Consider the following 288,358-nt stretch of genomic DNA (forward strand, 5'->3'; position numbering starts at 1 on the left):
AGTTGGTGTCCACCACCGGATCTCATGGCAGCAAATTTCACAATCTGATTACACACAGCATGTAGGACTACTTCCTCTTTGTCAGTCCCGGATGAACCCAATCACCAGATGAACCCAAGTTCTAGTATTCTGAGAAAAGAGTGATACAGGCTGCTTTGCAAAGAAGGAAGGTGTGGGTTCGAGAGTTTATGGCCCTTCCGATGTTGTTGGGCTGCAACTTTCATCCAACCAGCATGACCAGTGGTCAAGGATGATGAGGAGGTGTTGTTCAACAACATCTGGAGGGTCACAAGTTCCTCATACCTGAGATAAGGGATACTGAATCTGGGATGGGGGCTTACCAGGGCTTAGCATCAGAACTTTCTGTTTCATGGCTCAGGGGAGTGCCTCTGAGCATGTGTAGAATGTATTTCCTTTTCAGCAGCAGTGAGGGATTTGTGGCCTTCCAGATACTGCTGGTTTCCCCAGTTGTGATGTATGGAAGTGAGAGCTGGACCATAAAGAAGGCTGATCACCAAAGAATTGATGCTTTTGAATTATGGTGCAGGAGGAAGCTCTTGAGAGTCCCATGGACTGCAAGAAGATCAAACCTCTCCATTCTGAAGGAAATCAGCCCTGAGTGCTCACTGGAAGGACAGATCGTGAAGCTGAGGCTCCAATACTTTGGCCACCTCATGAGAAGAGAAGTCTCCCTGGAAAAGACCCTGTTGGGAGAGATGGAGGGCACAAGGAGAAGGGGACGACAGAGGACAAGATGGTTGGACAGTGTTCTCGAAGCTACCAGCATGAGTTTGACCAAACTGCGGGAGGCAGTGGAAGACAGGAGGGCCTGGTGTGCTCTGGTCCATGGGGTCATGAAGAGTCGGACATGACTAAACGACTAAACGACAACAAGATACTGCTGGAGTTCAACTCCCTAATCCTCAATCATTGGCTATGTTGGCTGGGATTGATGGGAACTGGAGTCCAGCAGCACCCAAAGGGTTGCAGATCCCCCATATGCCTACATATATTTCTAGTGTTGGGGGCAGAGCAAGAGTTTCTTGTTTAGCCCTGGCTCAGCTCTGGAGGACATCAGCCTATAACCTATTGTTTTGGCTGCTTTGTTAGGAAGATTACTGGATAATAGCCCAGAAAAGCTGATTAATGTTGCATCATTGAGCATAAATTGGTTAGGCAATTGTGTCCTGATAGCTGGTAATCTCTGTGTTTTTGAATGAGACACCCATCAAGAGTTTGTAGGAGGCAACATCCCTCCAGCTGAGGAGGGGGTCCAGAGACAAGGTGTGAAAAAGGTGTTTGCAGTTTGGAAGAGAGAGTTAGACACAATGAAAGAAAGAGAGGGAAAAACCCAAGTTTCCAACTGCAGGTATTGGAGTTAGCCAGAAGTGAGGGTGCAGTCTTGGAGAGCTGCCCAGGTTCCTCTCTGGGGGATCTCCTGCCTCAAAGGAGTGCCAGTTGCCTCCACTTGTGTTGTACTTGTAGATTAGTTAATAAGACACCATGAGTCTACAGTGCTCTCTCATCCAAAGAAAACTAAGCCTGGTCCGGCCCACTGGTCAGAGAAGTGGGGAACATGTAACACTTATAGTAACAGTAGTAGTAGTAATAGTAATGAGACAATTGATGCTTTTGAATTATGGTGCTGGAGGAGACTCTTGAGAGTCCCATGGACTGCAAGAAGATCAAACCTATCCATTCTTAAGGAAATCAGCCCTGAGTGCTCACTGGAAGGACAGATCCTGAAGCTGAGGCTCCAATACTTTGGCCACCTCATGAGAAGAGAAGACTCCCTGGAAAAGACCCTGATGTTGGGAAAGATGGAGGGCACAAGGAGAAGGGGACAACAGAGGACGAGATGGTTGGACAGTGTTCTCGAGGCTACCAGCATGGGTTTGACCACAAGCTGCAGGAGGCGGTGGAGGACAGGAGTGCCTGGCATGCTCTGATCCATGGGGTCATGAAGAGTCGGACGTGACTAAACGACTAAACAGCAACAACAACCACTCTTGAGACAGTTGAAACCTCTACATACATGAGCTATGATGGCACTATTTTGAGGGGTTTTGACTTAATCAGGTGTAGGGAGAAATGCCAACAGGGTGGTTCTGATTACTTCTTCCCTCCCTCAAAGAACCAAAGTAAGAATGGACATTTCTGCAATTTCCAGTGCACAGAACCTAGTAAGAATCAAATCCTATTACACAATCTGTATCCGTGGCTGAATTCTGATGCTATTTTATTTTGTTTTGATTAATTGATACACTGTACTTTTATTATATATTTCATTTGTATTAATGTATATTGTTGTTCACTGCTTTGGGAACCTTGAATTAAAAAGCAGTATACATATAAATAAACCACACCATAATGATGATACACAACATTTGCATGGCACTTTTAAGTATTCAAAGTGTTTTTACATGAATAATAATCCTCAAAACAAGTAAATGTACACAAAGAGGAATTAGAAATGTGTTAGAAATTGCATGCAATTTAAATGCAAATTTTCCACCTTTAAAAATCCACAAAAACCAGGACCGAATGAACCAATGACTGAGCACATGACAGGCACGGAACAGAAGCAAGCTGAAAAAGCAGCCTTGTAAGGCAGGGATGGGAAAGGCACAGTTGGTGTCAGATCTTTTATCTCTCCCCCCTCCCCCTTGCCAATGATCCCATGGGACAACTTTGACAGGTGGGTGGTGCCAACTTGAATAAACTATTGGGAGGGCCCAGGTAAGCCCCTCCCTCATAATCAATCACAAGACCTGTCATGCACCCACCATTTGTTTTGTTTTTTTTATAAATATTTTATTAGATTTTCAACCATAAAATAGAAATCACATAACAAATACACAAAATCCCTTCACCAAAGAAATAACAAACAAAAAACACAAATACAAATACACCAACAAACAATAAAAAGAAGAAAAAAGAAAAACACAACTGTTCATAACATTTTTTATATGACTAACTGGGCTTCCTCACATCTCCCTTACCCTGCGTTCTCTGTAATAAAAATACCAGCAAATTGTTACCTTTTTTCAATTCCTTATTTAGCACTTCTCGAGTGTTATATTTCTAAACTTAAAGTGGTTTTGTCAGTTAATTGTAACTTAGATTAAACATAATATTTCTTTAAGTTTCGAACTTTTCTTTCATATCACTTAATTTTCTATATCTCATAGTCAAATTACTGGAACCATATTTTTCTAAATCGTGCAATCTTTAACATTCATACAGCTTGTACTGTTTTTGTAAATAATCTTTAAACTTTTTCCAATCCTCTTCCATTGTTTCTTCTCCCAAATCTCGGATTCTGCTAGTCATTTCGGCCAGTTCCATATAGTCCATCAATTGCGTCTGCCACTCTTCCAGTGTGGGCAAATCTTGTGTCTTCCAATGCTTTGCAATAAGTATTCTTGCTGCTGTAGTTGCATACATAAAAAAAGTTCTGTCCTTCTTTAACACTTTCTGGCCGACAATGCTAAGAGGAAGGCTTCTGGTTTCTTAGTAAAGGTATATTTAAATACCTTTTTTAATTCATTATAAATCATTTCCCAAAAGGCCTTCACTCTTGGACAAGTCCACCAGAGGTGGAAGAATGTCCCTTCAGCCTCCTTACATTTCCAACATTTATTATCAGACAGGTGATATATTTTTGCAAGCTTGACTGGGGTCATGTACCACCTATATATCATTTTCATAATATTTTCCTTCAAGGCATTACATGCCGTGAATTTCATTCCGGTGGTCCATAACCTTTCCCAGTCCTCAAACATGATGTTGTACCCAATGTCCTGAGCCCATTTTATCATGGCTGATTTAACTGTCTCATCCTGAGTATTCCATTTAAGCAGCAGGTTATACATTCTTGAAAGTACCTTAGTCTTTGGTTCTAACAATTCTGTCTCTAATTTCGATTTTTCCACCTGGAATCCTGTCTTTTTGTCCAAATTAAAAACCTCTTTAATCTGAGCGTCATGCACCCACCATTTGAATGACAATGTCCATTAACTTTGTAGAGGGCCTGGTCCCCTCAAATGTTTTATGGGGAGCGAAGGGACCTTGGCCCCTAGGAGTTGGCTCCTAGCCATCACTTGCACACACACACACAAACCAAATATCCCAAACTACGAATGACTTCAACATTATGACCACAATCTTCAACCCTTTTAGACTACAATCCTACACTCACCTATCTGGGAGCAAGCATCACTGAACTGCTTTGAGAAGCCATTAATAGGATTGAGCTGTTACTCATCTACAGGCCCTTTTAAATCCCATTGAATTTGATGGAATACAATGAAGGATGCAGGGACACAGGTGGCACTGTGGGTTAAACCACAGAGCCTAGGACTTGCCGATCAGAAGGTCAGTGGTTTGAATCCCCACGACGGGGTGAGCTCCCGTTGCTCGGTCCCTGCTCCTGCCAACCTAGCAGTTCGAAAGCATATCAAAGTGCAAGTAGACAAATAAGTACCGCTCCGGCAGGAAGGTAAACAGCATTTCCATGTGCTGCTCTGGTTCGCCAGAAGTGGCTTAGTCATGCTGGCCACATGACCCGGAAGCTGTATGCTGGCTCCCTCGGCCAATAGAGCGAGATGAGTGCTGCAACCCCAGAGTCGGTCAAGACTGGACCTAATGGTCAGGGGTCCCTTTACCTTTACCTTTAATGAAGGATGCTAGGTTGAAGAGTGCAAAGGAAAGAAAGCAAAGTGATTGGGGCCCTGATCCTGAACAGAGCATCTCACAGAGCCAGGTTTTTTTGAAACCATTGAGGCTCCCAGCCTGTGTGTGTGTGTGTGTGTGAGAGAGAGAGAGAGAGAGAGAGAGCGCGCAAATGCATGTGGGGAGGGTGCCAAACTGGGTCTTTGACCCAGGTGAAATAAAGTCTAGTTCTGCCTCTGCATAATCTTCTCAAATACCCCCCCCCCCGCCCTATAGATTTCAAGGAAATGGCAGAAAGCCCACCATATGAGGGAAGATCCATAGCTCAGTGATGGAGCACTTGCTTTGCATGTCAAATGTCCCAGGTTTGATCCCTAGCGCCTCTGGGTAGGCCTGCCCTCTGCCCAAAACCCTGGAGAGCCACTGCCAGTCAGTGCAAATGATATGGAGCCAGATGGGCAATACTTAGAATCATAGAAATGTAGAGTTGAAGGGACCACGAGGGGTCATCTAGTCCAGCCCTGTGCAATGCAAGACTCTCAACCCACGCCCCACCCATCCAATCTGAAACCAGACTGGATGGACCCTGTTTAGTTTTTGCAAACCTGCTGGCAGTTTTATTGCTGTGCCATTGGGGACTCGGTTTGGGCAGCTCCCTGGGCTCCTATGATTTTGTCCCATTCATAACATCCAGATCCTAAACTCTGCCAAACTCTTCCCTCCCCCAAGCCCCAGCTCCCCCTCCCTGCTTGCTCTAACCACTGATCCCTCCAGCCAGGGCTGGATTTAGGTTTGATGAGGCCCTAAGCTACTGGAGGTAATGGGGGTCCTTTATATGCCCAGCTGTCCTTTGTCAACAACAAATTGTTGCTGGTTTTTTGTGTTGAATATATGCTATATGGTAATTTATGGACCTAATAGGTATCTAAAGCTATTTGCACATGTTGCCATGCAACCAGTCCATGCAGAATGTAGGCACCTTATATATAGAAATGAGCAAACCAGAGATATTTTAGGGAGCAGGCTAGCAGGCGGGGCCCATTACTGACATCATAGGAGCCTACACAACACAAAACACTGTTGTTGTATGTAGCTTTTATTTTATTTGTGGTTTCTTTCATCGTATATGTTGGAAATGTACATCCAGGGTTTTTTTTCCTTTTGGGGGGGCAAGAGTGTGGGGCCTTAAGCTATAGCTTGTTTAGCTTATACGCAAATCCGGCACTGCCTCTAACCACTGACCCCTCCGGCGTGCGGGGCGCTGGACTGTCCCCCCCCCCATCTCTTGCCTCTCCGGGACGGAAGGAGTTAAGTTTGGGAGCGCAAGACACGTTGAGGGGGAGTCGCCCGAGCCGAGGCAGCAAAAACATCGGCGCGCATTCCTGGGCAGTGCTCAGCTGCCAGCAGCTGATTAAAACCATCTCTCTCGCTGTGAGTGGCTCAGGCCGCCGAAGGCTCGCGCGGGGCTCAATATTTAAGCGGAGCCGCCGCTGCGTCAGGGCGCTTGCCGGCTTCCCGTGGCGGGATCATGTGGGGAGAGGCGCGGCGCTGAGGCTGGTAAGGAACGCGCTTTCGGCAGGGGAGTCAGGCAGGCAGGCAGGCAGGGAGGGAGGCTCCGGTTTGCAGCGTCTGTTTGCAGCCACGACAGCGGCTTCTCGGAGGCGTCCGAGTGACATGTCCGCGTTTTGCCTTCCCCACCTCCCAGGGAGGCACGACGAGACCGGCAGAGCTCCGGGATCGACCGGACGAGCTGCCTCACCGCCAGGCAGCCGGGGAGCCTCCGAGGGGTGGCTGCTGTCGGCTCGAGGGGGCCTGTTCTGAGCAGGGTTCACACGCACACGCAAGCGTACACGCGCAAAAAAAAAAAAAATACCCTACACACACGCTGGGTCTCGGTCGGTCCCCAAGGCAGCTGCGCCTCCGAAGGTCTCCAGGTGGCCTTGCCAGACTTGGGAGGCAGGAAACAATGGCTATATTTTGGCCTCTTGAATAGGGAATTTGCTTTCCACTCTCTAATGCTGGGTTGCTTTCTGTAAAATAACTACAGTGTTTCCTTAGCTTGCCTTTTCTAAAAAAAATCACCTTGCAGCCAAGAGTGCTGGGAGCTGCTATTATTATTATTATTATTATTATTATTTATTATTATTAGAGTTTAATCTTGCCGCAATTGTATGGTGGAGTAATGGAATGAGTGGGGAAGGCGACAAAGTAGCCAGCTATAAATGTGGTATTTTGCCTGTAGTGTAAATGTAGCAATCCTGCTTGAGGATAATGTCCCTGCCTCAGCTACCCCTTTAAGAGACCAGGACTCCCGGCATTTCTTAGGAAGGGGTGCGGGGAGAGCGGAATCCTAGGAAAATAAACAAGCATTGGAAGGGGGCTAGGTCAAGGCAGGCAAATGTATACAAAACAATAAATCTTGCCATTGAAATGGTCGTGCTGGAGAGCTTGGTTTGAGCAAGCTGAATAAAATAAGGGAGCAGTTAAGCCGCGGAAAGTCGGAGGAAGCATCCCTTGAGACATTGCTATTCAGTTGGCACAGGGGTATCCTCCAGTCTGCACAGCACTATTCAGGGATGAGTGGAGCTAGAGTGCATCTGTTGTCCCATGCTGGCTATCTCTTGTTTGCATCTGCAGTGCTTCACTGATTGGTTAGGCTTGAACTGGGCCCTGGAAAATGTCATGGGTAATGGTTTTTGTGATCCCTGGCTTGTGTCCTAAACGTGGCAGCTTTCCCTTGAGTAGGGCACCTTCCCAGGTGTCAAATGCTCCTGTAACTTCTTCCTTGCCCAGGTGGAAACAGTGGTCCATTTAAAAGCATGTGGGGAAACTATAGAAAGTAATAAGTCCCCAAACCCTGGCTGAATGAGTGGTTTAGTGTGTGACTTAACAGCTCGCCCAAGGGCTTATCCCAGGAGTTTGTTGGTATAGGGTGGTTTGGAAAGGCAAGTTAACATTTTTAAAACCTCTGGAGTTCTGGGATTGTGTTGCCTTTCTTCTCTCCCTCTCCCAGAGGTACGAGGAAAAATAATTTCCTAGAGGAATAAAATATTAGATTTAATACACATGCATCTGGAAGAGAATTTGTAGGGTAAGAAAATATGTACAGCAAAAAAACCAAAAACATTTACAGCACTCTGGAAAGCTGAATGAAATACTTGAAGCCATTGTGGTTTCAGGGGAAAGCGGTTGATTCTTGTCAACTATGGTTGGGGGGGGGGGAGAGATATTGAAAAGTATCTGAAGAACGTAGGATTAATGTGGCCAACAGGTTCATGTCTTGTGTATGAAGAAAGGCTTGCCACTTTCTTGGCCTCCAGGATCAGCAGAGCATATACAAGCCAGGAAACCTCACCTTTCATGTCCAAAGCCTTGCCTGACTTGAGGCACAAGACCAGTAAAACATGGCAACTCTAGAAGCATGCAGTCTCAAAACCCTTATTTATATCAGTTTGCTTCACTGAGTTCCTTCAACTTGATCAGCAGTCATTCAGTCAGGCTATAGAAGGTGGATCTGCCAGACTTCCCCATCTGCTTTGCTGATAGACTAGTGACTTTTGGCAGTTTTTCCTTGAAATCTTTCTAGTGCCAGAGTTGGTTTCCTTCCTCCCAATCCCTTTTCCTTTTGTAAGCAGGGAGAGGGAGTGTCATATGCTTGACCTTTGACTAAAGAGCAGGATCAATGTGCTTTAAAGAAATAAAATTGTTGGCCCCAGAAAGTCCTTGATGGAATGCCCTCAGTATCGGCATGTAGACATCTTTCCAGCACTTTGAAGCAGGGTGGTGGTGCCGCCAAACAATTATTACCCTAAAATAGAAATGCATGTTTCTGCAGAAAAGGAACTAATGGAAGATGAGGAGCAGGTGAGTTGTATTCACAGGTGTAAGGAGGAGAGGTGTGGTAGGCTAATCACCAAATAGCCAAAAGCCATGGCTTCTGTTAATGGGATCAAGTGTAGATGGGCTAAAAGGAGGGTTTCATGTTCTACTTCTAGTGTAACTAATTGGCTGAACTGCCTTTTTTTTTTGCTATACACCTGCTTGTTTGAATGAAAGTAAAGTTTGCAGATGCAGAGGTAGCAGCATTTCAGGCAAAGCTACTGTGACTTGCTTTTTTCCTCCTCCCTCCCAATCCCTGTTCCTTTTCTGCTGCATCATCCTTAGATAGCAAACAGGTCAAACTCTTATCATGGAGGCTTTTTAAATAAATTTTTAAAAACCTGCCTTGCAAGCAGAAAAAGTGAGAATGCCTAAACCTTTCTCTCTGCAGGTGTAATGCTTAACTGTGGTTAATAAACATAATGTCTTAACAGGACTGTAGAACTTGCAAGCAAGCCTCTGATCTAGGAGTCCAACTTGACTGAAATCCAGAATTTTTATTACCCCTTTAAGCTTAGGGGTGGGCTTAAAATTTCTGTGGCAGATAAGGCAAAGCCATTTTATTAATCAGCTGCCCCTTTCGAGGAGCCATATGAGATCTTGTGGAGTCACAGCATTCTTTAAGGCGGGGAAATGCCTAGTCATTCCTTCGGCCACAGCAAGGAGATGAAATGTCAAATGGGAATGCTTAACCTAATGAGTTATCTTATCACACTCTGTGCATCTGGGATAAGCAGAGTTCATCACCAGGCCAATATCTGCTTGGAAATAAACACCCCAGCTCTTATTCAATGTATGTGTGGATGTTGGAAGCATATGCATTAATCAACAGACACCTTCCGAAAGCATGAGGTTTTTAACCTGGTAGTATGCATGTTCATTACCCTAGCCACTGGGGGTGGTGGTGTAGAATTCGCTGACTGGTTGGCTAGATTGGTGCTCCCTGAGTAGGAAAAGAGCCCCTAATTAAATGTTCTCGAATAATCCTTGCTTGAGGTTGTTTGTTCCAAGTGGGGCATGTCACTCAGCAGTGTTCTAATGGAATTATTTCAGATGGCTGAGGCAGAAGTTGCCTTTGGCAGAAATCTCGTTTTATGGAAGTAAGGGGACCTCTGTAACGTGGCATGATGCCCCTAATCCTTCTGAGAAGTTGCCTTAACTGGAAATGAGGGTTTTGATGGGATGGCAGCTTGGATTAAGGGTGGGGAGGAGGAACAGAAACTTGCGCTGGGCTGAGAAGACTTCCCGGAAAGTATTGAACTGCCCCATATTAATGCAAACTTGACAAGAAGCTCTGCAGAAATAGTGTTACTTGATGGGAGAAGGTAGCAGATTGTGTGCTGTGTAGGCCTTGTGCTGCTCCTCTTTAAATATTTCAGAAAACTTGAACTTCAGAACTTTACTACTAACCATGTAACAGGGCCAGCTAAGGACAAAACATTGGCAGTCAACTATCCATCACTGCTCACTCAGCAGTTCAGAATGCAACTGAGTAATAAAATGGGGGGAGCTATTGAAGCATAGGTCTCAACCAAAGGATGGTGCTGCTTACCCTGAGTTGGAAGGAAACGCATGTATGTTTTGCTGTATGCTCCAGGATGCACCAGCTGATAACCTCAGATGTTCTGTAAAGCTGTCTGGTGGACACAGAAGTGGTCTTTGCAAGGAACTGTGTGCGAGAGAATGCACCAATTAGATCTGTTATGTTGAAGCTGGCTACTAAATCCCGCCAGTTCCTCTTGCTTGGCAGGATAATCGTTGAAATAAAAGCTAACCGCAGTACCTACAAATTCCACTTGCAGTTGCAGAGCAGTTAACTTACAGGGGTGTTAATACACTGTTGCTTGGCTGCTGCTAATACTGTATACTCTTGATTGGCTACTGCCACAATCATCCTGAGATTGCAAATTCTGTAATGCATTTGGTTCACACAACAATGTTATAATTCTGGGGCCCACATGCCAGCAATGAATAGACCTTGCATTATTTGATTCAAGGCCAAAAGCAAGAACTTTCTGGCGCTGACATAGCAGGCCATGTGACAAAGGCATAGCAGAATTCCAGTGATGCATTCCTTCTGGATTAATACAGGCAAATCCTGCAATTTGGTCAAACTTTGTTATGGCGTTCTAAACATAGCTGCTCACTCCAATCTGGAAACCACCCAGGGTATATTCCCTGGCTCTTGCTGCATAATCCTTATGTTTTTTCCCCATTAACTTGCCATAGCTGGGCTTGCAGCTATTGAGGGCTGGGGAGAATAGTCCCAGTTAGGGTAGGCATAGGTCCTCCTTTTGAGACAGTCCTCTGTTTGCAGGGTTGTGGTCTAAAAGATGAAGAGCCATTGGAAGAGATAGCAACAAACTTGGAAGTTTAGCAGCAATTAGTACCTGGACAGCAGACTGAACATTGGTTAACCCCCTGGTCTCTTTCCTACTGCTGTAAATATATATTGTAGTTCTAAGCTCATGTGTTATAAACAGACTTTACTACTACCATTTAACCCTAAACATTTTTTTCCGGGGGACCATTTTATTAAGGGAAATACATGGCTATATACTGTTGAACTCCTTGATTGCTGAGCTTTCTCCATATATAACCTAGAAGGTTTGTGTTACTCTGTCACTGATGTTGTTGGATATGACAGCTAAAAATGTGGAACACTTGATAGGAAGCGCTGGCCGCATAATCACCCCATGGAAGTGAAAGCAGGACGTGGGAGGTGACCCAAATGGGATTCATCTAAGTGGTTGGCTAGTTCTTAGTGTTCTTACAACAGAGGAAAGATCTCTTGGTGTCAGGGTGGTTTTTGCAGCCAACGCTGTCACAACTGTTTAGCCCTTTTTAATGAAATGACTTGACTCTCTTCCACTGGAGTTTACTTGCTAAAAGACTCTCTAGGCAGCTGTACTTCCAAGAATGTCTGTCCCATGATTTTGACTGGGATGCTTGACTTAAGCTGCGCACACAGCATACACTTAAAGAACATGACTTCTCCAAAGAAATCTGGGAAGTGTAGTTTAAGGGTGCTGGGAATTGTAGTGCTGTGAGAGGTAAACTTCCCAGGATTCTTGGGGGGGGGGACGCCATGTGCTTTAAATGTGTGGGTGCTTAAGCCGCCTTAGTGTCTAGCGACCTGGGAACCAGTTCACAGAAGTGCCTTAAAACTGTTAGAAACCACTGGCATCTTTCAATGAGAGATGACTCCCAGTCACCCAAGTAATTCTCATGGTAGTGTGATCGGAATTCCTCTGGGTTTGGTGGGATTCTAGGCCTCAAGTTAAAAACCTTTTTTACAGGCAGCTGCAACTGAGTGCAAAATCCAGAGCTGTGCCAGTTGCAACAGACCTTGCCAAGTGTAGTTTTGTGAAACTGCTATGGGATGACTAAACAGTGTGATAAGTGTGAAGCAACCTAGAACAGCAGCATCTGGGTTTAGTTGTACAGGTCTGCATGTAATATATAGCCGGGTGTTAACTCAGCCTCTTCTAGCGCACAAAAGGAAGATAATGGCCCACCTGTAGCATTGTTGAGCATGTACATCATCCATGTTTCCCTGCCAATATTTCAGATCAAATATAGGCAAGTACCCATGACCGGGGCCCCTCCCACAATGAGCAGGAGGACCACAAAATGGGCATCAGTTTCAGGGCTGACTTCTAATTATATTGTGATGTAGCTTGCAATGTCCTCTACAGAGAGGTCCCCCAGGAAGACCATTCCAATCCAGAGTCTGAAATTGTCCAGCTGAGGCCCCATTTACAGTGCAGTGCTGAAAGCTGCCCTTTGCACCCTCTGTTCTTTATCCCTGTACTGTGCCCTAGATCATCCTGCCCTGGTTCCTGAAGCAAGGAGTGTTGCGAAATATACCCATAAACCTAACTTCAGTGGATCTGGTTGTCTTCAACAGAGAAGCTGCACCATGTTGTTGGATTTAAATAGGCTGTTGAAGTGAGTGGCTGGGAAGCACCTAACCCATGTAATGGGGCCTTCTTGGTGGTGGCACCCACCCTGTGGAACGGCCTCCCACCAGATGTCAAGGAAATAAATAACTAGAGTGGTACCTCGGGTTACATACGCTTCAGGTTACAGACTCCGCTAACCCAGAAATATTACCTCAGGTTAAGAACTTTGCTTCAGGATGAGAACAGAAATCGTGCTCCGGCGGTGCGGTGACAGCAAGAGGCCCCATTAGCTAAAGTGGTACCTCAGGTTAAGAACGGACCTCCGGAACGATTTAAGTACTTAACCTGAGGTACCACTGTATTTGACTTTTAGGAGACATCTGAAGGCAGTCCTGTTCAGGGGTGTAGGAGGGGGGGTGCAGGGTGTGTGTGGCCCACCCCGGGTGTCATCCTTGAGGGGGGTGACAAAATGATACACTGAGGGGGGCAGCACTTACCGCGGGGCCGGGCCTGTAGCACACCTGAGCCACACGTCTCTCCTGGGAGTCATGCAGTGGCTCGGGACCCCCGCTGCCCGAAACAGCAGTGTGGGGCTTGTGTCTGCCAGGCGGACTCCGTGGGTGCCTCGCCGTGGTGCCCCCATGCGCGGATCACCACAGTGCCCCCGTGTGGCGCCCCATGTGCAGATTGCCATGGCACCCTCATGTGGTGCCCCCATGCATGGATCGCTGCGGTACCCTGCCCCCACCGCTCTGGGTGTCAGAGCAGCTAGCTATGCCCCTGGACCTGTTTAGGGAAGTTTTTAATGTTTGATGTTTTATTGTTTTTAATATTCTGCTGGAAGCCGCCCAGAGTGGCTGGGGAGGCCCAGCCAGATGGGCGGGGTATAACAGTGGCGTAGCGTGGGGGGTGCAGGGGGGCCAGCCACACCGGGCGCAACATCTGGGGGTTAGGGTTTGGGGGCGCAAATCCACGGGTTAGGGGGTGCAAATTACTTGCCTTGCCCCGGGTGCTGACAACCCACGCTACGCCACTGGGGTATAAGTTGTTGTTATTGTTGTTATTATTATTATTATTATTATTATTATTATTATTACATACATACATAAATACATACAGGCATGCACCGCAAGATGGCATTCCTGGTGTGTGTGTGTGTGTGTGTTTTGTTGTTGTTGTTGTTGTTGTTGTGTAGAACATTAATAGTCAAGGAACCCTTAACATCTTGCAAAATAGGAACAGCTACCAGAAAATAAGCATTTGGAACATATGGTATCTGTGCACTACAGACCTAAAATAATTTCCTCTGCCCAGGGGATTCCCATTAGCTGTAGTCTCATGGCTTCTAGAGAATCACTTGCATTAACTTTAGTTATGGGATGAGGAAGTTTGTGGCAGTCAAAATGGTATAAAATCTATGTGCTGCAAGGAGGTTGCCTTTGGTAATGATAAACTTGACATAATTTGGTAGGTGCCTTCGAAACCTTTTTTAGATCAGTCTTGGCTTTTAACTTCTAGAAGGAACAAAGATGGGAGCAGAAGTTGCCTGAGTAATCCTGGTTTTATGTGGACACCGTGTAATCGCCGTACCACAGATGTTGACAGCATGGGGTGCTCTCAACATAAGAAGCTGCCCTTGCACAGAATCAAACCATTGTTTCATTTAGCCCATTCTTGTCTATATTGACTTGCAATGGCTCTTCAGGATTTCATAGTGTTTTCCTTCCCAGCCCTGTTTGGAGATGTCAGGGGTTGAATTTGGGAGCTACATGCAAAGCAGATGCTCTTGTCACTGAGCTCTTGCCCAGGCACAGGTTTATCACCTCATCTGCTGCATGAGGAAACGGTGTAATTCAGTTATATAGTGCTTTTTAAGAATACATGTATTCTAACGCGCCTTACAAAAATCAACATGCAGTAAACAGCACTTAAAAGTAAAGCTAAGCTGGTATAACAGCCTTTCTCAGCCTTGGGTCCTCAGATGTCATTGGACTACAACTCACACCATCCCTAGCTAGCAGGACCAGTGGTCAGGGATGATGGGAGTTGTAGTCCAACAACATCTGGGGACCCACGGTTGAGAGAGGCTCTGGTATAGAGCACTGCCTTCAGTGATATCTTAAGTCATACTTGGAGTAGACCTATTGAAATAAATGAACTTAAGTTATCCATGAGTGAATGTTTAAGTCCATTGATGTAATGGGTCTACTGATATTACTTGATTGGATACCATCCTGAGCTATGGATCAAGAATAATGTGGCTGATATCTTGCCTCTTCTGGGAACTTGCTAGGTAGACTTAGGAAAGCTGTTCTCTTTTGGCCTAAGTCTCCCCCACCTGCAATTTAGGGGATAATAAGGTAGGCGTGCCCAACCTGGTGCCTCCAACTCATAGGATTCCTAAACAGTTTGTGGAGAGCAGCAGGTTAGTCAAGGCTGCCTTACAGGATGGCTGTAACTAGATTATGAAGTGTTTCTAAACACTTGAAAGCACTCATAGAATCATAGAGTTGGAAGAGACCACAAGGGCCATCGAGTCCAACCCCCTGCCAAGCAGGAAACACCATCAGAGCACTCCTGACATATGGTTGTCAAGCCTCTGCTTAAAGACCTCCAAAGAAGGAGACTCCACCACACTCCTTGGCAGCAAATTCCACTGTCGAACAGCTCTTACTGTCAGAACAAATGTTTTTCAGTATTAAATATTGGAAATACTAACTAAAAATTAAATCAATTTTTGGATAGGAATTTGGAGGAAGGTTTCATTTAAGCTCCCCATTTAAGCAAATTCCACTGTCGAACAGCTCTTACTGTCAGAACAAATGTTTTTCAGTATTAAATATTGGAAATACTAACTAAAAATTAAATCAATTTTTGGATAGGAATTTGGAGGAAGGTTTCATTTAAGCTCCCCATCCCCTCCCAAAAAAGTAAGAAGCTGCTTGTATATTAAACTTACTCTATGTACCAATAATGGGAATCCTTTGACCCTACTCTTTCAGAGGATGTATGTTAATCGGCATTCAGGAATAGTGTACAAAAATGCCTTCTGTCTTCAGCATCAGCTTTGCAACTTGCCTCCCCCTCCTCCTTGAGATAGGTAGATTCAGGAATGACTGTCCACCCCCTTTGTGTTGCCTGGACCTATGCATACCATGACACTTGGTAGAATAGTCACAATAGATAATGCTGTCTTTGCAAATACTTGACATAATTGCTAGTGCTATATTCTACTCAAGTGGAATGCAACCAAGTAATACTGAATTCATGCACATGGCTGAGCAAAGGATAAAACTGTCAGTGTTATCTCTAGTGGGAGGTGCAGTTATTCCTTTCTATTCTGGATCATACTCCTTAGTTGCTGTTTCCAGGACATTGCAGGCCAGTTGAAAAAAATGCTCCTTTGTAAAGTACAATGAATCTATCTTAATACTGAAAGCCCAGACCAGTGGCGTAGCGTGGGTTGTCAGCACCCGGGGCAAGGCAAGTAATTTGCGCCCCCTAACCCGTGGATTTGCACCCCCTAACCCTACCCCCCAGATGTTGTGCCCGGTGCGGCCGGCCCCCCCTGCACCCCCCACACTACGCCACTGGCCCAGACCCTATGTGGGGATGGGTAAAGGAGAAATGTAGTTTCCCCTTGCTTGTTGGCAAATATTAACCTATTTTCTAATAGGTAGTAAAGTGCAGGTCTCTCCTTGCTGCTTGATGAAGAGAAAGTCTAACTAGCTTCAGAAAGTAGGGGTAGAGCAGATCCAGAAAATACTCGTTTTTAGAGGTCTTTCCTGTAGTACAGTCGTACCTCAGGTTAAGTACTTAATTCATTCCGGAGGTCCGTACTTAACCTGAAACTGTTCTTAACCTGAAGCACCACTTTAGCTAATGGGGCCTCCTGCTGCCACCGTGCCGCCGGAGCACGATTTGTGTTCTCATCCTGAAGCAAAGTTCTTAACCTGAAGCACTATTTCTGGGTTAGAGGAGTCTGTAACCTGAAGCGTATGTAACCTGAGGTACCACTGTACACATGAAAAGGATCTAGGGGTCTTAGTGGAGTGCAAGCTTAACATGAGTCAACAGCTGCAAAAAAAATGCTAATAGTCCCACGCTATTCTGCCTAGTCAGACCATGCCTGTGTCCAGTTCTGGGCACCACAATTTAAGAAGGATATTGACAAGTTGGAACATGTGCACCGGAGGGTCTGGAAACCAAGCCTCCTGAGGAACTGTTAAGAGAATTGAGAATGTTTTGCTTGGAAAAGAGGAGACTGAGAGGAGATGTGATAGCCATCTTCAAATATCTCAAGGGCTATCACATGGCAGGTGGAGCATGCTTGTTTTCTCCTGCTCTGAAAGGTAAGACCCAAACCAATGGCTTCCAGTTGCAAGAAGGAGATTCTGACTAAACACCAGGAAGAACGTTCTGACAGTAAGAGCAGTTTGACAGTGGAATGAATTCCCTCCGAAGTTGGCGGACTCTCCTTGGAGGTTTTTAAGCAAAGGTTGGATGGCCATCCGTCAACTATGCATTTCAAGTCAGATGACCCTCACACTACAATTCTATGATTCTATGAAATTGTGTACCGTAGAAGTCAACTTTGGAAGTCCCAAGTAAAAGCCAGCTGAATAGCATGGGTTATTTAAAAGGTGATAGCATACTTCTTAGATCAGCCTTTCTCAACCTGTGAGTCCCCAGATGATGCTGAACTACAACTCCCATCACCCCTAGCTAGCAAGGCCAGAGCTCAGGGATGATGGGAGTTGTAGTCCAACAACATCTGGGGACCCACAGGTTGAGAGCCGCTGCCTTAGATTGTGGCTTACTGCCCTCCTGCTTGTGGCTGCTTTGCCATCTTTTAGTAATATGTAGTTACTTAAAAACCCAGCTTGTGTATCTCAGATACATTTCTTGCATGTAGGAAGGAATTGCCATCCACGAGTATCCAAAATAGCAACACTTAATCTCTTACCTTTTTAAAAGTCTCTAATGCTTTAAATGTAGTAATACAAAGATTTTTAAGATCCTGTTCTGGATAAATGTATGGAAAGCAGATGTGTCTCTGAAAGTGCTTTTGGTTCTTGGAACTTAAAACCTCCTACCCTGTAGTACTTCATGAATTACAAGTGAGGCCTAGGAGAAGGGCAACTCCACTGGGGCCCTTACAATTTTCTGCAAGTATGGTGAAGGCTGTAAGCCTGGATTTGGGGGCTGGCACAGTCATTGGGCACAGTGAGGCAGTGTCCTTGGGTAGAAGATGGCTGGGATGCTGTGGCAAGGTTTGGGGGGAGAATTGTGTGGCATATGGCCTACCTTGCACTGGTGGAGGATGCTGTTCCTTGCTATCGCTGAGGGTAAGGTAAGGACTGCCAGTCTATCCATAGAATGAGGAAGGGCATCTTGTCCTTCACCAGTGGTGGCTGGCATCCATTGATCAGAAGACAAAGGAGCCCAACAGTAAGCCGAGCCAGAATCAATGTCAGGCGGACACAACGATTCTAGTTTTCTCCCATTCTCCTCAACAGAGTTCTACAAGGGCAACATTGAGGCTTGGGAGGAGGAAGTCAAGGCCAGCTCCTGGACTGGTTGTGGTAGGAAAGAAGGCAGGTGGGGGCTGGCTGAGGTTGGTGGGCAGTGCCCCATTTGCCCAAATGGACAACCCATCACTGTCCTTCACATTTAGCAGTGAAACGCCTTGGGTTTGATCACCTGTGGTGGGGAAAACCAATGATGGTAACTTGCATAAGACATTTTCCCATCTGTCTAACATAACTTGTGATGGTAAACAACAAGTACTGATATGAAGGCAGTGGGCAGATGGTTCATAGGGCTGTTGCTTGGTTAAAGGACACTTAATCGGCTGGCATGTTATTGACACAGTACATCTAAAAAGAAGGCTGCTCTTCAAGAAGCTGTGTGTGTATGATGGGCCGATGCCAGGGGTTAGCATTGTTGGGCACTTGCAGCCAGAGCAGCATAGCCCTGCTGCAGTCTCTTGGCAGTTTCTGCCCACTGTTCGTGTCTTCTCTCATTATACACTGGCTTTGCTTAGTCAATTCTTACCAGGATTTATTTTCTATCTGGAAGAAGAGTTTGGATTTGATATCCTGCTTTAGCACTACCCGAAGGAGTCTCAAAGCGGCCAACATTCTCCTTTCCCTTCCTCCCCCACAACAAACACTCTGAGGTAAGTGAGGCTGAGAGACTTCAGAGAAGTGTGACTAGCCCAAGGTCACCCAGCAGCTGCATATGGAGGAGCGGAGACGCGAACCTGGTTCACCAGATTACGAGACTACTGCTCTTAACCACTACACCACACCGGCTCCCAGGACACCACCTGCATTATTTAAGTGGCTTTGCTAACAGTAGCAAGGTTAATACAGCCTAGTTATGTGGAGCCTCTGGCCCAGGAATAGCAAACATGGCATCCTTCAGAAGTCTACAACTTCCATTGACCCCTGCCAATTTGGCCAATGCTCAGAGTCGTAGTCCACAGCATCTGGAGGGCATCACATCAGCTACTCCCAGCTCCAGCCTAAAGCCAAATACAGGCCTCAGTCTAATCCCTGGCATTCACTACAGACCCACACCAAGCTTCCTTTCTCCAACTCACTGTTCTTGTTCCATTCCTTCCATGTTTGTACTGGCATCTGTGGCCACTTGTGCAGCATTGGTGAGAGGCAAAGGGGACTGCAGAGGAATGGGGCTGAGCTGGCAATGGAAGATACCGCTCTTCCTCTGCCACTGGCAGCTTGCTGTATTTTCCTGCTGCGCACTGTGAAGGGGGTTTGCCCAACTCAAGGCTGAGTTTTCAGCAGAATTTGTATTTGTAAGTGTCCTAGCAGGTCAAGGCTCTGATACACATGAATGTGCTATTGTGCTGCAGATCCAACTCGGCTAGGCTTCATACAAAAACACAGCTCTTTGGGCATGGTTTTGCAACGTGGTGCTTCAGCCCTACTCCAAACACAATAAAAATATATATGTAGCTGGGATTAGGAATAGTGTAAATAACATTCCTTGCTGTGTGTGTTGAGACTCCTCCGAGCAGTTTTAAGGGCTGACTGTTGGGTAGGGTGAGCTAGTAGCTTCTACGTCCCCCAAGCAACTTTCTCTTAAGAAGCTGCTATGGGCAATATTGGGCTGCTCTCCTTCCTCTTCCAAAGAAAAGAGGGATTTGGTGGTAGCTTCTACCTTCAAAAGCTACAGTGCTTTTTGTTGAGCCCCAGGCTGTGGGTAAAGTCAGTGTTTCATGGTAGCATCCCTATGGGAAACTAAGCTTTGTGCAGACTTTAAAGGGGCAAACAAGCCCCTGCAGTTACAGCTTCCTCAAAGTGGCATAGAATGGAGGTGAGGTGAGGCATCTTCATCCTGTAAGGTTCAGTTGCTCATTCTTCAGTGAAGGATCTCTTGGCAGAGCACATGATTTCCATATGTGAAAAGGCCACTATTTCAACCTCTGGTATCTCAGGATACTACAGTCCATGGCTTGACTTTGTATTTGGCAAGATCCTCTGTGTGCTTGTGTATTAAGCTTCTTTGAGTGTTTGAATTATGGGGTATGCATCTAAAATGAATAAATAACACTTTCAGGAATGCCACCTTCTGGATCCAGTTTTTTTCCAGACATTGGAGCGCTTATACTGTACATACGTGTCTGTTCCCTTTAGAGGACTGGAGTAGTTGCAATGAAAAATTCAGAAGTGCAAATTTTGCAGGACAGCTGTGTGTCTTTTTTGCATATTGCTTCGCTTCGGGAAGTGTCAGTTGGGAAAGTCCACCTTTCCAAATGCAGACTGAAATACAAACGGAATCGGATTTCTCCCCCTCTCTAGGAAGAACATTAGGGTTGTCTCTTTTCTCCAAAAGGGTTTTGAGAAATGTGGGGTTGGTATATAACTGCATCTCTATATCCCAATGTATTGAAACCTATCTATCATCTGTCTCAGGCAAAAGAGGCTCCTTAGGACATAGAAACCTACTTGTCCTAGACTTAGATAGCTTTGCATCTGGAAACTGGCAAGAAACTACCTGAAAGCTGTTGACTGACCTGCCCAGATGAAACTGGAAAAACATACTTTGGCACTCAGCTATTGGTTGGCGCTGGTGTATTTTCTTGAGCTGCTCACCAAAGGAAGTGCCAAGGCAAATGTTGCATGGCTTTATTTTCCAACGCTGGTGCAGCCCAAAAGCAATTTGTGCTTGGGATTTATTGGGGGATTCCCGAAAAGTCTTGTGCCTCTTCAAAAAGTGCGACAGGCTTGCAGTGTGCTGGGTGAGCTGCGAGCATGCAGGCTGCGAACATGAGCAGGCCTGCAGGTTGTAATTGTACCAAGAAAGGGGAAGGGAAACATACAGACCTAGCAATCATGGCTTTAAGACTACCTTTGGAGTCTGAATCTACAAAATGTTGTCCTGGAAGATCAGTCTTGCTTATATTCAGCTTCTCCAGTCATAGGAGCATTTACTCAAATGCCAGTGGGCATGCCTTCAAAAAAGGAGATCCTTCAGGACCTTGAGGGAGATGTTGGGTAGAACTAGACAAAACACTGACTTTGGTTACTTTATCACCTAGGCATCTATAGTCGTTTAAAACTGCTAAACAGATGGCAATGTTTTAAATGAGCACGCTTAACATAGCTGCATCTGTTTTGAGAAGAAAACAGTCACAAGACACTGATCTAGAACATGTTACGGTTCTAGGCCATGGACCCATGTGATGCCCCCCTGCAACCTACTGAAAGTAGCTGGCAGCCTTCTGCTTCTCCCAGTAGTGTTTACTACAACCAGTAGCTGAAGAAGCACTTGCGGGGGAGGAAGAAAGTTGTGGGGCCCTTCCCCTGCTATTCCTCCAAATGTAGAAGCAACCAGTTGAATAACATCTATGTTCTTTCCTTGACTCATACAACTGTTGGCATGCATGTGGTCATGAGACAACAGATCAGAATTTGTGCTTAATAGAAGAATGGAGAGTAACAGGATTGAGAACTTGCTCAGGTACAGCTACATTCTAAGGAGTGGTCACATGATGTCAAATCACCTTTTGAACCTCTGCCTTGTGCCCTGTTAACACAGGGCACAAAGTAGAACTGCTTATTAATTTTTTAAAAAAAACACTGTTAAGGTACATCCCAAGTGGATTTAAGCCCATTTTGTTAACTCCATACCGCCACACCTTAAAAAACAACAGGCTCTCTCACCTTGGCAATTGTAGTAATTACAAAGGTGTTAAGACAGGTAGTAGTTTTACATCCCTGCAACATTTAAGTTGCAAAGATGATGAGGGACTTGGGTGCCATGGCCAAGCAAAAGGGTGCAAAGGTGTGGACCTTATTTGTGCCACCTCAGCACAGATCTTCAGGCTGCCTGGCCTCTGACCATTCCCCCCTAATCTCATGGTGCCTGCTGGTGCAATGAGTTCCTTCAACTGAAATTAAAGGATCCTGAGAGCTCTATCTAGGAGGGAAAATGTGTTTCCTGGCCTCTATCTGCTTGGCTGAAGAGTATCAAAGGAATCTCAATCACTAAAATATTAACTTTGCGAAACGGCAACCTTTGTACCCCTAAACAACCTGGTCAGCATTCCGCTTGCTTCAGTTGAGTGATAACGAACAGCAAGCAAGAAGTAAGCATTCCATCTTGAAGAGAAAAGTGGTTTCTAGGAAAATAAACGAAGCTGTTCATTTAATTGTATTTGTTTCTACAAATATTTATAGGCGGCTCCCTGATATAAAATATCCATGTGGCATACAACAAAAATTGCACACAGAATAAAATGCCGTAACATACCTAATTATAAAACTGGCGGTGCGTCTTGAAGATTTAAAACAAATTGAATAAGCCTGTTTTTCTAGATTAAAACGGGGGCTGTGGGAAGTAGACTATGGGACAGATGGAAGTGTAGCCTTTGTGGTATTCTGGAGCAAGGAGGGGCTTGTACAGATACTGACAAGTCCAGAATCCCTTCCAAACCCCACACTTAGGCTTGGAATTGGTCCACCTCTGTGCAAAAGCATGTGGATGGCACTGCTGCCGCCATTGCTTGTCCTAACCTGAGCATGCAGCTGTCTGGTGCTTAAAACAACTGTGTCCCTTACTCAGTATAGCTATGTTGATTGGGTACTTGCCTTGCATCAGATTCCCAGCACTGTGCAGTAAGAATAGACTGCATAGAAAAACACAATGATATTCTCCGTAACGCTTGAATCTTAAGGTGCAGGGCTTGAAGTGTCTTGTGAAAGCTTTGGATTGTTTGAGGCTGTATGTTATCTGTTGAAACATCTTCCACAAATGGCTGAACAAGTGACTCACTGGTCCACTGAGGCAGTGCTGTATTGCAGTTATGCTGTATTGCAACTTCAAGTCTACGGAGCGGGGCTACTCAAAAATACCCCCCCCCCAAGACAACAGGCATATGATGCCAGCATCCCATGTCCTAAATACTTTGAAATACAGCCTCAGCTAGAATGTCTAGGAGGTCAAGCTCAGCAAAAGCAACTGTGCCAACATCAGCCGGCATTTCAAAGCTGAACCAAATACCTGCAACAGGAATGAAGGCCAGGTCTCGTGCATATGGACATTGCATAGCTAGTAGTGACCTTTCTGGCCTGAAAACTGTAGATGTCCAAAGGCTTGCAGCTGATCGATGCATGTAGAACTAGTCATATGGTGGCGCCTTTCTGGTGCTGTGCCACTGAAAGCCCAACCCACCGACCACATTCAAACAACACTCCCATAGTGTAAAAACCAGTGCGGGTGGTAGCTAGGGGATAAGAGTTTTCAAGGAGTGTGCCGATGACCATTCCATGTTTTAAAGTGGTGCAGCTCTCCCAGGACTGCATAATATTATTCCCCGTCCATGACTTCTAAGGAATTGGGATCAGCTGTATTTGTGTACCATAACTTACAAAGTTTCCCTAAACTAAAGGCTAAAGGTAGCATTCTGACGAGCCCTAGAGAAGCTTAATAAACTCCCTTGCACAAACCAGAATGAGGTCCCTATGTGCAGGAATGTGCAACCTCAGTAGCTACTTGAAGCATGCGTCTTGGTGACTGGTTTACTGCTGTTTGATCTCTCCTCTGCAACAGACCCCTGTCATCAATTCACTTGGAGCACCCCGCCCCCTCAAAACCAACGGAGTCTCAAAAGTGAATGAAAGACAGGATTATAGCTTGCAATGTTTGTGCCTTGGGTAGGTTAGTTGCTTGCTAGCAAATCTGTTAGCATGGTGTTATTCTGCTAACAGATGGCAACGAACAGGAGATGGAAGGGCCAGCATCATTGATTCCACCCACGTTCATTCCTATGCAAGCTAATACTAGGCAAAGGCACGAGCTTCATTTGTGCAGCAGAATGTCTGGAGTATCCCCCTTCAGCATATCGGCTGCAGACTGTGATCCACAGTCAAATGAAGTGATTGGCAGATGTGTCTCATAAGAAATACCTTTGAGAACCTCTATTTACCCAGCGGCAGGATGGCGGGGAGTGTGCAAGAGTCCTTGGTCTGTGTGTGATGGTCTTAAAGTGCCTTGTCCTTTAGTATTGGTGGGGCTAGATTGTACACACATTCCCAGCTTCAACAGGTGTCCCCACTTAATCTAAATTCTAGCACTACTGTAAATTCTGAATGGGGCCTGATATGGGTTTGTACCCATATCGTGGATGCAACCATCATTCTGTAAAATGAAGGCGTTTGTTATATGGCATGCCAGGATCTTTGTAACTGAATCACATCAAGTCTTCATGAGTAATTCTTCACTGCATCCTAAACTTATTGTTGAAGGAACATAAGCTCAGTAGCAGAGAACAGAATAATAAAAAAAAATATACGTTGCCCTTCTGACTGGGTGGCTTCCAGAAAAAATACATAAAAGCAAAAAAAAAATAATAATTAATGTATATGTGTTGCATATATATATATGTTTTGCGTATAATAGGTCCAGTTTCAGTCACTGTGCAACTCCAGTTCAAAAAGCTCAAGTAACAGATAAGGACCACCTTCTGTAGTGCTGTGCTGAATGAACAAATAGTCCTGATATAAAGTATCATTTTATATTCCTGTTTCTTGAAAATTATGCTTTGTAACTCTTCAATGCAACACAGTGGCAACACTGAATTGAATCCCAATTTTTGTCTCCTGAAGGTCAGAGTAGTATGCCTGTCCGCTGCTAGCTGGATTTCAGTCACGTTACCAAGTGCCGCATTTGCTCCTGGAGTTGAGACTGGCCTCTCTCACCATGTCGAATGAAGTGGAAGCAACTAGTGGAAACAGTCCGCCTGCCCAGCAACAGGCACCACCGAAAACACAGCCTTTCAAAAAGGAGAAGAAGAAAGGTAAGGCAGGAGTGGCACCAGGAGGCAGGACAGCTCTCCAGCTCCTAAGGCAGAGGTTGGCAAACTAAGGCCCGTGGGCTGGATACGGCCCACCGGGCTTGCTAATCCAGTCCGCGAACCTTGCGGTCAGTCCCAGTGCTAAACAGGCACGGTGCAGAGGCCTCGCCGCGCGGGGACTGACTTCCGTGACGCGGGCCGGGTTCTGATTGGCTGCAGGAAGCTCCTGCAGCCAATCAAAAGCTGCGAGGCCTCTGGGTGGGCAGCGACACTGGCACGGTTTCTGATTCAGAAGCCACAGACGCCTCTGGGTGCCGCCCCTTCCTTCCTGCTGAGGTGGCCGAGCAGGAGGAAGCAGCTGAGCGGGAAGAAAGTGGCAGCAACGTGGAGGCTGCCTCTGCCACCCAGGCCAGCAGCATGGGCTCTGTGCCCCGCTGAGACAGAGGATGCCAACACCGCCGAAGACTAGGCAGTGTCGGCGGCTGCGGTGTGAGTGACATAGGTGGGCGGGCCTTTCGGAAGGGGTTGCTTTCAGGAGGTGGTGGGCCCAGCCCCCCACAAGGTCTGATGGACAGTGGCCCCTCCCCCTCCTGGAAAAGTTTGCTGACCCCTGTCCTAAGGAGTTGCCAATAATTAAGAGTTGCTGAAAACAAGCAGCAGTTGCTGTGGTAAATACTTGATGACAGGCAATTTAGTCAATTAGTTCTCAACTTTGCAACCTTACGGTCACAAAGCCTGTCCATCATTAGTCCTTTTGATGGGTGGTTAGTAATAAAATCGTGGAGACTCCCACCTGCCCAACTGGTTTTTGGTTTAAAAGGAGTCATAAACCAGAGCGTTGAAATAAGCAGACAAGCAGGAGTTTGGCAGAAGGCTGCCACCTAGGGGCTTTGCCTTGGACTGCACAGTCACAGATGGATCCGTGAGTAAGCAGACAGTGGGCAAGGAATCTGCCGCAAACTCTGGCTCTTTATACCGAAAATGTTTGTGAGTGGGTTGACCCTACTCTTACCCAAGAGCATTCCACTGCCAGTGTGGAGATGAAACGGTGGTTACACACTGAATGTTGGTATAGCTGATGGTGAAACATACCACTATATTAAATTGCATTGTTAGGAATGAACACAGGTGCAGGTTCTGATTTTTTAATAGCCTGTGCAGGTCAAACAAAAGCACATGACCATAAAACTGGTTTTTCAGGACCGGAAAAGACAGAAGAATTTCTCTTGGCCAGATTTCAAGGTGATGGTGTAAGATACAAGGCCAAACTGATTGGTATTGATGATGTCCCAGAAGCAAGGGGAGACAAGATGAGTCAGGATTCAATGATGAAGCTGAAGGTGAGTCTCTCGTATTTCCTGCCTCTTTGTTTTTTTAAGGTGCTAGATGATGATTGTAGTTTCATGGGGGCTAGGGATTACTAATGGCATCCTTGCAAAACTGCAGTTCCTAGAAGCTATTTTAGCAACGACAATTATAGGACCTTTCCTCAAGTATCTTAAACTAGTGGAGAATGGGTCCTAGCACATACTGCAGGTTGCTTATAGTGCTGATTCAGATAACAATATATAGTGGCAAAGTCGAAAATTTCAGGTTAAGTGGAAACATTGCTAGAACATTATGCTGTAGATAGAACTTGCATCCTGTTTTGGGGCTCAGGTTTGTTCCATTTAGCTTCTTAGGTGGAATGTCACCACCTCATGTCAGAATTTTGTTTATTTCCTCCTGCAAAACAACTTCATTAAGACAAATGAGTTCTTGCTTCTGTATTGAAACAGTGCTGGTAAATTCCTCTGAGACATGACTGTTCATAACACTGTCCTCCCACAGTGTTGTCTGAAGGCCACACATGATGCCTTCATGTACTGAATGACCCTCTCAATAGCCTCTAGGTGTGGTGGTAATGCCTGGGGGCTCCTTGTCAACAAACACTTTTGAGTTTCTAAGTTTTACTTAGACCTGGAACGCAAGACAAAGGTTGCAAGACAATCCCCCACCCACCCAAACATGCAATAAATCCGAAAATGTGAGGGAACTGGGGAGCAGTATATAGCTGGTATTCGACTTGGCATTTTCATAACTCAGATATAGGGAAATTCAGATATGCTGAAATGAAGATTGTGTTATCCACTGGTCAGTGGCCATGTTGACTAATGGAGAGTTGGAGTCCAACATCTGGGAGGGAAATGGATTCTCCATCCCTTACCCTAAGTGATAGCCGTCAGCTGCAATAAGTTTATATCTTGAATACCGAAATGTCTTTGCTGTTCCATTTGTAGGGAATGGCGGTAGCAGCCCGTTCTCAAGGACAGCACAAACAGAAAGTATGGGTGAACATCTCTCTTGCTGGGATCAAAGTCATAGATGAGAAGACAGGGGTAAGTTCTGAGGAGGCCAAGCTGAACCCATTAGGAGAAACTGTCCATTCTCTTAATAAAAAAAAGAGCGCCAGTCCAACCTAAAACTTGTTGGAGTGAAGAAACTTCTAAAAATGTGCTGAACTTAAAACAGCAGCTTTCCCATTAGAGACATTTCAAAGAAATGCAGAAACTGGCCCAGGCCAGTTAAGTTATCCATCTAGTTAATTACCCATCCAGGTGAGGTATTTCATAATGGACCAAACTCTAGTGCCAAACCTCTAACGTGGGGACTGCTGTAGCTTTTCTAGCAAACTTTGACTCATCTCACAGGTCACTTCAGCCCTATCTAGGAAATTCTGGCTGATGAACACCAAGTGAAAATTTTAATCGGGGCATTCTATTTTTCTTGGGCTAAAGGCTATGTAAGAAACAGGCAGCTTCCAGTCCCTACTGGAGTGTGTGTGTCAATGACTTAGTGTTTACTTCTAAGCCGAAGATTAAAACTTTACCATAAAGCACAAACTACTCCTAACAAAATAAAAAAAATTCCTTCCAGTAACACCTTTGTTTCAGCACTCCCCATTCAACAAAGTAGTCAGCATCAACAGAGCTCAAATATTTTAGGCTCTCTGTATGAGGCGTGCACTGCATGTGCACGTGCTATGACCAGAAGCAACTCTGGACCATATCTCAGCACTGGGAAGATTATAGCAATAGCACAGAGATTGTTAGGAGTAGTTACAGGTAGGTAGCAATGTTGGTCTGCCATAGTTGAAACAAAATTAAAAAATTCCTTCCAGTAGCACCTTAGAGACCAACTAAGTTAGTTATTGGTATGAGCTTTCATGTGCATGCACACTTCTTCAGATAGAAAGCTCATACCAATAAATAACATAGTTGGTCTCTAAGGTGCTGCTGGAAGGATTTTTTTTATTTTGTTTCAACTATGGCAGACCAACATAGCTACCTACCTGTAACTACTCCTAACAATCTCTGTGCTATTGCTATAATCTTCCCAGTGCTGAGATACGGTCCAGAGTTGCTTCTGGTCATAGCACATGCACATGCAGTGCACGCCTCATACAGAGAGCCTAAAATATTTGAGCTCTATTGATGCTGACTACTTTGTTGAATGGGGAGTGCTGAAACAAAAGTGAGCTGGACTGGCAGCAGTCTTTATGGGGAAGTCAAATTTCCAGGGCACACTTAAGACAATAAAACATGAACAAGTCGTTCTCATATCAGTGCTCCCATAGAACAGGAGTAGAATCATGGGCTTGGAAGATGGTTGACTTTGGACTTGGGGTGGAGGATTCTTGACTTGTGTAAGAGCAGTTCAGTTGGACCAATTACATAAAAGGGTAGTGAACTCTACTGTAGATCTTCAAACAGAAGAATAGGCACCTGCCAGGGGATGCTCTGCAAAGGGTGGCCTACAAGACCACCAGTGCAAGGTTTACACATTTTCAAGAGTTAAAGTCTGGCACCATGTCATCCACTTTGATTCCAGGTTATTGAGCATGAGCATCCAGTCAACAAAATATCCTTTATAGCCCGGGATGTGACTGACAACCGTGCCTTTGGCTACGTTTGTGGAGGAGAAGGGCAGCACCAGTTCTTCGCCATCAAAACAGCACAGCAGGTAAAACTTTACATCGTGGGACCAGTGGTGCTGATGTGCTGCTCTTCTAAGTAGCATTCTGGGTGCATGTTCAATGCTGCACAGTACAAAATTGCAAATGGAAGCTGTCGCTCTCTACTTAAATTGCAGGATTGACAAAATTTTCACACCGAGTATGGTTAAAACTGGGGTATTGGTTGCCACAAGTGTTTTGGCCACCAACTTGGAAGCTTAGACGTACTGTTAAATTGCTTATCTCTGAGGCCTGGCATTTGCTACATATTTAATAGGTTGCAGGGGTTGGAGAAATGTTGAGCAAGACCAGTGTGCTGTAGTGGTTAGAGACTAAGACCTGGTAGACCAGGGTTTAAATCCCCACTCGGTCATGAAGCTCATTGGGTAGCCATGGGCCAATCACCAACTCTCAGCCTGTTTGGGCATTTGTTGTTGTTGTTTAGTCGTGGCCGACTCTTCGTGACCCCATGGACCAGAGCACGCCAGGCACTCCTGTCTTCCACTGCCTCCCGCAGTTTGGTCAAACACATGCTGGTAGCCTCGAGAACACTATCCAACCATCTCATCCTCTATCGTCCCCTTTTCCTTGTGCTCTCCATCTTTCCCAACATCAGGGTCTTTTCCAGGGAGTCTTCTCATGAGGTGGCCAAAGTATTGGAGCCTCAGCTTCAGGATCTGTCCTTCCAGTGAGCACTCAGGGCTGATTTCTTCAGAATGGAGAAGTTTGATCTTCCTGCAGTCCATGGGACTCTCAAGAGTCTCCTCCAGCACCATAATTCAAAAGCATCAATTCTTTGGTGATCAGCCTTTTTTATGGTCCAGCTCTCACTGCCATACATCACTACAGGGAAAAAACCATAGCTTTAACTATATGGATCTTTGTCGGCAAGGTGATGTCTCTGCTTTTTAAGGTGTGCTGTCTAGGTTTGTCATTGCTTTTCTCCCAAGAAGCAGGCATCTTTTAATTTCGTGACTGCTGTCACCATCTGCAGTGATCATGGAACCCAAGAAAGTAAAATCTAGGGCACTCTAAACACAGCAGGAAATTGGAACACTGGGAGAAAATGCCACTAGTATAGGCCTTTAATTCTGTTCCTTGAATTCTATTCCACTCCATTTGGAAATGAGCTAAACTGTGAATTCTGCCACAAAGTGGAAATCTAAGTCCTGTCCATTCACTCACTCACTCACTCACTCACTCACTGCCTGTTATTCTCTTCTAGGCTGAACCTCTAGTAGTAGATCTGAAGGATCTATTCCAAGTAATCTATAACATGAAGAAAAAAGAAGAGGGTGACAAGCGAAAGGTAATGCTGCCTGTTTTTAAGTTTTCCAGATTTTTAGGCTGCTCAGTAGCCATACCTAAGATAAATGAAACCTGCTATTGATCTAAAGTGGCAGTGACTGAACCCTGAACTTGGTTGATCTAAGATAAATCCTACACAGCTGGAAGGAGCCTGTCTAAACTTGGCAATACCACTTACTCCCAGATAAGTCCACTCTTCAAGTACAGAAGATCAGTCAACAAGGTAATGGGGTAAAAAGGAAAATGAATTCATCTATTTGGGTTGGAAGATCTGTTCCAGGGTGAGGGTGTAAAAAAGTAAGTAGGAAACAAGGTCAGCAACCCTAAAAGTATCAGTCTAGCCTGAAGGAAATTGAGCACAGGTTAAAGGACAGACTAGGAAGCTTGGAGGTTCCTCAGTCTGCTCCTTCCCATGCAGACAGAGTTGCCTGCAGTGCAATCTGAGTTGCATCTCAGCAGTTCCAACATGTAATATGGTGACTGGGAGCGGCCGCTGAGACCATATAACACCGGTCTTGAAAGACCTACATTGGCTCCCAGTACGTTTCCGAGCACAATTCAAAGTGTTGGTGTTGACCTTTAAAGCCCTAAACGGCCTCGGCCCAGTATACCTGAAGGAGCGTCTCCACCCCCATCATTCTGCCCGGACGCTGAGGTCCAGCGCCGAGGGCCTTCTAGCGGTTCCCTCATTGTGAGAAGCAAAGCTACAGGGAACCAGGCAGAGGGCCTTCTCGGTAGTGGCGCCCGCCCTGTGGAACGCCCTCCCATCAGATGTCAAAGCGATAAACAACTACCTGACATTCAGAAGACATTCAGGGAAGTTTTTAATATGTGACATTTTAGTGTATTTTTCATCTTTGTTGGAAGCCGCCCAGAGTGGCTGGGGAAACCCAGCCAGATGGGCGGGGTACAAATAATAAATTATTATTATTATTATTATTATTATTATTATTATTATTATTATTATTTATTATATCCCTTCCCTTAAGGGAAGGGACCATAGCTTGATAGTGAAGAACATACCTTGCACCAAGCAGATCCCATCTATGAGTTGTGCATGCTCTAGTTCAGGTAGCAGGTGATGGGGCAGACATTGGCCTTGGACAACTGCTGCCCATCGGTGTAGACATGGACAAATATATAAAGCTTTTCTATAAATGTTGATGGCATGATGTCTTTTTTCTTTTTTTTCAGAACGAAGCTTTTCTATAAATGTTGATGGCATGATGTCTTTTTTCTTTTTTTTCAGAACGAAGAGGCCAATAAACCTGTTGAGGTAAGAAACAAATTGATCTTTAGGCCTGAAAAACCAAATGCAATTGCCTGTTAGACTTTTAAGTACATTTGCTTCTTACAAACAATGTGAAATTGGGGGAAAGCTTATTCTTATTGAGTATCTGTGTAGCAGAGACCAAAAAAACCACATTCTCTCTCCTTTGTTCCAGAATGGCAGTGATGAAACAGCTACTGAACGAGCCGACAAAATAAAGCTGGTATGTGATTTCTTTTTTCTTCTGTATCATGCCTCCCCCTCCCCCCGTCATGGGACCAGTGAGGAATCCATGTGGTTTCCAGATAGTCACCCACCCAGGCACTGACCAGCCCTGGTTGACTTCAACAAAATAGTGGCCTCTTCTGCTTTGAGACCACACCTAAGGTCCCTAGAGAGGTTTCACATATGAGCAGCCAGTTGATTGACTGAACAAACTGAACTACTACAGAGAAGTAGACCACAGAGACTTGGGCTTCCAAGCACGCTCTTGGTTAGACTCGAATGACCTTGCAGGCTGAGGTGTATGATAGATTTTAATTTTCTGTCCATTTTGTTCTTAAAGGGTGTGGAGCAGATGGATCTGTTTGGAGACATGTCTACTCCTCCTGACCTGAACAGCCCCTCAGTGAGTAGTAAAGACTTGGATTTGTACTGTTGATAGCTTTTTAAATGACTTAATGGTAGGAGAAATCTTCTAAGGACTGGCCTGTCTTGGATGCTTAGGGGTGGTTTCAGATGAGCAGTTGACTACCTATCCATATGATTGAACTTTTCTGTATATAAATGTGAACACAGTCCCACCCCCCAGAGTAAGATGCATGAAATTGGGCCCATTGCCCATTTGTACCTATCAGGAATTGCCATGTTGGCAGGATGGCATTGACTTAATAGAGGGGTAGCTAAAATGGTGCCCTTCAACTCCCATCATCCCTGACTATTGGCCATGCTCACTGCAACTGGTGGGGAGTATCTGGAGGGCACCATACATGTTACCGTAGTTTAGTGGAAGAGAATATGCTTTAGAGATTGGCTCAGCCATACTAAATACACTATACAGGGATTCGAACACTGCCACCAGAATCAAAGCTGTGAACCAGTATTTTAAAATCCCTACATACATGTAGCTGGATGCATTGGGACAGGGAATATATGCAAAAGTACAATGTGCTTCTCTAAGATATTCCGAGCAAGGGTTGAGAAGGAAACTAGGAGAAGTACCAAGCACTGAGAATCCTGGTTGGATTTATGTGACCACAATTGCCGCCATGTTCAGGCTTCCTAGTCAGATGCCTTTGGGAAGATTGCAACTCTTGGGCGCAAGTACTTGTGGTTTTTCCAGACAGGCCACCATGGCATTAGGGGTCCTATCCACGAGGAGGAGAAAGTTGATATCTGGGGCTACCCCCTGGGCTGAACCTAAATACAAAGTTAGGCCCATGGGAGTTGGCCAAGAGCAGACTGAGGTTAGTGGTTTCCATTTTCCCTAATGGACCAGACTCCACTCAGCATTGTGTAAACATTCTCTCTTTACCACAACTTCAGAACTGATGCTCCTGATCTTCAAATCTCCTGGTTGATTGTCCAATAAGTGCACAAAATTCACTACAGGGTTACCTATCAAATGTGAGGGCATGGGAGTGTGTAGTTCACATGTTTCTTATTTTAAGAATTGCTGGAGTCCATTGCCATTCTGCTTGCTCTGTGATTTTTAATAAGCACATGAGACTCTCTTGCACATTGTCTACAGTGTCTCTTCTGCTAATCAGTCTTCTCTCTCAAACCTAATAGGAGGAGGATAAAGAGATCCTGTTAGTGGATTTAAATTCTGAAATTGAGGCCCCTCCGACTTCTCTCAAAGAGGAGGATATTTTCTTGAATGACATCGCGCCTCCCCTACCACTGTCCAAGCTGCAGCCACCTTTCTTGCCTGACAATGCTTTCTCTGCAAATCTCAGCTTCTTCCCCGCCCCAAATCCTGACCCTTTCAGGGATGACCCTTTCACGCAACCTGACCGATTGTCGCAGCCCCCAATTGATTCTTCTCTGAAGCCTCCCAGCCAGAAGATGGGAAGTGTTGTGACTAGCCCCATGGGGAGCGGTGGTATGAATGGGGATGTAGACTACTTTGGGCAAGAGTTTGACCAGATCTCCAACCGAACTGGCAAGCAGGAAATGCCAGCCAGCCAGTGGCTGCTTGAGAGTAAGCCTGCCCAACTAGCCGCGAGGACTCCAAATGGGGTGCCGGAGAGAGAACAGAACGGCTTCCCTGCCACGTCCCCAGTAAATGTCTTTCTGGAGAGCTCTTCCAAAGGATTACCAGTGCAAAATGGATTACGGCTAGACTCCGATAGCAACGGCCAATTGATGTCGCATGACTCTATCACGATTAGCCCACCTCCCCAAAGCACCAAGCCAGGAAGAGGAAGGAGGACTGTTAAGGTGAACAATGGTGCATGCACAGAGTGGTGACATGCATGTTTTCCTACTTGGACTAGGTGAAGGGATTTCCCTCCCCCTTCCTCAACAAAACCTCTGCTGGCAGAGAACTAGCTTGCCTTCGGTCCTCTTATAAGCTGTCGGTCATAGCCATAGCAAACCTTAAACTCTGTGGCTTGGCTTTCTGTGTACATCAATCATTCTTTCTAATCCTAACTTTCCTCTCTCCTCCTAATGCTGCCATGTCTCTGTAGCTCTGGTAAGTAAGACGCTTAAACTCCTAATGCATGTGTTGAATGTAGTTTTGGGGAGATCATTGGTGTAGTTCAGTAACAAGGTGTTGAGGTGTTGCATCGGCCTTGCAATATAAAATATCTCTATTTGGCTGCAGTCCTTCTCGGTTGCTACCGTACAGAACTGACAGAGAATATTGTCGACCAAAGGTGGGTAACTTGTTGCCCTCCAGAAGTCGCTGGACTACAAAACCCATTGTCCCTGACCGTTGACTATGCTGGCTGGGCCTGATGGGTACTGCAGTCTAAAACGTCCTACAGGTTCTCCATCTCTGCTGTAGATGGGAGCCCACACTCATCTTTAATAAGAATCGATTTAACTTAGATGCACACTATAGGACTCTTCAGCCATTCAGCCTATAGGACAGTTTGGGGGGGGGTTGTAGTGCTTGTAATAGTAATCTGGGCAATGTTTAACTTCCTGTACATATATAACCATTATGCCTGGTGTGTCTTCCCCACCAACACATTTCCAGGGTTCAGCCAGTAGTGACCTGTTTGGCTCAGGCATCTTTGCTCCTGCAACAAGCACTCTGACAACTGCCGCGCCGCCTCCACCTGCACAGACCAATCCTCTAGACCTCTTCAACACTAGTGCTCCTGTAGCAGCACCCATGCCTGTACTAGGTTAGTAAAGTCTGTTCTTTCCTTGAGGCAGGGATGGGGAATCCTGTTCTCGGGCTACAAGTCCCATGAGCACCAGTCAGTGTGGCCAATGGCTTGTGGGGTTGCAGTCCCAACATCTGGAAAGCCATGTTGATGGATCTGTGTGTACCTTCGTTGCAAAGCAATTTAATGTCTGTATCTTGTCTTATGCAGTCTGGTTTTTTGTGTTCAGTTCAAAGGCACATATTGTGAGATCCAGAAAGACGGTAAGACATTGGGAAGGGCTTTACTCAACAGACCATAGGTTTCCCCACCCATGGTTTAAGCTTCTTAGGTGATCCGCTTTATAAGCTGAGTTGTAGAATTTCTGAAGGTTAAAAAACAAAAAAACTATCATAATTCTAGGGCATGATTTAAGTCCTGTAGAGACACTTGGGGGCAGAAGTACCAGTAAGCTCACTATATTTTATGGAAAGATTTCTAGCCTGCCTTTTCAGGACATAACAGCCTCCACAAAGTGGTATATAATTAAGGCTGCCATACGTCCAGATTTTCCCAGACATTACCGGGATTTCAAAGGCAGAATTGACATCTGGGGGAATTACCGAAATTTACCTTAAAAAAACCTGCAAAGATTGCTCCGAAGTAACCGCTAGGCTAAGCTGGCTCGTTTTTGCCAACAATAGAAGAATGGCAAGTAAAACTTATAGGCTATGCAGAAATGGCAAAACTGACAGCAAAACTCAGAGACTCTGACAATGAGAAGCTTAAAAAAGAGTGGGAAAATTTATTGTGTATGTGCAGAAATACTGTAAACAAGTTAATACGTTGGCAGGTTTATATTAAGCACTTGTAAGTAGTAAGGAATTAGAGAATGCAAAGGTGTAACAACTGGATAAAAATGATAACAAAATGCAGAGAATGATGTAAGATGTAAAGAACCAGTAGAAGGGGGTGGAAAGAAGTATTGAGGTTTAAAGAACCTGAAAAGGTTTGTAAAATAGTAGGATTTTTTAATTAGAAGTATAAATGTTAGATGGTGGTTTGATTTTTGTATCCTTATTTTATTATTATTTTTGAAAAATTAATAAAAATGGTGGGTTTTTTCATGTAAATACAATTTTGGGGGTGTTCTGGTTTTTACTTTTTGAAATATAGCAACCCTATATATAATTCCAGAATAAAACTTCATAATTAGGATCCTCAAGTAAACACATTACACCTCCCCACACACACACACAAATGAACAGCACAGATCAATCTAGGCACAGAAGTTTAAATTAAATGGAGATTTGAAACTGTTAGCCTTGCACTGCTAATATGAGGAGGGGGTGGGCAGCCTCCGCACCTCCCTGTACGTGTATCCCAGGCAGGTGTGTTCCTCCATCAGGTGCTTGTTTTTAGTAGTGGAGCTGGCACTAGTCTTTAAGGTAAGCCAGGATTAACTGAGCAAAGGAACTTGTTTGGGGGCAGGAATAAACTGTTTAGGAACCATGTTGCCATGGTAAGGTGGCTCCTCTGAATGACCTGTTGGTTGAGCATTCGTTCTGATTTGCATGCACAAAGTTTATGCAGAGGTTAGATTAGATCTGTTTTTTGTTGTTGTTGAGCATTCATCATCTTAATTTGCTTCTGGGGTGTTCAAACGTCTTCCTGGGAAGGCTAAGTTTCCAGGCATCTAGTTGAATTCCTCCTGCCAAATGGTGATAATCAAGAGGCGTTAGTCTTTTTATTAGGATGGAGAAATAATGAAGCTGAGGGACTGTGTTCCTTGCAGGAAAAACGACTTTGATCCTCCACTACTTACCTTGGCAAGGCTTGTGACAAAAAAAGTTGTGGCAAACCCAATATTACCAGGGGGAGGGTTTTGCCATTATACCTTTTTGAATACAGTTTTCTGGGAATTTCAAGTGGGGAGAACACTGTAGCTGCTCAGGCGCTGCTCCCAGGTTTCCCATGGGCATCTGATTCGCCACTGTGAGAAGTATGCTGGCCTAGATGCCCTGATCTCTAGTGGGGCTCTTGAGTCTTCAATACAGATTGATTTAAACCTTGTGCTGGTATGTGCAATAATAATAATAATTAATTACTTATACCCTGCCCATCTGGCCGGGTCTCCCAGACACTCTGGGTGGCTCCCAACAGAATATTAAAAACACAATAAAACATCAAACATTTTTAACTTCCCTAAGCTTCAGATCCTGAAGCTGAGGCTCCAATACTTTGGCCACCTCTTGAGAAGAGAAGACTCCCTGGAAAAGACCCTGATGTTGGGAAAGATGGAGGGCACAAGGAGAAGGGGACGACAGAGGATGAGATGGTTGGACAGTGTTCTCAAAGCTACGAACATGAGTTTGACCAAACTGTGGGAGGCAGTGGAAGATAGGAGTGCCTGGCGTTCTCTGGTCCATGGGGTCACAAAGAGTCAGACACAACTAAACAACAAAGCAGGGATGCCTTCAGATGTCTTATAAAAGTCATGTAGTTGTTTATTTCCTTGACATCTGATGGGAGGGCCTTCCACAGGTTAGGCACCACCACTGAGAATGCCCTCTGCCTGGTTCCCTGTAACCTCACTTCTCTCAGGTAGAGAACCAACAGAAGGCCCTCAGAGCTGGACCTCAGTGTCTGGGCTGAACGATGGGGATGGAGATGCTCCTTCAGGTATACTGGGCCGAGGCTGTTTAGGGCTTTAAAGGTCAGCACCAACACTTTGAATTGTGCTTGGAAACATACTCCCCCCCCCCCCAAACTCAGGTGTTTGTGGAGTTGCCTGATGAGAGAGCAGCATAACTTAATCGAAGTGTGGGCTTTTTCTCCCCAGGTGGCCTGCCCTCAACTGCTTCTCCTACACCAGCCTGGGGTCCCCAACCTGCAATCTTCAGCCAGCCTTCTTCAGCCTTTCCTGGATCTGTTCTGGGTGTTCAGTCAGCAAGCTTCTCTCAGCCTCTTGGCTTTGATGCTGCTCCACAAGCTCCCAGCTGGAGTCAGCCACCATTGTCCTTGGGAGCCCCGATCCAGGCTCCAGCTCCCGACCTCTGGGGTCAGCCTGTACGGGTTCCTCCTCCTAATGCGTGGGTCCAGCCCTCCAGCACTGGGAACCCTTTCCAGCCCTCCATATTCCCACCTCCGCTCGCAGCCCAGGGCCCCTCTCTGTTGCCTGCTAGAAGCCCTCCTCAGTTGCCTCCCAGAACTGCACCTCAGAAGGAGTTGCCCAAGAAGGAAAGCGACGCCTTCACTGCTTTGGATCCGCTTGGTGATAAGGAAATAAAGGATGTAAAAGCCATGTTCAAAGACTTCCAGCTGGCGAAACTGCCCGCCGTGCCTGCGAGGAGGGCAGAGCAGCAGCAACAACAAGGTCTGTCGGAAGCTTCTGGAGCCTTTGCCAGTTATTTCAGTAACAAAGTGGGGGTTCCTCAAGAGTTGGCTGACCACGATGACTTTGAAGCTAGCTGGCTGGCTACAAAAACTGGTGGTAAATCTGCTATATTCCTTGAGGGAACCTTAAAGTTCTGACCTTTCACCTCCCCCTCACAGAAGACGCATACAGTGGAACCTCGGTTGTCGAACGTAATCAATTCCGGAAGAGCGTTATACTTCTGAAACATCTGACAACCGAGGCGCAAAGGGCTGTCAGCAATTTCCACTGAGAAAATTGAAAAACTTGCAGCGGAAGCCGTTTGGCTTCTGAGGGGCCTTCAAAAACAGAAGCACTTACTTCCGGGTTTTCGGCATTTGGCTTCCAAAACATTCGGCTTCCGAGGTGCTCAAAAACCAAGGTTCCACTGAATTTTAGTGGACATGCTGCATATTTTTAAGTAGTCTCTGGGGCAGGTGGATGTGTGCTTTAACCTGGGATGGGCAGATGGTTAGCATCTTCTTTTGGGGCCCGTGGGCACATTTGAAAACTGGAGGAACAATTGTGGGTGCCATGCTACACCACAACTGAAGTAGAATGCTTGCTTCAGTGACTAATTTCAGGGTGATGATGGGCCCCAGAGAAGGCCTCTGTGGGCACAGTCCATCCCCCCCAGGTGCCATATTGGCTGTGTAAACTAAATGGTGATGTCCACTGATCCACCTGCAATGTGTGCCCTCAGCAGAAAAACACAGCACTTGGTGCCAAGTGTGGCTGTGTTTGCTGTGTTATGTGAAATGGGTGGCTTACAGTGTCTGGTGGTTTAAAAATAAGTCTGTTCTGCATTGCAGTGCCACCAAATCCTGTTCTCAGGCCAAACACTGTGCCAACTGCCAAGCCTGCTGAAGACCTATTTGAAAACCCTTTCAAGACAGACCCTTTCGCTGTTCCATCGCTAAACTCGGTAAGTGGCAGAGCAAACTCCACTTCTATGTATCCATGGCTGTACTTCTGTTGGCTGTAAATTATGGACCACTTCTTTCTCCAGAGTTGAAGCACCCCTGGGGTCCTATTGCCTTCTAACAAAAGCTGGCACTGTCCCCAGTTAACCCAAGTGCAGGTGGCAGGATAACTGTAAAATTATCTGTCTTGGCTCTTGCTATTCGAACATGACAGCATGATCAAAAGTGTTTATAGTGTAGCTTAAAGCTGGCAATCTGTAAAGATAAGAGTGTGTTAACACCAACCGCTATGGCTTATTCATTGAAGGCTCCATGCATATATATATATATATATTAAAAAAGAGAGGATAGATGTAAGAATAATCAAGCACCCTTCGACCCGTGGTTAGAATGGAAGGCACACTCAAGCAACATGCTTGTTAGCTAATCAGCCTGCAGACTGCACTGATCCTTGACCAAAATAATTGGCAGGGGTTGTATGTTTGCATAATTCAGTGGCATGAGCAACACTTTGCTGTAAGACCAAACCACCATAGTATATGGTGCCATATTGGAAGCGCTGTGCATTTTTTCCTCCACCACCTCCTCTCTCTCTCTCTCTCTCTCTCTCTCTCTCTCTCTCTCTCTCCACACACACACAATAACACAATACCCAACACCCAGTTTCTGAAGGTGCCTTGAACGGAACTGTTGCTTGCATCACCTGTCACCTGCAAGAGATCTGTACTCTAGATATTGCAGCTGGTGATGGGGGTTGATGTCAACCACAACTCTCACTTAAGAAGCATGAACTGCCTCTGAACAAGCTGCTGCAACCTTACTGGATGTGAGAAGCTTAGATCAAATAAGATATTTGCCAACTCGACACAGCTGGCAAGCATAGGGTATTCAAGTATTTGCAACTTGCCTGCAAAAAGACTTCCAAATTGTGCATAAATAAAGCAGCCTCCTTCTTTCTAGACTGCCGTGCCGCACCAGCTGGCTTCTGCTCCATTTGGTGATCCTTTTGGAAACCCATTTGCGTAAGCTTGATAGGTAAGTGTCTCTTAGAGGGGTGGCTGTTGATCCTGAACCTGACACGATCTAAAAAAGGCAAAACTGGGGTCATGCTAGGAGGTAAAAGAGGCAACTGTGTGGAGAGTCAATGTGGGTTAGCAGTTCGAGTTTTGAGCTGGGATCTGGGAGACCAGGATTCAAACCACCACAATTGATGTTGTGTCATTTAAGGCTTTATAAATGTTGGGACTGTGAGCTCCTTACATTGCACACAGATGTGAACAGGCTACCAAAGTCACAACTCTGGCTGTACCAATGGACATTCTAGTGGTTGAGTCCTGCACCTAAGGAGCAGTCCCAGAGCATTGTAGAAAACCAGCTGTGAGGTCATCTGAGCATGGAGCTATGGTTTGGTTACGCCATCCACAAATGGTGGTAGCAGGCAAGCCAGGTCAGCTGGTGAAGGATCAAGAAGCACCCAGAACAAAATATGTATACTGCTTCGGTGGGGAGTAAGCCTTGCCCAGAGCAGGATGGACACCAGTTTTGGTCCTTAATGTTGCTCAGTAGGGATATGGTGCTAAGTAAGGAGATGGCTATTAGCTCAGAAGATCTGGTTCGCATGTGAATGGTCTTTGGTTCAGTCCCCAGCATCTTTAGGTAGGCCTGGAAAAGATTCCTTCCTGGAAACCTAGAGGGCAGCTGCCAGACTATGTAGAATATACTGCAGTTTCTGGACCAATGGTTGTTTTTTAAAAATTATTATTATTATTATTATTATTATTATTATTATTATTATATAATTTATTTATTTATACCCTGCCCATCTGGCTGGGTTTCCCCAGCCAATCTGGGTGGCTCCCAACATGATAAAACATGATAAAACATCAAACATCAAAAAACCTCCCTAAACAGGGCTGCCTTCAGATGTCTTCTAAAAGTCAGATAGTTGTTTATTTCCTTGACATCTGGTGGGAGGGCGTTCCGCAGAGCAGGCGCCACTACTGAGAAAGCCCTCTGCCTGTTTCCTTGTAACCTCACTTCTCGCAGTGAGGGAACTGCCAGAAGGCCCTCGGCGCTGGACCTCAGTGTCCGGGCAGAACGATGGGGGTGGAGACGCTCCTTCAGATATACTGGGCCGAGGCCGTTTAGGGCTTTAAAGGTTAGCAACAGCACTTTGAATTGTGCTTGGAAACGTACTGGGAGCCAAAGTAGGTCTTTCAGGACCAGTGTTATATGGTCTCAACAACCACTCCCAGTCACCAGTCCAGCTGCTTAAGTAGTTTCCTACATACTACGGTTATAACAACATTCAGTGCTATCTTCATACCAGCCATTTACAGGACTACTATATTCCGAACCACATAGTCCAAAAGCACCCCAGCAAAAAAAAAGTGATGGTAAAGATTGACTTTTTGCATGCTGCTGCTGCTGTATCTACTCTCCCATTTGCACATCCCATTCTTGCCCATTACTTTTCAGTAGTTCCACATAGCAAACCCCAAGAGAGCAAGTTTCATGTGACTCAGCCCAGTGGTGCTAACCATCTCCCTCTCGTTCTCTTGACTCAGGAATGAGTGCAAACCAGCAGAGGAATAACTGGACTGGCCATGGTGCAAGGATGTGATGAATAACTGGATACCTTCCCCTGTTACTGTCTTCACTCTGCATGCATTATCTGCCTCATTCTTCGCCATCCACTTTTGGATTGCAGTACGGTGCAATGAGTCCTTGGATTGTAGCCATCGGAAGCCGAGGAAGGAATCTGCTAGAGACCAAACTGGAATTGGGTGGCGAACTTCAGCCCAAGTGGATTTAACTAACTGAACACTGTGGTGTCTCCTAGGCCTTCAGCCAACTTCACATTTTGTCAAGGCTTGGATGAACCTTGGCTGTAAATGGGGCTTTTACTGAACTTCCTTCTAGGATGAGAAACTGCACAGACTAGTATTCACCTCCACACAAGGGGAAAGAACCGGGATATGAATTCGCAGCACTGAGTCACCTAGAACATAAAATGGTCTCTTGTACGTCTCCCAGCCTTAACTGCAAGCTTTAAAAACCGGACAGAACTCAATTTCACACCCTCTCTGCCTCCAGCAATGTCAAAGTGAAAGCATGTTTGAATTGTTATGAAGATCATTCAAAACCATATTTGACTTGTAATGGGGAGGTTCCAAAAGTGTAATGACTGACTCTTAATGTCCATGCAGGCTGGCTGTGGTCATAGTCGAGAGATACACCTTGGAAGTGATTTTTTTTTTTAATGCATCTAGTGTGTTGACTATTAGCCCTCTAGCAAGATTCTTCAAACCAGGGTTGAAAAAGGATGGATGCAGAAATAGATGGGTGCCCTTTAAAGAAGGGGGTGGGTCCTGTGAATGTACTATCACTTGTAAAAATTGAAAAGCAACTGTACTTGGAGCAAGCAAAAATTGCAATCGTGGCAATCAAGGTTTAGTATAGCTAGAACTCTATGCAGAGTGACAATGCATTAAAACAAGGGGCTTAATAACAAACTGAGCAGAACTGATGCAAGAGCATTGTGTGTGTCTCCTTTACAGCGTTTATCAGCGCAAACTTGAAAATGGTATCCATGTTTAAATGGCCAGATAAATGCATAATGGGAGATCTGCTTTCTAGTAAACACTTTGTCTGTAGTGACCTGTTCTGCCGGTGAATTATGCAATCTGCTCTGTACATATTCTACTGCACTTTTCCTGTAATGCAAAACAAAGCTATCAATTTATATGTATTTGTCTCTGACTGGAAATGTAGGAATTTTTGGATTGTGTTACATTGTAAAAAGTAGTCAAATACTCTGACAATTAAATGTAACTTCATTTCAAAAGCGGCCTCTGCCTCTACGGAGTTCGGTGAAAACTTTTAATGTGGTTTTCCAGAAGCAGGACTCTTTGTTTTCATATGATAGTAGTTTTACTTGGGTAGCCTGAGTCTAAGTCATTGAACAGGTGTGTAAAAGCATTTGTAGCTAGAAGCTTATAAAAGCCTGGGGTCCTTGAATCACCTAGAATGCAGACCCACATTGATAGAGTACTGCTTCCTTCAGTGCGCCAGTATGCAATTTAGGCGGGGGCAGCGTGTCAAATCATAAGCCAACTTTTTGGGACCAGGGCACATTTGGAACTCTGAAAAATTGTGGGTGTCAGTCATAAAATGGCTGCCATAGTGAAATGCCACAACACAAAATGGCCGCCCCACTTCACCGTGTCAAAAATTGGGACATGCGTCTTCTGGGATGCGCTCCCGGGTGAGTCACGTGACCTGCGCCGCGATCTCACCCCCCCAAAAAAAACACTTTTTCAGGGCAAGAGTGTGGCACCAAAAATGGGCTTTGTGATCTTGTGAGAAAAAGGGGGTGTCCTTTTTTCCCCAGGACATTTGGCGGGTATGTGCTCCCCACTAGCCACCTCCCCAGTTGGGGTGGGAGTGCACCTACATCAGCCACTGCCGTTCATGGGGGAAGCTCATTGCATCTCTCTGTTGCTAAAGAATGGATGGGACAGTTTGCTAAGCCTCCTAGAGCAAAATATACATCAGGAGGCTTAGTTTGGTCATAATTAAATATACACTTCCAGAGTTAACACTAAATAAACTACTTCTGGTAAATGAGTCACCATAGCTGCTAGAGGGCCATGAAAATTTGTGTCCCAGGCTTTTTAGATTTGTCTCCCCATGTACTATCTGAAACCAAAGGAGCGCATTAGTTGCCAGATGTGAAATATATTGGCATTATTTTTAGCTCTCCTACCCCACTATTGGGGTCCAAAGAACATTGGATGCAGTCCACAGGATGCGGGCTTAACTGATAACAGCAGTATGCTGCTATTGAAAATATGGCTCTCAGCTAGGTTCTCGCTGCTGCCTCAAACTTGGGGTAAAGGCTTGCAACATAGCTGGTGGTACAACAGTTAATACTTGGCTTTGACATCCTTGTCAAAGTGTTGGTGCTGACCTTTAAAGCCCTAAATGGCCTCAGTCCTATATACCTGAAGGAGCATCTCCACCCCCATCGTTTAGCCCGGATACTGAGATCCAGCGCCGAGGGCCTTCTGGCAGTTCCCTCATTGCAAGAAGTGAGGTTACAGGGAACCAGACGGAGGGCCTTCTCGGTAGTCGCGCTCGCCCTGTGGAACGGCTGCCCATCAGATGTCAAGGAAATAAGCAACTATCCTATTTTTAAAAGACATCTGCAGGCAGCCCTGTTTAGGGAAGTTTTTAATATTGAATGCTGTATTGTTAATAACACTCGATTGGGAGACACCCAGAGTGGCTGGGGAAACTCAGCCAGATGGGTGGGGTATAAATAATATATTATTGTGTGATGTGCACCAAGATTGTATTCTTATCTCACTATACATGACTAAACCATTTCTCACCTTCTCACCCCTTGCCTTTTCCTGTAAGACCTATTGCAGTCGTTAAGAGTCGTCAACAGGCTCATCTCAGCCATCTGCCAATCTCCCATTCCCACCACCCTTCTGAGTAACACCCCTCCCCACCTTCTCACTATATAGAAGGATCTGGCAACTTCTGTTTCAGTGTATCTGAAGAAGTGTGCATGCACACGAAAGCTCATACCAAGAACTAACTTAGTTGGTCTTTAAGGTGCTACTGGAAGGAATTTTTTTTATTTTGACTATGGCAGACCAACACGGCTACCTATCTACAACTGGAACCAAGATTGTAGTCCAGCAACAACTGGAGGGCACCAGGTTGGCAAAGGTCGGTTTACACAAAGGGCAGCTTGGTGGTAGCACACAAGCTTTGCATACAAAGATCCCTGGCATCTCCCTGGGGGAAAGGGCTGCCCTCTGAAAACATGGACAGCTACCACCAGTCAATGGAGATAATATAATGTTGGATAGATTTAATAGTCTAGCCGGGTAGAAAATGGCTTCCTATGTGCTGTCAGACTGGTAGTAATTCACTGGGCTCTCCTGATCCTTTCAACTGGAGACATTGGCAATGGCATTTTGATTTTTTGTGTGTGTGTAAATCAGATTTAACCCACGACTGTGCCAAAGTTCTTTCCCACTATGGCTGTGGGAATCACAAGGTTCTCTCTTTCGAGCATGTTTCCTGAGTACCCTGCACTGTTGGAGATTCCCTCCTCACCTGCCCTTTTTGCCTCAAAAGCTTTGTTCTAAGCTACAAAAAAAAAAATTGTTCGAAGTTGCTTCCCCAGCTACCGAGTTCAGGATGAAGTAAGTGACACAAACAACCAGCTAGTAAATGTTTAATTTTTCTTTTGATTGGACGTGATTGCTAAAGAATCGGATGTCCCTCTGTATCTCTGAAAAGTAAACAATCTTACTCCAAACAAGGACATATTTAAAAGGGACTTTGTCAAACCTTCTGTACAGCCAAATTAAGTTTAAGATTACTGCATAACTATTCCTGTAGAAGTATGCAGGTATGGCACAGTGGCTCAGAAGGGAAGCCAGATCTTGCAGTGCCTTGAACTAACACTAATCTTCTGCCTGATACTCTGTGGTGGATTTATGACTGGCTTCCTCAGACTTGGCCCTCCAGATGCTTTTGGCCTACAACTCCCATAATCCCTAGCTAGCCGGACCAGTGATCAGGGATGATGGGAATTGTAGTCTCAAAACATCTGGAGGGCTGAGTTTGAGGAAGCGTGATTTATAACATCTCAAATGTGTTTTCATTGGCCTCTGTGCCACGTACAACTCCCTCTTGAATCAAGCAACTGCATGGATCCTGCTCAGCGATGCTACAAGCCCCACCAATCTAACCGGCCCACCCTCTTTGGGGGGGGGTGAATATTCCACTAACCGTGTCACGTTCTGATGTCTGGTTTCAGTATTTGTGTAACTCTGGAAGTGTATACAGTCGGGTTAAGTACTTAATTTGTTCCAGAGGTCCGTTCTTAACCTGAAACTGTTCTTAACCTGAAGCACCACTTTGGCTAATGGGGCCTCCTGCTGCTGTCACGCCGCCAGAGCACGATTTCTGTTCTCATCCTGAAGCAAAGTTCTTAACCTGAGGTAATATTTCTGGGTTAGCAGAGTTTGTAACCTGAAGCGTATGTAACCCGAGGTACCACTGTACTCAATTCTGACCAAACTAAGCCTCCTGATATGTATTTTGCTCTAGGAGACTGACTTTGGTCAGAATCAAGCATACGCTTCCAGAGTTAAATACATTACTTTTGATAAGTGGGCCTCCATGGTAGCTAGAGGGCTGTGAAAATTTGCATCCCAGGCTTTTTAGACTCTTCTCCCCATGTATTAAAGGTAAAGGACCCCTGGATGGTTAAGTCCAGTCAAAGGCGACTATGGGGAGCCAGCATTTGTCCACAGACAGCTTTCTGGGTCATGTGGCCAGTATGACTAAACTGCTTCTGGTGCAACGGAACACAGTGATGGAAACCAGAGCACATGGAAATGGCTTTTACCTTCCCGCCGCAGCGGTACCTACTTGCACTGGCGTGCTTTCAAACTGCTAGGTTGGCGAGAGCTGGGACAGAGCAATGGGAGTTCACTCCGTTGCGGGGATTTGAACTGCTGAACTTCTGATTGGCAAGTCCAAGAGGCTCAGTGGTTTAGACCACAGCTCCACCACTTCCCAGGCTCTTCTCCCCATGGACTGTCTGAACCCAAAGGGGTGCATCAATTGCCAGGTGTGATTCCCACCCCCAGCTTTCTTACCCCACTATAACTAGCAAAAGGTTTTGGGCTGACTCATAGAAGACCCTCTCCTTGTTTTGTCTTGGGTGCCCAGGGTGGTCAGCACTTAACGGTAACTGATAATCCTGGTACCACACTAGGGACTTGTGAAATTCTCCAGTTAAGTGGTCTAACTTGTTTTTGGCTGTGCCTACTGCGTTCTTTTTTTCCGCATTCTTGCAAAGTTTCCTGATGTGCTTTGCTTTTACAATAAAACAGTGCTGCTTTGTTCTCCCCCCCCCACTTTGTGCATAAGAACGTAGGGGGCTGCCTTACATCAAGGCAAACCATTAGTGCCCCCCCCCCCAGATCCAAATTGTCCAGGCTGACTTACAGGCAGTGGGTCTGCAGGTTTTCAGATGCAGGGAATTCCCAGCCCTACCTAGAGATGCCAGGAACTGAACCCAGGACCCTCTGTATGCAAAGCACACACTCTGACCCTGAGCTACCGCCCTATTGTGTAATGCCTGGAATTGGAGAGAGGAAGGACAGGTGCCTGGGCTTTCTCTTCTACCCTTCTCTCTGCCTGGGGAATGCCCAGGCCAGCTGATTTTCCAAATTCTTCACTGTCAACAAACTCCAGGCTGCTTCCCGAAAGTCAGCAGCAGGCTCTGCCTCCTTTTGGCAGGGGTTTTTGTTTGTTTTTTGGCTAATCAATAACAAAAAGGAAAGGACAAAAAGCTTCCCATTTGGGTGCTACGGTTTTGGTGTCGCAGTCGACAGCAGCACCATGAAAACCTTACTGCCTCTTATAGCGGCACTGTGCATCTTAGGAGCAAACAGTTTTGTCTCACCAGGGAGGAAAAGGTAAGTGGACGTTAAAATGAATACATAAATAAAATAAGCCTGTGTCGCATTTCCCGCAGCAAATGTAGAATTTGCTCTGATTTCTCTTTGGAGCCTGAGGATAGCGAATCTGAATGGTTTCCAATTTCAGCATCAAGGTAGTATATGAGACCGCAGTTCTACGTATGCTTGGATTGTAATCAGCATCAGTGAATTCAGTGGGAGTGGCTTCCAGTTCAAACATGAAAGGAAGATCCACTGTAACGTTTCCCAGGAAGGAACAGGGCTCTTGGGATGGAAAAAATGAGATTTTGGGCTGCCCAGTCTAGTTTTGAAGATAGAAGCATCATAAGAAAGGAGAGCAAGGACCTTCAAGTTCTCCATCAGCGGTGAGTGCGTGGAGAGCAGACTGAGAAGGCACCAAGTCAAGTCACCTCATTGTCGCAGGCTTTCCCACTATAGCAAGATAGGCTGTAAATTTTTCTGCCTTTGCCTCTGTGTCCATAAAAATCAGCATATGCAAATATATGTCCCTTTTATCTTCTCGTTTGGTGATGTCTTTTCCCAGTATGGGGCCTATTTCCCCCCCCCCTTCCCCAATAACATTGCTTCTGATTTTTAGTTTACTGCATAGTACTGCATAAAAGCATCTTGTTGTTCTATACTAAGAGAGCGAAGAGAAGTGGACATCAGGCCCATCGATTGCTTGCTGAGCCGCTGGAGTGAATGGGGACCATGCAATGCATGTTCAAAGGAAAGAGTAAGTCATGGGTTTGTGACTGATAGTTAGCTCAGCAGGCTTTTGTTTGAAACAACAACAATGTGTTTTAAGGATAATAATGTAAGATTAGCCTGAGGATCAGGGGCCCGTCCAGTCCGGCCTCCTATTCTCACAGTGGCCACTCAGATGCCTGCAGGAAACCCTCAAGCAGCACCCCAGCACAAAAGCACTTCCCCCGCCTGCAATCCCCAGCCCCTGGGATTCAGTAGCAATGGCAACTAGTTCTTGCCATTGATAGCTTTATCCTCCATGAATCTGAATTTGTCTGGACCTCTGGCAATGGCACACCTTATGGAGCTCCAGTTTATATTGTGGTCTATCATAATTGGTGATGGCTCTGCTTAATTCAACCCAGAAGTGACTCAGTAACTCCAAACTCCTGACAGTAAAGTAAATGGTCATGACTTTTGGGGGGGGCAGGAGGTAGCTTGTTTTGTTTTCTGACTTTGTAGAGCCACTGGATAATAATGAGCTTAGTGGCGCCATCCATAATCTGAATTGGAACAACAGTAAGGTACAAATTATTAGGGCTGTTGATACCGTATTTTTCACTCTATAAGACACACCCAACCATAAGACACACATAGTTTTATAGGAGGAGAACAAGGAAAAAAAAATATTCTCTCCCTCTCTGCGCAGTGCCTCTCCAGCGAAGTGAAGTCCGAACATCAAGAGGGATCGTTGTGCAGTGAAAGCAGCAATCCCTCTTGCTCTTCTGGCTTCTGGGATAGCTGCACAGCCTGCATTCACCCCATAAGAGGCACACACATTTCCCCTTACTTTTTAGGAGGGAAAAAGTGTGTCTTATAGAGCAAAAAATATGGTATTTATACCTCAGCGCAGGGCATCGGTGATGCATGTGCCTTTTCCAAACCTGATGTTCCAATCCTATCCTCAAATTATCTGGCAATGTAGTCAGCGTATATTTGGTGAATTGTAGCACAAAGAGCGCCACCTACTGGTGCACTGCACTATACTTTTAGGCATCTGTGTACAACAGTCTGCATACTGGATGTTCCTACAGCCCTACCGTTAGGCGAGGTGAGGCAGCCACTTCAGGCAGCAAATACTGGGTGACAGGTAGTGGTAGTTTGCCTTGTGCTCCTTGAGCTGGTCTGCTGCCTTCAAGTATGCCAAGTATGCCAAAGGACACTGTCCCTTTGTCACTGTTGAAGTAAAATTCAACTGCTACGTCTAATAATAATAATAATATTGTTATTGTTATTACCCCACCCATCTGGCTGGGTTTCCCCAGCCACTCCGGGCAGCTCCCAACAGAATATTAAAAACACAATAAAACATCAAACATTAAAAACTTCCCTAAACAGGGCTGCCTTCAGATGTCTTATAAAAGTCAGGTAGTTGTTTATTTCTTTGACATCTGATGGGTGGGTGTTCCACAGGACAGGCGCCACTACCGAGAAGGCCCTCTGCCTGGTTCCCTGTAACCTCACTTCTCTCAGGGAGGGAACCACCAGAAGGCCCTCGGAGCTGGACCTCAGTGCCTGGGCTGAACAATGGGGGGGTGGAGACGCTCCTTCAGGTATACTGGGCCGCGGCCGTTTAGGGCTGTAAAGATCAGCACCAACACTTTGGATTGTGCTCGGAAATGTAGTGGCCTTCTGAATGTGGAATATGAGGGCAGGGTTCCATCTTGTCCTTTGCTTTAAGCAGCAAAATGTCTTCAGGCATTAGCATTGTAGAAAAAGTAGTCATTGGTATTTTCTAACCAGGCATGCCTTTTGATCAAAGCACCAAAGAATGGAGACTCCATTGTGGAGGTGCGATGAGTAGGCCTCCCTTTAATTTTGTGCATAATCCGCCCCCCAACCTCCCGCTTAGTTTCCGTCAAAGTTATTTGGCGTGTGCAAAGAATGTACTGGTACATCATTTCATGGCTGCTCAGCCACACCAGTCCTTTTGAGCACCTGTAATTCTTCTTCCTTTCTTTTCTAAAGTATCGCTCGAGGAGTGTTGTGAGATTTGGACAATATGGAGGAAAGCCATGTATTGAAGCTCTGGGAGACAGACAGTTCTGCCAGCCAGACACCCCCTGCCCTGAAGAGCTACCAGATTGTGGCAATGACTTCATGTGTGAAAATGGTATGCAGTTCTTTTGCATTATTCTTTGAAACTGAATCCCACGGTGGATTATACTGGAGGTCGTTAGTTGCCCATCACAAGGCACCATCTTGTCATGATTTAGCAGCTCTCTGAAATACTCTTACGGAAGTCCCTTCTCATACGCATTCACCTGGTGCGTATTTCACCTGGAAATGTTGAGCTCGTTTTCCTGATTGTAATGCCAGCGCTTCTGTTCTGTTTTCTAACATTCCTCTCACCCCTAGTGTGTTGGATAATTGTGGCTTTTTGGCCAACGTTGCCCTAATTTTCATTCGCACCAGAGGACATGGTGCCACACAACAGTCAATGTTTTTATTGATTTTCCAAATTTTAGCAAATCCATCCCAAATGATCCCCACCCCCATGCAAACAGCAGGAAAGAATTGTATGTTGGTATACCACCCCATATGTTGTCACTTCACTCCCAGAAACAGGTTGGTTTTTTTCCTGGAATCAAGTAACATGAAAATTAGCTCATAGTTCTCTGAATTGGTATTGTACATTTTTGCTGCTTTGGTTGTCACTCCTAATCAAGATATTGTCTTCTATCATCATCATCATCACCACATATACCACCCTTCATCCTCAAAGGACAATTATACATGTGTGTGTGTGGTTGTATTTGTTTAATGTCTACATTTTCACAGTGACAATTTTTCAAACGTCGAAAGGGTAAAGCAGGTTTTCATTTCCTTTATGGTCAAAAAATCCACCAATGGCACTGAGGGGAAACCCAACTAGGTTTGGTTCAAGCCAAAAGACTGAGAGGAATAAGAACTGTTTAACAGCTAGAGATACAGTTCCTCTTTCTACACTTAGGACACTGTATAAAGAAAAGGTTGGTGTGTAATACGGAAGATGATTGTGGAGACTTTTCCGACGAAGACAATTGTGAAGGTGATCCTCGTGCACCCTGTCGTGACCGTATAATGGATGTATCAGAGATTGGAAGAACAGCTGGCCGTGGGTAAGTTCTGGGAAGTTCTTGGGAGAATGATGGGAGATGTAGCAAATCTACTGGCAGGGCCGACCCTACCGTTAGGCAATTTGAGATGCCTACCTCTGGTGGCGGACACTGTTATCTTATGAGGAGCAGTGGCAGCAGGTTCCTTGCCTGTTCCTCATGAGTACCATGGCCATTCTGCTCTGTTAGAGGGCAGGTCTCTGTGTGCCATGTGACGTGCCCAGCACTCCCTATGATAGCTAGCTTGCCCTCCATTGTAGTAAGCATGAATTACAGCTGTACCTCAGAAGTTGAACGGAATCCACTCCAGAAGTCCGTTCGACTTCCAAAATGTTCGGAAACCAAGGCACGGCTTCCGATTGGCTGCAGGAAGCTCCTGAAGCCAACTGGAAGCCACGTCGGGCATTTGGGTTCCAAAGAACGGTCGCAAACTGGAACAGTCACTTCTGGGCTTGCGGCGTTTGGGAGTCAAAACGTTCAAGTCGCAAGGCATTTGTCAACCAAGGTGCAATTGTATATTTGAATGGTATAGCAGGTTTTAAGTGACCAAGACCCTGGAAGACCCTAGTTTGTTGTGTGATTTTGTTGCAGTGTCAACATTCTGGGCATGGATCCGAAGGAAAGCCCGTTTTACAATGAGTTTTACAATGGCGTCTGTGACAGAGTCCGCGATGGGAATACTGGAATATACTATCGCAAGCCATGGAACGTTGCTGTGCTCAATTATGACGTAAGCCCCTTTCTGCAAAGTGTAGAGTGTGCATTTGACTCCACTGGAGTCCTGAAGCCATTGCTAATTTGTCTCCAGCCAAGGTTTTTATTTTAAAAAAATGTTGTTGTTTACCAATAATATTGTTGCTTTATTGTTTTGGTAAACCGCTTTAAGGCTTTCCACAATCAAGCGGTAAACGTACATTTTATGAAATTAAATTTAAACAAAGGGGTGAGCACCTTTGCCTAAGGTAAAGACATCCCTGCCCTGTCAGCCACCCTCCTGGTGCATACACAAACAGAAATGAATCTGACATTAATGAAGCTGTGCTGATGTGAACAGCTGGGGGAAAGAGCTGTGCAACACATCCAGGGGGCGGGAGCAAATTTGCCGAGCTCTAAGGCTGTGATAACCACACTCTTTCATACACAACTCTGCAATGGTATCAAAACTCCGAGGGGTCACTTTCGCATGAAATGAGACCTCTGAAACATCATTAATTCTTTTGTGTTTTGAGCTGATACCCTAATCGCCAATCACTGCCACACTAAAGCTCTGGATAGGTGTATTGTTTTCTGTGAGGCTTCTCCAGCACAGAAAAGCAGCATAAAAGGCTTAAAAACGAATCAAGAAGTTGTAGACAATGGGTGTTTCGCTCTTGTCTTCTTTTGGTCCAATGAGCTAGACGTCAGTCATTGCTATGGCTAAAAGGTAAAGCACTGAAGGAGGCTAGTTTCTCACAAAACAATTGAGAATAGCAGCTGCACATTTTGTATTATGTCTCAGGTATTACAGATGCTGGAATCTAGGGGGTTATGGCTGATCTGAGGGCAACCAACCTATTTTTTCCACCAGTGGGGGGATGCCCACGATTCTACAGATATATTTTAGTTTTAAATGTTTTGTTAAAACTCATACAGACTGAAAACTCTTGTTTTTAACTTGCCAGTGGCAGGAATTGATTGTTTGTTTATTTATCATTTCTCTCCCATTCTGCCCCATCTTTTCCCCCTGTTTTGTTTTGGATCTTCTATGTTTTTGTTTTTACTTTGGGAATGCGCTGGCCTTTGCTTATATTTGCTTTTGCAGCCGGATAAATGGGTCATTACAACAAGTGTCCAATTGTTAGGGTTTAAGCCTCATTTTAAATGTATTTGGCTTTTCAGTGTGTTTTTCACTGTTTTTAACTATTCTATGTGCAAACTGCCTTGAGACAGTGGTTTAGAAAGCTATTAATAAATTAATAATAATAACAAATAAGCAATAAAGTTGGTGTGAAATAATAGATAGATAGATAGATAGATAGATGAGAGAGAGAGAGAGAGAGAGAGAGAGAGAGAGAGAGAGAGAGAGATGATAGATAGATAGATAGATGATAGATAGATAGATGATAGATGATAGATAGATAGATAGATAGATAGATAGATAGATAGATAGATGATAGATGATAGATGATAGATGATAGATAGATAGATGATAGATAGATAGATAGATAGATAGATAGATAGATAGATAGATAGATAGATAATAGATAGATAGAATGAACTTTCAGAGAAAATGTGGGGACAAAATGAATGAATGAATGAATGAATGAATGCACTTTATTTTAATTAATACGCTTTTCTCTCTGTCCTGAATCTGCTGCCGTACATTTTCAATTATTGGCTCTAAGTTTCTAATGTTAGCGAGTGAAAACCATTCCTTCCATTGGGCTGCATATATTCCAGGCAGATTGCCTACTAAATTGCCTGCTATATATTTTTTTTCTCTTTCTAAGACAAAAGGAGACAAAAGATTTAGAAATGAAGTCTACGAGGACCAGGTGTCGGCAGTAAAGGAAATGTTCAGCGAAAGGCATAATTCTGCTCAAGCTAGCTTTTCTCTCAAATTGACGCCTACAGAGGTAGGAAATGGCACATCCCCCAGCTTCAGTTTGAGCGCGAGCATAGATGCATCCTCCAATGAAACTCTACATAAATTCTTAAAGGATTCTAAAGGAAAGGTAAGCTATCCTAAACAAACAAATAAATAAACAAACAAACCCAAAATGGAGAGCCCTTCTGTGTTATTTGGGGGACTTGATATTAGCACGCTGTTAGGAGTGTTTTATTTATTTATTTAGCAAAACTTGTACAGTGGTACCTCAGTTTTTGAATGTAATCCATTCCGGAAGACCGTTCGAGTTCTGAAATGTTTGTAAACCGAAAACTCAATAACCGACAGCTAGGCCTCAGGATTTTTCAGTCAGCAGAAGCTGTATGGCATGTTCAACTTCCGAGGCGTGTTCGGAAACTGAAGCATTTACTTCCGGGTTTATGACGTTTGAAAACCGAAATGTTCGTCAACTGAGACTTTCGAAAACTGAGGTACCACTGTATACGGCTTAAGATACGTTTGTGTGTGTTTTCCTTAACAGTATAAAATATTTATTTAAAAAGCAATAAAAACAGACTTTCTTTAAAAAGGAGACACAATGAAACAATCAAAATATAGATGACATCAACAGGTTTTTTGAAGGGATACATGTGAAACTGAACAACCTCAGCAAAATTGTCTAATGAAAACAAATTCCCTGCCACTTTGGGCCTTTGATAACTGTAGAGTAGGCGGGAATTCACTAGTGAAGCTTCACCAGGCGATATTCAATTTCTATACAACCCTTCATCCAAAGATCACAGGGTGATTTACAATATAAAAATACAAACCATAATAAGAAATGAAAACAATAACCCATACCAGGGGTCAATTTTTTTCAGCAGGGGTCCGGTCAACTGTCCCTCAGACCTTGTGGGGGGCCGGACTATATTTTGAAGGAAAAAAATGAACGAATTCCTATGCCCCAGAGAATTACCCTGAGATGCATTTTGAATAAAAGGACACATTCTACTCATGTAAAAACACAGTGATACCTGGACTGTCCGTGGGCCAGATTGAGAAGGCGATTGGGCTGGATCTGTTCCCCAGACCTTAGTTTGCCTACCCATGCCATACACACACAGTTTAAAGGACCATAGTTTCTTTAATTGGCCAAAGGCCTGGGGGAAGAGGAACGTTTTCACTTGGCACCCACAGATATGTAAGGAAGGCACCAGGTGGGCCTCCCTGGGGAGAACATTCCACAAGTGGGGAGCCACCACAGAAAAGGCCTGCTCTTGTGTTGCTGTGCTCTGGACCTCTCACAGAGGAGGCACATGTAGAAGGGCCTCAGATGGCGATTGCAGGGTCCAGGTCAGTTTATATGGGGAGGCAGTAGAAGCTTCAACTGTTCTGTTTTAAAGAGGAAAGTCGAATAGGGATGGTAGGTAGGTGTGACTTCTGGGGCAGCATTCTAACATGCTACCCTTATTGAGCACTGCATGTTTTAATTTAGAGAAGGAATCAAGCCCCCGACAAGTTAACCCACTTGCGGAACAATAGTGCTTGAGATCCTTTCCAAAGGGAGGATGCCATCAAACGGAAGACTTCCCTCCATAATGTTGGACACATTGTCACCCTAGAGATGGGAGAACATCTGGTCCTCTCGTTTTCCCACTGGCAGAAGGTTAACCCCGTCGTTCTGCATTACAGCATCAAACATTTTTTCACGTGAAAGGAAACATCGAACTGGGAACCTTTCAAATGCGAAGGCGTGATGTCCGCCTGACCGACACATTCCTTGAAGATGTAAAATATCTGCCCAGTGCGTACGACAAGGGAGAATATTTTAAATTTTTGGAAATGCACGGAACTCATTTTGCACAGAAGGGAACGGTTGGTGGGAAATATGAACTACTGTATGTACTGGACAACCAAACAATGAGAAGTGAAGGTAGGAACTGTTTCATTAATTTCAGAGGCTATACTCCAATCCAATTCAGGCTGGGTGCTACCCTATCTGATAATAATACTGAACTATGGACAAAAAAAAACCAAACTAGCAAACATACTTTTACATAACCAATATCTATGGCAATAAACTATCACAAAAGGAACAATCCAAAACCAATAAGTGATTATTTGGTCTGTTTGTGCAGCCTAAAGCAAAGTCACTGCTTGTAGAGAAACTAGCAAACCAATCAGCTGGTGTTGCCTTTGATGTATTAGCACAGCTGGAATTCCCATCACAAGAGCTGTGATGCGTACTCTTATATTAGACTAGTCCTCAATTGCAAAATTGTGACTAATGTAATATAAAGACGGGAGGCAAGAAAAGCATAAAAAATGTGGCATTAGTCATTATGACAGGGACGCGGGTGGCACTGTGGGTTAAACCACAGAGCCTAGGACTTGCCAATCAGAAGGCTGGTGGTTCGAATCCCTGTGATGGGGTGAGCTCCCATTGCTCTGCCCCAGCTCCTGCCAACCTAGCAGTTCGAAACCACGTCAAAGTGCAAGTAGATAAATAGGTACTGCTCCGGCGGGAAGGTAAACGGCGTTTCCGTGTGCTGCTCTGGTTCGCCAGAAGCGGCTTAGTCATGCTGGCCCCATGACCTGGAAGCTGTACGCCGGCTCCCTCGGCCAATAAAGCGAGATGAGCACCGCAATCCCAGAGTCGGCCATGACTGGACCTAATGGTCAGGAGTCCCTTTACCTTTACCTTTAGTCATTATGCCATGACTGGATATCACCCTTAAATGAAAACTAAAAAGTCTTTGCTGCTTTTTCTTATGGGTACAACTTGATTGCCTTTCCGAATATAATTTCATGGTTCAGGAAATTTGTTAATGAGCCTTTCCCACCTTCCATCTTTTATTGAATGTCTGTTTTTAACTCTGTTTGCAGGAGTCACCGTCGAAGATGTTAAAGCTTGCCTGGGTTACAATATAGATCTTGGTTTAACAGCCGGCACATTTGAAGTCAAGAATACCAACAAAGGGAAGGACTGCAAAAGTAGCAAGATTAGAAATGGTAAATATATCTATATATTTAAAGATTTATGTTCAAAATACACAAAAAGGGGACTATATATTTGGGCACACCCACTTCTGAAAATTTCATGTCCAAGCTGGCATTGGCGATGGCAAATGTGCCCCTGTTGCAAAGGTGGCCCTGTGGCAAGGAGGTGCACTTTCAGAACTCATTTATCTTTACATCATCCATTCCAAAAGAAATTTAAAAGATGAGTAAGTAAAGTGATGGACTATGCTGAATCAGCAAATTTAACAGCTAAAATAAGAGAACTTAGCAATGACTGTTTTATGGAACAATGGAAGCCTTTTTTGGATTATTAAAGAAATATTATAATATGATGAATTCACGAGCAGGATTTGAACTATTTATTGCATTATGGTTATGATATAAAAGAGGGGAGAAAGGGCGCAGCAAAGGGGTGGAATAAAAACAATAACACCATGGAAAATGGGATGGGAAGTCAATAAAACCAAATAAAAATTTATAATGTAGTGAAACAATGTGAAATTTGTGGAAATTTAATCAAATACTTTTTTTATAAAAAAAAGATATTTTAAAAAGGAGATTGCACAGTAGCACAGATCTGAGTGTCCCACAGCACATATGTTGTCATGAATTTGGCAAAAAGGGGGGGGGGATTTGTTTGTTGCTCTGGGCCCTTCCAGGTGTTTGTCTGCATAAGAAAGTCAGAATGATGGTGAGACAACATCCCAAGGGACCTTGGTCCACCCTTGTCCTGCTTCTTTCCTCTGCAGAGGACAACCCCAGTAGCAGCGGAATTATCCACAATGTGATATCTCTCATTTATGGAGGGAAGACTGATGTTCTGGTTAGGCTGAAGGAAAAGCTGTCGCGAGGTCACAGCATCGTTGATGTGGAAGACTACGTCCAGTGGGCAGCGACGCTCCCTGATGCTCCCACAGTGATACAATACGAAGTAAGAGGGTTTTCTTCCTAAACTGATGCGCATATTGGTATGTGGGAGAGCAGACATGGCTCATCCCTGGTGAGGATGCACATTGCCCTTCCCTTCTCCTCAGATCTATTATTTTATGAGCAGGGAGGGGTAATAAATGCCATTCCTCCTCAGCTTGGATCTGCTGCAGTTGGTGACCAAGTGCCTTGATTTGTGTGCAATGTGCTGGGTGCACATGTAAGAGTGTGTGTGTGGCAACATCTGCTTTCGACCACAAGCACCACTGGCACGCGCATCTTCAGACGGTTGGCCGAGAGCGACTAAGGTCCTTAGGCCAAAATATCAGTCACCCCCGCTGTAAATGCTGCCCCCTTGAAATGATAATGATAATGATAATGATAATGATGATAATGATGATAATGATAATGATAATGATAATGATAATGATAATGATAATGATAATGATAATGATAATGATAATGATAATGATAATGATAATGATAATGATAATGATAATAAATTTTGTTTGTATCCTGCTCTCCCCAGTCAAAGCCAGGCTCAGAGCAGCTAACATCATATAAATAAGACAATATGCATAATACAATATGCAAATAAAATAACATTCAGCATTCATTAAAACAATATAGAATAATATTAAATATCAGCATTTCAAAATTAAACAGAAATCCACTCAACAGTTACAATAAGTAATTTCAAAACTCCAATCAATAAAGCAACAGCAAACCACAGTGCACAACATAATACAATACAAAACGAGAAGCAGAGACTGGAGGGTGGAGCAAGGCAGGTGGAAGGAGGCCTTGCCTGATGGAGTCTCTCCCCTCACAGTTCTTCCTCCAGGCACAGCTTCCTTATGCGGAGACCCAGGGCCAGAGGGTGGGGCAAGGCAGGTAGAAGGTGGAAATAATAATAATAATAATAATAATAATAATAATAATAATTTATTATTTGTACCCCACCCATCTGGCTGGGTTTCCCCAGCCACTCTGGGCGGCTTCCAACAAAGATTAAAAATACATTAAAATGTATGACCTTTATTTATTGCTGAACCATGGCAAGTGAATAGGCACGTGTTATGTTTCCAAGGTAAGCACAATTTTTACCTGCAAATAAGAGCTGAGGAATTTTAGGTGCTTTCCGTGCTAGGATATTGTGAAGGAATTGGACTTTTTCTGTCCAAGACTCTGTTTTACCTGAGAACACCCTTTCCTCACATGGTAGAGAACTCAGAGTAGTTAAGAGGAGGCTATCACAAATGTCAGGGAAGCTTTGATCATGCTTGCCCAAAGAATACCGCTGCTGTAACAAGTTGGATTAAGGTATTTGCATTTCTTTGCAGCCGTACCCAATTTCTACTCTCATACCGGTGACGATACCCAACTCCACCGTAAAGAGGCAGAATCTCGACCAAGCTGTGGAGGACTACCTTGCTGAATATAGTGTTTGCAAATGCCAGCCATGTCAAAATGGTGGCACTGTCATGCTGTTGAACGGAAGGTGTGAATGCGGATGCACCCCTTACTTCAAGGGAGAAGCCTGTCAGATACCCTCAGCGTTTTTTTCACCAGGTCAGCAATAGATCAAGAATTGAGGGTTCATTTCCATATTCTATTCAGGACAAGTGAGCTGCGAAGATAAAGCCATTATCCCACCTAACCTAACCCTGCACTAGGGCTCTGCTCATACAAACAGTGATGGAATTGTTCCTGGACGATGCCACTGAAGATGCGGGGTAGTGGAATTGCATAGTTTACTACACCTGCAAAAAAAACCTTTGCATAGAAAAGCAGGTGTTATGAAGAATATAGTTTTCACCAAGATATTCTCTGGGCCTTCACATCTCTAAACCTGGAACCAAGAAACTCTACCAAACTGGTGGAAAGCAGCAGGGTTAGGACACAAGGCTTAGGGCCCTCGTATTTACGGGACCACCTCTCCTGGTATGCCCCACAAAGGACCTTAAGGTCCATGAATAACCATAGTTTAGAGGTCCCGGGCCCTAAGGAAGTCAGACTATCCTCCGACCTGTCCCATCCTCTGTCCCATGAGACTAGGGCCCTTCAGGATTTAACCTTCTTCCATCGGGCCTGATCTTTTATTTCCTTCTCTTCCCTCCCCCTCCGCTTTTATGAAGATTAGCCGCTCTGAGACCCCACAGCTAATTCTCCCCTGGCCTCCTCGCTGGCCCAAGTAGGACCAATTCAGCCAGCTAGCCCTGGGGATTATCTAATGCGTATTTATTTATTTATTTCCCCTAAATTGATTTTTGAATTTTATTGTTATTCATGGTTTTAAACTGTATTTTATTCTGCTTTTACAATTAAGTGTTTTAAATTTGTTGTTAGCTGCCCTGAGCCCGGTTTTTGAACCGGGAAGGGCAGGGTATGAATAAAATATTATTATTATTATAGCAGAGAAGTTGGGGTTCCAGAGGCATTGGCTATTGTGTCAGGTAGAAAAGCACCCTGGGGGAGGAGTTGTGAGGGAAAGGAACAAGTGGTGGGAAGGGTTAAGCATTCCTCTCCTGCTCAGATCTTCACTTAAAATGACAACCTTTGCAGCTGTTCTGTGGAAGCAGAGATCCCTTAGCCACCTAAGAAACACCCCTATCCCAAATTGCACTCTGGATAACCATTTGGGCTTACAGACACGAAGGCAGTTACTTCAATATCGAAGTAACTGCAGTGTATATTTGTTTTGATGTTAAGACTCAAAATATTTTCCACTCCAATCTTTAATTCAGTCGCAACTAGCACCGATGGCGCCTGGAGCTGCTGGTCTACCTGGTCGGCTTGTGTGCAAGGAGAACGCATTCGGAGAAGGCAGTGTAATAATCCTGAGGCTCATGGGGGCAAGGACTGCGCAGGAGCTGACTCAGAACCGGGCTACTGTGCTTCTACTGGTGTAGAAGACGCAAAGCAGGTTTGTAGTTTACTCAGTGGGTGTAATAAATAGAAGTCCAACTTGGGTGGGGCAGGAAAATCCCCCAGATCAGTACGCAAGAGGAGAGGTAAGACTGTTCCACTGGACAAGCAGAAATGCTTGTGTTGACAGAACATCTGTGTTAGCACAATGTTGACTTTTTATTGTGGTTATTACAGGGCAACCACAAATTACATTCTAGGTCATGAGTGGGGTACCTTGAGCCCATAGGCCTCCCTCATGAAGCCAGGGGCAGACTTGGGTCTTTCACATTTCAGCAGAGTTCCATGCAAGGCCAAGCTCTGCGCCCAGTGTGGAGAAACTGGTAAAAGGTAAAGGGACCCCAACCATTAGGTCCAGTCATGACCGACTCTGGGGTTGTAGCGCTCATCTCACTTTACTGGCCGAGGGAGACAGCGTACAGCTTCCAGGTCATGTGGCCAGCATGACAAAGCCGCTTCTGGTGAACCAGAGCAGCGCACGGAAACACTGTTTACCTTCCCGCCAGAGCGGTACTTATTTATCTACTTGCACTTTGACATGCTTTCGAACTGCTAGGTTGGCAGGAGCAGGGACCGAGCAACGGGAGCTCACCCTGTCGCAGGGATTCGAACCACCAACCTTCTGATTGGCAAGTCTTAGGCTCTTTGGTTTAACCCACAGCGCCACCCACGGCCCTGCGGAGAAACTGATAGAACTGCCCTAAACCTGCCTCTAGCGAAACCTCCCAGGCCTTCCCATTTGGCTCTCAAAGCCATTTCAGCCAAGCCACTTGCCCCTTACCTGATATCATACAATGTAGGCTTTTAAAAATAAAATACCATGTGCAGGAGGGAGGGATGACAGCCAGCAGCATCCCCTGGTGGAGCCATCCACTCTGCACATGAAGAGCCCTTACAAGTTTTGCCCACTGACTACATAGGTTGCATCGAAACCATACATTTAAAGCACATTCAACACACATGGTTTCCCCAAAATTCTGGAAACTATAGATTTCCCTTTGTGGAGCCGTAATTCCCAGCACCCGTACCAAGCTACAGTTCCCAGGGTTCTTTGGGGGAAGCCATGTGTTTTAAACATGCATTTAATGTGTTTTGAATGTGTGGAGTGGATGTGACCTTTGCAGCAACTTACACGTGCAGAATTTTGACTATGGTGTCAATCTCAAGTTATCTGGAAGCCGCCACCCTGCTTCGGCATTGCAAACGTAGGGGATCTCTGCGCATTATATTGGCCGCTCCTGCACTGAAGATTCTCCGGTTAGTTGATCTAACTGACTGTGTGTCTTTTCACAGGTGTTTGATAGGAACACGACACAACTAGAATGACCCTTGGATCTCCACAGCAAAGTTCAAGCTGCCAAAGAGATTTGAAAGATAAGCCAGGAAATCTTGGAACCTGGTGTTAATTTGTTTTCCTTTCCTTCCTTTCTTTTTTTTTAAAGAGTTGAAAATAAATTTCAGCTGATGACTGGCTCAGAACAATACATTTGTATTAATTATTGCTGACACTTTTGTATTAAATTTATGTGCCACCCTTTCTCCAAGTTGCTCAGTGCAGGCACATTTACAAAATGATTTGTAAAATCATTTATATTCTGCTTTTTGGGCCCCAAAGGACCCCTCAAACAGCTCACATCCAAGCACAAAAGTAATGCAACAGAAACCAATGAAAATACCATAAAACTGAGAACAGAATAAAACAGCGAAGCATAATCACCAAGGAGAGACAATGGATTTAATTGTTATTATTATTCTTTTTTGCTGACTAAGTACTAGGTGGAAGTCTGAACAGCTCGTTTAAAAGGAAGGAAGCCTGACAAATCTCTTTAGTAGGGGGAGGGAAGCTTTTCCAGATTGAGAGCCACATTCCTTTCCTGGACACCTTTTGAGGGCCACATAGGTGAGGTGAGAGTGGTCAGAAGCAAAAACGAGTGCAGCAATAAATGCCAGTTTTACCTTTTTAGTGCTCTCTCACGCACCCCTTTCTATCATCCATCAGCCCAAACAAGAGACATTACCAGAGTGCAAGGATACATTCCAGCAAGGCAAAAACGTTGGGGTACAAAGCAGGAGTGTTCCATGGGCCAGACTGAGTGTTCTGGGGGGGCTACATTGCTTTCCCGGTCCTGTTCCCCACTCCTGCTCTTTAGAGAAGAAGTCCTATAACCTGAGTGCTGCAGTAGAGAAGTCCTACCTCATGTCCTAACCAAGTGTCCCTGCAAGAGAAGTGTTTTCTTCCTCAAACTTCTGCAAACTTTGGGGTTCTTTCAACCCTCCTGTTGCCTCCCTCTCTTGTGAGCAGTGCCTTTTTTGCCATATAAGGACAGGCACTCAAAGAACAAATTTGCTATTGGTATATAAGATGCTATCTAGTTGGGCCTTTGAAATAGTTCGTTATTGGGAGGAAGAGGAAATAAGAATACGAACAGGGAAAGAACCTCTCAGCCTGCATGAGAAATTGCAATGGAGGATGTTTGGGAGAGAAGTTTTAGGTCAGGAAGGAATGGAGAACCTATGGCTCTTCCGATGTTGACGGACTACAACTCCCATCACCCTTGACCATTGGCCATGGTGACTGCAGGTGATGGGAGTTGGAGTCCAGCAACCTCTTGAAGGGCAACAGCTTAACTATCCCTGTTTTAACATAGCAAAAGCCAACTTTCAATTGCTTCGTTTTTATCCAACTTCTGTGCTTTTTCCCATCACTAAGTTTAGGCAGGCATTTTGCCAGCATGGAAGATGTTTTCTGCCCACTTCCTGGTGCCATACGGATGGCAGCTCATTAAAACACCATTCCCACCAATGAAGTCCCTGAAAAATCCCACTGAAATTTGCAAAGTTATTTAACAGTAATGGGTTTGTGGATTGTTCAGCTGAGCTGAATAATGCTGACATTGGGCAAACTGGGGAGGGGGGAGTAGGGTGGGGAAGCAACCCATTCTGTAAGAAAACTGTAACATCATCTACATCAAACGTTGGACATGAGTCACACTCACTGACATGCTTGTTGAATGTCTTTCTTATTTTATTTGGCTTTTGTTTCCTTAAAAAAGCCTCAGTGACCAGAATTACTGTCCAGCTGGGATTAAAAATCTGGCATCTTCTTTCTCTTAACAAAGTAGCACTTTGTTTTTCAAATACACTTGTGGTGGGGTGGGTCTCTTAGGACGAGTCAGTGTGTTGAATGACTTAGAATTTAAATTAAAAGTTGGCTGCCTATAAGAAAAACACAACATTGACAGGGTTTTGTTTGTTTTGTTGCCGGCTTCCAACTCTCCAGAGTTCCAGAGGTGGTGCTAGGCAAATATGGCTTCCATTGGAAAAGAGAACACTACAGAAGACTTAAGGATTTTTTAAAAATCTGCTTGATTTGCAAATTTTTACAGATGGTGCACAAATGCAAACATAGGCAGCTGCCTTATAGTGAGAAGGGATGTAAGATGGCAGTGATTTTCATTGTGATATGTATTCATCACAATGAGTGCTGCTTCCTTTCTGCTGCAGTTCGGTTTCCGCCAAATACGACGTTTTCTACAACTTTAGCTTAAGGTACGTATTCAGGAGCAGGTTTTGGACATCAAACTGGATATCAGAGATTTTATTATCCTCCCGTGTTTAGCTGTTTGTTCTTTGTAATATTTATTTGAAGAATTCAGAAATAACACTTGTTTGCATGTATACTTTCTTAAGAACTGTTAACAAACATTAATGGGGTTTATCGGAAGTAATCTATTACTGGTTTTTAAAAACATCTTTTCCATTTGCAACACGAGCCACCAGATACAATCAAAATTGCTTCAAAATCGCATTCATGTCCAAATGCCAGGAAAAATGAAAATGTATTTGCTTGGCAAAGAATTTTGCCATTCTGTGGGAACAGTGCTCCAAAAACAGGGGGCTGGCACTAAAAAAATTAACTCTATTTATTTAATTTAATTTGATTCGATTACAGGTAACTAGTAACACATTTAACTTCTGCACATTCAGATTTACACACTTGGCCAAAAAAAAAAAGAGTGTGGAAAGGGGGGGAACATGCACCCAGAAAAAAAGACTTTGGCAATCCCACTTGCCCTTGAAAAATGTGTTATCTGCAAAGCTGTGTTAATTATATATATGTTGCAGATCTTTTCCTGCCCTAGGACTAGCAATTGCTTAAGGAACATAGACCCTGTCCATAAGATAAGCTTTTCCCAGCTTTCAGAGTCACCACACATTCCTCAGTTGAAAGATGCTACCCCAGCTATTCCCCCATAGAACCTTCAGACAATAAATAAATACATCACAGCAATGTGCATAGTGTTAAACTTTGTGCAATGCATTGTGAGATTTTTGCTCCATAGTGCACTCACGGCAGGTGTCAAAGAGAGAGGGGAACACTTGAGGAATGTGATCTTGTGAATTCTGTTAAGAAATGATCTGATCCAAACCTCCCAGACTAACATGTGCGTCTGGACTTAAGCTGTCACACTTTCTGAATGTTTTGACACCAGTCTTCGGCTCAAAAGAAACACCAGAATACATTTAAAGTCTGTGTGCATCTAGAAATGCATCTAAGAACTGCATATTTTTGAGAGCAAAGATTTGTGCACATTTTTTAAAGTGTAGATTAATGAATAAATGGGACTTATGAAAGTGTGTCAAGCCCTGGAAATAAAACTGATTTGGATCCCCTCTTCCTAGATCTTCTAACCCATAGCTTAGTAAGAACCCACTGGAAAAATGGGGCTGGGGAGATGTTAGAACAGCTAAATTGGGAAAGCAGAAGCTCGTAGAAAGAACAACACATGCCAGGGAAGGTATCTGAGATGCATTTGTGGTCTGGGGAGGAAGAGGGAGGAGAAAGGGGAGCTGCCTTCAACAAGAAGCTCTGGTTCAGCAAAATGCTTATAAACTTTCATGATCCCTTAAAACACACACACACACAGAGAGAGAGAGAGAGAGAGAGAGAGAGAGAGAGAGAGAGAGAGAGAGAGAACTAACTTAAGGTTAGGGTGGGAAGCTGGGAGAAACCAAAATTAACAGATCCACCCATTCCTCCATCAGGATACTATGGACTAATTGGATACTATGGACTAAAGACTTTATTTATATCTTAATGCAACCTCTTGTTTCTTTTACTTCCTCTGTCTTGAATCCCTCCAACAGAAGTCTTGAAGTAGAAACTCTGAAGGTGGCTCTGTATTTTGCTAAGGAAGGATAACCACTTCTGCATGCCCCAAGCTTAAAGGGGAAGTAAGCGGGAAATTCAGATTTTGGTCCCTTTGCCAGCAAGACCAGAGGGCTTGGTAATAGTACGCCCCGACCCTCAGTTTAATGTCTGAAGCTCTTAGCCAAGGGTCAACAAACTTTTTCAGCAGGGGGCCGGTCCCTTGTCCCTCAAACCTTGTGGGGGGCCGGACTATATTTTTTTTGGGGGGGGGGAATATGAACCAATTCCTATGCCCCACAAATAACCCAGAGGTGCATTTTAAATAAAAGCACACATTCTACTCATGTAAAAACATGGTCTGGATTTAGAAGGCAATTGGGCTAGATCCGGCCCCCAGACCTTAGTTTGCCTACCCATGCTCTTAGCCATCTAGCAGCTGGGGAGCAAGGGAATTAAATGGGAGGTGGTGGAAGTCTGTTAATGAAGTCTGTTAATTGAGGAAGTGTGGGGCTCCCAGCCTCTTTACCTTGCAGGGAAGAGATGGGAGTGAAAGCCCCTTTTGTTACAAGGTGTGTGTCAAACAGTTGGAGAAAGCACCTGCTCCCAAGATTACCTTTGCAGGAGCTCCGGGGGGTGTTCAGTTCACAGCAAGTGTGTTCCTCCCTGCTTTGTCAGTTATCCATCTTCCTGACCAAAATGGAAGATTCAGACAGGACAGCAGCACAGCTGTCAAGCATCCCTTATTTGGCGGGACAGTCCCTTATCCCAGGGCCAGTATTTATTAAGTTTAGAAGGGGGAAGGGCCAAGAACATAATCAAAGAAAGACTCAGGGACATTGAAACCAAAAATGACTTTAACCAACTTCCGATAACTTATAAACTTCTATACAATTCCCAAAGGCCCCATCTAGCAAACTACCTCAAAGTTCTAGACAACGCTAAACACCGATGGGCATTTTCCAGGGCCCGCTTTAACGCTCTCCCTTCAGCTCTTCTAGAGGGAAGATACAATCCCAGGGCCATGTCCCGCTGCTGTCCCTTATTGATGATGTCCCTTAAATAAGCTACAGAAGGTAATGTGGCTCTTTATATGTCCAGCTGTCCTTTGTCAACAACAAATTGTTGCTTTTTTGTGTTGGATATATGCTATATGGTAATTTATAGGACCTAATAGGTATCTAAAGCCATTTGCACGCAACAAAATATGTATTTTATCAAAGTAATTGTTGATCCCTTATTTTGGCTGCTGATCCCTAATTTTCGAGGCTGCTGGTCCCTTATTTTCAAATCTGTAAGTTGACAGCTATGGACAGCAGGCAGATATGACCTTCCTTTTGCATGGGACTGGCTGAGTTACAATCCTCTTTCCATTTTGCCTTAACCTCATCTGCGGCCAGTCCCAGAAAGGGGACAGACTGTTCAGCAAAACAAACAAACAAAACCCCTGGCCCTCCAGATGTTGCTGGACTACAACTCCCATCATCCCTGGCAATCAGGCAGACTTGCCAGGGCTGATGTGGGTTGTAGTTCAGCAACAACGGAAGGGCCCAAAGTTCCCCACTCCCACAACAGAAGACGCCTCAAATAGATGATCTTTGAGAATCTAGGGCATTATTATTTTTTTACCTTTATCTGTTCATCTTAAAACGAACCAGCATACCAAAAACTTCTCAGTCACTCAGCAACCAGTTCTTCCTGGAATTGCTTGCAAACTCAGGTGGTTATGTTTCTTTCTAAAACTTTTCCCTTTGATATTAAACTAAAATAGCAGCTGCTGCTTTCCTCTCAGAATTCAGACTCTGGCTCACTACATAGACCCGTTTCTGTAGCTGTCTGATAAATCTGCAGTATTTACCCGCACGCATACAAATCAAGCTGTTAGGCCGTGATTTACCTCACTTAGAAGTCCCCGAAATGAATGCAAAATATGATGCATTTCCACTTTGAAGTCCAGAGATCTTGACTAAATATGAAGTGAAATCCAAATCACGGTAAGCTTTGCACGGAGAGGGGATGTTGGTTGGATGTGTGTTTTTCAAACAATACCTGCCCCTTCCTTCAGTGCCACACAGCAAAATGCTACTGAAGCTGGAAACAACTTTGCGGGGGAAAAGCATTTTAGGACTGCTTTTCCAGCAAAGAAAAACCTTCAAAAGAAATATCACTATCTTGCGATATCTGGCCTAAAGGGAGTTCTCTTGCTCCTTTTTTATTCCAGTGGGCTCTTGCAGAGAAACGTCTTTGGGATCCTCCAAAGGTGTTGAAAATGTGTTTTTGTGTGTGTGGATGTTCTCTGTAGCATGTCTCAACAAATAATCATACCCTAATTAAACTGATAAGAACAGATACTACACTTGATCTTAGCCAAAAGGCCAAGAAGCGATAACTTGCTTCTTGCGATCAATGTTTTTATTTGTACATTGGGGTACTTTTATAGCTTTGTTTAGAGTACGTAATGTTTTAATAATATAAATGTTTTAAGTCTTATTTTATCAATTCAGTATATTTTCTTTTAATTGTCAAATAATTCTGTGTACATTGAGGCAGCCTTTGGCTATGTGCAATAAAACTGACTGAGACATACCTTAATTGTAAATTTATACTGGACCATATACAAGGGATGGGGAGTGGGGGTGGGGAATGAGTCAGTTCACATTTAAGTGCAAACCAACCTGATTCCCACTTTTCAAAACAATATGCGAAATTTTCACTTCTTCAAATTTTGCAGTGCAAATAATGTGTACAAAAATGTATATACTGGTGTGCATAGATTAGTGAAAATAACATAAAAGGTGCATTGTGTTATAGGAAATTGCTTTGCAGAAAAGTATATACAGTGGTACCTCGTGTTATGTACTTAATCCGTTCTGGAGGTCCGTTCGTAACTGGAAACCACTCGTAACATGAGGCGCGCTTTCACTAATGGCGCCTCCTGCTGCTGCCAGAGCACGACTTCCGCTCGCATCCCGGGGCAAAGTTCGCAACAAGGGGCATCTACTTCTGGGGTAGTAACCTGAATCATTTGTAAAGGGGGTGGTACGTAACACGAGGTACCACTGTATTAGGCAAAGACAAATGTGTATATTAGGAGAAATGTACATTAAAATGTGAATGAATTTTCATAAGATTTTTATTTATTTAAAAAAAATGCAAATTGATGTGAAAATGTGGAGAACCAAGCTTACAGTAAGCCTGGGAAAATGAGAAACTGAGAGCAATCACAAATGCCAGACTGTCCACACATCATTCTGCCTCATTAGTTGCTCTGTTCGGCTGTTGATTGACAGCTGCTGGTGGCGAGCGGGCAGATGATTTTCAGTAATCCCCCCCAAAAAAGCTCAAGAACTCTGGCCCCCCTACCCCCCGTTTTCTAAATTTAGAGTCCCCCAAAATAGGGGTCGTCTTATACACAGGGGTGTGTTATACACGGAAAAATATGGTATGGTAAATCAACTATCCTGTTGCAGCTCCTAGAAAAGCAAGACAAAAAACCAAAAAAAAGGGAAATGTGTGCATTAATATAGTGCTGGAGATTTTCTAGTTATTCGTGTATTCTCCTGCCCATCGTGGCTGGGGCAACCCAGTCAGATGGACAGGGTACAAATAAAATAGCTAGTGGAATGGGCCTTGCAAGGGATGGTTGCCACTCTGCACATGCCCAGAAGCAGCTTGTGCCACAGCAGGAGTTAAGCCCACATCAAGTCTGAGCAGCCACTGAGGGTTTGATTTCAGTAATTACTATTACAGTGGTACCTCAGGTTAAGAACTTAATTCGTTCTGGAGGTCTGTTCTTAACCTGAAACTGCTCTTAACCTGAAGCACCACTTTAGCTAATGGAGCCTCCAGCTGCCGCTGCACCGCTGGAGCACGATTTCTGTTCTCATCTTGAAGCAAAGTTCTTAACCCAAGGTAATATTTCTGGATTAGTGGAGTCTGTAACCTGAAGCGTATGTAACCTGAAGCATATGTAACCCAAGGTACCACTGTATTTGTTTGTTTATTTATTTCCCAGTTCCTTTGCGCCTCCAGCACTACAGGGCATTTTCAGGTTACTGCTACAAGCCGTGCTAGTTGCTGGATCAAAATATGCAAACTAAGGATTGCACTTGTTTGGTTTTTCCTACGAAGGCTGGATTAGAAAAGAAAAAAAAAAAGCCCACTTCCTATTTTCAAAGTGTTAACCGTTCCAGGCAAAAGGACAAAGAAAAATTTCCTCTTCTAACACTACGTTTTTCAGCAGGCTTGTGATCCCACAAAGAACTTTGTAGTCATGGTAAGTGCAGACTTTTCTAATTTTCATCGGTTTCACTGAAATAGTTATTAAAAACTAAAGTGATAAGACAGCTTTAAGACTGTTTTGCAGCAGCGGTCATGAGTGGCTGATGCATGCGTTTTCGTTTCATATCTTTGAAAGGAGAGCTGTGTAGCGTTCTAAGAAACTCTTTCAGCAAGACCAGCCGATCAGGCTACATGCAGCTTGTGATCTACTGAGCCAAATGCTGTCCATCAGCCACACCCTGGTGCCTCACCTGCAGAAGGTCCATGGCCCAGTGGCAGAATGCATGTTTTTCATTCAAAAGGTTCCAGGTACAGTGTCCAGCATCTATAGGCATGGAGGGCAGAGACTGCTGTCTGAAACCCTGGAGAGCTGCGGCCGTTCAGGGTAGAAAATACTGACCTAGGTGGACCAATGGTCAGAGTTGCTGCATGGCAGTTTCCTATGTTCCTATGACAATGTCTTTCCTTTTCTTTCTGCAGTTTGAGACAGGCTGAACAAATGCATTTCTCAAGAGCTTGGTGGTCCACCATGCATACATAGCTGGTGGGCTGCACTCGTCTCCATAGATCACAAGTTATAGATAAAACTGAGTTGTGTTGTGGTTGGAGGAGGGGCGGTAAATGTGCCCCGCAAATGTCCTGGACTGGAACTCCCATCAGCCCCAGTCAGGATGGCCAATGGTCAGGGACGATGGGAGATAAAGTCTACAACATCTGCAAGACGTAGGCTACCCATGGGTTAGTGTTGGGCTAAGAGTATGGAGTTCCAGCTTCAAATTCCTACCTAACCATGAAGCTCATGGGGCAATCCATACCCTCCAAGTGTCCCTATTTTCCAGGACCAGTCTCGGAATTACAAGAGCCTTCCCAGCTTCTGATTTGATCCTGGAATGTCCCTATTTCCTCCACCAGTGCTGCCGCTGCTGAGCTCAGGGCGGAAGATGTCCTGAGCAGTGGCACCCTGTTGCCTCTCCTTGGCCTCCCCATGGCTGCCGCTATCAGCCTCCTCCCTTGGGCATCTCGTAGCAGCTGCTGGAGAGCAGGCAAGGAGGAGAAGTGGCTATGGTTGCCGAGGCCTCATATGATGCACTGGCCCCGAGGTGCAGGGAGAGGACAGGGTCTGGGTGGGAAGAAAGAGGGAGCAGAGCAAAGTACAAGGAGTCTAGATTTTTTTTAAAAAAATAAATGCTTTGTGCATCTGCATCTAATCTTGCCCCTTTCTAAAATGAACTTACAGTGGTACCTCAGGTTAAGTACTTAATTCATTCCGGAGGTCCGTACTTAACCTGAAACTGTTCTTAACCTGAAGCACCACTTTAGCTAATGGGGCCTCCTGCTGCTGCCGCCGGAGCATGATTTCTGTTCTCATCCTGAAGCAAAGTTCTTAACCCGAGGTAAAATTTCTGGGTTAGCGGAGTCTGTAACCTGAAGCATATATAACCTGAAGCGTATGTAACCCGAGGTACCACTGTATTAGTGTGCTTTTTTTTTCTTTATGTAAATCTACCAAATAATAAAATAAAATAAAATTGGGATTAAGAGATTTTCTCAGGCTGGTGGAAGGTGTGTGTGCTGGTGTAGTGGTGAAGGAAACTCTCGGCAGGGGTTGGGATGACAAAACTGGGAGGTCGAGGAGGGTCAGTTGCGGGGGAGTGAGAAATGTCCCTATTTCCCCCTGAGGAATGTTGGAGGGTATGGGTAATTGTGGACTAGGAACTCTCTTCCAGCCTAACCCACCTCCCAGGGTTGGTGCTGAGGTAAATGATCTAGAGAAGGGATGTCCAAAGTCTGGTTCCGCCTGCCCCCCATTGATTTAATCCGCCCCCCGTTGCAGTATATGCCCTAGGGTAAAATCACAACAACTTTGGTCAGCCCTCACACATGTTCACTTCATCAAATCTTGCCCTCTTTGGAAAAAGTTTGGGCACCCCTGAATTCTAGGGGGTGGAGGAGAAACAACTTACAGTGGTACCTCAGGTTAAGAACTTAATTTGTTTCGGAGGTCCGTTCTTAACCTGAGGTACCACTTTAGCTAATGGGGCTTCCTGCTGCTGCCGCGCCGCTGCCAAGCAATTTCTGTTCTCATCCTGAAGCAAAGTTCTTAACCGAGGTACTATTTCTGGGTTAGCGGAGTCTGTAGCCTGAAGTGTCTATAAGCTGAAGCGTCTGTAACCCCAGGTACCACTTTACAACCCTTTGATATCCATGGAGGAAAGATGGGATCTAAGTATAATTCTTAGAAACGTGATATGTTACTGAAGAATATCAATTAAAATTGGTGGCAAAGTGGCGTGACTAACATTTGCATTACTTCTCTGTATAGTTTTTATGTGATTTCCCTTGACAGAGCAGACGTAAGGGGTTTGCAGATAAAATGATTAATCAGCCCGTCTTTTTGTACAATGAGACCAAATGTAAATATAAGATAAAAGCCGTCTCCAGTACGGTACTGTTTTATGTACGCATTGCTCTTTTCTGGGGCTGAGGCTTTGACTGGATCGAGAAATTGTCTGTGGACCTGCGGTCTTCAGACCTTCCCCTGAAGATCCGAATCAGCTCTGTACCTCTTCCACCTAACTCTGGGAGTTGAGAAAGAGTAATGTAACTTCATTCAGTGACTTCATGCAGTGATTCCCTCTGTTTTTGTGTGTGTGTGTGTGTGTGTGTGTGTGTGTGTGTGTGTCCTTGAGTCTGTGAGAGAGACTCTTATCAGTGTCCACCATAGTCTGTGCTTAAAGGTCAAGGTAAATGGAACCCTGACCATTAGGTCCAGTCGTGACCGACTCTGGGGTTGCAGCGTTCATCTCGCTTTATTGGCCAAGGGAGCCGGTGTACAGCTTCCAGGTCATGTGGCCAGCATGACTAAGTTGCTTCTGGCGAACCAGAGCAGTGCACGGAAACGCCGTTTACCTTCCCGCTGGAGTGGTACCTATTTATCTACTTGCACTTGACGTGCTTTCGAACTGCTAGTTTGGCAAGGAGCTGGGACCGAACAACAGGATCTCACCCCGTCACGGAGATTCGAACCGCCGACCTTCTGATCGGCAAGTCCTAGGCTCTGTGGTTTAACCCACAGCGCCACCCACATTCCTCTAAGTCTGTGCTTAGCAGAGCGTTATAGAGAACCACCAACGGCCAACCACTGAACCAGCATATTGTAGGAAGGATTGCAACATGGGCAGCCATGTTGCTCATGCCCAAAGTGGCCTGCTTACGCACCATACATTCAAAGCACATTCCCAACCCCTTCCTCCAAACCCTGGGCACTGTAAAGGATGCTGAGAATTATAGTTCTGCTAGTGGTGAACTACAGTTCCCATGTTTCTTCCCAGTGTGCTAGAAATGTGCTTTAAACTTATGGTGTGTGTACACCTGTGGACATTAGGTAGGAGATGCATGAACATCTCTTTTATGGAATCAAACTGCAATTTATGTTCTTCACCCATCCACAAGAATAGCCAGCTTTGGGAAATACTTTTTAAAAAATTTATTGATAAGGACTTTCTTGCCAAAATTCTTGTATTTGACCTCTACTGGCCCTTGAACTTCAGCAGCAATCCTGCTTTTACAGTGAAATAGCATCAGATAAGAACAGCCAGGGCGATCTCAGGTGTGGTGAAGCCCTTGCTTCCAGGTTGGATGCAGCCTGCAGTTGAGTTTCATCAGGTTCTCAGAGCCCCCCTCCTGCCTATCATCTGCACACCAGGGAGCAATTAAGAGGTCAAGGGGGCTTGGATATTCTGCAGCGTGTGCAGTTTAGACATCTTCCTCTGCAAGTTTTTAAGCCTTGCTTCACAAGAAGATCAAAGCAGGAGGGAAAGCGTTTCAGCAGAGAGGTAGTCTTGGGTTCCTGACAAATATGCAAAAAGTGCTCGTGCATTTTGCAATCGTATGCATGCAATTTTCAGGATGAAATTCCACTTTGAAACGTGAGGCTTTCTATAGGTGAAAGGAGAGTGTGCGCTGATGTCTTTTGCACTCTGCTGATGGGATCTCCGAGCTCTTTTTGCATTTATTTATTTATTTCAGTCAGGGCAGGGAAAGAGTATTGGAAAACATTTTTTGACAAACTTTGCTTTAAAAGAAAAATTACTTTCACATTTTTTAAAACTCCATTAATTCAATTCCGATCCCTTTCCTCATTAATCTATGACATTTAAAGCAAGTCTCGTCTAAAGATATACATTTAAATATCTATTTAAATACATATATTTAAATACATATTTAAATGAATATTTTCTCTAAAATACTATTTAAATGCTTGCGGTACTTTAGAAGGCATATTTAAATATGTGTTCAAATATGTACTTGCTCTAAAAATAAAATAAAAAAATATATTGTTTTTGTAAACCACGTAAAGTTTTTCTTACAATCAATGGGCACATACATTTTGTTAAATAAATTAATACATTAGTATTTTCACTCAAAATACACATGCATAGTTTGGGATATTTAAACTGCCAAGGATTCTTGACCATATGCAGATTCGTCCCTTAACCTGAAAGGTAAACGTGAGGTCATATCGCAGAGGAAATCACAGAGACAAAATTACCCATGTATCCCTGTGAGTCACCACATTTGAAAAGATGCCTTTTTAATGGGAAGGGGCATTTTTTTGTTTATATTTACTTTAAAGTTTAAAGTTGAAAGATAACAAACCAATAGGAAGATCAAGCAGGTAGCACTACAATAGCATCATCGGGTAGAATAGACTCCTAAAACATTCAGCTCAATAGGTTGTATCCAACTCAATTATACTCAGAGCAGACCTGTTGAAACTAATGGCAGTGGCGTAGCGTGGGTTGTCAGCACCCGGGGCAAGGCAAGTAATTTGTGCCCCCTAACCTGTGGATTTGCGCCCCTAACCCGTGGATTTGCGCCCCCTAACCCTAACCCCCAGATGTTGTGCCCGGTGCGGCCGGCCCCCCCTGCACCCCCCATGCTACGCCACTGACTAATGGACCTAATTTCCGTCCTGTCCATTCATTTCAATGGGTACTCTTGAGTAGGACTAACATTGCACACAACCTTCTGCATTGTAAACCGGTATGGCATAGTGGTTAAGAGTGCCAGACTAGGATTTGTGAAACCAGGGTTCAAATTCCCACTCAGCCACGATGCTTATGTGATATAGAAGTGCCCCATTGGAGGTTTACGTGATACTTCAGGCAGTTTGTTTAAATCTACTTTGCATTTGCTCAGAGCAGGAAGCGGATTAGCTGTGTGAATTCATGGCCATGGGCAAATGTGTTGCACAAATAACTGCACCGATGTTTTACATGTGCAAATTTAAGATGGAATAGAAGGGTACAGCCTTGTTCTGGAATGAATGGGCTTCTTAACAACATGTCAGGCAGAGGACTCTGAAGGTAATAATATCTGTGTAGCACTTTTTTCCTTGAGTGATCAAAATAATGCACATGCACATAATCTCAGGAATCATTACAACCGTTCAGCAATGCAGGCCAGCTCTGTTACCTCTGGAGATTACAGATGGGGAACTGAGGTGAAGGCCATCATCGCTTACCTAAGGCCACCTGGTTAATTCATGACTGAGGGGAGTTCATGTACACTGGATAATCCTACATAAGTTTCCCTGTGTATTATTCTCCTCAATTACTTTTACATCTTGATATCCAGCTAAATTAAAGGTGATAAAGAAGAGTGTGATCATATCACATTAGTACCTGCTATCCAGCTATCCCTATCCTGTAGCAACAAGTCCTATTTTCTGGAAGCTCCTTCAGACAAATCATGGTTCTGGGTTTTACCTTGGTGGGGCAGGGAGTGCCTTGTTAAAAAAAATGTTAGCATGTTAGAGAAAAGGTGGGATGTATATAAGGTAAAGGGACCCCTGACCATTAGGTCCAGTCGTGGCCAACTCTGGGGTTGCAGCGCTCATCTCGCTTTATTGGCCGAGGGAGCCAGTGTACAGCTTCCGGGTCATGTGGCCAGCATGACTAAGTCGCTTCTGGCAAACCAGAGCAGCACACGGAAACGCTGTTTACCTTCCCGCTGGAGCAGTACCTATTTATCTACTTGCCCTGGTGTGCTTTTGAACTGCTAGGTTGGCAGGAGCAGGGACCGAACAACGGGAGCTCACCCCGTCACATGGATTCGAACCACCAACCTTCTGACTGGCAAGTCCTAGGCTCTGTGGTTTAACCCACAGTGCCACCCGCGTCCCTTGGGATGTATATAAACCACCTTTATATATGGACAGTAACTAAAGATTCTGCCGTTTTTCACTCCTTGGGATGGGTGCCCCTTGGATTCCGCTGCCTGAGGTAGCTGCTTCCGTTTGCCTCATGGACAAGGCCACATCACTCGCCAGCCCTGCTTCACACCCTCCTTGAACTCTGATTTACATTTGTTGCTCCCCTCACTTTGGTCTCTGACCCCACCCACCACTAGCATGTGGCCCTTGGAAGGTTGCCAGGAAAGAATGTGGCCCTTGAGCCAAAATAGATTCCCCACCCCTTCCTAACATTAGGCTTAGCCCTGGTTGCAGCACATAATAGGGAGGGGTGCTTGAGACTGGAAGTGGGTAGGGGGAAGCCAGTCCCTACGTATGCAGACTTTTGAAAGTTTAGCCAATGAATGCTAATAAAAATTTAACTTCTTCTGTATCTCCTAGGGTCAAGCTATACCACACTCCTAATCTAGATTTAGGCCCTTTAGTTACTCCTCAGCAAATAAAAAATACAGAGCTGTAGAAACATATCACATTTAATTTGACCCCTATTATGTGGGAGAAAATGGCAACTATCATTTGCCAAGCTCTTTTCCATTCATACAGTTTGTTGTAGTCAGTAACAGAAACATCTCAAGAAGTTCAAGGCAAGGTGAGGAGAAGGTTGTCCCAACAGTTCTCTCCTGCCACCTCCAGGAGCTGATGGTTACTGTGCTCTTTGGTCTGGGACTCCTTGCCTCTTCCTTCTCTCAAGGTGCCCCAAGAATTGTCTCGTGAGTAGACCTGGTGGCAAAAGTAGACGTGCTTCAGCCAAGCTTCATCCAATTGTCCCTGAAAGCTACAAGGAAGTATAGCCTTAGGACATCCCAGTTTGAAGGATGGAGGCCCAAATCACACACTTGTAGAGAGTCCTTTACAAGTGTTAGCTCCAGAACTTTAGCTGGTTTGTAAATAAATGTACGCCTAGCCCTCCTGGCAAGGAAACCACAAGGCTTGCTCAACTGTTAGCACACACTGAATATTTTTGTACGTTCTCCTTCTGTGACAGTAAAACAGAGGTTGAGAAAAGAGAGAGAAGTTCAGCAGTGTTGGCTAATGTTTCATCTTCCTCTTTCCTTGCCCTTTCTTCTCTCTCTCTTTCATGTCAACTGATGTAGGGCTTGAAGGGGAAATAACAGTGTGTGAAAAGCCTTAATTTGACTAGTAAAGGACAAAGAGAATGATTCAGGGTGGCAGAAAGTATTGCAACAGCTTCGCATTCTTTGGAGAATGGAGTGGTCTAGGGTAGCTTTTGCCAAGCGGGTGCCCTTCTGTATCATCTTGTCCCTAGATTATTTTACAAAGAAATGGCTTATTTGGAAACTGAACGTGGGAACTCCTCTCCAACTGTCTTGTGTTTGGTCTGTAGCTTTTTAGTAATCTGTTGATTCTATTTGTCTGAATCATACACACAGATAGAAAAGGACCTTAGTTTTATCCAAGGGCAAACAGCTCTTATTTCTCTTTTCAGGCCATCATAGCCAAATAATGAAACCATATGCAAAACCCAGCACTGAAGTTTATCAGTAGCAAGACAATGGTGTGTTGTCTTAGCTGTAAAGCAAGTCAAGGCATGCAAAGTATAGCAGGAAGAAAACATCTAAGAAGATATCTGTACATAGTGGTAGAAGTGACAAAATTTCTCATAACTGGAAAAAGAATGAAGAGCATGCAGATTTATTATTATTATTATTATTATTATTATTATTATTATTATTATTATTGAGCCCCATCTGGAAGCAATTAAGCTAATATCTGGCAGTTGTACTGGGGAACTATATAGGTTCTTCCATTCAAAGGGCAGACAGTTAATCAACCCAGCTATTAAGATATTTGCTTCTAAAAACATCACCCAAATGCTCTATGGGGCTGAGATATGGGGAATTGGCTTCAAATCTGAACTAGAGGTTCTACAAAATAATTTTTTGAGGCAAATTTTGGGGCTTTCCTTGTGGGACACCAGCTGCCCACCTCAAAGCTGAGTTGGGCCTTGCGTTGCTAGCAGCCAGAATTGATTTAGCCCATCTGAGATAGGGGCACAAGCTAAATGCCTTCGAGGATCATACTGTCAGGGGTTCAGGAGCAGAGGCGAGGGCAAGGGAGGAAACAGAGAGCGAGGGGGAGGAGTCCGAAGAAAAGATGAGTGATGACGACGACCCGAGATCTCCGAGTCTTTCCAGTGAATCAGAAGATTCACAGAAAGGAGCGCCAGTGGCCAGAGCAAGGGGGGAGCCTAGGGGAACACCCCAGGAAGAAGGGTCCAGAGGGGGTTCAGAGGGCAGCAGTTGGAAATCGGGGCCAGCATCCCCAACAGAGCGCAGTGGAGAGGAAGGGCGCCAGGTATCGAGCTCCGGCAGCTCGCCGCAGGGGGGAGGGCATGAGTCAGGAGTGGCCACACCTCCATCGGGGAGCGAAGAAACGGTCAAGCGGAAAGTGGAAGGTTGGGGGCGCGCGCCAAGTTCAAATGCACAGGAAGGCGGCGCAGTAAGCAGCCCGGAAAGGGAGCCAGGTCCTAAAGCCCGACGCAAGGAGACAGAAGGGTCCGGGGGGTCAGCGTCAGAAGAGTCCAGGAAGGAAGAGACCACGGGGGCAGAGGGACCCAGAGAAGAACGGTCAGGCGGAAAAGGTGGAGTAAGGCTAGGGTATTAAGTTGGTGTACAGGGGGCGGGGACTCAGACGGAGCTTCGCCGGTCTAGCTTATAAGACGTAGAGCTGCACGCGGCAGCTTGGAAATGGAAACTGTAACTCAATAAAGACTTTTATAAAGTGAACGCTGGCTAGCGTGATCCTCTGGGAGCTAGGATCTGGGAGCAGCTCTGACACATACTTTTACTAAGCTCTGCTTCCAAGGAACCCTGAACAGAAGTATTCCATGCTGCAACATTTTGTTGCAGGCCTCCCTTGGTTGTCCCTACTGCAGGAACAGTGTGTGTGCTAAACAGGAACAGTGTGTGTGTGCTAAGCAGTCCTGCGGGGACATATCTCTTCCACCCTGAAATGCTCAAAATTAACTCGTGGCTCTAAAAATACCAACACATTATGAAATAAATAAATAATCCTAGGATCTAGCCCTAAATGAAGCCCTAAATACTGTAAATGAAGAACTGCAGCCTTTTCTTGTTCCAGAAATCACATGGACTTCGCCTTTCTTTCTGAAGGCACATGAATTCACATGCCAGTTCCTTCTTCTGTTCCCACTTAAATATCATGCTCAGCACTCTGCCTCAGTTCGGAGACATTTTTTAAAGCTTTTTTCATGAAAACTCACCAGTATTTAAGTATGCATTTCTTTTAATATATACATATGGGTATGCAGTTTTGCATAATAGAATGCATTTGGTGTTATTTTCACTAAGACATGCATTTGTATGTGTATTTCCCCCCAAATATATGCATTTTTGCATGCATTTTGATTGGTTGGAGAACTGCATCGCAAAATTCGGAGAACTGCAAATGTTGAAGATGGCTGTGTTTCAGTTCATGCACTGCTTCGGGAAGTGCGAATTAAGTAAAACCGAACCGAATTCTCCCCCAGTACAGTGGTACCTCGGGTTACATACGCTTCAGGTTACAGACTCTGCTAACCGAGAAATAGTGCTTCAGGTTAAGAACTTTGCTTCAGGATGAGAACAGAAATCGTGCTCCGGTGGCGCGGCAGCAGCGGGAGGCCCCATTAGCTAAAGTGGTGCTTCAGGTTAAGAACAGTTTCAGGTTAAGAACGGACCTCCGGAATGAATTAAGTATGTAACCAGAGGTACCACTGTACTAGCTGCTGCTACTTTTACTACAAACGAGAGCCAGTGTGGTGCAGTGCTTAGAGTATCGGATTATGACCTCACTCAACCATGAAGCTCACTGCCAGTCCCTGCCTCTCAGCCTAACCCTGTGAGGATAAAATAGGGAGGAGGATAAATATGTATGCCACCTTGAGTCCTTGGACTAAAGATAGGATTAAAATGGAATTTTAAAAAATTATAATCAGAATAATAATCTAGCAAACAAAGCTATAGCTATACTTACCTGGCAAGGGAGATAATCACGAAGGTTGGTTTTCCCAAGGTGACGCTCACTCAGTGCAATCCAGGTGTGCTCACCTCTCCAGTGCAGGAAACCTGATGGCATAATCTGCAAATAAAAACCGAAAGTAATGTAAAATCCTAAAGTAGGAAAGGCATTGAGTCAGAAAGTGCCAGTAAAAGTGTTGCAGGGCAGAGCTGGCTATGGTGGTGATGACAATGGTGATGGGTGGAGGGATGCCAGCAGTTTCCAAGGTGAGAAATGAAAATGCAACAAGAATGCCCCTTAACACCATAGCTATAGATTGTTGCATGCTCCCCACTTCCCCTAGTGTTGAGGAGGTCCAATTGCAGCACTGCTGAGTTCAGTGTTCCTCCCTTCAGATGAGGGAGTCCTTGAGGTTAACAGCGTGTTTGTAATGTAGGCTTTTTTCGCTCACAGATATACAGGTAGAACAGGTTGGGTCTGCTACTCAGTTCCTCTGCTCTGCCATACTGTACTTTGCTGCTGCTTACAGACAGACATCCATCTGCCCACCACCTGGTAACTCCTCTTCTTGTCACTTTAAAATTTGCTATAAATCTAGTACCATTTCCTCAGTCTGTCTGAAATTTCAGAGGTCTGATACCTTTGAGGAATAGGAGACTGTTCAGATAGAAAACACTAATGTTACAAGCAGCAGAAGCCTACCTGGGTCACCCATCAGTAGCATGGGATTTATGGAAATAAATGAACTAGCGCCAAAACAATAATAAAATGAGCGCAATTGTGATAAAGAAGGACAGCATTCAGCTAGGTTTCAGAGTCGACCTGTTGAGATTAATGGACCTAAGCTAAGCATGTTCATTAATTTCAATGGGTGTGCTCTGAGTAAAAATTTTAATGATTTAATTAAATGATTTAAGCTGAATAAATTAAATGATTTAAATTTTTAATAGTGGAATTGAAAGGAGTAGTGAAATGATTTCTTCCCCTCTCGCAAACTCCTGTTTACTTTCTCATAAATAAGTGAATGGTTGTGGCAAAAGTAAATCGCCCATGATTCATTGTCACGTTCCAACATTTACATGATTTCTAGACTGGTATAAATAGAAACCTCCCAGGTCTTAATGTCTCATCCTTATGAGGTCAGCCTGATTTGATAACTCTTCAGTTGGCACATTCTCTAGTCCTTCATGGACCACTCTGTCCTGAAAATCGACAGGTTCGTGTTTCAAAATGGGATGAGTGTGTGGCACATGCTGACCTGCACATTCATTGCCCCACAGGGCTTTTATGTCAAGTTTTCAAGTTTCTGACTTCATGCTTCTTAGACTGGTTCATGCTTCAGTCTACAGTGCCAGTTTACAGCTTGTGACAACCTGCAAGCATAAGAAAGTCAAAACCGGTCTGCTGCAATCAGCATGTGTGCAGGGTTCATGTTAGTGGGTAGCATGAAATGTGAGGTAAGGAAGGCTTGAACTCACCTCACAAGGCTGTAAGGACGCCAACAACACATGCACTATGAGAGGACAGAACTGCTGGGTTTAGCAGTATCACTTGCTACATACATTTTAGGTCATAATATCACTTCTTTGTTCCGCAAATACGTTGGGAAGGGGGAAATTTCAGCAGACATAGCAAGGCCAGATCCAGTCAGCAAAACTGCTCGTCTGCAGCAAACGCCTTGAAATAATACTTTAACCACAACGAGTATGTAGCAAAATGTTGAACATCTTTAGCCATACAGGAAGTTGAATGCTGAGATATCTCTAACCAATCAGGAGCCTCACAAGCCTCAGACCAGGAAACCCATTCCAAGTACAGTATATGCGAACGTTGCTGCAAAGAACTTCTCACTCGGCTTCTTCATCTTTATTTTTTTTTTTATCTTCTTTGTGCATTTGTAGGATGGCAAGACGAATGTGAAGTCCATCATGGCAAAGTTTAGCAACAACCCAGCCGGGGAGGTTGACAGCCGACAAGGCAGAGCAGCAGGACAGCCGCCGTCGGTGGCGAGGACTGCATTTGAGAAATTTAACCACCTGGAAAATGCCGCTGCACCTCCCAGACCCAGCAACATCCACAAATCTCCATCTTTTAAACCACCTTTGGGCACCAAACCTTCTGTTCCTGACACATCAGACAAGGACCCAAAGCCACCCCATTTGAAGAGCAATGCAGTGGCTAGCAAGGTTGCAGCTTTGGCGCAGGCAGCTAACAGGGAAACGAATGAAAAACCTGGATTTCCTAGGCCTTTGGGTCCCAAACCTACTGACGGACTAAAAGCTGAATCCAAGCCATTGTTCCCAAAGCCTCCTGACAACAGATTGCCTGGTTCCACAGCACCAAAAAATGAACTCAGGCCACCGGGGCTACCAAGGTCGAATTTTAAACCTGAACCTCAAGGAAACGAGACAAAGCCTGTCTCTCAAGTGGCGGCTGGATTTAAAGAAAAAATAATCGCGGCTTCGCAGGAGAATGACCCCAAACCTCCTTTTCTGAAGCCAGCCCTTGGGAAGAAACCAGGTCTACATCCTGTCCCCAATGAAGAGGTTCCCAAGAAATACCCTTCCTTGAATCCGACTTCTCCAAGCCCACTAGGCCTCAAACCCAAACCCAACTCATTTCTAATGGCCAAGGATGTCGAAGGAAAGAGAGACAATGGGGTGGATTCCACAGCCAGCCCTTTCCCTGGTGTAGCCTTGAGACATGTCTCTGACAAGAGCAACCTGTCTCCGGCCCTCCCAAAATCTTACGGCCAGCCGAGCAATGAAGAAGCAAGGTCAAGTGTGGCCAAGAATATTTTCAAAGTCTCTCAAGAGGATTCTGGGTCAACTTCTGGAGCACCTAAGTTCACTGGTCTGCCCAGGGCGACCACGACAGGACCTTGGGATAATAACTCTGAAAAAGAAGAGAAGGACAAGAATTTGCCGAGACGGAAGGCAATCCCTCCACTAGTCAAATTAGGTCTGGCCCCGCAGAAACCCAGCAGACCTCCAACAGTGAACCTTGAAAAATTCAGGAAATACACCGAAGAAAGTGAGTTATTCATCCCCTATTTGCTGTTGGTTTTATGCAAGGTGGGAAAAAAGCTCCTCTGTGCTGGCGGGGGGGGGACATAATAATAATAATAATAATAATAATAATAATAATAATAATAATAATAATAATAATAATGTGCCATGTAAAAATATTTCCCCAATACATCTTGTACTGAATTGTGTTTTATTGCATAGTAGGGAATGTTCCATTGTCACTGATTCTCTCACTCTGTTGATTACCTAGAGCTTTTGACTGGGCCACGCTAGATATTTATTTCATTTGTTTACCAAAATGCATATACTGCATGAATTGTAGTAAAAGAGATGGGTGCAGTTTTACCCTGATTGCACTTTTTAAACAGGGGAAACAGCATCCACAGAGCTGATCGGGAGAGGAATGTGTTATCCTTTCCCCATTTGCCCTTTCCCACTCCAAGCTGCCCCTAAGGACTCTCCCACCTTGTGAAATTCCCTTCTTAATGTGTGTTCGCCTGCACTGGGAACTTCGTGAGGGAGGAGACCCTGCTAGACATGGCTATTTGGAAGGATGGAACAGTAACAAGAGAAAATGGTTAAGCACCTGCTCACTCTATGCCGACACCCCCTTTGACTTTCTGGTGCCAAATCATCACTCTGGATATTGCTTTTCCTGATTAGAAAGCGGTCTTGAGGAAAAGTTATATACATTCAATTATATATATTTTTTCCAGGCGGAGAGAGGCTAAGTAGAACAGTGAAAGGTGGGGGACACTGCCTAGTTTCTCACCAAAAAATGGAGAAGAATAGTGTGCATACATTTTGTCTCATATCTCAGGTTCTACGAACGCAAAAAACTCTGAAAAATGGGGCTTCTGGTCCATGTGGGGGTGGAGGGTGCAACTGTCCCTCTCCCACTCTTGTGGTTGCCCATGTATGCCTCTGCGTGTAATATGTAGCCTAGACCACCAGCAGGAAGGCTAGAAGTATATATGGGGATGAAAAGTCCAGTTATGTTCATTCATCCTAAGGGGCAGCAGGGTGGGGGCAGAGGGGAAATCAGTATACAGTGGTACCTCTGGTTATGTATTTAATTCCTTCTGGAGGTCCGTACTTAACCTGAAACTGTTCTTAACCTGAAGCACCACTTTAGCTAATGGGGCCTCCCGCTGCTGCCACGCTGCCACCGTGCGACTTCTGTTCTCATCCTGAGGTAAAGTTCTTAACCCGAGATACTATTTCTGGGTTAGCGGAGTCCGTAACCTGAAGCGTATGTAACCTGAAGCGTATGTAACCCGAGGTACCACTGTACAGCCTCTCTGAACCTGTCCCTGTTTGGAATTAAAACAGGAAAGTCTCAAAGCTTTCTCATGTAGAAAGCTTCCTTCATGTTGAAAACAAAAGTAAACTAGCACATCAGATAGAATTTTAGGGAAGGTTGCCACAGGGGATTTTGGATCATAGAATCATAGAATCATAGAGTTAGAAGAGACCACAAGGGCCATCGATGTGTGGAAACATTTAAATAATGCCATCCCCCATCTATGTTCTGAACTGGTGAAGTTCCAGAAGGATCAACCATCTGCCTTTTCCAAATTTGTGAACCCCCATTTTACTGCTTCGGACTTACAGCAGTCTAGGTGACCACAATGTTAGAACTGAGACCAGGACAGAGCTCCTGTGCCTGCGATAGCTGAATGGCAAGTAGAAAGCTGGCCAGTTTAACATTCCCCCATTGTTGCACCTCCATAATCAGGAGCACCTGTTGAATGATGTATAAATGCGAGCTACTCCTTGTGCTAACTATCACTTTAAGCTTCCTATTATTTTATGCTGCATCATTATCTCAAATTAAATGCACGGAACTTGTTGTGTTCCTCCCTAAACTTTCACTTTCGACTTGTTATTAGTTTTATTTTATTTTTACTTTTTTCGGACACTTATTACATAACTCGCTAGGCTTGCTGTTGAATCGCTTTCTATAATATTTCTAAAAGTTTGTTCTTTTTGTCTATTGAGGAGAAACATACACTTTACCAAAAAGTGCGTTCCTGGATGCTATTCACCCCAGGAAGGGGGGGAAATGGGCACTATTATTATTTTTAAACATCCATCACCATGAAAGATGCATAGCCATACTTTTGTTTTCACCATTATAACAGTTTTGTGATGCTTTTAATGCATGTGCTGTATAAGTCACTTTTGAGTTAAGGAAAAAAAAAGCAACTTATACATGCAATTATGAATAATTTAAATATCTATTTATAAGTGTATTTCTACATGTGTAGCATATATATATTGCTGGGTTGCTATTCTTCTTTTTTTTAAAAAAAATATTGCTAGAACTAAGTCTTCCTGCATTTAAATAATTTCCATTAACTATTTGTAAGAATTAGTTTTTAAAAACATGTTTATAGTTATTAATTGATTGGAGTTAACTTTGTATGCACATTAATTTTGCAAGTAAATATATTTAAATAAAAGATGGGGAAAGTGGGTGGATTTTGTGTTTTAACTGTGTGAGACGACTGCTCTTCACTTGCTTCTTCTGTTGTCATGTATTAAGTTTGAACTTGTTTTAACTTCACTGTTTGTCTTGCCCCTGTCTCTTATTTATCTCTATTGCTTTCTCTCAACTCTCCACCTTAGTCTTACCACACTCTAAATACTAATCTCACTTACTAAACCCCTTATGTATGGATCTTTGGCACTTTAAATACTCAGCTGTCTCCTTTTCGTCCTGTTTTAAGGAAAGCTTATCTCTGTCCCTTGGCATTTCCTCCTTGATGTACGATTTGATTGCTTTTCGTTTTACATTGATATTGTATATAGTCTTTGCTGTGCTCCATCCCAAACAGATGTTGTCCATCTGACAACAGCTTATGGGAAGCAAGCTGAAAAAGAACAGGGAAGGGTTGAACGTCATTGCGCATTGAGGTCCCCAAGACACCCCAAATAAGAACACAATGACACTTGATTTCTGTTTAAGGTTTTTGGCATAATTTTGGCCACAACTTTATAAAAATACAGCAATGTGAGTGGTTGCTTAGGCATTGGTAGCGACTAACTGACCCCGCACAGGGACAGCTCTGACATTCGCACCCCCTGCAAAGTCAGAAAGGGTAAGTCACCTGGGGAGAGAGACGGGACTGGGAACCATGCCTCACCTCTCCCCAGAATGCTCCCAGGGGCCCTTGCGTGGCCCTGGCCCCTTGCCAGGGGGTTTGGACAAAAGCATGGCGAGCCCCTGGGTTCCTTTAATGGAAAAACCTTGCAGCAGCAGCATTTTGGAGGGGCAGGCACAGCCAAATCCATACCCCTCCACCAACCAATTCCCAAACCAATGCCTAACTGCAACCTTACGAGTTGTGACGATTTGCTACGCAGTAGGCAAAAACCAAATGGCACCAGCCAATCAGCCAAATGGACAAAATTCCTACCAGGCCCCTGCCCCAAAGCAGACGACCCCATGACAGGCATAGCAAGGTCAAGCAAACAGCCTAACATTAGGGAGGGAGGGCGGGTGATCCGAAGCACGCAGCGAAAGAGGAAGCTCACCACTGCGTGCAGTGTATTTAACAAACACGGCTGTCAATCAATAAATAGCTCCATATAAATCTCTCCAGTAACAGCCCGCCCATGCTTAAAGATGGCCAAATTCTTTTGCCCAGCAACAGTGAGGTGTCTTGTCAGCCCCCACCGCAACACGTGATCTCCATGAGGGAGAACACGCTTTGCTCTATTCAACGTCCCCTACAACTGCATTAAAGTAAAAAATAAAAATGCAGGGAGATCCAAATCATTGCTCTTTCTATGGCACACACTCACACTTATATATAAGAGGCGCAACAGATGCCAGTTACCAGCACTGAAAGACCTACATCTAGCAAGATGGCAACAAAATACAAGCGTCTGTGTTTTAAGTAGCATGCAAGAAAAAGGAAACTTCTGCAGATGCAGTAGGAAGTGGATGTTGTTACAATTAAGCAATTTCATAGAATCATAGAATCATAGAGTTGGAAGAGACCACAAGGGCCATCGAGTCCAACCCCCTGCCAAGCAGGAAACACCATTTGGGAACTTTTTTATTTTTTAAGAAACACCGACGTGCAAACATGTGCCTACTAAAGTTCCCATGGTAAGCTGCTGTTGTTTTAAAATCAAACTGCAAATTGCTGTGGGAATGAGAAGACGACTGGAAGAAAAAGAGAAAGCGAGAGAAACTGAAATGGATAGATTCAACCTTCCCTATCTATCCTTCATGCAAATTGCAATGCTAGGTTCCTCCTGTGTATAAAAATGGAGCTCACTGTGATTTCCCCCTTAAATATTACAGTGGTACCTCGGGTTAAGAACTTAATTCATTCTGGAGGTCCGTTCTTAACCTGAAACTGTTCTTAACCTGAGGTACCACTTTAGCTAATGGGGCCTCCCGCTGCCGCCGCACGATTTCTGTTCTCATCCTGAAGCAAAGTTCTTAACCCGAGGCACTATTTCTTGGTTAGTGGAGTCTGTAACCTGAAGTGTCTGTAACCTGAAGTGTCTGTAACCCGAGGTACCACTGTATAACTTTTTCTTCCCTTGCAGGCTCCAGCAAACCCCATGCGGCAGGTTTACCCCCTGTACTTCCACTGCCTGTTTCGACCCTGCATACCAGCACCCAGCTGCCTCCACCACCTCCTCCGTCAGCTTCCCATCCATCAGCACAAGCTCCGGTACTTCCCCCAAGAAACATCAAGCCCAGGTATGTCTCTGTGTAAATGAAAGTGAAATCTGCGTGGGGGGGGGAGGTTACATTCTGCTCTCATTTCACAGGGAATGAGGGAGCTTCTGATCTCACATCTATCGAAGTGTCTTCCCGGTACAGTCATCCTGAAGTACCTTGTCTTTGGCACTCATCATGCCCCTTGTTTTCTTTCGCTGCTTTGTGATGAGGATGCTATCCTTGACACGGTCAAGGGACACGGGTGGCGCTCTTGGGCTTGCCGATCGGAAGGTCGGCAGTTCGAATCCCCGCGACGGGGTGAGCTCCCATTGCTCTGTCCCAGCTCCTGCCAACCTAGCAGTTCGAAAGCACACCAGTGCAAGTAGATAAATAGGTACCGCTGCGGCGGGAAGGTAAACGGCATATCCTTGAACCCTAGAGGCCATGCAAAAGCCAAACTAGACATAATGCACCAGTAGCCGCCACATTTCTTTAATCATCCACCTCTGGACCCCAGATGTTCTTGGACTACAACTCCCATCATCCTCAGCCAGCTAATGTATTTGTGACTATATTTAATAAAATGGGCATAAGTGATTTTTATGCAAATGATCACCCTCTTTCCCTCTTCTATAGTGATGCTTAAGCAGCCCCCCTATTCATGCGAAAGATGGGTGTGTGTGTCTCCCCCCCCCCCCACATGTTTGTCACCTGAACTTACTGGCAGTGAGCAAGGCCAGGAGAAAAATAAATTCACTGGGCAAGTGAGGACAGTGCACAGAGGAAGGAGAAAGTGTTCTGCCCTCTCATTCACATCACTTTTCATGTTAATATGCTAACAATGGAGTCAGGTGCAGAGTAATGATGGCTTTGTAGCCAAAACATGGCTACTGGAAAACAAAAGGGAAAGATGAGCATGAGCAGCATAATGCCAAGGTTTGCAGAAGGGAAAGGGGTTAGGGAGGGGGAACACTAGGAGGCAAAAACCTTTAAAGAACAGCCCAGAGCACTTCACACTGCAACATTTTATTGCAGGTCTCCCTTGGGTTAAAATAAGAACCACAACCACCTCTCCTTTATATGTGAATATGTGATTCTAGAAGAAACACATGATCAAATAAAAGTGGCACCATTTTTGTCTAGTTTGGCCCTATGGTGAGATGTTTTCAGTCAGTATTCTAAGTACAGTGGTACCTCGGGTTAAGTACTTAATTCGTTCCAGAGGTCCATACTTAACCTGAAACTGTTCTTAACCTGAAGCACCACTTTAGCTGCCGCGCCGCTGGAGCCCGATTTCTGTTCTCATCCTGAAGCAAAGTTCTTAACCTGAAGCACTATTTCTGGGTTAGCGGAGTCTGTAACCTGAAGCGTATGTAACCTGAAGCGTATGTAACCCGAGGTACCACTGTAAGGGTCAAAGATAAGTCTATGAGGCCAAAGTTTTCTCCAGTCGCAGCAGAACATCCGGCCAGGAAATATGAGTTTTGAGAAGGCATTTGAAGGGAGAGAGAGAGACTGAGAGAGAGACAATCTAGTGCCTGGCTTTCTATTGATAATCCTCAGGCCTGCTGCACGCATGGAAGATCTGAAATGGTAGTTACTTGAGAATGCAGATATGCATACTTTGTGGCAAGCAAGTCCTGTGATATATAGCTGCTGATCAGGTGATTTTTCCTTTGCAATAGCAAATTAGAAAAAGGAAGGGCTGTGATGACATTGCAGAACATTTCTGAAAACGCACGAAAAGCTGCACATACATACATCATTTTATTTGCATGCTGTCTTTCCACAGTTCAAACCATGCTCAAGGCGACTTACAACATGGAAAAATACATAATTGCAAACATCTTTTGTTATGCGAACATAACAAAAGTAGTCATAAACCATAAATAAAACATTAAGAAATACACAACAATTTCTGCATAAACTATGATAAGATCTTAAATAAAGATACAAAAAATAAAATAAATAACAGCAACAACCCCCTCCCCCCCAAAAAAAACCTCTATAAATGGTAACGCAGCCCACGAATCTTTTCAGCGATTTCAGCTTTTGTAGCTGGAGTCAGTCCGGGCCACGCCATCCCATGCCAGGTCTGCAAGGCAGGGAGCAAATCTTCCTGGACTCACAGCCAAGGACTCTCACGCATTTTGACACTGAATACTAATTGCTGGGGAGCACAACTGGAGAGAATGCTATTGCACTTGCAGGCTTCCCACTGACATCTGTTTGGCCACTGTGGAACAAGATGCTGGACCTTTGGCTTGATCCACCAAGCTCTTATTATGTGCTTACACACATGCACTCACTCACTTATGCCTTGCTATATGATGCTATCTGAATGTATGGAGGAGCAGGATTGCATGTTGCTGAATGGCCTCAATGGATTCAGTGTATGCGGCCCAGTGCCAAGGGTCTTCTGGCAGTTCCCTCACTGCGAGAAGTGAGGTTACAGGGAACCAGGCAGAGGGCCTTCTCGGTAGTGGTGCCCGCTCTGTGGAATGCCCTCCCATCAGATGTCAAGGAAATAAACAACTACAGTGGTACCTCAGTCTAAGAACAGTCCTGTTAACGAAAGATTCGGGCAACGCACTCTGCAAAACCGGAAGTAGGTGTTCTGGATAGCGAACTTTGCCCCAGAAGAGGAATGAAAGCCGACTGGTGGAAGGGCACCGGTGGCGGGAAGACTCAATGGGGAAAGCGCACCTCGGTTTAAGAACGCTTTCGGTGTAAGAACGGACTTCCGGAACGAATTAAGTTCGTCAGTGGAGGTACCACTGTATCTAACTTTTAGAAAACATCTGTAGGGAGCCCTGTTTAGGGAAGTTTTTAATGTTTAAAGTTTTATTCTGTTTTTAATGTTCTGTTGAAAGCCACCCAGAGTGGCTGGGGAAACCCAGCCAGATGGGCGGGGTAGAAATAATAAATTATATTATATATTATATATTACATGGTACATGTCTGAAAGAGACCGTTGTCTTTGGTGCATCCAGCTGTAGGTGTGGCAATCCTTCCCAATCTCTGCTATCATCTCCAGATTTCTTGCCGTCGCTACACCCGTTAGAAAAAAAAGAAAATAAAACCTGCCAGGGAAAGGTGTCAGATTCAAACTTAATAAGACTACAGGCCTGTATTCCTTTACTTAGGACTCCTTGGGATCAGTGGGGGCTACATCTGTGGGGATGTCAGGTTTGCATTTTTGGGTATAGAAAGTATTGGTTTAAAGTGCAGAGATCTTTCCTATTCTAATCAATTCAAGCAGGTTCTGGAAGCTTCTCTATGTGATACAAGCTGGTACAAGCTAGAAGTTTCTAGCTAACAAGCAAGCTTCTATTTTGCCTAGAAACAAGCAGAGAAACTGAATAGCTGGTTCAAACTGGTTCTATTATCTCTTTCACTCAAGGTCATGCTGACTATAATAGGCCAGAAGAAGCCTGGGTTTCACTTTCTGTTTCTCCTGCTGGTGTGCTGGTCAGTACAGTGGCATCTTAATCTGTTCCGGGAGCTGGTTCAACTCCTGAAACTGTTTGAAAACCAAGGTGTGGCTTCCGATTGGGTGCAGGAGCTTCCGCATTGGATATTTGGCTTTTGAAAAATGTTTGCAAACCGGAACACTTACTTCTGGGTTTGTGACGTTCAGGAGCCAATTTGTTTGGGAGCCAAGCTGTTCGAGTACCAAGATACCACTGTACATAGTATGCTTAAGTGCTAAGGTTTTAGTCTTATTGTAAATTTAAGTCTGCTGCAGCTGGATTTCTTGTGGACTGTACCAATCCTGAAGATGTTGGATTGTGACTGTAAGGCTCATTTGCCTTCAGTAGTAAAACAAAAAAAAAACAATCTGCTGAATGAAGTTAACTACCTCTGAGTTGTTATTATTTGGAATCCTGCATCGTGTTTTATGTTTTTACTCTGCTAACTATACGTTGGGGTCTGCTCTGGATCAATATGGAGCAGAATTCATTGCATGGAGGAATGGGAAAACCTAATTTCATTAGAGGGTGTTTTTGTCCCAGCTTCTGTCAACTGAACCAGCTGAATCCAGCCCATAGGCTTCATAAACCTTCTCTGATGGCTTGGCTTTCAGTCAAAAGAGTGTTACGGGAATTGCAGTTGCATCTTTTTTCTCTTTGAACCTGTTCACCTTTTTCTTTTCATAGGGACAATGAAGAAAGCTATGATGATGTTGAGTTTGGAGGTAAGGCTAATCCATTTTTGTTAAGACGGGCATTAGAAAAATTGTAAGTAGGAACTGTGAGAAAGCCACCCCCATTTCCACTTATACTCCACTCCCCTTCCACTGTTTTCCATTACCGCCTCTCCCTTACAGGCAGCCCATTCTGTATTTCATGCCCTCCATCACTGCTCAGTCCTTATCAGACTGGTTTTTGGGAGAGGCTTTTTCCCTAGTACTTCTGAGAACCTAGGGGTTCTTGGCCAATACCTCCTGTTTGTGCGTGGGTGGTGCCATTTTGGCTATGTAAGGATAACTTATCTCCCCCACCAACCTGTCAATCCCCTGGTGATGTAAGGTGACCCAATTTTGCCTGCATGTCATGAAATTAAACCATGTGAAGAAAGCCACAGCCCACAAAGGGCCAATAAACAGCTGGTTGTTGGCGCTGGCAAACTCCAGTACACAGACATTGGCACAGGGCTTTGCTGGCACCACTGATTGGCAGCCATGTGTGACATGAAGTGCAGTGAAGGTGGGCGTAACTGGCCTGAACGACCTTGTGGCCCAAAGGCCACAATGTGGGCCTGATTTTCCCACTGCTGCTATATAGGATGCTGGTGGTGGCTGCTGCAATACAGCCTTCTGAATCTGAATGTCCTATAAACCTAGATCATTACTCCCTCCTCCCAGGTAACCCTAATAACACTGTATTTCTGTGAGGAAGAGCTGGGGATCTCCCAACAGAAAATCCTGAATATTCATACACCTTGCCCAACTACAGTACCTAGAATTCCTTGCAAGAAGCCATAGCTGCCAAAGTCTAATAATAATAATAATAATAATAATAATAATAATAATAATAATAATTAATAGCAGTCAAAGTGATATAAATGTATTGATAAAATACAGATAATGAGAAAGTTAAACAAATAGCATTTATACAGAGTATAATTTATAATGATATAGCATGTATATTTAAACCTTATGCCATGTATTTATAGCATGTAGTACATAACATAATATATAGTTGGTTTTCAGCATGTAGTCAGAGGGGGGGGAATTAAAATCAAGTTGTGGTGCTTGAGGTGCATACTATAGCACAGGCTTCCTCAACCTCAGCCCTCCAGATGTTTTTGGCCTACAACTCCCATGATCCCTAGCTAGCAGGACCAGTGATCAGGAATGATGAGAATTGTAGTCTCAAAACATCTGGAGGGCCGAGGTTGAGGAAGCCTGTTGTAGCTGATAAGCAGCTGGCATGAAGTATATTCATCTGCTACAATTTCATTTCAGTTTTGATCAAATATAGATTATGCCATATATTTAGTTTTATGTGGAAAGATACTGAGGACTATAAATATATGGCATAATCTGTATTTGAGTTAGACAAAAATTTTCGCAAGTCAAAATACCCAACTTTGTCCTAGGCAACGCCGTCCTTTGGCCAACACTTTTTGTTTAGAGGGCAATCCATAGACTTTCTACCCTCTTATTATATACGGATATGATTGTATTATATACAAAATCTTCCCTGCAACAGAAAATTAACAATCAATGTTTGCCTTTTGATTCTTCAGGAAATGGGGATGCAGATGAGGTCAGTATCACCATTCACAACATAGATAAATGCATCACAACTATCTTTCATTAACACCCGCTTTCATGAATGCATAGGGGTGCCGTGGGAGGTTCTGTTACCAGTGTGTCTGTGGAAAGAGGGGAAAGGGAGAGAGATTGTTTCATTTGGATATCTGCATTGGGTTTTAATATTTTAATGTTTCGCATTATTTAATTATTATTTTGATATGGATGTTTCACACCCTGGGACCTTAAGGTCGAAGGTGGGTGTGGCGATCACACAGGGTCGCTGGACGTTTGACGGTCTAGTGATCCCTGTGCCACCACTGTGATTGCTTTCTTCGCTGCCCCCAACCCGTTTCTCTCGTTTACACATGGAGTCCCGACAGTTGTTAACATAAAATCAAATAAGCAAGTTTATTTTATAAGCATTAACAAGGTTATGGTTTCAGATAACTTTTCTTGTCAGTTTCTTAATCTTAGTTTCTTTACTGACCTATACCTTCCTAATAACTTCTAATTGATTATCCCATCCCATCTGTCTATCTGACTCCTCCTAACAGTTTCACTCACTCTCACATCAAAACTAGACCAACCCACAGACTTATCCTCCCTCTTCCTTCTCCAACTCCCAACTAACTTCCAAATAACACCAACTCTGACTCTAACTCCTCCCCTTGGGTTCCCACTGGCCAATCACTTCACACTCATTTAACCCTTTCCTTATGACCCACCTAGGAGGGCAAACGCCACAGTGGGTTATAAATCAAAGAAGTGATCATTAATAGTAATAAGCTGTGGGAACATTCATTTGTCACTGGATCAACACATCTTAATTTGGGTACACAACTTGTGACTCATAAGCCAAGCAAGGGCCGCAGAACATGTGTTGTGGCCTTCCACAGGGTTGAGGAACATGTAGTTCTTCAGATGTTACTGGACAGCAACTCCCATCAGCCACAGCCAGCATTGCCCATGGCCGGAGATGATGGGACTTGTAGTCCAGCAACATTTGGAGGGCCACAGGTTCCCCCTACCCCAGTCTACAAAGTGCTTGACGGCCTTGCTCTGTATGTAATCTCTGGAAGGGCTTAGCTGAAAGGAGAGTGTAAAGGACTGCAATAATGGCTCAGGGCGAGTGAGAAGTTGTTGTGGCAGTAGATGCAACTCAGTGACATTCATGTGTTCATTATACCCAGAATGAACACCTGGAAATGGCTAGTCTGGGCAATATTTGATATTCTTAAATAGCTGAATGGTCAAGGTCTAAAGAAGACCTTATTTCATACAACAAATTGGGTTTGAAATAATGAAATGCCACATACAATTGGCTGTCCTAGTACTAGTCTTAAAAAGAAATTGTTGCACTTGAACTACGTTATAATTTCCCCTTTCTAATTCATTTCTTGTCACTTTTTTCTTTATAGAGTCTCAACAGTGAAGGGGAGACATATGAAGATATAAACGAAATGAGGTAAGAAATATGCAGCTCTGCAGATATGGCGGTTCTCTGGTTCTTGGGATCCCACAACTGAAGTGACAGAGAGACAAAACATAAACAGAGTAAGAGGACCTGAGAGTAAATGGCAGACACCATTGCAAAACCGTGGACAAAAGATCCAAAACCTGAATTTGCAACTTTATCATCTTCTAGGCCAGGGCAGGGCTAGCCAACATGTTGTCCATCAGATGTTTTGACCACAGTTCCCATCAGCCAATATCATCAATCAGGGGTGATGGAAGCGTCTGTCCTGCAACATCTGGGCTAGGTTGAGAAGGTATTGGCTTGGATCCAGACTTTGCTTGCAGCAGCAGAAGAGGGAAGAGGAAAAGTGGCTTTGGCTTTATCTCCCTTGTAGCTTCTAAAACTCTTCTCCTAAGGGTTTGTGGGCACTCTGGAACAGTGAAGGAGGGCACCAGAAAAAATTGATCTTCCTATGTTGAGCAAAAGATTCCTGCATTTCAGAGGGGCTGGTGGACTAGGTGACCCTCATGGTCCCTTCCAACTCTACCATTCTATGATTCCAGCAGGCTCTAAAGGTTGGGTCAAAGGCCTTCTGCACATGGAAGGAGCTCTTCCATTTGTGGACAGCGATCAGAAGGTCAGCGGTTCGAATCCCCGCAATGGGGTGAGCTCCCGTTGCTCGGTCTGTGCTCCTGCCAACCTAGCAGTTCGGAAGCACATCAAAGTGCAAGTAGATAAATAGGGAAGGTAAACAGCGTTTCTGTGCGCTGCTCTGGTTTCCCAGAAGCGGCTTAGTCACGCTGGCCACATGACCCAGAAGCTGTACACTGGCTCCCTTGGCTAATAAAGCGAGATGAGTCCCGCAACCCCAGAGTCGGTCACGACCGGACCTAATGGTCAGGGGTCCCTTTACCTTTTACCTTTAAGCTTAGATCCAACCCAACAGCAACCATTGAGCACATGGCTCCTGATATGGTCATCTTTCAAGAGAAGTGAAAGAGACCCAGATGTTTGTCCCCTGCTGTTTCTTGAGTTAAGTATCAATCACTTTTTATTTCGCAGACCTACATCTAGAGATGATGAAAGGAAAAAGGAGAAGGAAGAACGGAAGAAATCAGAGAAAGAACAAAAGGAGAAAGAGAAAAAAGAGCAGGACATCAGGAAGAAGTTCAAAGTAAGGCTTAAACTAGCAATTATTTTTTTTAAAAAAACTTTAATGAAAACAAATACATTATCCTTTAGCATTGTTAAAGTTATTCTGTTTGAAGAGATGGGGGATAAATTCAGTTCAGTTCACATTAACAGGTGAACCTATTTAATTCGCACTTCCTGAAACAGCAAGCAAACAGACAGCCTCCCTTCAAAATTTGCACTTCTCTAAATCTTGCAGTGTAATTCTCCAGGAGACTAATGTGTGAAAAAAATCTATATACTACAGTAAAGAGTGCATATAAATGCATGCACTAGTGAAATTAACATTAAAAAATGCATTCTATTAGGGAAAATTGCTTTGCAAAAATGCGTAAAGGTAAAGGGACCCCTGACCATTAGGTCCAGTCGTGGCTGACTCTGGGGTTGCGGCACTCATCTTGCTTTATAGGCCAAGGGAGCTTCCGGGTCATGTGGCCAGCATGACTAAGACGCTTCTGGTGAACCAGAGCAGCGCACGGAAACGCCGTTTACCTTCCCGCCAGAGTGGTACCTATTTATCTACTTGCACTTTGATGTGCTTTCGAACTGCTAGGTTGGCAGGAGCAGGGACCGAGAAACAGGAGCTCACCCCATCGCGGGGATTCGAACCACTGACCTTCTGATCGGCAAGTCCTAGGCTCTATGGTTTAGACCACAGTGTCTTTATAATTCCATTGCAAAAATGTCTGAAACAGTGATGGGGAATAGCAGGTCCAGGGGTTGAATGTGGGTCTCCAGTCCTCTCTACTTAGCATCAAGACTCAGTTCTCCTTAGGATACATCTTTTTTCCCTGATTGACACTTCTTTGTGCCCTCAAGTAGACGCGATTGCGATAATGTCTCTTGCTTGCCTGTAACACCTCTGACTTCTGTGCATCTGGAATCAAATCTGGAATTGTGTGTAAGAATCACATTGTGCCTCTGGCCATACCCACTATTTGATTCTGGTCCTGCCCACCACAGACACATGGGAACCAGAATGTTGGCAGTGAGAGAATGCAACCCTCAGGCTGAAAAACGTTCCTCACCCGAGGTCCCGACTCCAATTTGTCAGTTGTTGTGGTTTGTCCATGCCTGTTTCCCTCTCTCTCTCTCTCCCTTCTCTTGTACAGTATTAATCCTGACCATATGTGCAATGCTGATTTACACCCATTTCTTATCCTACTTCTGTGTAGCTCGTGGGCCCCATTGAAGTCATTCACCAGGCCCGAGCTTGCACAGACTTCAAAGGAGGGAAGAACGATCTGACGTTCAAGCAAGGAGATAAAATCGAAATCATCCGCATCACTGACAATCCAGAGGGGAAGTGGCTGGGAAGGACAAGAGGCTCCTGTAGGTATAAATTATGCAAATTTAAGAGAACTTATTTTAATATGTTTAATCAGAGTAATTTATTCTGATCAGAAAATTTGGGTTCACTCACCATTTGGAGTATTTGAAATGTCGCTAGTCCACAATTCTTGGCCCTTGAAGATGTATTAGTATATTCGTTAAAATACTTGAAACCTGCACAACAAAGAAACGTACAGCAATTTGATTTAAAAAAATTGCACACCATGCAATGAATACCATTCTATATTGCACAGTGGTTTTTAAAGGGTGTGTGTGTGTGTATGTGTGTGTGTGTGTGTGTGTGTGTGTGTGTGTGTGTGTGTGTGTTTAATGCAGCCCTTATGATGTCTTGTTATAAAGTTTAAAAGAAAACAGCTGCATCTTAGTCATGAAATGTGTTGGGCTTTTGCTTTCTAGATGGCTACATTAAAACAACCATGGTGGAAATTGACTATGATTCGTTAAAGCGAAAGCCGCGGCCTTCTGTCAACATTCAACTGAGGCAACCAGACAGTGACCAGGAAGTGTATGATGATGTCGGGGAACAGGATAGCGTCAGCAGGTATGTCAAAAGGGATGGCCACACCTGTGTCCAGTTCTAGTGTGGCTTGCAGTGCAATCTAGCCCACCTTTCATCAGAACAGGAAGTGATAAGGAAATGGTTGTTTAACATTAGTAAGGTGAACATTTATTGTAATTTCTTAAAATGAAGTTATTGTTACATTATTTTTAGATTAGTAGTGGTCTGTAGGGCAAGGTGCTACAGGGAAAGGACCCCTGTACAGTTAAGTTCAGTCCTCGATATATTTCTGGACTACAACTCCAATCAGCCCCAGTCCACATAGCTAACTGGAAAGGATTGTGTGAGTCCCAGCAAGAGCTGGAGGACACCATATTGGCAACCCCTGACAACAGGCCTGGTCCAGCAAAGCAATTGTTACCTTATTTATTTATTTATTCATAGATTACCAGTTTGAATCACATTTGCCATTTTCTAGGCAATTACCTGGCTTTATGTGGGTTATAGAATATTGCAGACATTTGGGTGTGGGGGAAAAACATGGACTTTTCAGTGCATTCCTATATGTGTGTGTCTTCTTTGGATTTAAGTCCCACCATGTTCAATGGGGCTTACTCCCAAGCAAGTATGTTAAGAACTGCATTATTTATTGCACTGTCTTCTCCTTTAACTTCAACCATTTCCCCTCCTCCTTTTGTTTTCTCATGGCCAAAGTGGAAGTCAAAGTACTGCAGGAGGTAAGTTCTGCTGTTCCTATCTATCCAAATTTTGAGGTTTGTGGGTCATGGGGCCCATCTTTTAGCTACTTCTCAAGGTATCAGTTGGGGTATGACCAGGGTTTGTGATATCTACCAGCAATCATCAGACAAGCCATATATAGTCAAAGAAAAATAACAGTCCCCAAGCTTTCATACTTCCTCCTTTAATATTCATTTCTAAACTAATCCTGTAAGCACCAAGGTCAATGCCACTTTCAAGATTAGCAAATCAAAGCTACAACTTTCTGAGACTCTTCCCCTCCATCCCCGCTCCCCCATCAGCACCAAGATGACCCAGAAAGGCTTGTCCTCCTGCTAAAGCAAGCATGGAAAAGCCAAGCTCTCCAGAGGTCGTTGGACTCCAAATCCCATCAGCACCAGCCAGCATGGTCAATTCTCAGGGATGAAGGAAGCTGTAATTGAAATAGTGCAAACAATATCTCCTGGTTTTTTTCAGTAGAAGCAGTACATACGGTTGAGGATTGTTGTTGTTCTTATTATTGACATAGCTGTCAACGTTTTCCCTTTTTTAAGGGAAATTCCCTTATTCCGAATAGGATTCCTCGCAAGAAAAGGGAAAAGTTGACAGCTATGATTATTGATAATTTCAGTATTAATGTTTTATTTTACTTTATGTGCATTTTGGATGTAAGTAGCCCAGAGACAGTTTGCATTAGGCGACATAAACTGAAACAATAATAATCGAAGTAGTAGTGATAATAATACTACTCTGCTTTTGCCTTTTTAAAAATTTCAAACAGGATTCCCTCCTCCTCCTCCTCCCTCTGATGACATTTATGATGGGATCGAGGGCGATGATGCTGCACAAACAAGGTAAGCATTAATAGCCAACAAAATAATGAAAAGCAGATGGAGAATTCTTGTTTAGTTCTTGTTTAAAAGATTATCTCATGATAAAAATATTAGCCCTCGATTAATGCATGATAAAATGGTATCAGCTGGGTAGGGAGTGTGTCTTAGAAGGGTGTGGAGATAATGTTTTTACCATGGAATTAATTGCTTTGGGTGTTGTTTTAATGAGTCTTTACTGTTTTCATCTCCTTCACATGGATTGTATTAAGGCATAGCCTTTTTCAACTTCTTTAATTCTCAAGCAGGAGCCAGTAAGCCAGAATCTGAAGCGTGGACAGATGTTTGTGTGGCATCCAAACAATGGCACATCTGACTCTTTAGACCCTAGTTATCCATTCATTATATATTCGCCCTTTGTAGAAATCCACACTGATGCTGGTGAATTGCTCTGATCCTGGGATCACAGATTAGAGTCGCAGGGCGGATCAGGAGGTCCATGTACTAAGAACTTGGTCCAGCTGTGTTTGTATGAGGCTCACACTTCATGCTGTTGCAAAAGTCATGTGCCTCCCCCTCTCTCTGCTGAGTGGTGGCAAAGAGCCCATGGGGTTCCATGCACTCACCTAGGGTCTGGAGAACTGAGACGCAGTGGAGACAGTCGTAGCTTTAATAAACATTATTTATTCGCCTATTTACACCTTCGAAAGGGGAAGGGTGGCGCTGTGGGTTAAACCACAGAACCTAGGATTTGCCGATCAGAAGGTCGGCGGTTCGAATCCCCGCGACGGAGTGAGCTCCCGTTGCTCGGTCCCAGCTCCTGCCAATCTAGCAGTTCGAAAGCACATCAAAGTGCAAGTAGATAAATAGGTACCACTCCGGCAGGAAGGTAAACAGTGTTTCCATGCGCTGCTCTGGTTCGCCAGAAGCGGCTTAGTCCTGCTGGCCACATGACCCAGAAGCTGTACGCCGGCTCCCTCGGCCAATAAAGCGAGATAAGCGCTGCAACCCCAGAGTCGGCCACAACTGGACCTAATGGTCAGGGGTCCCTTTACCTTACCTTTATTTACACCTGTCTGCAATGAAGAATTCCAGATCTTACAGCATGTTCCTTTCAAGAGGGGCTTGTACCCCACAGCAGTGCTTGTACCCCACAGCCAACCACCCTCCTTCCTCCTCCTTCCTCCCATCAGCCCTTGCTCCCAGACTCCCTTTTCACCTCAAGCATACAGTTTCCTGGCAACCCCTGTATCCTTCACACCTCAAGGTGAGGGGAAGGAGTTCTCCTGTATTGCAAATGGACCTCTATTGTTCTTTGATGGCCCTAGCTCAGTCGGGTTGTTCTGTATAAGCTAGCTCAGGAATTCCTCTGCAGCTTGTATTCTCCCTCCATATCCCAAACAATCAAAAATCCTAGCCTTTATCAATTTCTAGGATTTAGGGGGTTTAGGATTTAAATTTATAACAATACATTTGTCGCAGGAAATACTGGTGTGGTTGTATGTGCTGTGTAAATGGTGGTGGTGCCCTGAGATGTTCTCCTAAAGCAACCTTTGCCAACCTGGTGGTTTCTGGACATTGGGGACTACACTCCCCATCAGTCCCAGCCAGCACTGGCATACTGGCTGGGACTGATGGGATTTGTAGTCCAAACCAGTCAGAGGGCACCCGATTGGCAAAGGCTGTCCTAAAGAATGCAAGTATGAATGGACTTGAAGGTCCTTTTTATTTTGGGGGGCTGTTGTTGTTGCTGCTGATGTGAATCCAATGCTCCAGCCCAAAGTCATTTCAAATACCTTGTGTTTCATTCTGCAATGTGATAATTGCGTGCATACCCCAAAGGTCTGTGCCACATGGTGAAGATAAGAGTGACTCCTGGCCCCGTGGGCTTTTGAAGAATCTGTTGAAGGGAAAAGATTTCCCCAAGAGAAGTATACGAGAGGCAGCAACTAAAATCAATGTGACAGAAGATAATGGAGGTTCCTCGTAAGAGACTGCTGTGAAAGAAAGAAAAATAACCGGCTCACTAAAACTAATAGCTAATATACGTGTTGATCATGCGCTACTAACAGCTTCTCACAGCAGCCTAACCAGCCACATAATCGTACCACACGGCAGATAACCAAAGCTATGAAACTACCACATCCCTTTTCAAAGTTGGGCCATGCTCTGTCCTTGAATACCTCTTAGCTTAAGTCATAGGTACCTGTTTGCAGAAACAGCTTCACCATGAGGCGAGGTAAGATGGCCAACTCCGGTGGCATTACGGGTGGCAGAGTTGGAAGTAGGCAGATCTGGCCCATGGAACAAAATCTGTTGGCTATGTGTGTCTCCTATTTATTCCAGTGGGATCTGCAGAGAGAAACTTCCTAGTAGAGCATGATGCATGATCATCAATGGAAAGTGGGGATTTCTCTGGATTCTGCCTCAGGGACCTACCGTAAATGTCTTCGACTGAAGCTATGTCTGAAAAGCTAGGTCATGGCCCAACTTTTGTTCCATTGCCAGCAATTTTGTTGATGTGATCTAGTCTTACCCATGACAAACAGTTTGTAATTTCACATATTTAAGGGACAACAAATTAGTTGCAGTTGCATATGTGAAGGAAAGCACACCCACACGCCCTTTGTTTTTGTTATCCAAGATAAAGTGGCTTCAACAATTCTTCCTTTTGTTGTGATGTACACAGCCATATCCCATAATCATTTATATCCTGGGATAGGAACTGATCATCTGATTGCAGTGCTTAATGAAAGTTATTATTTGTTTGTTTCTAGCAGGACTTCTTCAGCAAAGCAAATAGGAAAGGGTAAGTAATAAGATCAAAAATATGAAGCAATTATTAAGGTGTGGTTGAGTTCCTATAATCCTCAAACAGAAGCTTTCTTCTACACAAAGGCCAGTTTCACACACGTTGTGGTATAGGACAAACTTGCAGGTTATGATTAGGATCATTAACCATGATCCTATGTTTGGATGACAAAACAAGTCAAACCTTGGCTTAGCTGCTAAGGAAGCAGGAAACATTTGAATCAGTTTGAAGACAAACCTACCCAAAGCGTACTTTCCGAAATGATATGTAAACTGAACTACGGCCATCCTTTGAAATTTGCATTCTCCTGAGCTTTGCAATGCAGTTCTGCACCCAAGCAATTCCGAAGTATGAATTAAAAATGCATATATTGAGGGAGATAACATACACAAATGCATTATATTAGGCAACATTATTATTAATCAGTGTTGTTGTTGTTAATGTTAATGCCCTTCCTCCTAAAGTCCTAGGGCTGATTACAACAATTTAAAACACTGCTTGAAAGAGTTTAAAAACTTAGAATAAGAAATACATTCACAAAAATAGGGTGGCCTTAAACATATTCATCACAGGTATCAAAGGACAGGGTAAAGAGGTGAGTCTTTAACATTCACCAAAAACTGTATACAGTGGTACCTCGGGTTAAGTACTTAATTCGTTCTTAACCTGAAATTGTTCTTAACGCGAAGGGCCACTTAATGGGGCCTCCTGCTGCTGCCGCGCCACCGGAGCATGATTTCTGTTCTCATCCTGAAGAAAAGTTCTTAACCTGAGGTACTATTTCTGGGTTAGTGGAGTCTGTAACCTGAAGCGTATGTAACCCGAGCTACAACTCTAATGAAGTTGGCCAGATGCACCTCTGTGATGAATAGGAGTTCCACAACTTAGGGGCTGCTGTAAAAATGCTTTGGGAGCCATTCCAAAGTTTGACCAAGCTGCAGGAGGCAGTGGAAGACAGGAGGGCCTGGCGTGCTCTAGTCCATGGGGTCACAAAGAGTCATAGAATCATAGAGTTGGAATAGACCACAAGGGCCATCGAGTCCAACCCCCTGCCAAGCAGGAAACACCATCAGAGCACTCCTGACATATGGTTGTCAAGCCTCTGCTTAAAGACCTCCAAAGAAGGAGACTCCACCACACTCCTTGGCAGCAAATTCCACTGTCGAACAGCTCTTACTGTCAGGAAGTTCTTCCTAAGGTTTAGGTGGAATCTTCTTTCTTGTAGTTTGGATCCATTGCTCCATGTCCGCTTCTCTGGAGCAGCAGAAAACAACCTTTCTCCCTCCTCTATGTGACATCCTTTTATATATTTGAACATGGCTATCATATCACCCCTTAACCTCCTCTTCTCCAGGCTAAACATGCCCAGCTCCCTTAGCTGTTCCTCATAAGGCATTGTTTCCAGGCCACTGACCATTTTGGTTGCCCTCCTCTGGACACGTTCCAGTTTGTCAGTGTCCTTCTTGAACTGTGGTGCCCAGAAATGGACACAGTATTCCAGGTGAGGTATGACCAGAGCAGAATACAGTGGCACTTTTACTTCCCTTGATCTAGATGCTATACTCCTATTGATGCAGCCCAGAATTGCATTGGCTTTTTTAGCTACCGCGTCACACGACTAAACGACTAAACAACAACAACAATATTTGGGGCCTGAGTTGTAATGATTATATATTATTTTTCATTTTTAAAAAATCAAACAAACAAACAACCCACCGCTTTCTGATTTCAGATTCTGGAGACAGTGATGTCTATGATGATGTAGAGCCAACTGATTTCCCTCCTCCGCCAAAAGAACTTAGGTGAGTGAACATATAAAACAAGGATGTGTGTAATGGCTACTGAGGGATGCTGATCTGTTTGCTGTTACTCAAGGGCTTCATGACACGTGTTATAAGTGGCAGGATTCACAGCTATGGTGCGGGTTTCTAATATGGGTCAGCAAAGTTTTTCAACAGGGGACTGGTCTACTGTCCCTCAGACCGTGTGGGGGAAGAAGAAGAAGAAGAAGAGTTTGGATTTGATATCCCGCCTTTCACTCCCCTTCAGGAGTCTCAAAGCGGCTAACATTCTCCTTTCCCTTCCCTCCCCACAACAAACACTCTGTGAGGTGAGTGGGGCTGAGAGACTTCACAGAAGTGTGACTGGCCCAAGGTCACCCAGCAGCTGCATGTGGAGGAGCGGAGACGCGAACCCGGTTTCCCAGATTACGTGACTACCGCTCTTAACCACTACACCACACTGGGGACCGCACTATACAGTGGTGCCTCGCAAGACGAAAAGAATCCGTTCTGTGATTCTCTTCATCTAGCGGTTTTTTCGTTTTGCGAAGCAAGCCCATTGACGGATTAGCGGATTAGCGCTATTAGCGGCTTTTAGCGGCTAAAAACCCCGCAGGAACTCGCAAGACATTTTCGTCTTGCGAAGCAAGCCCATAGGAGATTCGTTTTGCGAAGCACCTCCAAAACGGAAAACTCTTTCGTCTAGCGAGTTTTCCATCTTGCGAGGCATTCGTCTTGCGGGTCACCACTGTATTTCGAAAAGAAAAGAAATGAACAAATTCCTGTGCCCCACAAATAACCCAGAGATGCATTTTAAATAAAAGCACACATTCTACTCATGTAAAAACAGGCTGATTCCTGGTCTGTCGGCGGGCCAGATTTAGAAGGCAATTGGGCTGGATCCGGGCCCCGGGCCTTAGTTTGCCTACCCATGTTCTAGAACTTTAAATACCAGACACAGCTTAGGGTGAAGGGGAGAGATTGAAACTTCTCTTTGCAGCTCTGCAAACCCAGACGCTTAGAAAGTTTGTATGAGTTTTAATTTGCTTTAGCTTATTCTATCGTGGTTTTACCCTTTTCTGTATGCTTTAAATTGTGGTTGCGGATTTTTAGTGATGATTTTATTGTCTTGTGGTTTTTTGGAAAGCACTTTGAGGGTGTCCCCCCCCTTACAAGCAAGCAGTATGTAAATTTTATGAAATAAACAAACAAACTGGGAAGTATTAACTGCTCTCAATCTTAACCTGATAACTGCCATTTGTCCAGATTTTAATTTGTCTGAATTAATTTTAAGATGTATTTTAATTAATTGATGCCTGTTTTTATGTATACTGTGTTATTTATATTATCTTAGCTGCACTGAGCCTGGCTCCGGTTGGGGAAAAAATAAAATTTATTATTATTAAACTGTGATCTTGGTAAAACATGCCCTCTGCCACTTCGCTGTGATTTATCATTAGAAAATCGCCTTCTGTTGGGTCAGTGAAATACTAATTGCCTTGAAGGGGAGGGAAAATTTAAATATTTGTTCCATGCATACTGCATTCTTGATTAAATCCTCCGCCACATTTGGTGTTTATTTTTTTTTAAAAAAACCTAACGATGTCATTAACAAAAGGTTAATTAATTGTTTAATTAATTAGCTTGTCCTTTAGCTAGGCTTTAATTGACAACCAATAAAATGAAAACAAACCTAATCTTTACATTGGCGATCTTGATTTTTCTTCCTCTTCTTCTCCTTCTGTTTTGCAACCTGACACTTTAGCATAGCAAAGGCCCTGAGCATAGCGAGAGCCAAATCAGATGACCGTGATTCGCAGAAACTCAAGAAGATGGAGAAAGAAGAGAAAGAGTTCCGAAAGAAGTTTAAAGTAAGACCTTGTTTTCTTAAAATTGTTTCTTAAGGCTGCGGAGCTAATGGCATAAACCGGAGCAATAAAACTATGCAAAACACTAAAACAGCATAAAACACCAATCAAAATGAGAAACATGTCCAACTTTGTGAAATTGCCACAGCCACAAATCACAGGCCCTAATGAGGTTTACCAAATAAAAAAAATAGTTAAAAATTCCAGGTTTTAGCTCACCTGCCTAAAATTAATTTGGCAGCTGCCTGTCTTGATAGACAAGGGAATTGCGCCTCTGGGGGTGAAGTCAAAGTGCACCAAAGTGACCCCCCCAGGGCGCAAGCCTGGGCGGTGCATACAGAGGTGTATGTAAACAACAAAAAGTAAACAACAACAAAACCAAGGCCTCATTCCGGATGACCTGTTTATATAGCATTTATCCTGACTTTAAATTCTGGATTTTTAACTCTTTTAAATTCTGGATTTTAAACTGCTGTAACCCACTTTGTGACCTAGGGATAGTATAATAAATCCAACGAAAACAAAAACAACGCCAAAAGAGGAGGCTTTCTGAATTTAAAAAGGTTGAGCTTCTGCCATCAGGTTATGGCCATAAATATTCAGTGTGCACCCCGTCAAACTCAGTGTGTTTTACTTCCTTGTGGACTAGATTTTTAATTCAAAATGTTACACAATGACAAGAAAGCTTTTATGAAAATCTGTTTGGGAGAATGAGCATTTATCTTCACTTCCCCTGGGGGGAAATGTGTGAAAGTGGTGCACTTCCCCATTCTAAATACTATCAATGAAGCTCATTATGACTACGAGGGGAAGTTATTGGTTGTCTCAGGAGAGCATTTGAGGGCTGGATCCAGAGGAAGTGCAAACTGTATTGTTTAGATGGTTGCATGCCATTCACGTAGCACCTTCCTGTGAACAAAACCAGGTACGGTATCCGTAACTGTAGGCCTTGCATTCCTGTAGGCCATACCTTTTCACTGGGTGACCACTTGTGGACCTAAAATGGGCATACCTGTGTAAAATCCAATGCATGTGGGACTGTATTGTGTGGTCAATGGAAGACCCTCACTGGATTTAGCCTCCTCTTTCCACAGTAGCCAACTAGGGGATTCCACAAGCTGGGTGAGTGGGCAATAACCCTCTCCCAGGAACTGATATCCCAGAGACAAAACACCTCTGGCATACCCTCCAACATTTCTCTGATGAAAATAGGGACGTCCCATCCACAATGATAATGTTAATATTTATACGCCACACATCTTACTGGGTTTCCCCAGTGTGGCGATCACACAGGGTCCCCGGACGTTTGACTGTCTATTGATCCCTGTGCCACCACTGTGATTGCTTCCTCGCTGCCACCAACCCATTTCTCTCAGGTACACACGGAGTCCAGACAGTTGTTAACATTAAACCAAATAAACAAGTTTATTTTAGAACCATTAACAAGTTTATGGTTTCCAATAATTTTTCTTAGTTTCCTTACCAGCCTATACCTTCCTAATAACTTCTAACTGATTATCCCAACTGTCTATCTGACTCCTCTTAACAGATTCTCTCACATCAAACTATCCCAACCCACAGACTTATCCTCCCTCTCTCTCCTCTAACACCCGACTGACTCCTTAACAACACTAACTCTAACTCTAACTCCTCCCCTTGGGTTCCCACTTGCCAATCACTTCACACTCATTTAACCCTTTCCTTATGACCCAGCATGATGTCACCTAGGAGGGCAAACGCCACACCCAGCCACTCTGGGCAGCTCCCAACAGAAGATTAAAGCTTCAAACATTAAAAAAACCTCCCTAAACAGGGCTGCCTTCAGATGTCTTCTAAAAGTCAGCTTCCAACATATATAAAAGCACAATAAAGCATTAAACGTTAAAGAAAACTTCCCTACACAGGATTTCCTTCAGACGGCTCGGGGGGTTAGATAACTCCATACCCTCCAACATTTCTCCAGTGAAAATAGAAACATCCTAAGGAAAAGTGGGACATTCCAGTGTCAAATCAGAAACTGGGACAGTTTCTCTAAATCAGGGACGTCCCTGGAAAATGGGGACACGGTGTGTCTGCTCTGGTCCTGGAGGCAGTACATAACCATCATGATTCATGGATGTTGCTAGCCTTATCTACCATAAATTTGTCTAATACCTTCTAAAACCAGCTAAGTTGGTGGTCATCCTTACCTGTTTTGGCAGTGAGTTTCCATAGCTTAACTATTCACTGTGTGAAGAAGTATATCCTTTTGCCTGTCCTGAATCTCTTCACCATTCAGCTTTGTTGGATGGCCCTGAGTTCTTTTACGATGAGACAAAAGGGGGAAACTTATCTCCATCCACTTTCTTCTTCTTTTTTTAAACTTCATTCCAAAACCGAAAAAGAATTACAAACATCAAATTCAAAATCCATATTCGTTTTGTAACATAAGTCTATTACATAGTTGACTAAATTAAAATATACTTACCGTATTTTTCACTCTATAAGACGCACCAGACCACAAGACGCGCCTAGTTTTTGGAGGAGGAAAACAAGGGAAAAAAATATTCTGAATCTCAGAAGCCAGAACAGCAAGAGGGATCGCTGCACAGTGAAAGCAGCAATCCCTCTTGCTGTTCTGGCTTCTGTGATAGCTGCACAGCCTGCATTCGCTCCATAAGATGCACACACATTTCCCCTTACTTTTTAGGAGGGAAAAAGTGAGTCTTATAGAGCAAAAAATACGGTAATTGCTATAGGCTTCCCTGTGCTGTATATAAATGCAAAGCAATTAGAAATATTATATTAGAAATTTTTATAAATCCCCTTATACACCCACTCCCCTTCACCCATGTGTGATCTCAATTTTTTTCTTTTTTTACTTCTTCCATCTTGTTGTATTGTTGTAATTTAATAATTATTCATTTGATTCTTTTATTATTTCCTTGCTTACCCCCTGCACGTTTTACACATTATCTATTAATATTCCAGTTCTGGAACCATAAAAAAGGGGGGGAGGAAAAAAATTATCTCCATCTACTTTCTTGGCACCATACATACTTTCCACCCTTTTGCCATATCTCTAAGCTAAAAAGTTCTAAACCTTGAGGTGTTGCTCCATCTCCATTTTCATTTCGGTTGCCCTTTTCTGTACCCCCCCCACAGCTGTTCCACATGCTATTTAATATGTGGCAAACCCCTTGTTATTTTGTGACTGTTAAATACTTGCACTTTTAAGAGCATTATGACCCAAAGATGGGACAGGCCTGCTGTGTGAATGAGGATGGAAGTCATATTCTTTCCCTTCCTACCAGACATAAGGGCATTAACAACCATGGATTTGTGTAATCCTCTCTTAAAGCCATCCAGGTTGTATACATCTTGTCTTCTTTCCCAGTTCTGTCCTTTGAGCATCAGATTTCTATAGACTCCATGCCAGCCCACCAGGTTTTGTTCTGGCTCACCTACACCAACAATGCCAATGAGCCCAGTATCCTTGAGATTTAAAACATAATTTGAACGTGTCCTGTGGGAGCCAGTGTGGTGTAGTGGTTAAGAGCAATGGACTCGTAATCTGGTGAACTGGGTTCGATTCCCTGCTCCTCCACATGCAGCTGCTGGGTGACCTTGGGCTAGTCACACTTCTCTGAAGTCTCTTGGCCCCACTCACCTCACAGAGTGTTTGTTGTGGGGTAGGAAGGGAAAGGAGAATGTTAGCCGCTTTGAGACTCCTTCGGGTAGTGATAAAGCAGGATATCAAATCCAAACTCTTCTTGTTTGTAAGAAGAAAGTGTGGTTTTAACTTTGTGCATAATGCTTTCTTTGTGTGCAATCAACCTTTATTTTGATTTTCACAGTATGAAGGTGATATCCGAGTTCTGTATACTACAACCATATCCCGAGCACCATCTGCTAAGAAGAGAGGCTCAAAAGACTTACAAGTGAAGCCAGGAGATTCGGTTGAGGTTATAAAGAATGTGGATGATACTAAAGTCCTGTGCAGGAATGAAGAAGGGAAATGTAAGTACCAAAACATAAGGACAACCTGCTTTGTGGTCCACAGATAGCAAAAGGTGCAGAGGCTCTTTATGTGTCCCAGAACACTGGGATCTAGATAAACATTACAAGCGATTGCCCCAAATCTTGTTCAGATTAGTCATAGAACTTACTCTGAGCAACTGCTAACAGAACTCTAATTTCCCCTGTTATTTTTTAATATATCCTTGCAAAAATCCTGCATATTTTCTTCTATCCAGGGCATGTCTTTGAAAGCAGGTTCAAGTAATTCACTGTAGAATTAAATAACACACTAGCTTCTGAAATTAAACCAACAAAATACTGTTCAATGCACTTTAGTGCTGTTGATTTTACTCAGTCCACCTTGAGTGAAACCATGTTGCCTAAGTGACCTGCTAATAGTTTCAGTGGGTGCATAAATAACTGCACAATTAATATGTCATGCATGTGCATTATAGTTGAGGGAGCAAGCAAGAAGAGACAAATATAAGCTTTCTCAAATGAGAGATTATTTCTGGGCTGCAAGGCTGCAAAACCATTGGATTCTAGAGGGCTGCAACCAGCCTTAATATAGCTCTGATCTGATCATTGTGTTAGCAATAGTAGTTGAGTTGCTGGCTAGATCACATCCAGAACTAAACTTTCAATAAAGACAGTTTGCCAGCATCTTTGTACATAGAAAAGCCAGGTTCCAACATTTTGTCAGGTTTCAGTGTCTCTAAGAAATGACCGTATGAGCGATGCTGTGTGCAGGTGAGAAGGAGCAGGACTACAGATAAAGGCTTATGCTTAATTCTCAGTGGATGGGGTCACCAAGCGCAGAGAATAGGCTTGGTCTCCAGTGTCAATGTCCAATGTAGGGATGCGGGTGGCGCTGTGGATTAAACCACAGAGCCTACGACTTGCCGATCAGAAGGTCGGCGGTTTGAATCCCCGTGACGGGGTGAGCTCCCGTTGCTCAGTCCCAGCTTCTGCCAACCTAGCAATTCAAAAGCATGTCAAAGTACAAGTAGATAAATAGGTACCACTCCGGCAGGAAGGTAAATGGCGTTTCTGTGCGCTGCTCTCGTTTGCCAGAAGCGGCTTAGTCATGCTGGCCACATGACCCGGAAGCTGTACGCCGGCTCCCTCAGCCAATAAAGCGAGTTGAGCGCCGCAACCCCAGAGTCGGTCACGACTGGACCTAATGGTCAGAGGTCCCTTTATTTTTTTAACTATCATGCCCCCCTCCAAAAAATCCTGAGAACTACAGTTTACCACTCACACTCCTACAGCTCTCAGCTGCCTTAAACCATGGTTCCCAGGATCCTTTGAGGGAAGCCACAACTGTTGGAAGTGGTATAAGGGTACATAAATAAGAATGTGTTATCAATAAATACTTAACGTTTTCTAACTTTCCAGCAAACCCTGTGCAAACATATCTGAATGAGTGATCAATAAACAGCCCACAAGACCTCTTCTTCTCTCTCCCCCTCTCCTCAGTGAGAGTCTGGGTTGTGGAATGACAGGAATGTGGAATGGGGCTTGTGACCTTTCACTTTATCTGCCTACAAATGTCTTAGAAAGGGGGAAGAGGTAGCATTCCCCTGAGGACTCACAAAGGATGTCCGGTCGCTTCTGCCAACAACATGATATTTTGTGAAGAAGGATAAGGAGATCCTCCCAGTGTCTTCCTGGGCAAAGATTCCTCTAATGCAGATTATAAAATAAAGGCATATTTCCTTTATTTTTCTATATATCCAAGAAGAAACATTCAGGCACGTTCAATTTCCATGCAAATTATTGAGACTCTCTTCCTGCAAGGCACAAACCCCACATTTATGTCCAAATGTGTATAATCAAACTGTGGCAATTCTCATAATTGCTGTAACCTAGATTTTTAAGAATTTATATATATTTAAAATATTAGGTGCTGCTATTGGATTTTGCCCTTCTTTTCATTCCCCTCAAAGCAGATCAGCCATATGAGAGCAGAAAACTATTTAAACCCCCCCCCCCCCGCACAACCAGACATTCTTCGCATTTTTTTTTGATAGTGAAACTAATGACAGATGATGTGGCATGGCTATCTGCAGAACAACTGAGCAAACTCCACCCTCTCTCACAAGGCCTGAACATCTGCCTTGTCAGCTTCCACATAAATTGTCGGCAGCTGAGGGGGTTCGTTATTATTTCTGGTTTCGTATCCCACCCTTTCCCAGGGGCTCAGGGTAAAATGCAGCATTTGAAATCTTTAAATAATAATAATAATAACCATAACCAATCCCTGAGCCATCGCTCAGCCAGTAAAATAGCTAGGAAATAAGGTTGCCATTTCCAGCTTTTTTGCCCGGCCCTATTGTTAGGCAGTGTGAAGTGCCTGCCTCAGGCCACAGATACCGGGAGATGGGGATGTGATGAAGGGCAGAGCTGGGTGTGCAACCAAATGTAACCAAGGATGTTCTCCTGTTACCCGTGTGTTGAAGTAAGACCCATCTTCTGTCTATGAAATTCTGAGGGAGGGGCCATTTTTTCCTTCCTCTTGGGTAACAAAATGCCTTGGAGGCAGCTGTGCTTTGCTTGGGCCACACTAAGTAAAGGTAAAGGGACCCCTGACCATTAGGTCCAGTCGTGACCGACTCTGGGGTTGCGGCGCTCATCTCACTTTATTGGCCGAGGGAGCCGGCGTACAGCTTCCGGGTCACGTGGCCAGCATGACTAAGCCGCTTCTGGCAAGCAGAGCAGCACACGGAAACGCCATTTACCTTCCCACCGGAGCGGCACCTATTTATCTACTTGCACTTTGACGTGCTTTGAACTGCTAGGTTGGCAGGAGCAGGGACCGAGCAACGGGAGCCCCGCAAAGCCTCCTGAGCGAAGATGGAGGAGCGCTCCCTCTTAGCTCAGGATGCTTTGCATTGCTTTCTTATTTCTTGTTTTCCTCCCCTAAAAACTAGGTGCGTCTTATGGTCCGGTGCATCTAATAGAGTGAAAAATACGGTAGTTCCACTGGGGCACATTTGACTGCACATCCCTCTCTTCTCCCCATGCATGCCCCTTGTTCTGTGGGCTGCCTGTCCCCTTTGGAATAGATGGAGGGGGGCATAGGGAGAGGAGAGGACCGGGAAGTCCTGTTGCACAAGCGGAAAATCCTCATGCTAGTGGAACTACTCTTTTGGATGACAATCCAGTTTATAACCCCCTGGAAAGAAACTTGCACCATACTTGGTACTCTGTTGCATTGTAAAGACCCATATGTAGAGTTCTGGATTTCAGAGTTTGCTAATGTGGGTGGGAAGCAGGCATTACTCATGCAAACCTCAAACAACTCAAACATCCCAGTGGCTTTTGCTTCTTTGGGTAGTGACAATATTGCAATAACCACTTCACACACGAAAACAAACTAACATGGGTTGTCTTTAAGGGACTTGCCAGCTCACACTCAAGAAAGACATCCTCTCTAAACAACACAATGTGATTTATATATTTTGACACTAAAAATCGATGATTTGCTCTGAAAGGCTTGCTAATGGCAGAGATTATCTTAATGCGAGACCGGAAAGGGGAATAGAATACATTCGTTATGAGCTCATTTCCCCAAGGGAGTTGTCCTGAAGTTGTGGTATTGTCCCTCCTTTAAGGGGAAGTCTTCCTGTCTTGAAATGAATGACAGGAACTCGGGTTTCAAAGGCCACCGAGGGAGTTCCATTATCAGGTTCAGAATGTTTGCCTTGCTGTTTTCAACTGCTGCTGTGGAAGAAAGAAAGTACAGTATCATTCATTCTTCCCATTTTTCCAGATGGGAAACTGAGTCACAAAGGCTGCAATGCGCAAGTCAAGCATAGTCCTTTGAAAAGTCACTCTGAAGGAAGTTCTGAAGGAAGCGGGCCGTGGAATTCTGCCAAGGCCCTTAGCACAGCAGGAACATGACAGACAGATTTTATTTTTGTACTACAGCAGTGACAGCGGTGCAATTGCTGATTCTCACTTCCATGCAGGAGAAAGCAGCCTTGCTGCAGGGCACAGAATCCTGTCCCCTGTTTTTAAAAATCATTCTAGTGCTGTGGATGACAAGAACGCAGCCTGCAGAGCAACAAAAGACTGGGGAGGAGAAGAGGTTTTTTAAAAAAATTACTCAGTGTTTATTAAGGTTTATGATAGCAAGTTAAAATATTTCCAAGCTCAATAGGTGATGGTATAGAATACTCTTGATGTACATTTCTGAAAATGTCTGTCGCATCCATTCAAACTTATCCTGCTCTAGACAGTTTTTGCTCTGGCAGACAGAGGCATGAGTCTTCAGTACACTGATCAGCACTGAGTATGCATTTTCCTTTCCAAGTTTGCAAAACCATCAAAAGAAAGAGGTCAAAGAAAGTGCAATGCATTGCTGTGGGGACGGAGGAGCATCTTCTGTCCCTTTTTGCAATGAGAATCATTGCGCAGCATCACTTTTTCACTTTGAAGGGCTGTATCCGGGGCTTTAGGCTGCTAGCATGTAGAATTGTGAGTCACTGACTGGTAAGTTGTCGGTTACGAAATGCAGCGGAGGCTAGTCCATCAGGTTGCTGCCCCACCAGCCTTGGTCTGCTTGCCTCTTGCCAGGGGGTGGCTGTGCCTGTCATTAGCGCCACCTACTGTTGGCCTCCCTGCCTTCCATCCTATCAGTCCCAATGGCAGCAACCATCACTGAGAACAGCCTTCTGCGTGATCTCTGGACAACGATGGTAAAATACAGAAACAAGCTTCTGAATGGGTGGTGGTGAGGTATTTGCTGATTTTTATTTCACAAACCAGTGCTTTATACCTCCTATAATACGTACCTACCATCTTCCTTTCAGATAGCAGGGCGTCGGTTCCAGCTAAATGTCAACACATTTCACAGGCTAGGGGTAGAATCCCTAGAAAGCACGTGTCCTTTCTGCATTATTGTTTTCACCTTCCTGCCTCGTGGTTTTCTTTCAGCTCAGAAGAGTAATATCAGCTTCAGCTGATGATAACTATGTACCTATAATTTGATTTTACAGATGGTTATGTCCGGAGAAGCTGCATAGTGGATGAGTAAGTGCAATGTTTTCATTTTGAAACTTTTTATAATACAGTATGGTCAAAGCTAGTGAAACGGTTTTGCTTCCCAAACAAGGAACCCCACTCCACTACCACCCCGGCAATGCTATGTAAATGAAGACTTTCCCATAGAATATTGCTAAGTTGTTTTCCTTTGGAAAATTTCACAGAAACAAAAGAAATTCTCAGAATTTAAAGCCAGGTGTTTTTCCTGTTGGTTTTTTTATATATAAGGATAGTGTTAATCATCACGTTCATTGTTTATTGGCAATAATATATTGAGTAAAATCCACTCAGAATTTATCCTGTATTGAAATGAACAGCATATGCAATGCAATAGCTCAGTTGGTAGAGCATGAGGCTCTTAATCTCAAGGTTGTGGGTTTCAGCCCCATGTTGGGCAAAAGATTCCTGCATTGCGGAAGCTTGGACTAGGTGACCCTCGTGGTCCCTTCCAATTCTACATTTCCATATTCAGTATGCCTTGCCCTGCACCTGTTGACCTGTTGCCCAATTTCTTCTTCTTCTTCTTCTTCTTCTTCTTCTTCTTCTTCTTCTTCTTCTTCTTCTTTATATTAAAAACATTTAAATGGTTTCTAAAACAATTTAATACCTTTTAAATATATACTGTACTTTTCCGTGCATAAGACTAGATTTTATACTCTAAAATAATGTTTAAAAATGGGGGTCGTCTTATACACGGGGGTTATCTTCCCCCACTTTCATAAATTTGAGTCCCCATAAATAGTTGTCATGTTATACACAGGGGAGTGTTATACACGGAAAAATATGGTAAGTGGGATCTGATTCTAAGAGTTCATCCTTTTTAAGGTTTAATGTTTTACTATGTTTTTATACATGCTGTAAGCTGCCCAGAGTGGCTAGGGCAACCCAGTCAGATGGGCAGCGTACAAATTATTGTTATTGTTGTTGTTGTTGTTATTATTATTATTATTATCCACACTTCCACTTGACCTGCATTTTGATTCTTTTGCATACCAATTAATTCCCCCCGGGTCTGAGAGCTTTCCTCATTTTTCCATGGCTGTGCCTTGTGAAAATATGATCTTACCCACTGCATAGGATCTTATCAGATGCACAGAAAAGCCAGAAAAGAGAGGCTTTGCTTACCTGAGCTTCAATTCAAGTAAGCTCAGGTTTTCTCAAGGCTCAGCCGCGGAACAACGAGAGAATGGACCGTGGTCAAGTGGTCCATTCTCCATGGAATATGGTCAAATGGGCCATGCTTTTCTATAAGGCAGCTTCCTCTGTTCCTGTGAAAGTAACTAAACCAATTGATTTTCTTTCTTCTTTCTAAACTTACAGTGATGAAGAAATATATGATGATATCGCTGATGAGGGTACGTTACACATGTCCAGCAGAATTGTAGTGATTTGGGATTGAGTAAACAGAAGTATTTTATTTTGGTTGTGTTCTTTTTATAACAAGGGTAGGCCTTTTTCATACTGTATTTACGTTTACATTTCTTCCCCTTCCCCCTAGGCTGCATATATGACAACGATTAGCTGTGGATTTCCCTTCAGCCTGAGCTTCACCTGCTCTGAATCACCAAGTGGTTGATGCAAGAGTGAAATGTATTCCTCACATTGGTTGTTGTCTGCATAGGTACAACGATTTGGTTAAGCTATCTCGCCAGCTTCTGAACTGTAAAGCAGGTCTCACAATGAAGGCATTGCAATGTTGATGGGACATGTCACTATTTTCCTCGATCAGGTTGAGGAAGCAAATCTCCAAACCACTTCCCTCTTCCACCAGTATGGTGAATATTAAATTATTCAGGCAGCCACCCAGTTCTCATTTTGCAAACTTATTTTGTTTGTTTCCTCAAAGCATACACTTCTAAAATATTTCACAGATGAAATTAGTCACACTTATGTGTACTTGCTATACCCTGTTCTCACACCTGAAGCATCCTGGGCCTATTACAGCACTTCTCTATCAGTTATACATTGTGTTCATTTGCTCACCAGTACCGTACTTTTCCGTGTATAAGACAAGGATTTTTTTACTTGAAAGTAATGTCCCGGCAGATGATGACAGCGGTCACAAAATTAAAAGACGCCTGTTTCTTAAGAGAAAAGTGATGGAAAACCTAGACAGCATCTTAAAAAGCAGAGACATTACCTTGCCGACAAAAGTCCGTATAGTTAAAGCTATGGTTTTCCCAGTAGGGATGTATGGAAGTGAGTGCTGGACCATAAAAAAGGCTGATCGCCGAAGAATTGATGCTTTTGAATTATGGTGCTGGAGGAGACTCTTGAGAGTCCCATGGACTGCAAGAAGATCAAACCTATCCATTCTTAAGGAAATCAGCCCTGAGTGCTCACAGGAAGGACAGATCCTGAAGCTGAGGCTCCAATACTTTGGCCACCTCATGAGAAGAGAAGACTCCCTGGAAAAGACCCTGATGTTGGGAAAGATGGAGGGCACAAGGTGAAGGGGACAACAGAGGACGAGATGGTTGGACAGTGATCTCGAAGCTACTAACATGAGTTTGACCAAACTGCGGGAGGCAGTGGAAGACAGGAGCGCCTGGCGTGCTCTGGTCCATGGGATCACGAAGAGTCAGACAAGACTAAACAACAACAATGTTTAAAAATTGGGCTTGTCTTATACACGGGTAGTGCTGAGGGGGGACGAGTGATTGGTTGGTGCCGCAAGCCAGAGATTGTCAACGGTGGTAGTGCGAGTGATTGGTGGCTGTGGAAATGGCTTTTTTTGATTTGCTGCTGCAGCGGCAATTGGGCAGGCGATAGGCGGCTGCCGCCGGCGAGCAGTCAGACATTTGCTGACTTTTGCGTTGCATGTGATAGGAAGCCTTGTTCAGGCAGGTGATTCTCAGCAATCCCCCCAAAAAAGAAGCTCAACAGCTCTGGACAATCTTCCCCCATTTTCTTCATTTTGAGTCCCCCAAAATAGTCTTTTTGAGTCTTATACACAAGGCGCGTTATACATGGAAAAATACAGTAGGTTCTGGCTTTAGAAGCAGGCTGCATTAGCAAACTGTCCATAGAATCATAGACTTGTAGAGTTGGAAGGGACCACGAGTGCCATCTAGTCCAACCCCTTGCAATCCAGGAACCTATCGCCCAACATGGGGCTTGAACCCACAATCCTGAGATTAAGAGTCTCACGCTGTACCAGCTAAGTTGTCCTGACCATGATAGTTTTGTTTGTAACAAGTACTGAACAATCTTGCAATAAGTTCTCTTCGAGTGCATTTAACCCCCACCCACTCTTGCTTTGCTAGCTGTCTTGTCGCATGAAACGAAGCAGCGTGATGGCTTTTTGCATGCATGCATATTAATTTGCATCACACACATAAAATGCTCCGACGTTCTAGGCTCTGGAGATAGGGACTAAAGCCTGAAGAATTTTAATGCAGTTCAAACTGATACAAATCTTAAAACACATCCCCAATATCTCTCCAAAAGGCAAAATAAGGACAAAATAGAGGCAGTTTTTTCACCTCCTCCCACAAGAACAGACAGGTAGTGGAGAAGTAGGGGCTGTTCTGTTAAATATTATTGGAGAATATGCAAATATTCCTCTATGAAGTTCTGCATGGCCTCACGTCCTCTGACTTGCTTTGATCTACCTCTCCCTCCCCAATTAATGAACACTTTGAGATGGACCATTGGCTTTTTCAACTTCTAATGCACTTTGCGGGGTGGGTGGGATGGAGGAAGGACCTGGCCACTGTATTGTTTGTTTGAACTGTTTATATCAGTTGTGCTGCTGAATATGTGAGAAAACACTTCATACACAGTTCAGTCTCCATCATAAGAGATTAGTCTCATATCAAAAGATGCCTGTGGCTTTGCTAGTTGACAGAAAAGACTGGGCGCAAATGGTTCCTCATGCAGCAATACTTGTTCAGCAGACAAAGACCACACTACTTTGAGTGACAATGAACGTCAAAGTCTGCACAACGGAAATTACAGGTTTTTAGTAGTAAAGGTTGCAAGATGATAGGGATGCGTTTGCATCCATATGCATAAGTGGGTGCCATAATTAGCACTAATGCTGATCAGGAGAGAAGGGAACAGGGAGTAGGTATCATACATTTAGCCCACAGCTTCCCTACCGACAGCCGATAAACTGTTTTGCCTTTCATGGGACTGGGAATACCTGTTCAGAACTGGCATCTGGGTCAGATGAGAAACCACACAACACGCAAACGCACACAGAACACAACTGCATGCACAGTTTCTCAGTGTAGAGATACATGCGCTGAAGCTCCTTGCTGACTCAGAGTGACAGAGGAAATGTGCCGCCCTCACAGATAACCAAGGAATATGTTTTCTAAAATTAACTTATTGTGCTTGACACAAAACAAAACTTCTGTGGAGTGTTTTCATTGAACATTCATGAATGTAATTTATGTCGTTGTCAATCCTTTATTTTATGCTGCGTTCTGAGATTCCAGCCTTGGCACCCATCACTTAATTATAGTAGCATCTTGTTATGCTAATATATATTAATCTTGTGTTTTTAGTCTCTATAGATTTTGTTTTACATTTTCTCATGCTTTGGGAAACATTAAAGATTTTATGCATTTTCTAAACGGCAGCATTCTCCTTGTTCATTTCTTCACTCCGAGCTCACCCATAGTTAAGGCATCTTATTCGTTTGTTTTGATTATGAAACATATTTCTAACCTGTCCTCCTTCTGCACAGATGCTAGGGTGCGGCACAACACATAATATCAACAAGCTGCACAATTAAAATTATGACACAGAAATGAAAAACCCCACATCGCGATAAACAGAGATAGCTAAAAACAAAACTGCCGCAGAGTGGGTCAAACAGTAAAAACTTTCCAATAGTTTAGCCATATTTGTCAATTGCTGCTTCTGGGATACAGTGGTACCTCAGGTTACATACGCTTCAGGTTACAGACTTTGCTAACCCAGAAATAGTATCTCGGGTTAAGAACTTTGCTGCCGGATGAGAACAGAAATCGTGCTCCAGCGGCGCAGCAGCAGCGGGAGGCCCCATTAGCTAAAGTGGTGCTTCAGGTTAAGAACAGTTTCAGGTTAAGAACTGACCTCCAGGACGAATTAAGTACTTAACCCGAGGTACCACTGTATCTGGCAAAGCCATCCTGAAGAAGAAAAAGTAGAAGACAGATGTTCAATAAGTATGGCTGGCTTGCCCGCTAAAGGAAAGCACTATTTGGAATGGAAACATGGCCGGGAATGTGGAGTGATATTGCTGTTTTGTTCCATCGCAGCTTGAGGCTCACAAGGGGAAGGTGACAGCAGCAGAGCCACGCTTGGTCCAGGCATAGCCTGTCAGAACCCTGGACAGAGCACAGTTGAAGGTGGTGCCTGGAGCATCTGCACCCACACAAGGGAGAGCTATGCCCTTAGCACAGGGGAGGGGAACCTCGGACCCCGAGGGACAAATGCAGCCTACCTCTGCACACCACTCACGTTCCTCCCCAAGTCACCTCCACCCTCTCCCCGGGCTGCATCCCTCAATGGCCCAGTTTCATTGGGCCCAGTCCTGTTGCATTAGCTATCGACGTTTTTAATACTCATCCGACTGCAAGTGCACCAGGATGCAGGGACCACGCTAAGTCATATCTCCTTCGATTTGGAATGGGGTTTGGTTTAACTCTGTGGGTTTTTCCAAACAGTTGAAAAAGAGCAGAGTTATTTCCGAGCCCAATTGTAAGCTCGTAATGATGAAGGTCCCATTGCATTTTCAGCAACCACACTGGGAATGCAATAGGGTCCCACCCTCTGTGAAACCAGCTAATGTCACTGAGCTTTCTGGCGCCTGCAATTTCCAGGCCAACATATTTCCATACGTTGCAAGGTTGAAAAGGGTTTCAAATGAAAGCCAGTCAACAAGCAGCCTAATGACACTTTAATAGATTAATAAGAACATGAGAATAGTCCTCCTGAATTGGGCCAAAGTGCATCTAGTCCGGCAGGATTGAGATTTTGAGATATGCTTCAAGGTCCAGACTATGGGAAGTCCCAAAAAATTAATGTTTATAATTTGGATGATAATTTGGTCTTTTTATTTTAGTTTTTTATTTTAATTGGATTATTATTTGATATGTTAATTGGATGTTTATTTATTGGAACATTAATAAAAGTGATTTAACAAAAAAGGCGCATCTAGTCCAAAATAATAATAATAATAATAATAATAATAATAATAATAATAATAATAATAAATTTATTTATACCCCGCCCATCTGGCTGGGCTTCCCCAGCCACTCTTAAGCCACGGCTTCAAATACTGTAATACATCAAACATTAAAAGCTTCCCTAAACAGGGCTGCCTTCAGATGTCTTCTTAAAGGATGGTAGTTGTTGTTCTCTTTGACATCTGATGGGAGGGTGTTCCACAGGGAGGGCACCACTACCGAGAAGGCCCTCTGCCTGGTTCCCTGTAACTTGGCTTCTCGCAGTGAGGAAACCGCTAGAAGGCCCTCGGCGCTGGACCTCAGTGTCCGGGCAGAACGATGGGGGTGGAGACGGTCCTTCAGTACTGGACCAAGGCCATTTAGGGCTTTAAAGGTCAGCACCAACACTTTGAATTGTGCTCGGAAACATCCTGTAGCCATTCAGATGCTTATAGGAAGCCGCAAAGCAGGACCCTCAAAAGCATTCTCTCCACTTGCGGTACCCAGCAATTGGCATTCAGAAGCTATGGCAGTAGAAATTATCTATTATGGCTAGTAGCCACTGATATACTTATCCTCCATGAACTGTTGCAATCTTTTTGTCAAGCCATCCAAGAGAATGGTCATCTAGCAGAAGCAAACTGCATGGTTTAACTATGCTCTGTGTGAATGAATTCTTTCCATCTTTTCTTCAAAGTGGAAGATACAAGGCAGATCTCCATGTCTGAACTAACTTCCGTGGGAAGCGAGTCTGAGAAGCAGGCAAATAGTGGTGGGAAGAGGCAAAGTTCTAGGACTAGGTCTTGTTGATAAAATAAAAATGGACAACTCAACAGGTCTAGATGGCATCCAGCAGAGAGTTTTTAACCCAATTTTTTTTTGCTGATCTAATAGAAAACATGTATGGTTTTTTTCTTAAGATCAGTCTCCCTACTTGAGACCTGGAAAGTGTAACAACAATTTTTTAAAAAGAAATCCAGAGGATATCTGGGAAATTACAGATCAGTTATCTTAACATTGCTCCAGGAAACCCAGTGGGATGCATCATTAAAGATAGGATGTAGACGAACAAGTCTTGCTGAAACAAAATCATTTGTAAGAACTCAATCATTTAGGGTGGCACCACCTGAATTTTTGAACTCCCTGCCTATTGAGATCAAGCAGTCACCTTCACTGTACACTTTTTGGGATCTGCTAAAAACATTTTTGTTTAGGCAAGCCTACCCAGATGCTTATAAAGCTGAGGTAATTTTAATGTTTAAGTATTTTAACTTCTGTATGTTTTAAAGTATGCCTATGATTTTTTTCCTTGATTTTCTTGTTGCTTTCCTTGCCTTTTTGCAAACTACTTTGAGGTTTCTTACAATCAAGCAGGGTATAAATGTTATGAAACAAACAGGCAAACAAATGTGTTTACACAAACTGCACCAGTGGCATCAAATGGGTCAGGTATGTTTCAGTCAATAATGTTTGGTGATGTTGAGAAGTCCAGATGGATTTTGCGAAAGCTTGAAAATTAGACCTGTTACCTGATTGGGGATTAAAGAAATGTTAGTGGATTATTTGTACAAGCTGTATATTAATATTCAGTTAAATTCGCATAGGCATAAAACCAATATTTCTGAAATGAGAAAGGTACAAGCAAGTTAAGACTAAACCAATGATCTTAAACTAAACTTTTCCATTATTTTGTAGTGGCTCCTTCTTGTGTGGGGTTGGAGAAAGGCTTTACTTTCCATGAGGGATCCACTCAGTGCTTTTTTTCTGGGGGGGGGGGACGCATACCCTTAAACATTTTGTGAATCCTTGTACTTTTGTCCATTTACTGTATTTATTTTTCCTGATTTGAACTATAAAATTGGGATTTTCTTCAGTACCCCTAAACATTTTAAGTAATGTTTAAGAAATCTTTAATCCCTAATCAGGTAACAGGTCTAATTTTAAGAAAAAAATTGCTGGATCCACTTATTTCCTTTGTCCAACTTTGTACACCATGTCTAAACATGCGGACACTTAGCAAAGCTGCTGTGGAAGTGCATTCACTGCATTTCTCCCCAGAGTCCAATTTGCAGACAAGTGTCATGTGAGTTTGGGGCAGAAGCTGGCTATGGATTGCACTGCTTGGTTTGTGACATCGCAAGCCCACAGTGGTAAGTCTCCTCCCCACCCCCTGTTGAGTTTTGCAAATGCAACAAACAAATGTTGAATTGGCTAAGCTTGCATGTGGTTTAAAGAAAACACATCTGACCTATGGGACAGATATGAGTTTTCATTCAGTGTTCAATTCATTGACAGATACAGCTATCAAAACAATGGTAAAGCACAACTAGGCATTAGGCTTTCTCCATGGGAGGTGGGACAGCGGTGGGGAATTCCCCCTTTTAAGTAACATCAGTATGGACCTGTGTCACTCTGGCCAAACAGATTTTTGCAAGTTTCTGAAACACTATTAAAGCCCTTGGAACCATTTTACTAGAGGCAAAAGTGGAATAAGCAGAGATATATTTTTCCAACAACTTCCAGCTCTTGGGGTGAGAAAAAAGCATTTTAGCTGCCTTAAATCTCTGTGTTGGAAAGTAGAAAAACAGTTTCAATACTGTAGTCAGGCACAATTATTCTGAGTGTCAACAGGAAGCAGATAGTCATTTTTTCAAAGAAAAACCAGTGACTTTTCAGAGTAAAACCACACACCCCATAAAGTGTGAAACTGCACACACTATTTGTTAAAAGTTGTGAATTGAATTTAGTGCCTTTCATCTGGGGTTTTTAAAATGCTATTTGCACAGCACATAGGGCACATTACACGTCACACAGCCTTTAAAATGTAAATTAAAAATGCTTTTAAAAGCAGACTAATCATTTGTCATGTATGATAATGACTTAAGATGCAGTGCTGTACGCAGGTTGTTACTTGCACTCCTAGTCATGGGTCCCCTGCAGATGGCATGGATCCAGTATTTAATCCATATTTTATGAATGTCCCCTTAGACTGTGGTGCCTTGAGAACATGTTCAAAGAAGCCAGAGACTACCAGTGTGGATACTCCCGCAGGGGGATTTAAAAAAAAACTCTACTCACTTCAGGGGCATAGGAAAGGGGAGGCGGGGGGACCCAGGTGCCATCATGGAGGGGGGTGACAAATTATCAAGGAACAATTACTGCCCTACTAGGGCAGTTCATAGGGATGTGGGTGGCACTGTGGTCTAAACCACAGAGCCTAGGGCTTGCCGATCAGGTTGGTGGTTCGAATCTCCGTGATGGGGTGAGCTCCTGTTGTTCGGTCCCAGCTCCTGCCAACCTAGCAGTTTGAAGGCACGTCAAAGTGCAAGTAGATAAATAGCTACTGCTCCGGCGGGAAGGTAAACGGCATTTCCGTGCGCTGTTCTGGTTATGCTGGCCACATGACCCAGAAGCTGTCTGTGGACAAACGCCGGCTCTCTCAGCCGGTAAAGCGAGATGAGCGCCGCAACCCCGGAGTCATCCGTGACTGGACTTAATGGTCAGGGCTCCCTTTACCTTTACCGCGGTTCATAAAAAACTTTTTTAAAAAAATGCCTGCTCCAAAGGTCATATCTCACTGCACTAGGGATTATATAGCTACATATGAAATTTCATGCATATCAGTTAATATCTTGACCCTCCACAAAAATAGCTGTTTACTTGGCCGTTTTCCTATGTTGTGAAGGCTGAAATGTCAACAAAGCATGTGCCTTTGCTAGACTCTTTTCAGGCACCTGCTAAAAGCATTCTTCTTTATGCAAGCATATCTAGATGCTGAAGTAATTTTAATCTTAATATTTTAGCTTTTGTATGTTTTAAAGTAGGATTGTTAATTTTTCTTGATTTTTACTGCTGTGGTGTTTTTTTGCTTTGGTAAACCACTCGGCAGGCTTTTAAAATAAATTTTTGTAAATAAATAAGCAATAAATATAAATAAAATAACACAAGCCACCCTGTAGATTTAAGTATCTGTCCATAGTCGCCTACTTGTTATCAGAGGATGAGAATCCACATTCCTTTATAAGAAAATATGAAATAACGTAAAACCATTTTTGCAGGCAAAGAAAATGAAAAAAAATGTGGGGGGGGGTGACAAGAAATTTTCTGCACTGGGTACCACCTGACCTTCCTACGCCTCTGACTCACTTATCCTTTGGCTGAGAGAGGGTCATATGCATATCATTCCTGCATATATGTTGGGCAGTGGCCATTTAGATCTTCAAGCCTGTTGTAGGAATCATCTCTTCGAATAAATAGCAGAAAATACAGAGATGCAGCGGACTGTTACCGTATTTTTTGCACCATAACACTCACTTTTTTCCTCCTAAAAAGTAAGGGGAAATGTCTGTGCGTGTTATGGAGGGAATGCCTACGGGTGGCATGCCTACAGATTTTCCTCCTCTAAAAACTACGTGCGTGTTATGGTCGGGTGCGTGCTATAGAGCGAAAAATACGGTATTTCCTCACCATGAAGTCACTGTCTGCAGCCAAACACCAACGTCTGTTTACAGCAGGGATGTGGAATCCAGGGGCTAAATGTGGCCCTTGACGTTCTCTTTCTGGCCCTCAGAACTTTCCCCAGGCCATACCCCACACTGCCCTAAAGCCACTGGGAAACCGACACAGGGAAGGAATTAGAGGCACCACACCCACTTGAATATTTTTTGTAAAGGCCTTTCACAGCAAAGAGCTGTTGTTTTCCTTTTATCATTTCTGCCATGGTGAAATTTATTTGCGTCATTCCTTAATTTGATATAGCTGCCCAGAAATATTCCCTGGGTGGCTTAGCAGAAGCAAAACAATGTTTAACAGAAGTATAGTATTAAATCCAACATTTTTGTTCCTGGATAAAAATGCGTGGCTCTGCCTGTTTTTTGATGCCAAGTGTACAGTGGGACCGTGGAAGAGCATTCTTTGTAGGGGGATATGACATGCCCACAACCTGTACTTTCCTGAAACAACTGAAAGGCATTCTTCCTCCCTTTTGTCTTGATGAGCTTATTCAAGTGGGTTTTAGGTGTTCATTTTTGTACCAAACAGCTCTGCCCTAGGGGTTCATTGTGTATCGCTTTTAAACCATTTTCCAGCACCGTTTATAAAGCTGATTTTAACGTGCAGCGGTAAATAGCCTCAAGAAATTATAATTAATTTATTTATACCCCACCCTTTCCCCTGACAGGGACTCAAGGTGGCTTACAGTTAAAAACATAAAGTGCTGTTTAGACATGTTTAGAGGGCAGTTCATAAACAACTAACAAGAGCAGACATTTAATATGAGTTTTGTTGGGGGAGGTAGGCTGTAAGGGAGAACCTTCTGACCCTTGGAACTAGCGAGTGCTAAAATAGAAACCAGGCAAGCTTCCCATGTCAGGGTGATTGCCTGGGTCATTAAGCAAAAATAAATAAATACATATAAGGGGTTAGTAGTTAGAAGGGTAAGGTCATACCCAACATTTCTGAGATGAAAATAGGGACATCCTACCATACCCTCCAATATTTATCTGGTGAAAATAGGGGCATCCTAAGGAAAAGTGGGATATTCCAGGATCAAATCAGAAACCAGGACAGCTTCTGTAAATGCAGGACTGTCCCTGGAAAATAGGGGCACCTGGAGGGCCTGCAAAGCCAGAGTTCAAGGTTATGTTACAGTGATGTGACCTAGAAGGAAAGAAGCAAACTGTAGGAAAAGTCAGACCAACAGTTTAGGAGCAATGTTTGATTTCTGTTTGAATCCAAGACTGCAGCTATTGGGGGCAAAAAAACCACTTTTGGAAGGCATTGATGCTGTGAACCCCTCCATCACAACCTCGGGTTTCCCAAAGCTGGGTCTCCAGCTGTTTCTGGGTTTCCCAAAGCTGGGTCTCCAGCTGTTTTTCGACTACAACTCCCATCACCCCTCCATCGCAGTCTCAGGTTGTGTAAATCAAGGTTTCCCAAAGCTGGGTCTCCAGCTGTTTTCGAGACTACAATTCCCATCAACCCTAGCCGGCAGAACCAGTCGCCAGGAATGATGGGAACTGTAGTCCCCCCCCAAAAAAGCAGGGGCCCCAACTTTGGGAAACCTTGGTGTAAATAAACCAGGCATCCAAAAGACACCACAGTCTCCGCTGCGCCTCATTCCCAAAAGGAAACGGGAATCTCTGGTGGGGAAGCGCCAGGATCAGCTGGAATCTCGCAGCAAATAGGTTTCCACAAGGAGCAAGCCGAGGGGGGCACAGCTGCCTGCCCCGAGGAAAATACAAAGGCGGCGGCGGCGGCCCACCCCCGGCTCAACAACGGCCTCACGGGCTGCCTGGCACCGGGAGTGTGGCGCCCGCCCTACCCTTCCCACGGCGCCCGCTCCTGAGCGAGAGCGCGCGGGCTCGGCCTCCCGCGCGCGGGCAGTAACTAGGCAAGCCGAACGAGGCGGCTTCCTCCGCTCTCTCGCGAGATCGGGCGAGGTTTCCGGTGTTGTGACTGCGGGGCCGTAAACATGGCGGTGAGTCTCCGCGCCCGCTCGCTGAGGCACCTCCGCATTCGAGGTGAGGAGGAACCCCCGGAGGGGTGGGGGGCTCGGCCTGTGCTTCGGGGGCGACGGCGGGGCGGGTGGGTCGGTGCCCGGCTCCTGTCTCCCCCTCCCCGGTCTCAGCATCCCGCTCCCTCCGGCCGCCGGGCTCAGCCTCTTCTCTCCTCCTCCCATCAATGACCGAATCTCGTTTTCTTTTCTTCCCCTCTTCCCCACCGCCCAGGCCGGAACGACAGCGGCGAGGAAAACGTCCCCCTCGATCTCAGCCGAGGTAATGGAGCGGGAGGTGGGGGGAAAGCAGGGTGGGCACCCTGGTGGCGAGCACCTCCCTCCATCCCGCCCCACACAAACTCCACATTCTGGGGGGTGTTTTCAGAATGGGAGTGAATGGAGGCTGGGGCTCAGGGGGGAGAGGGGAGCCCTTTCCTGACATCAGGGTGGGGCCCCCCCTGAGATAAGGGGGGGTATGTCTTCCTCCCAGCAGCCGGTCCCCAGCAGGAGGGAGCCGGGAGAATACTTGCTCCAGGATGCGAACATTCCTCCCGTGCCCAAGGCAATGCACATTTATTTAGGGGATTAAGCCCCATGGAGCTCAGGTGGGGATGTTAGATTGGGAATGAAACCCCTTTGTGTTCTGTGGGTCTTCCTGGCAAGCATGGGCTGCGAGGGCTACATTATTAGATCTTGTTTTCATTTAAGATAATAGTAATTAACAGGATGATAGGCTGCTAGCTGAAGCACGGTTGTGGAGCATCATATGCAAGGTTGGACTTGAAGGCTGTCAGGGTCCCTTCCATGATTCTCTGATTCTTCCTCCTTGCAATGGGACTTTCCTCTTTTTAAAAAATGTATATTGCAGGCTTAAGTGCTGCAGTTCTCTTTCTAACTAGAGAGGCTGAGAGTGACTGTGAGAAAGCAGCTCCCGTTGTGTCCCTGTGTTTCTCACTTTCACCCTCGTTTTTTATCACTTTGGCCAGGAGGAGGAGGAGAGGTGTTCTGTTTCTGTTAGCAGAAATAATTTGACTTTGTGTTCAAATCGTGAGAGTGGAAATGAGAATTTGAGGAAATAGTGAAAAGCAAGTAGTCGGCTTCGGAAAACCACAGGGCCCACCGGGCAAGCACTGGAATCCTGCCCTTAATGTGTTATGGGAAGAAGAGAAATCTTAAGTCACAAGGGGTGATGGCGAAGTCTCACTCTGTTTCCTGACACATGGGGGAAGGGGAGAGGGGGAGCAGGAAAACAACAAGCAGCTGATGGATTATTGGCAGGTATGTTGCTCTCTCCACCCCCTAGACTTGTTTTGTACAGCTTGCTGTGCTGCAGGTTCATTATTTCCCGTCTGCTGGCTGCAGATGGGGCTGTTAGCAGCGTTTGAGCTTTTCAGAGCTTGGGCATTGATGTAGCCAGCAGTATGTAAATTCCAGTGGTCTTTCCAAATCCGGTTCTCTCCTATACTCTGCTTGCAAATTGATTCTGTGTTGTCAGTGATCTGCTTGGAAATAGTCCATCACTAGCCAGGGTTTGTAGATACTTAGGGCTGAACTCATGACTGCTTGTCCCTATAGGCAAGCTGACTTCTATTATACTTGAATATAGCTCTTAAGACAAGGTGGCAGCTAGAATTCTTATCACAGTGAAATTTTTGAAAAACAATTTGGATGCTTTGCATATTTCCCATAGGTTGTTTTTTTTTACTTCAATTACGTGCATATACAGAATAAAACTGTACAGAGGTGTAGCATAATATGCTGTGTATATTAACTGTTAGTGCACTGTGAAAAGAGAAAACAATTACCAACAAACTTTTCGTTGCTGCATTTTAAGAAAAATCTGTTAAAATATTAAGTTTATGTTTTTGATGAAACAGTGAGTAGATATATTTGAAAGGATTAAGAGTGCTGCATGTTATGGATTCCAGATAATTTGTACTGCAAAATAGAAACTTTGTAGTAATGACACCATATATAAGTAGACTGAGTATGGTACTTATAGAAGTATGTAATTGGTGCTTTTTCACATGAAAATAAGGTAGCATTGAAATAACTGACAAAATAGTGTGTGGTAAACATCAGGATGAAAGCACATTTTGAAATCTATAATGTTTCAGTTTCATATTCAAGGCCCACTGGAGCCCAGAAGTCCCCCAGTAGGAAGATACCACACTATTCATTTGATTCATGTGTTTTCTCTATCTGAACGTAACTAGAGTGATGTGAGACTGGAGTACAGTACTGCTGTGGTAATATCTGAATTAGCGCTACAGTGAATTGGAAAATAGGTGTTGAAGAATTGTAAGAGTTAAAATTCAGTGTTGAAATTCAAAAGAAGATTGTTTTTAAAAAGCTTGTTCTTACATTGCAGTTGGTGTTTGCCCAATAAGCTTATTTTTAAAAAAACAACACTGTTTTGTGCTATGCTGGTTACTATGTGCTCATTTTCTACATTACTGGGAAAATGCATATTTACATATTTATTTATGAAGGTCCTAAGATGCAAGTAGCATCTGAGGCAGTCTTTGAGCTTTCACTTCAATATTGTTTTTGTGTTATTTTGGTTTGTTGCATTAGGAAATTCAGCCCATGGCATTGGCATGTTGTAGTTGCCAGTTCCGGGGACACTAAGAATTCCTTTTTTATCAATGGCTTTTTGTTTTGCTTATGCCCATGCAGGCCTGCTTGCTCCCATATTATGTTAGATCTCCTCTTGCCACAAACAGATAGGTACATCAGTTTAACTATATGTGATAGAGAATTGTAGAAATTCACAAATTTCTATTATCTTGTCTATTTCTTCAAACTCATTTGAGAAGATTAGCCTGAATATGCATCCCCTGGGAAATAGATGAATTTATTAAGGATCCTGTGATGCCATACCATTTCTAAAGCCAACCTATGGCTAGTTAGCATTAATGTTGTCCCTTGATATTTGAAAGTGAACTCTGCTACTACCTGTGTTTATACAGTCAGCTCAGTGATCCTTGGATAACAGCCCCTAAACTCATTCCCAACCTCTGATCTGTTTTTACTTTCAAGAGGTGAATGAGAGGTTGAAGTAAGCTAAAAATGATTCAGTGGCACGTGGCAGGATGAAAAGCTTTCGGCTTGTCTCTTCTCCTTAATCTCTAGATAAGTAATCCATGTAAACAATAGCCGACTTGTAGCTCTTGTAGATGGATAGAACTGAGTTACGACACTCACGTTGTGGAAATGGTGGTAGCGCACCCGCAAGTGACTTGTGCGTTTTGCTATGCTTCGATGGTTTTGTTGCTCAAAAGGAGAATAAACATCTTTATTCTGGAGTCATGGATGGGCTCCCCTTTCAGTAACTTCTTTAGATGAGACTCCCAAAACAGGAAAGAGGATGCGAGTTACTTGCACATTTTCTTTCTACTATTGTATGCCATGTGAAAAGTCATCTCCAATTTCCTGCATAACTTTGACGCACATAGCTGAATGCAAGTCATGACCAATGCAGTGTGGTCTCCCAAGTCCCCAAGCAATCAGTGTTTATTGAGCCCCTGGTCAGCTGACATGCCTGACTGGTGGGCTACAATTGTCTTGGTGGATCAAACGTTTTCCAGCCCTGCTTGAAAGAAACACAATAACTTTTGAATGACTGAGAAATAGTCAAGGGCAGGCATAGGCAAACTCGGCCCTCCAACAGTTTTGGGACTGCATCTCCCATCATCTCTAGCTTACAGGACCAGGGATGATGGGAATTGTAGTCCCAAAACAACTGGAGGGCCGAGTTTGCCTATGCCTGGTCAAGGGGAAAGGAGCTGAAAGTGACAAGAGTGAAAGTTTGGGATAACCACGTCTGAATACTGAATGTGTAAGCAAGCTCCAAACTGCCCATTTTTATTCAACATCCCAAAAGCTTAAACAGTTTTTAGAAGAATTGAGGATCCCTGCTCTTAAGCGCAAAACATCACAGTATAAATGGATAATTGTATCAATGCTGAAATAACATGTTGTTTTTTAATTAGACAAACATACTGAACCAAAATACCTATTTGTATACAACAGATGATAAATAACATAGATGAACCTGGTAATAAAGAGATACCAAAGGTTTCAACACATTTCAACCTCAAAATGTTATTAGTGGAAATTGTACAATTTAAAAATAAATCTCTATATGCAGGATATTATAGAACCCAAACATTTTGATTAGGTATGGATACTTCTGAAATAAGTTTCAGAAGTAGGAAATCTGTGGCCCTTGAGATGTTGTTGGACTCCAACTCTCATCAGCTCCAGCCCGCATGGCCAGCTGTTAAGGATGGTTACAGATATGGAGTGCTTCAGGTCCCCCACCATTAATTTAATTTATTAAATCACATGTTATTGTATACTTTTTAATTTAACGTCTTGGATTGGTTTAGTTTGGTTTATGGTTAACACTAGATCATATTTTTGTTTTGTTGAATTTATCAAGCAACATCCTTGATGTGAACATGGATGATTGATACTGAAATATGTAGGATTTCACAATTTGTGTATATAAAGTTGATCACTAGGATATCTGTCACATCAGAACATTAGAAGGTACCTTCTCCAAATATAATCATGAATATATACAGTCTGGCATCATAGGTTAAAATCCTGTTAGTTGCAGTGTGTGTTGAATGCCTCTTAAGCCTCTCAAAGTTCAGAACTTTCATGATGGATTACATTAAGAGTATGCTATGTTGCAAATGAACTATTGTTTTATGTTGTGAAATATCCTGTTAGAAACAAAAATCCAAAGGAACTGTGGGAAAGATTCTACAAATGTGGTTGCCTTCAGAGTCCTGGAATCTCTTTCTGACAACAGACTGAAATATCTCTCTTCCTTCCAGTTCTTTGTGCCTCACAGAAAACTGGGGTGTATAGGGATGTGTATCTTACTTTACGTGGTCTGCTACCGTCTGGAATCCTGTGTGCATGTTGGGAAACCTGGAGAATGTTCTCAGCAAGCCAGAATATGTGAACTGATGACTATAGTGATATAATTTTGAATATCTGAGACTATTTCAAGTGTTATTGATCTCAGTTTCATATTTAGTAGCATTGGTTCTCAAATTCTTTATTAGAGAAGACATATTTTCTCCTTCCACCTGAAGCAAACAACATGTCAGCTTTGCTGGGTCTTTGGCCAGCATTTGAAAATAAGTGTTTTCCATTATACAGTTCACATTTTTTAACACTGATATGAAGATTATTCGTGTTGAGGGCAGAGAATTTAAATGCTACCAAAGAAAATAATCTTCTTATTTGTAGACAGTCCTTCCTACAAAAAGCTCATGGGGTAGTCTAATTTCATCTGCACAACAGTCCTCTGAGGTAAGCTAGGTGGGTAAAAGGTAATATTATGTCTGATTTGGTATTTGAACCAAAGTTCTATTCCAAGTTGACTACTCTGCTCAAAGAGTAATCTTTGAATATAATGTGTTACAATGGAATACATGCACACACACGAGTTGGATGTGCACTAGTAAATTGAAGCTGAATCCTGAGATGTGTTCTGAGTTATTGAGTCTTGGAAGCGGGAAGACTTCATGTGTTTGCACTGGGAGGAAGGAGCAGGTCTGTAGTTTTAGGGTTTTCTTGAATCCAAAGCTATCACTAGAGGCTCAAGGAGGCTTGGTAGCTAGCAGTGTTTATTTCCAGCTTTGGCTGGTTCGCCAGCTGTGGCTTATTTTGGAGAGAGATGCCTTGGCCATTGTATTCCACATTCTGGTAACTTCCAGACTGGTCTGTTGCCATCTGATCTACATGGGACTACCCTTGAGGACTATTGGGAAACTTCAACTGGTCCAAATTTCAGCAGCCAGATTACTGGCCAGGGTTCTATTTTGAATTCATATAACCTCCGTTTTAAAATACCTGCACTGGTTGCCAGCTTGTTTCTGGGCCCAATTCATGATGCTCACATTAGTGTTTAAAGACCTAAGCTATTTAGACTCAAGTATCTGAAAGACTGCCCAGAAGAGCCGAAAATGGTTCTCCATGTCTGGCTTAGAACTTTTGGCTCCATTGCATGCCATAAATATCTACGCCATTGGGTTACAACACTTAATAGCTAAGCTGGTAAGTGTGCAATTGCCTATTTTGTGAGGGAGTTGTCTGTTGGAAGAGGCAACACCAATTCTCTTCACGTGCCCTCAGTATACACACCAGAGTAGTTTGAGAAGTTTGAAAGGAGTCTACACCCCCCCCTAACAATTGGTCTGCTCTTTCTCTTAGATGTTAGAAGCTTGAATTCCATACTTAACCGAATTAATGATGTAAAATAATAAATGGAATATAGACTTATTATTTATCAGTATCCATTGTTAATTACTAGATACGTGCTACTTATATGAAAATAAAACTGCATTCTTTTTTGTGTAACTTTTGAAATACAAGCAGTGCGTGTTTCAGGATTCTTTGCAATCTGAAATAGATTATATATTTTAAAAAGCAGGATGTGAATTACAAGGAAGAGTGAATAGCAGTTTACAGCTGGAGACCATGATTAATCACAGGAGTATGCTCACATAAGTGTGTTGAAGTGGCCAGTCCTGGCTCAGCACAAACTGAAACCAGGAATCCAGGTCCATTTCATAACAGGCTTTAAAAATAAAATATACGCATTCTTTCTCTTCTATATACAGTGGTGCCTCGCAAGACGAAATTAATTCGTTCCGCAAGTCTCTTCGTCTTGCGGTTTTTTCGTCTTGCACGGTTTCCCATAGGAATGCATTGAAAATCAATTAATGCGTTCCTAGGGAAACCGCCTTCAGACCAGGTCCGGGGACGAAGCTTGCCCCGGGGACAGCGGGCCTTCTCTTTTGAAGCAAGGGGCGGCGGGGAGAAGCGATCTTCTCCCCGCAGCCCCAGGTCCGGGGACAGCGGGAAGCTCTTCTGAAGGCTGGGGGGGGGGGACAAGGGCTTTTCTTCCCACCCCCAGCATTTTAAAAAACCCCGGGACAGCGGAGGACTTCTCCGCTGTCCGGGCGATCTTAAAATGCTGGCGGGCGGCATTTTAAAATCGCCCCGGGACAGCGGAGGACTTCTCCGCTGTCCGGGGCGATTTAAAAGCCCCTGGGAAGGCAGGCAGGGGGGACAAAGACTTTCGCCCCCCGCCCGCCTTCAGAAGAGGTCCTGGACCTCTTCTGAAGGCGGGCGGGGGCGAAAGTCTTTGCTCCCCCCGCCTGCCTTCAAAAGCCCTCCGGGACAGGCAGGCAGGGGGGAGCAAAGACTTTCGCCCCCCGCCTGCCTTCAGAAGGTGTTCCCTCCCCCCCGCCCGGCTTCGGAGCACCGGGAGAAGCGATCTCCCCACCGCCCCTTGCTTCAAAAGAGGTCCGGGGGCAGCGGGAAGCGCTTCGCGCTGCCCCCGGACCTCTTTTGAAGCAAGGGGCTGCGGGGAGATCGCTTCTCCCCGCAAACCCTTGCTTCAAAAGAGGTCCGGGGGCAGTGCGAAGCGCTTCCCGCTGCCCCCGGACCTCTTTTGAAGCAAGGGGCTGCGGGGAGATCGCTTCTCCCCGCAAACCCTTGCTTCAAAAGAGGTCCGGGGGCAGCGGGAAGCGCTTCCCGCTGTCCCCGGACCTGGGGCTGCGGGGAGAAGATCGCTTCTCCCCGCCGCCCCTTGCTTCAAAAGAGAAGGCCCGCTGTCCCCGGGGCAAGCTTCGTTTTGCGAAGCAAGCCCATAGGGAAATTCGTCTTGCGAGGCAACTCGAAAACGAAAAAACCTTTCGTTTTGCGAGTTTTTCGTCTCGCGAGGCGTTCGTCTTGCAGGGTACCACTGTACATCCTCATATACATATTGATACATGTTACACACATGCACTGTACCACTGTCTGGAAGATATTGGAATACAAGAAAGTAGCAACCTATAATTGGAATTAAGAGCTCCACTCTCCATCCTGCTGCAGTCATGAGGTGGAGATTAGTAGTTTTCACTTCCTTTTTCAACTAACTGCTGTTTAGGACATAAAACTGTGGTTAGTCTACTCTTCACTGTGGTTTAGGGCAGTGGTAGGGAACCTTCTGAGTTTTTTGGACTCTAAGTCCCATCAGCTAATGATTATCACTAAAGAAGTGATAAATAGCCATATTACCTGTCTATCAGCTCTCAGATGCCACAACAGTTCTCATTGACAAGTGGTTCTCCAGGGTCTTCGGATAAAGTCTTTCCTTTTGCTTGACCCTTTTGACTGGAAATAACAGTCTTGGGGCCTTCTGTGTGGAAAGTATGTGCTCTGCCCTTTCTAGTTATGAGTCTTTGATAATGAAAGGGAGCAACGTACAAGCATTAACATTCTTGTATGAATTTGATTTGCCCCCTCTCTTCAGGTTAGAATCGGAAAATAACGCTTTGCTTTTACATGCAAGCTGAAATTTGTTTTTCTCCAGGATGTGCTCCTGGTGGGATATGAATTTGCTGTGATTGGTTTTTCTTTTTTTTTTCTTTTTCTGCAAAAGCTGTGGGGGCAGACTTCATTACTGAGGTATGCCAGACCTCGCCATAACATGCCACATACACTTTGAAAGGTTTTTCCCCAATGATTTTTGTGTCAAGAGTGTTTATTACTTACCCAGAGAAGGAGAACATCCTTAGTTTTTGCTTGACATTCTCAATTGACCAAGTTAGAATGTTTTTTCTTTTCTTTTCAGGAGCCTTATTGAGGAAGTATCTTGTTTTTTTAATTCATAAAATCAAACATTCTAGAGAAATCTTTGAGACACTATGATTCGGTACTGGAGATGCAATACGAAATCACTTGTACAGCTCAAAGCTTTGAAAGCTAGGGTCACTGTCACCAATATTATGCTGAAAGCGCAAAACAAAGGAATAGGAATCAGTCAAATTACATTTTCAGCGATGCTAAATTATAGGGAAGCATTTTGTTCCCATCTATTATATACCCCTGAAATTAAAGGTTATAACAAACTGTTAGTGGTACTTATATGCCAACACTATTCTCTTTAATCTTGTGCTTGTGGTTTGTACTACTTGATCTTGAAACTGGATGAAATGTTCTCTAGAATGGTCCCCCCTGGTAATCCTGAGCTTCTCAAATGGGAAATGTGACAATCTATTCCTTCTCCACAGTATGATTTCCTCCACCACCGTATTCTGGTATGCTGTTGAAGAAATTTCAACTACAGTAGTGGCATTTGATGGCTTTTGCTACATCACTTCCTGAAGGTGATATCCAACTTTAGGCATATTCATAGTAGAACTACTAAAACCAGTTGACACAAGACCGTTGATTTTAATGAGTCTGATCTGAGTATGACAAATGTTGGATATCACCCTGAATACTTCCACTAAAATACGTGCTGCTTCATAGTAATTGATTCCAGGGGTAGTTGAAAAGAAAAGAAAAGTACCGTATTTTTCGCCCTATAAGACACACTTTTTCCCCTCCAAAAATGAAGGGGAAATCTGGGTGCGTCCTATGGGGCGAATGCAGGCTTTCGCTGAAGCCTGGAGAGCGAGAGGGGTCCGTGCGCACCGACCCCTCTCGCTCTCCAGGCTTCAGGAAGCTATCCCAAGTCTTGCAAGCCCGGCGGGATGTCCCGCGGGCTCGCAAGGCTTGCGGGCAGCAGCCTGCACCCAAAAGCTGGGGACAGCGGGGAGGCGCAGCGCCGCCACCCCGCTATTCCCCGACCTGAACTGGAGGCTGGCGGGGGGAGAAGCAAGCCTGCTTCTCCCCCCTGCCAGCCCCACAAGCTCACGGGATAGGGGGATGGCGGAGCGCCGCCATCCCGCTATTCCCCGACCTGAACTGGAGGCTGGGGGTGGGAGAAGCAAGCCTGCTTCTCCCCCCGCCAGCCCCACAACCTCCAGATCAGGTCGGGGAATAGGGGGATGGCGGCGCTCCGCCATCCCGCTATTCCCTGACCTGATCTGGAGGCTGGCGGGGGGAGAAGCAAGCCTGCTTCTCCCCCCCCCCCGCCAGCCCCACAAGCTCCAGATCAGGTCGGGGAATAGCGGGATGGCGGCGCTCCGCCATCCCCCTATTCCCTGACCTGATCTGGAGGCTGGCGGGGAGAGAAGCAAGCCTGCTTCTCCCCCCGCCAGCCCCACAAGCTCGCGGGATAGTGGCCAAGCTGTCCCTGAAGGCAGAAGAGGGAGACGGAGCACTCCATCTCCCTCTTCTAGCTTGGGATGGTTGCGCAAAGCCTCTGCGGAGGCTTGGGAGGCTGTCCCTGAAGGCAGAAGAGGGAGACGAAGTGCTCCGTCTCCTCTTCTAGCTTGGGGATGGCTGCGCAAACCTGGGGGGAAATCAAATTTTTTCCTTTGATTCCCCCCCCCCCAAAAAAATAGGTGCGTCCTATGGGCCGGTGCGTCCAATAGGGCGAAAAATACGGTAGCTAGTTATTTAGTTTTTAAGTTTGTTTAGAATTTTAATTTGACCCCTTTCAAGCAAAAAACACTGTGTAAACTCATAAAACAAAGAATAACTCCCCTAAAGTTGGATAAACTCCCTAATCCAAAACTGGCGCCAAACATTCACAAAGGTGCATGTTGAGATATGTTAGAAAATAGACCCCAGCATTCTTCACTAAGTAGGTATAATCTTCAGCAGAACCTTAGTTAGGCTGCTACATGAAATTTTCAACCAAATTGAAAAAAGCTTCATTTGACACTTTCAATAGTGAAGCCTGTTTAACATATTGGGTAGTGCATGTTTGTTACTTACAATTACATTGCTAGTAAATGCCCAGCTTTGGAGAGCTCTAGCTGGAATTCACCCTTTGGGTATGATCCAGACACTTTCCTGCAAATTAGGTTTGGGTACGTCCTCATTTGGGCCAGGAAACAGAGACCTGTATTTTTTGAGAGAGAAATCTCAATCAGCCTTCGCTTCCCTCCTGGTCTTTAAACTATTAGCCTGCTGCTATCAAAATGTTTACAACTTCCTTAGAAGCAGAAATTGATTAAAGAAAGACAGGATAGGTAGTATAGTTGTTGCTTCTCTAATCTGTGCCTACCGATACTCTTTTTTCTCTTGTAGACCCTTCTGATAACCTGAGAGAGATTCTCCAAAATGTGGCCAAATTGCAAGGGGTTTCAAATATGAGAAAGCTAGGCCACTTGAATAACTTTACTAAGGTAAGAATTTTTATAATAGTTAAAGCATTTATGGTTTGTTTGTTTTTTGTTTTTTTTGCATCATGCCAAATCAATTGATTCAGTTGGCAAATAAAAAATAATCATGGTATGGAAAACTTGTGAGTGAATGATGTAGTGATGGGATGATAAAAGTGATGAAGGGAAAGTGATTAAAAATCACTGTATCCGTTCATTAATGTTTTGCTGAATATTACTTACTTGGTCATCAGAAGCTTTGTGCTATAGGAACTTGAGCCAGAACTTTAATGCAGTGGGTGGTATTCAGCTACATTTTACTCTGACAAGGTCCATTGAAAGTCATGGAACTATCTTTTTAAATTTCAGTAGGTCTGCTCTGATTATAATTTAGTTGAGTAGAATTCTATGCCGTGAAAGAAATGGTTGAAGTATCTTTGACAGAAAAAATATTCGTCATTTTGGATATAGATGGAAATAGGGATATGTAAGATGTGTAACAAAAGAACCAAAAGAAAAGTGTATTGAAAGATATGTACAGTACATCAGAAGTACATGATCTTAGGAATACTATTTTAGATAGAGAGATTGTATAAATGAACTGCCATTGAGATCTATTTATTTTATTTCATTGGTTGTAAACTGCTTTGAGGTTTGTTTTGTTTTTTTACAAAGAGAATAAAACAATAAAAGTAGCAGTAAAAACAATTATTTAAAACATTCAGAAAATAAAATCAGCAATAAGCTAAAAAAAAGATTAAAACATACATAAACATTCTTCTACATGTCTGGGTAGGTTTGCCTAAGCAAAAATGTTTTTAGCAGGCACTGAAAACTGTACAGTGAAGGTACTTGCCTGATGTCCGTAGCCAGGGCGTTTCAGAGTGTAAGTGCTGCCACACTGAAAGATCAATTTCTTAATGAGTATTATGTGGCACATGTAACAGTGGCAGAATGGGGCCTTTAGCATGGTGGCATCTACCCTTTGGAACTCCCTCCCATTACATATCAAATGAGTACAGTCTCTATTGCCTTTCTGATACCTGTCAAAGTCCTTTCTTTTCCATCAAACCTTTTAAGTGGACATTTTAATTCTAGTCTGTACCTGCACTGAATCTGAGTTGCACATATATATATATAGTCGGGACGCGGGTGGCGCTGTGGGTTAAACCACAGAGCCTAGGACTTGCTGATCAGAAGGTCGGCGGTTCGAATCCCCATGACGGGGTGAGCTCCCGTTGCCTGGTCCCTGCTCCTGCCAACCTAGCAGTTTGAAAGCACGTTTGAAAGCACTTGAAAGCAAGTGCAAGTAGATAAATAGGTACCACTCTAGCGGGAAGGTAAACAGTGTTTCCGTGCGCTGCTTCCTGCAGCCAATCAGAAGCCATGGTTTGGTTTCTGAACGTTTTGGAAGTCAAATGGACTTCCAGAATGGATTCCATTCGACTTCCAAGGTACGACTGTATTGTATATGCCTTGTTTTGAGATGTTTCATGGGAAGAGATTCATAAATGGAATTAAATAAAGAATGTGCACCACATTAAGACCAGAAATATTGAAGTTTGGCACTCAAGTGTAATTGTGCTAGCTGCATTTTTGGAAATTACATTTAAATAGTGGAAAGGGAAAAGTTTGAAGTTTTATCCTTTTAAACAGTAATCTCCTCAGACACTTTCACTGAATGCAGGCCACTAGCTTTTTAGAGTTTCTGCGTGATGCAGTGGTTTGACATATATCCCAATAACTAAATCTTCTATTTAGGGGAAAGACAGAGGGAACTAGTGATATGATCGCTAAACCATGTGAGTGTCACACACTTGTGTTTCTCACTTGTCATGATTTCACTGGATCAAGTAACAGGCATAGCTGACTGCTGACCAACAGAACTTAAATAATATTTGTAGAATTGCTTTAGCTCATTTTGACAACATACCTAGCAAGCAGTTGAGTTCTTGAAAAAAAAAGTGTTTGAGGGGGGAAATGGATGTAATAGCAGAAAGTTGGAGGTCATTTCCATGCTGTGAAGTATCATGAGGAGATGGGGAGCTTCCCTAATTCCTCATGCAGTTTGGGGGAGTCATTTCGTGTACTTTTGTGCTGGTGGTGATACATTAATTCCTTAGTCTTTATTGTATTCTATTTATGGATGGCCAGGCAATTTACATTAAAAGCAGAGGGTTTCCCCCCCAAAAAATGCCTGTTGTCAGAAAAAGGAAACCACAACAAACCACCTTCATCAGGAAGGTTTTTTCAGTTTCTTTGTGGCTGTGTTTTAGTTTTTTATTTGCAAAAAATTATAATAATCTGTGCACATGCTGAGTCCTTTAAGAAACCTGTTACCTTGTCTGTGGGTGGCCCTGTTTTGCTATTCTGCTGTTTGGCAGGGGATCAGGAACTGTGCAGTTGGAAGGAATGATAACTTTTCTCCTTTTTCTTTTCACTGTGGCAGCAGCAGTAACGCCTGAGAGTTCTAACTGTAAGCCACTGTTTATGCGATGACTCAGCCCTGTAGCTTGAACCATGGCTAGGTGCTATCCTGGAAGTTTTCACACATAAAATGTGTAGCTTCAATATTAGCATGGCGACATGGTAGAGTGTTGGACTAGCACTTGGGAGAGCAGGGTTCGAATCCCTACTCAGCCCTGAAGCTCACTAGGTGACCTTGGGCCAGTCACCATCTCTTAGCCTCATCTACCTCCTAGGGTTGTTGTGAGAATGAAATGGGGAGAGGGAAAACCATATGCACTACCTTGAGCTCACTGGAATATAAAGGTGGTATATAAATGTAAGAAAATAGAAAAGAAAAAAATATCTCTACACTAAAAGTAATATTTTTGGTATTTCCAACAACTACTCAGAATGTGTTGTACATGCTAAGCATTGTCAATAAGTAACAGTGAGTTCACCATATAGGTTTTTAAGATACTGTACTGCCTTTTTGGTTATTTACTGGTTGTAAACTATAGAGATGGGTAACTTTGTGCCTGGGGGTGGAAGATGGCATTCCTGGCCTCTGTTTAACCCATGGGATTCTCCTCTGTCTTATGCCCCCATCCCCTTGCCAGATGCCTCACCTTCAATGAATGCATTTCCCTGGCAGGAATGTGTCATTGAACTGTGATAATGCCTCTGGCTTGCCTTGATGGAGGGGGTGTCTGTAGAAACCTCTGACTTTTATATGGCAGGAATGTAGATTACCATAGAAAGGTAAGACTTAACATCTGTTATTCTGCCCACCATTGGCACTATAGAATTCAACCCTCAGGCTGAAGATGCGCCCCACCCCCGCTGCCACCCACTGTTGTTAAACCAACATCCCATTTCTCCTTTTCCAAGTGTTTATAGTAGGATGACACATTCAGGCCCCCCATGAAAAAATGTTTTCTTAAAGAGTACTTGCAAGTTAAAGTTTGTTTAGTGGTGTATAACCCAACCCGTTTTTTTGCAGAGCTGAAAAAAATGCTTTTCTCTTGAATTTCACTTTTCTAGTTTCTATCCCTTTAAGATATTCTGCCACATACCTGGAAGCCTTTCTGTTAGAAGGTGACCTGCTTATCTGTGTTTTTAACAGCTGAATCATATAAAGCAATCTTTATCCTCTTGGCAGCCTGTATTTATAGATGTATAAACTAACGCGGCAGCAGTGAATTTGCACTTTTGCAAATGTCGAGAGTGGCAGAGGTTGGCTCCATGCACTTCAAAATGAATAGTGCCGCAGAAATAGATTGGACAAAGATGTGAAACTATTGTCATGAAACTAATTCCAGTCATTTGAATTATCAGCATATTTTATTTAAAGTACTTATTTTTTAAAAAAATAAAGGTTTGCTAAAATGCAATAAGATCTTAACACATCTTTCTCTTTCAGCAATACCTTGAAAATAATTGCTTAGTTTGGTTATAAGATCCGGAAAGCCAGGGAGAGTTTTGAGTAGCTGTGGAGAAAAGTGTGTTTGACTTGTTACAAAACTCCTTACCCGGCCAGTTGACATACACATTTTTTACTTGCAGCTTCTTTGTAATGCTGGTCATACTGAAGAAAAGCTAGGTTTTACTTATGAAAACATCATCATATGGTAAGTCTCTCTCTTTTTATATTGGAGCATTATTTGGACCATTGATGAATGATTAGCGAGTGTTTCTGTGACTGTTGTTTCAGTTGTAAGTTAAACAGCATTTTGGATGCCAATGTGTTGAGGTCATGATACAGATTGTTTTGAGTATGTGGCAGGTGCTCTATCCATTGCAGAGTTCTTGATTCTGATAATGCATTAGAAGCTGAAGACCAGAAACATCTCAGCCATGAGCAGTTCTTGTGTTGGAGGAAGGAGGTACTAGTCTAGGCTCTGGGCCCCTTTTGTCATTTTTTGTTCCTTAACTTCTACCCAGTAACATTTTTTCTACCCCGTCTTTGTTCATAGGGATGACCTGTAGAAATGCTTAGTGTGAGCCTGGTAGCTTGTCTCAGATGGCACAGACAGGCTGCTTTTTTTCCAGGTTTTCTACTCAGTCCATCGTGTAGAAAATCTGTGAACAATTTATCAACTGAAAAGTCTGATTTTACAAAGTAAGCTAAAGACCTAGTTTTAAGATTTCTTAAAACTATTGCATGTGAAATTGTGTTAGAGTAATATAATAAGCACAAATATGAAAGGTGTTTTTTTTGTGGTGGTAGGGGAAAATGTCTGTAAAAATCTCTTATCCAGTGAAGAATCTTGATATTCACAATACTATGTTGTTCTCTGCTAAGTTTGTGTATCAGAAAATATTATTTACTTTACCATTAGCATGGGCAGCAGTCCACATCTCATTTACTGCTAAATTCAGCAGAACTTGTACAGAATAAGTCTATAACCCTGCTCCATTAAAATCAGTGAGAATTTAGCACTTGTTGTCTATAGCAGTTAAGCACTTGTTGTCTGTACAGTTGCACCTTGGTTCTTGAACGCCTTGTGACTCAAATGTTTTGGCTCCCAAACACCGCAAACCCGGAAGTAAGTGTTCTAGTTTGCGAACTTTTTTGGGAAGCCAAACATCCGACGCAGCTTCCGATTGAGTGCAGGAAGCTCCTGCACTCAATTGGAAGCTGCACCTTGGTTTTTGAACGTTTTTGGAAGTCAAATGGACTTCCGGAATGGATGCCATTCAAGAACCAAGGTATGACTGTATTGTAAACAAATATAGTGATATATTACTTTCATGGGCAATGAAACCACCCAAAAGGTTATGGATCACTTCTGTGTGATCAGCTTCCTGTTACCAATCACTACTTCAAATCTGAGTGCAGATTTTATTTTAATTTTATTTTTTGGGTTGTAGACATTCACTTGAAGTCTAATCTGATATTTAAAACAAGATGTGACATTGCAGCAGCTTGTGATAATTCTTGCGATAATTCCTAATATTTTAGCAATTCTTTAATTTCTACTTTAGGTAGGGAAGTGGCTAGTGGACTGGATCTAGTTCCTACCCTACCATTAATTATAATTTTTAAAAAGTGCAAATGAATCCAGACAAGAGAAACTAGCACCTCCTAATTATTGGTATTAAAGAATCATTACATTAACAGATTGCTAGAGCAATTATCTGTCTTTGAACTTCTCAACTAAAAATCCAGTTAATGTGTGCCAGCCGTAGAAAGAATGGATTCCACAGTCAAAGGGCCTAAGGCAGATAATTCCCTGAAATAGCTACAGAGGTAAGCAAAAAACAGTCTGTCACTAAGCAGTGTGATCAGAATAGCTTCCCTAACCCTGAAAGTGGTGAACAATTGGCCTCTGTTTGTGCAAGCGGGACCATCCAGCTGAGCTTTTGAGACGCATAAGCTCTTTAGCACTGATTTTTTTTTTAACCAAAGAAGCTTCAGAACAGGAAGTATTGGGCCACACACATTCCACACACCCTAGCCTAAATAATGACATCACAGGCCGAGATGGTAAGTATTGTTTAATATTCTCTGCACTGTTGGTTGGATTTTACAAATTGGCATTGGTGGGAGCATCCGACCAGCTTTGAAGTGGAAACCAAATTACTTATTACTAAGCTGCTGAAAACCAGGTGTTCACAATTGTGTAACTATTTAAAATGAGGACATGCTCTTCATGGAAACAGGCAGTCTTAACTTACTTTCATTATTAATATTGTTTTCAGCAAGGAGAAGAAAATGCGAAGCAGTGGAGAGTTTTGCTTACATCTTGGGTGTTAAAATGTCTAACATGAATAGCTGTGTACTTAAGCATGGATCTGTTCCTGTCTCGCAGAAAGGAAGAGCGAGTCTGTTTTTAGCAAAAGGGACACACTTAATTATTTAAAGCCTGAGTGATTTTCTTATCATTTGTATCATAGTTTGCGATTAGCTTTACTGAATGAAGCAAAAGAGGTGCGAGCGGCAGGGCTGCGAGCCCTTCGATACCTTATCCGAGACTCCAGTATTCTGCAGAAGGTGTTAAAATTAAAAGTGGATTACTTGATAGCCAGGTAATAATAAATTGATACTGTATTTGAAATCTTTTTCCTGATTTGGATAATGAATCACTGTTTATATGACTCTTTGAACCTTTTCGTTTGAGCAAATCGCAACTTGTTACTTTTAATAGATGCCTGCTTTGAGTGACGTGAAACAATCAGGGTTGTATGCAGCAGCGTCACTCAGCTGATGGTCAGGCTTTCTTTGATGGAATGAGGAGAGAAGAAATATTTAGCAGTTCCCCGCCCACCCTGCAGCCTCCTGTGTCTCTCTGCATTGCTCTGGAAGGGCTCCCCAACTCTCTGGAACAGTTTTAGGAGAGGCAAGGGGCTTTAAGGTGAAGTCGGAACCACTGAAAATTATTTTACTCCCTGTTCATTGATAGAAGCCTCACCACTAGCTGAGTGACACTGCTGGCTACAATCCCAAATGCACAACTTTTCAAAATAAACTTATTTTGAAATTGGAAATGGGAGAAACACGACTAATCTCTAAATATTGATTGCATAGCCTGGCTTTATTTAAAGATTGCCTCAAATATATTGTTACATTGGGTTTATCTGGTTGCACAGAATTGTAAATTGAGGGCCTTTGATGCAAGTGGCTGTCTGGACTGTTTTGCACCAGTCATCTCAATAACTTGAACCTTGCCACTATACGTTCAAAAGTAAAAAAAGGAATATATCTGGGAAATTCACGGCTGTTTTAAAATGCGCTACATTCTGCCACCTTGAACCCTAATTAAAGTATTTCCTCCTCATTTTTATGCTTTTAGGTGCATTGACATACAGCAGAGTAATGAAGTAGAAAGGACACAAGCACTTCGTTTAGTCAGGAAGGTATGTTCGGAAACAATAGCATAGTGCAATTTTCTGCTGAATAACCCAAAACCAAATTCTGTATGACTGGAAGAAGCCGTGTTGGAAACACCGTGTTGCTATAATGTGTGAAATGGCTGGAGTATTGCAACTGTGTTGAAAATAGAGTTGTAAAAATAGAAACAGAGTGTACAAATGCAACAGCTAGTTAGTATCCATAAGTTCCATGAAAACTGCCTGTGAGTAGGGCAGTTTACTGTCTCTTCTTCCCACTGTTGTATAGCCCTGTATGCTCTCCCACACAGGTAAGGAGATCAGGAGCCCTCAGACCAAGGACAAAATAATGACATTCAAAACTACCTCTGTCAGTTCGATTTCCTTTTCACCCTCAATCACTGCAGTTATGTATAGAGCTACTAACAGGTATTTTATCAGTAGGTATTAAGTTGTAAATTTGAAGCAATAAGCCAAATCACTTAAAAGTATTTCATAAGATGGGATTTTATTTCTGCTATAGTTTTAGCATGCCAAATGATAAACAAACTACAGTGGTACCTCGGGTTACATACGCTTCAGGTTACATATGCTTCAGGTTACAGACTCCGCTAACCCAGAAATAGTACCTCGGGTTAAGAACTTTGCTTCAGGATGAGGACAGAAATTGTGCTCTGGCAGCGAGGCGGCAGTGGGAGGCCCCATTAGCTAAAGTTGTGCTTCAGGTTAAGTACAGTTTCAGGTTAAGAACGGACCTCTGGAACGAATTAAGTACTTAACCCGAGGTACCACTGTAATAAGCAATCTTCCTTTTTCAGTTGTGTAATACAGACAAAATTTGTTAGTAAAAGAATCCAAGCCACAATAAGTGGTCACTTGTTTGTACTTTCCTGCCACCCATGATGAGCTTAAGTTTGTTCATGCCTTCAGTGCAAGAACATAAGTTCTTGTATTTGTGAAAGAGATTGCTACTCTGTTTCTAGTGTAATGGTACAAAATACAAATTAATTAAATGAAAATTTATCTTGTTGGTGGGAGAAGGGTGTAGCTTTTCCTTTGAAGTCTAGTCTGAAGGAGCTTCCTGTTACATGGTATCAGATGATGATTTACAAAGCAAGAGTTTCTCAGAAATATTGTAAATCTTTCATTGTTGAAAGACAACTTGCAAATAAAGCAGATTCCCCCCTCCCATCCTGTCTTAAGTAGGAAAGGAAGAAATTTGATGAGTTCCTATAACTAGACTATATAAAGGGCCACATAGTCCATTTCATCATAGTATCTGTTCCAACATTTTCCATAGTGACTGGAAATTTCTTTGCTAGAGCAAAGCCAATATACAGTGGTACCTCGGGTTACATACGCTTGAGGTTACAGACTCCGCTAACCCAGAAATATTACCTCGGGTTAAGAACTTTGCTTCAGGATGAGAACAGAAATCGTGCAGCGGCGTGGCAACAGCAGCAGGAGGTCCCATTAGCTAAAGTGGTGCTTCAGGTTAAGAACAGACCTCCAGAACGAATTAAGTTCTTAATCCGAGGTACCACCGTACATGTCTTACACCAGACATAGACAAACTCAGCCCTCCAGGTGTTTTGAGACTACAATTCCCATCATCCCTGACCACTGGTCCTATTACCTAGGGATGATGGGAGTTGTAGTCCCAAAACATCTGGGGAGTGGAGTTTGCCTATGCCTGTCTTACACTAACCTTTCCCTAATTTAGAAGGGTGGGAAAACAGTGATTGGAGTATACAGTGCTCAGCCTCTTCCTCTTTTTGGACAGTTGTTTTTATGATGTATATTTTACTCCACTTTCCTCCGAAAGGTTCTTGTTTTCCTTTGGGGGACTTCCCACATTACTTTTGAAAAGTATTGGACGTCCCTGAGACCTAAGCTGATGTTGTATTTGAGGGGGAGAAACACTGTGGTGATGAATCATGCCTGCCTTGACTTGCTTCTGGTATGCTTGCTGATGCCTGACATTCATGCACTTGAATGGGGTTGCATAGGAGGCCACACATGTAGGTCTAATGGGTGCAATCTTGATATTCTGTTTTCGTAGTGTATAAATTACATGGATTAGGCTTTTGCACATTGTGCTGTATGTGTGGAGGCCCTGATGCAAACATGACATCCATTGTGCAGATGTCATGCGGAGGCAGTATGGATCTGCATGATCCTTCTCAAATACAATGGCTGCATAGAGGTATGGAGACCCTGGGATTATTTGCTTTTCTAAGAAAATGCATGAGACCTGTGCTGCTGTTTCGTTTCCAGCTTTGCCCCACAATTTATCTGCTGTGAACACTTCAGGACAGAAGGGGCCATTCTTGGTGAACACCATTTAGCCTTGCATTAGAAACAGCTTCTTGAGTGCATATCTGCTGCTCCCTAGTTAAATTGAACCAGAAGGCCCTGATGAGAACTCTGCATGGTCGTGCAGTAGAATATTTATCTTAGTATGGCTTCTAACCTTTTACAGTACATAGCCATCTTTATGTATTTGTCGAAGAAACTGTTAAAAAAGAATGTGGAAGCAAAAGAGCAGAATACTGAGCCCAAACGTGCAGGTGGGAGAAAGAGTTTGATACAAACACATAGAAGAACCATTAGTGTATTTCTGTAATCCTACTGTAATGTTGCCGTGACAAACCCATCTCTCCATTTCTTTTTGCATTTCTTTGCAGATGATCACTGTGAATGCTTCATTATTTCCTAGTTCGGTTACCAATTCCTTGATAGCTGTTGGAAACGACGGCCTTCAGGAGAGGGACAGGATGGTTCGAGCATGCATTGCAATTATCTGTGAACTAGGTAAGAAAGTTGAAAAGTATTATAGTTTTGTTGCATATTTTAATTATGGACATTTATATGTCAGTGTTTTAATGGGTTTGTTTTATTGTGTGCTTTAAGTATGGTGTATTTTTAATTATTTTGAATTTTAACAATGTACAATTGGTTTCTGTCTTTTATAAATGGATTAGAAGCCTATTTTGGCATTAATTGGTAAATAAGTAAATAATGAATTTTTTTCCTGAGCATCCAAGAAAAGGAATTTACAATATATTTTGACTTTAAACAAAAAAGGTTTTAAGCTGAAATCTGAACATTTTCTTGGTATGAAGCTGAACATAAACATAGAAATAAGATTAGATGAGAAATATGGTTAATTGGTTCAGTTAATATCATTCTCTTCTTTCAGCAATTCAGAATCCAGAAGTAGTTGCACTTCGAGGTGGTCTAAGTACCATTTTGAAAAATGTGATTGACTGCCAGTTAAGCCGTATAAATGAAGCTCTTATAACGACCGTCTTGCATCTTCTCAATCATCCAAAGACTCGACAGTATGTGCGTGCAGATGTCGAATTAGAGGTAGGAACTTTCTTTTTCTTATACAGTCTTAGTGTATCAACACTTAGGTTGCATTCCAAACCCCACTTAACTAGGATTAAGCCCCACTGAATTCAGTAGGACTTACTGAACAGACATGCTTTGGGTTGTTGCCTCAATCCGGTGATCTGTATTATCCATATTTTCTTTTTAAACACACCCTTAAAAATAAGCCCTCGATTGGCAGTACTTTCTGCCAGGTCTGTCAACAGGTAAAAGTTGCAAACATGCAAAAAGATGCTGCATATATTCTATTTCAAAAGGTAAGGAATAATAGGTCATTCTAATTGGATGTCTTCACTTTACTCTGCTTCATAGATAATTTTGCAGATGTATCTTTGTTAAGGTCAGAAGCAAATTCTATTTTCTATATCACTTAAGAAAGAACTACTTACGTTGGAATAGATAGTATTTTTTCAACATTTAAACGGTGGATAATAATAAAGATTGTATGGTGATAATGGGAATGACTCCAAACTTTTGTTTCCTTACTGCAGCGGATATTAGCGCCCTACACAGACTTTCACTACAGGCACAATCCAGATACTGCAGAAGGACAGCAGAAGTAAGTACAGACTCCATTAGCTGCTACTTGCTAACCCTGATATTTAAGTAGTTGAACTTTCTATCCTGGACGAGGGCTTTTGCAAGCCATTCTCTGACTTTTGAGGGCACACTTTCATGAGTGATACTATTCCCTGCCCCTCCAATATTGAGCACTCCATGTACCATTAAGCCATCTGTCCCATGCATGGCAATTTTCATTTTGACAATCCTCAGTAGAAAAAAAGGGGGCGGGGAAGAAACCCATAATTTTCATATTGTATTTTTACCATACCATACCATATTGTATTCTTAACATTTAACAATTTAAAATTTAAAAATTGTCACAAATCAGAGATACCAATTTGAGTGTTTAATAAACACGACTCAGTTTAACATGGATATTTATTCTCAATATTGTTTTTTATGGCAGGGAGGACCGAGAAGCACGGCTGTCTGCTAGTAAAATGGGAATTGTCGCAGCATTTCGATCGTGGGCAGGTAAGAACTTGGTTTAACCTTTAGAATGATGGCATACTTGGAGTGTAGAAAAAAGGTATATGTTATTGGAGGTGTGTGTGTGTGTGTGTATGTATATGCGTGTGTGTGTGCGCGCGCACACACACTCTTGTGCGCCTCGCGTGAAAATGGGTGGTTTACAATATTGGGAGATCTGCTTTTCGTGGACCACATTTGTGGAGGGTGGCTGTAATTGTTCTGAACAACCATTTCAAATAGATGCACCAAGAGGTGAAGTTTGAGAACTGATTGACAAATTAAAAATAAATGAATTACCTGGTCAGAACACACATACCCAAGATTTCTTTTTAAAAATCAAATGTGGTAATTGGAGCTCTTATAACTGTTAATGCTTTAAAAATGTGCATCCTGCCTGAGCTCAATTAAGTTATCAGGGCAGCTTGCAGTGAAATAAACATATTTACGTCAATTTTAAAATAAAACCACTTCAACTGCAAAGATGAATCAACCAATACTGAATTGGGAGAAAAAGTAACAAACACAGCCGATACAATAAAACCACTTCAGCTAACATTTAAAAGGCCTATGAAAATAGATATCCCGGGCGGGGGGGGGGGGATTGAAAAGGCCATTTAGACACTAGACAAGCCTCCCCAAAGAGAACATTTCATAGATAGGGCACCACGATGGAAAAGTCACCTGCATTGGTAAGCACATGCCTAATCCCAGAAGGCTGTGGAGTTTGGATGAGCCAGTATTTGGGGAAGCAGACAGTATATGCAACTTGCTGCTGAAATTGGCCTTCTTATCACTGGATTGAAAGGCAGTGTATTGCGACTTTTAAAAAAGATTCAGGAGGAGCTAGAATTACTAAACATACGGAAGAAAAAATACTGCTGAGGAAGAACAAGTATCAGAATCAGTTCTGTCTTGTCAATCTTTTAGAACTAAAACATGACTAAGTAGCTGATAAAATAAGAACAAAATAAATTGTTGCAAGAGCATTAACAGGAAGGTTTTTGCAGCAACACAAAGCCATCAGGGAGGGGGTGAGATGAATTCTAGGGAGAGAATTCCACAACCCAGAGGTGGCCTTAAAAAAGCCTTTCGTTCCTGACAAACACAACTCTGAAATTGTCTGGACACAAAAGATAACTTCTTTAGAAGTTCTGATGGGAGGCTAAAGCTTTGTCGTTGGCAAAAAGACAAAAACAAAGGGAGATGTGGTGGAGGTTTATAAAGTACTTCACCTCACGGCTGTGCAGTTCATTGCCATAAGATGTGGTTGTGACCATTATCTTAGGTGGTTTTGGAAAAGGGTTAGGTGCATTCCTGGAAGTTCTAGGTCTATCAACAACTATTAGCCATGATATCCAAATGTTGTTTCCGTGTTCAGAGGCAGTGAACCTCTGAATACCAGGGGCTATCATCTGGCTGCACTCTTGAGAACCGGGTGTTTGAGTAGAGAAGCTCCTTATCTGAAGCTGCAGGATTCGTAAGTTTCAATAATTATCTAGTATGATTCCCATTTTTCGGTAGCATCACTATGGGCAAGATTATTATTTTATTTTATTTCGTTGCTTCCTGGCAAAGCAAATCTGTTGCTCTCTTTGAGCTATATTATGATGATGATGATTCCATGATAAAAGAAACACAATTTGTTCATGGTCCTAGAAATCCTGTGAAGTTTATGCTGTGTTATTTTTAGACCAACTGTCTGTTGTTCAGCCTGTGGCAGAGGTTTCCCACTGGGTGTTTGCACATGAGTTTGCCGTCATGCAATTATGCATTTTATTTTGTTTTTAGGCATTATTAGTTTATGCAAGCCTGGAAATTCCGGGATCCAATCTCTCATTGGAGTGCTGTGTATACCTAATATGGAAATAAGGGTATGTGTTTGACTTCTACAAGATGGATTCCGAGGGCTTGTATGCTTGCTCTTTTCGTGTAGACAGATGTACAAATTCTGTTTTCTAAGAAATCACTCTGTGTGTATATATCTGTATTATTGGAGGTTGTGCACACATTGGCCCTCTGACTCCATGGCATAACTGACAGCTGGAAGTAACTGTGGCTGAAAGTGCCACAAAGCTACTAATGTTCCGGTGCAGTCCTCAGAGGCTACAGAGCCTCTCTCAAGAATGAACAGAGTTGGGGAGCTGTAAGTTGAGGAAGACAGTCACTTGGAAATAAGGGCAGGAGAGTCGGGATTAATCCTTCTTGGCTGCCTGAAGCTACAGTGTAGAGAGGGTAGGGTCTCTGACAGAAGGAGAGTGACAGCTGACTATGGGTCAGATCTCTCTGTAGTGGCATCATCTGACCCAAATAATCATGAAATGAGAGCACGAGATAGGTTCTAGAGCAAGAGAGTTAACAAACAAAACATGTTGAGGGTTTTTTATACTGTTGGGATAACAGCTGGAAGAGTAAAGAGTGAATCTATATATACCCCTTAGCCATCTCATATTAGTTGTAATGTGTTCACTAGGCATCTGTGACTTGCAACAAGCCTTACTGCTCACTACAAGATATTAAATGCTAAAACTGTATGAATGAGCAATGTTATTTTATTATGGTCATTCTTCCAAAAGGCAGAAGCTTAGGATGTGTCTGTAATGTTAAATTATTTGTGACAAACTGTAGAATGCAACTCATGCTATGGAAGACTATTTTGCTTATTCCTTCTGTGCCCTCTGCGCCACTATGGGAAGAGGAGTAGACAGCTGTAGGGGAAAATGGTATCAGCAAAGGTCACCCCTCACACCACAGTGCAAATTCATTAAATTTCTACTGGTTTTAAAAATTCTGTTCCTTTTTATGTTTATAGCGAGGACTGCTTGAAGTTCTTTATGATATATTTCGCCTTCCTCTTCCTATCGTGACAGAAGAATTTATAGAAGCACTTCTCAGTGTAGGTTAGTATTGAACTTGCATGTTACTCTTCATTCATTGGGAAAGCTTATCAAGTCCATTCCTGTAATGGCTTCTGCATACTTGAGTCCTGCAGTTCATTGCTGGACTTAGTCATGAGTACCTTACTTTAGAATTGTAGTAACCAGAAGCTTCTTCTCTGTGTAAACAGCAGAAATATGTCTGCCACTTAGCAACAAGGATTTTTTGTCAAATCTCTGATGGAATACTCTTTCTCAGCACGGGTCTGGCAACACTAAATGCTTAACTTATAGTTGAAGCCTGAGTGGCTTCTGAAACACCCCCATTCTCTTCCAGATAAAAGGCAGTGCTAATCCAGATGATCTCAGTGCTGGGACTGGGTTATATGTACTTAGGTAGTCCTTCAAAGTATCTGGGATCCAGGTTGTTCACTCAACACAACCTTAAACAGTTGCACAGGCTGCCATATGCTACAAGTTTTAGCAGAGGTGCTGCATGCTGTCAGAGAGCTGCCCCCACCAACAGTCTAGCTGCTGCTTTCCTCACTTTCTGGTGCTTCTGGACCAGACCCACGAGCAGCCCCACATAGAGCACATTGCAGTAATCCAGCTTCAAGTTTGCCACTGCATTGGCCAGGCTATCCCAATCCATATACAGTTGTAGCTGGCATGCCAGATGCTTATAAAAGACACTCCTAAACACAGATATCACTTGGATGTCTAATGATAAAGATGTATCCAGGGGTACCCCCAGGCTGGGTACCTGCTCCTTCAGAGGGAGTACACCTCCATTCAGAACAGGCAGTTGACCTATCTTACGGAGCAGTCCTACTCACTGAGTCTCCATCTATCTTCCCATCTCTCCCACCCAGTTTATTGTTCCTCAGCCAGTCCACAGTTGCATTCAGACACTGGTTCTGGGCTTAAACAACTACTGCTGATGCAGGTGTTGTGGAGAAATAGAGCTGTGTGTCATCAGCATATTGATGACCCTGTGCTCCAGATCTTCTACTGACAGATTCATATAGATGTCATTCATAGCATATTGTGGACTCCCTCTATCGATGAAGATTCCACTTCCAGGTTTAGTTATCAGAAAATTTAAAGTTAAAGAGGGTTTAACTTCCTTGCAAGGTTCCTCATGATTTCTCCCTGCAAGTATGCTTTATCAGCCTGGCTATCTCCTCGACACCAACAGGCTTCTCTTACATTGTGACTGTTATGTTGTTGCTTTTTGTGCATCTGCAGGTCATGTGTACACATGAACAATTCAGTGGTAGCTGGCAAACAAGGGGGAAAGGGATGCCATAAAGCCAAGCAGCAGCTTGAAGTGCTTACTGATTAATTCATCTGCTGCTTGGCCTTCATGGCATCCCTTTCCCCCCTCTCCATTAATGATTCCTGCAGTGTTCACTTGCACATATGAACTGCAGGTGGTGCAAACAGCAGAGAAAAATAAGAGCATAAACAAAAGTATAACAAAGTTAAATAAGAGGTGGCAAAGGGCAGTGGTGCAGACAAATGCTAAGATTTTGTTTTGCAACAAGGCTGAATGTGTCATGCCTCTGTCCCCACTTTTGCTCTGATATGCTCAGGCAGTCCCTACACTTCCCTGTACCACCTTTCCACTCTTATGAGGATGTACTGCTAAGAGCTGGGCTTTTTCTGGGTATTTCACTAAACCCCCTTTATTCCTGCCGCCACCACAGATTCTATTTATCTGAATACTTACCCCTAATGTAGCCAAGAATGAGGCATGTGGTGTAATGAAACTAATTTGTTAAACATAAATAAAAAGGTTTCAACATGACTTGCGTACATAAACATACGGCTTCAGTTTTCTTGCATTCACAAGAATGGCTGTTATAAGGTGGTTCCTATGCAGTAAGCCTGCAACTTGTGCGCATTCAGCTTTTTACGTGTGGTAACATTAAAGGGGGGGAATGGAAAGGGGGCGGGGCTAGAAGGGATGTAAGAAATCCACATCATCCCTTATATACATGGTCTCTCATCAGGGATGTTGCATTAACAGAATCTTTGAGGTTCCTTCCAACTCTCTGGTTCTGAAACCTGAAACCTGTAAAGTTTTATTAAAGTGTGGAAAAAGTACATTTTACTTGCCTTTAGAATAGGTCCACCTTGTGTACTTTCATATGTCACTGACTTGTATGTCTTTCTGAGATAAATGTGAGACTATTAGTGCCTACTGTAATTTAAACCTGATACCATTTATTATGAGATTAACTAAATGGTAGCTTATGTGTATTTATGTAGCTATAAAGCACACACGAGAGCATAGAAATCAAGAGGAACAAGCAGGAGACAAGGAGAGTGAAATAATAATACCAAATCAAAATGAAAGGTGACTAGGAATTATGGTACTGACATACTCCATTGCTCTTGTTAATTAAACTCGATGGCTTTCTTGTAGATCCAAGCAGGTTTCAAGATAGTTGGAGACTTTCTGATGGTTTTGTAGCTGCAGAAGCTAAAGTTATATTACCTCACCGAGCCAGATCAAGGTATTGTGTTATCAAAATCATTAACGTTATTTCTGCCTGCTTCACTTAGATAATATGAAAGAGAACATGAAGTTGATCTCAATTTTCTTTTGCACATTTATCTAGGCCTGACCTCATGGACAACTACTTGGCGCTGGTTCTCTCTGCTTTCATTAGAAATGGACTCTTAGAAGTACGTTCAGACTTTCATTTAAATGACAATTAGTTAACTCTATTGTAGTAGGTTCTGGGCAAAGCAGAACAGTGATATAGTTACAATAGAGTTTCACTTCTTACTTACTCCAGGGTCTAGTTGAAGTAATCACAAGCAGCGATGACCATGTATCCGTCAGAGCAACAATCTTACTTGGGGAACTTTTGCATATGGTAAGGAAGACTTTGTTTCATGTACTGATGGTTAAATTCTTTACTTTGGGAATCTTCCAAGGATGGAAGAAAACAAAATAATTTTAAAAGGAATATTTTACTTAAGGAAGAAGGTATAGTTACCCAATACAAAGAATTCTCTGGTTCCCTGAAAGCGTGTCCTTGCCCCAGTAAAAGATGCAGTAGGTTATAAAAAGGTCATAGGATCATAGAATTGTTGAGTTGGAAGGTACCCCAAGGGTCATCTAGTCGAACCCCCTTAAATGCAGGAATATCAACTAGATCATACATGACAGATGGCCATCCTTTGCTTAAAAACCTCCAATTAAAGAGTCCACCGCTTACCATGGGAGTCTGTTCCACTGTCAACAAGTTCTTACTGTGAGAAAATTATTTAATCTCCTTTCTTTTAACTTGAATCCATTGGTTTGGGTCCTATCCACCAGAGCAGGAGAAAACAAGCTTGCTCCATCTTCCATGTGACAGCCCTTTAGATATTTGAAGATGGCTATCATATCTCCTCTGAGTCTCCTCTTTAACAGGCAAAACATACCCAACTCCCTCCACTGTTCCTCATAAGGCTTGGTTTTCAGACCCTTGATCATATTGGTTGCCCTCCTCTGCACACGTTTCAGCTTGTCAATATCCTCCTTAAATTGTGTTGCTTAGAACTGGACACAGAACTCCAGCTGTGATCTGACCAAGGCAGGATAGAGTGGTTCTGTGACTTTTCTTGATTGCAACACTATACTTCTGTTGTTGCAGCCTAGAATAACATTAGCTTCTTTGGCTGCTGCATCACACCATTGACCCGTGTGAAGCTTGTAGTCTACTAAAACCCCTAGATCCGTTTCACATCTACTACTGGCAATCCAGGTGTTCCCCATCTTAAATTTGTGCAGCTGGATCTTTCACTTCCTTCCTGCTCCTATGATTCAAAACCCTGCTGCCTTGCTGAGAACTACCAGAAGGACTAGGGACTGTGTAAGCATGGCTCCTGCCCCGTCAAGTTTCCTGTAGACTTGTCGCAGCTATGGAAACTCGGCTAGTTCACTGATGGATCCTCGCTTTCTTCAGTGCATTACCGGCCATCCCTGGATGGCTATTTAATGCTGGCTCAAGAGAGCACAGTCAGCTCTCATATTGGTTTACAAGCTCCATGTTCATCATTCATTATTTTTGCAGGTTGTTAATTTTGTACTTTTAGAATTAAGAGCCCCAGCTATAAAAGTCATTCTCCAGAGAAGCAGCTGAATTAGTCTTTTGCGGCAAAAGCAAGACTCTAAAGATTAATATTTTTATAGTATAAGCTGTATTAAATAGGTTACATTCAGCTTCATTAGATGCATGAATCCACTGCTTGTTGGCTCCTTTAATGTGGTTTGCTAACTGATAATATCTCAAGGAAGTGGGTTTTCCAAGAGAATTGTTAGAAATCTTGTCTAAGCCTGCAACATATACAAGCAGTTAGCGAACGCTTTTTCTACATTTGTCAAATTCAGTTGTTTGGAACAAACTTAGTTGGTCTCTAAGGGGATACTGGACAATTTTTTAAGTTTTTAAATTTATGTCAAATTCAGTATTTACTTTTAAAAAATTTATATTAGCTTAATTTTATCTGAAGTGGAAAGAGAAAGGAAAAGCGATTTCCTTTTGGCAGAGTTCTGCTTGTATACCATTCAAGTTAAATAGGTTTTCATTGGGTGGGACCTGGGCTGTAACTGAAAATGAAAATCTATGATTTTTCTTCTCTTTTTCAGGCAAACACCATTCTTCCTCATTGTCATAGCCATCACTTACACTGCTTACCAACTTTAATGAACATGGCAGCTTCTTTTGACATCGCAAAGGAGAAGAGACAGTAAGCATACATTTTAGTAACCTGCTGAAGTTACCCTAAATTGGCATATCCAATTCAGTATAGCTGCACTTCTTCTTACGACTTATCTAAATGGATGGCTTTAGTGATTTTATATATTTGAAATTAGAAGCCATATTATCCAAAGAATACAGAGCAGTGGGCATGATAGTAAAAACATTTATTAATGGGTACCATGTCTGAAAGGCTTTCAAGATAAAAAAACCCAGCAGAAACAGGACAAAGATCAGGAAGAAACAAAAGCCATGAAAACAAGGACACAAGTTTCTCTTCTTCTTTTGGCTAATAAACTAAGCTATCTAATATGTACATCGTATGTACACAAAGTCCACCTTCTATACAGTGGGGAAATTAAGAATTTCTCTTCACCCTGTATTACAGATAATTAATTTCATTGACCTAGTTTACATGTAATGCAAAGCCAAGCAATTTAGGTTCCTGGAGTGAAGATTGCAGCCAATTACCTCCTCCCCCAGTTTGCTGCTGCTGTGCTACCCAGGGCTAAGCCATGGGTTAAGCAATGGTTTGGTGCTCCTAATGAACCACAAGCTATAATCAGGGGTAGTATTAAATTAATTCAGAGTAGGTGCATTGAAAGTAATGGCATGGTCAGTTTAGGTCCATTCATTTCAGTGGGTCTAAGTAAAAGTTTGTTGAATACAACCCCAGGGTTCGTCCATGGTTTACTGCTTGTGGTACAGGGGAGACAGTCCACAAGCCCACGTTTGGATGTAATGCTTAGGTTGAGAGGAGCACTGCAGCCATAATCTACACTTTGGGATCATGCACATTTGTTCATTTGCACTAAGCCATGGTTTAGCTTTGCATGAGGTGCTCTCTGGCCCAGTGCTTGGTGCCCAGTGTTACATGCACAGACTTCTGTTAAGGAACAGATTTGAGGGGACATATAGGTTGCTGAAAAGGAGAGGAAGGGAAAGTTTTGTTGCACAAGAGAAAGTCCATTCCTTGTGTATGGGCAGTTTTGGATTCGGCCCATGGTCTTCCTTACCAAGTATGTTGACCTAGGCTTGGAAATAAACAAGCAAACTTGACGTTTGTCAGGTTTCCCAGAAAAATCAACATTTAGCAGATATCTGAAGAATTCAGGAATTCAGGTTGCAATGCCTGTATCACTAGAGGAGCTCTACCGTTGATTTCTAAATTAGGATTGTACCCAAAATTTCTAGCTGACGAATTTACTCAGGGATTTTGCTTCCTGTAAAACCTGAATATTTGTCTTGCCAAAACAGCTCTTGATTAAGACAGATTGTGCTTGTTTAAAATGAAAACAATAAGCACGACTTTCTAGTTTTCTTGTTCTGAAGTTTTCATTTGTTTTCAAGTGTGTTAATATTTCTATTTGGACTTTATGTGCAAGTCCTCAGAAACGCAGTACAGTTTATAATATGTCCTGTACCCGCCAAAATTACAAGCCATTTACAAATTTTATTGGACACCCTACACAAAAACCATTCATGCAATGAGTGATTATGCCAGCAGCACTGGTTCAGTAAATTCGTAAGCCCTTTGGTATCTTTATTTCCTTTTAAATATATATATAGAGAGAGAGAGAGAGGAAGAATTGTGATTCATAGTGTAAGGGAGGTTTTGATATATTCAAGACTATTTAATCTGGTGTTTTTTATCATCTTTACCACTCATTTACATCTTCATAAGTTTTTCCCATTTAAATATACGTACTGAGAAAATATCTATTAGGAATCTATTGCAGTGTTCATGTAATTGATTTAAATGTTTCCCCAGTTGACCCCATTTTTAAAAAAAAACCTTTTCTCCATCAATACAAAAAAGAACTACTGCCATCTGACATGGTTACATAAAATCACTTTAAACCGTGGCCTAATCAATCTGTACCAAAATATAACTGATTTGGAACAATTGTATAAAGAACAATTGAATGAATAGTTATTCTGACAAGTATCAGGTAACGTCTTGTAAAATACAAATTGCATGAGAAAGCTCATTTTATCATATACCTTGGGGTGTGGGGAATCCCTAATCTGTTTGTAACAGAATGTTCAGAGTGTAATCACTATTTAATCCAGTTAATAATCTGATTTCACCTGTTTTCCCCCGTTGAAATAAAGTTTGCATCTTGCTCAGATCAGTAGCAAACCTCTCAGTGGTTTTCATGGTTCTAAGTTATCTCTAGTCAGGTTCAAATTCTAAATTTTCCCTCTTTTTAAAGCCTGTGATCATGAACCCAGAAATGGAGTCATTATGCTTTAATGAATGAGTTGTGGTTTGCTCCAGAATGCCTGTGATAAACTTTTACAGTAGCCGTTTAAGTAGTCAAGTGGAATGTTTCCTGTCCTAATTTAAAATTGGGAGTGCTCCTAAAAGGAACAAATTTAGGCTCAGTTTATATCTGCCTCAGATTAGTTTCTGTAGAAGGTCATCCTTCCATGTTTGAGGCTTGGTCACGCAACCAGGAGCATACTGGCTCCTGGATGCCTCTCCACCATTCTTCCTGGAGCTGTGACAGGCAGGTACAAAGCTGGTCAGGGCTGTGTTGTTCAGGCCATTGTTAGACTTTGAAGCCATCTTCTAGTGCAAAGATCCCTGGGAAATGCAGTTTGACTATATTTCACATCCTTTCAGATCCTTACTAAAGGCAGTAATCTTATTGAAAAATTTGACTGTCAACTTTCCCCCTTGGTAGACGGGCCAGCGCTGCACTAAATTGTCTAAAACGCTTTCATGAAATGAAGAAACGAGGACCGAAACCTTATAGCCTTCATCTAGATCACATTGTTCAGAAAGCCATGTCAACACATCAGCGAAGGGATCAGTATCGTGTGCAGAAAGACATCTTTATTCTAAAGGTAGCTATTTTACTTCAATGTCTGTGATTTTCCTTATTATTTTTGTAAACAGCAAATAATCTTCATTGATTTAAGCTGAATTTCCAAAATAAGAGTTGCTAGGAATTACGAGTTTAAATGAAAACCTTTCATGGGGAGATAGGGTGGGGAAACTGTTGCACTAGAAATCTGACATGGCTTCTGAGTGCAGAGAGAGAAAAAATGTGGGCATACATTTTGGTGGTGGTCTGTCTACAGTTCAATATATTTTAATAATCTGCAAACTTGTATATTACTTTCTAATGCTGATGCAAGTGTTGCAGCAGTTTGAACTTTGATTTCTCTTCTTCCTTCTGCTATTCAAGGATACTGATGAAGCACTGTTAATTAATCTGAGAGACAGCCAAGTTCTTCATCACAAAGAGAATCTTGAGTGGAATTGGAATCTGATAGGGACCATACTAAAGGTAAGCCGTTAAATGGCTCCCTAATTAATGTCTGAGGTTTAAATTGAAATGAAAGGAAGTGGCATACAAGTCTTACAAAACTCTCTTATCTATTTTGCAGTGGCCAAATATCAGCGTAAAGTTCAACAAAGATGAACAGTGGAACAGGTATTCATATTTACTAATGGAGGGCAGTTCCGTTCTGCCTTGGCAGCTTGCGTTTCCTCTTACAACTGCTTCTAGGGGTTCCTGACACTTGTAAATTGTGGGGTACATTGGCTGTACAGTTGTACCTTGGAAGTCGAACAGAATCTGTTCCGGAAGTCCGTTCAACTTCTAAAATGTTTGGAAACCAAAGCGTGGCTTCTCATTGGCTGCAGGAAGCTCCTACAGCCAATTGGAAGCCGCAGAACCTGCGTCGGATGTTCGGGTTCCAAAAGAAAGTTTGAAAACCGGAACACTCACTTCCGGGTTTCGATTGTTCGGGAGCCAATTTGTTCTGGAGCCAAGGCGTTTGAGATCCAAGGTATGACTGTTCTTGAAGACTAGGACCCTCAGTTTCCTAGGTCTTAGTCCGACACTAACCAGTACATCACACTGGCTTCTATTTGCTGTGTGTGCTTTTTCAAAGGTGAAATCTTTCATTATTTGCTTTATGTTTTTTACCATCACTTGCTAAGAAATGTGACACATTTCCTGAAAGGGTGCTTGCATTTCTGCCTTTTCCCCAGTTACAGTTTTGAATAACCTGGCCTTTGTGTGTTATGAATTAGAAAAGGAAATTCACTGAATTGAATTAACTCTTGGGGGAAAAGGACAGGGATGCTGATCTCGAGTTTCCCCTGCCTAATTGAGTAAGATGGATGGTTACAAGGAATATGACCTTTCTCCTGATGGCACCCTATTTATTGACTGCCACAGCAAGAGTTGCTTCCCTGACACCAGTGTTTTTCTTTTAAGCACCAGGTCAAGACCCTTCTTGTTTTCATAGGTTTTAAAAAATTGTACTGAGTACATCTCTCTGGTGCATTACATCTTTGGACCAAGTTTCCCAGTTACTGGTTTTATGTTGGTTTTAGCTTCTGTGCATGAGCTGATTTTAGATTTGGCTACTGGAATTTTTATAATTGCTTTTAAAGTTTTATTGTGTAAAGTTTTGAATTGTAGCTATATATTTTTAATGTTTCCATATATTGCACATAGAACTTAGTTAAATGGTAGCGTGCAAATAGAATGAATGAGCAAATAAATTAATAAATGCATATTGCTTGGGTTTTTTTGTATTAGGAAACTAATCTGCTCTTCCATCAGTAATCCAGTACAATCACAAGCAATACATAAGCGAGCAGCAGGGAGCAGGCAGGCTAGTATGGGAAGAGAATGTATTGACTTCACTATGACCCTATAATAGCATTTGCATTTAAGTACAGGTGCTAACATTTGAAAACATAAAGCCTCTTCGCCATCTCGTAGATAAAACAGTGTGGTATACACATTTGCCTGAAGCTTGCAACAAACTTTTCAGCACCTCATATGTCTGTTTAATGTTAGATTTATACGGCGACTGATGTATTTTTACAAGCCTAGCAGCAAATTGTATGCCAACCTGGATCTGGATTACGCAAAGGCCAAACAGCTCACAGTTGTAGGTTGCCAGTTAACTGAGTATCTCCTTGAATCCGAAGAGGTAAGATTCATTTTGTTTAGCTCTAAGTAACAACTAGCAGCTTCTTGTATTATTGGCATTACCTTTTGGCGAGTTATTACCTTTATTGCATATTCTAAAAAATATTAGAAGATTCATTAGACCAGGTTTGCCAGGTCTAAAGGAAGTGCAATTGGAACATTTAATTCAGGCTGGGAAATATGAGTATTTGCTGGTCAAAATCTTTGAAGAAGAATGGAGTTTATAAAAATGTATGGCTTATCCCACTGATATATAAAGTTGCGGGGGTGGGAATGTAGCACATTAGTAAGAGCCCTAAACTGTAGCAATTCATTAATAAGATAAAAATGGCTTGATATCCCTGGAGTTCTTCATAATCTTTACCCTGCTCCTTAACCTTGCACCGCAGGACATCACTAGGTAAGCCGTATTTAATGGGTGTCTAGTTACCCTCATCCTGATTGGCCAGTGAATCGCTAATTTTAAGCAACTCAGTTAACAAAGCAGTAGATCTCTCAGTTTTATGGGAGGAGAGATCTAGCTGGTTACCAAGTCACTTCTCAGCCAGCTCCCAAGCTCTGCCTATCCTAGCTGCCTAAACTCTAGAGCAGGTATGTCGAACCGTTTGATCGCCGGTTCCCCCCCAAAACCTCAACAACTTTGATCAACCCAATGGTAGATCACTGCCAGTTTTTTAAAGTGGGAGTAGATCACAGTCTCTTGGGTGTTGGACATGCCTGCTCTAGAGGATGAACAGATGCCTTTGGTTCAGAACACACCAGATAATTAAGTTTATTATTCAGAACACACAAGTGTATCCAACAGTGTCGTTCAGCTGATTGTCAAGCTTAACATTAGCAGAGTAGCAGGGGAAGCAATTTCCAACAATTCCTTTCCACCTGCAGATCCCTGTGCCCCCTAAATCTGCTCTGAAGGGTCTCCCAGTTCCCTGGAGCAGATTTATGAGTGGTGCAAGTGTCTACAGGTTGGAGAGGTAATTGCCAAAAATTGCATCCCTCTTCATTTCACTGAAGGAAGCCTTATCAGCTGAACAACACCTCTGGAAACAAAGCACAGAGGATAAAATTGCAGCCCATTACAAAGAAAAATGCTGGTTATAGATCCTGAGACTTGCCCTAGCTGGAATATTAAGACACCTGATTCATCCCTTATGCACTGTAGGAGATCTATTATAAGAGGCAGTAGTGGATTCAGGAATCAAAGTCTCCTCTACATTCCTTTGTCTACAAACCAAAGCAGCATGGACTCTAGGAAGCATAATTAGTTAATTGTAGATAAAGACCACTTAATGAAGAAATCTAGCTTTCATATTTGTAGAGTTTTGCCTATGAAATTTACACGCTGGCCTGATAGGCTTCAGGATACTGGGAGGGGATGATGCAGAGGTCAAATCAACATGCCCTTTTGCCCCTCAGGAAGGAAGACAGGAAGGAAAGAAGGAAGGAAGGCAGGTGCAACAAAAGGTAGATACAGACTTCAAATTATCTCAACTTTCTGTAGCCTAATGCCTTGCATTCCTAATTCTCTGTGACACATAAGGGGTAACAATTTAAAGGTGTTCGTCCTAGTCTATTTTCTTCTTTTGTTTTTGTTTGACAAAATTCAGAAGCTGGTGGAAGAGGGAAAGGACCAGAAGGTGTTATGTTCACTTTTGTAAAAACCCGTTCTTGAGCTGCTTCACCTGCCACTGTTAAGCTCTCACAAAACCTGGGACTGCCTGAGGCTTATTTACTCTTGTGACAGCCATAATCCCCACAGGAATTGACTTTTCAGCTTGTGACAAGATCATCTGAGGGCAGTATCACAGCAGATTCTCCCCACATTTCAAAGTTTACACATGCTGCAGCATTTTCACAATGAAGGGTTTTCTTCTGGTTTTAATTTATCGGGTGCTTTTCGGTTTGATGGTTGCTTTCTTTCTCTTGTGCCCAAAGAAATGTAAATGGGTGTTTTTTTTTCAATGAGGCAGGGAAATGCTGCCAAAGGAACTGAAGTTTTTGTCCTTTCTCTTTGAAGCAGGATGGACATGGTTACCTCGAAGAGTTAGTGAAAGATATTGTACACTGGCTCAATTCTTCTTCTGGACTGAAACCAGAACGCAGCCTCCAGAACAATGGGTTACTTAACACTCTTAGTCAGCACTACTTCTTGTTTTTTGGTACGCTCTCCTGTCAACCCCACGGAGTGAAAATGCTTGAAAAGTGTAATGTGTTTCAGTGGTAAGCATTATCTTCAGAATCTTTTGAACTACTCAGATCCTAGAAGTTTTAAAATGAATTCTCTCATTGTTCTTTAAATTTCTGTATAACTAGATGTGGTTAGTTGACCCTAATTTTTACATTTTTTGTAAAAAGAAAAAGGTAGATTCCTAAAGGAACTAAGTTGCATACACTGTTAAAAGTTGAATGAGCTCATCCAAAACATCTATATTTCATCTACATGATTAAGAATAGTACTAGATTCAAAAGTGTGCAGTTAGATTTTATGAAAGTGACAGTACATTTTTAAAAGATAATATGCAAAACATTTCCCCAAGTCTGTATTTGTTTATAGTTTTTAACTAATCTATAGACCAAGCATGCTATCATTTTTCGGGAAAAGAAAGCTTTCTATGCTGAAAGCTGGAGAAAACTCTCCAGCATCCTTTCAATGGAAATAATTTATATCCTATTGGACTACATGGGATTTTAGGGTAACTTAGCAGGGGGACGCGGGTGGTGCTGTGGTCTAAACCACTGAGCCTCTTGGGCTTGCCTATCAGAAGGTCAGCGGTTCGAATCCCCGCTACGGGGTGAGCTCCCATTCCTCAGTCCCAGCTCCTGTCAACCTAGCAGTTCGAAAGCACGACCAAAAAGTGCAAGTAGATAAATAGGTACCCCTCCAGCGGGAAGGTAAATGGCATTCCCATGCACTCCTCTGGTTTTGTTGCTCTGTTGTGCCAGAAGCGGCTTAGTCATGCTGGCCACATGACCCGGAAAAACTGTCTGCAGACAAACGCCAGCTCCCTTGGCCTGTAAAGCGAGATGAACGCCACAACACCATAGTCATCTGCGACTGGACTTAACTGTCAGGGGTCCTTTACATTTACCTTTTTTAGCAGGGGGAAGAAATATTCCTGGCCTGAAGAACTTAGTTTAAAATTTGATAGTGGAGAAAGGCAACCAAAGAAGGAAAAATGGAGGGACTTTTAAAGTTAGTCCAATTCTCATACAGATTTACAATTAAATGTTTCCATCTTTTTCCAGTCTTCTTAATCTTTGCTCCTTGAAGAACCAGGATCACTTACTCAAACTGACTGTTTCTAGTTTGGACTACAGCAGAGATGGATTAGCAAGAGTCATTCTTTCCAAAATCCTAACGGCATCTACAGATGTAAGTGACAACTCCTCTAAATGCCTACATTCTGAAGATTATATTTAAATGGTTGTTTTCACAGGGTGGTGTTACAGATAGAACGTTGGCCTAGGGAGACCTAGGTGTAAATACGTTTCTGATCTCAGCCCTGAGCTTGTGACTTTGGATCAGTCGCTTTCTCTCAGCCTCAGTATAATCTCAAGGTAGTATATCATTTGCATTTAATTTTAATGGCTTATTAAATGAATAGCTCTAGGTGTTTTGCATCAATACGTGTGAGCTAAAAGTAGAGAGAGGTATAGGTGCAGCCACACCACCTTGACCTTCTTGTGTTAAGTGGTAGGGTCTGAACATGCTTAAAAGCCTCCTTCAGACTTTTCCGCTATGAGAAAATTTTAAGTGGAACCTGCACTCTCATTGATGTTGGTGTGCTTGTGTGTATACCCCTGACCACTTCCCACATTGTGTATGTTCAAGCTGAGTGCTTGGAGAGAGCATGGATCTGGCTTTCTGTGTGCAAAATCTACTTTTCTCTACTGTGTTTCCCTTGCCGTTGATTTGCTTGTTTACTTGCTTCGTAGAGCTGTAGGCTATATGCCACAAAACACTTACGAGTACTGCTGAGAGCCAACGTAGAGTTCTTCAGCAACTGGGGAATCGAGTTACTGGTCACCCAGCTCCATGACAAGAATAAAGCCATTTCTTCTGAAGCACTTGATATCCTCGATGAGGCATGCGAAGACAAGGTGAGAATCCTGCCGTCCATTCTTAAGGTTACCGTGAGTGAATACTGTTGTGTATCAGTTTATTGAGAAGCATGTCATACTTCTCATGCAATGGTCTTAGGCCTGGGCGATATATCACCCAGGACTGGTCCGTGATGTCGGCTTCACTCAGCAGTATATCACTGGTGAAACCACCACTGCTCCTGAGTCCCTCTGCTAGCGACTTCCTCCTGTGAGTATTGCTTGTTCCTCCCTCTGCATCTTTTAACTGCTCAGCTGAGGAGTGTGCAGTTGCTGCTCCCCTCCCAGCAGTTAAAGGATCCCCCAGCCCAGCACTGGCTCCCACCAAAGCAGGGGAAGCACCAGGGATTGGAAGGCCTCCCCATTACTGTATATATTGAAATTTCTTGCTAATTCCTTATTGCCCTCCCTCTCCCTGGCTCTCTCTTTTAGGCAAATCTTCATGCTCTTATTCAGATGAAACCAGCATTGTCTCATCTTGGAGACAAGGGCTTGCTTCTGCTCTTAAGGTAAACACTAAATATGTTACTTCATATGAGAACAAACCAAATTAACTTGCATTTTCATAATCGGTGGACATGTTTATAAACGGTATATGATGATACTTTTTCAGGTTCCTGTCAATCCCCAAAGGGTTTTCCTATCTAAACGAACGAGGCTATGTGACAAAACAAATGGAGAAATGGCAGAAGGTACTTTTAAACAAATCCAAATCTCTCTGTGAAATTCATAACTTGAAATACATCCCTCCTTGTTATGCTGAGATTTTGCTTGGCTAAAGCCAGCCCTTTAGACTTCCCTAGAATGAATGTGCTAGCCCCATCCAATCATGGTCCAGTTGTGTTTCTTCATTCAGAAGGTGAGATAGAGCCGCTTGCATTGCTCTCAGGTCTGTGGACCTGATGGGTTTTTAAGGGTTCCTGAATTTAGGCATAGTGCTCAGCTTCATTGCATCTGACAGTCCTGCTTTTGTTGGGCCCATTATGTATGAGCTACTGGCATATGAGAACTGAAAAGTTAGGCTTACAGGCCTGATCCAGAACCGATTTTCCCACTGGAATTAGATTCTCTTTGGATAACTTTTGTTTCAAACTGTACTTTATACAGCTCTGTATCTAGGAGGAAACAGCTCCCAGGGAGTTTAAGTTAAGAAGTTGCAGGAAGGAGGATTCCAGGTGTATATTTGAAGATAAGCACTCGGGATGCTTTAGAGGAAAAGGACACGGGGCAGATTTACAGAGAAAAAGCAGCAAGGAGCAAAGGCTAATCTTTGCCCAGAAGTGAAATGTCCACACCAGTTTGCTCTCACCCAGAGCTGCCTTTGGTTAGAAAATGTGGCTGCTGGAAATGATTCAACATAACATGTAGTTTCACCTTTTTTGAAAAAGGCTTTCTGGGCCAAAATTTGAAGAGGTGAATAAATCCTTTGGCAACATATGAAATGATACTTGAATGGTATTCACTTACTAAATGGGGTAGAGATCTGCTCCCTCATGGAAGAGAACTGTACAGAAGTGCTATGGAGAGGAAATTCACAAGTTAGAAATGATTTCCCCATTTATATCAGACAGGTTACTCTGTAAAAATGAGAGGCAGAGAATGTTATAGGGATAATAGGGTTTCAGCCATTTCCCAGCATTGCCAACCGTTATTCTAGAACAAAAGGCTCTGCATCGTGAATTAATTTCTTGCAAAGTGTTTAGCTAAACATCAGAATATCCAAGATCATGAAACAACAAAACATATAAAAGCATAGTAAAACTCCAAACATATTCAAAATTCTGTTAATGGACAAATTAACAATAATACAAAACTAGTAAAGATCAGGTGAAGAAAGATGGTTTTTTGTATATACCAAAAGCCCACAGTTGTAGGAGGAAGGGAATTCCAGAGAACTGGTGCCACAACACTAAAGGCCCTGTTCTATGTAGCCGATCCACTGGGCATGTAAATAAATATCTTCATTCCAAAATAGCTTTTGCCTTTTTAATCAAACGTTTGACTTCAAAAACCTGCAGTGGTTCCCTTGGAATTATGAAAATAAGGAGGTTTTTCTCATTTGGATCACAATGTTGCATAGTACAGTATTATGAATACAAAAATCTGCTGGAGATTTCTCGCTCTCTCATGAGCTCTGTATCCCTTCATCTTAGGAGTACAACTTAAAGTATGTCGATTTGATAGAAGAGCAACTCAATGAAGCACTTACCACATACCGCAAACCTGTTGATGGCGATAACTATGTTCGCCGGAGCAACCAAAGGTAAGCTAAGTTGCAGATGATCTTGATTGGTTTGCTAAAGCAATTGCTACATATATGAGATGACTGTGTGACTGGTTTTTGAAATAGCCATAAGGAATAAAAATTGAAATACTTTATTGTCACTTGTACAACTTGTATACAGTGAGATTACACGAGCACCCCACACTCAGCTCTCTTAGTCTTAATTCCCCTTGTTTACTGACACACACCCACCAAACCCGAAAGTCAGTTGCCCTGTTGTTATCTTTTCATTCAGCAGCCTAACAGTCCACGGATAGAAGCTGTTCTTTACCCTGTTGGTGCGACTAATCATGCTTCTATATCTTCTGCCCGAGGGCAGGAGATCAAGAAAGTGCCGGCCAGGGTGTGAATCATCCCTGAGAATTTTCCTCACTCTCCTGAGGCAACGTTCTTCCACTATTTCATCCAGCGGATTCATGGGACAGCCCATAATATCTTGTGCTGTATTCACCACCCTCTGTAGGCACTTCCTATCGGTTGATGTCAAACCAGCATACCACAAAATGGTACAGTATGAAAGGACACTTTCTATTGTTTACTATGCAAACAGACCATTTTTCTTTCTGGCAGATTACAGCGGCCACATGTCTATCTGCCGGTTCACCTCTATGGACAACTGGTACACCACAAAACAGGCTGCCATTTGTTGGAAGCTCAGGTGAGGAAATTTAATATACCTGATTCAAAATCAAGGTAACATTAAATACATTGCAGCCTTCTTGGAATTGCGCCCCCCCCCCCAATATGTGTGGTTGTTACTGGTTCAGGGTTGTGTGGCATATACGACCTCATTGTGAAATTTGGCTTGGTTTTTTTCTATTTAGACTACAGAAGAGGAATTCCCAGGTCATGCATGCATCTATGTTCTATAAAATAAGCTTGCTTTGGCCAGGGATTAAATTTTCTCACTTAGCTGGAGCACATAGAAGACTCTTTTTCATGGATTGAAATAGTGAGTGAGATGTGTAGACTTTGCTTGCAGAACAGAAAGCAAGAGTTGTAGCCAAGGTAGCACTGAGTAAAATGTCCTGCTAGCACAAGGATTTTCACTTGTGCCGCAGGAGTCCCCCTCCCTGCATACCCCCAAAATTTATGCTAGGGGTTCCCCCAAGGTCATGGCTTCAAGTCCTACATTGGGCAAAAGATTCCTGCATTGTAGGCGGTTGGACTAGATGAACCTCATGGTCCCTTTCAACTCTACAATTCTGTGATCTATGAACCTTCTAAAGCAGATTGGTGGAGGGCAAGGGGGGGAGGTTTGCTGGGCAAGTGGTTGCTGCCCCAAGTACTTTTGTGGTAATCCCACAGGAATTGACCCAAAGAATCATGAAAGGGGCCCTTCTTCAGTGGAACTGCTTTGGTCTGCCTGAGGATCCTATTGCCTTTTAGTCTTTCTTTCTGCATTTTTAGGCTATGAATATTGACTTCTGGGGTAGGGTGCCAAACACTGGTAGGTGGTGGTATCTTCCTCTACCAGCTGTCGCCTAGCTGCAGCCATTCCATAAGGCTGCAGCAGAGAGAGAGAGAGAGAGAGAGAGAGAAGGGAGGCAGGGCCACAATATCAGCTGTGCTGAGAGGTCAGAAACTTTTGGCATCTGCTTTCCTTGAACTGTTTTCAGCTGGAAGGGAATGCACTTTACAGAACACAACTTGTGCATGGATTTGCTTTTTTTCTTCCTTTCTTCATTCTGAGATGCTTTAGCTAAGGACTAGCTGATTGGTTCTGAAATGTGCAAGATACTGCTGTTCTTAGCTTATGTGATCCAATTCTGAGCTGTGTTTTCTCAATTTTGAATTGAAAGAAGAAAAGTATACTGGCTTATTTTTATAGAAATTGAATTACATGTTTGTGTTTTTAAATATTTCTTCTTGAAATGAAAAAAAAGCGCCTTATTTAATGACCAGAGCTGTTATCGTTGTTCTGTATATCTGCCTTTAGTTTTACCATTGGTGCTCTTGTTTAAATGGTTGGTGGTTTTTGAAACATTAGTTTTCAAATTTTTTTATATTAAAAAAACACTAAACCTATTTGTATTTTGCTCTTAGCATTTATGTAAGTTTGAAAAGCAATTCAGCAGATTTGAAGAATGTTAAGCTTCACATTGAAGCTACTTTGTGATTGATCTTTTTATTCTTTAGAGTATTGTTCCTGACCTGAGTTACACTGTTCGTTCCCCCATGCTGGATAAATGGGAAGGGATTAAGCAGCTGAAGGCAGCTCTCTGGGCTCTGGTTAGTAAAAAAATAAAAATAAAAATCCACCATGGTGTTTTCTGCATTTCTGCAACCAAAATAACAATAATGGTTCCCCCAAAGATGTGTTTTTGATTTTTTGATGTTGCAAATTACAGTGGTACCTCAGGTTACAGACACTTCAGGTTACAGACTCCGCTAAACCAGAAATAGTACCTCGGGTTAAGAACTTTGCTTCAGGATGAGAACAGAAATCGTGCGGCGGCAGAGGGAGGCCCCATTAGCTAAAGTAGCACCTCAGGTTAAGAACAGTTTCAGGTTAAGAACGGGTCTCAAGAACGAATTACTGTATTTTCTGGTGTATAAGACTACTTTTTAACCCAGGAAAATCTTCTCAAAAGTTGGGGGTCATCTTATACGCTGGCTACAGCAGCAGCTCATGCAGCAACTCCCCACCAAAGGACAAAACAAAAGCAGATTAAATCAGAGGACACCAAGCTCTCTAGATGAAGCAGAAATACGCTTGAAAATTGGCCCCCCTTTTAATCCAAAAGAGTTCTCAAATTGTAGAAGGTGAGGTACATGAGGGCATTGCATCTAAAGACAAAAGACTCTGCAATGTGGAAGGGAGCATATCAACTCAACCCTATATTTCTAGTCAAATTAACAATCATATTTGTGTGTGTGTGTGTGAGAGAGAGGGGGGGGGATATAAAAGATTTAAAGTCATTTCTGTGAAGTTGGGAAAGTAGGTAGACTGTAACAAGGTGCTATTAAATATTTTTAAAGAAAAGGCTTGAATTGGGTGAAAGAGACTCGGCTGTAGGTATAAAGAAATTTATAGCTTATACTGTATACAAAATATCTTAAGTTTGTTCATCAAGTTCTAATCAATACTCCTTTGTTATATGACATAGTATCAGCAGTATCAGCCAATAGCAAATTTGATCACAAATTATTTACATTACAGGGTAATATTGGATCTTCAAACTGGGGTCTGAATTTGCTTCAAGAAGAAAATGTCATCCCTGATATATTGGCACTTGCCCAGCATTGTGAAGTCCTATCTATTAGAGGGTAGGTATAACATGGTTTGAAATTGACTTTTAAAGGGTTTATAGGATTTTTATTTTGCCCTGGAGTCTTTAAAATGATTCTATGCCACCTGCTGCTTCATTCTTTAGAAACGGTATATAATTTTAAAATGAAGAAAGGCACAACACCCTTTTTATTTTTTAAAAAATCAGGTGACTTACTATTAAAATAGCAAGTTGCTACTTACTATTATGTTAATAGATTTTCTGTGTGACATTAGTTTTGCAGCCTTATTTATGGGTGTGGGTGTTTTGCAGTCATGATTTGTGGAGCATACACAGAAGATGGGGACAAACTGGATGTCTCCTACTGCATTGAATGATAATAATTTTAAGTAATACAGGCATGTAGTGAATGAAATAACACTCATATCTGTTACATGCCTAGTTCTACTCTGCATCCCCTTAGAGAATAAGGCTGCAACCTTATCTAGGAATAAACCTCCTTGAACTAAGTGAGACTTATTTCTGAGTAGACATGTACAAGATTGCACCTCAGAGTTGCAGGCCAGCTTACACAAAGGATTTGTATTTTTCATTTCACATATTTCTAAGGCAGCACAAGTAACATTTCCTGAGGGGAGGGAAAAGAAGCTGGAGAATTGTTTTGGTGGCCTGAATGTGAAATACATATTTGTTTGAACTGGATTTCTGTTTTATAAACATAGGACGTGTGTCTATGTGCTTGGCCTGATCGCCAAAACAAAACAAGGTTGTGACATTCTCAAGCATCACAACTGGGATGCAGTGAGACACAGTCGTAGGCAGCCTTGGCCAGTCGTCCCCGATGACATGGAGCAACTCTGCAACGAACTCTCCTCTATTCCCAGCACGCTCAGTTTGAACTCTGAATCTACCAGTTCAAGGCACAACAGTGAAAGTGAATCTGCGCCGTCAAGTAAGTATGCATAGCAGTGCCAGCACAGCTAGTGAATTCCCTTTGGGGAAAAAGCAGATCATGGGTCTGGCCAGTGAAATCAATAGAATTGTAGAGCTGGGAGGCACCTCAGGGGTCATCCAGTCCAACCATTTGCAATGCAGGAATCTCAACTCAAGCATCCATGATAGATGGCCATCCAACCTCTGCTTTAAAAAGCTCCAAGGAAGGAGAGTCCACAACCTTATGAGAGTGTCTGTTCCACTGTTGAATAGCTCTTGCTGTTAGAAAGTCCTTCCTGATGTTCAGCTGGAATCTCCTTTTGCCTATCCATTTTGAGAAGGCATTAACTTTCTAATCTGAAGGTATTCTGTATTCCTACATGAGCATGATGTACAGCCATACCTCGGGCTACAGCCGCTTCAGGTTGCATTTTTTCGGGTTGCAGACTGCTGAAACCCAGAAGTACCAGAACGGGTTACTTCCGGGTTTTGGTGGTCGCACATGCGCAGAAGCGCTAAATCGCACTTTGCGCATGTGCAGAAGCACCGAATCCCAACCCACGCGTGTCCAGACGCGGGTTGCGAACGTGCATCCCACACGGATCACGTTCGCAACCCGCGTTTGCACTGTGTGCTTAATGGATAAAGACGAGGTTTATAGAACGTGGCTGGGTATCCTTTGATAAATTCAGAAATGGTTGGGCTATAGGGTGTCCAGAATGTCACTTTGCTGATCAGAGGCACTTGGTTTCAGCTGAAAGCTTTCATCAGTGAAAGGAGGGAATTTCCACTTACTCCCCTCCCTACTATACTGTACAGTACCCCAACCCTTTGGGGCAGATTGCAGCTGCTGGGGGAAGGAGAATTGGCAAAAACCTCACCCTCTATATCCTGCTGGTGGAAGCCTCTGCTGGGTCCAAGCGCCTTCCGTCAACAGAGAGACACCACTGGGTAAATCCTCCTTGGAGATTCTATAAAATCTTTTTTAGTTTCAGCTTCAAATGCTGTAGAAAATACTATAAATGTAATCATTTTAGATCTTGCTTTTATCTGGTGTAAATGAAAAATTAAAACACTGATTTCCTTTGCATAGAATTAGATCCATTTCTTCTCCAGGATGATAGTATAAAAGTGAAGATAAAGACTGGACATGAGAAAATTCTTCCTTGAAAGTTAGAAACTCTGATTTAAGATGGAAAACGGGAAACATCAAAATATCTATTAGGATGGTTTGAGTATCACATTATATTTAAAGAGCAGGCTCAGGATACGTTGGAGCTAATCAGAAAAGTCAGGTGTGGAGAGTAAATACTATCACCAACTAGATAATGCGAAGTAATGTCTTGATATAAGAGAGGCACATCCATTTTAGAATTGATTTTAGCCTGCGGCTGTTGCTGGTCTACAACTCCAATCATCGTTGCCGATGTTGACTAGGACAGATGGGAGTTGACGTGAACAAACACTGACTCCTCAACTACGGTATGAAATTACATTTCCAAAAGCACAGTTTGGCTCCTGAAGACCCCTGAATTCATGTTAAAAGGAGAAACTAAGAGCACTAACATGAAAATTTTGATTGCTCAAGAAGTGATTAAGTGTTCAGTACCATTGTTTTATTTATTTCTTTTTTTAAAAAGGCCAGGTTCTGTTGATCTTACATATAACGTTTAGTGGCACATAAAAGGATACTAAGCACACACACCCTACCTAAAATAGCCTTCAGCCATTACAGTTCAGAAATGTACATGCAGTTGGCTTTCATAGGCTTTTCAGAGCTAGTTTTAGTTATCAAATATTTATAGACCAATAATATTTTAACAATGCAAGCTTTTATCTAAATTTCAGGTATGTTTATTTTGGAAGATGACAGGGTTGGCAGCACCTCCACCAGCACGTTTTTCCTAGATATATCTGAAGATGCAGAACAGAATTTCTACGACCGATCTGGACCCTTGAAAGATAAGGATCGCAATCCCTTCCCCTTCTTCACTTCAAGCAGGCTTGTGAAGAACCGCATTTTAAATTCTCTAACCTTACCTAATAAAAAACATAGGAGTAGCAGCGATCCTAAAGGTGGCAAACTATCTTCTTCAGAGAGTAAGATGGGTTTGAGGCGAAATCGTACAGTAACTGAGCCTTCCAGCAGCATGGATTTTGCACGAGGCGAGGACTTCACCCCTATGTTCCGGGTGCCTAAAATCCACACTCTGAAACTAGAGACGTCGTTTGTCGGGAGCAGACACAGCGAAGATGCAGATAGCACTCCAAGTATAGGCGAAAATGACCTCAAGCTTCCCAAAAGCCTCGGCCACGAAAACCACCGGGAAAATGCCAGCCGGGAAAGACTGATAGGAGAGGTTTCTACGCAGACTCACTTCAAAAGCCGCAGCTTGAGTTTCAATACGGATACCACCACGAGTGGCATAAGTTCAATGAGTTCGAGCCCTTCGCGGGAGACTGTGGGAGTGGACACTACAAACGTAGACACGGACAGTGGGAGTTTAAGTACTGTGGTGAGTACCAAGACAGTTAAAACAATCCAGTGCTCAACCCCACAGCCTAACCACCTCCCCCTCTCAAAATCAAATTCTGTCTCCCTGGTACCGCCAGGGTCCTCGCACACCCTTCCTCGGAGAGCACAGTCACTTAAAGCTCCTTCGCTCGCCACAATAAAAAGCCTGGCTGACTATAACTTCAGCTACACCAGTTCGCGAGATGCCTTTGGGTATGCAACACTCAAACGCTTGCAGCAGCAAAGGATGCACCCCTCTTTGTCCCATTCGGAAGCCCTGGCATCTCCAGCAAAGGATGTGCTCTTCACAGACACAATTACTATGAAGTCTGGTAGTCTAGACTCTCGACTGACACCAAACAGGTAAGCACTTCTTCCTCAAGTTTTCTTCATGGCATAGCTAAGTAATGTTCTCACAATTCCAGCTGTTCAACAAGAGAAGAATTACCGTATTTTTTGCTCCATAAGGCGCACCGGACCATAAGGTGCACCTAGTTTTTAGAGGGGGAAATCAAGAAGAAAAAAATCCGCTTCTCCCAGAGCTTTTCGGGGCTGCTGGGGGAAGCCCGGGTCCCTCCCAGCCCCAAAGAGCAAAGAAGTCAAGACAGTGAGTGGGATGGATCCGGCCAGGAGAGGCTACGCGCTGCTATGGCAATTCCCCCACCTCCCGCAAAAGCCCACAGGAGCTGCGCACCCTTTAAGGAGCGTGCGGCTCCTGTGGGCTTTTCTACGAGGAGGGAGAAGGGACTGACTGGCCACGTCAGTCCCTTCTCCCTCCTGGGGAAAAGCCTGCAAGAGCCGCACGGAGCTTGTGTGCGGCTCTTGAGGGCTTTTCCTGCCTGCCCCCCCCCCCCCGGCATTCGCTCCATAAGATGCACACACATTTCCCCTTACTTTTTAGGAGGGAAAAAGTGCGTCTTATGGAGCGAAAAATACGGTAGCCAGGAATTTTGGGTGTGACCCAGAGGAGAGCTGCATTCACAGCCGATGTTTCCTTTGATATGTTTTCCATAGCTTCCACCACCTAAGAGGCAAACAGCCATTCAGTTTCAACTTCAGAGAAAGCTCCAGCAGCATGAGAATTCCAGTTTTCAATCAGTCATGGCCTTCCACATCAGGCAAGGGCTTATACCAGTGAATTTCTAGGGCATTCCTAGCACTCTGATCAACTAGGCTTTAGGGAAAATAGCAAACTCAGGGCTGTTGGATCCTATCGTAAAAACTCCCAGTGCAGGGCTCAAACCCACAACCCTAACATTAAGAGTCTCATGCTCTACCAACTGATTCACAGTCTCAATTCAGGAAGGGCTGCTGAATCCTATCATACAATCTCAGTTGCATTGAAAAACCAACCCTCCTGCTCAAAGCAGTTCACTCTAAAATAATAATTTTAATAATCAGGTGGGGGGTTTTTTGGTTCAGAGTAATGGAAAGATTATCTGAACTATTTTCAAAGTTAGTTTCTGAATGAGAATGGAATACGAGTGTAGAAAATACAGATGATACCAGTCTGGAACTGAACACAAATTTACCTCTTAGAAATACTTTCTGCTGGGAAAGCCATTCATAACAGTATATGTGTTGCTCTCACAGTATGTCTTTAAATTATTAATAAACAGATAATATATAAGAAGGCAAACTGTATACTCACCCAAACTAGCCGTACTTTAAAAATGCTGTCTGTGTTATTACAGAGCAGAGTTGTGATTTTCAGGTTATACTGACTTTGGTTCCCTTGATGCTGTTACAGGTTCATGAGAGCTTTAAGTTATGCATCATCTTTAGATAAAGAGGATTTATTAAGCCCTATTAACCAAAACACACTGCAGCGTTCTTCTTCTGTTCGTTCCATGGTGTCTAATGCTACTTACGGAAGTTCAGATGATTACATTGGGCTTGCTCTCCCAGTTGATATCAATGAAATATTTCAGGTATGTACAATGTATGTAAAATTCAGGTCTAAATTTTCATGCAGAACAACATCAGAATAATGAATCTGAGATGGCATATTCCCTCATGTGAAATCACTTCATGTGAGAGAATTTGGCATCTTAGATTCATTGTTCTAATGCAGGCATGTCCAACAGGTAGATCGCGAACTACCAGTAGATCACTGGACATCTGTGGTAGATCACTGGCTCCCCCCAAAGAAGCTCAACAACTTTGGCTCCCCTAAAGAAAGCTGAACAACAGTGCCCTGCACCCCTAAAATGGGGCTTTTCTTTGACCTGAACTCCCCAAAAAGGGGGTAGATCACTGCCAGTTTGTAACTCTGTGAGTAGATCGCAGTCTCTTGTGAGTTGGCCACCCCTGTTCTAATGAATATATCCTCTGGAAGCTACACTTAGAGAAGGGATTAGCATGGAGTAATTTGCTTAACTTACTTGATCAACTCTAGCACTATTTTTTAAAACCCTTATTTGAAGCCTAAATCCACATATTTACTGGTTATCCATTTATTTCCAAATCAAAACATTAGTCATCATCCTTTTAAGCCCTATAAATGACTTAGGTCCAGGTAATTTTGGGACTGTTCTCTCCCAGATCACCAGATCAGCCTGCCCACTTAATAAGGAGACCTCCCTTTGTGAGGCAGATAATGTGTTTATGACTGGGTTTTACACGTTTCTATGTTTTATGAAAATGGGGTGTTTTTTTTTAATGTAGGCTGCTCTGAGTAGTGAATTTGCACTCAAATTAAATGCTTGAATGAATGGCTATTTACCAAAAATAGAGGGCTTGTTCGCTTTTCTAAAAACTCACCCGTATAATTTTTCACTTCAAATATTTCAGGTAAAGGAAACTCCTTATTTCCAGAAGAAGACCATGCCTTCACTTGACGAACGAGGCGCTAAAGTCTTTCCCCAAGATGCTGGAGGTACCTTTTCCTTTCCACTCTCTTTTGTTCTACAGTGGGGTCTTCACATTTTTTTGAGCCTGTGGGGTACCTTTTGGAATTTTGCCAGTGCCAATTTATTTTTTTGCAGCGCTGACTAATTCTATAGAACGAAATAATTCCCAAAAAGTCAGACGCAGGGTTGAATGGCAAAAGCTGGTCTTCTGCCACACTTATCATTTATATTTCTTTTTCTGTCATTTAATTGGAAGCCTCTCCAGGTGTGCCGAGTGGTTCTTCTGAGATGGTGAAGAGTCCCTTCCAGATGCTTCGCCAGCAAATCAGTCTTACAGAGATAATGAACACTAGCCGCTCGGATGCTTCTCAGTTCCTTGAAAGCATGGAAGACACGGGGCTCCAAGAGCACACGGAAGAGAATTGCCTTTATTGTGTCTGCACGCACATTTTGGGCTACCAGCAAAACAAAGTGAATCCTTCCTATAGTCACACTGGTTAGTACAGCTGGGCCTCTTTCAGTCAGAAGTCTAGCCATTGTTCCTATTCACATACAAGGATATGGAGGCTTGGAGACCTGTTTTGGGCTTTTTATACATCATGGAATAACTTTCCGGAATGTTTCATAGTCCTGAGACCCAGAAACCTACACTGAAATTTAATGTAGGGTGTCATATTCTGCGGGAGTTAACATGGCTATGGTTCACAATTATAATTTATGTTACATTAAATTATCTCAGCTGAAATGAAGCTATGTATTTTTCTTCTTTGTATGTATTCTTTCTTCTTCTTTGTAAACCACTCCATATGTTTTTTTCAGAATTTTCAGACATTCCTTATTCTGACTGGTGTGGAAAGCCCATGCACAATCACTTGGATGTGGTCCCCCATTCCTCAAAGTTTTCTGGGATTTCGGGATGCAGCGATGCTGTATCTCATGGCTCAACCAGCAGCACCAAGAGTACGGATATTGTGATAGGTAAGTGGTTTTGTCATAAGCATAGCAACATGTGACTGTTTTCCTACCTCTGGTAAGAAGTCAAATATTTTCTTTAAGGCACTTGCAGCCTGATTCTGAACATTTTGCATGTGGGTACAGTGGTGCCTCGCAAGACGAAAAGAATCCGTTCTGTGATTCTCTTCGTCTAGCGGTTTTTTCGTCTTGCGAAGCAAGCCCATTGAAGGATTAGCGGATTAGCGCTATTAGCGGTTTTTAGCGGCTTATCTGCTGATCGGATCAGCTGATAAGCGGATTAGCGGCTTAGAAAAAGGGGGGGGGAGGAAAACAACAACCAGGAACTCGCAAGACATTGTCCCATAGGAAATTCGTTTTGCGAAGCACCTCCAAAACGGAAAACTCTTTCGTCTAGCGAGTTTTCCGTCTTGCGAGGCATTCATCTTGCGGGGCACCACTGTATTGCATGAACATGCTCTTCCTCTAACTCAACTTAGGACTGCAACCTTTATTAGGTTTTTCCTAACATTACAACTGCCAAGTAGTTGAAGGTGATGCGTGTTCTCTTAAGGGCCATTCAGCCAGCATTTTTCCACCTTCCCCAACATGTGCTCACACCCTACACCTCTGTGCATGGTGTTTTGGGCTGACACAATTCCTTCATGTTGTCCTCTGTTTTCCCCTATATCTCCTTTATTGCATGTAGAAAGGAAGGTCCAGACCAGGAGAATCCGTCTTTGTTTCTTCTTGCCCCTAGACGTTGACTCCATATGTAGTCTTGAGGAGAAGAAATAACATCTGAGCGAGTCCTTGGCCTAATGGCAGGCATTGTGATGCATGTGTGGCACTTCTCAGTGAATACGCATGCAACTGCCTGTGATTTTGATTCTGAAAAATGTCCTTCCCCCTCAAGGTGTAAAGTCAATCCCAGATGATACCCCTGTATGCCGCATACTACTGAGAAAGGAAGTCTTGCGATTAGTGATCAACTTGAGCAGTTCAGTAGGAACTAAAGGACATGAAACAGGTCTCTTGACGTAAGTAGCACTCTCTTCTCGCTACAATTGTAGCTTTCTGCAAATAGTCTGTCAGCTGTGGATGAGGGAGGCAGAGGAAAGGGGGATAGATGTTGTCATGGAATTCTACTCAGTATTGATCCAGAGACGATTCCAACAGCCTTTACCAAAGGTGTCATGGGCTTTGAAGACACTCGAACTCAGGACGCAAGGGAGAAACATGCTAAGAGGAAGGCACGCTTGGCAAATCCACACCATGATCAACTCCTGCCCGGAAACCAATGTCCCCACTGTGGAAGGACATGTGGATCCAGAATTGGCCTCCACAGTCACTTACGGATTCATTGTTAAAAGCGTGTTTATGGAAGACAATCTTACTCCACTAGGAGGGATCGCCAAAGAAGAAGAAGATAGTTAGCAGAGTAAAAACTTAAACACGTTGCAGGATTCCCAAAAAATAGACCAGAGGCAATTGTAGCTTTACTGCTACTGAAGGCAAATGAGCATAAATGGTCACAAATCCAATACCTTCAGGATTGGCACTATCCATAAGAAATCCAGTTCCAGCAGACTTAACTTAAACTTACAGTAACTTATAATAAGTCTAAACCTTAACACTAAGCATACTATGTACAGAACACCACACCAGAAGGAAGAGAGAGAGAGAGAGAGAGAAGGTGAAACCCAGGCTCCTTCTGGCCTTACTATTATAGTCATCATGACCTTGACTGAAAGAGATAACAGGACCAGTTTAAGCCAGCTGTACTCAGCCTCTCTGAAGGAATAACCCAAACATCAGGAACCTTCTGCTTGTTTCTTTCACACAGAGAAGCTTCCAGAACCATCTTGAATTAATTAGAACAGGAAAGATCTCTACACATCAGATCAATACTTTCTGCACTAAGAAATGCAAACTGACAGATGTAGCCCCCTCAGGCTCCTCACTAATCCTTTGGAGTTGGGAAGAGTGGGGAGGAAGGATGTGGGTGAGCTTCTGGCATCATCAGCTCTTACCAAAGAGGACACAATGAGAATATGTTAGAAATCATTCATGCTGATTGGGGTGGAGGGAGTGGAGACTACCCCATTTGCCAGCCTAGAATCGTAGATGGGTTTGTAGGCCTTGACAATTGTGGCAAAGCCTTCCTTTGAGAGATGGCATTGAAACCGTGACCCATCAGCCAATCTCTTAGCAAAGGTGGTTGCTGAACTTGGTTGTAGAGTTAATAAAATTACTTACCCCTCATGCCTTCAGTAGCTGTATAACCACCCAAGTGTGAGATGTCAGGTTCATGCATTGTCTGTGGTAAGATTGTTGTGGGCGTGTTCGGTTCATATCAGATCTGCTTTTGACACAACAATGTCAGTGTAGCATCTGCAGCAGTTGAATCCAACATCTGGTAATGGGGATATGACCATCTTGGCAAAACTATTTTCCTGCGTCTATCACATGCTTCAGTAATTGTGAGCATATGCCCTTTGAGGTTCGGATTAGACTCGTTTAAGCCTTTTCAGTTCCATATTTGCCTTTTCAGTCTGTATTTTTGTTCCTCTTTCACTTGAATTCAGATTGTTATGTCCTGAGATTTGTCTTCATCAATTTGCATGGAATATCAGATAGCTGCCTCAGCTTCCTTCCCTAAAGGTATTAGGTTTTGATGGAACAGTTAAATCATGGTGCATGAATTGGTTTCTTTTTCTTTCTGATTAGAATTAAAGAGAAGTTTCCCCAAGCATTTGATGACATATGCCTTTACTCTGAAGTGTCCTACTTGCTAGCGCACTGTACATTTCGATTACCATCCCGAAGGTTCATACAAGAGCTCTTTCAAGATGTCCAGTTTTTACAAGTGAGTCAAAGTGAAATCTAGCTAATTCTTGATAGGCTTCTAATACAACTTTTGTCTTTTATGCTAATTTACTAACATTCTATCTCTTTACTTCCAGATGCACGAAGAAGCAGAAGCCGTACTAGCATCAAATCAGCAAACAGCTAACCCATCGGCTGAATCCTGACCCCTTGCTTTTTGTGGTGTGGTTAAATATGAAGTCGCCGGTAGCCTCGGATAATAACGTCTAATTGACTGGGCAGAGAGAAGAGAAGCATTCTGGGTACAAGTAACAGAACCTCTCCTCCATGGAACTTGCTTTCCCATCCATCCATCTGAGCCCTATGGGAATTGTTAAAACAATGAAAGTAGCAATTACCAAGATATGCAAGGAGAACGAAGCACTGAACACTTGCACAGGTTTTCATTTCACTTATTTTGAAACGCAGCATCGTAATAATAGAGGACAGCGTGCAGGGACGTGTTGTACATGGTTGGGGTTTTTTTTACTTCCGTTCAGGACAGAGAGTGATGCCTTTTAAACCCTGGATCTCGGAGCATCTAAGGCTCTATCTCCATTGTCACCAATGGAGCTGCTCAAACTGTGGACGTCAGGGGATTAATGATGGCTTTCTGTGATCTTTTTCCTAATCTTTGTGAAACACTACTTGGAGAATTTCTGATCTCTGAGAGAGGAAGAGAATCCTTAGTAACTTGGGGTAGTCTTAAGTTATTTTATTGTTAAAACAGCAAAAATCCTTATTTGTCTTAGCAGCCGGTCTAGTTTTGTTGCAGTTACATGTGATAATGTGTTAACTGAACCAATTAAGGAACTTCACTACAGTTTGATTTAAAAAAAAAAAAACAAATCACTTCTCAGACCCCTGGGATCAGAATTTCCCTGTACATATAATAATGCATGTTGTTCGGTCGGGTTTTCTACATTAATGCTCATCTAGTATGTAAATTGTCTAAATGTAAACCTTTTAACAAGCATGACTTCCATCAAATAAGGGTGCATACTTTATCAAGAAAAACTAGGAAATATCTACCCATTGCTGCTTTTGATCAGGAAAGAGGCAAGAAAAAAAAAACACCACATTCCATGTCTTTAATTTTTCTCCTTACCACTTAGCTTTGATTATACACGTGAAAGGTTAATTGCAAGATAATACCAGTAATGGTAGTGAAAAGCCTTAAAGGTGCCATGCAGAAATGAACACTCCTATGCTTTAATCCATTGTTCTTTCACAGATCCTTTGCACAGATGATATGATGGTGACAATATATAGGTCAGTTCTCCCCACACCCTTAGTGTGATTCCTAAATTTCTAGAAGTGCAGACTTGAAACGCGTGCATCTTGTCCCTAGACCGAAAGCCCCCCCCCCCGAATCAAATAACTTGATATATGCAAACCTGTACATACAAATGCCCAACCGCTTTCATTACAAAAGACTGACTGTAGTGGATTGAGGTTACTCTGTAATTTCTTGTGTATGAAAATAGTACAGCGGGTCTGTACTGGCAATCATATTATGTCCATCCATTCCCCTCCCCCCATTAAACAAATTCAAAGATTTGCTTATCAAGGTGTAATTAGCTCAGTTTTGCATATTTCTTACCGCAGCTTAATCAGTGTGCTAATTCTTTTTGTGGTAGGATTTTGTTCCACGTTATAGAACGTTAAGGATATAAGGCTATTTGAATTTTTCATTACGCAATCCACTCTTGGTTAGGTTACCTCCACTGCCATTCCCAAAAAATGGTTTTGCTCCACAACACAGGGAAGACTGCAAAAGTTAAAAGGCCAAACCACCTCTAAGAGTTCTGCTTTCCTTAGTAGGAGACTGGCAAGTGCTTACAGCCGACATCTTTTTGTCAAGCTCCTTTTTGCAGTTCCTCGTGAGCCCTTCTTTCGCTTAGGCTCCTTGCCCTTCCTGTACAGGGCAGATGGAAGAATAAGCAGTTCTTGACCTCTGGAAGTTTTGGATACACAGCACCCGAATCCGCTTCTTTTTTCTTCTCCTCCCACATTCACCACAGTGGCTCCTCTGAGAGCATCTTCCCCATCGCACTATGGCTTAATTTTGCCAAAGCCTCTTTCTCCTGGCTCGATGAGCTCAGAGTTCATCTCTAGCTTCCGTGTTTTCCTTGCATTGTCTACACTGCCATTCTAGCCTGCCATTGGGGAACAAATAATTTTAAAGGAACAGGAGTTGTCTTGGTGACGTGCTCATTTTCACTTCTTCTGACTCGATGATGACTTTGGTTCCAAGGAATGCGACACTGGGTGGGGTTGCGGGGCATGTAGAGGTTTTGAGACTTTCTTTCACATACGATGATGGCAGTGGAGGGTGGGGGAGGTTGGTGGTGGGAATAAGAATACGTTACCAGGTTTTTGAAGATACTTTTCCTCCATTTGTTGCCTTTGGAACTTGTTAACTGGAAGGCGACAGGAAGGAGCAGAGGGCCTGTAGAGGCAGTTGTTACCTCCCCACCCTTTAACCAGACGTCTTATTTTCCTTGAGCTGTAGAGGAATGTTTGGAGTGGCAGTGGAGGTTCCTTCTAGGAGTTGGCCATTTCCCCCTTCCTATAGTATTACTTGTTAAAACTGCTTTCATTGAGTCATGTGGCCTTCACTATAATTTAATTGGTAGAACCCTTTTAGGCCTTTGTAAATGGAGGGTTCCCAGCAAAATTAGTTCCCTCAGTTGTTTTTTTTCCCATTTCCATCAGAGCTCTTTGGAGATTTGGGTGGGGGGCTTCAGCTGAATTAATGTCTACCTATTAACCACATGGAATCCATTAATCTTATCTGCCAGTATTTACAGATATATCGTTTGGACTTAAATACAACTCCTTTGCAAAACCAAAATGCTAGCTACAGTAGACCAAATAGTGGTGTAAACCCCAAAGGAGTGATGTAGTACTCATGGTTAAAACAGGACAAAAAAACCCCCAGATCTAATACAGTAGTAGTGAACACTACCTCAGTTAGGATAGAGTAATTAAGACCTATAGATTGCTGACTCCAGCTGGAGTTAATTCATGTACTCTAGTTTACATTTCTGCTTCCATGACAAAAGGTAGCTGAGGCTTTTTTGAAATAAATAAATAAATAAATCTATATTTAACAAAATAAATTGTTCAGGTGGTTAAGCTTTCCAACCCAGCTCTTAAAGAAGGGACATGAAAAATGAATAGGGAAAATTAAACAGTAAACTTGGATTGCAGCATCTACACCCAGAAAATTCACCACTACCTTTTTTTAAGTGCAAAGAACTCTGACATCCTGACCATCACCAAGAAAACTGCAAAGTAACATCAAGTGAATTTTTCAAGTACATTTAAGGAAAGAAAACATATTTCCGTAAGTGTCGAGGATGTAATAATGTCAGTACTGAGTGTTTCATATATGACACCTTGCGTTTACTTTAATTTGTCAATTAATTTGATGTGGCAGAATATATTCTGGAGTGTAACACAATGGGTTTTCATTGAAAAGCTGTGTTTTGAATCGAGTACTCCTTGGCCAGTCACAGTAGCATCTCATTCGGTTGTGTACTTGGACGACCTTTAATCCATCAAGCCAAATGCAAAAGCCCTGAATTGTGAACTGCCGGCTGTTTGACAACCTCATGAGTCTCAGAGATACAGAAAAATCAGAGGGCGGCTGTATATACCTGGTCGGTTGCGTTTGGCTTGGAGGATCACGAATTCTACAGGGTAGCCTAAGTGCTCCTGCACAGGAATTGGGCACCAAGCCAAAACCATAGGAAACGTTCCCAGAAAAGGAAACTACGATGGCTCTTGGGGAAACTCTCAGCATCGCAGTTTGAATTATGTGGGTGGTGTGGACCCCTCATACTATGTCCCACTGTTGCTTTTGCAGAGGGGTGGGAACTGTGGGCTTGGCTCAGTGACTTCTGAGAGATCAGTGCATCCGATCCCTGTAGAAATCCTTCTGCTAATAATCCCCCTTCTGACCTTGTGAGGTACGTCACAAAGGAGATTCTAAGTGCTTCAGAATGGACCCTTACGGTGCATGGGGGACTTGTTTAGATGCATCTATCTCACTCTCGTGCACACACACACTGTCCTGCCCTACTTACTGCAGTAAAAGTTGGACAGAAGGGATTTTAAACAAAGATCCCAAACTTCTCCAGGTCTTTTAGAGGGAAAGGGGAGCATGTAGTATTCTAAAAAGCTGCATTTGAGAGAACACTTTGAATTGACATCCTTTTTCTGCTTTTGTTCAGTGCATTCCAAATATAATTCTGTAGGAATTTTGTTTTCCCCACGACAGATAAGTTAAGAATTAGATACTGGCTGTGACACAGGCTGTTAGATCTGAGTACCTCAGGTTCAACACCTCCATTAATACATATAGCAGCAGCCTGATTATATGATAGGCATAGAAAACCTTTAGCCGTTACTAATTCTCTATGTCTTTAAGAGCTCTGATCATCAGACAAAGAAGTGTTAGCCCCTTGCAATATAGGCTTGGATTCCGAGTTGGTCCTCTGCTCACATAAGCAGGGTGATTTCTGCCAATTCCCTCTCCATTTGCCAATGGCTCTCCCTTCTAGTCCCAAAGGCCCCTCCAACTCCCAGGATCATATTTTTTGAAGGGGCAAAGGGAAGGCAGGAAAGCTCAGATCTTCGAACTCAGTCCACAAAAGATCCAAGTCATATTGTCAGATGTGTGTCGAAAGGCCCATACAGTCCTAAAAAGACCTTGTTCATTATATCCGCCATATGGGCTGCTGCTAATTAGGCACCGTTGGTTTCCATTCCTCTAGAATATTTTCAGTATTCTAGGAAATGGGTTAACACGTTCAGAAGTTTGCTTTCTCCGACACATTCTAGAATACTTGCCAGGCGGCAGAGAATGTCCTTCAGTAACTCTTCGAATAGCAGTATAAGGCAGAAATAAGATTCTGGAAGCATTTTGGTGGCAGCTCAGCTGCTTGCGTTTCTGGCAGCATTCTCTATATAAAGATTTTTCAAAGCTGATTCTCCAGTTGTGAAGTGAATGTAAGTTTCAGAGGGCATGGGGTCCGACCCAAAGAGAGGCACTTCTAAATTTAGGGCTTAACTCTGGCTGAATATTGCCTTAAACATATTGATCCTTTTTCTTTTTCTTTTTTGCTTTTAATAGGAAAAAAACCCTCTTATTTTGAGATTGCCTTCTGTAACAATCCTTGTTACCATACCCTTCCGCTTGCCCTCCTGTGCAGAAAAATGTGACAGGGCATGTGTTTTCCAGTTAAATGTACCTCACTATTAAATGCTGGCTAGTGGTGATGGGAACATGTTAGAATCCCTACTAGAAATTTTCCTTTTCTAGAAATGGCAATAGCCCTGTCTTTGTTTTTTTGTTTCGTTTTTTAGACTTCTCAGCGCAAACATCCAGATTTGCTATGTAATTATCATTTTTTAATTCAGTCAAGAATGTGGTTTTTATTTGGATTTTTTTCTTTTGTAAAATAGTTGGATAGCGACGCCACAGCATGCAGAAATTGCACTTTTTTTGCTTGACCTGCTTGTATAAAATAGACACTATTTAATTTGAAAAAATGTAATTTATGCCAAAAAAAAAGAGAAGAAGAGCGAGAGAACTTGCCATTCTGCCACTGCATAGGTTAGATTAGCACAAAACGCAAGAAGTTTTGAGGGGGAGGGGCAGTATTTTGTAGGTGTAATTTGTGGGTGGGGGGCGGGGAGATGTGCTTGAATAGTGGCTGCCAATAACCCAAACTATGTGTGATGTTAGAGATTATGTAAATTAATCATTCTGAGGAGTGTGAGAAGAGTGTATGAAAAACTTCAAAGCTCATTGTCTCCACCCCATGTGGTCATATTTCCTCTTTTTTTTTTTCAGTTGACAAGCTGCTACATATTTGGAAGTTATATTGTTTGTAGGTCACTGAATGGACATTGAAATCTGATTTATATTGTATACCTGTAACATAGAAAGAAAGAAAAAGTATTTATATATTTTCTGTATGAATATTTCATTGAGCTGTGTATAATTTTGAAGAGGCTTTGTCCCCAATTGGATCTGCCCATCTGGATTCTTGATCTCTTTTTTGTTTCTCTTTCCTTTTTTGGATTTTTGTTTTGTTTTGTTTTGTACAGTGTGTACAGTTCACATCTATGAACATTAAAAGCCTCCTGAAGCATTATCTTATCAAAGGGATGCATTGTTAATAAAATGGACTTTGAACTTGCTCTCTTAAAGTAAAACGCCTGATGTTTCACCTTCTCCGAGCCCCTTTGCACCGTTTGGTGCTGCTGGGTACCAAGCCAATCACCTTACTGCAAATTTAAATAAATATTCCTTTCATTTTTGCAACTCAGGTTTGCCACTGAATTGAGACATTAGCCCTCTTCAGATGTTTGCCTGCCAATGCGCGGAGGAAAGTGGTGGAGGGTGGCAGGTCCTGTCTGTGTCCCTGCTCCCGTGTAATTCTAATTTCATTGAACAACCAAGTAGAGTTGCTAATGTTTAGCATTTGTCTTGTCTTTTGACCTTTTATTCGCTGTGGCTTTCTCCCTACACTCTTCATTTTTAGTTTCGTTTTAAAGCTGACCTGGAGTTTTCCTTTTGCCCACTAGGTGGCATTGTAACCTAATACTACACAAGCTGGCTTACCTGGGAGTCAGACCCAGTGGTCCATCTAGTACAGTGTTGCCCACACTGGCAGGCAGCAGCCGCTCGGGATCTCAGACAAAGGCCTCTCCCTATCTGGAGTTGCCAAGGGTTGAACATTGGTCCAGATGCTCTACTACCCCTGAACCACGACCACTTCAGCTGTAGCTGGGATAATGAATTAGAAAACTGAAGATATTTGCAGTTCCTGCCTTATAAGCACAATGCATTTCCAGGAAATGGTTCATTAGGTGAGTGTTCATATTCTAATGCTGGATTTTTTTTATCTCTCCCCACTCCCTCTCCATGGTTTCTTTCTGAACTCACTACAGCCAAAGGAAATAGCAGGTTTGTCAGACCTCTTGTGCTCACTGATAGGTCCAACTTTTCCATATGATTTGTCTGATCTTGGTTCCTAATCTCTCTCTTTCCCCATGGTTTCTGTTCAAAAATGGCCGATGGTGACCCACAAAGCACACAAAAAAGCAAGGAAGTCGACTGTACAGATAAGTGAATCTGTGGAGTGTATAGCAAGGTTTGGACATAATTATTTAAGTGCGGATTGGTGAGTTTTTGGTTAGCGGGACCTGCGTGGACAGTAGTATGAAAGTTCTTTATCTCAACCTTGTGCCAGTAGCTTCCAGCAGTATGGAGGTCGGAAGAGCAAGAGTAGTCAGCATAGTGCCCTCAAGATAGGTTGCAACTATCCAGAACGCGGCAGCTAGACTGATGACTGGGAGCGGCCGCTGACACCATATAACACCAGACTTGAAAGACCTACATTGGCTCCCAGTACGTTTCCGAGCACAATTCAAAGTGCTGGTGTTGACCTTTAAAGCCCTAAACGGCTTCGGCCCAGTATACCTGAAGGAGCATCTCCACCCCCATTGTTCTACCCAGATACTGAGGTCCAGCACCGAGGGCCTTCTGGCGGTTCCATCACTGCAAGAAGTCAAGTTACAGGGAACCAGGCAGAGGGCTTTCTCAGTAGTGGCGCCCTCCCTGTGGAATGCCCTCCCACCAGATGTCAAAGAGAACAACAACTACCAGACTTTTAGAAGACATCTGAAGGCAGCCCTGTTTAGGGAAGCTTTTAATGTTTGATGTATTACAGTATTTTAATATTTTTTTGGAAGCCGGCCAAAGTGGCTGGGGAAACCCAACCAGATGGGCGGGGTATAAATTATTATTATTATTATTATTATTATTATTATTATTATTATTATTGCAACTCCCATCATCCCACACCGTTGGTCCCCAGGCTGGCTGGGGCTAATGAGAGCAGCATTCCAACAGCTGGAAGGGCAGGCATTTTTGTTTTGTTTCTTTCAAAATGAAAAGCCACCTGGAAAGGATACGACTTGGGCAAGAAAAGTAGCTGGTGAGAGGAGCCAATTAGATGAGCATTGATTGTTCCCAACCCTAATCCTGCAGAAAGCCATCTAATTAGATTTTAATTTGACCCTGACTTGTTTTTTAGGAGGCAATTTAATTATTGCTTGATTTTATATCATGGTTATAGATTTGATGTCAGCCGCCCTGAGCCCGGTTTCAGCCAGGGAGGGAGGGATACAAATAAAACTAACTTACTTATTTATATGGACCTAGGGATGTGGGTGGCGCTGTGGGTTAAACCACAGAGCCTAGGACTTGCCGATCAGAAGGTCGGCGGTTCAAATCCCCGCGACGGGGTGAGCTCCCGTTGCTCGGTCCCTGCTCCTGCCAACATAGCCATTTGAAAGCACGTCAAAGTGCAAGTAGATAAATAGGTACCACTCCGGTGGGAAGGTAAACGGCATTTCCGTGCGCTGCTCTGGTTCACCAGAAGCGGCTTAGTCATGCTGGCCACATGACCCGGAAGCTGTATGCCGGCTCCCTCGGCCAATAAAGCGAGATGAGCGTTGCAACCCCAGAGTCGGCCACAACTGGACCTAATGGTCAGGGGTCCCCTTTACCTTTACCTATTAGACTCCTCAGGAACCAAAAGATTGCCCACTCAGTGTCACTTCGCTCTTGAATTTTATGGGCATTTTCTTGCAACACATGGAAAAGTGCTTTTGAAACTCTTCAGGAGTCCTCAAATAGTTTCAAAAGCCACTCAAGTGGTAAGCATCTGAAGATCTGCCGGCTCCAGTAGAACGGTCCGCAATCTCAGTCAACATTTAAAGGAATCCCAAATGGTATTATTTAAATGCAAAGAAACCAGTAAGGCACAACTTGGTTCTGGACTGAATTTAATTGGGAAACATACAGCATGACTGGACCAGCCTTGTTGAAAAGTTGCAAGCATTTCCATCTGAATTCCTTAGAAATGTGCATGCTTTTTGTGGAATTCAAGGTTGCGCTATGTTGAATGTTCTGTCTGTGCAAGCATGTCAGTTTACCAGATGGAACAATCCCCCTTCCCTCCTCCATTGCATGTTCTAGGGGGTCTCACAACATCACCACCCCAAGCCAATACAGGAGGAGCACAGAGGAAAGCCCTGTTGCGCAAGTGTGAGGCCTTGCCTTCTGCTGATGGGGTTCATTAGGCAAATCCTGACCCAAGAATGGTAGACCTTTAAAAAATATTATTTTATTTTTACCCTGCTCTTCCACCCCCCAAAAGACTCCCAAACTGGCTTACAAAGATCAGTGCAAAGGGATTCCCTGCTCTCTGTATAAAAGACACAACACAAAAGGAAAAGGGACTGGGAGGGAGGAGGGGACGAACATACGAGCCTTCTTCCCTTAGTGGCTCCCCAGCTGGTTCCTCCCACCATTCCTTGGCCTTCAGCCAGTCCTTGACACCAGCTTTAGAAAAAGCCACAATCTCAAGCCAGCTCCACGCAATGACTTGACACAGAGTGCCCTGGGATCCATAGGATCCAAAACTTCCCCATTCCCCTAACTGGATCAGCCCTGAAGCCATACCAGATTGAAAATTAAGCCATACCATGCTTAATTTCCCTGCCTTTGTGCTCAGTAAGAATGAAGGGTGGAATGGAAGAGAGAATGAAGAAAATGTTGCTTCTTTCCACACTGACCAAAAGGAGCCAGCAGGGGCCTGGGTGCGACAGAGTAACCGCCACCAAATCTCTCTCTGCCGCTCCGTAAGTTCGTGGCCTAAATGTGTGAACCAAGCCTAACGCAGAAGAAAGAGCACTTTGCAAATTCTTCCAACTCCAACGAGATGTGCTGTCCCCATTTGCACTATGAGGAGGAGTGTTTATAAGGATCACCACCTCTGTTTGTTTCCACATTAGGTAAAAAAGGTAAAGGACCCCTGGACGGTTAAGTCCAGTCAAAGGCGACTATGGGGTTGCAGTGCTCCTCTCGCTTTCAGGCCAAGGGAGCCGGCGTTTGTCCACAGGCAGCTTTCCGGGTCATGTGGCCAGCAGGACTAAACCGCATCCACCTGTCCGGCTTCAGTGACTAGGATATTGATCTAGAAGCAGTTCCTGTACAGAGCTCAACAGTGTATAGCAGTTAAACACACCATTTCATCATTGGATCCAGGTGTGCTTGCTTTGGACTCTTGGGGCAGCTGGGGTTTGTAAACCAGTGGCTGGCTGGGTTCAGCAGAACCCACACTGAGAGGCACTTCTGTTTGAGAGAGAGAGTCTAAATCGCCTTGACTCATTCCTGGTGGGTGGCTGATAGCGGTGCTTCCAAAACCAAAGCGCTCGAGCGGCTGGTAAGATGTCAAAGGTAAGTTGGGTTTCTTGCTTGCTGCCTTTTGTGATGGTAGAGTCTCGCAACCTTGCAGTTTAAAGTAGCTCCAATTTTCCACAAAAATTGGAAGTGGAGGCTGCTTGCTGACAGGACCTTGACACGTTCCTATCAGCTGTAATTTGCTGGGAGGGGTCTCGCTTATTTCCATGGGTCCGGACTTCACCTGTGGAATCTACAGAAAGCACACAAATTAAAACCAGACTCATAAAGCTGAAGATAAAGAGCACTCCCTAAAAAAGAATGGGCTGGATCCAGACTAAAGTGTTCTCCAGACACTCCTTCCATTTCTGTGGTAGACGAGCGTGAATTTAAAACATTTGTTCCCCCCTGACCATTAGGTCCAGTCGCGGACAACTCTGGGGTTTCGGTGCTCATCTCGCTTTACTGGCTAAGGAAGCCAGCGTACAGCTTCCGGGTCACGTGGCCAGCATGACTAAGCCGCTTCTGGCGAACCAGAGCAGCACACGGAAACGCCGTTTACCTTCCTTTCGGAGCGGTACCTGTTTATCTACTTGTACTTTGACGTGCTTTTGAACTGCTAGGTTGGCAGGAGCAGGGACTGAGCAACGGGAGCTCACCCTGTCGTGAGGATTCGAACCGCCGACCTTCTGATCGGCAGGTCCTAGGCTCTGTGGTTTAACCCACAGCACCACCCGTGTCCCTCTTGTGCATTTTAGAACCCTGGAAAAACAGAGTTCAGGGAAGTATGTAGGGCAAAAGGAACAATGGGCTAGCATATTTGTTTCTGCTGTTCCACACACTATTGCCCAACACAATCGGAACAGTTAGGCATGTTTGAGTCCAGCTGGATGTGATATCAGGGGGACTTCACATGACTTAACTCTCATTGGATTTCCATTAAGGAAGAATGGTTGATGAAAATCTTGGAATATGCAGAGATGGCAAAATGGATGGCACTGACAAAAGGTACGATTTTAGAATCTTTTAAAGAACACTGGGAACCTTTTCTAGTCTATATAAAAAGTTATTTCCCATACGTGGAGTTTGAAGTGTTTCTTAAAATGCAATTGTATGTAATTTGGGCTAGAAACATCAATGTTGGGTGAGGGGGGAGTCACTAGTTTTGTTGAATTGGAATATAATTGTTGAGTAACAAATGTATGGGAAAAAAGAATAAAATATTATTATTATTATTAATTCAATTAAACAAAAGCATGACCAGCTTAGGGCTTGTAGCCAACTGAAGGGTAACACCAACACAATGACTTTTAGCTGTGCAATGTAACTCCCTGCTCTAAATCTGCTCTGGGGGTTTGGGGGGAAACCCCCAGAACAGATTTAGGGGCACGATGGGCAGAGAGTCACATTGCACACCTAAAAGTAGTTGTGCCAGCCTCACTGTTTATAGAGTCCTCTACTATCAGATTTTGATAGTGATTTTATCTTACCTTTAAAAGAGCTGCATCAGGATGGGGGATTTTCAATGAATTCTTCACACTAGAAAAGAAAGGGAGGGGAAAATAAGAAAAGAAAGGCAACTTATTTTGCTGCTTAAAACACAGCAGTGATAAAGTTATTAGTCATGTCAAAAGAACTAAATCCACAGTGGTCTTCTGAGAATCAGCTGAAACAGCCAAATGCAATTGGCATGTTTGTCCACAAAGTTAGAAATGTACCTGCCCAGGTACGCTGTGCGCTAGCCTCCTTGCTCTGCTCAGAGTAGGTAACTGAAGTTACCTGGCTTATCAGGGGCAGCCTAAGCAAGTTTGTTATTGCCCCACCTTTCCTCCAAAGAGCTCAAGGTGGTGAATGTGGTTCTCCCCTTCCCCATTGCTGGCCCAACATCACCCAGGTGCCAGGCAGAAAATAACTGCTGCTGCACCACAACAGCTGGCATCAAGCCTTGAAGCAGCACTTAAGACTTACCCTGTTAGGGAGCTGTTCATTCTCCCACTTCTGGGCCATGACCACAGTTCTGAACCATGCACATATATATGTTTACAGTGGTGCCCCGCAAGACGAATGCCTCGCAAGACGGAAAACTCGCTAGACGAAAGAGTTTTCCGTTTTGGAGGTGCTTCGCAAAACGAATTTCCTATGGGCTTGCTTCGCAAGACAACAATGTCTTGCGAGTTCCTGCTGGTTTTTTCCCCTCCCCCCCTTTTTCTAAGCCGCTAAGCCGCTTATCAGCTGATCCAATCAGCAGATAAGCCGCTAAAAGCCGCTAATTGCGCTAATCCGCTAATCCTTCAATGGGCTTGCTTCACAAGACGAAAAAACCGCTAGACGAAGAGAATCACAGAACGGATTCTTTTCGTCTTGCGAGGCACCACTGTACAGTCAATGATCATCTCATAACTTAATAAGCCAAGATATGAAAAGCCTTTGTGCATGTACATAGCCCCTTTGCTTCAGCCACAGTTTAACCAGGTAGCCTCTAATTAACCATCGTTTCCCATTTCATCTAAACCAGGAAACTATGGTTTGCAGCTGTCCAGGCTGTGAGCCATCTTCCCTTAGTGGCTCCCCAGCTGGTTCCTCCCCCCTCCCCATTTCTCTGTGTCCAACCAGTCTGACACCAGCTTTAGAAAAAGCCAGGAACTCAAGCCGGCTCCAACCCTGGCTTGTACACAAGCTGGCAATTAGTTTTCCAGTTTGGTTGAAACAAGAAACCATGATTAATCAGAAGCTTCTAGGTTTGTTTGTTTATTCACACCACGAAGGGAAGAGCAGAAGGGCTGCACAAGCAGGTAGAAGTCCCATTCACCACACATTAATTCAATCGCAAGATTGAATGTATTGCCCTCGGTTGTACTTGAGGGACAATTCCTACATATTCCACACGAAAAACGCTTATGTCCCTGTGGAGATGGGCATGCGCCACCGATTCGGTGCTGTCTTCTGGCTTGCACTCTTTATAAAGACTTGAGGAATGAGTTTATTACCCCTCTTTTATTGTCCACTCCGGGTCACCCAGCCACTGCCACAGTGTCCTTTCCCTTGGCAGATCAGGAGGAGCAGATGACAGCAAAGGTTGCAAGGTTTTTAGCTGGGGCAATTGGAATAAGGTCCACTATTTGACTGATTCAAGACCCTAAAGTATGTTTTATATAATCGACGTTTTATTTCTGTTCTTTGTATATTGCACTGCTGTTTTGTTGCTATGGCCGATGGCTGATGCAAATAAAGATTCATTTGAAGATACAACACCCCAAATGGGGTCAGTGGGAAACACAGAAAAGAGATTGATGCATAAAGGGTGAAAGGATCACTTAAGAAAGCGAGGTAGTAGCGGTTTGATGTACATAAGCATCTGTGTTATGTTTTTAACTTCATTGTTATCCCATTTACTGATCCACTCATAACTGGGTCATTCTTTTCTGAAGGGCACTGCACCAGCAGTATTATACAGTGGTACCTCGGGTTAAGTACTTAATTTGTTCCAGAGGTCCGTTCTTAACCTGAAACTGTTCCTAACCTGAAGCACCACTTTAGCTAATGGGGCCTCCTGCTGCCGCCGCGCCGCCAGAGCACGATTTCTGTTCTCATCCTGAAGCAAAGTTCTTAACCCGAGGTACTATTTCTGGGTTAGTGGAGTCTGTAACCTGAAGCGTATGTAACCCAAGGTACCACTGTAATCATCTTTTAGAGATGGTATGATAGAAGGGAGAGCACACAACCAACACCCTCTACACTTTGAGTGAAAATGCAGAGGGGGCCATGGGGGCTACAGAGCCACGGGACCTTCACTGGAAAGAACTGTACGTGTGGGGCACCCCTACACATGAGGAGAAACCCTGACTGGACCAGGGTCCCTCCTCACATGTAAAATATTAATTTAATGAATTGTGCTAAACTCACCATTCACTTTTCCAGATGCACACAGCAAGTAGGAGCACTGATGGTACAATCACAAGTGGCAGAAGGTTCTGCAGCCACCCATTTCCTGTTGAAGAAAAAAATAAACAGTATTAGGAACAGATACAGTACCCAGATCACCCAACATTATTGGTTTTCATTAGATTGGTTTTCAGTTCCAGGGGGGGGGGGAATAGGGCCAGATAAAATTCAAGGAAAATAGGAAGGGTGGTTCTGTAATATGCATGCCAGATGTGGAATTGACATACAATAGACTTTAAGAAGGCAGATGGGAGAGATATCATGGTTAGAAACACTCAAAGAGAAGGGAGTCCAAGATGGAGGGAGTTTCTTAAAGGTGAAATATTGAGGGCACCAATGCAGACAAATCAGTCTTCCATATCAGGGCAGGGTTCGTGACTAAGAACACATCAAACTTGTCTCTCGCTATGTCTCAATATAAGACAACTTCACATTGTCAAAACACAGCAGCTGATTATAAATGACAGAATTCATCAAAGTACGAGCTGGTTCACAATTACCATACACATAAATGCCTTGTTAAAATATGCAAGTAACATTTAATCCTCCAGCCAATGTGCCCAATGATCAGGGGACAACATCTGGAAGCCATCGCATTAGTTACCCCTGCTTTAATAAATTAAGTGACTTTTAAGACTTACCATCATCAGAGAGTGTCAATACTTGTCTGAAGTTCTTAGGGAGACCTTGTGAGCCGACACTGTAAGCTTTCACTCCAACCTCGTAATGTGTGCTGGGCTCCAAGTTCCTCAATGTAAAAGTCTTAAGATTTGGATCTTCAATGGTATAGTTGCAATGCACTGGATGGTCTGCATTCAAAAACAAAGGCAATGGCAGTTAAACAAGTTCCTTTCTTCATTCAAGCTCTTGTAGCCACCCAATATAGAAGAAAAGAGGAGTCTGTGTATTTTGGACTCCAGTTCACATCAGCCCCAGTAAATCTGGCCAATGGTCTTGCAGGATGGGAGGTGGGTGGCTACAAGCTCATCATCTCCATAATATAGAGCCACACAAATGTAGATTTGTGTGTGCATATGATAGAAATCCGAATGAAAATCACAAGGCTTTTTGCTGATGTTGGGCCACCTATTCAGCTACCAGTCACCTGGATCTGGCCTTTCAGCATCATTTATAACTGAGGTGGCCCTTTCACTGACACTGTATGAAACCATAAAAAGCATCCATAATACAGAGCTCAGTCGAAGAAAAATACATGCCAACTCAGGGGCAAATAGAAAGTAGTTTGGCATCCAGAGATAGAACTCCAGATTGTTTGCAGTATATAAGTAAGTGTTTTGAACTCCCAATGGTTTAACAGCAGCAACAGTGAAAAGACTTCCACCCTCCCCAAATTAGACTGATCAGGGAGGTGGATAAAATCAGGACTGTAAGAGACTCTGTGATCAGAGGTGCCCTGTTTGTTCTAAGCCCATGCACACCCCACCCCTGGACCAAGACACAATTTCGTACCTGGGGCAGGTGGTAGAACCAAGAGATGTACAATAACAGAACTACATTTTTCCCCTTCTACCAATTCCTAAATGACATTTGACGTAGTAATCATGTGCCGCACCCTATTCGAGCATCATAAAAGGTAAAGGGACCCCTCACCGTTAGGTCCAGTCGCGGATGGCTCTGGGGTTGCGGCACTCATCTCACTTTACTGGCCGAGGGAGCCGGCGTACAGCTTCCGGGTCATGTGAGTAGGACTGCACAGAGTACCCCCCCCCCCCGATGAACCAAGTCAACTCTACCCTGGCAGCTGAGCATGTGGTGTAAACATTTGCAGAAGGGGGAGCATGGTAGTAGGGCAGCGCTGTGCAACTGCCCCCACCTGACAGTGGTGTTTACCTGAATGGTGTGAGATCAAAGAAATGCAGGATCAGGGCACAACATGGGCACACCAGAGGAGCTAATCTGACATTCCTGTCAGCACATGTGTGCAGCCCCGGACTCACCGTGACCCTTCACTGTCCAGAAAAGTGTTAGCAACACTGCTGTCAGGGAAGGAGGTGTGTACAACTGTGCACACAAAGCAGTGTTAGAAACTGTGAAAGCTAGGAGCTAAATGGCACCTTAAACCTAGGTTATGGGCGCAACAACGGACTGTCTAGGCGTGCTTTTTTATAACAAGAATCCAAAGCTGAAAATTAATGAACTGAAGCTAAAATATTATGTTCATTTTTCATGTGGTCTAGTCCTTCCCCTGCCAACCCCCCTAATATTCTTAAGAGGCTCTCTTCTTCAGTCTTCAGAGAGTAGTTGAAAGTGGGGAGGCAGAAAAAGGTCCTCCTTTCCTTCCACTCTGCAGTTTCAATCTGAAATCTTCGGTGCAGTACTGTGCCCAGAGCACAAAATCTGCTCGCGCTAATGAAATTCCCTGTCGCAAAATGTGCCTAGAACAATGAGAGTTTTGAACACTGACACAAAGCCTTCCATGTGATCTGGCACCCTGAGCAATCAGCTGGGACACATGAAGTCCTCTCAACGAGTTGGTCTTGTATGTGTGGACAGAGAGGGAGGCCACACATGATGATGGAGAAGTGGCTACTTGATACAGCATAGCCCCACTCCCGTGTTGGTTTTAAACATGGGTGTGTTGCCTGAATACAAGACGTTCTGGGTGTTGAACCAATTACCTGGAAGTAATGTGCAGTTTCCATGTTCCTTTTTCACATAAACATAGTAACCTCTGATAAAACCTGGGTGGGTTTCATTGAGATGATCGAATTCCCAAGTTAGAGTAAATGAATGGGAAGTCACTGTGTGTGTTTCCAGATTATCAGGCTCGTGAGCTGGGTCTGGAAGAAAGGAGGTTGATAAAATGGTTATGTGCTTCTTGGACTGCTAATCTTTGACCTTGGCTCCATGGTCAGATATCCATTTCTAAGTTTGCATTTTGAGAACATCACCAGTTTAAAAGGAAACAAGGAAATTGAGCCAACTTTTTCTCAGAAGTCCTCACTATCTTTAGAACTGTGCAGAATAGTCATCTCACCCCTGTTTCCCAAGACATACACACTCTAAAAACCCCCAACTTAGGGTCAAATCTCAGGATTTCACCTAGACCCTGTTTTTCAAGTTTCTTTCTGCTAAGAAGCTCTGTTGTTTTACAACATCAGCACCATACATAGGCGCCGACTCCATGGGGCTTGAGGGGGCCCAAGCCCCCTCAAAAATTCGTTTGGGGGGCTCTGCCCCCCCAATAATCTCCGGCGCCCCTCCAGCAGAGCGCCATCGCCGCCCCTCCCCCAGCCCAAAATGCACAGGGTCGGGCTGCATGCCTCCTGCCCTCCCTCCCGAGCAAAAGCTCCACCCAATTTCCTTCGGAGCTGATTAATAGGCGCAGCACGCTCTCCCCTATTCGCTCACGAGGAGGCGGCGCCACTTTATTTGCATATTCATGAGCTTATTTATTATTCATGAGCTTTCCCGGCCCCCCCCCCCAATATTTTTTATAAGTCCGCGTCCCTGGCACCATACAGTGGTCTGAAGGCACACCATGTAGCAACCTGGCTGAAACTAAACAGGGTTTCTTTGGGGAGCGGGTAGCACATAGCCTCTTGCATACTAACTTGAGTTCAATGGGGAAAACACAGGGTATAAAGGCAATAAATAAAGGCAATCTAGACAGCATCTTAAAAAGCAGAGACATCACATTGCCAACAAAGGTCCGTATAGTTAAAGCCATGGTTTTCCCAGTAGTGATGTATGGAAGTGAAAGCTGGACCATAAAGAAGGCTGATTGCCAAAGAATTGATGCTTTTGAATTATGGTGCTGGAGGAGACTCTTGAGAGTCCCATGGACTGCAAAAAGATCAAACCTATCCATTCTGAAGGAAATCAGCCCTGAGTGCTCACTGGAAGGTGACAGATCGTGAAGCTGAGGCTCCAATACTTTGGCCACCTCATGAGAAGAGAAGACTCCCTGGAAAAGACCCTGATGTTGGGAAAGATGGAGGGCACAAGGAGAAGGGGACGACAGAGGACGAGATGGTTGGACAGTGTTCTCGAAGCTACCAGCATGAGTTTGACCAAACTGCGTGAGGCAGTGGAAGACAGAAGTGCCTGGCGTGCTCTGGTCCATAGGGTCACGAAGAGTCGGACATGACTAAACAACTAACAACAACAACAAAGGCAATAAATAAATGCACTGAAGCATGCACTTGCATGGGCTACAACCAGCTGCAGAAGATGCTTCCACAAACACTCTCAGAAAAACTCATTAGTATGTGATTCAGCACATGCTTAAGTGTTCTACTGAGTGACCCAACTCCTTTGGACTTTGCCTCCTGTTATAATAATTACAGAGACCGTGGCCTCCTACTAACTATGTGGCCATGGGCACACTTTGGACACAGCTGCAGCTATTCTGGTTACAACACCAGGGGCATTGTTTGCCAAATAGCAGGATTCTCCACACACAAACCTGACAGATATGTCTATCTTCTGTCCAGCAAGCAGTGTTGATACAACTCACCATGCTCACTGGAACATGTCCATTGCTTGACTTCTGAAAAAAACAGGGGGTCCACAGTACTTACTGGAAACCACTGCTCTAGAACTAGTTTTCAGAAGACTTGTTCAGCACATCATTTTCAATGTAGTCAAACATCACCACTGGCTTACCTGATTCGTTAAGATATTTAGTCTTCTTTTCCAGTAAACGGGCTCTATCATCTATAGTCCCATACACCCGGAAAGTGTATCTCACATGAGATTCGAAAGCATCTAGAACATAATACATTTCAGGTAAGTATCTCTAATTAGAGATTGAAGTTGGATTGCATTTACTGAACAGAGCAAGCTATCAACTGAAGGATATGATATTTAATTAATGGAATGAATAGGAGTGAGTTGAAACTGAATGTGTTTTTGCACATGAGGAATTTGTATCCATTCTCCCTTCAGCTGTCTCTCACATTCCCCCATTCATATACATAAATAGACATCCAGTCTCACTATTATTCAATAAATGTATGCACCATGTCATAGCATCAAGCCATCAAAGTGCAACGTGCAAGACAAAATCAAAACACACAAAAAAGAACTTCTGGAACCAATCAAATTATTTCAGCAAACCCTAAGAACAATTAAACCATATTTTGATACTCTTAAAAAGGAATAAAACAATTTATGCAGATATATGGATGAAACAACAGCTGCACCCATTCCTGGACAGGGATAGCTTCTCCCGTGGTGATCCAGGGATCAAAAACCTCACATTTAGTTTACTGTAATGCACTCTGTATGGGGTTTCCCTTTCACTTAGTTCAGAAGCTACAGCTAGTGCAAAATATGGAACTGGAGTACTGAGTGGTTCATCAAAGTACACATGCATTACTCTTAGTTTTTAAGGATCTGCAAGCCACACAGGTCACTTGGGCCTCTAATAATGATTGATTTGCTCCCAAACCAGTGCTATTTCTCTAGGAAAAGAGGTGCCAAAACTCACCATGAACACCTCCCTTGTTCTCTTAGAAGGGCAATGGCACCCACCTGAGAGGTGCTGGAACAGAGTTCTGGCAAGTTCTGGCTGGAAAAAAAGCCCTGTCCCAAACGATGTATCTGCTCCAGCAGAAGGAACGCAACCTCATCCAGCACAGGCAGACATTTGAATTCTTGGACCTGGGAACTACCAACCCTTAAGATCTCTGTCTTCTCAGCGTTCAATTAGCTAGCCCTCATCCAGCCTATTATTGCATCTAGGAAACAGTTCAGGACATGCTCCTGACTCAGATGTTACAGAAAAATACACTTTACTCCAGACCTTATGACCACTCCCCTAGCAGATGTTAAATAGCATTGGGGAGAATATGATGCCCTGAAACACCCTGTGGTTAAATTGCCAGGAGGCAAATGCTACTCTCTGGAACCATCCCTATCAAGCCATCTGCCCCCCACCTATAGGGACAATCCAAGGGAATACTACAGTCAATGGTTGGTGTATGTATGTATACACACACACCACTGAGTTACTGATGAAAATTGACAGCTTCCTCACTGTACCCCCATCTTTCTCCTGGAGAAAGTCATCCATCTAACCAGGCAAGGCCAATTCTGTCCCCAAGTAAGATCAAGAATAAAATGGATTCAGATAATCACTTTCTTCCAAGCACAGCCGTAGCTGAACTGCCACTGTGCTCTTGAGCAACAAAGTTATAAGAAGTTTCAATTCCTCTTCAGCTCAAGAATTAGTCATTCAGTGACAATGGTATGCTGTTCCTACCATGTGTAATGAGAGCACTGGAGTCATTGGGGCCGAACTTCTTCCACTGTAAGTCACAAAGATGGGACTTTGGGTTGTTGCACCAGTCTACGACGTAGCCATCAAACCTGCTTTGAGACTGCCAAGCAATATAAATGCCATGTTCTGTGTTATTCTGTGTGTCTTCCATGCTGCAATTCATGTTTCCTAAAAAGCAGTATATTGTAGCATTAGTTAAGAGCTTTGAGTGCTATCTCACCCAAAGGACACTGAACTTTGTAGTGTTGCCCCTGGAACACTCAAGGAAGCAAGGTGCATATCACAACATGGAGAGCCAAAAGCTGCAAACGCAAGTACTGTATTTTTCGCCCTATAGGACGCACTTTTCCCCCTCCAAAAATGAAGGGGAAATGTATGTGCGTCATATGGGGCGAATGCAGGCTTTCACTGAAGCCTGGGGAGCGAGAGGGGTCGGTGCGCACCGACCCCTCTCGCTCTCCAGGCTTCAGGAAGCTATCCGCAAGCCTTGGGAGTCCGGCGGGAGTTCCCACCGGGCTCCCAAGGCTTGCTGACAGCAGCCTGCAGCCCGAAACCTGGGGAGCGCAGCGGAGCTCGCCCCAGGCTTTGGGCAGCTCTCTGCAACCCTTGGGAGCCCGGCGCGACTTCCCGTCAGGCTCCCTAGGCTTGCGGATAGCATCCTGTTCTGGGGGCTGGGGTCGGGGGAAGCTTGGGCTTCCCCCGCCCCACGCCCAGCCCCACACCTGGGGTGGAAATAATTTTTTTTCTTTATCCCCCCCCCAACTAGGTGCGCCCTATGGGCCGGTGCGCCCTATAGGGCAAAAAATACGGTATTTGTTGCATCAGGTTAGACCAAATAACAAGATAATGACCACATCTGAATGTCAAACATAGCACGTGAATGAGCTGCACTGAGTCACGGGGTCATCCCTTTCTCCTACTTCTGTGTGGCCAGGAGCCGAATTTCTACAGCTTTCACTGCTGCTTACTTTTAACCACGGTTTATGATGTTGTCCAGAGAGACTGTGGTTAACATTAGCAATGGTTAGGTCAAAACACAGGTGAACAATCTATGGCCCTAAGGCTTTGGCCCAATTCCTGCATTTGACTAGGAAGTGAAAAAATAAGAAGAAAGGCGTAGCAAAGAGAAGGGGGCAGCAGAAAGAAAGTAGGGGGGCACTCCTATTCACTTGTGACTACAGCACAGATTGCCCTCAAAGGAAATGTGGCCCCCATCAGAAAAATGTTGCTGACTCTTGGTTTAAAGCAAACCTACTTGATCCTTTTTTCCCTGAAGATAGCTTCTTCAAATTTAACCACAATTGACACTGAGTGCAGTTTTGGTTCCAGACAACACAGCAGGTTGTGGATGTTATGTGCTTTGGAAACAAGACATCTCAAATTATTCCTCTCAACCACTCAGGACAAGGATTAACGTCTCTAAACCACAGCTTGGCTCAGCTTGGCTCACACATAACGAGTCACTAAATCTGTTACAACCCCATGTGTACGTGGAAGAGAAATAATACAAAATTGATTTTTTTAGCAAGGAGGTGCTACCCATCTCCTTGGGATGTGGTGGCAGGAAAAAACACACAATTTAGTATTTTAATGCACAGGATTAAGAAACCTACTTTTGAGTGAACTCCAAGACATTCAGTCAGCCAGAAGCCCAATGTCTGTATTTGCACAGTCATGGCAGTTCCACAAAGGAAAATTAAAGAAGGTGGAGTTCTAGGTGTACAGGGGTTCTTGTACATTTCTCAGATCTGGTAGGCATAACATTATCTCATTGGGACAAAAGGAAGAACCACATATTAGAACAAGTTTAGCTGTACGAACCATCATCTTCAGCTGCCGAGATGACAATCACAGCAGGATGAGATGCGTCCACAGAGTTCCTTGCCAAGACGCTGATTTTGTAAGATGAGTTACCAAGGGAAATGGTGCAATTATTCAATGTGGGGCTTATGTCACTGCGATGCGTTTCAGTAGGTTCCTCTAACTTTTCCCACAATATCTCATATTTTACAATTCTTCCGTGAGCATGGAAGTCTGGTGATGCCTATTGGGAGGAAAACAATGTCCTTTTCTACAACGGGACCAAGTTGTTTTTGTTGATTATTCTTTATAAGAAATGTCAGTTTTTCTTTTGGTATTTTTGTCTTGAGAAATCAGAAGCTGTCAGTTGACAGCTGCATGCAGGGTGAAGCGACAAGACCAGTGAGTCAACTGGGCAGGCAGATTCTGGAACGACGACTCTCTTGCATAATGGCTTTTGAGTCTTTTTATTTTTGAAAGGGGGAAAAAAACACCGGTCCATATAAAACCCCTGCCCATTTACAGGGAACATGGTTCCATCCTGTTCTTTGAAACCAACAGCTCAAGTTGGAGGGAATTCCAAGGCTGTGTACACACACCTGTGTAACTTTGCACCCAGTGTGTTCCCATTGCTGGTCTGGAAACTGGTGTTCACACAACATTGACCAGAATCCGTATCAATCTTATTATAATGATCCTGCTGTTATTTTTATTATTATTTATTGAATTTATATACCGCCCTATACCTGGAGGACTCAGGGCAGTTCATAGAATAAAATCAAAATATAAAACCACAAAATATATAATTAAAATAAAAACAACAACCCAATAATTCTTCCGCCCCCCCCCCCAAAACCCCACATTTTAAGAGGGCATAGGATTTTAAAGGGCATTGTTCCTAATGAATTACTGTGTTTTGATGTGCTTCCCTACTAAACCAGATTCAATGCAAATTAAGAAAAGGAATGACATCGAAGCCTTGAAAGCTGGTCAAGTGTACACAGCCTGAGTCAACCTATTTATCCAACTAGCCCAGGACCAACATTGGTTTTCAAGGACTGAAGGCAGAGATTTTTCTCATTCCCTGCTACTGGATCCTTTTAACTGGAAATGACAGGGATTAAACCTAGGACCTTCCACATGCAAAGCATGGGCCCCACTAAACTATTGTCTCTCCCCAATGAGATGGTACCCAAGCTCCCATTGTGGAATTCTGGATATATGGACAGCAGAGCACTTAGGGGGTAAGAAGATTTGCTTAGACTGGTGAAGCCTCCTGGCCAAGCTTACCTATCCTGTCCTTTTGTTAGGGAGCTACATTTTGTCAGGATCAAAGGTTCTCCTAACACTCCAGTTAACAAACTGCTTAAAAATATACTAGTAATTTCCCAGGGAGCCTCACACAATCAAACAGTAATGGAACAATGATTTGTAATGCACAATGTATATGTGAAGTAAAGGTAAAAGTAAAGGGATCCCTGACCATTAAGTCCAGTTGCGGACGACTCTGGGGTTGTGGCGCTCATCTCGCTTTACTGGCCAAGGGAGCTGGCGTTTGTCCACAGACAGTTTTTCTGGGTCATGTGACCAGCATGACTAAGCCGCTTCTGGCGAACCAGAGCAGCGCATGGAAATGCCGTTTATCTTCCCGCCGGAGCGGTACCTATTTATCTACTTGCACTTTGATATGCTTTCGAACTGCTAGGTTGGCAGGAGCTGGGGCCAAACAATGGGAGTTCACCCTGTCGCGGGGATTCGAACTGCCAACCTTCTGATCGGCAAGCCCTAGGCTCTGTGGTTTAGACCACAGCGTCACCCACATCCTTTATCTAAAAAAAATAGTCTAAGCCTTGCAGTTTTTAGTTATTAGCAGTGGAAGGGGTGAAATCTCTCATCATCACTGGCTTCATGACCAGAAAGACTTACCTTCCAAAATATCGTTATGCTACAGTTCTCCAAACACGAGTCAATGTCTCTCCAAATATCCAGTTGCCCTGATGGAGCTGTAAACCAAAGCACATAAAACAGGGTTATACACTGTGGAATGGAGCTCATATTATAAAACCCAGATGGGGAAAGCAGCTGAACAAGGCTTCTTTGTCACTAGCTCCAACAAAAGATCCTAAACCTCTTGGTAGTGTGTGCAGGAATAAACTTGAGTGTGGTTCAGACACACACCTTATAACAATGGACTTGGGACCTGGGAACTATTACAAGTACTCTAGATGTCCCAGTGGAGGAAGAGGGAGAGAAAAATCCTTGCTGCCACTGCTGCATTATGAGGTCCATGTGGAAGATTTGCAGTCAAATCTAACAATGTTAGTTAGTATGTGAAGGAGTTAAGGATCACAGAGTTCTAAATTGCTAGAGTAGGCTCAGTGATGTCACATCCCCTCTTCTCCTGGAAGGGAGGAAGTAAGGCTTGCTTCCTGTTCCTGTTCTCTCTCTCTCTCTCTCTCTCTCTCTCTCTCTCTCTCTCTCTCTCCATATTTCTACCCAATAATGTTCATGCCTGCATTTGCTTATTGTGGCTGCTTAAGGCAATGCATGACTATAAGTATATTTTAAACTTACTTCAGCGTGTGGCTTGTTTCACTGCAAAACAGCTTCATGCAGCTGAACACATTATTAAAAGAAGGTTAAATGACCTATTCCTATGCTTCTTTAATCTGCCTAACGATAGGATTTAAGCTCTGCTGCCTGGGCTCTTTATGTGCTAGCCTCCATGGTTTTAAAACAGGTACCAGCCATTATTTTCCTTTGTTAGTTAACCCACACAAGTGGGTCTGTAGAAGATTAAATAAATTTACTGTATCTTCTTCCCAATGCCCATTATAGGAAGAAGGAGAGGGGGAGATTGGGGAGGAGTGGGTCTTCTACTCCATACGTTTTTTATAATTTTGCCATTTTTCATTCTGCACATTCAAAAAGTGAAAAAGTTCCCTTTTGAGCATTTCCCCACAATTTTTGTAAGTTGTGGGCAAACAGCATCCTGCAGAAGAGGATTATAAACCTGGTCACCCCAAACTTCTTCCCCACAACATGAAATCCCTACCAGTTTCATTTGTTGGGATAGTTTTACTTTCGCTCCATTTGCTCCATTTCCAAAAATGTCTAGCAGCACCACAGCGTACTTTTAACGTGTAGTTTGTAGACGGCTGCAACCCATCCAGGATAATTTGGGGATGTGAATCTTTACTGTACTGAACTGTAACGATTTTCTGCAAAACATGAACATTAAACATGTTTAGGGTCAAACTACAGCTTTCTATTGTTAAAAACCTTTAGTTGCATTTAAAATAACATGTTATGCAATACATCCATCCACATTAGAAACTAATAAGATGCAGAACTGGGCTATATCAAAACGAATCAAGTTTCAACCAGTACTTTTGTGTTCGATCACACACTCCAACACTGGTCAGCAAGGAGTCCTAAGCTAGATCTGGCTAATGGTGGGACCTTCGTTTATAACATGGCTGTGATGTTGGTTTTCAATCTATATATTTCACAGGGTCTTTAAGGATAGAAGACTTGCTACCATTATGCATGCTTATTTGCTTTGGTTGAAAGTACCAACTTTTTGTGCTCACACCTTTAACAATGATGGTGACGCCTGCTTCTTGGGAGAAAAGCAATGACAAACCTAGACAGCATCTAAAAAGCAGAGACATCACCTTGCCAACAAAGGTCTGTATAGTTAAAGCTATGGTTTTCCCAGTAGGGATGTATGGAAGTGAGAGCTGGACCATAAAGAAGGCTGATCACTGAAGAATTGATGCTTTTGAATTATAGTGCTGGAGGAGACTCTTGAGAGGCCCATGGACTGCAAGCAGATCAAACCTATCCATTCTGAAGGAAATCAGCCCTGAGTTCTCACTGGAAGGACAGATCGTGAACTCAGGCTCCAATACTTTGGCCACCTCATGAGAAGAGAAGACTCCCTGGAAAATACCCTGATGTTGGGAAAGATGGAGGGCACAAGGAGAAGGGGGTGACAGAGGACGAGATGGTTGGATAGTGTTCTCGAAGCTACCAGCATGCGTTTGACCAAACTGCGGGAGGCAGTGGAAGACAGGAGTGCCTGGCGTGCTCTGGTCCATGGGGTCACGAAGAGTCGGACATGACTACTAAATGACTAAACAACAACAACAAACTATAATCACATCCATGATTACATGGAAGCCAGCCCAGCTCAATATATTAGTCTCATTCACACATCATAATCAGCATTGGCTGGTCTATTGGGGCAAATGAGGCACTGCTCCACCAACCTCACTCTGTCCTCAGGCAGCCCACACCTGCCTGACTTCTTTTTTTGCACCCAGTCCTGGCTATCAGTCCTGGCTCCTTCTTCCTTAGGCTCAGCGTTGCCATTGAGGAACTAAGTTAGGAGGAGGATGGGAGCAGAACTAGAATTAGTTGGCTTTGCTTGATGTTGACTGTGGCTACACCTATTTCTGTCCTACCGGTCACAATGGGCATCTGTCACACCACCGATCACAGTAAGCCACAGTTTACGGCTTACAATGAACAAGCAGATGACCCCCACTTCACCCCTAATGCAAGCAATCCCCCCCCCCTCCACTGTGGCTTGTTGTGTGAATGCAGGACCACTGTGGCTAATTCAGGAGAAACAAACAACCAGGAAGCCAATAACATAGCTAGGCATCAGGTTGTGGGTTTGTTTCAAGGGAAACAAGGCCCAAGTGCACATTTGGAAGTCACAGCAAATCAAATTTCATGGGCTATCATGGGTGTTTTGGTTGAGATTCCTGCATTGATTAGATGACACTTGGTGTTCCTTCCAATTCTACAATTCTGTGATTTTATTTTGTTTCTTTACTGCTTTATATTTTAAAGAAAAGAGGCGAAATCTCCCCTTTTGGTTCAGGGGAGAAGTGGCAGAATAACTCATTTGCTGTAAGCCATAAACCATGGCTTCCCAAAAACTTGCGAACAAGTGTTTTCCTTTGTAAGCACTATATGCCACAGTTCTGTGGAATAAGATCTTGACACACAGGGGTCCCTTCAGGAGCTGAAAGTTTTGTGCCACATTATAAAAAAAAAAATACAGTGGTGCCCCGCAAGACGAATGCCTCGCAAGACAGAAAACTTGCTAGACGAAAGAGTTTTCCGTTTTGGAAGTGCTTCGCAAAACAAATTTCCTATGGGCTTGCTTCGCAAGACGACAATGTCTTGTGAGTTCCTGCTGGGTTTTTTCCTCCCCCCCCCTTTTTCTAAGCCGCTAAGCCACTTATCAGCTGATCCGATCAGCAGATAAGCCGCTAAAAGCCACTAAAAGCCGCTAATAGCGCTAATCCGCTAATCCGTCAATGGGCTTGCTTTGCAAGACGAAAAAACCGCTAGACGAAGAAAATCACAGAACGGATTCTTTTCGTCTTGCGAGGCACCACTATACTTTGCTTTTGCAGAGTAATCAGTCTATTCTTTTTTTTTTACCATTGTGTTTATTGAGTTTTCACACAGAATACAGCAAGAACCATAACACTGTCAATGTTAAATTTAAAGGATAACAAATATAAAGAAAGAAAACCAAAACAAATCTGTAAAATGGATGGGAGTAGGACTTTGACCAATACATTGTTACAAATTCTTGCTTTCCCAACCACAGCTGCTTATGTGTGGACAGGGGACTTAAGTTATATTCTTTTTTTACAACCGTGTACTTTTTACAACCATGTACAATAAAACAACACCACGTTTCATAAAATTTGTATGCCTCTGAACCTTTTTTTAAAAGTGTACATTTTGTAAGTAAGCTTTTCCTTTAGCACTAGTTTCCATACTTCTTAAAACAATCATGCAAAAGATTGCCGTCTAGTGTTTTCTAAGCTCTCCGCATTCACTATAGGTTGAGCAATTAATAGGAAAGCCACAAATGTTATGAATCTGAAAAAGACCACCACACATTTCTTTGTGCTAATCGTGTTTGCTTCTTACCTGTTCCCCATCACGAGAAGCACCATGAATTTCACATAACAGCGACAGGGCTTCGCTTATTTCATTTATCTGCCATTGTAACTGGATGGTAGTAGCGTTTGTATAACCTGCATGGAGTTTGTAGGGGGCTGCAGGATGAACTAGTTTGAAAGGGAGAAAGAAAAATGTACACTTCTGTAAGAGCAATTCAGTGAATTTGGACAGTAAAAAAATGTGCAATAATAACTCTGAATTATTTCAGGATAGTTTCATAGAATACCATGATAAAAACTGGAGATGCCTCTGCTGCAGTTTATAATCTGCCTTGGAACATAAATTCAGATAAGAGGAAGTGAGAGTTCTACTGCTGCTATTTATAAATACAGTGTCTTTTTCTAAAAAAAATGTTTAGGGGTACTCTCATTTTCCTACTCACATTGAAATACTACCCCTCAATGAAGCCAAACTGAGATTCATAAAATGTTTAGGGGTATGTGTCCCCCCAGAAAAAAGCACCGTATAAATAAATATATGCTAGTAGATACTTGGTGGGAAGGTCTTCTTGTCTCAGTTGTATTTTGGTTCTGCTAGTAGCCATTATAGTCCCTATATGTTAATTGTTTTAGTTCTATGTTACTGTTTTCAGAAGGATAGCTTATCAAATTGTTCTGTGCTGTCACAACAGCTTTTTTTGTGTTATCTGCTTGTGATATTTGTACAATGTTGTAAGCTGCTCCAATATTTCTTTAAAATATGGAGCTGTTATACAGTGGTACCTTGGGTTAAGTACTTAATTCATTCCAGAGGTCCGTTCTTAACCTGAAACTGTTCTTAACCTGAAGCACCACTTTAGCTAAAGGGGCCTCCTGCTGCTGCCGCACCGCCGGAGCCCGATTTCTGTTCTCATCCTGAAGCAAAGTTCTTAACCTGAAGCACTATTTCTGGGTTAGCGGAGTCTGTAACCTGAAGCGTATGTAACCTGAAGCGTATGTAACCTAAGGTACCACTGTACAAATCGTTGAAATAAAAAAGGCCCAGTTATAAACTCTGGTAGCTCAAAATGCTTGCCCCAAATCCAAGCTGAACATTGCAACACACAAACATGCCGCACACAGACTTCTTCTCCAGCACAATTTTTAATTCAAGAAAAGTAAAAAGTCAACTAATTCCCCCTCTCTCTCAGCACCAACCTGCTTTTGCTAAGGAGACGGGACAAGGGAAGAAAATAAGGTCTCCCTTGCTCATCTCAAATGCCAACAGGGCACTGAGCCAAGTTTCCCAAAAGTCCTGCTGTGTTTCCCAACATCCCCGGCATCAGGTTCACAGCTATAGCAGTACCAAAGAGGGAGAAGGGAGAAATGAGAGAGAGCAGGAGAACTAAGGTGAGGGGGCGAGCAGGAGATATGTGCATTGATCAGAGCATTTAGTTGCTATTTTTGTCCATGAGTTCCAGTCTCAACCCAAATTAAGCCTTGGGGAAACTGGTGCTTTCAGTATCCATAACTACGGCTAATCTCCCTCGCATAATATTCAGTGGACCATCCCTTACAACAACAACAAAAGCCCACCCCACCGATAACCTGGTATAGATCCTTCTGGAGGTCATGTCAACTTTCATTGTTAATATAAATGAACTTCAGTAATAGTGCAAGGTAGATAAACAAAATTAGATATATTAAGAATAAGTTTAATTATAATAAAAGTGTGTATTGGCAATAAGTATTATGAAATCGAAATATGGAATAGACGGGAGGTTGGGTCTTTAGTGTTAAGACCAATATACATTATAATGTTTGCTAAGAAAATTATGTGTCTATAGTTATTCCTGTGTGTAATTTGGTATTTGTGTTTTTTTCTTTTTTCTTGTTGTATCCACAAAAATATCATAAAAATAATAATAATATAGATGATATGCCTTGACTATTATTTTATTCATTTAGCAGCTAAATGTAGTTCACCCTACAGGCAACTGGGGGGGAAATTCCATATTGTTCTTGTTTTGCACCCCGTTTAAGTTCTGGAAGCAATTAAGTTGTGTATCAGGCCAATGGTACATCTAGTCCAGAATCCTGTTCTCATATCAGCCAACCTGTAAGGAAAGAGCAGCAGGAAATTTGGAGCTGGATCTTTATCACATACTGAAACTGGGAAATACCAAGGGGGCAACGCAGTGCATTGCAAGCACTGCCATCTCATGGGTTAAAATTAACACAAGCATTTAGCTTGGCCTTATCTCACTGGAAGAGCACCTGCTCTGCATGCCGGAGATTCCAGCATCTCCAAGTAGCCCTTCTGAAACCCTGGGGAGCCAGTGCTCTTCAGAATAGACAATATTGAACTAGATGGACCTGGTGCTTGATAGAAGACAGCTTTCTGTGTTCCTACTTCTTCTGCTTCCATTGGTAGCAGTAAGAAGTACAGTGGTGCCCCGCAAGACGAACGCCTCGCAAGACGGAAAACCCGCTAGACGAAAGGGTTTTCCGTTTTGGAGGTGCTTCGCAAGATGATTTTCCCTATGGGCTTCCTTCGCAAGACGAAAGCCCATAGGGAAATCTCCGGGACAGCGGGGAAGCACAGCGTCTTCCCCACTGTCCTCGGACCTCCTCCGAAGGCTGGCGGTGGGGCAGAAAGCCCTTCTCCCCGCGCCAGCCTTTGGAAGGCTCCTCCGAAGGCTGGCGGTGGGGCGGAAAGCCCTTCTCCCTGCGCCAGCCTTCGGATGGCTGTCCTGAAGACTTGCGGTGGGAGGAGGGTTTTCCTTCCCACCGCCAACATTCAGAATGCTGTTCTGAATGTTGGCGGTGGGGAGGAAAAACCCTCCTCCCACCGCAAGCCCCGGGAACAGAGGAGAAGCGCTGCGCCCCTTCCCCTCTGTTCCCGTACCTGTCCTGAAGGCTTGCGGTGGGGAGAAAAGCCCTTCTCCGCACCGCCAGCCTGGCAAGCGGTTTCTATAGGAACGCATTAATTGATTTTCAATGCATTCCTATGGGAAACCGTGCTTCGCAAGACAAAAAACTCGCAAGAAGAAAAAAACTTGCGGAACGAATTAATTTCATCTTGCGAGGCACCACTGTATCATCCTCTTATCACTTGGGAGCAAACAGAACAGGGTAAAATGGAGATATTTGCTGAGATTTACCAATCTGGTATTTCAGCTTGCCCAGAATTCTCTTTGTGCAAAAGAACTGGATCACCTAAGAGTTTGTTTTACCCACTTGGGGGATGTCAAGTTGTAGCTTGAATTTTGTTTAATGTTTTGCCCCAGCTGCAATATGCAGGAGCCTATTCTTTATTTCCAGATGGTGGTAGTAGGTAAAGTGTAACACAGATAGAGGAAATAAACTCTTACCTCTGTGGGCTACATCAACAGTAAGATTGGTAAGTTTCTCTCCAATGCAATTTCTGGATGTCAGTATTAAATTGTATATGGTTTGCTTGCCAATCTTGAATGAACAGAATGGGGAAGAGGTCGAGCTACAATACGTTTCATTGGAAGAACTTTCAAGAAATGGTGATTGACGTTTCGGAGGGGAAGAAAAGAGAGTTTATTGTTCTTCCATCAGAAATAGAATATTAGAGAATATTTGGACCATAATAGAAGTGGAAATCAGGGTTTAAAAAAATGCATACATCTCTCCCACCCACCACCCACACCACCCCCAGTAGGGCATGTTGAATTTTTCAACTTTCAAATTCCAAAAATGAGGGGAGCTAAAATGTTGTAACTTACTTGAGATTTCAAAATATATTTTAGTTGAATTAATATAATTTAGTTTTGCTTGGTAAGTAAAATGTGTGTAAAAATGCATAGAAATCATTAAAAATGATTGCCAAGTACTTGCAGTTTATTATTATTATTATTATTAAGCATTACTTGACATTTTCAGAGGTAAAATTAAAATTCTTTGGTTTTTCGAAAGCAGTTTATGTGCTTCTTCTTCAAACGTAGACTTACCAAGCTAAATGTTGTCCAATCACAAAAAGAATAGCAGAGTTGAATTCCTCACACTCAAAAACATATTTTAAAGTCCCCTCACTTAAGAAGTTGGCAAAAATTAAGTTTCACCCCCTAAAATGACACACCCTACCACCTCCACAACAAATTCCTAGTTAGCACTAACTAGGTTTCCTTCTGAACCATGTCCTTTAAGCCGCAGCCAGCATGACCATTAGTCAGGGCTCTCAGAGATGATGGGAATGGTATCTTAACATCATCTGGAGGGCTATAGCACTTACTGATCAGCACTTACTGTTCCCAACCCTAACCCTGCGGAAAGCCATCTAATTAGACTTTAATTTGATTTTGACCTGTTTTTAGGAGGTAATTTAATTATATACTAATGTTATATATTTGATGTTAGCTGCCCTGAGCCTGACTTTGGCTGGGGAGGGTGGGATATAAATAAAAGTTGTTTTTATATTATTATTATTGTTGTTGTTGTTGTTGTTGTTGTTGTTGTTGTTGTTGTTGTTATTAGCCCCTCTACCCCTATGGCACAAAGGTAAAGTGTTTCCTCTACCTAAGTCCTGTATGCAAATAATCCATTTGATCCAACCCTCTGGTCATCTCCCAGGACACTTTCTGTCCCTGTAATTCATTTTGTCATCAACTCATTTGCTTTAAAAAAAGGTATACTATGATGGCTGGCATAACTGTTCTCACTTCCTAAGGATCTCTCCTGTCAGGATCAGGGTTTCAGAACACTTACCCATCAGACAAGGTGAAGCTTCCTGGACACAGCAACTCAGCATCCATATTTTTAGCACCAGGGTGCCAGGTACACTCTAAGTTAATCATGTCTTCTGTTTTGCAGGCTAGGTCTTTGGGTTTATCAGGCTGGTCTGTTGAAACAAGGCTGGGTTATAATGTTTTTCTCTTTCATTTCATTCTTTCAACCACCTTTGAAAACAATTACTCTTAGGGTCAGCTGTGAGCACACCATCAACTGACTACCAATTTTGCAGATCAAATCAATCTGATCTGATATTTTTGCCACCTTTGATAGAGCCGGTCATGGTGACTTTCAGGATATTCATTTATTAGGAAAATTTATATCATATCTTTCTACTTTGCAAACTTTCACTCAAGGTGGCTACTAATGTCCAAAGAACAGAACAATCATCAGCAGTATTTCTAAAGCTGAAAACTGCATGGCAAATTCTTAAAACACCCAATTCAGGCCCCCAAAACATGGGGAATTAAAAAGCACGTGTGAACAAAACTCATCACCAGATGTAGGAACTTAACAAGACATGGGGCACAAACTGAGGTGTGACCACATAAACAACTCTCTCATTCTCCCAACTTAACCTAGCACCCACCCACACATATCAGGATATGGAGAAGGGCCTCTCCATATCTTGAGGTGTGTGAAGAACGGAAGGAGGCAGTCCTTTGGAAAGAGGGTGAGGAACGTCAAGTGTCTCGCCCCCTGGTCTTCATCTAGCCCACAGGACTCTCCCCAGACCAGGCACATCAGTGGTCCTTCTCAAGTTCTCTTATGAGATAGAATGTGCCCTTGAACTGTGATAAGGCCTCTTGCTCAGAGGATAAAGAGAAGCTCTGGTCAGGAGGAAAGAAGGTTCGTCACCCCTACTTTAGGACATGAGCTCCTCTTCAGATATTCCTGTTACAAAATTTCATGAACCCGGCCAGGAAGTATAAAAAGCTGCTCAGATGGACACAATCCCCTCCCTCAATGGAAACACCAAATATTTTCTGCTTACTGGTCACAAAGAGAGATGCGCTTTCGGAATCACACTGGATAGTGTAGCCAAGTCTCTTGGAACGGGTAACATTTTTCAAAGTAACTAATACTCTTCGTTGCAGTCCAACGTTCATCTGCTTATCACCAAAATAAAATTTCGGTACACTCTTATTTTCCGCCCCAATGCAGCAATACTTGACGTCAGAACCCATTTCAACGAACTTATTACCCTCTGGCCATAAGAAATGCCAGCGAATGTCTACGACATCCAGCCCTGAACAAAGAAACGGGGGGGGGGGGAGAGAGAGAGATTTGCTTGTACATATAATTGTGACAATGAAACAGGCACCCTTTGAGGCATTCCAGCCCCACTCCGTAAATTAAGAGTTTTAATTTAAAAATAAAAAAATAGTTTCCAGGGCAACAATTCAACAATTCCTACCAGAGAATAAACACAACGAACACAATGAGGCTTACTTCTGAAGAAGTATTATAGGATTACGTTTCATTCACTGTAACTAGAACTCACTGTACATTTGTGTGTGTGACTTCATCACCACCTCAAAGGCTTCTTTCTATGAAAGCTCACGCTGTTAAGTACATGGGACAGTCCTAAAAGTTCTACATGGCTCTGAGCTTTTTGCGGTAAGAAGCCAAACAACAAATCATCTGGAAGTTGTTGTTTCATCTCAAAGTTGTCTCAGAAGTTTCCTTGATATCTATTGGGGAGTTGGGGAGAAGAGATTGCTCCCATGTTGTTATTGGCATCCATCAGTCTCAGGAGACAATGGAGTGCACCTCTGTGGGTGAAGTAAAACCACTGGATTGGAGAATCACGGCACCTCCTGTGGCTGCAGGGACAAGAAACTCGTAACTGCTGCCTCCTGCATTGTTTTGCTTGCATTAGCAGCATCGAAGTGACCTCTCCTACACAAATCGGGAGTGGAGTCCCTAAGACGGTTGGATGGCGCCTTGTACACCTCCTTCTGGCAACTCCTGCTGTCAATCTGGTGCCAAATGTTTTGCTCTGCTTTCCTTTGGACCACATCAGCAAGGCTTGGGGGGGGTGTCATTGTCTGGGCAACCCAGGACCTCTATACTCACTGCCTAGGCTTGCGCATGGGGAGGTAACATTCAGTTTCATTTCACCTCTAGTTGTGCATTCCATTCTTTCTCTAGACAGACGGATGCCAACAACATAATGGCTTTAATAGCTTTACATATGAAATTTCTGCAATGGTTGTTTTTGTTGTTGATGTTTTCATTCTTAGATTGCTTTGAGATATCTTATGCGAAGCAACTCATAAATGGAAAAAATAGAGAAATATAAAGGCAATAAAGTGTTGCCATGTGCACTATAGTTATTTAAATAGTGCCTTGGTACTCTACAGTACACAATAGGTTAATTCTAAGCCTCAGGGGGTTTCCCACTTTATCGTTAGTGTTGTGGAGGCAGTGGAGGGATGTGGAGCCAAAAGAAAGCAGAGGAAGAATATATATGCATTTTAGTTATAGATAGGTAGCCGTGTTGGTCTGCCATAGTCAAAATAAAAAAATTCATACCAAGAACTAACTTAGTTGGTCTTTAAGGTGCTACTGGAAGGAATATGCATTTTAGTTATACTAACTTAGGCATGCTGTTTTGGAATTAGGGAGTTGTGTCAAAGGCGTCATGGAAAACGAGGGTTTTGATGATGTTTTTGAAAGAAGAGTGAAAGTTGGCGTAAGTTGAGCTGTCTGCAATTTCCTGTATTTCCTGCTACTTAATTATTTTTATAAGTATTTTGTGAAGAAACACCCACTGATCCCATGAATAGAAAGTGCATGTGGTAACGAAATCTTTGTTCAATTTAAAGGGGAACACAGAATGATGAGGCAGCATTTGTGAGCCATTATGGTTTTGCTGTTTCTATAAAAATAGAGTATTTTCATCCCAAAGCTACATTTTGAAATGACTCTAATTAGTCCTAGGGATGGAAGCAGTGTCAGAAGGAAAATGAATTGATATGGATTATATATGTGTGTGTGTGTGTGTTTAACTTTGTACTAATGTAACATTTTTACATGCAAATGTATGTAATTTTTACATTTTAGCTGTTGTTGCTTCAGTTTTCTGTACACAGCTTAGAGATATTTGCAGTATATGGAGCAGTACAGAAATTAAATCATCAAGCAAGCAAGGAAGAGAGCAAGCAGATAAGATCGGTTCTGTTTGCTCTTAATGCAAATCGAACACATCAACACTTCCCAAAAGGACATGAAAAATGAAGCACAAAATTCTTTCAAAATTCTTCCAAAATCTTTCAAAAATCATGCTTCCTCAGATTCTGTAACACTGTTCTTCAACAAAACGTGTGTGCAAATGTGTAAACAAGCATGCCTTATATTTGGAGCAACTGCTTTCAAAAATGCCCTTGCTATCGGCCAGGCTATAGGCTCTCTGTCCTTGCATTCAACAGTGACAATACAGTTCCCCCAATGGGCATTTTGCTCTTTCATACTTAAAGGTGACAATGTTTGCTCACCATCTGCTATCTTCCATGGGCTCCAGTTGCTCCAAACTTCAGAAAACCTCACCGTGCTCCTGATCCTTACTGCATGAGCCACACATTCCAAGGGTATTTCGGAAGTCCAGTTCCATTGCAGATGTCTATTTGATTTACTGACAGTGGTTGTATAATTCTCCTAAAAAGCAGGCATTTGAAAAAGAAAACAGCAAGGCAATATATATTGAATAATTAGGGACAACTCCTATCAGTAGAGCATGAGACTCTTAATCTCATGGTTGTGGGTTTGAGCCCCATGTTGGGTGCAAGATTCCTGCACTGCAGGGGGTTGGACTAGATCAGGACAGGCCAACCTTTCAGACCAAATGGGTCTGAAAAGAGTACTTTGACACAGAACCCACAGGCTGGACAATACATCGTTGCACAACAGGGGAGGCAGCAAGGCCAATATTTAAAGCCCACTCCAGCCCCCAGCCCTTGCGCTGCCTTCCCAAAGAGATTGAGAAGGAGGTGCAAGGCTCTGGCATTGTCCTAGAGTCCTCCCACCTCCTTCCCAAAGCTGGTAAAGCACTAACTAGGCACTAACTAAGACGGTGGAGCACTCTAGGACTCTGTCAGAACCCTCACACCGCCTTCCCCAAACCCAGTGCCTCATCTACCTGTGGGGGAACATCAAATGTTGCCAAGAGCTGCCCAAAAAGATATTGAGTTGAACCATGAGTTGGACCACCATGGACTAGATGATCCTCATGGTCCCTTCCAACTCTAGAATTCTATAGATTATACCCTTTAGCTTATGAAATGTGCAGGCATCTGTATATGTGGAGGAGTGACCATTCTAAAAATAATAATCATAGGGCTGTCTCCAATGTTGCATGAGCAGAACTCAAGCTCACACAACAGATCTTTCCTTATTCCTTATTCTTCCTCCTCATCCTCTGTGGAAGCCACTGCGCCTCATCCCTCCAAGAGATCAGGGAGACCTACCACAACATTTTTGGCTGTGTTGCATGAGGTTGCAGTGCCATGAGAGGGGGTGTCTACTGAACTTAAACATTGGCTTAAGAATCCTCTGCTCAATTCCAGGCAATTCCTCCCTCTCTCACTGCAGCCCCATGTGACACAGACCACACTATTAAACAGGTTTCCCTACAACATTCCAGAAAGTCTTTCTAGTTTATTTATTTATTTGTTGAATTTATATCCCACCTTTGGGCTCCATGGAGCTCAGCGTGTCTTACATGGTTCTTCCCCCTCCTCATTTAATTCCCACAACCACCCTGTGACGTAGATTAGGCTAAGAGGCAGTGACTGGCCCAAGGTCACTCAGTGAACTTCCTTGGTTTTCTTGGTTAGTCACTTTTGGTGAAAGAGAACACTGGATCGCGGACTAAACAAATAAGCCTGAATCATTTCCAGACTTCCATGTAAATGCATGGTGACTGTCAACATACATCAGTGGTGCCTTTTCAGTTTTCTGACTTTTGCAAAATGTGCCTGGGAATTGGCAACGTTCACATACGAGTTAAGGCAGTCGCTAATTTTCGACATTCAATAAAACTTACGTAAGACCAATACGTTGAAAGCTACCTTCACTAATATCAGCTCGGTTTAGCAACTTGGTCAAAGATCTAGTCACACCCACCCACCCACACGACTTATCTCTTATGTTCCACTTGTTTTCAGTTAGATAGGTTAGGCAGATAATACTTTCTACTTTGTCAGATTAAATGATAGCTTGAAGTGTGTGTTAAGTGTATTCAATATACCTTAAATTTCTGTAACAAAATCCACTAGATTTGCTTGACACCTCAGCATTCCATTTATTGCTGGACTATTGAACACTGGGATCTACTTTTAAAAGGACTAAACATTAGCTTAAATACTGAATTATTTTAAACAACTTTATTCACAAAACTTACAGCCCATGCTTGATTATGTGCTAACAAAATCCAAGGAGAAATTGACAATGCCTTACAGACCTGGGGTTTGTTTGTTTGTTTTTAAAAAAGTGTACACAGCTGATAGCAATTTCAAATGGGGGTTCTGTTGCTGACCCCTGCTTGTGAAAGTGCTCCCTGCCCCATGACACTCCTCTCCCCATTACAGCCTTTTCATGCTGTGTTGGGTCACTTCTGGGTTCAGTGCAATGCGCATGTGGGTCTTTTGGACGCGCATTAATCAGCCATTGCCTGAATGTGAAAGCTTTGTTGTTCCTCAAGAGCAAATGAGGAAGGCAATTCTTTCATAAATATGCCTTCATATCCCAGAAAATAAGACTAGAGAAAAGATACTACAGTGGTATCTCCGATTGCGAACAGGAACTGTTCCGGAGGTCCGGCCGGAACCTGAGGTTTTCGCAACCGGAGGAGAAGCAGTAGACTGCTTCTGCGCATGTGTGCGTGACAGTAAACCACTTCTGAGCATGCACGTGTGGTGAAACACTTCTGGGTTTGCCGCTTTTGCAACTCAAAGTTTATGTTACCCTAACGTAAGCCAAGGTGCTACTGTATTTAATTCTATGATTCAGCCCTTTTGCATTTACAATTCTGGGTACTTACAGCAGTTTAAGGAACTGGCTAACTATTGTGGCAGGCATTAAGAATCCTGGGTTTCAGCTCAACATAGAACAATAACTTTCCCCAGCCTATATTCAAATGTTTTGCTTTTTCTAATGCAGCCTGGTAAGTATATTTTGAATAACTTGCCTAGAAGAGAACACATATGTATGTGGCTTATCTTCATAGGAACATAGGAAGCCATCTTAAACTGAGCCAGACCATTGATCCATCTAGCTCAGTATTAACTACATTGACAGGCAAAAGTTCTAGGCCTTTCCCACCTATACCTGGAGAGGCCAGGGTCTGGGAATTTCACGAAAAGTTGGGAAGTCAATAATCTTCTCTTCAGTTCGATTGACTTGGATATTAAAAACAAGATCTGTTTCAGAGTAATATGCTTCAGAATCATCGCCAACATCCCATTTCACTGATAGCTGCTGAAGACGAATGTTCATGGAAATCTCAAGGTTTCTAGGTTGAAACAGATTATGATCTAAGGGAGAAAAGAAAAGACTCACTGACACTTCAGGATCTGCTGAACAATCTTTAGGGTAACATTTACCCAAGAATAGTTCCATCAACGGTGGCGTAGCATATAGAGTGGTACCTCGGGTTACATACACTTCAGGTTAAATATGCTTTAGGTTACAGACTCTGCTAACCCAGAAATAGTACCTTGGGTTAAGAACTTTGCTTCAGGATGAGAACATAAATCATGCTCCGGTGGCATGGCGGCAGCAGGAGGCCCCATTAGCTAAAGTGGTGCTTCAGGTTAAGAACAGTTTCAGGTTAAGAACGGACCTCCGGAACGAATTAAGTACTTAACCCGAGGTAACACTGTACTTCTGAGGTAACCTGGTACTTCTGCTTTGTGTAAAATAACTAAAACTCCCTGCACTTAAGGAAACAGATACCTAGAAAATATACCTCATTTGGCCTGAAAATATGCTTTACAGTGCAATTATTTACTTGTCTGCTCAGAAGTGAGCTCCATTGAATACAGTGGTACCTCCGTTTACGTACTTAATCCATTCCGGAAGTCCGTTCTTAAACCAAAACCTTTCTTAAACCAAGGCGCACTTTCCCTAATGAGGCCTCCCGCCACCGGTGCCCTTCCACCGATCAGCTTCCGTTCTTAGACTGAGGTAAAGTTCTCAAACCAGGACACTATTTCTGGTTTTGCAGAGTTTGTAAACCGAATTGTTCTTAAACCGGACTGTTCTTAAACCAAGGTACCACTGTACTATGCTACATACACGTAAGTAAGTAGTACCAGTTTTCTTTTTAAAAGCAGGAAATTACCATTCCCAGTTGGTACACACACTCAAACACACATTGTTGCCTTGCTATGTATGTACTATTTCTTTTCAAGGAAACAAGCATTCATATACATACCTTGATTTTCAAACAGGCCAGAATGCAATAGTACATAGAGAACTACCATCCGAAGCACCAAATGCTCCATTGGTTATACCTGAAAAAAACAAGCAATACATTTCTTTTGGGTAAATCCTTTGTTTGGAATCACATTCAACAAGCCCATATTAATTTTCAAACAATGTAATAAAATGATCTGAACCACTGTCTGATACTCTTGGACAGAAATAGGGTAGTCCCTGGGCTAATCTTGACCCTCCAGAGATCCAAACTGGCTTGGCAATTTTTATTTTTATTTTAAGCCAGATGCACCCACCAATCAAATGATGTCACCTGTCAATCATATGGTGCATTGCCACACCTTACCAGTGCAGCGCTGCAATTGATTTGCTCAGTCAAGCCTCCCTGAAAGAGACTTTCCCCTCAGACAGTTTTCAATAAGGAGCCAGAATATCTGTTGCTAGGAAGTTGTTTAAGGAGTCTCTGGCCACTGTGAGCACAGGACTCAACTGCTGGATCACGCCAGAGGCACAACTGTAATTGAAAACTAATAAAAAAATTATTACAGGATGAAGCGGCCATGTTGAGAAACCTTAGTTCACTAAGATCCATGCAGAATGTATAATAATATAACTCCAAGGATGCCAACAAGCAGGACTTTCTATCTATAAAAGTCACTGAATAAAATTATCTGATACTGCCTTTTTAAAAATATAAATAAATGTGGTATTTATCACATCCCAAAGTTTACATATCCAGAAGGATATGTAAGCGGAGGTACGACTGTGCTTATATACACATTATCGTATTGTATCACAGTTTCAAGCACCTTTTTCTTTTTAAAATTTCTTTCCGTTTTAATTTCTTGTCCCCTGAAAAAATTCAGTAAAATATAAGTATTCATTTCACAGATAGAACAAGAACAGTTTGCAGACCTAAATTGGCATTTGGCAAATATTTCCCTGATATAACTCCACAGTAATGCAGCAGTGTTTTGTTTTTGCTGTGACTGTTCTTGTTTTTATGAATGTCTAATGAATGTCAAGTGTTCTAAAAGCTATCCAAATACTTTTTCTAAAAATCAGTCACCATAGAGAATGTGGAGGAAGGAAGGTTCCTATGCTGAAACAAAGATGCAATGCCTATACAGAGCATTTGTTCTGCAATGTTTTGTTTCCCTTTAAACAAAAGTAAACCACAGAACCCATATGCGTGCACTTAATGCATAGCAGATTATGTTGGATCTCCACTAGATTTCAATGTTTAATGGGCTGCTGTGTGATAGATTCCAGTAAGGACAAGGAAGAAGCAGCCAAATGTATTTGTTTCAGTGCCAGATGTGCCAAATAGCACATGCATATAAATCACCCATTGGATGCAAATGAGAATGGTCAGCCAGCAAAGCAAGTTTCAACATTAAGATACAGCATCCCATCTTCTGAATTGGTCGTGCTGATGGAAGTTAATGAAATATCTGCCAACATCAGCCTGTACTGGAAATGACAGTACAGTACAGAATACCCGGCAAGCATCCCAGAAAAAATGGGACATCTCATTTTTTATTGTGAAAGAACAGGGGCCATTTTGGTTGCTGTGATCTCACATGATTTTGCAGTGTGATCACCCACACCATGGGAAAAGTGCTTTCTCGGGGTCTGTGATCTCACACGGCAACCCCAAAACATGTGTTTTGGGGCATCATGCCTGGGAAAGCACTTTTGGGGGAGTGGGGAAACCACCGTGAGAGATCATGCAAGGTCATGGCAACTGAAATGGTCCCTGTGCTCTCACAATAAAAAACGTGAAGATGGTGTCCAGGATTATGGATTCAAAATGTTATGGTAGGGTATAGTATGGTAGAGTGGCTAGAGCATTGCTGGGGAACCTGTCACCCTCCAGTTGTAGTTGGACTCCCAAATAGCATGGTCAATGGTCAGGTACGATATGAGTTGTAGTTCAGAAATGTCAAGAGGGCCACAATTTTCCCACTCCTGAGCTAGACTTGAGAACCAGGACCAGGGAGACTTGGTTTCAAATTACTACTCAGGTGAGATGTACAGTGGTACCTCGGGTTAAGTACTTAATTTGTTCCGGAGGTCCGTACTTAACCTGAAACTGTTCTTAACCTGAAGCACCACTTTAGCTAATGGGGGCTCCCACTGCTGTTGCGCCTCCGCCGCACGATTTCCGTTCTCATTCTGAAGCAAAGTTCTTAACCTGAAGCACTATTTCTGGCTTAGCAGAGTCTGTAACCTGAAGCGTATGTAACCCGAGGTACCACTGCATAGTGCTCACTCTCTCTCAAGCCCACCCAACAGGTATTTGAAACTAGGAGAAGCCAGCATGCAGCACCCTGAGCTCTTGGGAGCTAAGATGGAATGTGATAGTTGCAAACATAAAGGTAAAGGGACCCCTGACCATTAGGTCCAGTCGTGGCCGATTCTGGGGTTGCGGCACTCATCTCGCTTTATTGGCCAAGGGAGCCAGCGTACAGCTTCCAGGTCATGTGGCCAGCAGGACTAAGCCGCTTCTGGCGAACCAGAGCAGTGCACTAAAACACCGTTTACCTTCCCGCTGGAGCGGTACCTATTTATCTACTTGAACTTTGACCTGCTTTTGAACTGCTAGGTTGGCAAACATATTCGCTATTTTTTCAGTGCATACCATAGCTCTCTATATTTACAGCACTTTGATGTTTCCACAGATGTTGCAACGGTTAAGCAGCTTCCTTTATTACTATGCCCCTGCACTGATTTGCAATAATGGGATAAATGTTGCAATAAAATGAAACCATGCATTTTAAAGAAATGAGATGTAGCAGGGTTACAAAACCACACAGCTACATGTTTGATTAGTACACAGTCAGCCTCTGTCTATTTTACTGGTCAAGGGCATTACTAGGGCCAAGTCCCCAGGTCTTTTATGCTAACCCCAAGCCCCAATGCACCTTTCCATCCTCTTTTAAAAACTTTGCTTACAGCTGAGAACAATGAAAAGCACGATGCTGATGAAAGTCCAGCCAACCACCAGCTTAATTTGCCCAAAGGCATCTATAAATATAAGTTAGCACATACAAATGTGCATGAGAGCCCACGACAGCCTTTGATTAACTGTTGGGAAAGGCTGATAAGGGACGCAAGTGGCGCTGTGGGTTAAAACCACAGAGCCTAGGACTTGCCAATCAGAAGGTTGGCAGTTCGAATCTCTGTGACGGGGTGAGCTCCCGTTGCTCGGTCCCTGCTCCTGCCAACCTAGCAGTTTGAAAGCACGTCAAAGTGCAAGTAGATAAATAGGTACCGCTCCAGTGGGAAGGTAAACGGCGTTTCCTTGCGCTGCTCTGGTTCGCCAGAAGTGGCTTAGTCATGCTGGCCACACGACCTGGAAGCTGTACACCGGCTCCCTCGGCCAATAAAGCGAGATGAGCGCTGCAGCCCCAGAGTCGGCCACGACTGGACCTAATGGTCAGGGGTCCCTTTACCTTTAAGGCTGATTTGACCACGACCCCTGTCCCCTCTGTAGATCTTCACTCACTCCCTTGTTCCCAATGTAGGTCTTTCTTTTCCTGCAGTATATTGCCACTCACGCCTTCTTCCCTGGTGTATGTAGGGGCACCATTTTGTGGGTTTGCCTCAGGTGCCAAAATGTATTGGTCATACCCTAGTCATGGGTATGTATCACATGTCCCTTTGATTCCCTAGCAATGGACATTACCAATGCACAACCAGGGGTTGTGTGAATCGGAACATCTGGGTGGGAGTCTAAGTTAATGTGGTCATATGACCCACCCAGGCATTTTTGCACAGAAGTTACTCCACCAGAATCCCAAATAATCATCCCATAACCAAAGTTACTGCAGTGGGTGTCACCCATGGAGGTTATAGCAGTGAAAAAAAAGGAACACAGAAGCAGTATGGCCCATGTATCAACAACTACTAATGGAAGGAGAGGGTGAGATAAGATTAAAACCCTATGAGAAGATTAGCAGATACTGCAATAGCTGGTTGCAATATCACCAAGTAGTTCATAGATTTAATCAGGATAAAAAGAAAGGCTTTGAAGAAAAAGTGTCAAAATTGCAAAGTGAATTAATACAACCTAAAAAGAAGACCCTCTCTAAAATGTATAACTTGCAGTTAGAGTGGGAATTGAAGGATGAAACAACCAAAGAAGTAATGATAAAGTGGGCAAAGGATTTTGGTCATACAATCCAATTGGAAAATTGGGAAAGGTTGTGGAAGGTGGATATCAATTTCACAGCCTGTTATACGATAAAAGAGAATATGATGAAAATGTTTTACCGCTGGTACCTTACTCCGGAAAAATTGGCTAAGATTTACAAAAAGCAGTCAAACTTATGCTGGAGATGTAAGAGGGAGGTGGGAACCTTTTATCATACATGGTTGGGATGTAAAATTGTAAGGATATTTTGGAAAGATGTATATGAGGAGCTGAAAAAATTATTCAAGATTTTGTTTGCTAAAAAGCCAGAGGTTTTTTTGTTAGGCCTAATATCAAATGACATTCCCAGAGATAAGAAAAATGTATTCCTTTATGCAACAGCAGCAGCCAGAATACTGATCGCAAAGAACAGGAAGGGGGAGAAAATACCATCATTGTTAGAATGGCAAAGTAAACTCTGAGTTTGTGGAAATGGCAAAATTGATGGGAGGGAGTGAAGGAATATATGAAAAAATATGGTTCTAGAACTGGAACATTAATAGATAACGTGTAAAACGTGCAGGGGTAAGCAAGGAAATAATAAAAGAATCAATTGAACAATGATTAAATTATAACAAGACGGAAGAAGTAAAAAAATATATTGAGATCACATATGGGTGAAGGGGAACGGGAGTATAGGGTGTAGCAGGAAACCCCCAGCCAATCATTCAGTTTGTACAAACTTCACACACACTCACACCCACACACTACATACGCTACACTTCTGTTATAAATTCATAGAAAATCAACCATACATCGGATTTTCACTGTTCCACTTTTATTTTACTCCATGAAGGAAGGACTACAAAATGGGGAAGGTTTGATACAGGGCACCCATAATCCCTTCAGCATACCAGCACATCCACAGGAGCCCTGCCCAGTTGCTATGCCAACCCTGATGGTCCTAGACAGAAGACCATCAAGATCACAAAGAACTTGCATATGGGAGTGGATTCAGCACAGGCTGGAACAAAGGACAATAATCAGCTCTTCCCTCTGGGGGCAGGAAACTGCAAACTCCCCTCTGTCACCTGGAAAGTACTCATGGGGAGGGGGAAAGGGGGAACCAGCCAGGCGACAGGACACTCAGGTTACCACCACAACTCCTCCCTCAACCCCTCCTTTCTGTGATGTATGCATGATGTTTCTGGGGGTGGGCTTGACCTAGAGGATGGGAATTTCAAAAGTTTTTATAAGGTCTTGCACACCATCTTTCTGTGTCTTTCCTCTCTCCTGCAAGTGAGGGGAGCACCCTGTTGCAACAGTTCAATAAAGGCCAAGCCTACAGGCTGCTGTTTTGCTCCAAGTTATCCTGGTTGGTGTCTTTGTTTTTGTCCAAGGGAGCCCTCAGATTTTTCCGTTAACAAGGGGAATTTGAAATATTATTTATAATATAAAAGCTTTAACATAAAATTTTTAACTTTGTTGTATTTGTATACAGCAAAGAGAAGTTTAGAGTAATATTTTTAACAATAATAATAATAATCATCATCATCCCATAACACACACACACATTCATGCACACTCTTTCTAAGGCCACATTGCTTTGCATCCCCAAGTATGAGCACAATCAACACAGTTTCTTCTACTTATGCAAAATTAATTCTAAGCCCCTGCCTTACCAGGATGTGGAATTCCATCAGACTGGCAGTCACCAAGTTGAAAGTGCGAACCAGTGGGTAAACTGAGTAAGCGTGTCTGGTGAAAGCTACAGCTGGACTGTGGGCAGCACAGTAGGATGAGCCAGGAACTGCAAGCAGTGAGACTCAGCAGGAATCGGGAGCAATAGAGAAATCAAAGCGTCAGGGCGAAAGATGAAGGAGCACCCCAGAGTTCACAGAAGCCATGCTGCTCAAATATGGCTGAGCTGAAACAAAGAACCTTTTATATCCCTTAATGCCCAGAGGGATTCAGGGCCAACCTAAGTGGGTGGAGTCAGCCCAGGGCCAGAAGGCTCTTTACTGAAGAACTACCTCTTACTGTTTACCAATTAGGGGAACAGTACACAAACCCAGTAGATCTGGAGAAACCCACACCCAAGAGGTGCTGCAAATCCCAGTCTCAGCAAGCGGCAAACATCTGGCAAGCCTACCATCTCCACACAGCTCTGCCAGCTTCTTGCACCAAGTTGTGGCTGCAGGTTTACAACTTTTGCAACATCTGAATGGTCATATGAAAGAAGTCAAATGAACAGAAGGTCCCAGGAAGTTTGCAAGATTTTTAGTAGATGTATTATCAGAGATGAGAAACCTCTTACCCTTTCCTCCTAGAATGCAAGAAGCTAGCAGAGTTGAATTTTCCAGGGATAAGAAGCAAGCAAGCCAGCTCTAAAACAGACCCTTGTTTTGACAGCTGACAGGGGTGGTTCTTCCTTATTTTCAGCTCTTTTATTATTAAATATATCGATAATTTCATACGTTAATAAGACAGGATGGATCAGAAAAGTCAAAGTGAACCCTCATATTTGTTTTTTTCTATTTATATTTATCAATTGTGTCTTAGTCAAATCCTGAGTTCATTTCAGTACATTGTTTCTGTATATACGTCATGAAAGGTTCCCAATCTTTCTTAAAGATTGTCCTTATCTTTGAGTATCATTATTGTCCTTATCTTTGAGTCTCTCAGTTAACTTCACCATTTTAGCATATTCCATCAACTTTTCTTGCCATTGTTCTTTCGTGGTATTTCTTCACTTTTCCATCTTTGAGCTAATAAGATTCTGGCCACTGTTGTCACATACAGAAATAATTTCTTCTTGTCTTTTGGTAGATCTTGACCTAAAATACCTAATAAAAATGCTTCTGGTCTTTTAACAAAAGTTATCCTGAACATTTTTTTCCATTTCATTATAAATCATATCCCAGTAATTTCTAATTATTTTACAATTCCACCACATATGAAAAAGGTACCTTCCTTTTCTTTACAAATATGAGGGTAAAATGTTAAGAAAATGTCATTAAGGTATAAGTTTAATTTCAATGTACAAGTTAAATAGAATTATAGGCAGAAGAAATGAATGTGTGATAAACCAGGAAGGGAAATTGGGGGAAGTCAAGGGGGGATATAGAAAATATAAAATGTGGGGTTTTTTATTTAGTATTGATTATGTTAAAATATATTGGAAAATCTAAAAAAAGAAATATTTACACACACACACACACACAGAAAAGAAAAGTCAGAGTGAGGATGGGTGGACACAAATCCATAGCCCATACAAATAGAACTAAATGAATTCTACTGGCAGCACTGCCCCAAACTATCCCGAGGATCAACACCCTCATTTAGGTTTGTCTCTTCATCCTGCCTATGCAGAAGTTATTAAGACATCGTTTCATATAGAAAAACACAGATTTTTCTCTTGTTCATCTCTAACAGAACTTCTTATTGACTCTACCAAATCAGAACCATAGGTGCACAGAGAAGGGGAAATAGGTTTCTAGACGTATCACTGAGCATGCCTTATTTTTGCACACTGCCTAATATACAGAATCAATCAGTAGATTATATAAATATTGAAGCCAGCATTTTATCATAAATGATACAGAAAGATACCAATAAAATATCAGCAAAACAAAGCAGTGTGGTAAAATCTCATGAGTCATGAAACGCCTGCAGAAAAAAAGATAAGTCTTTAGGAAAGGCTAAAAGATAACCACCATTTCTGCCTCACGAACTTCACGTGAGCGCTGTTTTACCTCATGATGATGCGATTACAGGTCCGTTAGATCTCTGAGACCCAGCAAACGGTGTCCTTCCCCTCCCTCATGCTTGGGCCCTGAGCAGTTCCTTCCCCACCATCATTCCCTTGCTCAAACTGGCTGCTTAGGCTGCTCTTCAGTAATTGGGAGATGGTTCTGAACAGTTTATGAAGTTAGGGCATCAGTCCAAGTAGCTTGCAGATGTCTGCACTCGCAGTGGTTCTCCAGGGAAAGATCTTTCCCAGCCATTCTTCAGATTGCATAGTTAAGAGAAGCCAGGGATGCTACTCAGCATGGGATTAGCATATACAATGGAACCTTTTCCTTCCTTCCTTCCTTCCTTCCTTCCTTCCTTCCTTCCTTCCTTCCTTCCTTCCTTCCTTCTCTGAGCTCTGACTGATAGAGCTGCAATTTTTTTCCCCTGGGTTCCCCACTGGGCATTTCGAAGCAGGGAAAACATTCAGGAATCAAGCAGGTAAGGCTTCTCCCTTCAATTTTATACCAGCGCCGGGGAAAATGTATACTAATACTGCATTTCTGGTTGCTGTTTAATAGAAAGCAGGTGCGTGGCAGAGGGAAAGCAAGGATGATTTAGTAGTCAATCAGATAAACGCAGGAATACAAGGGACAGCTCAAGGTCCAATACAGATGTGAAGCAGGGGATCAGATCTCCCAAACTCCCCCCAAAAAAACTGCGGGACTCTGTTTTGATCAGGGTGGTGCCCCTTCTCCCCAAACAGTTATTCTGATCCAAGTCTCCCCAAGCATGCTATTACTCCCCACAGGGTAGGGAGTGGTAGAGAAAAAGACCATTGGGGGCACAAGTATATTCCCCACCTTCCCCAGAGGGGCCATTTAGATCATGCTAGGATATCCCAAACTTAATTCAAGAGGGGAGAGGAGTCATTTTTTTGCTGCTGGGAGGTAGAAATCCTTCCCCATCTAAAGTAAACAACTCAGAGACCTGCCAAGAGATTCAGATCTACTTTCTGACCACCCCTGCCTTTAGGTCAAGGAAATGGGATGGAAAGAAAGCTGACACCCCTCCTGCTGTGAGGGCCTTGCTGCAAAAGTAAAACATTGCTTGGAACAATGAAAAGAAGCACATTAAAAACCAAAAAGGCAACATACCTCGTCCCCGTGGTTTTCTCTGTGCAGCGGTCTTGCGTAACTCTCTCAAATGATCTTTTTGTCTTATCTGGTCATAACGTGCTTTGAGCTTCCTGTTTTTTCATTCTTCTTTTCCTTCCTATTCAGGGTAAAAAAAATTTTTTTGTTTTTTTAAAATCCTTCATGTTTTCTTGTTGTTCTTGCAAGTTATTGTTATCGTGAAGATTGTATGCACGGTGCCAAAGGAGTAAGTAAATGGGCCGGCGAGATCTCAGCAAAGAGAAGCAGTTGCTGAGGAAGAAAATGTGACGTTTCACAAACGAAAGTGCCCATCGATTATTTGCATGTGTTTTTCCTTTTCGCAGTACTTCCTTTGATCCGAGGGATGCAACATAGGGAGGTGCCTTATACTCAGACAACCGCTCTTATCCACAGTGTGGTCACTATGGTGCTTTCAGACGTCCTTCTTGGCACCTGCCCAAAACTCCTCTGAATTTTATTTATTTATTTTAATAAGGATAGAGTGTTTTGGCTGAAAGGGGTTACCTTGTTTTGGGTGGGGCTCCCTGCTTTTTTTCTGTCTTAATTTGTTTTGTGTGTTGTGCATAGGTGTTTTCCTTTGTTGTTTAATTGGGGGAGAGATCTGAGCATCACCACTTGTCGCTTTGTGAAGTGGATATTTTGGGGTACCCCACAGCGGTTTCCTAGATTTCCAAATGTGTTTCCAGGCCCAGAAAGGCTGAGGCCTCCTAGCCTATGGTGGCTGGTAGTGAGTCTCTAGAGCTTCAGACACAGACTGGAATTTTCTGTTAATCCACTACCTGGAGATGTCTGGGATTGAATTTGCAACCTTTGGCATGTAGAGCAAGTGCTCTATCACAGAGCTAATTTGACCCGGAGTACGAATATGTATAGCTTCAGAACATAACCGCTACATTAATGCCCAGGTGCATTTGTAAACCTACAGTCGTGCACTACTACAATGAAGCTAATCATTTGTTTTGCTCTAATTGGACAGTCATGGAAAAAGTTGTGAAATTTATTTATTACTGTATTTCCCAGCGTATAAGATGACTGGGCGTATAAGACGACCCCCAACTTTTCCAGTTAAAATATAGAGTTTGGGATATACTCACCGTGCATGACTACCCCTCTTCCAACGCACACCAAATAAAACTGGGAGCGGTTAGGGTCGTTCTGTTGCTGGCTTCTGGGGCCAATTTTCAAGCGTATTTCTGCTTCATCTAGAGAGTTTGGTGTCCTCTGATTTAATGTGCTGTCGTTTTGTCCTTTGGTGGGGAGTTGCTGCAGGAGCTACTGCTGTAGCCGACGTATAAGACGACCCCCGACTTTTGAGAAGATTTTCCTGGGTTAAAAAGTAGTCTTATACGCCAAAAAATACAGTACATCATTACACCTTCCTTTCTTCAAGGAGCCCATGGCCTTTCTCTACCCTCATTTGATTCTCACAACAACCTTGTGAGGAAGGCAATCTGAGGAAGACCAAAATGGCTCCCGGTCATCCAGAAAGCATCATAACTGACATAACACGGAAAGATTTGGAGAAGGGAACAGGACCAAAAGGCTTCTTGTATGCAAGTTTTTAATCCAGGTGTCCCTAGTTCAGGATAGGAACCTGTGGCTCCACATATTGTTGGAAGTTCATCTTCCATCAGTCAGTCAGCAGTCAGGGATGATCCACTATTTTTGGATGGCATTCAGTCATGTTGTTTGTGGAATTCTCTCAGTGAGGCTAGCCTGACACCTTCAAAACATATCATTAGGCACAAGCAAAAACATTCACCCAGGCCCTGGGCCGATTAAGCAATCTATGGCCTTTTAAATGTGCCTTGGGGGAATATTGTTTTGTGTGTGCATCTCTTGTTTTTAATTACAGATAGGTAGCCGTGTTGGTCTGCCATAGTCAAAATAAAAAAATTCCTTCCAGTAGCACCTTAAAGACCAACTAAGTTAGTTCTTGGTATGAGCTTTCGTGTATCTGAAGAAGTGTGCATGCACACGAAAGCTCATACCAAGAACTAACTTAGTTGGTCTTTAAGGTGCTACTGGAAGGAATTTTTTAATCTTGTTTTTATGTCATGCATTTTGTGTTTTTATATTGTGACATGTCCTGTGATCTTTGGATAAAGGGTGGTGTATATAAAACAGCAGCAGCAGCAGCAGCAGCAGCAGCAGCAGCAGCAAATTCTGGTTGCATAATCAAAGTTGATTTGGTGCTCTTGCAACACAAACCCACTTCCCCTCAAAATCAGTCTTTTTGCAACAAGGAAAACGATGAGAAAATGAACTGGAAAGCATGGGGTACCGATCGCTTGACAAACATCATATAACCTCCTTGCCAAAAAGACCTCTTCCCCACTTGTGACTCCTAGCAACTGGCATTCAGAGGCGTACCGCCTCCAACAGCCAAGGTAGAAAAGGTCAACGGGTCTCCTCTCCAGTAAGCTTAGCTGGGTCTAGCCCATTTTGTTAGGGGTTGTGGTCGGACGTTGAACTGCAGCGAAGGCACACACGAAAAGGCAGAGACCGTTCACATGATCTTCTGTGGAACTGTTAGCTTTTGCATGACAGCAGAAAACCAAATCAACAGAGCATTATTGGCAAAGCCTCAGAGAAATCTCTTCTGAGAAATCGCAGTTCAGCCGTAGGTTACAAACGCCATCCAGCAGAATGGGAGTCCCCACTCTTCATGCAGAAGATCCCTGCTGAATCAGATCTATTTTGTGCAGTGGTGATTCTAGGTTTGGAAGCAGAGGCTTCTGGGAAATTTAAGTCATGTCATGTGGCGTAGGAGGTACATGATCAGACCCTAGACCCCTGAGTTTTAATAATAATAATAATAATAATAATAATAATAATAATAATAATAATAATAATAAAGCTGCTGTGCTGGGGCAGGGAAGCTTTGACTGGCACTGCAGGAGGAATGTGTAACCAACTCCCACCAATTCCACTTGTTCTGAATCTTGCCCTCTCTCTGAAAGTGCTATTAGCCTTTTGGGTGGTGGCGGCGGCTGGGGGAGAGGGAACAATACAGTAATAGAACAGGCAGCCATCTTCTTCTGCCACTGGAACAAAGAGCAGCTTTTGGAGGGTAGGGAATTCTAGAAAAAGTCACCACACTTATTACTCTAATGAAATTGGATTCCCCCCCCCCCCGCCCCGCAACACACACCTGATACCTCAGCTGCTTTTAAGTTTTGGGGGGGGAGAGTTGAGGATTCCCCCAGAAAGCCAGACAGTTCTGGTCACTGTGCGTTCAAAAAGGACACTGTAGTGCTGGGGGAAAGTGCAGAAAATGACAAAAAAGATTATTGAGTGGAAATGTCATTACATTGTTGGCTTGATAGTGTTGAGAAAAGAAAAGTAAGGGGAAGAGGGAGATGGGAAATGGCTGATTTGCATGGTGTGGAGAAAGAGGATAAAGACAAGCGAATCTTCATATAGAATCATAGAACTGTAGAGTTGGAAGGGACCCTGAGGGTCATCTATCTAGTCCAGCCCCCTGCAATGCAGGAATCTCAGCTAGATCATCCATGACAGATGGCCATCCAACCTCTGTTTTAAAACTTCCAGGGAAAGAGAGTCCACAACCTCCTGAGGGAGACCATTGAACAGCTCTGAGGAAGAAAAGTTCTTCCTCAGAATCTCCTTTCTTGTCACTTGAAATCATGAAAATGGTTTCTTGATATCCGAGCTATTCAATCTGAATTTTCTTGCATTTTTCTGCCTCTTATTTCGCCAGTAAAGGCCACCCTACTTTGCTGCCTTGCTTGACGTGAGATTTCTGACAAAGCATATTCGGCAAATGGCGAGAGGCTGGCAAGAAAAAGCATAGGGCAGCTAAAACTCTGGAATTTGTTAACCACAAGTTGCCTCAACTGCTGCCACCTCAGATGGCTTCAGAACGCAAAGTGGGCTGGGGCATAAACAAAAGCATCATCATCATGGCTATGCATCACCTGTGGGTTCAGAGGCAGCCTGCATCCTGAGCATCAGCCACTGAGGCCTAGGACCACAAGAGGCCTACTGTGCTCTTCCAGGAAACATATGGCCACTGAAACACCATAGACCGACGGCCGGACTCAGTATAACACAACCTGCTGCAACAACGACAACTTTGTCTCAGCACAAGACTTAGGAAGGCTCCCACCTGTTAAGGCTTTAAAGAACAGAGAGCAACCCAAAATCGCCGCCTTCTGATGAAGCTAACTCCTGGAGGCAGAGGTCCCTTCAGTCCCCAATAAAATATTTGAGGGGATGCCTCCCAAGTTGAGGGGAATTCCCATTCAAATGGCGTGTGTAAGCCAGGTCTTGTGATTGATTATGCAGGGTGGGGCTTACCTCCCCCCCCAAATATTTTATTCAAGTTGTCTTCTTCTTTCTTTGGTGATCACTCGTAGACGAGTAAGATTGTCTTCCATAAACATGGTTTTAACAATGAGTCCGCAAGTGATTGTGGAGGCCAATTCTGGATCCACACGTCCTTCCACAGTGAGGACATTGGTTTCCAGGCAGGAGTTGATCACGGTGTGGATTTGCCAAGCGTGCCTTCCTCTTAGCATGTTCCTCCCTTGCCTCCTGAGTCCGAGTGTCTTCAAAGCCCATGACACCTTTGGTAAAGGCTGTTCTCCAATTGGAGTGCTCACAGGCCAGTGTTTCCCAATTGTTGGTGTTTATGTCATGACCCGGAAGCTGTCTGTGGACAAACGCCGGCTCCCTCAGCCTATAGAGTGAGATGAGCGCACAACCCCAGAGTTGGCCACGACTGGATCTAATGGTCAGGGGTACCTTCACCTTTATACTACTTTTAGATTTGCCTTGAGACAGTCTTTAAACCTCTTCTGTTGACCACCAGCACTACGCTTTCCATTTTTAAGTTCAGAATAGAGTAATTGCTTTGGAAGACAATAATCAGGCATCCGCACAACATAACCAGTCGAACGAAGCTGATGTTGAAGAATCATTGCTTCAATACTGGTGATCTTTGCTTCTTCCAGTACACTGGTATTAGTTCGCCTGTCTTCCCAAGTCATGTGTAAAAATTTTCGGAGACATTGATGGAATCTTTCGAGGAGTTGGAGATGGTGTTTAGAAGAGGTCCATATTTCACAAGCATACAGTAAGGTTGGCACTGGTCATGGCAACAGAACTGGGTGAAGCCAAAATCTTGTCCAAGCAACAGTTTGTCTAATCCTTTCCCCCCAAGCTGTCTGTGTTGGTTGGTCGTCGCTATAACCTGCTCTGAGCTATAAACCTGACGCTGTGTGACCATTCAGAACTACGACCCGCTCGATTTTTGTCCCTGCTGGCTCACGAGCATCGCCAGACAGGGAGAGAGAGAGAGGGAAGGAGAGTGACACACTCTTGTTTTCAAGACTCCGGGTTGGGGGGGGGGAGAGAAGCGAAGGGCGCGAAGAGGCCCAGCAATGGAGGTGGGGATACTCACGTCGCCCGTGGGACCCCCGCTAGAGGGTCGAGAAGAGATGGGGGAACCAGGAGATTTCGCTGCTGCCGCCGCCGCGTGTCGCTCCCTTCCAATGCGCACGGGGAAACTTTGGAGGGGGCGGGGAGAAAGGGGTGTGGGAATCCCAACCGTGGTGAGTCAGCGCCCCACCCCCGTCCCCAACCTTTAACTGGGATGGGGGGGGGGAGAGAATTCCCATCAGGAAAGTGGCACAGCGACCGGGACGGTGCGACCCGACCAAGGTTAGGGAGCAGCTGGTGTTTTTGTGGTGCCGGCCAAGAGAGTTCGCTTTCGGGTACTTTTAAGGCAAAGAGCGGCATCGCGAGGGAAGTTGCGCCGAGTTCGCTTTCGCTCGCGGCGGCGGCAGCCTGGCCCGACCTCCTCCGCCCTTCCTGGTGTGAATCAATCATCCTCGAGTTGCGGGGAAAGCACGTCTTTTCCACGGAAGCTGACCGGCGTCTGGCACTCTGCGCTCTTGCGAAAGCCTCGCTCGCCGCCGCTGCTGTGCGTTTTGGGGAGATTTTTCTGTTCCCTCGTACACCGAGTACGGAGGAATGTGGCACCTTCAAGAAGTGACAAGGAAGGCTGGGCGCCGCGCTCCTGTTCTGCGCCCCCAGACGTCCGCCGGCTTTTCCAACAAGAAATTGCACGGGAAACCCAAGAACTACGTCTGGTTTGGGCACATTCACACGTGCAATATAAATAAACTTAACAGCAACAGCAACAGCAACAGCAACATCATCATCATCATCATCATCATCATCATCATTATTATTATTATTAACCCGTCCATCTGGCTGGGTTGCCCCAGCCACTCTGGGTGGCTTCCAGCATATATAAAAACGTAATAAAACATCAAACAATAAAACTTCCCATACAGGGCTTCCTTCAGATGTTTTCTAAAAGTTGGGTATATTTTTACTACCTTACATTCATATATCTATATACATATACCTATATACACACATACACGTGTGTGTGGTTTATTTATTACATTTATGTACTACTTTTAGCTTCCAAGGAGGCTCTCATCCTCACAACAACCTTGTAATTCTGGTTAGGCTAAGAGATGGTGACTGGCCCAAGGTCACCCAGTGAGCATACACACACATATGACATATTGTACATGTGACCTTGGAGTGGGCAGCAAGAGCACATGGGGTAAGGCATTCCCTTGTCTACAGCGTCTTCTTTGTATGCTGCGTTTCCACAAAAAAGATCGTGCTCAAAAGTGGCTTACAGCGAAGAAAACAGGAATACATCACAAGATCAACCATCACAAGAATAATTTCATAACAATACAACAACACAATAGGGACCATAGCAACATACCGAAAACGTTTAAGCACTATATCCTGAAGCTAACTCCTTTCTGCTTCTGGGAACAGTTTCTTCTCCTTAAAAAAAATAATAACAGATTGTATTTCTGGCTCCAAATGAATGTTTAAGTGGATAAATGTATCAGGAGCACTTTAAACACTTACAGTGGTGGACAGCTCTCCTCCTGACCCATTGAGGAGGGGCAGAACCAAACACTAAGAGTAGAATATGGGCAGGAAAGCACGTAACAGGATAACGCCATAGGATAGGGTATGTGTTTCTACATGTCCCTAGGAAGAGAGGGGGAAATTGACACAGTGATGTCATTTTTAAGAGTCTTGTTTCACCGCCTGAGTTGACTCAGATATCCAGGGGAGGAAAAATTGTTGCTGTTATTAGATCCCCCCAGTCCCCTTTCAAATGTTTTACAGACAGTCACTTCTCTACTGTGTGTGGGGAAGGCAGAAAATAGATTGTGATCTGCTGGGAAATCTTTGGATTATTTATTGTATGATCAGCTTGGGCAAGGATAGCCAATGCCGTGCCCTCCAGTTGTTATAATCCAACTACATCTGCAGGACGGGACGCTGGTGGTGCTGTGGGTTAAACCACAGAGCCTAGGGCTTGCCGATCAGAAGGTCAGAGGTTCGAATCCCCGCAACAGGGTGAGCTCCCATTGCTCCATCCCAGCTCCTGCCAACCTAGCAGTTCAAAAGCACGTCAAAGTGCAAGTAGATCAATAGGGACCGCTCCGGTGGGAAGGTAAACGGCGTTTCCGTGTGCTGCTCTGGTTCGCCAGAAGCAGCTTAGTCATGCTGGCCACAAGATCTGGAAGCTGTACCCCAGCTCCCTTTGCCAATAAAGCGAGATGAGCGCCGGAACCCCAGAGTCGGTCATGACTGGACCTAATGGTCAGGGGTCCCTTTACCTTTTACATCTGCAGGACGCCAAGTTGCCTACCCTGTTTCTAGCATTTCTGGCTGCCAATTGCTTAATAAACAAATGACTTTCCCCACCAAAATCATGCTGCTGAAATGAAGAAAGTTAACTAGGATTTTTGTGCAAAAGGATTCTGTTCAGTTTTGGAAATAAATCCCTGGGCTCAGAATGTGCTCAGAGTGCACCCTGTTATGTCTCTTGCGGCGAGCTCAGGTTGGTAGATTTTGGGGTTTTAGTAAACAACAACAACGACAACAATGATGATCCAACAAGGCTGAAGTCCAACCCCATTTTACAGCATGGATATTAAGCAGATGTTGCATTCTAGAGTAGCAGGTGACCCAGAGAACCTAACATGACTCCTGCTGGATGAAACCAAGGTGTCTTTGTTTGCTCCAGCATCCTCTACTCAACAGTGGCTAACTGGATACCTCCAGGAAGTCCAGAAACAGGGCTTAAAAAGAAGAGCGCCCACTCATTGTTTCCTCCCCTGAATTTGTTATTCTGAAGAACATGACCTCTGAGCATGGATGTCTCAGCTAAACATATCCAGTAAACCTTTCCTCCATGAATTTGTCCACTCTCATTGTAAAGCAACGTAATCATGTAGCCATTGCCATATCTTGTGAGTTCAATTGTTTCAAGTGCAATGGGGCTCAGTGGCGTAGCGTGGGGGTGCAGGGTGGGCCAGCCGCACCAGCCGCAACATCTGGGGGGGGGCGCTCGCACTCTCAGCTCTCTGCCCCTACCTGGCTCACTCACTCTCTCTCACTGCAGTGCTGGCTGTGCGAGTCCAATCCGAGCCGCTGGGTCGCCGCCCACTGTGGAGGGGGTGGGTGCCAGGCTTGCGGTGCGGAGAGAGAGCGAGGGACTATCTGGGGGAGGGACAGTGCAGCGGCCGCCCAGCACAGCGCTGAGCGCGGGAGACCACACCAGACCAGACCAGGCAACAGCAAGAAGAAGCTGGCAGCGGCGGCAGGTTAGGGGTTAGGGGGCGCAAATTACTTGCCTTGCCCCGGTTTAGGGGGCACAAATTACTTGCCTTGCCCCGGGTGCTGACAACCCACGCTACGCCACTGATGGGGCTTAATCCTAGATTAGACCTCAGGCCCATCTAGTCCAGCATTCTATTGCCACCTCAATCCTCTAGGAAGCCTACAGAGCTGGACAGGAACACAACAGCATCTCCTGCTCACTCACTCTCCCACTTGTGATCCCAGCAAGTGGTGTTCGTAAGCGTTAAAATGGCACTAGAGAAATTCACAGGGAATGAGATTGCCAGTGCTACTAGCCATTATGGTTATACTACTCCCAGCATCTGAAGTGGTACAGATTTGGCTGAAAAAGCTTTAGTTGAAAAAGAGGTGTTGGTGCTTATGCATGCATGTTTTGCCGTATTTGTCCCCATCAAAAAGAGATCTGCTTTGTATCTCTCAAGGAGAATCATTTTCATGCCTTTAGTCTTTAATGCACTCACATACTTGTGCTGTGATGCTGCTGCCAAGACCACACAGATTTGTTCAGAGTTATCTGCTCAAGGGCCAGTGGAGGGGAAAAAGTCTGTTGAGTTCCTGCTAGATGGCGCAGTAGGTCAATGCATTAAACCTCCCCAGTCACTGGTCCCGTTCGCGTTCCTGTAAATTTCCATAGACTCTTCCTATCCAGCAACATGATGAAGCAATTAAGGTTTTGTGATTCCCATGAAATGGGCGTTCCACCAACATTCAACAATATTAAAAGTGCCGACCTTCACATGCATATTCCGTACCGTACTCCTGCAAATTGCAAGAGGTTAAAGTGTCTGTTGCAGTCTGAAGTCTTTAAGAACAAAACACATACGACCCCACAAAGATTTCTGGATATTTTCAGAACACACGCAGATATTAATCCAGACAGGATATTTAACAGGGGAGGGCGGGGAGAGAAGTTGGAATGAGAAATGTTTTGGACGGGGAGAATTTTTTAATTTTTTTTTGAATAAGAGTGCAAGGCTGGCAAACATGTAAACAACAAGAGCCCAAACCCAGATGTTCTTGATAGAGAGGAACTAGGATTTCAGTGGCATTTTCGGAGGAGGAATTCTGTGGGCAGAACGTATGTTTGGCATAGGACTGCTCCTTTATTATCCACTGCAACTATATACTATATACTAATCTCCACTCCTTTCCACATTCCCAGATTCCTTATGAAATCATTAGGTAAATAGTACCGATCTCTCTGTGTAATTTTGTGCACTGAGCAAGCCTTTTTCTCCCTAGCAGTGTTCAAAGAACACAGTTTATGCACTGAGAGGGGGAACGAGGCTCCACCTGCTAGCCCCTGTGACCACACACCCCTGTGTTTGGCAAGCATGAGGAGGGGCCCTATGTGTGCAGCAACATATTCACATAGATGGGGTGGGGCTGGCACACATGGCTTACTAGCAGTACAAATGAAAAGGATCTAGGGGTCTTGGTGGACCACAAGCTTAACATGAGTCAACAGTGTGATGCAGCAGCAAATAAAGCTCATGCTATTCTAGGCTACATCAACAGAAGTCCAGTGTCCAGTTCAAGAGAAGTCATGGTACCACTCTATTCTGCCTTGGTCAGACCACACCTGGAGTACTGTGTCCAATTCCTGATGGCACCACCTGCACAGCCAGTGGATTACCTCCAGGATTTTCCTCTCTCTCCCTGGGCCACAACCTTCAACAGGAAGGAGTGATGAAACGACCACCTGTGCCCCCAAGATTCTTCAGCTCCCAGCCCAGAGTCTCATGTTGTTGTTTAGTCGTTTAGTCGTGTCCGACTCTTCGTGACCCCATGGACCAGAGCACCCCAGGCACTCCTGTCTTCCACTGCCTCCCGCAGTTTGGTCAAACTCATGCTGGTAGCTTCGAGAACACTATCCAACCATCTTGTCCTCTGTCATCCCCTTCTTCTTGTGCCCTCCATCTTTCCCAACATCAGGGTCTTTTCCAGGGAGTCTTCTCTTCTCATGAGGTGGCCAAAGTATTGGAGCCTCAGCTTCACGATCTGTCCTTCCAGTGAGCACTCAGGCTGATTTCCTTCAGAATGGAGAGGTTTGATCTTCTTGCAGTCCATGGGACTCTCAAGAGTCTCCTCCAACACCATAGTCCCTTGCTATATGTTGAAAGCTGAGCATGGCAATATTATTTGTACCTGCAGAAGGAAGGGGTAGTGGGCAGGAGGCAGGAGGGCTTATCTGGAAATCATACGTAAGCTGTTCTGACCTTTTCAAATGAAGGGTCTGTGATAAACTGATACTTAAGAAATTATATGGGCCTCTTCCAGATGGCTCCTGCAGAGAGCAAAAGGAACTTTGACAAGCTCAGTCTCCATATACAAAGTGCTTTGCTGGATCTGACCATGGCCTGTTTGGTCCAACTTAAATGGGCTTTCAGCAGCTCATACCTGTCCATTTCTTTCCCAAATCCATTAATTCTCATGGTTGAAAAGCATTATGGTGTACTTATCTGGTTCACTTTCCTTAAATGCTACAATCCCTTTTCAGGATCTAATTATTAAACTTAATAGCATAAGAAGAGTCTTGCTAGATCAGACCACAGCCCTACCTAGCCTGTTTTTGCAGCAGCCAACAAGCCAGGTGCCTATGGGAAGCCTGTTAGCAGGGCATGAGTGCAAACAACATTGAAGCATATGCTATAAATTAGGGCTGACTCCCAGTGAAATAGCAAACTTGTTTCAGGACTATTACAAATTACATATAACAAATCCTATTTTGGAACAAACTGTGAACCTAAAGGGAACTTCCCTTCACCCATAATATTTGAAGGCCTCTTACAGATAGGTAGCTTCAGTACTTTAGAATATCAGTTTCATGCAACATGTACTATTAGCTCCCATTCAGAGACAGTAAAAAAAGGGAGAGGGTCAACACCCAAAAAAGTGAAAAAGTAAGGTGAACCTCAAGCAGATGCCAAAGAAGAATCCATTTATTCATTTAAAATACTTACATCTTTTGGTTTTAACACATCACATACAAGAATGCATGCATGCATTTGTTTATTCATTTAAAGTACTTATATATTCCTGTTTTGCACACCCACCAACTCCACCAACAGCTAATAATTATAAGATAATTATAAAACTACCAGGTGGTACCAGCTGGTGCCTGCCATCACATCATCTTGTGACCAGCCTGGCCAGAACTAAACATGGTCAGGCAGGAAGTGATGGTCAGCAGCATTCTGGTCTCCCCTGCAGCAACATAAAGAGCTGGTGAGTTGAAGTTCTGTTAGAAAGGCTGGAACTTGGAAGCTCCTCCCACAATGAGGAGCAAAACAGGAAAGGAACTAGCCAAGCAAAAGCCACTCTAAACTGTGAGTTGCCCTCGTCTAATTACCGGGTGGCAAGCCAGAAAGGCAGGAGGAACTAATTGGAGGAGTCCTGGGGTGAGAGGTTTTCAGGGAGTAGGGGAAAGTGCCAGTAAACAAGGTATGTGATGATGAAGAAGAAGAGTTTGGATTTGATATCCTGCTTTATCACTACCCTAGGAGTCTCGAAGCGGCTAACAATCTCCTTTCCCTTCCTCCCCCACAACAAACACTCTGTGAGGTGAGTGGGGCTGAGAGACTTCAAAGAAGTGTGACTAGCCCAAGGTCACCCAGCAGCTGCATGTGGAGGAACGGGGAAGCGAACCCGGTTCACCAGATTACGAGTCCACCACTCTTAACCACTACATCACACTGAGCAGAATGCTCAGGCCTCTTGCTCAGGGATTAGGGACTCGCCATGTTTCCTCTGAAGTCAAGAGGTAGCTGTGGGGCTCTGAGGATGCCTAACTCTGTTAGGAAACTCCCTCTCCTCTGGGCTGAGAAAAAAAGAAGAAAACCAAAAGCTGGAAACTGCATCTGGGGTTCCCAATCTTTTTGGGCTTGGGGGCACATTAGGAAACTTGTTAGCACCACAAAGTACCCATTTTAAACCAATGAAGCAGGAGATTAGAGAATGCAGCATATATGTGATCTAGTCTTTCTCTCTCTCTCTCTAGTCTTTCTCTCCAGCTGCTTCTGGAGTGTCTCAAAGAGCCTTCAATGGGCTCAGGTTAGGCTGGCAGCAATCCTGCTCCTGGAAGGATGGGAGTCCCCTCTTCCTCTTGTGGCACATCACATCAAGTTTCAAACCATGGTGCACCCTGCTTGTGGGACTGGAGCTGCTTGCTGTACCATGAAGGAGTATTTGGCTTCCAGTTGACTAAGCTGGAGACGCTAAGTGTGAATGTGCACAAGCTAAATGGGGGTTGGCTAGTCTCCACGTATTTTGTCAGTCATGCTGGTTTCATCCTGCCTTGTTTGTTTTGCTTTTGTGAACAACCCTACAACCCTATGAATCATATCTGTTGAGTCCGGACCTAACAAATGACTACAGTTTGCAGTCTAATTATAAGTTATTTAGAAAAGCAGCAGCTGGGTGTTTTTGCTTTTTTCCAGACTGGTTGACTGGAACCAGGAAATCAAGTCCCTTTCCTATCACCACAAGAAGAGCCTTTTGCTTATTCAGGATGAACTTGAAGGGGGCAGTTGGTTGGCTTCCACCACTGCCCACTGCATGATTTAGTGCAAAACAGGGCAGGGATGGGGAACCTGTGGAGCTCTGTTGGTTGCTAGACTAAAACTTCCACCATCCCTGACCACTGGCTATGACGGCTGGGGCTGATGGGAACTGGAGTCCAACAGCATCTGAAGGACCACATGTTCCTACTGCTGCATTAGGAAGAGTGAGGCAGCCAGCTGAGGTGGCAGGTGCTGGGTGTGGGGTGGGGGGAGGCAACAGAGGAGAAAACTCTTCACCCCAGTTGTTCTTCCTAAGCTTCCCAGCCCATTCACCTCTGTTGAACTGTCCATGTCACATGACCTGTCCTGTGTCACCTAGATTTCAGATTTGGTGGAACAAGCTGGCCTTTCTCAAGTGTTGGAATATAATTCAGCTGCCAGAGTGGTTAGTGCCTTTGCAAGCAGGAAACATCCTTTGCCTCAGGTAGCAAAATGTCTTGGACGGCAGCAAGAGCTGTAAAACTACTTGCCCAATAAAACTTTGTTTGGACAAACCGGGCTCGTTGTGTAGTTCACAAATCTCAGGTACACTACATCAGCTTTCTTGCCACCCTAAACATCCTCCAAGTGGTGTTCCAGGAGTTACATGGCTATTTTCTGACATTATTTTCACTGTTAGGAAAAACAGTGCATTTTCCAGAATGCACAACCCATGGCACATGCCAGAGACTTGCAGATTTGAAATACAGGCCTCATTGGCAGAAGCTGCCAGCCTTAGGGAAAGGGTCATGGCTCAGCGGTAGAGCATACAAAAGGTTCAATCCTCAGCATCTTCAAGTGCAGCTGGGAGAAATCTCTGTTTGAAGCCTGCTGGTCAGTTTAGACAATGCTGAGCTAAATGGATGAAAGGGTAAAGGGACCCCTGACCATTAGGTCCAGTCGTGACCGACTCTGGGGTTGCGGCACTCATCTCGCTTTATTGGCCGAGGGAGCTGGCGTGCAACTTCCAGGTCATGTGGCCAGCATGACTAAGCCGCTTCTGGCGAACTAGAGCAGCGCACGGAAATGCCGTTTACCTTCCCACCAGACCTATTTATCTACTTGCACTTTGACGTGCTTTCGAACTGCTAGGTTGGCAGGAGCAGGGACCGAGCAATGGGAGCTCACTCCGTTGCGGGGATTCGAACCGCCAACCTTCTGATCAGCAAGCCTTAGGCTCTGCAGTTTAACCCACAGCGCCACCCGCGTCCCTAAATGGACGAATGCCCTGGGTCAATACAAGACAGGTCCCTATATTCCTAAGTGTGAATAAGATCAGTCTGCGTGACTTGACACAGTTGCACTCGCAACTCATGCCATCTTCTCATCCTTCCCCTTTAAGCCATCCATAACTTTGGCCACACCCTGCCATGAGTACATGAATCGGAACTCCAGTTCCTGTGGCAGCCATCCACCCCATATGCTCACCACATGCTTGGCTGTCAATACCCTTCATATACAGGAGTCGTCGTCGTCCCCATTACATGGAGGCTATATTTCTGGAACCCCACAACCATAAGCAAAAATTGCGCAAGTGAGGCGCACCCTCTAAAAAGCCTGTTTTTTCTTGCTCTCCAGCTCTCTCTTCCACTCTTTCTCCACGCAACTCTCTCTTCAACTAGTGTTGAAGCTCTGGGGACTGTTGGAGGATGGAGGACTTGCAGAAAACCTGCTGAATTTCATTAAAAGAAAAAAATGTGATGAACTTGGAGTTTTTTTCTGCTCGGTCAAAATTTCCCTAGAATTTTGCAGATAAACTAAAGGAAGATTGGTGACATTCTTCAGGAGAATGGGAAGGTTGCAGACCTTAAAACTGCTGTTGAATCCTGCTAAATTTGGAGTCATATCATACAGGTAACATACCTTAAGAATTATTTGGGGGGGGGGAAGCTTTTCATTTCAGCACGTCCTATTTTGGGAAAAGCTTGTATTCTTTGGAATTGTTTGCAGATTTTCGCTCTTGCACCCAGATCACATGATTTCTCTTCAACAGGACAAGGCAGAGCTCATTTGTGAGGAAATGAAACTTGAGATTTCTCAAAGCATTTGGGGGTGGGTAATCTAGCAGTGTTTTAAGGTGGTTTTTCTTTGCGTTGGCAATGCACCAACCTTACATATTTCCCCTGAATTTATTTCTATTAGCAAAGTCAACACAAGATCTTTCCCTAATGGATTTTCTTAGTCCAAGAATGTGCATCTTGGTGAATGATGTGCTTAATTGTTCACTTTAGAAGAAGGAGCTATGGAGAGTTGTCCATGTTGTGCTAAATTTCTTCTTGTTTTTTTAAACAGATTAGTTTTACACCAATTAAACAAGAAGAACACAAAGAAATTTCACCCATCATTCACTACAGCAAATAACATAATAAATATTAATTTCACTTCAGCATTAATAATAATAATAATATTTGCAAATTGCACTATAATAAAGAACAACAATAACAGAACAAACAGGTACAGATCTCTCATGTGTTGTGACAGTATAGGATTGGAAAGAAGTGATAAGCATTGAGATCAGATAAAGAATAAGTAAAACAGCTGTCTGATATGGCCCCCCAAAACCCACTGTGGGTAGTGGGAGGTCATGAACTCTCAAGAAAAGTACTTATGAAAGTCAGGAACGGAAACCATATTGTGTCAAATTGTTTCCTTGATCGGGTGGGGGAAATAGATACAGGGGAATGTTACATTGCAAGAATAGCTGCTTTTTACTCAGTCAGATCATCAATCCTTCCAACCTGATACTATCTACCAAGACTGGCAACAGTTCCCTGAGGTCTCAGACCATCCAAAGACATCTTTCACTCAAAGACACTCAAGGAGGGTACAAAGCAGGGCTGGAGACAGGGTGGTCTGAGTCCCTTGAGGGCTGCATTTGGTTCCTGAGTCTGATATTGCCTATCCATGCACCAACACCTCCGCTAAGCTAAGCAGTTGGCTCCTTACCTCTCTCGCCCTGACCTAGCCACTGTGATCCACGTGACGGTCACCTCCAGACTGGATTATTGTAACTGGCTGTACATGGGCTGCCCTTGAGACTGACCCAGAAACTCCAGCGGGTGCAGAATGCCGTGGTGAGACTCCTCCCTGGATCCTCACTGCAGGATCACATTCACCCAGTGCTATACCAGCTGCACTGGCTCCCAGTGGAGTACAGGATCAGGTTTAAGGTGCTGGTTTTAACCTTTAAAGCCCTATATGGCCTAGGACCCTCATACCTATGGGACCGCCTCTCCTGGTATGTCCCACGGAGGACCTTACAGTCTTCAAGCAAAACATCTTGGAGGTCCCAGGCCACAGAGAGGTTAGGCTGGCCTCAACCAGAGCCAGGGCTTTTTTGGCTGTGGCTCCAATCTGGTGGAACGCTCTGTCACAAGAGACTAGGGCCCTGCGGGACTTGACATCTTTCCGCAGGGCCTGCAAGACGGAGCTGTTCCACCAGGCCTTTGGCCAGGGCACAGCCTGACCCCCTCCTTTGGCAATCCTCGCAGAACTCTAGCCCAATGGTTGCCATTAATTTGATTTGAACTGATTTTAGAATGAACTGATTTTAGAATGTTGTATCATTTTACTGTTGTTAGCTGCTCTGAGCCTGGCTTCGGCTGGGGAGGGCGCGATATAAATAATTTATTATTATTATTATTATTATTATTATTATTATTATTATTATTATTATTAACACAGCACTCCTAACAAACTACAATTCCCACAGGGAGTTCACCATTTTCGTGTCTGCTTCAGGCAGCAAAATGCCTTGGGTCAGCCCTATCCAGAGATGCCAAGGGCTGACCTTTGAACTCTTTGCATGCAAACCATCTGTTCTTCTGCTGATCTGTTCTACTGCTGTTCTACTACTAATCGTACTGCCTTCTGTGCCAAATTTCAAATACTGGAAACTTTTCTGTTCTGCCAGGCCTATGCAGGCAATTAAGAGCTCGTCCTTCCAACAGTGGTTTATTGATGTTTGTGTTTAACTTTTCAGCTTTTGAATTGTTTTAAACTTTTGAACGCTTTGCTATTGTGTGGTTTTTAATCTTTTTAAATCTTGTAAACCACTTTGATATATATTTTTATGATTTAGCAGTCATAGAAATATTTTTTAAAAAATAAATAAGTAAGAAAATTTTATGAAATTGTTTCACAAAGGCATGTGGAATGTAATTATCAGTTTCAGCATTCTTCTTTCACCGGCCAAATGTTGGAAGAATAAGAATCATAGAATCATAGAATCATAGCGTTGGAATAGACCACAAGGGCCATCGAGTCCAACCCCCTGCCAAGCAGGAAACACCATCAGAGCACTCCTGACATATGGTTGTCAAGCCTCTGCTTAAAGACCTCCAGAGAAGGAGACTCCACCACACTCCTTGGCAGCAAATTCCACTGTCGAACAGCTCTTACTGTCAGGAAGTTCTTCCTAATGTTTAGGTGGAATCTTCTTTCTTGTAGTTTGGATCCATTGCTCCGTGCCCGCTTCTCTGGAGCAGCAGAAAACAACCTTTCTCCCTCCTCTATATGACATCCTTTTATGTATTTGAACATGGCTATCGTATCACCCCTTAACCTCCTCTTCTCCAGGCTAAACATGCCCAGCTCCCTTAGCTGTTCCTCATAAGGCATCGTTTCCAAGCCTTTGACCATTTTGGTTGCCCTCCTCTGGACACGTTCCAGTATGTCAGTGTCCTTCTTGAACTGTGGTAGCCAGAACTGGACACAGTACTCCAGGTGAGGTCTGACCAGAGCAGAATACAGTGGCACTATTACTTCCCTTGATCTAGATGCTATACTCCTATTGATGCAGCCCAGAATTGCATTGGCTTTTTTAGCTTTTTAGCTTTTTAGCATATTTCTTCAGCAGAGCACTAGCTCTGCTGAAGAAATATGAAAGGAAGGGAAGAAACTCTTCATGCCACTCTGGATTCTTCAGAAAGAGAGAAAGGATTATATGTTGCTTAATAGATGTGTGTGTGTGTGGTGTGTGTTGTTGTTGTTTTACAAGTTCTCTTGTAAGGCACTGTCTTGAAGGTACACACATACAACTGTGCGATGTCGATGGAAATCTGGTTTGTCAAAGGCCAGTTTTAAAAGGGAAGTGACCGATAAAGAGGGAAGGATGAAAGAAGAGACAAAATGTACAACATATAAACTCATTTTCTGTGTGCTTAAAAAACACACAGAGAGAGGACCCTAAAGGAACTCTCAGCATCAAAGCCATAAGGAAAAAGGTAAAGCAGAGAAAACAACGAGGTCAAAAAGTATTGAACCATACTGTGTGCCCTGATGGAACTCAACAGATATCAAAATGTTTTAAAGGGGGATATGTTTAAAAATAGAAAGAAGCTGGCTGCCAAGAAAAGTATGAGGGGCAATAATAATAATATTTGATTATTACAAAGAGTCAAAAATGATGTTTGGGACTATTTGGAGTCAACATTCAAGCTGTACACAAGTGGAAAACTGGTTCTCTAGCTATTAGCTTTGCTCTGCTCAAGCAAAAAGAAAGTTGATTAATCCTTGCTGAAATTCAAGGTTCTGCTTAAGAAGGAATTTTCAGAGGCATATTAGTCAGTTTGCAACTAGGGCACCGCCTGCAGTATACATTTAATGAAGTCATGGCTTTGTTTGTTAAGGGTGCCAAAGTTGTTACAAGTTCCTGGTATTCCTGCCCCACAAAGCTACAGTTTCCAGTGGTCCCTGGGAAGAAGGACTGACTTTTAAACAGTCCTGAGAATTGTAGCTCTGTTAAGGGAAATAGGGTCTTCCTAGCAACTCTCATCACCCCTAAGAAACTACTTCCCAGGGAGACACCATGGCTGTTGAAGCTGCTTTAAATGTATAGTGCCATATACCTTTCATAGACTAGAGCCTATTTCCTCAGATGTATGATATTATGAGGTCAGCTTATTATTTTTATATGGATAGCCTGTGCAGGGAAGCAAAGATTGAAATTCCGGTCATAGAATGACCACCAATATCCAGGTGGAACACAGACAACTCTGAAATGTTGTCTGATACACCTCTGTGGTATGGCTGTTGTTTGCGACTTTATCCCTAACCAGACTCAGACCTGCTTAGCTTCAGCAAGGAGTTGACACCCACTGTCTTCAGACTATACCCTGCTGGCTGTCATAGTCTTCAGAAGATGGTTTCTGTTTATCTGCTTGCCTTTTTTATAAATAGAACTTGCCACGGTTCCTTCCTTTTTGTTCTCCTTTCATCCTGACTTAGAAAATCAGTACGTTGCCTACCCTTTAATCTTGTGGGTATTTGATACAGTCGTATACACAGCACTGCATTGTGGGGGACAGAAGATACCAGCCGCAAGTCTACCTTTGTAAGTCCTGCTGGCATTCCTCCCAGTCTGTCCACTGTCATAACTGCTGGACCACCCAATAAGTCCCTGAGGAGGGGGCTTGTAAGCCCAATGGAGACCCTTTGCCCTGGAGCCAGCACTGAAGGCACTGTGTGAAAGTGAACACTTCATTATGCCAGTCCCCAAAATAAAAGCCTCACAGATATGTCCATAGATCAGGAGAGGGGCCTTCAGAACCAAAGATACAATAAGTTTAATGCTACCTGAAACAAAGAACATTAAGGTGTAGATCTAGCAACAATAGCACATTTGCCAACAGCTGCAATGATCTTCCTTGCCAGAAGCTGGAAAAAGAACAGCACTCCAGATTTGGCAGACTTTGGACCACAGTAATAATGATCCAATTAACGTATTAAAAAAGGGCCAGTGTCGGAAACTTGAATAAGTTCATGGAAAAAATGGTCACTTTTATAATGCTCTGGAATGACAATTAGTGGGGCAATATTCAACCTTATGGAGCATTTCTATGCTCATTTTAATTTTTGTCTCCTTTTCTTCGTACAGAAAGCTTCTCTATTTTCATTGCGAAAATTGCAAGACGTTGAAATTGATTGTGGAGAATTAACTAACAGGGTGACTTTGAGCCTATGCTGAGCCCAGGAATTTCTTTTCACTTACACAAAAACGCACTCCTAATTCTCACTACCACCAGCAGCTGTGTTAATCTTAGTAGCCTAATTTAGAAAAAAATGAAGCCTTCTCATTGTTTTGTTTTTTTAAAGAAAAGACAAGAGTCAGAATCCTTGCTGATCACTCAGAGATGCTGCGCCAACCTTGTCTTAGAAGTTTACGGTTAAACATAACCTAAAAAGGAGGGCATGAACCCTAATGCAAATTAAATTATAACTCGAAATGGCAGGGTATAATCTTAAGTACAAAACAGTATACTCTTAAAAACAAGGGCACTGTCATTTCCTGTCATGGAGAACCTCAACTAAATACAGCCTAACCAGCAAAAGTGCTTGGGTAAGTTACTGAGTTGCCAAGAGAGGTTTAACGTGGGAGCAGGCCAGCTATTCAGTGTTTTCCCAGACAGCCCGTTGGTAAGAACTTAAGAGAATTCTGGTAGATGAGGCCAGTAGCCCGTCTGGTCCAAAATCCTGTTCTCACACTGGCCAACCAGATGTCTGTGGGAAACCTGTTAGCGGGACATAAGGGCAATAGCATCCTGTCTCCAACAGTAGATACAGAACATAGCCATTCATGGCTAGTAGCCATTTATAACCTTGCCCTCCATCAATTTGTCTCATCCTCTTTTAAAACCATCCAAGTTGCTTGCCAACTGTGAGAGCAAGCTCCACAGTTAATGCACAGCATTAAAAGTACTTTCTTTTGTCTATCTTGAATCTTCCAATGTTCAACTTTGTTGGATTTCCATATGAGTTCTAGTGTAATGAAAGAGGAGGAAGCTGGAGCAGTATACAGTGGTACCTCAGGTTATATACACTTCAGGTTACAGACTCCACTAACCCAGAAAGAGTACCTTGGGTTAAGAACTGTGCTTCAGGATGAGAACAGAAATTATGTGGCGGCAGTGTGGCGGCAGCAGGAGGCCCCATTAGCTAAAGTGGTACCTCAGGTTAAGAACAGTTTCAGGTTAAGAACGGACCTCCGGAACGAATTAAGTTCTTAACCCACTGCAATCATGCACTTTGGACCGGCACAACCTCAAAGCCCCCATGCACCCCACTCCTCACAATTTATTGACAAGAGCTTCTTTGTAAGCAGAGCCCCAGCAGAGTTTTCAGAGGTTTCCTGCTCCCAGAAGACAGCTTCTTCCAGAGTCCCTGGTTAAGGGTAGAACTCTTCTCCCACACGGTTCAAAGTAACAAAGTTTTAATTGTCTCCAGACAAGAGAGAAAGCTAAACGCTATCTGCTATACACAGTTCTGGTCTTTGAAGTGAAGATACATATGGGAAACACTGGCCTGCGAGTGCTCCAGTTGGAGAACAGCCTTTACCAAAGGTGTTATGGGCTTTGAAGACACTCAAATTCAGGACGCAAGGGAGAAACATGCTAGGAGGAAGGCATGCTTGGCAAATCCACACCGTGACCAACTCCCGCCCAGAAACCAATGTCCCCACTGAGGAATGATGTGTTGATCCATAATTGGCCTTCACAGTCACTTACGGACTCATTGTTAAAACTGTGTTTATGGAAGACAATCTTACTCGGCTATGAGTGATCGCCAAAGAAGAAGAACAGATCCACTAAGACTATCACCATGCTTGCTAATGCCACTGAATGAAACCTACAGCCTCTTCCCCTGACTCTGACAGATTCAGAGTCAGATAGCATCAGGATTTGCAGCAGGACTTAATGAAAGAGATGTCCTAGAGATCATTGTGCCCATCTCTACATGGAAGGGTGAATGACTCAGCAAGTCATACACGCGATCTCTCTGGTGTTGCTATGGCAACACAGTGTACCTGGCACCTTTCTCTCAGAACATCCAGATGTGAGAGCAAACATGCTCCTCAAAGCATGAGACCAAGCACTGTGCAATTTAATCCATTATTCGCATTACACTATTCTGTGAGCCACCCTGAGATCTTATGATGAAGGGCGGTAAATAAGTCCAATAAAATAAAAATACTAAAATATAATAAAAATACACCAACAAAGCAATGTGAGACCAGTCACCTAGATATGGAGTGACTTCACTGGCCTGCAGCGATGTAAGTCCACTCTATTGGCCAACCTGTGGCCCTCCAGGTATCACTGAACAACTCCCAACATCCCTGGACTGTTGGCCAACCCAGCAACATCTGGAGGGCTGCAGGCCTAGCCACTTGTTCGTTCCCTTTCTTAGGCCTCTGTCCTGAATTCTCCACAATGTGATAAAAGAAAAAGAAAATGGCAGAGAGGGGAAATGCCTTCTTGTATGCAGCTGAGGTGTCTCAAGGGACATGTTTAGTTCAAAGTCAGGATAGAGGAATTAATGTAGGAATTGTTACGTGTGTGGAGAAAGTGTGAGTGGATGGGTCAGAAGGAGCTGTACTGAAGTGGAATTATGTGGTGGTGGGGAAACTGCCTGGTGTGCTTCTCAAATAATATCAATCTTAAGTCCAGCCTTACCATTTATGGCCTCATGACAAATTGTATCGTGTAAACATAATTGAGGCTTGTTAATACTAAGGAAGAGGACCCATTTATCATACACAGGCTGTTGGCAGTGGAAGACTAAATTGCACATGATATATCAAAAGAAGGCATGTAAATAGTTGCTTCTTTCTTTTTGGTAATTGATGAATAATAAATTTACTTCAGCAATATGCCTGACTTCAGTTGGAGATGATGAATCATCTATTATATATCAGGCAGGGGAGGGGGTGGATTTTGGAAAGGCAAATTCAAGGCTTTGGGGGGTCCTTAAGGCTTTGGGGGATCGTTTAGGTCCCAGGTAGCAATGGGCTCACCTCACTCTGAACTTTCCCCACATCTACTGTTTTGTACCCAAATAGTAGTGGAAATGATGAGGAAGAGGATTCCTATTGAAGCTTCTCTTAGGGCACTAGAAACTATTTCAACTATTTCAACCATCCTGAGCTCCAGGAACCTTGGAAAAGGTAGCTTCCACTATTCCTGATATCCCTAGCAGACACACTAGAAATCATTTGATATTGTTTTTGGCAGCCCTTGCATATATAGATATTAGGAGCCATGAAACTATATCTTCCATGGAGATATATATCATCTCTTGGAGCCCAAGAGATGCCCTGTAATGTGAGCAGAAACTAAAGTGATTTAGAAATGGTTGTATGGAGGGAATGAGGGAATGAGTCCCAAGCAAGGGAAGGAAACGAAGGAGATCTGACCAGTTTCAGTTTTGTATACAGTTGGTAGCTGCACAGTGCCAAGCAAAGGTTGTTCCTTCTGATCCGGTCTCTGTGAATCATTTGTAATCTTGCAAATCCTACACATGCCCTGCTGGGAGGTGTTGCTGGCAGCAGATAGGTAAAAGGCAGTGTTGTGGGAGGGTGTGGAAAGGCTTAGCTAGGAATGAGGCTGAGCTTAAAGGAGTCAACTGAGATCCTATCAGTTTGAATAGTTGAGTGAGGCTCATTCCAAATCAAGCTGGGGAAGCTCACCTTGTAAAGACAGTCGACTTGCAACTCGCATGCAATTAACTTGACAATCGCAACATTACGTGCAGCTACAACCGCACACATTAAACACACACAAGGTGGAGAGCTTCAGGGCTCTTTGTGGTGAGAGCTTTTAAGCTCTCCATATTGCTTATTGGGTTTTGAGAGTCTCTAGGGCTCTGGGAAGCTCTTGCAAGACCTTGTGGAGCTCTCCAAGATTTCTCAAGACCCTCTCAAAGCCTGGTAAGCAAGGTGGAGAGCTTAAAAGCTATCTGCCTTGCATTGGGGGCAGGGGGGCCAATAAACTAGTGGAAGGGGGGCAGCTAAGCCCTGCCCTACCTAATCAGTCACAAGACATGGCGCCCACACACCATTTGAATGACAATGCCAATCCACTGGGGGGGGGCTAAAAGGGGGGGGTAAAAAGACCTCAGTACCTAGGAGTTGGCTCCTATGATTGGGGGCAAGGCCTTTTGGTGTGCTGGCTTTGGAAATGTTACGGTAAAATCTGGGTGCGGGGCTACTCTGCCACCCAGCTCGTTGGACTAGGTCCGCGGGTCCCTGCGGAAGAAAATGAGCTCAGCCGGAGACAGGAGCAAACTGCAGAAGATCCAAGTTTATTGCACAACAGGTTCAAGGCGAGATTGAACAGCGAGAAAGGGGTGACATGAACTTTTGAAATTTCCCTCCATGTCCCAGAATACAGTGCAAAATACATCCCAGTTACATCATGAATACATTAAGAAGAGGTTGGGTTACACAGATTACATCATGAATACATTAAGAAGAGGTTGGATTACACAGATTACATCATGAATACATTAAGAAAAGGTTGGGTCACACAGGATTAACATATGGAGGAGGGAGGGGGAAATAGAGCTGGAGATATGCGCAGATAAGCACATCCTGAGTACCTGATGAGAAGACAATGGTCCATGTATGCATGGTCCGCCACCTGGCCTTGCCCGGAGGAAAGGCTTGGCAGAGTGATTTGACAGGATTAGGGTCTTGACACCTTGCTTGAGGGATTATGGAGGACAGGGGAGGTGTCATGGAGTCCTAGAGAAATTGAGCAAATTGGCACGTTGATTTTCTATGAATTTTATAGATTTTAGTCCCTTTTGACATTGACAATTGGAAATAAATGGATATATTGTAGCGAAGAAGGAGGTGAAGAAGACATGCCCCCACCCTTCTGTATCAGAAATGTAGGGATGCTCATGCAGGGTGAATCCGGATTTGTTCTGACTACATGTGATGTCAGGTTTATGCACAATCCCCAGAATGTAACTCCCACAGAAGCTGCAAAATGACTGGAACTTGAAAATGAATTTGTTGTACGCAGAGAAGGTTGAAGAAAATCTTCATAACAAATGTGGTCAGCTTAAAGGTTTGCATATGAGATTCGTGCATCTAATGAAGTACGTGCTTGCTTTTCAAAGCTCTTTAACACAATACCAATGTGTTAGTCTTCAATGGTAGCCTCCCTAATAGCCTGGAATTGTGCTGTGTCTACTAGGGTTTGTGAGGAAAGAAAATGGTGATTGGGCCTCTGAGAAGGGAAAGCTGCCTGCAGCAGCAAAGACAAAGAAGAAGAGTTTGGATTTGATATCCTGCTTTATCACTACCCGAAGGAGTCTCAAAGCGGCTAACATTCTCCTTTCCCTTCCTCCCCCACAACAAACACTCTGCGAGATGAATGGGGCTGAGAGACTTCAAAGAAGTGTGACTAGCCCAAGGTCACCCAGCAGCTGCATGTGGAGGAGCAGTGAATCGAACCCGGTTCACCAGATTACGAATCTATCGCTCTTAACCACTACACCACACTGGCCATTGCCATTTTTCAATGGACACACACACACACACAAACACACACACACACACACAGAGCATGTGGTGAATTCATTCCAAAATGGCCTCCTGTTTTGAGTCCTGACTTTTTGCCTACACCCCGCCATAAGCTGGAATTCTAATTTCAGTCATTTTTTTTATCTCAGTCCTAGAATATATAGACCAGGAATAGCCAACATGGAACTGAACTACTTCTCCCTCATTCCTAACCATTGGCTATGCTGGTTGGAGCTGATGATATTTCAATATCTGAAGGGCACGAGGTTAGCTACCCCTCATATAGACCAAATATGGCACATTTTGACATACGATGTGTGGAGAATTAAGAACAACAGCCCAAGCAGAGGGAGTGTAAACACTGGAAGTTTTGTAAAAGACACCAGGAAGACCACATTGGGACAGGGTGTACAACTGTGGTCAACCATTTTCAGGAAGGTGATGGCAAACGAACTGGCTCACAGAAAACCATTTAAAGTGTCCAGACGGAATAAAAAGAGGAGACTTAATATTGTTTAGTCTGGCAAAATGTAAGCCGAAGGTGGACACTCACAGTCTCCGTAAATAGAGCTATGGTAGGAACATCAAGTAGAGTGAGGAAAAAACCTCCTTATATTAAAGGACAATTGTTGGCATGAGGGCAAATGCAGATAAACAGGAAATGAGTAAATTTAGACTGGAAATTTAGAATTCCTTTACCTTTTAGGGGAATGGAAGCCTTGAATAGGTTGCCAGAAGGAGTGTCTTGGTAACAAATCTCACTTATTTGGAGACGAAGTGTGATTATTTTACAGAAGGTGTAGTGCGATGTGATTGACAAAATTGTTAAGACATACTGTATATATATAATTTCTGGTCAGCGGTTACTCAGATTCACTGTCTACATTTATAACTACTTTATAAATAATTGATAGATAGTTGTTCAGGGCTTACACTAATGTACCTTGGGTTATGCCTGGTAGCCAGTGCAGCTTCTGAAGAATTTATGTTGCATGTTTCTACAGTGAGGCATCAGACAACATTCTGGTGGCTGCATTCTGCAAAAGCTGCAGTAGGGTAATGTAGTAGTCTAGCAGGGCAGTTACTGTATTGGCCCGAATATAAGCTGCACCCGAGTATAAGCAGCACCCTTAAAATTGGAGGGGGGGGAGAAAGAAATAAAAAATACCTGAATATAAGCCACTCCATTCCTCACAGCTATGGGGGACTGCACATGAGGCAGGGGCCGCTTTGCCACGCTCCTGGTACTGTTTGCCCTGTACTCCTGGCTACATACTGTAAGGTGGCAGATATAAGCCACACTTTAACTTTACACAATCGGAATTTGGGGGAAAAGTGAGGCTTATATTCAGGCCAATATGGTACTAGAGTATTGATTACTGTGAACAGGAAGCACCACAGCTGGCAAATCAGCTGTGAAAGGACCTTAAGAAACAACATTGGATCCATGAATACTCCCAAGTTTTCTATCTGTTCCTTTAGGGGGAGTACCGCCCCCCTCAGTTCCTGGACATGGCCCCATCTACCCTCAGCAACTCCTTCTTCTCAATATCCAGTCTCAGTCTCTTCATCCGGGCCATTGCTACCTCCAGATGATGGTCCAACACCTGGGAAGGTGAATGACATCTGAATATTGAATGCAGGGAAAGCAGAGTCCTAGCATTTTGCAGTGTGTGTCTGTGCATATTCACATTCATATACCATTAAGCCAGGGTAATCTACACTCCACATTTCACTTTTAAAGACTTAGGAGAAGCAATTGGGACATGACAATTAGCATCTTCAGAACTCACGCTAACATTTTTTTTTTAAGCCATTGCTCAGATAGTGTGAAAGATCAAACAGGCAATTATTGATCGAGAATGGGTACAAGAAAATAGCAGCTAGTAAACAGAATGTCATGAAATTGCGAGATAGAGAATAGGGGGCTGAGAGAAAGCCCTTTGTGAACTCACTTCATTAAACAGGGACATGAAGCGAAGCCACATGTTTGATCTTCTGCCAATGCTGTCCTTTAGTCTAGACTATCGTTCCAAAGAGCTCTGTTTCGAGATATTTAGAGAGAGCATTGACCCAGGAGCGATCTTCCCACTGCAGGTTCCTGTGTGAAACTTTCTCCAAGGCTTGTGGTTCCTGTGGGCTGGATCCAAGATGTCTTGTACCATGGCTTTAAGAAGGCTAGCATTTTCAACTGTCACACCCACATTTACTGAGGATGATGGATTGCTTACCAGTACCAAGATGCCGCAGTGCCAATTTCCCTCAAAAATTAAAGTCATATGTCAGGGCGAGAGGGCCAGAGGTTAGAAGAAAATCTCCATTCCTATGAAGTCCCCTTGGGAGTGGTGAAATCTCAGCCTCTGCTAGCAAACTTTGCTTCAGCGTGCATAAACATCTTCCCTCTTGCATGGATAATTACTTAAGTATAATTCTACAAATATTTATATTACACAGAATAACAGGCTCCCCCATACACTGTGTGCAAATTTGGGTACTGGCTGGACTCCCAATCATCCTCTTTAAAGGCCAGTCTCAAGATGGCCTTTTGCACCAATAGGGACAACTCTTGGAATATGAATGTTGAGAAATGGCTTCCCAGAAGAGAGGAAAGTTGTCTCTTACTCACCAACCAACTTTCCACTATGAAAAGCCAGATGCCCTAGGAAAGTGAGCAAGAATGTCATGATGAAAATCATTGTTATCTGTTGCTTATTGGGGAGAGATGACAGTTCAGTAGTAAAACACATGTTTGCAAGAACAGCGAGGTTAGAGTTTACAGGATAAACTTGTTTATAACTGTGTTTATTGATCATTTTAATTTCTTGTTTGGTGCAGTCAAGCAGCATATAAATTTTATGAAGTAAAATAAAAAATAAAATAAAACCTTTAATCCTCTTTCTCCCGGCTACCACTTGCAGGCTCCACCAATTTATAGAGAACTTCAGGGCCTTAAAAGACCAACCCTCTGGCCTGTGGATGGGCACTCCATTCCATAGTGTGCCCTTCTAGTGTGCTCCATGTGCTGCTAAACTGTGGTGTTCAGTGGGGGGCATTTGGTTCCTCAAGGGAAGGCGCCCATGGTCAGCACACATGCTGGCATCTAGCCACATATTCTCAGTCACCCCTTTATGCATGCCTGAACAAGACTATTGTCTTTCTGCATTCAAATCTCCCTTTTGGTTATTCTGCACATGTTGCTTTGGTGCTAGGTAAAGGTTAAGGGACCCCTGACCATTAGGTCCAGTCATGACTGACTCTGGGGTTGCGGCGCTCATCTCGCTTTATTGGCCAAGGGAGCCGGCGTACAGCTTCCGGGTCATGTGGCCAGCATGACTAAGCTGCTTCTGGTGAACCAGAGCAGTGCATGGAAATGCCATTTACCTTCCCGCCGGAGCGGTACCTATTTATCTACTTGCACTTTGACATGCTTTCGAACTGCTAGGTTGGCAGGAGCAGGGACCGAGCAACAGGAGCTCACCCCATCACGGTGATTTGAACCACCGACCTTCTGATCGGCAAGTCCTAGGCTCTGTGGTTTAACCCACAGCGCCACCCATGTCCCATGCTTTGGTGCTAGGAGGGACTTAAATTAAGTTGAGGGAGGCTTCAGCAAGACAACAATGCATGTGTCAGAAGATTATATTGCATGCTTCAGAACATTGTCAGTGAGTTATTAGAATCTACTGTCCCTATAATGTATTAAATTTAAGGGGTAGTAGCCAATGCAAGTCGTCAAGTAGATCCATTGATTTCAGTGTGTCTGCTCTGAGTATAATTTAGCTGAAAGATCACCCAAGTTTCTTCCTCCTTCCTTTAGAGTGCATCTCACAAATAAATAAGGTTCACTGATAAGGAACAGGTAGTATGTCTAGGAGTGATGCACATTACCCCTGTAGTATTCTTTCTGTGACTTACACGCTTTACGCATTCATAGCAACTTTGAGCAATGTGCCATTAAAAAATGGGACAGCCCAGTGGTGAACTGAAAAGACACATTCCAAGACCTTTTACCAACCTCCAATAAAGAGACTGATGTCTCAACACAGAGCACTCTTGTTTCAGCAAATATTCCCCATTCCTTGGCCTGGCATTCTTCATACACATTTCTGTGTGTTTGACCCATAAGCACATCCCCATCAGCCGGCTTGCTTTGGTTTCCCCCACTGCACACTGACATTAGGCAAGTCTTTTTCCCAGCAGCGGTAATTTCATTTACCATAAATTATTTTATTTGCAGTACCTTGGAGACATCCTAATGCTTTCATGTCATAAAAAGCTACTTCTTCTGGAATAGTTGGAAGCAAAAATCTTTTTTTATTTAAAATAAAATGCAAAGGAGACAAACAAAATAATTACACTTGGTAAGAAAAACCATCACATATATGTGAAGAGAAAAAGGCAAACTGGCCTTATGCACTTTAATTGTGTGCCAGCTCGGGCAAAATCATAATGGCAATTTATAACTGGAAAGAAAGAAAGAAAGAAAGAAAGAAAGAAAGAAAGAAAGAAAGAAAGAAAGAAAGAAAGAAAGAAATAAATAAATAAATAAATAAATAAATAAATAAATCAGGGCTAGTCCTACTCAGGGTAGACCCATTAAGATACATTTTACTTTTTTAAAGAAATAAACACATTAAGATTAACCAACATGACTAACTTAGATGCGTTAATTTAAATGGGTCTACTCTGAGTTAGACTAGCACTGGATACAAAGCATAGTTGTCTCCACTGTGTAGCATCCATGAATGTGCAAAATTCAACACCCAGAACATAAAACTGTCGAGATCAACCCCTGCAGAAAAATGATGCTGATGCTGATGATATTTTTATTATTTATATGCTTCCACCAAAACATAAAAACACAATAAACCAAACATTTAAAAACTCCCAATACAGGACTGCCTTCAGATGTGTTATAGAAATTGTATAGTTGTTTATCTCTTGAGATAGTAAAGGTCAAAGGGACCCCTGACCATTAGGTCTAGTCGTGGACGACTCTGGGGTTATGGCGCTCATCTCACTATATTGGCCGAAGGAGCTGGCATACAGCTTCCGGGTCATATGGCCAGCACGACTAAGCTGCTTCTGGCGAACCAGAGCAGTGCATGGAAACACCGTTTACCTTCCCGCTGGAGTGGTACCTATTTATCTACTTGTACTTGCTTTCAAACTGCTGGGTTGGCAAGAGCAGAGACCCAGCAACGGGAGCTCACCCCGTCACGGGGATTCAAACTGCCAACCTTCTGATCAGCAAGCCCTAGGCTCTGTGGTTTAACCCACAGCACCACCCGCATCCCATTTCTTGGGATACACACTGTTAAAGGAAACTCATGCTCAGAAATCTGACACTTTCTACTTGCAAATACCCATCTTCCAGTAGCTCCCCCCCCCCCCCCCGCATCCAGATTTCAGATACATGACAAAGGCAAGCTTTGGAACTGTTAGGAAAGGCCAATAGAGTAAAAGCCAGGAGGGGGGAATTCCATGGAGAAAGCAGAGGCAGAGGTTAAGATCTCCTTCAACCTACTACTCCTTCCCTTCCCAAGCTGCACGGAAGCAGAGAAACAACAGCAAATGTTTGGATAATGTTCTGGCCAGATTCTTCTAAGTTTTCCTGGAAATAGATTTTTTTAAAGAAGAAGAAAACCCCTAAATTCTTGAGAGGTGTTTTTTTTTTTTTAAATAAAAGCCTGAGAAATAGCCATACATACATCTATTATACTAGGGACTTTTTTAAATAATAAAAAAACACATTTCGCATGTCACACACTGAAGCAGTGACCGATGGGAATAGGTCTCGCTGCTCTTTCCAGTAACAATTCTGCACTTCCCATATTTCACGTTCCAGAAGGAGCAAAGTTATTAGCCTTTAAAGGCGGCTGTTGCTCGCGTGACCTCTTGCTTCTTTGGAGGAGGGGAGGCAAATTAATGAGATCATTGCGAGGGCCAGTTCACGAGAAGCTCATTTCCATTTCCTCCTTTTAAAAAGGGACATGCTTCTTGCAATTTTCAGGGAATGGTGGCTTTTTTTTTTAAAGAGATAATAAAGAAGGTTCTTAAGCAGGGCAAGAATAACAAATGACAAAAGAATGCTGTAGCTCTGGTTTGTTAAGATGTGCAGTGGGGGTTCAGTTCTGCCCCTATGATGTCAGAGAGAGAGAGAGAGAGAGAGAGAGAACCAGAACCAGAACCAGAACCAGAACCAAAAACATTTCCAGGGAAAGAAACCCCACCCATGGCCACCTCGCTATGATTAAGATCATAAATGAAATGAAAGGAAATCCCACACACACTGAAATTATAAAGAAATTCATCAAAGAAGGAGGCAGAAAAATGGAAGAATCTTAGACTGAGGATGAAACCTACTGAGAAACTGGATGACAGATTTTGGCACAGCGTTAATTCCAACAATAACAAAGTAGACAATTAAGTAGTCAGCCTGTCAGCCAATTACATAGCAGATGCAACGTAAACAGAGGTGAGGGGGGATTCCAGACGATAGTGAACCTGAGTATTTCCATATGATTCAGCTTTCAAATCCCTCCCTTGGTACTTAGTGGAGAGTACCTGAGAGCTTCCTACTTTCCTCTCATTGTTCCAGGGATCTAAATTTGCTGCAAAGGATATTTGTCTATGAGAGCGGTGTGTGTGTGTGTGTGTTAAAATTCAAGTTCCCAAGAGGGTTATAGGGCAGAGTTTCAGTGTACTGATAGCTCCCTGCCATCTTTAGCACCTGTAAAGGTAAAGGGACCCCTGACCATTAGGTCCAGTCATGGCCGACTCTGGGGTTGCGGTGCTCATCTCGCTTTATTGGCCGAGGGAGCTGGTGTACAGCTTCTGGGTCATGTGGCCAGCATGATTAAGCCGCTTCAGGTGAACCAGAGCAGCGCACGGAAATGCCGTTTACCTTCCCGCCAGAGCCGTACCTATTTATCTACTTGCACTTTGACGTGCTTTCAAACTGCTAGGTTGGCAGGAGCTGGGACCGAGCAACGGGAGCTCACCCCATCGCCGGGATTCGAACCGCCGACCTTCTGATTGGCAAGTTCTAGGCTCTGTGGTTTAACCCACAGCGCCACCCGCATCCCTATAGCACCTGTAGCACCTGTAGACACCCCTTTTATTGCACATTCATGATGATTTGCACCCTTAATGCTATTGGGGCAGTCACACACAAGCCCACTTTCAATACTTTGTGCACCTGCTAAAGTTTTTGGTCATGCTGCTTCAGTGCCTATCCCATAGCTTCATGCTGAAATCCCATAATTTTCTATACCACCAGTGTTCAGGCTTTTATTTCTCTGGCTTTTGTTGTGCTATAGTCCCTCTGGACAGCAAACATGTGGCAGCATAAAGGAAGCATCACAGAAAACTAACAAAGTGGAATAAATCCATCACCAATGCAATATTATCGTGTTAGGGACATGTTGCAGAATATACCTGCAATAAAACACCAGTCTGGAGGGGTCTTCTACGTCTTCTGAAGTGAAATAAATTGTGCAGCCTAAGCAAAAATGCTTAACAGGTTCTGAATTTACATTCCTTGAGATTAGAGCTGCAACTAAATGAAATAATCAGTTAGATTAATTGGAACTGAACCAGATTCCTGCTGCTGACCTTGAAGTTGATGGTCGTGGACCTGCATACCCTAGCCTAAGCCAGGATGCTCACAGATACCTTTCCTCAAGTACAATTCACCTGAGAAATTAAGCTCCTCCTGTCCTGCTCTTCCTTCCACAGGAGCCCAAGGCTGAAAACACATCGTAATAATATATAGACAGTGCTGTTTTTCTAGAAAAAGAGGTGCCAAAACTCACCATGAACTGAACACCTCCCTTGTTCTCCCAAGAAGTGCCAGAATTGAGCTCCAGTGAGTTCCAACTGGAAAAAAAAGCTCTGCATATAGCTAAATTATTCTTTTAAAAAATCAAATTTTCTGGTACATATATATATATATAATATATATATATATATATATATGCAGGTTTTGGTGTCTTCGGGTGTCTTCCCGTGTAAGAGTTGGGGTGTCTAGGCGACGTTTCGACGAGGTCTCACTCGTCATCTTCAGGCTGGTGCTTTCGGCTTCTTGTTACTGGAACAGAGCAGGATCTCAGTGTTTGAATTCCTATAAATACTGTTGAGGGGGTGTGGTGTATAGCCTCCAACGTTCTGGGCAGAGAGGAAGTTCCCAGGTTAGTGTGCCTTTTCTTCTTTTGTTCCTTAATTACTTGAGGGATATCTTGAGTGATTTCTTGAGTGATATTCTGAGTACCACTTAGGTGGGTCATTAAGTGTGGATTAGTTGCTAAAGCTTTCGTGTCTTGACCTCTTGAGCTTGTGAAGAGTTTTTCTGAGAAGATGGCTGTACTGCACTTAGTTGTGCTCTGGCTTGGCTTCGTGTATAGGGGCGAGCTGTGGTTTTGTGCCCTGTGCCAGCCAGATCTGTGTAGGGATTGCAGGGGGGTGCAGCATCCGGAGGTGCCACTATGGTTTGGCTACTGGATGGTGTCTGTAATTTATCTGTGGAGAGGGTCTGGGTTTGGGTCTGGTGTGGTTGATTGGTGATGGCGTTCTGTGTGCCTCTGGTTCTGGTGTCGGTTTTTGTGGGGAGGGCTAATTTCCAGATGTCTGGCAGGCGGGACGTGTCGTCACGCTTGTTCATGTTGTGAGGGTGTTTCTCTATCTCGATGGCTTCCATGATTATTCTCTTGTGGTGATGTTCCATGTTAAAGAGCAATTTGGAATCTGCAAAATTAATTTCGTGTCCTGTTTCTTTCATGTGTTGGAAAAGAGAGGAAGTTTTTTCTTCTTTTTTGACGGCATTCTTGTGTTCTGCGATACGTGCATTTATTCGTCTGTTTGTTTGTCCAATGTACGTGGCTGGGCAGACTTTGCAGGGTATTTCATAGACCCCTTGGTTTTCCAACTGGATTTTATCTTTGGGGTTTCTGAGGATATTGGCTATTTTTTGGTTGGTGCAAAAGGCTGTTTTGATATTGTGTTTATGGAGGATTTTGCTAATTTTATCTGTAGTGCCCTTGATATAAGGAAGGAGGGCCATGCCATTGTTTTCTTCTGTGTCTTGGTTTTTGGGGGGTGTTTCTTTTTGGATTAGCTTCGTAACCCTGTTTTGCTGGTATCCATTGGCGATTAACACATTTGAGAGATTCTGTAACTCAGTTGTCAAGTGGTCTTTGTCAGCCAGGCGTTTGGTTCTGGAGATGAGAGTCTTGGCTACGGAGTTTATTTGTGCAGGGTGGTGGTGTGATTGTGCATGTAAGTAGCGGTTGGTGTGTGTTTTTTTCCGGTAGATAGTGTGTCCTAGGGAGCCATCAGGTTTTTTGTAGATTAGGACGTCAAGGAAGGGAAGTTGGTTGTTGGCTTCTATTTCCATAGTGAATTGTATTTTGGGGTGTAGGCTGTTGAGATGTGTGAGGAAGCTATCTAGTTTTTCTTTCCCGTGTGGCCAAATTACAAAGGTGTCGTCAACATATCTGAGCCAAAGTTTGGGTTTGTGTTCTGACTTGTCTAAAGCATTGGTTTCAAAGTGTTCCATGTACAAATTTGCGATGACCGGTGAGAGGGGTGATCCCATAGGTGCTCCTTCTATCTGTTTGTATCTTTGTCCATTGTGGATGAAGTACGTGTTGGTTAGGCAGTGGTTGGTCAGGTCCAGGATGTATTCGGGGGGATTGTATTTGTTTTGAATGGCTGTCAAGGCTTCATTAATGGGCACTTGTGTGAAGAGAGATACAACATCGAAGCTCACAAGTAGGTCATCGGGATGTAGGTTTTGCTTCTTTATTGTTTCTATGAACTGGAAGGAGTTAGTAACGTGTGAAGCGATGGATTCTGCATAGGGCTGAAGTTGCTTAGCGAGAAATTTAGCGAGATTTTGTAGAGGTGAGCCTATGGAGCTGACTATTGGTCTGAGTGGTGTTCCTTCTTTGTGTATCTTGGGGAGACCGTAGAGTTTGGGGCATCTGGATGATTTTTCTCTGGGGATGATTCTTAGCTGGATTTCTTCACTGATAGGAGAGGCTTTTATTTTGGATTTGGTGGTTTTTTCCAGATAGGTGGTGGGATCTGTTTTTATAGGTTGGTAGGTAGGGTCTTGGAGTAGATTTGATAGTTTTGCTTGGTAGTCCGATGTGTTCATCACAACAGTGGCATTACCTTTGTCTGCTGGGAGAATGATTATGTTGTTGTCTTTCCTCAGGTTGGTGAGTGCTTTCTGTTCTTCTTTGTGTAAATTGCTTTACACAAGAAATCACTCAAGATATCCCTCAAGTAATTAAGGAACAAAAGAAGAAAAGGCACACTAACCTGGGAACTTCCTCTCTGCCCAGAACGTTGGAGGCTATACACCACACCCCCTCAACAGTATTTATAGGAATTCAAACACTGAGATCCTGCTCTGTTCCAGTAACAAGAAGCCGAAAGCACCAGCCTGAAGATGACGAGTGAGACCTCGTCGAAACGTCGCCTAGACACCCCAACTCTTACACGGGAAGACACCCGAAGACACCAAAACCTGCATTCCTGTACCCGTGAAAATCTACGAAAGCATATATATATATATATATATATATATATATATATATATATATATATATATATATTTACAAGTACAAGATATATATATTAACATATCCTTTTCAACAATCATTTATCACAATTTCATATCTTATACAATTTCTTTGACTTCCATCAATCACATCTGAAAATTTTCCAATCTGTTTCACTTAATTTACATTTAATTTCACTATTACTTTTAATTATCTTAACTAATAACTCTCTTCATAACCTTCAATATTTCATATATTCCTTATAATCCTACTAGTGTAATCTATTGATTACAATTGCTTTTCAAATAATTCACGTATTTATTCTAGTCCTCTGAGAATCTCTGGTCCTGCAGGTTTTGAATCTTTCCTGTCATCTTATCTATTTCTGCATTGTCCATTAATTTCATCTGCCATTCTTCTTTCGTCGGTAATTCTTCTTGTTTCCATTTCTAGGCCATTAATACTCTTGCTGCTGTTATTGCATATAAAAATAGTTTTTATCCTGTCTATTAATATCCTCACTTACAATACCAAGTAAAAATGCTTCTGGTTTTTTTTTTTTTAAATCAAATTTTCTCAGCCAATGGCTAAGAGGTTTAGGTTACCTTGGTACAGAAATCTGATTGTTCTGCTCATTGGGGGGGGGGGAGCGGCAAAGTATATATACACAGCCCTATTACAAGCACTCGCGTTCCACTTCTCCTTTCCTAACAGGAAACATTGTAAACTATAATATGGCACATGTTGCAGAGTGCTTGATCCAGGGATGCTGTAAATCAAGCACAGGAGCCTTGCTTCCCTCATCCCAAAGGGTGAAGGTTGGTGGCAGGATCCACACAAGGCTTGGGTTGGCTCAATGACACAAACAACCCACAATCCTCTTGGCTGACTGAGTCACATGATGCCAGAGGGCCAATCCCATGTCACGCCCAGCTACCAGGTGTGCTACCTTCCCTCAGCTGAAGTAGCTTGTTGCGTAAGGCAAAGATTTGCGGCGAGAGCCTGAGTGGTGTCCAGTTGCTCCAAGGTGGGAGATAGAATCATAGAATTGTAGGGTTGGAAGGGACCACGAGGGTCATCTAGTCCAACCTGCTGCAATGCAGAAATCCTGTCCACGTGGGGCGGGAACTGTTGCTAAGACCATCTGGTTGTTTGGTTGGTTGAATATCCTACTTTCTTTACTCACATATTTGGTTAAACCAATAATTCTATTTGTTCTCCTCATAGTTTAGCTTTGTTATCTTTATAATGCAGCTCTTAATTTGTTCCTTATTTACTGGACCTGTTTTTTATTGATATATATTTTTTTGGGTAACTTCTCCATCTTGTCATCTCTTTTCCTGCATATTTTCATTATTACTTAGTGTTCCCTGCTTCAGAATGCAAAATACTCAATGAAGAGTGTGTTATAAATCCTTTCCTTCAGATAAACTAACTAACTAACTAACTAACTAACTAACTAGAAGGTTACACAGTTCTTTTTTCATGTACTGCCAGATTGCCCATTTTTGGCCTTCAATATGCCTGCCTGCCCTTGGGTTTGAGAGCTTGACCTTGTTTCTTTCAGCAAACATAGTACACGAGGTTTTTACCAGACAGCTTGGCTGTTTATGTCTGTGGCAATGCCTCAACGACTTATCCTCTGTTTTCTTTACACTGCCACTGTGCTGATTAAGGTCTCGGTGAAGATCATTGTCATAACCCTGACACACTAGAAGGTGGGTAAGCCAATGTCACCAATGACTAATGGCTCTGTATAAGGAGTCAGCTGTTTAAAATGCAAACATAAAAAAGTAGAAAAACAGATTAGATATAAGCCATGCGGAACTCAACAGAGAAAACCACAGTCCTCCAGGTGAATCCTTCTAACTACCAGCTGAGTAAGTGTAGAAATATGGCAGTGTACAAATTAAACCAACATTCCTGTAGTATCATAGAATTGTAGAGTTGGGGGAACCAAAAGGGTCATCTAGTCCAACCCCCTGCAATGCAGAAACATTTCTGCCCAGTCTGGGGCTCAAACCCATGACCTTGACAGTAAGAGTCTCATGCTCTGCCAACTGAGCTATCCCAGTTTGCTTGCTTCTCTATTCCATATTGTTAGACCTGATGGTCTCAAAGAGTTTCCAAGGACGGGAAAATTTGTTAGTTTTTGGTTTCTCATTTTTATAATCCTATTTCCACATCAGTTTGCAATTTTATTTAATTTTTAAAGTCTTTCTCAAAATTCACCAGCCTTTTAAGTGCAAATTTCTCCTAAGAAGACACATTTTTGGTATGCAATTTTATCTAATACGCACATTCTTGCAAAGCAATTTCCCCATATATAATGATGTTTGTTATCTTCATTAATATATGCTTTTATAGATGCAGTGTTTTTGCACATGGTTGAAGAGCTACATTGCAAGATTTGGAGGAGTGCCAGATTCAAAAGCTGGCTCTGTTTCAGTTCACATGTTGTTTGTAAAGTACGAATTAGCTAGGGCTTGCCTTTAAATGCAAAATGAATTGAATTTCTCCTCCATCTCTTAAGTGGGTCACAAATCAAGTCCAAAGTATGAGGCAAAGCCATTGTATGGTATCTTTAAGGGCTTCTACTTCCCGTATGAAGTGGGTGATAATGCTTCATGCAGTGTCACCTAACTGCCCTGGAAACAAATTGGTATGAACACTAAAAAAATAGGCAGAATTGTCTTATCTTTCTGCAGACAGATCAGCAGTGCCGGATTTACATATAAGCTAAACAAACTATAGCTTAGCACACCACTCTCTTGGGGGCCCCAAAAAAATTTAAAGGGGAAAAAAACTGGATGTACATTTCCAAAATATAAGATAAAAAACAAAATAAAACTTACATACAGCAACAGTGTTTTGTGTTGTGTAGGCTCCTATTTTGTTATGTGCAAATGGTTTTAGATACCTATTAGGTCCATAAATTACCATATAGCATATATTCAACACACAAAAAAAGACAATTTGTTGCTGACAAATGACAGCTGGACATATAAAGGGCCCCATTACCTTCAGTAGCTTAGGGTCTCATCAAACCTAAATCTGGCCCTGCAGATCAGTATGAATGATTGAAAAACAGGTCATCTGGAAGCAATTGCTATTATTTGTTGGTTGCTTGGTTGGTTGCTTTTGTAAACCACCTTTCTGCCATGATACCCAAGCTTTACAATTTATAATATTAGCAGAACTTCAAAGTCAATCTAAAAACACTACCCAGATTCACGATGGCTAAATGCCCCATCTAAGTGGATAGGCCAGCCAACATCTGAAGAACAAGTTGCTCAAACTGAAGAGGTGGCCCAGAGTTTGCAGCTTTATAAGACTACACAAATCACCATTGGTCTCTGGCATCACCTGACTCCCTCAATGCCACACCCCTTTTGTACCTGCTGTGGTGTCACTGGAATACAGTGGAGAGAAGGAAACAGCAGCCTCCTCAGCCTCACCCCTAGCCCCATCTAAGTGGATAGCCCAGCCTCACCTCTGGTGCCTTTTGAGAGTTATGTGGCAGCTCTCGAATTGGTGTTGAGCTCTGTGAAACATTTTTCAGGGAGAGGGGGACGCAATCCAAGCCGCAACAGTGTCTTTCTTTACATCAGTTCTTCTCCATTGCCCCGTGATATAGTTTTGTCCAGAGTTGCAATCATCTCAGATAAACCTCTCTCAATTCTAGCCAAGCGAGTTAAAATCCTTAAATCCCATTGTTTTCAAAAGGCACAGAGAACCCATCACAGGACTGCTGCATAGCTGGTTTTCAGCCACTCCATTTCAAAGGACAGCCTTTGGTCTTCACCTCTCTGAGCGGTCACCAGCATATTTGTGGCGTGGAGGACTTAAAAAGTATCTTCTCCCTTTAGGACTTGGCTGATCAAGCAAAACCAGATGGATTTCAAGGTCTGTGAGCGTCAGCAAAGCCCTGTGCAAAGATCATCAGCGGGGCATGACACACACACACACCCTCCTCAAATAATAATAAAAGAAATAAAAGTTGTTATCTCTTGATGATGTGGAATGGATTGTCCAAGTGAAAAGAAAGCTTCAGGGTGGCCATGGAACAGAGCACAGCAGAATGGGTGGTAGAAATCACAGAGGTAAAAGTTATATTCCCAGCTGCTGTATGATTCTGTCTGGCTTCTTTACGATACAGCTTTCAGCTTTCACACCTATTTTCCCTGGCCTTTGACACCTGAGATGCATGCTTTGAGGGCACACCTAATTCCTGTGACTGTAAGCCCCTCTTAATTCTGAATGTTACATTGTTGTAGCCAGCCTTGGGACCTGCTGAAGGGTGGATAATAAATTTATCAACGTCATCATCATTGGGCAGCCTCTTTAAGAGCTAGTGTGCTGCTTGGGGATGCGGTTTCACACAATGCTCTCTGTGCTATGTGGGGACGCCACACTCCCCCAACATCCACAAGTCCTACCTACATCAGATGGAGATTTGCTTGAGCATCAAGGCACACGTGTAGTCAGCTTCCACATATGGGAGAGAAAGAGGGGAGGGGAGGAGGATTTTCAAGGCCAGCACAAATAAGGAGGGACAGAACTCTGATGGGACGGAAAAACGGGGAAGCTTCAGGAACTGCGTCTGACCTGCAAATATATATGTGCCAGGCTGCAGTTAAATTGTGGGTGGCGCTGTGGTCTAAACCACTGAGCCTCTTGTGCTTGCTGATCAGAAGGTTGGCAGTTCAAATCCCCTCAACAGGGTGAGCTCCCATTGCTCTGTCCCAGGTCCTGCCAACCTAGAAGTTTGAAAGCACACCAGCGCAAGTAGATAAATAGGCACCGCTGTGGTGGGAAGGTAAACGGCGTTTCTGTGCGCTCTGGCACTCGTCATGGTCCTCTGTGCACCACTAGCGATTTAGTCATGCTGCCCACATGACCCAGAAAACTGTCTGTGGACAAACGCCGGCTCCCTCAGCCTGGAAGCAAGATGAGCGCCACAACCCCATAGTCCCCTTTGACTGGATTTTACTGTCCAGGGGTCCTTTACCTTCAAACTGATATTTAGCATTAGTCACAGAGCTGAACCTCTGAGATCAATGGGTCTTCTCTGAATAAGGTTAACATTGTCACCGAATACCATATCCAGTGTTGTGTAATGGTTAGATCCGGGGTGGGAAACTTTGGGCATGGAGGTGAAATATGGCCCTCTAGGCATTTCTATGTGGCCCTTTGAACTCTTCCTAGGCCACGCCCTGATTGGCTCCGCTTTCCACACACACAAAATGTTTTTGCCTGGCTGGCATGTGTTCTTGAACTCTGATAACGCCTCTTGTTTGGATGGAGGGTAGAGAGAGATGTCTGTTGTACACATTGTACATTGGTAAAATCTATGTTTGTTGCCCTGTCCGCTTTTGCTTCTGGCTCCACCTGCTCTGCCACTGGCACATGGACCTCCAAAGGTTGGCCAGAAAGGAATTGGCCCTTGGACTGAAACAAATTCCTTTCCCTGGGCTGGAATGGTGGGCTCAGAATAGAGAGATGTGGGTACAACCCCATGTTCAGCCATAGTTTATCCAGTGATCTTGGACCATTTGCTATTTCTCCATCTCACCTACCTCCCAAGAGTACTGTGAGCATAAGTGGTAGGACTACCTAGGTACTGTGATAGGAATTTTATGGTCTTAGATATATGGTAATGTTCATAAGCGTTCCAACCAAGCGTTCCGTACATAGATCAGCACAGGAAGACCAACCTGGAACCATTTTGATTCCTAAACTGAGCAAATGTTTTTTCTGCAAGGTCAAAGTGGGAAACCTCCCCATTGTCTCTTTCCTCACAAATCCTGTCTTAAGGGCACATTAAGATATGAATAAGGTGTGAGCCTGTGACCTAGCCCAGGAACTAAGTATTTATCACTACAAAAGAATGGCCAGGCTCCCCAGGCAATCCAATCAAGTAACCTGCCAGACAGGAGATAAACAACAACACGAGAAAAACAACATTCAAATTTCTGTTTAGACCGCCTTTTCTGTGATGTAGGTGTGATGTATCTGAGGGGTGGTCTTAGGTTACACCCCTTCTGTGATGTATGCATGATGTTTCTGGGGGTGGTCTTGATCTACAGGGTGGCAATTTCAAAAGTCTTTATAAGGCCTTGCACGCCATTGTTCTGGGTTCCTCCTCTCTCCTACGGGTGAGGGAAGCACCCTATTGCAACAGATCAATAAAGATCAAGCTTACTAGCTGCTTTGCTTCTCAATATTCTCTGGTTGGCCTCTGTTATTTTCTCCTATCAATAGGGAACCTGTGTAAGGACTCTATATGGGCTCTTGGATACCCCATAAGGGAAAAGGGCAATTTTTATTTACAACAGTACTCCTGAGCTTCTCAGGGGGAAAATCAGGCAGAGCACCAAGGTAAGTAAGAAAGCTGGCAATCCTCAATGCTATTGCTCGTGGGTTTCCAAGAGGCATATGCTTGACCATCGTGAGAAGAGAAGGCTCAATTTGATCTGACCAAGCAGGACTCTTTCTGTGTTCGAAACTAAGAAAAATAGCAATATGGCTTGGGGTGGGGTTTTTTATTAAGTCACAGTAAGTGGGAATAAAAGACATCTTTTTTTACAGATCCACTTTTCTGAAAAAAAAGAGTGCCCTTGAAATTACGTGCTCCCACTCTGTTCCAAAACATGAGACGCAGCCAAGCTGGCATGCTGATGAACAGCAGCTTCCCTTCAAAAACAAAGTCAGGAACGAGATTCTGGCACAGTGCAGCCGGCAAAGTGCAGTTGAGAATGGTGGCCACGATCCAATGCAGAACTGAGCACGCTTAAACCCATTGAAATCAAAGGGATTATCTGTGCCTGGTTTCTTCCAACTTGGACTGCGACCAATATACTGTATATATATATATATATATATATATATATATATATATATATATATATTTATGTAAGTTTTCAGGATGAATGAAATTGTTCAATTAAGGTTTAGGTACAAGAAGAGAAGCCATTGGTGTTATTGTGTCAGGTGTGGTTTTTTTTAAAAAAACTCCTTTTAGAGATTAAAGTTCTTTTTACATCCAGTTTGCAATGTGTTCATGATTTTGTTGCTAAGATAATAAAAATGAGTTTTTGTTATGTGCTTTTTTCTTTTTTAAAGCCCTGTCTTTTTTACCTTCTGACTTCCAAGTTATCATTCAGCCATTAAGGAAATTGAGTTCACTGGAGGTTGAATATTCAGATCCAGGCATGTGCATCTCGAGTTTGCTCAGGGTTTGCTTCTGCAAATACAAGTATAATATTTGCTTGGGTGTAGAGCTGTATGCCTTAGTTTAATAGGTGAGTGGCAGGTCAAATGCACACCGCAACAGACACACTTCGAATCAGCGAAAATGTAAAAGCAATAAAGTTGCATATGGACGTAAAAGCATAAAATGGATAGCAAAACCAGCCAGTACCCACAGATAAAACACACATCACTGCAGACATAGGAGCATAAGAGTCAGTAGCCCATCTAGTCCTGTTCTCACAGTGGTTAACCTGATGCCTTTGGAAAATCTACAAGCAGAATCTGAACTCAGGAGCACCCTCCTCTCCCGCCATTTCCAACAGCTGGTATTCAGGAGCAATTTGGCCTGCCTCTGACCACAGCGGCAGAGGAGTCAACTTAGTGAAGTCAATATGCCATTAATTAATAACATGCCAAAGCACAATTGTCACCTAATGCCAGACATTCCATCGGGCTACAGAGCACAGAGAATATCAGGGGTGTCTTTGTCAAAAGCCTGACTGAAATCAAGATACACTATGTCCACAGCATTCCCCCGATCCACCAAACTTGTGACTTTAACAAAAAAAGGAAAGATGAGATTTGTCTGGCATGACAGCTCTCAATATTCTTCTGGAGAAGTCATTTGTTTTAAATGTATGGCATGTACACAGCCTAAGTCTTTATCCTCTTCAGTGTGTCAGCCCTTCAGGTATGTGAAGAGTGTTGTCATGTTCACCCCATCCCAGGCTTCTTTCCTCAGGGAAGACTGAAGCTAAACATGCTTCAATTTTCCCTCACAGGGCTTGTTTTCCATACTCCGTTCATCTGCTTCATGCTCTTTTCCAGTGACACTGCTGATAGATTCATTTAAAGCATTTTTATTGCTTTCTTTGGCTGAAAAGGCCCCCATAGCGACCTATAAAAGTCATTAGTCATAAGGCTTGCCCATCTAAAAGACATGGCATACAAGGAAAAAAGGATGGGGAGGGAGGAGGAGGAAGAAAGAAAGCAAGGTCAGGTCCCATGCCTTACAGTTTTACAGTGACTACGTGGGATGGTAGCATGATGAAATGGATGCAAGTAGATTACCATTGGGGGAGGCTTCTGGCAGAGGTGATGGAATAGGCCTGATTTTTCAGACAAAGAGAGGAGTAAAAATGGAGAGGCTGGTAAAATCTGGGCTGGATGAGGAAACTGTTAGGTGGATTTGTAGCTGGTTGACTGAACCCAAAGAGTGCTCATTAATGCTTCCCAGGAAAACTGGGAAACTGACTTAAAATTTACAGATTGTTCCCTATTGAAGAAGAATTACCGTATTTTTCGCCCTATAGGACGCACTTTCCCCCCTCCAAAAATGAAGGGGAAATGTGTGTGCATCCTATGGGGCGAATGCAGGCTTTCGCTGAAGCCTGGAGTGCAAGAGGGGTCGGTGCGCACTGACCCCTCTCGCTCTCCAGGCTTCAGGAGAGCCCCACCGCCAGCCCCACAAGCTCGGGGGACAGCGGGGAGGCGCAGGGCGCCTTTCTTTTTTCTTTTTTAAAATAATATTTATTAGTAGTTTTCAGAATTATAAAAAGAAAAAAAAACATTAAAAAGCAACACTATAATAGACAATAAAAAAGGAAAAAACACAAAAACCAATACAACAATACAGCAAAAAGATAAAAAGAAAAAAGAAAACAACACAAATCCCAGATTACATATCTAAAACTTCCATTTGCTTGTTTCATTGACTTCCTCACACCTCCCTTTTTGTATTCTAGTTTAATTAGTTATTTCAGCAAATTCTTTCCATCTTTCTCAATTTTTGTTAAAAAATTTATCCTAACCTAATTTAATCTAATAATTAACTCAACCAATCCTTTCCATAGAATAGAATCATAGAATAGAATCATAGAATCATAGAGTTGGAAGAGACCACAAGGGCCATCGAGTCCAACCCCCTGCCAAGCAGGAAACACCATCAGGGCACTCCTGACATATGGTTGTCAAGCCTCTGCTTAAAGACCTCCAAAGTAGGAGACTCCACCACACTCCTTGGCAGCAAATTCCACTGTCGAACAGCTCTTACTGTCAGGAAGTTCTTCCTAATGTTTAGGTGGAATCTTCTTTCTTGTAGTTTGGATCCACTGCTCCGTGTCCGCTTCTCTGGAGCAGCAGAAAACAACCTTTCTCCCTCCTCTATGTGACATCCTTTTATATATTTGAACATGGCTATCATATCACCCCTTAACCTCCTCTTCTCCAGGCTAAACATGCCCAGCTCCCTTAACCGTTCCTCATAAGGCATCGTTTCCAGGCCTTTGACCATTTTGGTTGCCCTCCTCTGGACATGTTCCAGTTTGTCAGTGTCCTTCTTGAATTGTGGTGCCCAGAACTGGACACAGTACTCCAGGTGAGGTCTGACCAGAGCAGAATACAGTGGCACTATTACTTCCCTTGATCTAGATGCTATACTCCTATTGATGCAGCCCAGAATTGCATTGGCTTTTTTAGCTGCCGCGTCACACTGTTGGCTCATGTCAAGTTTGTGGTCAACCAAGACTCCTAGATCCTTTTCACATGTACTGCTCTCAAGCCAGGTGTCACCCATCTTGTATTTGTGCCTCTCATTTTTTTTGCCCAAGTGCAATACTTTACATTTCTCCCTGTTAAAATTCATCTTGTTTGTTTTGGCCCAGTTCTCTAATCTGTCAAGGTCGTTTTGAAGTGTGATCCTGTCCTCTGGGGTGTTAGCCACCCCTCCCAGTTTGGTGTCATCTGCAAATTTGATCAGGATGCCCTTGAGTCCATCATCCAAGTCGTTGATAAAGATATTGAATAAGACCGGGCCCATCTTTCCCCATATTCTATTATTCACATTACCTTAATTAATTTAACCTTATCTTACCCTAAAACACCTTAAAGCTTGAATCTTAGTTATCAAATATACATTACTCCTAATATCATTTCTGCTAAAGTCATATAGTTTCATTCCAACATTTTCCCTAGTATTCATTAATTTTTATCCAATTCCCAAAATAGAACATTTTCTTTATGAATTTTCTTCCAGTCTTCATCCAACGTCCCTTCTTCCTGGTCTCAGATTGTTTCAGTCCTTACTGTCCATTCCATCTAGTCCATCAACCTGAAAGCCTTATGTCCAAGGCCCTGAAGTCTCTTCCATGTCCCTTCTGCAATTCTTCTTCTTCTTGTTTATACTTGCCCTTTTCCTTGTCTTTTGTTGGTCTCCCTTCTTAGTTTCTTTCCTTTCTCATTGAGGGGTAGGCCTCTGGGGGATTCCAAGCCAAAATTGTCTCCATCTCCCTTCATCAAACCCGCCCATTCCCCACAGTCCCACTCCCCACAATCCTCAATATAGTCCAAAAAGTATTTAAAAGCATATTCCAAGGTCTCTCCAACGTTGGGAACCTCCTCAACTCCAGATACCCCCTGGAGGGGGTGAGGGGGCAGCGCGCCTTTCCCGCTGTCCCCCGACTTTGTTAGAAGGCTGGCGGGGGGGGGAGAGAAGCCTGCTCCTCCCTGTCGCCAGCCCCGCAAACTCGGGGGACAGCGGGTGGCGCAGCACGCCTTTCCCGCTGTCCCCCGACTTGGTTAGAAGGCTGGAGGGGGGGCTTCCCCCTCCTCCAGCCCCACAAGCTCCCAGAGTGATGCCAAAGCTGCACGCAGCTTCGGTATCACTCTGGGTCCCGTTTTGGGGGCTGGGGGAGGGGGAAGCTCCGCTTTCCCTGCCCCAAAGCCCCACAAGCTCCCAGAGCGATGCCGAAGCTGCACGCTGTGCTGTGCTCCCAAAAACTTTGATTTCTACTACCATTACAGCAAGTTGTCTCAAGTCTGGAAATTGGTTTGTTTATTTGTGTACCACACTTCAGCAAAATAACTCCCAGAGCAGTTCACAATGAAGTTTTCCAATAATAAAACTAATAGAATGCAGCAGATAAAATAATAAATCATGCACAAAAGCAGCAATAGTGAGCTAAGATACCGAAGGGGGGGAAGCAATAAGAGTGTACCCCAAAATTCAATGAGGCTAACAATTCTTGTTAGGGCTCTGAATTCACCTAATGGATAGAATACCATTTCCAAGTCTATTAATAATTAGCCAAAGTGCCAGAAGAGAACCTGGAGAGGCAAAGAAAAACAGATTAATTAAAAATTAACAGCTAAACACAAAGCCAATTCTTTCATAGTTAGTTATTAACTTAAAAACAGCCCTTACTCTTGAGGAGACATGTGAATTGTTTTCTGCTGATGCAAATCCCTTTACACAATTGTAGCATTCCAGATAACCATTGTTTTTAGGGCTGCCTTTGATATCTGCCCAACACAAACATTTAGCAAGTTTTGCCTATGCTGGGTAGGAAACCTTTCATGCACTTAATTTCTGTGTGCTACAGTTAAAGGCTACACAGCATGTCTAAACCATTCCCAGAAAATAACTGCCAAACTCAGACCCTCCACGTGTCCCTTTTTCCCAGGGAAAGTCCCAGATTTACAGGAGCCATCCTGGTTTTTGATTTGATCCCAGAATATCCTGCTTTTCCTTAAAGGTAAAGATATTAGGTCCAGTCGCGGACGACTCTGGGGTTGCTTGCTCATCTCTCTTTATAGGCCGAGGGAGCCAGCATTTGTCCGCAGACTGCTTCCAGGTCATGTGGCCAGCATGACTAAGCCACTTCTGGAGAACCAGAGAAGCGCACAGAAATGCCATTTACCTTCCCGTCGGAGCGGTACCTATTTATCTACTTGCACTGATGTGCTTTCAAACTGCTAGGTGGGCAGGAGCTAGGACTGAACAACAGGAGCTCACCCCATAGCAGGGATTCGAACCGCCAACCTTCTGATCGGCAAGCCACCCGTGTCATTAGGACGTGCCTATTTTCATCAAAGAAATGTTGGAGGGTATGGAGTTATGCAACCCCCAAACTAAGGAGATAAGTAACTATACAACCTTTAGAAGAAATCTGAAGGCAGCCATGTATAGCTTTTATATGTTATGTTTTTAGATATGCAGGAAGCACCCCAGAATGACTGGGAAACCCAGTCAGATGGGCAGGGTATAGATAATAAAATTGTTGTTGTTGTTGTTGTTGTTGTTGTTGTTGTTGTTGTTATGGAATACAGTGTCCCTATTTTCATTGGAGAATACTGGTCCATTCTTCCAAGAACCTCATCATCCCCCTGCCCTTTGCCCTTTGAATGGGTTATACAACAGACAGATCTACCATCAAATAAGGAAGAACTTGGCCTCTGTCTTCAAATGAAAACATGTATAATTCCTTAATTTAGCTCTCTAAACATTTTCTGTTTATTCAGCATGACCCTTCTTAAATGGAAATTGTCACCTCTCATTTGGCACAGATATCTCTCTACATCATTGCATCTTGTGCTAGCAAGTTCCACAGTTTAATTCCATCAATGTCACCAAGTTGCAAGAACACTCGTAGAACCCAGTCATGCAACTTCTATGCTCTTCTGCTTGCTATATTCTGTTTTCACAAATAGTTAAAGATTGTACTTCTTCGGTAGGGAAGAACGGTTTGGAAAGCTGGACTATAGCCAGCCAGCAAAGGTGGTGCCCAGGTTTTGTCGCTGAATGCCAAGAAGGTGCCTTGGAGGTGCTCCAAAAGCAGGCGGTTTGCTGGGGGGAGGCACTGATATTGTTTAAAATACCAGCATTTTCCCATGGGGTGCTTGCCTGCCCTCCCTTCAAAGTCCTTATTAGGGTATAAACAGGATAATTTGGCACTGATTTAATGTTGTATGAAAATAGCCAAATGTGGGAGTTGGCAGAGAAAGCAGCCACCTTAAGATTTTGTGCTGGCACGTTGGCAAGATTTGTGTGTGTTGGGCATGTCAACATTCCTAATAACAACTCCAGTTTTATTTTGACTGTTTCAGTGTGCAAAGCCAGCTGAAGACATTTTGGCAATGGGCAAGATTCTCTCTTTTCCCCACCCCCCTTACCTCAAATATCAATGTGCGGCACTTGAAGCTTCAACACTAGCAACAGGAGACCATCCTCTGTTGTACTTGAGGGCAGCAGGCTAAGCTACCGGGATGCAGGGCATAAGACACACAAACTCACACTATACCCATCACTTTGTTACCATGTGCTCACCACTCCAGCCTCTTGTTGCCCACTCAACTCAATGCTGCGACATTTAATAGAACAGCTGGACACATTTTCGATGCTTGCCGGAATGTGTTGGCTGTGTTGGCTGCCTCTCTGCCTGCTCCTTCTTTCAGAGGCATTCCCTAATGATGCTGCTACCCGTGATGAGTTGGGAAGAAGAGGCAAGGCAAGGAAGACTAGCAACATTCAAGCATCACCTGTCTCAAACCCTGGAGAACAGCTACCTGCCCATGTGGACCAACATGGCTCACCTGTGGGCCTCAGTGATGGACTACAAACTACAGCATTACCTATGATGGCCAGGACGGATAGGAGATTTTATCAGGTTCCAACATCATCTGGAGGGCAGTAGGTTAGCCATCCCTGGTGAAGACAATACTGAATTAGATGGACCATTAGTCTGATTCAGCATAAGGCAGCTTTGCATGTGTTTGTGATTGTGACATCAGCATCAAAGGATGGCTTTTATCTATGTGATATCCAAGAGTTAGTTCAGTCAAGACAGCATGAGATTCTTAATCTCAGGGTTGTGGGTTCAAACTCCACGTTGGGCAACAGATTCCTGCATTGTAGGGGGTTGGACCACGAGCCTCGTTGTCCCTTCCACTTCTACAGTTTGATGATTCTATCACAGGTCTATTGTTGTAAACAAAAATTGCCCTTTTCCCTTATGGGGTATCCAAGAGCCCATATAGAGTCCTTACATAGGTTCCCTATTGGTAGGAGAAGATAACAGAGGCCAACCAGAGAATATCGAGAAGCAAAGCAGCTAGTAAGCTTGATCTTTATTGATCTGTTGCAACAGGGTGCTCCCCTCACTCGCAGGAAAGGAGGAGGGACCCAGAAAAATGGCGCGCAAGGCCTTATAAAGACTTTTGAAATTGCCACCCTGTAGATCAAGACCACCCCCAGAAACATCATACATACATCACAGAAGGGTGTAACCTAAGACCACCCCTCAGATACATCATACCTACATCACAGAAAAGGCGGTCTAAAACAGAAATTTGAATGTTGTTTATCTCCTGTCTGGCAGGTTACTTGATTGGATTGTTTGGGTAGCCTGGCCAGTCTTTTGTAATGATAAATACTTAGTTCCTGAGCCAGGTCACAGGCTCACACCTTATTCATATCTTAAATGTGCCCTTAAGACAAGATTTGTGAGGAAAGAGACAATGGGGAGGTTTCCCACTTTGACCTTGCAGAGAAAACATTAGCTCAGTTTAGGAATCAAAATGGTTCCAGGTCGGTCTTCTTGTGCTGATCTATGTACGTGCTTGGTTGGTACGCTTATGAACATTACCATATATCTAGGTAAAGGTAAAGGGACCCCTGACCATTAGGTCCAGCCGTGGCCGACTCTGGGGTTGCGGCGCTCATCTCGCTTTATTGGCCGAGGGAGCCGGTGTACAGCTTCCAGGTCAAGTGGCCAGCATGACTAAGCCGCTTCTGGCGAACCAGAGCAGCGCAAGGAAACGCCGTTTACCTTCCCGCCGGAGTGGTACCTATTTATCTACTTGCACTTTGATGTGCTTTCGAACTGCTAGGTTGGCAGGAGCTGGGACCGAACAACGGGAGCTCACCCCCTCACGGGGATTCAAACTGCCGACCTTCTGATCGGCAAGTCCTAGGCTCTGTGGTTTAACCCACAGCGCCACCCGCGTCCCACCATATATCTAAGACCTCAAAATTCCTATCACACGATAAGCCTAAGTGTTAACACCTACCAAAGGAATCACACATCACCCATGTTGTCAAATACCAACCATGAAGTTTCACAATGAGGTTTATCCATTCACATTTCACCTCTGTGCTTGCAAACAGTTAACAGGAATACGTCTGAAGTTAAAGATACCTCTTTAAAAAAAGTCATCAGAAAGAAAACCAAGAAGTCCACGAGATCCAACAAGCTCAGTGGAGTGCTGTTCTAATGAATCCCCATGAAAGGATTATTAACTGCAGGCTGTGGAATGTGACACTTGGGGTCCTTGTAGAGCTCTCAACTACAAGCAAGTAAATAAGCATCATTCTTGAGAAGCTGGCTTCAGTCCAAGTGCAGAGAATGAGAATTTTAGCAGTGGCTTTGGAAAGGCCTGGAGACGGATGTATATGGAAGCCAGTAGCACTTTTGGGTATAGGCAAACACGCAATGAACCCCAGTGTACCAGCATATAGTCACAGACCCTCCACATGTCCCTATTTTCCAGGGACAGCCCCAGATCTTCAGAAGCCATCTCAATTTCTGAATTAATCCCAGAATATCCCACTTTTCCTGAGGACGTCCCTATTTTCATCAAAGAAATGTTGAAGAAGAAGAAGAAGAAGAGTTTGGATTTGATATCCCCCCTTTCACTCCCCTTCAGGAGTCTCAAAGCGGCTAATAATCTCCTTTCCCTTCCTCCCCCACAACAAACACTCTGTGAGGTGAGTGGGGCTGAGAGACTTCACAGAAGTGTGACTGGCCCAAGGTCACCCAGCAGCTGCATGTGGAGGAGCAGAGACGCGAACCCGGTTTCCCAGATTACATGACTACCGCTCTTAACCACTACACCACACTGTTGGAGGGTATGTAGCTATGCAACCCCCAAGCTAAGGAGATAAGGAGACAACCTTTAGAAGAATCTGAAGGCAGCTCTTTATAGGGAAGTTTTTAAATGTTTAATGTTTTATTATGTTTTTAGATATGCAGGAAGCTGCTCAGAATGGCTGGGGCAACCCAGTCAGATGGGTGAAGTATAAATAATAAAATTATTATTGAAATATACTCAGAATCGAGAGTGGATTTCACGCTCTTTATTCAGCTCATAGTGGTGAGGAGGAATGGAAGTTCCCTCAGAATGTCTGTTTTATATGCATTATTTACACAATGGGCCCCACGTGATTGGCTAATTCCGGGATTCTCCTGTAGGCCAGTCAGGTTGCGGATTCACTTCCAACTGGAGCTGGATTGGGTGGCTCCTGTGGACCAATCAGACTGCTGCATTCTGAATCCTATTGTTCTAGGACCAATCAGACTACTGCATTTTGGATCCTATTCAACTCAGTACATAACACCCCTCCCCTCTAAGTTTTAGGATCCCATTCAACTCAGAACATAACAATTATTGTTGTTGTTCTTATTAGTATTATGGAATACAGTGTCCCTATTTTCAGTGAAGAATACTGGTCCATTCTTCCAAAGACCTTATCATCCTCCTGCCCTTTGCCCTTTGAATGGGTTATACAACGGACAGATCTACTACCATCAAGTAGTAAGCAAGAACTTGGCCTCTGTGTTCAAGTGAAAACATGTATAATTCCTTGATTTAGCTCTCTAAACATTTTCTGTTTATTCAGGATGACCTTTCTTAAACGGAAAATGTCAGCTCTCATTTGGCACAGATTATCACTCTGCATAGATATGCAAATATAGATCTATAATATACCCAACGTATTTTACAATACTTGGGCAGTTGCAAAAGTTTTCAAGAGGGAGAAGATGGATGGAAATGAGAGTGCTTTTTAAAAAGCTGAACTGTTCAGATATATACCCTGTGCTCCAGTGGCCACCCCAAACTGACAAACAACAACAAATGAAATGTTCTCATTTGTGATTAATTGGCCAAGTTTCAGAGCTGACTTTCAAGTGCTAAGTTTCATATGGCAGAAGGCATTGGCTTGCTTTTAGGGAGCATTGCACAGTGCCAGAAAATGGAAAAACAGCAACAGGGACGGGGAGGGAGATCACACATGTGAATGACAAATAAACAGCCGAACAACAACCCTAAATTGAGAAATAGTTGTTAATAACAATGTGTCAAAGACAAGGCTTTCCCCCCTTGAAAAATAGGTTCCAGTACTTGAAGTTGTTACAGTGTCACACTTTTTAACAAAACAACAATAAAAGAGGTGCCGGTATTCACCATGAAGTTGTTAAAGTGCTACACTTTTTAACAACAAGCACCCCCTGAAAAAAGCACTGGTGAAAGGTGGAATTGCATGGATACAAAACAAAACAAAACAAAACTACATTTAGAGAGTGGTGTTCAGTGAAGTCTTGCTCAGAACGGAAACTAATGAATGTGACTAACTTAGGTTCGTGAATTTTAATAGGTGTGCTCTGGGTAAAACATAGCTGACTGCCACCAAAATCTATTACATACATAAAACAACTTCAAAATGATATCTTTAAAAAAACTCAGTATCATAGTCCAATGGCTAATGGATTCATCTCCCTATGCAATGATATTGACAAACTGGATACATGCGGATATATAAATAAATTACAATGAAATGTCATGTGCAGTTGCACGAACCAAATTATTTCCAAACCAGTAACTGTAACCAGACAAGTTCTGACTAATCGGTCTTCTTCAGTGGCACAAAAGGAATACAAAATACCAGTGCAGCATTTAGTCTTATCTAGTCATGCTGGCTATACTACCTCCGAAATGAGAGATAAAGGTAAAGGGACCCCTGACAATTAGGTCTAGTCATGACCGACTCTGGGGTTGCGGCGCTCATCTTGCTTTATTGGCCGAGGGAGTTGGCGTACAGCTTCCAGGTCATGTGGCCAGCATGACTAAGCCGCTTCTGGCGAACCAGAGCAGCGCATGGAAACGTTGTTTACCTTCCCGCTGGAGCGGTACCTATTGATCTACTTGCACTTTGATGTGCTTTCGAACTGCTAGGTTGGCAGGAGCAGGGACCGAGCAACGGGAGCTCACCCCGTCGCGGGGATTCGAACCGCTGACCTTCTGATCAGCAAGTCCTAGGCTCTGTGGTTTAACCCACAGCGCCACCCGCGTCCCTGAAATCAGAGGTAGTATGCCTCTAAATGACAGTTTCTGAGGACCTTGATGACATCACTTTCTCTTCCAACTTGTGCTCATCACATGCAGCGTGATTTCTGCTTTGCTGCAGTTCATTGCATTATTTGTCTCACTGTCCACTGTGGCACAATATTGTGCATATCGTTATGCAATTCATTACACTATTTCACACCATTCATTTCTGAGCAAAGCAAATGTCATATAAATAAGGGGGGAAATCATCCACTGTGTACTGTTTGTAACCTGAAATAGCAGCAGCAGTAAATACCAATTGTACTTGCTGGATTTGTGTTCTGAACAGGGGGCAAAGAAGTGAACATTGAACATTTTTGCTTCTCTTTCTGTTGGGATTCTCAGACATTCTCTGACCAAGAGGGGGCTCTTGCATTCATGAGCTGCTTACAGGCTTCCAAGAGGCAGCTGGTTGGGCACTATGAGAACATCATCATCATCATCATCATCATCATCATCATTTTTAATTTGTATACCATCTTTCTATCTTACAATACCCAAGGCGGTTTACAAGCTGAAGAAACAAAGAATGTACACCTTATAACAATCTAATGCAATACAAAAATGTGATAATAAAACATAACTTTAAAATAAGCAACCTACATCAAATAAAGTAACATTCAACAATCATTAGAATCATATAGAATAATATTAAATATCAGCACATAAAAATTAATCAGAAATCCACTCTTAACAATTACAGTAATTAATTTCTAAACTACAATCAATAAAACAATGGCAAGCCAAAGGCAAGACACAGTGCATTATTATTATTATTATTATTATTATTATTATTATTATTATTATTAAACCCTGAACTCAATGGGCTTTTAGTCTGAGCCAGTAAGACTCTGCTTATGTTTAGCTGAAAATCAAATAGCAATTAATGCACCCACCCCACCCATAACAAAAGCTTTTGGTTCCATTATCTTCCTTTTATTTTTCCCTATACAGTCCTTTGTTTCTACAGTATACGGTTAGGCACCTCCGGGCACACTTTCTGACTAGGGGCTTTCTCACTATGACAACCCGCCCACATCTGCTCTTTGTCAGCTTTCGGAGATGTCTTTTTACAGAATCCCAAAGGTCCAGCCTGTGTTTCGACTCCCCTTTCAAGCCCAAGGCTCTTTCACCTCCATAATAGGCACCCATGACAGGTTGATAAAGGGGAGATCAAGAGTCCCTTGCCAGGCAGGTTTAATTGCTGATCGTCACCTATTATACCGAGCCTATTACCCTTGCATTTTAAATGCCCAGGCTCTCCC

At 43.4% G+C, this 288,358-nt stretch overlaps 5 protein-coding genes and 1 long non-coding RNA gene across 21 annotated transcripts; 5 read left to right on the top strand and 1 right to left on the bottom strand.

The window, feature by feature from the left end:
* Positions 1-6,008: 6,008 nt before the first annotated feature.
* On the top strand, positions 6,009-42,860 carry DAB2 (DAB adaptor protein 2). Of its 4 annotated transcripts, none has more exons than XM_083465874.1 (15): positions 6,036-6,231; positions 24,596-24,786; positions 25,984-26,123; positions 27,063-27,161; positions 28,654-28,785; positions 30,003-30,086; positions 31,335-31,361; positions 31,531-31,578; positions 31,921-31,983; positions 33,147-33,797; positions 34,564-34,714; positions 37,518-38,168; positions 38,903-39,015; positions 39,974-40,048; positions 41,581-42,860. In XM_083465874.1, exons 2-14 carry the CDS (start codon positions 24,690-24,692, stop codon positions 40,037-40,039), a joined length of 2,322 nt encoding a protein of 773 aa, XP_083322000.1. In that variant the 5' UTR covers positions 6,036-6,231; positions 24,596-24,689; the 3' UTR covers positions 40,040-40,048; positions 41,581-42,860. The 4 variants fall into 4 exon arrangements, with proteins under 4 accessions (XP_083322002.1, XP_083322003.1, XP_083322000.1 ...); XM_083465875.1 differs by having other exon boundaries at positions 37,518-38,051; XM_083465876.1 differs by lacking the exon at positions 33,147-33,797 and having other exon boundaries at positions 6,009-6,231.
* Positions 42,861-47,185: 4,325 nt separating this feature from the next.
* C9 (complement C9) lies at positions 47,186-62,322 on the top strand. The gene is made up of 12 exons (XM_083466023.1): positions 47,186-47,529; positions 48,178-48,268; positions 50,248-50,392; positions 51,233-51,380; positions 51,969-52,107; positions 53,867-54,091; positions 55,657-55,897; positions 56,851-56,976; positions 57,735-57,916; positions 59,256-59,484; positions 60,660-60,838; positions 62,134-62,322. The coding sequence occupies exons 1-12, from the start codon at positions 47,453-47,455 to the stop codon at positions 62,164-62,166; spliced, it is 1,815 nt and encodes a 604-aa protein (XP_083322149.1). The 5' UTR covers positions 47,186-47,452; the 3' UTR covers positions 62,167-62,322.
* Positions 62,323-70,166: 7,844 nt separating this feature from the next.
* Positions 70,167-120,146, top strand: FYB1 (FYN binding protein 1). 3 transcript variants are annotated; one of them, XM_083465855.1, is made up of 19 exons: positions 70,167-70,265; positions 82,409-83,540; positions 88,106-88,262; positions 92,384-92,421; positions 93,978-93,997; positions 95,406-95,452; positions 96,506-96,617; positions 97,810-97,966; positions 98,384-98,528; positions 99,201-99,223; positions 100,006-100,078; positions 101,897-102,040; positions 102,832-102,863; positions 104,599-104,668; positions 106,413-106,518; positions 110,352-110,514; positions 115,518-115,551; positions 116,884-116,918; positions 117,062-120,146. In XM_083465855.1, the coding sequence occupies exons 1-19, from the start codon at positions 70,263-70,265 to the stop codon at positions 117,082-117,084; spliced, it is 2,514 nt and encodes an 837-aa protein (XP_083321981.1). In that variant the 5' UTR covers positions 70,167-70,262; the 3' UTR covers positions 117,085-120,146. The 3 variants fall into 3 exon arrangements, with proteins under 3 accessions (XP_083321981.1, XP_083321982.1, XP_083321983.1); XM_083465856.1 differs by having other exon boundaries at positions 102,835-102,863; XM_083465857.1 differs by lacking the exon at positions 101,897-102,040.
* Positions 120,147-128,136: 7,990 nt separating this feature from the next.
* RICTOR (RPTOR independent companion of MTOR complex 2) lies at positions 128,137-189,554 on the top strand. Of its 6 annotated transcripts, none has more exons than XR_014517221.1 (40): positions 128,137-128,245; positions 128,453-128,500; positions 139,222-139,319; positions 143,307-143,371; positions 145,641-145,772; positions 146,537-146,600; positions 149,261-149,387; positions 149,776-149,945; positions 150,461-150,528; positions 150,940-151,007; positions 152,793-152,875; positions 153,814-153,901; positions 156,309-156,399; positions 156,505-156,571; positions 156,685-156,765; positions 158,526-158,626; positions 161,328-161,490; positions 161,835-161,936; positions 162,037-162,083; positions 163,467-163,602; positions 165,018-165,065; positions 165,619-165,821; positions 166,848-166,974; positions 167,538-167,702; positions 168,135-168,211; positions 168,316-168,394; positions 169,856-169,965; positions 170,557-170,644; positions 172,126-172,218; positions 173,150-173,256; positions 173,942-174,171; positions 176,001-177,030; positions 178,418-178,598; positions 179,461-179,545; positions 179,776-180,015; positions 180,339-180,497; positions 181,387-181,510; positions 183,201-183,339; positions 183,437-185,036; positions 185,119-189,554. XR_014517221.1 is itself a non-coding variant. In XM_083465674.1 (39 exons), exons 1-39 carry the CDS (start codon positions 128,197-128,199, stop codon positions 183,503-183,505), a joined length of 5,202 nt encoding a protein of 1,733 aa, XP_083321800.1. In that variant the 5' UTR covers positions 128,137-128,196; the 3' UTR covers positions 183,506-189,554. The 6 variants fall into 6 exon arrangements, 3 of the variants coding, with proteins under 3 accessions (XP_083321800.1, XP_083321801.1, XP_083321802.1); XR_014517222.1 differs by having other exon boundaries at positions 165,622-165,821; XR_014517223.1 differs by lacking the exon at positions 165,018-165,065 and having other exon boundaries at positions 165,622-165,821.
* A 2,638-nt stretch (positions 189,555-192,192) lies between these two features.
* On the bottom strand, positions 192,193-238,795 carry OSMR (oncostatin M receptor). Of its 6 annotated transcripts, XM_083465814.1 has the most exons (21): positions 238,187-238,591; positions 232,738-232,855; positions 231,147-231,208; positions 224,520-224,562; positions 223,709-223,787; positions 222,601-222,806; positions 219,771-219,930; positions 217,265-217,519; positions 216,247-216,379; positions 214,887-215,035; positions 211,562-211,701; positions 208,653-208,818; positions 207,524-207,600; positions 205,619-205,841; positions 203,780-203,965; positions 202,180-202,281; positions 200,190-200,351; positions 198,192-198,359; positions 197,512-197,596; positions 195,099-195,147; positions 192,193-193,861 (listed from the first exon to the last, which is right to left on the bottom strand). In XM_083465814.1, exons 5-21 carry the CDS (start codon positions 223,776-223,778, stop codon positions 193,427-193,429), a joined length of 2,766 nt encoding a protein of 921 aa, XP_083321940.1. In that variant the 5' UTR covers positions 223,779-223,787; positions 224,520-224,562; positions 231,147-231,208; positions 232,738-232,855; positions 238,187-238,591; the 3' UTR covers positions 192,193-193,426. The 6 variants fall into 6 exon arrangements, with proteins under 6 accessions (XP_083321940.1, XP_083321939.1, XP_083321941.1 ...); XM_083465813.1 differs by lacking the exon at positions 231,147-231,208; XM_083465815.1 differs by lacking the exon at positions 224,520-224,562.
* An 8,750-nt stretch (positions 238,796-247,545) lies between these two features.
* LOC310689087 lies at positions 247,546-275,776 on the top strand. Its single transcript, XR_014517299.1, has 3 exons — positions 247,546-247,874; positions 252,249-252,478; positions 275,490-275,776. It is a non-coding gene; the product is annotated as an uncharacterized lncRNA (long non-coding RNA).
* The last annotated feature ends 12,582 nt before the right edge of the window (positions 275,777-288,358 follow it).

The sequence above is a fragment of the Podarcis liolepis genome, assembly GCF_965112155.1.
Source record: "Podarcis liolepis genome assembly, chromosome: 11".
Lineage (NCBI taxonomy): Eukaryota > Metazoa > Chordata > Lepidosauria > Squamata > Lacertidae > Podarcis > Podarcis liolepis.

What these genes read in the sequence shown, in the direction of transcription:
- DAB2 (XM_083465874.1), top strand. Translation starts at nt 24,690, where the DNA reads ATGTCGAATGAAGTGGAAGCAACTAGTGGAAACAGTCCGCCTGCCCAG. An exon ending in CCATCAAAACAGCACAGCAG is followed by an intron (nt 28,786 to 30,002) that starts GTAAAACTTTAC and finishes ATTCTCTTCTAG; the next exon opens with GCTGAACCTCTAGTAGTAGA. An exon ending in GAGCCGACAAAATAAAGCTG is followed by an intron (nt 31,579 to 31,920) that starts GTATGTGATTTC and finishes TTGTTCTTAAAG; the next exon opens with GGTGTGGAGCAGATGGATCT.
- C9 (XM_083466023.1), top strand. Translation starts at nt 47,453, where the DNA reads ATGAAAACCTTACTGCCTCTTATAGCGGCACTGTGCATCTTAGGAGCA. An exon ending in GGAAGAACAGCTGGCCGTGG is followed by an intron (nt 51,381 to 51,968) that starts GTAAGTTCTGGG and finishes ATTTTGTTGCAG; the next exon opens with TGTCAACATTCTGGGCATGG. An exon ending in TTGCTGTGCTCAATTATGAC is followed by an intron (nt 52,108 to 53,866) that starts GTAAGCCCCTTT and finishes TCTCTTTCTAAG; the next exon opens with ACAAAAGGAGACAAAAGATT.
- FYB1 (XM_083465855.1), top strand. An exon ending in ACATCAGGAAGAAGTTCAAA is followed by an intron (nt 96,618 to 97,809) that starts GTAAGGCTTAAA and finishes ACTTCTGTGTAG; the next exon opens with CTCGTGGGCCCCATTGAAGT. An exon ending in AGTTCCGAAAGAAGTTTAAA is followed by an intron (nt 106,519 to 110,351) that starts GTAAGACCTTGT and finishes TGATTTTCACAG; the next exon opens with TATGAAGGTGATATCCGAGT.
- RICTOR (XM_083465674.1), top strand. Translation starts at nt 128,197, where the DNA reads ATGGCGGTGAGTCTCCGCGCCCGCTCGCTGAGGCACCTCCGCATTCGA. An exon ending in GTGGATTACTTGATAGCCAG is followed by an intron (nt 145,773 to 146,536) that starts GTAATAATAAAT and finishes TTATGCTTTTAG; the next exon opens with GTGCATTGACATACAGCAGA. An exon ending in TGCAATTATCTGTGAACTAG is followed by an intron (nt 149,388 to 149,775) that starts GTAAGAAAGTTG and finishes CTCTTCTTTCAG; the next exon opens with CAATTCAGAATCCAGAAGTA.
- OSMR (XM_083465812.1), bottom strand. Translation starts at nt 223,778, where the DNA reads ATGGAGCATTTGGTGCTTCGGATGGTAGTTCTCTATGTACTATTGCAT. An exon ending in TGGCCTGTTTGAAAATCAAG is followed by an intron (nt 222,807 to 223,708) that starts GTATGTATATGA and finishes TTTCTCCCTTAG; the next exon opens with ATCATAATCTGTTTCAACCT. An exon ending in CTTCTCGTGATGGGGAACAG is followed by an intron (nt 208,819 to 211,561) that starts GTAAGAAGCAAA and finishes CATGTTTTGCAG; the next exon opens with AAAATCGTTACAGTTCAGTA.